General features: G+C 38.9%; 1 protein-coding gene across 8 annotated transcripts; it reads right to left on the reverse strand.

The window, feature by feature from the left end:
- Positions 1-26248: 26248 nt before the first annotated feature.
- LOC138620528 (protocadherin-9) lies at positions 26249-224299 on the reverse strand. Of its 8 annotated transcripts, none has more exons than XM_069697806.1 (6): positions 223553-224299; positions 219908-223054; positions 171427-171528; positions 85248-85323; positions 68473-68532; positions 26249-28378 (listed from the first exon to the last, which is right to left on the reverse strand). In XM_069697806.1, the coding sequence occupies exons 2-6, from the start codon at positions 222941-222943 to the stop codon at positions 28008-28010; spliced, it is 3645 nt and encodes a 1214-aa protein (XP_069553907.1). In that variant the 5' UTR covers positions 222944-223054; positions 223553-224299; the 3' UTR covers positions 26249-28007. The 8 variants fall into 8 exon arrangements, with proteins under 8 accessions (XP_069553907.1, XP_069553905.1, XP_069553909.1 ...); XM_069697804.1 differs by having other exon boundaries at positions 85248-85449; XM_069697810.1 differs by lacking the exon at positions 68473-68532 and adding an exon at positions 118649-118709 and having other exon boundaries at positions 28297-28378.
- Between the last annotated feature and the right edge of the window lie 64059 nt (positions 224300-288358).

Genomic DNA, 288358 nt, shown 5'->3' on the forward strand with positions numbered 1-288358 from the left:
CAGTGGTAGGCTCCACCTGGTGATACGCGAAAGCCTTACTGAAAATTCTCAGTCTTTGATGTTTGCATTGATGTTTGCAAGCAGAATAAGTGGAATTTAGAAATTGCTATGAGGTCCAGAAAAAGCTTTTTTATGAGCTGCCCTTTTCTGATTTAGAGTGATTTTTGTGAGTGCTCTGATTGAATAATAAATATATTTTTTGGTTTGGAAATGTTAGCCCTATGTTGTTGTTATTTAGCCTTCCTGAGTTAAACAAATTGTTGGTATCTGCAGTGGTAAGTGGTACATGGTAAATTTGGTTTGGAACATCGTTGTACAAGGTCTGAAACATTTGGGAACCTGTCTGGAAAGTGGAATACGGTTTCCCTTTTCATCAACCGCAACTTACAGTAATAACAATCTCAACCCACTTGTGCCTTTCTTTTTTCTTGTAAGGACTGTCTAATGATTAAAAGACTATTAGATAATTGTTACATAATAGAAAGGTTCTTTTATTCCACTAAAAGAACAGACTTTTTCAGGCAATACTTTGATTTTCTTTATATATATATATACATATATATATTTTGACTTTGAATATTTTGACTTTTAAGTAACTTGCAGACATTAAACAATACATTAGTCCAACACATAAGTGAAAGCCTTGTTCTCAGACAAAATCTAAGCTTCATATAGTTATGGTACTATAAGGAAATGCCTTCTCACATATTATAATGATTTTATTTCTTTAATGATGATAGCTATGAATACTGCATTCATAATGTTTTAACAGTGTGAACTGTTCTCTTGAATATGACATGGTTTCTGCATTTCCTTTCAATTTCTGCAATAGACAGACACGCAGACATGAGGGGACTATAAAAGAGAAAAAAAAATAGACAGTTGAAGGTTAACCTTGAATGGGGTACTAATGTGAGTTAACAACAAGGTAACGTGGGAACAAATTCATCCTTTTCATCAAAGGATATTCACAAACAGTGCTTAGATTGCTTCTCATTTGGAGTCTCATTTTCTCGGCTTCTTTGTCTTATTGTTCTATGAGTTGCACTTTCCAGCACTTGAAAATTGTCTGAGCACTCACATGCCCAGCAACAAATTGCTGAAATGGAGATCTTCTTCCTGTCAAAAGCAGTCTTTTACACCAAATCCTTTAGAATAAAATTAACATAATGGCCATGTTAGGAAAGGCGGCCAGAATCATGTCACAGTCACAAAATACCAGTGTTAACTGATTGGTTCTTAAAGGCCTCCGGATGTAGTTGTCTCAGCCTGAGATAAGTGGAGAGTTGCTGTACGCTGACTGACCTGGATGAGGCAGCTTTCAATACAGATATATCACTCTCGACACTGGCAGAATCACACAGTTGAGATATTACTAACTCTTAACCCCAAGCAAAGAAAACATGCAGGATCCAAGCTTATCATTTTCATTGTTGCTGGCCTTGTTAGATGAACCCAAGAGAGATGTCTAAAGTCACATAGTAAAACATAACTGAATACAAATGCAAACATTATCAAATTAGACTGCCATGCCAACCATTCTGTTTTTAACAACACAATATATTAATACCACATGAAGCTCCCAAAATATAGTCATTACCAAGTTAACCACTAATTTACAAATGTACCTGATCTAATTCACAAATGTTTAAGTTGTTAATGAGAAAATGCCAGAGATTTAGAGGAACAATACTGTTTGGACAGTCATCATTTCATATTGAAATATTAATATCTTTTGAAGCAGTCTTGTCAAGACCCATATTTAATCTAAAATTCTGTGATTAGAAGGTGCTACTGCTACTACAGTTTTACAGTTACAGTGTATTAATCAGTATTTTCATTTGGCTTAATTATTTTGAACCTCAGGCCAATTTTACCTGTTATTCACTCCACGCATTTTTAGATTTAATTTCTTGACTTATGACCAAGTCATCTTACAGTGTCAGCCTATTTTAATAGTTACTTCGTTTTAAATATGTTTTATCACTCTCTTGTGGTTTGCTGCGACACTCCTCCACCCAACACCAGTGTGCATGACTTCAATTGTCTCAGTATTTGGAAGTCAGTGTCGGTCTTGCAGTCCATTATCTTGCCTATATAAATTTCCCACCACCCCCAACTTATCTGCAAGTAATTTGTATTACAAATAAATTGCAAAAATATATCTCACCCCAGGAGGAAGCGGGGAATGATGATGATGATGAGCATTTAGGTATTTGAAAGAGAGGTTAGGATTGATGTGGGAGATACATTATTCAGTATAGATAATACAGTTGAGACATATTCAGGGATGCAAAACAATATCTGCCTCCTTTGTTTTTGACCAAGCAGACTGTCACCTAGAACTGAAGCTGTGGAAAGAAAGTGCACAATTCAACCAGTGGACCACCAGGCTGCTGTTATTTTGACCATAACACATGCAGACAGTGATGCCTGGAAGGGACTTGCAGACAGAGACAACAGTCAAAAGAAAACTGGAGAAAAAAAAGAAAGAAAAGAAGAAGATACGCCTGCCATCAGTTCGGCTTTTCTCATGTAACAACACGCATGGTTCCCAGATTGTGTTGTGCAGTAATCAAAATCTCCCTTTGATGTGGGGCAGGTGGAAGGTTTAGAGAGGGAGTGTGAAACAGACATGACAGCAACACCAAGAAGAGGACCAGAACAGTCCAATATTTTTTGGATCATACAAGTGAAAAAAAAAAAAAAAAAAGGTTGTTACTGTAAGGCCTACTCAACAAATGTAAGAATAGAAAAACATTTGATTTTCCTTGTCTCAACACTTCAAATCACTTAAAACATCCTCATATGAAGCAGAGGTTATGCATCTATACAAAAGATTGATATCAGATCATGTACAGTATAATCTGGAGCTAAGATGCATGTCCTTTTGAATGAGAAGGTTTTGCTGGTCATATTTATATAATTCATATATATCATTGGCATTGGTTTTTGGCAAAACATAATAACATATGTGGAGTCTCTGCTCAGTTTCAGTGAAATATTTCAGTGGTCACAGAAACGCATGCTGATCAGGTGACGCAACTTTGAATACTTTTTCACAAAAGTCATTGCTTTCCCCGGCTCCCTGTGAATCATTTGCAGCTTTCTGTTTATGCACAGCAGCAACCCTCTCTAAATTTTTTGATTGTACCTTCATAATAAAAAAAAAAAAAATCCTGAAGCTTCCTTACTTTTAGAACCTAAGACTTTTGCACAGGATTGTAGGTTTGTAAGTAAACGAGCGTTATGCACATATGTTTAAAAAAAATAAATCTCTCTGTCTTCATCAAAACATATCATTTTAAAAGTCAGAGACAGAAAAACGTTATGAATTGCTTTGTAACCGTTGCTTAAGCTTGGAAATTGATTTAATTTCAGCAGAAAGAGGAGGAATTGTAAAACTGGACGGCCACAGGCAGGAGGGACCCCCTGCGACGGTCAGTGGAGAATTCATTCCTAGTTTCTCTGGCTGAACGTGCTCCTCCGGCTGACCACATCACTTTGTAGAAGGTGTGACGCGTTGTCCACGGTGGAGAGTTTTGACAATATCCTCCTCACGGCGGCTGCATGCAGAATGTCCAGATCCACCCCAAGGACTCAGCTGAATGAGTTTGTTGAGTCTTCTGGTGTCGTCCACCCTCAGGCTTTCGCCCCAGCAGGCCGTGGTATAGAAAATGGCACAGACCAATACAGACTCATAAAACAGCCACTGAATGATGCCATACACATCGAAGGGCCGCAGTCGACTGTGGCCCTTCCTGTAGAGAACCGCAGTTCCCGGTCCAGTCTTGTTTGTTTATCCAAATAGATTCCCAGGTATTTTCAGTCCTTTGTTGCTATAGTCGCCATGCCGACGGGTTTCAGCGTGATCAACTAGGCCCTTCCGTAAACAAAGCAAGCGAGGAATTTCTGGGCAACGTTCGCAGAAGTCTCTAAACCTGAATGTCCAGAGACACAGCACAGATTAAAAAAAAAAAAAAAAAAAAAAAAATCACCAGCAATGGGACAAAAAAAAAAAAGTTGAAAAAAATGACAAAGAGGAGCAACTGTGCCAGGCTGCACAGTTTTTAATCCAAGGAATCACAGTGGTTGAAAACAAAAAAAACAACAAAGAGACTGATTCCAACTCCAGGCACAATAATTTATGGATGAGGCCGTGCTTCCACTTGAGTGTAACCTTTAGGATTTGGCCATCTTGAATCTGTAATTTGTCCCCTAACACTTCTGGCAAGGTTGCATCCATGTGGTCAGGTGTGCAGGGGCTTGACCGGTCGATGTTGAGCTTCCTTGCACACTAAGGAGTCTGGCACTCAGGTCAACGGTAATGGCCGCAGCCAGATGGTAGCTATCCACTGGGGACGGAGGACACAGACATGCTGGTCACAGTTTAAATTTGGAGGTTGCATATTCTAGCATTATTTAATGCTTGATTACATGCATCATTTATCACAATTATGTCTTGATAAAAGTTTGATGCAAAACACAGCAGAGGCATGCTGAATATTCAAACTTTGCCCTCTCCTGTCTAATCAACCCCAAAGCGAGGAGCGGGGGAGAGGAAGCAGGAAAACAGAGAGAGAAATTAAGAGCTGCAAAAAAGGTTTTGATAAAATGATAATATTTTGTTCTTCAAAGTAGAGCAAGATTAACTACAAACTCAAAATAAAAAATAAAAAAGTCAGGAGGTGGAGAGTACAAAGATTTAAAGAAAAACATCTCAATGAACCTCAGTGATGCTGAATCTTCCACAAATAGATGTTTGTTGTTTATTTTTTGTTGTTGTTGTAAGGTAATGGCACCACTCTGTTGCTAAACTAGGACAAAAGTGTTGTGCATGAAGAATACGCTACAACCAAATAATATTGTTTTATAGTGAAAATGATTTTTTTTTCTGCTTTGTACTTTTACCAGACAGTTTTGACGTGCAAAATTAGACTAGAGAGGGAGGAGAGAGATGACCTGCGACAAAGGTCTCCAGTTGCGCTCTCTAACTGGAAACATTAGCATTTGAATGGTATGCATTTGATGTGCTGTGCTCACCAGGAATCCCAGGAATAGGTCTCAGACAGACAGCGCTGCATTTGAATGATCTTGATATAAAAGTGACAACTTAGGAGAATTGATACATAAAAGGTTTCACATGAAGGTTCAGGTTTTCTCAGCCTTCTGTGTCTCATTTCAGCATGCGACACCATGTTTTTTTTTTGTTTTTTTTTCAAACACACCAGTCCGAGAGATCACTTTGTCTGCCCAGTGTACTGTACCGAGTGCACAATCAGCCAAGTGCTTTTCAGATTCGTCATGCCTGTTAAAGAGCAGGTACAAATTAGTTCCAGTATTATAAAAGCTGCTGGTCTGAAGAGAAAATGTATCTGTTATTTCTAGAGTCGCGAGTCTCGGTGATTGCAGACAAGCGGAAAGAAAGAAAGCCTCAGTGGTTTATTTAAAAAAAAAAAAAAAAAAAAAAAAAAGAAGAAATAAAGTTGAAGTGCCCAAAATAATGGGATAAAAATATTTGACCATTTAAAACATACAAAACTGAGGACATTTAAAACTCCAGGTACACTTGCTGTCTTCAAATGGAACTCTTGGTTACGACATGGGAAGCGGTGGGCCTGGTGTGCTCGGCATTCAGGTGGTCAGGTTGCGAGTTGTGCTGCTACACAACAGTAGCATGGATGTGTTTTGAGGCCACAGAGGTTAGAAATGTTGAAAGCCAAAAACACAGGTAATGTAATCTAGGAAATGCAAAAATATAATGGTAGAGGGAAAATATGAGGCCGTTGGGAACATCAACATTTTCCTCAGACCTTCTATTGAATTACGGAGATAAATTCTACACAACTACACTTACCATCCAATGAAAAAGGATTTTTCATGGCCTCTGCCATTTCTGAAAACATCAGCAAACACATCACAGCTCATAAATTCTGAGCTCTAATAAAGTTTGTGCTTTCATAGTGGTTTGTTCAAGGTCTGAGGTTGTGAATACTACGGCGGGAGGGGAGGGGGGGGGCATTCATATGGACTCCTCTTGTGAAGACGGTAAACACGACCTCATTTGAAGGTAGATGCGATATTGATCGTGTTCTGTCATTGAATCATTTACACCTGTGCATAAGTCTGTAAATGTCTTGGGATTTGAGTTAGTTGTATTAATGTCAAATACATTTGCTGCACTACTTGTTCAAGTATAAACATCTGCTGGGGTGCTTGCCTTCTCCAGCCAGACTGTCCTGCAGCAATTTCAGTGGTTTGCATTTGAATATGAGCACGGCACCTCATTTTTACCCTGACCAATTTTGTAACTCCTAAAATATATTTTATGTAACATGTCTGCACCTCTTTTACTTTTCATCGGCGGGGTCGCTTTGCATCCATCCAAACTGTGTGTCTGGTTACCCCCATGCATTAAGACTTACATTTTTATAACAATATTCAGCTTTCACTTTAATTTTTGAGTATGTTTTCAACTTCGGAATTAAAGGTGCCAAAAATGTTGGCACTGCCTGCATTTTAAGCTTTCCTTTGTAACGTATGATCAGCAAGCAGCGCCTGTCGTTGCCGGTTAAATTAGCTTAGCATTAGCCTAGAATGTTCATTTGTATGCAGATTCTAACGTAAACTGCATGAAACCTTCAGTTCAAGCTGCACAACACCTTTTCATGTACTGCAAGGTAAGTACGCTTGTGCATTTTTCAGAGTGAAACCTTTTTAATGACAGCAGTGGTTTAGCTACACCTTGACCCCCCCACCTCTTGGGGTAAACTGGGAACAATAAATCATCTGAAGAGGAGTACCCTTCCCTCAAGGTAAATGAAAATTATGATGATACCCACACTGAATATTTTCCTCTCTGCTTCTCTTCCAGTGGATAATGAAAGATAATAAACCTAGTAGATGTCAAACTTTAAGAATACCAGATTTGGCTTTGCCAGCACCAAGGGACTGATGTGTTTGAGGATGCATTCACATTTTTGATTGGATTATGTAAAATAAAAAATTGAATTCTAAATCCATTTGACTGAGACTCTGTGAAGGCTATCCAGGGACGGAGACATCATTATGAATATTAATTGTTAATAATTATCCTTCTCCTCGGGGTAACTCGTTTTTCAGGACAGTGGAAGTTGATTTAGAGAGAAAAAAAAAGAAGACAGATGGAGATGGAGAGACCGAGGGAGAGCAGAAAAAATAAGCGAGACGAGAGAAGTGCATCAGTATCTTTCCTGACACCCGCAGATTTTCTTTAACTTGTCATGAAAACTCTCTGTTGTATACATTGCTTAGTGACTTGAGGCATTAACAAGAAATCCAGATTAGCATCAGACCATCTGCTTTTGAATATTTGTATCCACTCAGAGGATTCTGTTTCATGCCAACACTGTAAAAAGAAGTGCCACATTTTGTAAGCACTGCTGTCTACATTGAAACTCTAAAGAGACTTCACTTTCTCACACTATTCAGTTCTGTTTTTGCAAGGTTCATTTTGATATTGGCCCTTCACGGTGTGACGCGATTGTCTTCATGTATAAACCTGTCTCATAGAAACGTATATACATAAATAGATTGTTCTCCCAGTTTAATTGGCAGGTGACATTTCTCCAGATGAATGCAGTGCATCATTTACAGTATGAACACGGTGGATCACGGCACCGACTGTGATTTGCCTGTAGAGTCCTCTCTGCTGGTAGGTTTACTTTGATAAGAAAAAAGATTGTAGTTTTGATAAAATATGAATGAACACGTTTTGTCCCAATTTAATTTGAACCGTGCCTAAATGTAACCATCAGTGCCGAGGAGTAACTAATCACATGCTATTAAATTACAGAATAAACGTGACCGTAATCAGTTACAGTTGCTGATAAAAAAATATGTTCATCAATTACAGTTACTTGATCTACAATTGTGATTTGTTTTGGTGGTTGAGCTTTAAGATCAAAACATTTGAATCTTAATTCAAGTTATATTGAAGTATATTTAATAGAAATTTTATAGAAATCAAGTGTCGACTACTGTTGTGAGATTTACATGTTTACACTCATTTTTTACGACCTTTCAGCTTTATCGCCCAGTTTAAAACACTTGTTCGAAAAGCAATTAAAAAGTAATTAAAATGTAATAAGCTACATTGTTTTGACGAAGTCATAAAATGTTTACATTACTTCCTACATTTTTAACAGGATAATTAGCAATATGTAATCTATTACATGTCAGAAGTAACCTTCCAAAAATTGACAACTGTAGAAAGGTGTAATAATGTTGTAGTCGGTACGAGTGGATATTGTACTGCAAGATCAAAAGACCAAAAATGTCATTCAGTATCTTACCTGATGCATTTAGTATAAACAAATTAGCGGCTTCTAATATGTGAATGAACAACATTTCCTCATTATGTTCATGGTAAACACGTTCTAGCTCGCATTCTTTTTCCTTCAAAACATATTTGAAGCTGCAAAGTGGTTGCATAGGAACGTCACTTTTAGGAGATCCAGTTGGAGAATGTGTACAGCTCGTTATAAGGATTCAGGCTTTGCACAATACGCTAAGTCCAAAAACTGGTAAACTAATTCATCTGCAGATCAGACCGGCACATCCAGGAACTTTGGCTCCAATTCCTCCGATTCTCCCCAGAAAGGGGCGTGGTGAGGAGAACCCGCCCTGGATGACAAAATGCAGGTCTGATGTATGGCCAGTTGTATAAATATCAACACCGCAGACCTCGCCCGTGAAATACCAAATAATAGTCTCATAATATTAATTTTGTCTTTCAATTCAGCATTTTTATGGATATGAAATTAAACAAAACAAAAGCTGTTACCATGCCAATGATGCACGCTCTGCATGAGTGGTTTGCTTTGGGTCCGTTTGAATTTCCATGCAGTCATCTTCAAGGTGACAGCCAGAAAACATCAACAATCAAGCTCATTTCCTGTTGAACATCACCGTAAAAAGCTCAATAATTCCAACCAGGCAATCCTAAGAAGATCACAGTCTTCTATAAGTCGAATGATTTCGCTTGACTGTTTCCAGGAAATTGTTCCCCGCATCATTTTCAATTCCCACTGTGCTGAGTAGATGAACATTATCAAGACATGGACTGGCAGGCATTTACTGTATCTCCGCTGAATAGCAGCTCCCAGAGATCTCGCTGTGGGCTTTAAAGCCAGCTCAATAAATGCATCTGAACGGCACTTCAGCCTCTCGGGTCAGTTTCAGATCATAACACTTTAGGATTACCTGAATCAGACAAAAAAATGTTGACCTTGCAATATTTTCCTCTTATATTTTATACAAATTGACCAGGGCACTTGACTGTATGTGTACTTAAATGCACCTCAGTGAAAAATCATACTGGAAGAAGTTGAAAGAAAAGTACAAACAAAGTTTAAATAATAAAAATCCCTACATAATCATAGATGCTTTAAAAAATTGGATAACAGAAAGACTTAAAGCAGTCTAATATATAAGCAAAGTACATAATAAACATGCAATATTTTAAATGTAATCAAATCAATCAAATAGTCCTACTTATATGAGAAGAAAATAAGAAATATGGAAATATAAATAACAAGGTGTCACTTTTAAAGGTCAGAAAATTAGGATGGATAAAACAACAAAAAGAACACAGCATGTCCACCTTGGAGTATTTTAACCTTAAGCAGTAGCTTAATTATTCATAAAAGCTTTATAATGGGGACACTTTTTTACACAGTGTCAGCCAGGAAACGCTAACCACATAATGTAAATGCCCTTTGCTTACCTTATATGTTGCCAAACAGCAAAACGTATTAGCTGTGGAACAGTGTGGCCGTCATGGTGTGTGGGCAAGGAAGAGGTCAGTTGGTCCACTGGGTATTTTACACTTTACCCCCTCCCACAATTTTCAATGGAAATGACCTACAGATACTCTAATGGTCAAATGCATGCAAGATAATGATTTCTCTGCAGCTTTACAAATTTGCTTGCTGCTAATAACAAAAGAAGAGACAACAGGAATTGATCTCACAAGTAAATGGTCAGAAAATGACAACCTTCAAACAAAAAAAGGAAAAAAAAAAAGGTGGAGATCGACACTATCAGGTTTTGGTCTCATCTGAGGCTCATGCAGACCGCAGCGTTTTGAAAATTTAGTTGGTTGACAAGCATGATGGCTTATTGTTTGATTGAATTTTCTGAAATATGTCTGTTCTACATAGTTGGTTTTTTTGGGGCATTTTAGTGCAACCAGTAAATGCAACCATGCATGCACTGCTGAGCAGGAATTATTCTGGAGCAGAGAAAGGTTGTAGGGTGCAGAAAGTGTTTGCTTTCTCTGCCAGTTTTTGTTGCACCTTGTGTAAAGTTGGTTTCTTTAAAACATGTAAGTAATGTTTCTCTAACCCTAACCAAGGAATTTTATTTGTCTGAATAAAGTAAACAATAAATTGTAAAACATATTATAGGGAATCCAAAAAATACTCATTGATCTTTTATTAAACATTTATACGGGATTAGAAGTCGCATGCTCTATCATGTCTCACATGAGGACTTCATTCTTTATTAAACAACAAATTGTGATTTAGAGAAAAGAGATTGTGGGTTCAAGGTTAAAAAAATATTTATGAAGACACGCGTGAAATAACAAGAAGTGCAGACTCTGAACCAACCGCTCGCAGGGAAAGGCAAGCCGACAATCCTCAGTGTGCACAGAGTAGTCCAAGTGTGAATTGGAACGACTGGAACATGCATATCCACATACAACCTGCCGGAAATGTGCCACTGGTAATTTCACCATATTCCCCACTGCCTTTTGACAGCCCTTTTTCAACACCTTCCAGGGACTCCCTCCAGAGCCAAGAGATTTCAGTCCCCACCACAGGGGATGGGATGCTTTCCCCAATAGCAAATTATTAGACCACAACCTCCATCATGGAGTGTGAAGTGGCTGAATGGAGGGGAAGTGACTATTTCTGATCAAAGAGGATCTCGCTGAGACCAGCTCTCGATGTTCCCTTGTTTGATTCCTTTTCTCTTTGAGTAATTTGTTTGTTTTTCTTTGTGTGTTTTTGAGAGCTGATTCTATGATATGGATGGATTCTGGTGTATGAATTATTCATATTATTATCAACTCACTAATTTTGTGATATCTCGAGCTTGTCTTTCACAGAAAATAGAGTTAAAATTTCGTTCTGCCCCCCAAAAGGTTTACCCAACAGCAAGATGAGCCTGGAGCAATTTATAGGTGAGGACAAATAGCGGCTTAAGTGCGGCATTCATTTAGGGAACTGTCCCCAGATATTAAGAATATTTAATTTGAATAAACCACATGCAAAGTATCATCTAGTTAGTGACTGTGGATTTCTCACAGCAACTTCAACCACAATTAGAATAAAGCTGCATCGCGATCCTCTGCATATGTCATGTATTTAATTGGCCGATTTTCTTCCACAAGGTCCCCAAACAAGAAAATAATGTGGAGAGATACAAACCATGAAGATTTCCTCCCACAACTAGTTTGTCATTTGACCATAAAACAACATTTTCAAGTCAGATTTTGAACTTCCATGAAGAGTTTTGTACTTCATTCTCTGAATCTATGTCAGATGAGTGGGGGCACACCAAAAAAAGCCCTTGAGAGAATTATAGACTACAATAATTAGACCATGTTTTATCATTTGGAGGATCTTCCACCACCCATGCATCTCACCTCCACAGCGTTTTAGCTCTGACCTTGGACTATAAACTGCCTGAATGAGAAAAACTTCCCCAGAAATTGGGTTTCAAATCAATACATTTAAACTTCTAACCTCTTTACCTAATTATTTCTTTTTTTTCCTTAAGTTTTTCTCCGTCTTCTTAAGCTGTGGCTCTTGGCTATTGGAGCACATCTGCACTACTCAATAGTTGTTTTCAGTGTTTTTAATTACGGATGGCATTGTTGCTTAAGTTAAGATCATATGAGTTCATATATCAGTTGTAGAAAAGCTGCTTATTTGTGCTGATTATGAACTCAGAGAAATTGGTTACATAAAATGCACAAGTTGACCAGAACGAAAATATGGTCAGTGTTGAACACTACACTTACTCTCAGAAGCTACTTAGGAAATGTTATCATATGTCATGTCACTGGAGCTCAAAATGTGTTTGAACATGTTCCTTTTGCCTAAAAGGAAAAATGTTGCATAGCCTATGTTGTATTGCTTTTAAACTGTCATTGCATGACATGTATATGGACTATTATTAATTTATTATAAACCATTTATTACTTTATTTATGCTACAAGTGACTAAATTGGTTGGATGGACAAAAAAAAAAAAGGAAACCAGCCACAAACAGCGCTCAACTTCACGAATCTCTTGCAATACATGCTGTGAATATTCTCGAGTTGTTTGATTCTGATGATGAAAGCTGTAGAAAGTACAGGATACACATTCCCACCTCCGGTTTCTCTGTGGTCACGTCACTTATCGCCATGACCCTTTACTCGGCCTATGCTGATGATTCCTCGCTCTCCGTTTACGTGTATCACCGTCACTAATCACTCGGCTCTGATCAACTGCCCTACTGAAGTAAACACATTATTTTGCTTCAAAACAGTGCCCTGACATTGAACCATGGCATCTGAATATTCCTTACCGAACGCTCTTATCCCTCACCTCCTACAACTTCATTTTGCTATCCCACAACCGCTATCTCGTTTGGACATCCTTTATATAGTCTTTTTTCACACACCCACACTTACTCACCCCTGGGACTATTTTCAGTTCATTTGGCCTCATTTACTTTCATGTGTTTCTTTTTGGCCTCTTTGGTTTCTTGCATTATGATGCTTTACTTTATCTGTTTTATTTATTCATTAATTTGTATGCTTTTGCCTGTTTTTTGTTTTGTATCTTAATCTTTTAATAGCTTGTAGCATGCTCAACGGGAAAATCTTGAGATGCACTCAACACAAACAAATTCCCATCCTCCTGAAAAATAGCAGTTGAAATCTTCAAACATATGCAAAACAGCAAACTTCAATCACTCAAGCATAGAGAAGCAGGAGTATGTGGAGTTTTGATTTAAAAAAAAGAAAAAAGAAAAAAAAAAGAATATATATATTTACTTTATTAGTTACATGGGCTGTTCATGACAATTACACAAAAATACAAATAAAACCTCTCTGAACACAGATATGAAGTATTGGAGGTAAAAGAACTAAGTGTTTATATGGTTTGAACTATTTATTTGCAGTAGAAACTGCACACACTCTGACAGACATGTTTTGGGGGGGGATCTTGGGGGTATAATCTTTAAATGATAATGGTGATTTTCATCATCGCCCACTTGTTCTTCCAATTCAAATAGGACACACCCCTGAATTAATATTTGAATTATTTGAAACCCTGATTAAGTCATCAAAGTAAGTTTAAACTGGCCATTTTATTTGAAATACCATGCACAAAGTCGTGTAGCTGATAAAAGCTTTCTGTCAAAACTCCACATACTCCTGCTCCTTTTTGTGTGAGTGCCTGAAGTTTTCTCTTTTCTACATATTTGAGCAATTAATACTTTGCTATTTGCAGCAATACAAATATCTCCATAGTTATCAAGGGGATTATTTCACTGCAGACACAATGCAACTCATCCAATCACTGATATATCTAAAAATTAACATCCCTGAAATGCATGCACAAACTGTGTTCTGATAGGGGATTACCCTTGGGTAGCGAGGCTAATAGGAGTGTCTGAACTCACTACTCCTTAACATTCTCAGGAGTAGTGTAAACTGCAACTTAAATAGGATTTTTAAAATGCTAATTGCGTGGATCTATCTATGAGCTGATATGTTTCTTAATGCTTTACAAGTGTAAATACCACCTCAGGCTAGACAGTTTGTGCATTTTTCACATTTATAAAAGGCTGAATTTAATTATTTAATTTTCAATGCTTCAAGTAGCCAATAATAAATCAATAGCATTTCCATGAATACTAATTGTGGTTGCAGGGATCGTTGGTGCAGCGGGTAGGTGGGAATTTGATCAGGTCTGCAAAACCAGCCAGCCGAGGTCTTTGCCTCTCCTGCCGTGCCCCACAGAGGCTGAGTGCTTCCCCTTTGAAGTTGATGTGCAAAATCAATTGAACACGTCTGGGAGTAAATGAACTTGTTTGGAGCTTAATTTCCAACAGCTGAAGCCTTCCTTCCAAGATATTTATGAGAACAGGTGGGCCATTCTCTTTTCTCCTTTTAGAAATATGTATTTCATGGCTGGGTCTTGGATGAATCCCTTCGGTCTCTGTAGAATCATACAATCCTAAACTAAACAGTCAAATACGTGTGTCTGTTTTCCTTTTCTTCAGGTCAGATATTCTGCTCTTTGACAAGGAATCAGACAATATAATCAAAGTAGAAAATATTCTAAGGAAAAGGTCAGCCTCTGCAGCTGCATAACAAGTCTTATTGCTGCTTCTTTAATCCTTTTAATTTTAATTTGTGCTTTAATTAAATATTCCACCTGCCCTGACCAATGACCGAATTTGACATTGCGTCTTTGTTTATTTTTATGTCTCTGTGCTGGTGATAGTCGAGCTAGAGGCTTCATATTTTTGCTTTATCTGTCCATCTTGAATGCAGTTTCTCAGGAATACCATGAAGGAATTCAAATTCAGCGCATGCATTCACTTGCACTCAAGGATGAACAAATTTGATATTGGTGGTCAAAGGTCAACGTGATCTCCAAAAACGGTGACAAAAAAAGGTGTGCAAAACACTTTTCTGGCCAATATTTAACACCATGAATCGTGAACAGAAGAGGAGATTATGACCATATTTGACATTTGGTCCGATACTGAATTGGTGACACTAATCATCAAACTATGATGATATTCTGTGCTGTCAAGTTGAAGATGTGTATGAAGCATCTACATTTTAGAATTTGTAGCTTCTTGCTGCAACAACCATATTTGAAGCATTGTTTACTGTCATGGCTACAACCTTTGTGTCAGTCAACGCTTTATTGGCCAAATTCTTTACTACACATGAGTCTGGACAGATATGGATGTTAAACTACATATCGACTGGTAGGTGGAGATATACAGCTGCAAGGTGGTAATTCTAGTTACCTATTCCATCATTCCATTTTTTTCCCCATCATTATTTTTGCTGCTATGAGTTATGAAATGTAGCATCCTACTTTGGACTTTTTAATTATTTAGAAAGGAAAGTACATGTCTCTCCATGCAAATTTGAAACTCCTTTGAATAGTCTTAGTTCTCAACAAGCCGTCATCTAGGCTCGTTATGTAATTTGTACTTGTTTTAGCCTTGCTGTGTTTTCTGATCAAAGCAAAATGTCTACTAGACTGCTGCCCTTTGGGCACTCAGTGAGTTCTGTTCTTTAACTTTAATGTTAAAATATGAAGTAACTACCCTTTTCACATTGTTTTAGATGCTAAGTGCAGTTTTCTCTGAACAAGAAAATGCACACGGGTTTAAAATACATGCAAAATAAATTAGAATCAGCAAGATGTTTGAAGTTTAAAATGTCGCCCCTTTTAAAACAAATAATTTTGATGATAATATTGCACCTTCCTTTGAATGTTTACATTTCTGTCATCGTTATTTCCAAAGCTCTTTCATCTTGTTTGCCTTTGTGCTTATGACTGTACTTTTAGATTTTTTTTCCCACATACCAAGAAGACACTTTATTTGGCCATAATTGCTCCAATGCCTCCTTCTGTAATATTAGACCATCTACATTTTTTTCTCACACAATCTCAAAAGAATTGATAATGGACTACTGTCCTGTTACCACAAAAAGAGGCAATGGAAACAGCAGCCTGAGAAAAGAGAAATAAAAAAAAAGTAACTTGATTAGGGGAAAAGGAATCAGTAAGACGGAAGAAAGTCTAAGCTCTTTAACTGCTGCTCCTTTGCATATAAATGAGAGATTAGGCAGAAACTATATCTTACTGCCTGTTAGAATACATATGCCTAATTACAATATATTCATAAAGTGAGAGTGTAATTTCCACAAAGGAGATTACAAACGAAGCACAAGGTCAGGAAAAGCCCTTTCTCTTCTGCGCATACCATTAGGATGATGATGCTGATGCTGCACAGAAAATGACTCATGCTGATTGGTTCTCCTCGGAGATTATGTTTTTTAAGACTAAGTAAAAAGATGGGATAAATGGAAGAAGAGTAAGTACTAATGAGTTATACGTTAATAATGTTAATGAAAACATGAAAGAAAAGACATAGTTCATTTGAACCTTTTAAACCCATTTCTGTTTGAGCTGCAACTGCTGGCTAACCTTGACTTCTCTGAATAATAATGTTCTGCTCAACGAAAATCAGCAGATACAGTACTCTGATTTCAACTCTCCCACTCCTTTGAGAAATATTCCTACCTTTAATTTTGAAAATTAATGTGAAAACTTTCTGTCATTTTAATTTACTTTTTTGTCATACTTTAAATTAAAATAGTTTTCATTTGGGAACTAAGAAACGAATGCAGGCAGTGGCAGCAGATGTTGAGATCCTGTCTCTGTGTTGTGCATTCTTCCATGGAAGGTCATGCACCTTATCAAAGTGCCTGCAAGTTCCACCTTCCCGCCCTGTGTGTACCAATGGTTGTATGTAGGAGATTTAAAACCTGAAGCACTGGCTTTAAAGTGCCGGTGGTGACCCACCTGTGAGTTTAGGGACACTTTCAATGGGTCATTTAACGGTCACCAATAATATCACTGTCAACTGTTGGCCATCTGTCTGTAAAATAGGTTCTCAATCGTTGTTTTCAAAGAAATATTTCTCTTAATTCTTGAAGCTCTCCTCATCCACAGTAAAACACATTAAAAAAAACATCAATGAAAGTTGCTTCACTGCAGCACCACAGTATAAGTACAGTTTTTAGGATGAATCTTACAGAAACACGGTGTTGAACCTTGTACAAATACTATTTTGATGGTAAAATTTGAATTTTGTACTTTTTAAAAATGTAGCCTTATTGTGGTCAGTGGGATGTAGTCTGTTTTTAATTCAACTGCTATTTGATATATTTAGCCATTATCTGTGTGCGACTACCAGTACATTTCTTTATATATATATATATATATATATATATATATATATATATATATTGTGTCGCGTGTGAGAGACGACAAGTGATAGATCGAGGTGTGTGCTACATGAGCCTTACACAACTGTTCTGGTTTAAGGTCTGAACATCCTTTAAAATGAAAAAAGTTTTCTAACTTTATGTAAAAGAAAAGCTTTTCCATCCAAAAAAAGAAAGACACATTTGATCATTAATTTAGCTTGTGGAGACATTCATGGATTTTCTTTACCACGCCTTTGAGTTGCATTTAGTTAAAAATAAGTGGAAAAAGAAAACGACTGTCGGGCAAGACTAGATTTGTGTTTTACGCCCCCACACACCCACACACGTGCACACACGCACACGCGCACGCACACACACACACACACACACACACACGTGCGCGCACACGTGCAGACAAAGCACACACAGTATCGACATCAGTGTAAAGACGTGCACACACAGACTGAACATTTTGCAGTAATCCCATAATTTAGTGCTGCGGCTTCCACCTGTATCGCATCTTAATTTATCAATCTTCTGCAAATCAAATGTCTGAGAGGAAGTCGCTGAAATTCCTTGTCCAGTTATTAGAAACTCAATGACTAAAAGCTCTTATTTCTGGTAATGCTCAACTGCGGTCTTTTCATTACAATTTTAATGGAAATCGCTTATCACAGCTCTGTCTTTCAGGTGTTCAAAAGACCTTACATTAAGTAAAATAATCCACAAAGCCAGCACAATTACAACTAATTCCATTTTAATTCAGCCAAAAGGTGATGTGACAGGGAGCATTTTGAATGTCGGTAGGTGGTAAAAATTTAAATTTTTGTTTCAATTATGGGGACTGTGTCTGTGTGGGGAAATCTTGATTGTAGCACCTTTTTTTTTAATATATATATATATAAAGGTCTGTACTGTTCATAATCAGAGTATTTAAATATCAATTACCTCTCAAATTCAGTAGTTCTGCTTCAGAAACTTGTATGTTGCTCTCTGTATGTGTCTAAAATATTATGGGACTGCTGTTATTATCATTTCAGGTTTAGCAACAAATTATTTTAGATGAGCAAACTTCCTTCATACCACAACAATTCATGCAAAATTATGCAACTTTTAATTTGACTCTCTTTACCCTTCATCATTGATCTTTCTTCTTACTTGGGTAATTTGTTTTTAAAGCTGTTTTGATTCCATTTTCATCACACTTTCGTGACCCTGTGACACATTGAAAAGAAATAATTTGGCAACATTATGTTAGCGCTGCACGACCAAAAATGAAATATAATGAAACAATAAACAAAACTGCGAAGAAGATGCCATTTCTATTGTTTTTAATATTATCTTAGTTCAGAATTTTATTTATTTGATTTTTGTGATCTTTTAAACATCTGGCTGGCGATATAAGATGAAAATAACCCTCATCAGCTAACTATTTTATTCTCAATAAATTGCAGTTTATTTTGCATTCACATGAGAATTAATCACTTATAAATGAATGAGTTTTTGGAGATAATTACAATATTTACAACGGTAAAAGATGTACCAAAAGAAAAGCTAACAAAGAGTGTAATTCTTATAATGCTTTGTATGCTTAGTTTGAACTTTGGTCAGCAGCCAGCTGTGTACTTTTTGCAAATGAATGCTTTGAGTCACAACTTTCCAGATGTGGCACACCTCAACAACACATGGGATTTAGATTAACATACAGTAAATACTGAAACATAGTCGTGGTATATAAACATATGCCCCCACATGCATGCACAAAGATTACATGTAATGTGCAGGGTATAAAGACAATTCTGTCTGTATACTTAATGGCTCATGTTTTTTGCCATACGCTCATGGGCCTGTTTGTCAGCTCTTATAATTTCGCTGCCAAGCTGTGATGCAGTTTGTCAGAACATTGTTTGTGTTGCACAGTAAAAGTTGACAGGCAGTTTTTGGGTGAGTTTGGCTGTCTGACGTCTTCTCAGGAAGTAAAGGTGTTGGCGTGCATGACCCTCTGATGATGATTTATTGAAAGATGAGGAGAAGTTCTCAGTGATGTGGAACCGCAACAACTTAAAGCTGGAGACGGAGTCCACAGCCTCTCCATTAATGTAGACTGGATAGTGGATAGTCTGCCTGCTTGCTCTAAAGTCCACAATGATTTCCTTTGTCTTTCTGGTGTTGAAGAGTTTGTTGTTCTGAACCTCCTCTCTGTATGCTGCCTCATTGCTGTTTGTGGTTCATTCCAATAACTATCGTACGGTTAACAATAGTATTTGAGTGGGTGGGATGTCGGTCATGTGAAGAGGGCCTATAGGAAAGGGCCAAGCACACATCCGTGCACCACTGCTAAAGGTAAAAGTAGGGGGAATTTGTGGATGGTTGATTAAGAAGTCTGTTATCCAGTTCAAAATATAGTTAGTCTGGGGAGTTTGTTAACCAGCAGGCTCTGGATAATGATGTTGAATGCCAAGCTACCTTTGACAAAGAGCATTCTGACATGTGTACTGACCTTCCAGGTGAGATAGAGTTGTATTGAGACTATTGCCGATGGTATGTTCAGTAGATCTGTTTGCTCTCCAGGCAAACTGATGCTGGTCAAATGGTGGTGGATTTGAGGCATGACGAGAGCACACACAGAGATAGGGAGAGCTTGAAAATGTCAGTAACACCCTCTGTTAGCCCTTGTATACCTCCAGGCCCTGCTGCTTCCTTTGTGTTGACTTTGCGGAGGGCCTGCCTTACTTCCTTTGTGTAGAGAAAGAGCATGTAGATCTCTCGATAGTGTGACACCAACTGGAGGTTCTTTGCTATTACTGTCAAAACGAGCAAAGAGGTTCTTGAGTTGCTCAGCCAGGTTGGCATCGTCTGTAACGGCTGTGTGTTGCATGCTGTTTTTCCTTTTTGCAGTCTGTAATTACCCGTATGACTGAGTCTGAGCTGTAGCAGAGGTTTTGTTCTAGTTGGATTTTGTGTTTGTTCTTTTGCAGCTCTAATGCCTCGCTTTAGGGTTCGTGCTAGCCATACTATAGGCCTTAGTGTCTCCAGATTGAAGAGCTCGCATCCTGAGTAGTTCTTCCATGTTTTTTTTTTGTTTGGAGTACACACAGACCTCCCTGTAAGAGAGTACTGGAGTACTGGAGTACTGGAGTATGCTCCAGTCCAGTGCTGCAGCTGAGAGATAACTTACTGAAGTCAGAGCCTGACTGACTTGCCACTTTTAGGTGTTTAAAAATAATTCCAAAAGAAATTACTATTCAGGCATCATTAAAAACATTTGAATTCTAATTTAGAATTATATCAGCAGCTTTATTCCTGTTGTAAAACTCTGATCAAACCAACAAGTAGTTATTCACTGCATCAAACTACAAAGAGCAAGTGTTAGGCAAGTGTTAGTCATTACAAGGTACCACAGAGAAGGCAATAGCAGGTGAGAAACAAACTGGTCGACAATCTATTCCAGCAAACTGTATTTAAAGACAGCTGGTGTTGACAAGAACTCTTTTCAGATTGCCGTGGTGGACATGTATGAGTCCTACGCCCAGCGCCTGGTTTTCTCCTTTCTTGTGTACAGATTTACTACAGACTGGAAAGGTTAATCAACAATCCCACTCTGCTCGCTCTCTTTCATCTCAGCTCACTGTTGAGAGCTCAGGCCTCATCTGGAGGGAATATTGGCAGAGTGTTTGTTCCTTGATTGGCTTTGCGGGAGCAATCCATACAGATGTGTCTGTTGTGCCCATGTGGATCAGATTTCTGGAAGGGCCGAGACAGACTGAAGCCATCAGATCTCTTCCTAAATGGCCTTTGGGTCCAGGGAAAGGCTATCCCACGAAGTAAAGCAGCCATTGATCCTCACTATGGCATTAACTCTTGATGAAACAGTCAAGGCTTTCTATCAACGGTTTCACGAGCGGGCCAGTTTTAATATTTCTCTTTCTGGAGATATGGCAGTGTAGTAATAATCTTAACGGCAATAGCCACTAGAAAGGAAAATAATAAATCACATACTGTAGTGATAGCTGTTGTCCAGACAATACATTATAATAGTAATGTATTAGTTGCATTTCTTTGCATTTGAACATTACGCACAATGTACATGACATATTATTTGATGATTGCCATTACATTTTTAATTTAAAATCTACCAATGACCATATAGGTCATAAGCACAATATGGAGAGTCTAACATAGTATACAGGATACAAAATGTACCATGAAACATGAATTAAAAACATAAAGTTATAATAGAACATGGCCAGCCAGAGTATTTACTGAAAAACAAGAAATATCCCCCCCCCCAAAAAAAAAAAATTATGTGTCAATAAGTTTATGAATTTTTCTGAAATGTACAGTTGGTAACACGGAACCAAAAGCATCGTCAGCCTTTAGTCTGGTCTGACCAAAGGAGGTTTTGATGCTCCTAACAGTATTTAATTGACACACTTATTCAGAAATACAGAATAATCGACATCATCACTGTTACATTTTGGACCCAGTTTAAATAACTTAAAGTCAATGAGAGATTTCACTGGTAGTCAGTGTAAAGAGGCCAATGTGACAGTGGAGACATGCGATATATTTGGTTCTGAGCAAAATTTTGGACAAACTGGAAATGAGCCATGAAAATTTGGCTGTCGCAAGTAAACAAAACATTGCAGCAGTCCAGGCGTGACGACGCAAGAGCAGGAATAATTTTGTCTGTGCCCTGAAATGATAGGGCAGGGTTCATTTAGCTTCTCGACTGTAAAAAAAAAAAAAAAAAAAGATGCCGAAGCCTTACCACCCATAAGTAAACTGATGATGTAATCACATATTTTTAAAAACAAAAATCTATTTCAGGTACATGTGCTGATGTCTGATGATGAGAAATAATTAATAAAAAAAACAATATTTCGTTAAAAAGTTTAAAACAAGGCTATATACATAACCACTTGCCCCACCTTAGTTTTGGGAGTCTGACATCGCTGAGGTAGCACAGGTCCCCATCTGTCCGTCAATTATACATTTAGAAGGTTATTAGTGTCATAGGATAGGTAAATATATCAGGTTCAATAGTGAAAGTACTTAATAATGAACTGAAAGTAAGGGGCATTGGTCCTGAGATAAATGTAATTCAAATGGAAAAAGGGCAAAGTAAAAATGGGAGGTCCAATTCTGCATGTCTCGCATCCACCTGGCTGGTTTTCTGCTTCCAGCCCTTCTCTCTCTCTCTCTCTTGGTCAGTCAGACCAAAATTACATTAAAGAACACACAACACGACATAATTAAAGCCTGCAAATGAACACACATTCCAGGAACGTATAAATTATGACAAGTGCAAAACAACGAAATAGGAATCCTATTCAGTTGGTCTCTGAATTATTTTTCTAATCATCATATCTCTGTGCACAAAATGCTTTGAAACAGTAAAGCGTTTTCAGAAAGCTTCGTTTTGACCATCAGTGCGTTCCAGCTCGGCCTCACAGAGCTGCTACTGGCCTTAGTATTCTTGCTTACGTTCTTTTCTGACACAAGCAGTGGGCGTCAAAGCTTTTTTCTTAAGAAGCCCTCAGTATTCAGCTTTGACCTCCAGTATTTCACCAGTGACCTCTGGGAAAGTAATAACTCAAATGATTCAGATTTGCTGTATAAGGTCAGAGTAAGAGGAGCTGGCCAAGGTACAATTTCTCCTGACAGACTCTTAATCTGTCATAGTTATTGCGGTGGCTATTGCATGACAGTTCATGTTCTCTCATCATCTTCTCCACTGACCTTCATGTTTCATTTGGTCAGCCACCTCTTTTTCTCTGTATATAAAATTAATATATTGGGCTGCTGTTTATTTAAATGATCGGTTAAGGTTCGAGTTTTGGACAAGATGCAGCGGCCTCAGCTTTTGGGAGGCAATCAGACATCTCTAAAGGTTGTGCTGTCAGGTCTTTACAAGAAAACATGCCCACATATAAAGAATATTACTCCAGCTTTCTTTTTTCCATTTATGAACTGCTCTCCACGCTACTGTACATTCGGCTCATGTTAAAGGCCACAGCAAACCATTTGTGTGCTTTTTTTGGACATTATGAAACAGCTAAAAATGCCAAGTTCCTTACAGATATCTGCATTTTACAGCCTTTATGTTTTCATGCCTCCGCATTGGCGATAGCCACAGCTGGAGGCGTTATGTTTGCAGGTTGTCCGTCCTTCGGCCCTGTTGTTGTGAACGCCGTATCTCGAGAACATTTTGAGGCAATTCCTTCAAACCTTGCACAAATGTTCACTCGCCATGAAACTCCAAAATTCATATAATAATTATGACACAATTTCACCCAAAACTATAAGCGCAGAAAAAAACTGAATCTGTGAGCAGCAGGTGGGGGGAGCCAGGTTAGTACTAAACATGGCTGTCTAAGACGCTACACGTAAAATGACGGTGTTATTAGTATCGGACAAATTTTGGGGTTTGGCTTGAAATTTAACCGACTTAAATAGTTAAAGCTGTTCTTTAACTTATATTTAGATTATATGCTGCACAATAAGCTGTGCTTAAGTCCCTTGAAATCATTGCGGGTGACTTCAAAACACCCTCCTAACTGAAGGTCATGCACAGTACAGTACCGGAGCGCAGACACCTACTGCGTGAGTGAAGTGGAGAACTATTTGGTCAAAGAAGACAGCTTGGGTTACACAGCTTCAGGGCTGCTCAACTCTTACCTTTATTTAACTGTGATCTTCAGAGAGTCTTGGTCCTTTTAAAGCTCCGCTGGAACCGGTTTTAGATCTTGGCCTCCCATTGAGTTCCTCTTCCAGTGAGCCAAATATGAATCTCTCCTGACTCAAAATGTTTAGGCACAGGGCCACAAGGTCTTCTCGACTGGTTGAGATCCAGACTGAATTTTCCCACATTCATTAGATTAATTGAAACTGAAGTGCTGGAGCAGACTACCACTAATTTGTGCTCTTATTATCTTCAAATGTGGCCTTCAAAATATGTAGATGGTGCTGTTTCTGTCTACCGTATCTTCTTTGGAGAGTTCTCTCCTTCGGTCTGATGTGCATGCCGTCTCTGTGAATGATTCCCCGCTGAACATTCACTCTGTTCCGTTTGTGCACAGGGGCCTCCCTGTCTGAAAAATATTCTCAAAGCCGTATGAAAAGCCAATGCGATTGGGAACCTTTTTTCTTGGTTGTGGCGTGACACTAATTTACTTCCCCTCACACTTCCAAGGCAATTAGCTTTGAAGCTTCTTGGAAACTATTCTTGCACAAGTCGATAGCGAGTACGGCAAGTAAGAATTTAAGCAGGTCCATTGGGCGACAGCTAATAAATATATCAAATGAGGTTACAGTGAGAAAGAGAAACCTAAAAGAATAAAGAAAATATAATTACTTCACCAGTTATACTGGGTGTCTGGCCCTTCATTATTGGCAAGCGGTAGCATGCAAATGTGTGCCTGATTGTCTCTGACTTGATGAGAACAACACTGCAGTGTTATCCAAACATTTGTGCAAAATGATGCAGATAACTTTGGAGAACTTTTCAGATAAAATCATGTGATGATATATTCACTTTGCTGTGGGAAGTGCACTTTGGTTCGTATAGGGATGGCCTCACCAGGCATTGAAGTACCAGAACAAATACAAAAACAGCCATAAATTAGAATTAAGATAGAGGTTTTGTGAACCTTATTTCTGAATTGACTTCCCAATATGACTGAAAGGATTTCTGAATGAACACATCAATCAGGATGTGGCAACATTTGATTTATGTGATTCCAGTTGGTTGTCGGTGGGTCACTATCAAACAATTTTCATCAAACCACCACCATGCAATTGTGGAGAAAACAGATTAACTGGGTGTTGAGGTGTCAGACTATAAATGACCCATACCTAAATTTGATTTCTCTTCATCTCATCAAAAAAAAAAAAAAATCATGATTCAAAAGTGTTTGAATTCTTCATTTACTGCTCACTATCAATTTTTTTGTGTGATTTTTTTTGTTGTTGTTGTTGATTTTATATACTTTATTAATCCCCGAGGGGAAATTTCTTCACTACAGCAGGGGGGGCTCTCAGGGGGGAGCTGCTGCAGCAGGCTGCCACTAGCGCGGCGCCAGGTAACCTGACCTGAGGTGCATGTTTTTGAATGATGGGAGGAAGCCGGAGAACCCGGAGAGAACCCACGCAAGCACAGGGAGAACATGCAAACTCCGCACAGAAAAAAATCCTGGAAACCTATTACGTAGGATGTAGTGAATAGGCTCATGATGAGTGATTTCAGGCACAGTTGGGGGCTTTAAGGAAGAGAAAGTAAGTCTGACTACCCTTTGTTCTTCTTATCTACAATGAGAGTTATTTTGAAATTCTTCCCGCTGGGTACCGCAGCCTCTCCTCAATCAATATACCTGCAGTGCCCCAACCAGAGGAGCTGCAGCTCACCTTCGAGGTCCTGATATCTGGGCTCCACACCTTCAGACAAACCTGTCTGTAATGTTTGTCACGGTAACTAAACTAGTTGTTAATTGAAGTTAACATCATGGGTTGACTGAACTTGTTTTTCCAAGTTCCCTTCAATTTGTTTGTTCACATTTTTTCCACTCATTAGACAACATAGAACTAATTCATCAAACTAAAGCTCAAACCCCGTACAATAACTTCTGAAAGAAAATTGACCTATAAATTGGGTTTTCTTTGGATTGTCCAACTCTCGTCATTTCCTTGGCCACGTCTCTGAAATTTTCCACCCTAAAACTGCCTCTCTCAGGATTTGTTACTGTAGTGGAGGGCTTATGTGCCACAGGGAACCTGAGAGTTATGTTTTTTTAGGGAGCGTTATGCTTTCCGTGAGGACACAAGATGCAAAACGGAGCAAAGGCCAGAGGAATTATTACCCAAAAGGACACACTCTCATAGAGCATGTTTTAACACTGTCTTTTTCGTTCACATATAATTGTCGTGTTTATTTCCAAGGTAAATTATGTTAATGCTATCAAATAATGGGAATGATCTGGCTGTTTTAGCAGAACGAAAATTACTGAGAACATTTAAAAAAAAACAACCTCAATTGTACCTCATGACTGAACTATTCTCCACATAAATTACTTCCTTAATTCATGATTTTCTACAAAATGATTTGCTCATGTGGACTTACATCTACACAAAACATACACAGATCTCCGGAGGCAATCCTCCTGTACAAAAATTAAGCATACACATAATTAAAACATTTATTGCAGTAGCTGTATACCTGTAGAGTAGTAACAAGGATTAACTGTTTCAGTATCTGTGTTGTCAAACACCCTCACAACTGACAAACAAACTGCGATAAGCAAATCACTCCATCCCACTTAACTTCTTTATATTGTGACATAAATATGAAAGTGCTTTCCAAACCAAATGTCTCCTTAATGCACAAATCAACTCTATTCCAACAAAAAGAAAATGACACAAAAATGATCAAGTTAATTTTAAAAGCTATATCGTTTAGCATGCTATTCCATTGTGTAATTTGCCTTCCATGCTGTGGAATAAAACAAACCTTTTCAGACAGTGGAATGACAGATGATCTTTCATGGGTGACCCATTGTCTGCACATGCCTTTGTGTTTTTCCTCAACATCAACGACTTGATTTTGTACTTTAACATCGGCGTGATCATGTCTTTAAATTTGGCAAACCTTCAATGCATAAGGCATTTAATTATCGGACAAGATATTCTTTGTAGCCAACATGTTTTCGTCATTTAAATAATTACAATTCAGTGTTTGAAGAAACATCATGAAGGCACAGTGATTAAAGTGTTGTCTTAACCTGTGTTTTCTTATGTATGGAAAATAATAGTCTGTGTGGAAACAATATATATAATATACATACTGTATATACATGTCAACAAATTGCAGGTACTACTGAGGGATTGCACTCAGTTAAATCACAATTTGAATAAAATCTTTACAGTAATAATAAGATCAACGTTAGATAAAACATTTAGCCATTTACAAATATATTGCTATTTAATTGTACTGAACACTTCCAAAATCAGTTTATAGAGGAGAGCTTTCAGAGCTTTTCATTTTTATAATGCACATATTGAGCACTGACATCCTTCATACAAAATGTTTTTTTTTAAATTTAAAAAAAAAAAGGTTTGCCTGTGGTTTTGCAGTACTTTGAGAAAAAATATTATGAAATATGGACAACACTGACTATAATATTGGATGGACATTTGCTTCAAAATCAACCGTAGGGTTTTCAAAGAATCAAGGTAAATGTTTGCTTGTTGTACATTATGCCATAATCTAGATCTTTGTCCAGTTGACATCCCAAATCCTGATGACAAGCCATTATGATGACAACAGCCAATAACTGTTCTATTTACTGTGGATATTACAGATACATGAAAGTGGTTAATAAGTCTTATTTACAAACACACAGACAATGACAGAATAAACAAGTGTCCACAAACAGTGTTATCAGAACAACACTTTCTGAAATGTAATTCCATTTTCTTTGATTGTGTCGATTAATATAGTCCTGAACAACTCAATAACAACCACACCACAAATATTTGTATATATTGGTCAGCCATGGTAGGTTTTTTTTTTCTTCTTTTTTTCTTGAAATTTGTTTTCATATTCTCCATTTTATGCATGTCCTTCCTCCACTTGTCCAGTTCACACATGAAGTGAACAGAAAATGTTACTGAACGTTGAAGGAATCCATCGAGAATCACCAAAAAATAAAACAAATTCCCCTACAGCCATAGTAAAGTTCAATTGTAGAGAACACAGCAAAAGCACTATTTTGTGGCCTACATTGTACATGTGGCGATCACACTGCAAAAGCATCAACTCAAGTGGGAAGAGATGAAACAAGAAAGAAAACAAGAAAACGGGAGAGGAGCTCAGGTGACACACTCCGCCTGTCCACTATGTCCAGATGTACGGACATGTCACAGTACAGAAGCAAAGTCCCTCTTATAGCTGCTGGTCCTTTGGGCTGTCTGGGCAAGAGGCTGGCTGGCAAGACTTCAGACTCACCAATGGAATATCAGCCATGCCACTGCTGTTGAAGTGTCCCTCTCCGCTCCCAAACTGCTTCCTGTCAACAAAGTGCTCTGACCGCCCGCTCTCGTTTTTCCAGGTTCTGGTCAGAGTATGTCCATTGAGGAGTTTGTCCTTGGGACCCCACTCCCTCTGAGACCCAAAGCTGGACACCGGTGACTTGGGCTGCTGGTATGTTCCCAACGTTGGGGGCATCCAACAGTTGTCTGAATGTCCCAGGACAAGGCACTCCTGTGTACACATCTCTGTAGCCTCCACTAGACCACGAGGTCCCAGTGGGCCATCTAAAAACAGAACGAGAAAAGAAAACAACATGTCAAAATATGTTGAGATCAACAGTAATACCTATTGTTACCTAATTGTTGCAGTCATTTAAAAAACAACAACCTCGTATTGAACTGAAACCCTCAGGTTGTTGTTGTAAAATCAACATGAATTTGTTCTTACAGACTGCCATACCACTGTCAATTACCCCCTTTGGTGGTACTTCCCTGCCAACCAGTCAAGTTACACTTTACAACCATGTCTGTGCAGACTCATAAAATTATACAGTATGTATTGAAGACTTTGAAGGAGTCCTTGTACTTCATATGTTTGGCCAATAAAGTCAATTCTGATTGAGCTGACAGCACAGAATATCTATACAATCACCACAGTTTCAAGGTGGACACCCAAGATTATTGTCACTAATTCATTATCCACCCAAATGTGAAATATGGTCACAGTCAACATTTATGGTGTTGAATAATAGCGTTGAATTATCATACACATGTTTTTTGAGGTCACTTTGGCTATACTTGAGCCCAAGTGAATGTTTATGCCAAATGTGATCACATCTCCCGTGAAGGCGTTCCTGAGATGCCCCGGTGATGGAAATAGGACGGAGGGACGAACATACTCCTACAATGATACAATCAAAACTCCGTCATTGCAGATATAGTATGAATTACTCAAATGGCATCCACCACTACATTCTGTACTTCAGACATCACTAGTTTCATTGCATTCTATTCTATTCTATTCTATTCTATTCTATTCTATTCTATTCTATTCTATTCTATTCTATTCTATTCTATTCTATTCTATGTTTTGGCACTCAATGCAAAGATCATAGTTTTTGCTTAGATGGTGAAAAACGTATGGTAGACTTGAAGCACAACACAGGATGTGTTATGCAACCAAAGCTTCAAACTTTCCCTAACTTTACTTAAAGTACCATGGCTGCTTAAAAGTAACCACATGGAGGATTCACTGTTCAAACCATTTGTCTGGTGTCAAAATAGTGGTCAGATTGGATGGTGTACGCCCACCATCCTTCAAAAGCTATTCTGTGGTACAAAAATATAGCACTGAATTGACTACAAAAATGTTACCAGTAAACATAGAAATGAATAATGTTTCTAGCAAAACTTTGAAAGGAAAAATTAGTAGACAATAAATGTAATTTCTTGGACACAACGATAAAATGAAAGTAGCTTCAGTCAATTTAAAACTAAGCTAACAACGCTGTTTCTAGGTTCAGGGACTTTTCATGCCCCTTCATCTACTTTATCTCAATCAAGAGCCAACCAAAAAATGTAAATCAACTTTTTGAAAAGGTAGCATCTGCTTCCCCGCGCTCACTATAGCTCTCTAGTACACATGAGGTCCAAGTTGTGAGAGTTTCAGAAACACTGCTGGAGACCAACTGGCAATGTGTCTGAAACATGAATGAGCTGAACATTTGGGAGTTGGAAGAATGGGGGCTATAGATCTTGAATAGGATGAGTGGGTAGGATTGCGTTCTCTTTGTGCACTGTTGAGTCCACAGATACATTTACACTGCCTAAAAATGTTCTTTAAATACACAATTCTCAAGTAAGAGATGGCACAACACTGTCGTGATCATGCCCAATATTCGTCCAGTAATTAAGCATCCCAATTCTTCTGTTCATACATTTAAATAAATGATCATTGTTTGACACACATTTTCTGCAAGTGGTTATTGTTAGAATGAAAACCGCGTTGATATCAATATGTTTTCAGACACTGTTTGCAAATCAATGTTTTTGACCAACCTAATATCAGTAGTGAAGCTGCTTCAGAACAAATGGGCCACGGTACAAGCTCATTATTTCCTCGGTTTAAATCATGCTACTGTCTTCAATAAAAAACGGTTCTACACTGGAAAGAAGCTGAACTCCCTTCACCAAAACCAAAAAGCGGAGTGTTCAATGTTGAAGGTCAATTTGCACCACCACAAATCATCCTTCCTCTCCAACTCACTGCTACCATCTGGATACTACTCTGATGAACATGCATCACCATTCAGACATTAAAACGTGTTTCAGGTGGTATTTATTTAAAGCTCATTTGATAGAAAAATATGCATAATGCATGAAATGTAATGTAATTCTAACATTTGAAGAATTTTTCTCCTTTGAGTCTGTTTTATTTTTAAGAAGTTCTGTTTGTGTTTGTATATCAAGCTTCAATAGGTAATGAATTCAGCTGTTTTTTTTTTTTGTCCCAAAGAGAAAATGATAACTATTTGTCCTAATTTGTTCCTTTGCTTCACAAGCAGCTAATTGGCTGGTGGGTAGGATCTGTAATATTTCAAAGGGTTTCTCTTTGACTGCTGCATGGACCTGTTTTTCTCCTCATTCATTTCGATTTGAGTCTTTTTTTTTTTACAAAAAGGTAACTTATTACAGGAACAGAAAGTGCTGGAGAAATCATCTGCTGGTTTAAATTCATTCTCTCTAATAAACTTAATACTGTAGTTAAGTTGCTACGTATTAAAGTGATTGTATTTGTAAGTAATTCTACAAATTTCAATTTGAAATGATATTCAAATGAAGACATCAACATTTTTTAGTATATAAGTATATTATTTACTGTAAAAGTTAATATTGGAAAACGCTGGAACTGTCGCAGTCAGACATTTTTATAGCATGTCTACGATCACTGAATTTGGGACCAATATGATAATTGAATACTTACAAAACTGCAAATGGTTTACTGCAATAATGCATTTGATTAGACTGCTGGTGAAGAATTAATTCAAAACCAAACTGATTTCAATGTGATTTTTGAAGTTTATGACCAGCATTCTTTTTTTTGTAACAAAGTTACAAAGTTTTGTAACAAAGTTTTGTTTGGTAAAGAAATGTAGTGATTTGTTGACTCTTTTGTAATACAAAACTATAAACCGTCTCAAAGTATTGAATTGAGTACAGTAAATGGATCTCTGATGATGACACAAACAATACAAGGCTTAAATTTTGGCAATTAATTACAGGTCTAATAGATTAAATTACATTATGTTGTACAATTGTTTCTTTCATTGTGGGCACCCCCCTCCATATACAACCTGGACAGCCTAAAATTAATGCAGTTTGATATGTATGACATTTTTAAGAAATTGTAGTCTACTACTTATGCAACACAACATAGCAATTCATATTTACATATTTAGATTGTTTCTTGGTGTCAACACTTGGATCATAAGCCTTTTTGCATTAGCAAAAATAAAACTGTCTTTAGGAGGAGGAAACAAACAATTATATTTTATTTTATATTATACATTTATACATGAACATGTTCTTGTACTCCACTAAGCTTTCCTGTCTGAAAACTGGGTTTTGGATTTGAAAGCACATTCTGATATATGATGTGAAATTCTGAAGAGGGAGTCAGTCACTCTTCTGCATGAATGTAGAGTCCATCACAATAACAGGCGCCCATAATTGGCATGTGAGGAGTCTAACCAAGACACATATTATCATAGTTGCATGAGGAACCACAGAGAGCGATAATACATAGTACCCGGGAGACGGCAAGATGAATTCCTCAAATGAGATTTTAGACGAGTGAGTAGATATCCGGGGAGCTGTTAACAGAGAGAGATGGTGGAAAGGAAAAGAACGACGCACATGTACTTTATACAGTGTAGAGCAGAACTAGTTACAGACCTGCCGTGACATTTTCATTTTTTATTTTTTTTATGTTAGACAAATTAGTATAATGAAGGCATGATAATAGTGTTGTCATTGAAGGCATTTCTTCCAGCTATTTAATCACAGGATGCTCGAAAATAATAATACAAAAATAATAAAAGAGCACAGATTTGTAAAACTGAGTAAACTATATAGCTGTGTAGCATTAGCAGTTTGTGTTTGGATTAGAGCAGAATTAGATGACTGTAATGTCTGTATTTCTTTTCCTTTTGTATACTAAATCAGAGCCAGTCATTAATCAAGGACACTTTGTGCTTTGCTATTCCCCTGGTGTAATAAACATGACCATTTGCATGTAGATTGGTACAATCAGTGGCCCCGGTGGGCAGTAGAGGATAATTTGAATCAGCCATTTTCCCTGCTAATCTCTGCATACCCGCTGTTTGAGAAAATGCAGCGACAAAACCTGATTGAAAGACCACTTGAGGTACAGAGCTGATAGGTTACAAAATCTATATGTACAGCACTGCTATAATATTGGCCAGTAATTCCCAAGCAGGGATAGCAAAAGAGCACAGGAGATTAAATTAGGGATCGTCATTTCAAGCAAACACACTATTCAATATAGCTGGGAACTACGCAACTCTTATTTGACTCGAGCCTACTACGTGAGTACTACGTGATCTTCCCCTTATGTTGTTGAGGGGCAGTTTGCAAACAGCTTTTAGGTGCATTACTGCTCTTTTGGTGGTACTGGGCACCAGTAGAAACAATAAATATATGACTGTTGGATTTTTTTTAAAAATTTTTTTATTTAATGAGTATGTAAAAATCATGATTCATCCCTAAATAAAATACAGTAAAAAGCTAAATACGAAAGCTAAATGATGGAAATGTCCACCCTACATCCTCCCAAGTGGTATTAGTGCAAATGTAAACTTGGCCAAACCTTGCAAACTATAGTTATGACATAAAATGTTTAAGAGATATTAAAAAAAAATGTAATACAAACATTTTTTTAAATTCAGGTCAGCATTTGTTTTCTTTAAAATTTTTCATAGCTGCACTGTTAACAATAAAACAACATATTTAAACTTGAGCACCTTCAGGATATTTGCTGTCCTTTAACAGCTGAGAGAGAGAGAGAGAAAAAAAAAAAAAGCAATTCTTTTGTTCCCTTCATAACAAAGTACCGTGGTACATCCTTCTCCCGAAGCCCAACTCCACGCTTAAAAATATCCGGCGTAATCAAAACTCAGACTCAGCAGACCAAAAATTTCAAACAAAACCAAAACACCACACATTACTTGATCTCTTTTTTTATTTTTTTTTTTTTATCTGGCTCCCTATAAAACACGCTGGAGAGATTCAGTTGGAGTCTTTTGTCTGAAGTGTGCAGAAATGTGTTAGTTCCTTTAATTGAAAGGACACTATAAGTGGAAGAATCTTCTCCGATTAGGCCTCATCCCTCTGGAACAGACTTTCTGACATTGTATCAGAATGAGTACAGATTTCTATTTTTATAGCACAGTTTACAATCTACCTAAACTCCTTATTAGCCATTGTGTTCTTTTCATTTACTTTTTTGCAGTTTGTCAATTGCTTAATCCTCTTGTGGATTGACCTGTTCTTGTCCGGTGTATTCATATCCATATCAATACACACAGATACATCCTTAATTTGATAGGTTTTTTCCCTCAGCATTGTTCTTCGTGCTCATCTTTCCTGTTAATATGACATTCCGATGAAATTGATAGACACTGACCACCACGACTAATTATAAACTACCTTCTTCTGATTATCTTGTGCCCAAGAATAAGCTTGTTTGCCTCGTTTCGTTTTGACTTCCCACGTCGTAATCAGAAGGCCATCTTCTGTCATGTATCACCATCGTCAATAGGCTGGTGATTAAGCTTATTGTCTTTGATGCTTAGTTTCATATATTGATTATACACTGTCATCATTCGCAGTTCTGTGCACGGTAGCAAAGCTCCACATGCAAAGAGCGTAATCAAGAATCTGTCTATGCTGAAACCCGTGCGATTTGGATGTCAAGTGGATGTCACTTGACATCCTCTGGGCTTTCTCCAGCCTATTCCCGCTGAAACCTTGAAGAGCTGTGGACAGATGATAAGCACCAACACACCATGACCCTACGACTGTAGATAAGAGCCCGTTGGGCGCGTACTCCATTGTGCTCTTGCTCCACAAACAAAACTTGTAAACCTGAAATACATCCCGTCTGGCCCAGTGAAATATAAATATACATTGTTTTGTGACTTGTGGAGTGATTTTAGGCCAAATACACCTGAAGTTGTGGCAGGCCAGTGGTTTTATTGTACTTCAGCCTTAAGATATTGTATATATCTGTGAACACAGTTTACTGACCTTTTTGGTTTGGTGGTTTTGCTTTGATTCATTACAACAGTATTCGACTTAACTTTATTATAACGGTACTTTATTGGATGGTATTATAGATTTCATTAATGTAACTACGTTGGCCTACAGCCTATACTGACCTAATAAGGGGCATTCCTAATGACAGATTTTTTTGTTGGCATGGCTTTAAGACGGAGCCAACAGGTTTATGTCAATGATGCCACAGAAATAAAACTCACAAACGACTGACTGACGTGATATGCATTGTTTTTGGAGGTATGACCCAAGATAAACTCTTCAAGACTAAATTTTTTTCCCATGTTTTAGTGTTAAAAAAAAAAAAAAAAAAAAGTGTAATAAATTGTAATACCTAATAGAAATACTAGTTAAAGTGGCAGTACTTAAAAATAGCAATCAAATTGTCAGCTGAGTATTGTGATAGTATCAAATCGGGAGATGAGCGTATTGTCCTTGCCATGTATACATACATAATGTTACTTATGTAAAATGACTTACTTTAACCCAAACCATGATTTTTCTCCCAACATCAGCCAATTAGTGTTGGTGCTTAAACCTAACCTTTGCAATCAGGTCGCATTGAAACCGATCTTTTCCTGAACACACCTCCATGGTTTTTGCTACCTGAATCTAAGGCACCTGGAGATGCTAGTGGGCTGTGACAAAACGGCAGTATTTGATGCCCTTGTGGAACCTTATTTTATTTATGTCTTCCTTCAATCATCATTAAGAATCAATATCTTCAGTGGAACAGCATCAGCATGCATATTTAGGTAATTACTGCAAAGGAACAGCTCTTCCTCATGGATAAAAAAAATAAAAATACAAAAATAATTACTTCTAAGAACATGTTCTACTACACTAAATGGCTTCCACATTATTTTGTGCTTCTTCGTCTGTGCATAGCTCGTTGCTAATGGTTACTATGTTGGCGAAGTCAACTTCCTCCCTGCACACACAAACACACACGCCACACACACACACACACACATACACACACACACACACACACACACACACACACACACACACACACACAAAAGCAAATAGCCAGTGGCTGGTGTTTGGTGCAGAGCCCCTGAGTGCTTTAAATAACATTGAGGCACAGGTGTTCAGGAATGCAAGGGATTCAGAACTGTGTCAGATGGTGCTGACTTTTGCTTACAGCACTGTGCAAATGTTCCAGATGTCCACAAAGACAGATACCTTAAAGACAAAGAAACCATTAGATTGCCTCCTGATGCGGTGTCATTAGGATGTGCTGGAGGCTAGTCTGTTTAATTCTGCAAGAAGCTGTGGAATATAAGTGAGCCACAAGGAATAGCTGTTTAACGATGGACACTTTGACCAAACAGCATTTACATGCTTCTGTTTCCGTCCTCCTACTCGGCATCAACAGATCACAGAGGTTACAGAGGAGGAGAGAATCATCCTCATTTTTGACAAGTGGTGGTTTGCAAGTATTGGGGAGTATTCTTGTTTTTGTCTTCAGGCTATTACTAATGAGATAACGTTTGGCTAATTAATTGGATGCACACTATCAGTGCTGATGTGCTAGTCTCACACCAACAGCATTCAGCCTTCAGAATGGCAAGGGGAAACGGGTGGAGAGGGAGTGAGAGTGATTGAGTGCGGGGGATTTAGTGTCCATAGGGCTTGTTTATTTATCCATGCTGTTAAGCATGCCCAGATGTTGTTATTTGGGGATGAATGAGGCTTTGTTTTGGTCCAGCGTGGAGGCGTACCGCTGTTTCCAGCTGCCGTTCAGAAACCCTCAAGATACGTCTGACTGTTTAATTCTGAATCCTTTAAATCTGCTGTAGGCTTTTTTTTTTGTGACCCGTTCATCCTCCACTACAAAAATACTATACAGAAATATTCTGTCAGTCCATCTCTGTATAGACCAAGGCATATAATGGTATACAGTCAAATAAACATAACCCGTATAAATATCTGCTGCATACTAAGAGCATATATATTGTAAATTGCTTGGGGAAATGTGTGAGTTGTATGGTGGTTGGTGTCCAACAAGGCATAGAATTACAGCTGCATACAGCTTTGCAGAACATTTGAAAACAGGCCCTGTGATTTACAGTAAAGGCTATCAGGGGTGGGATAGATATAATAGTGAGCAGAGCAGAACAGAGCAACACGCTGAATGCATTCTCCTGAGAATACCAGTCTGGTTGATGGATCCTTTCTAGTGCTCCCTTTGAGACCAGGCAGCAGCTTCTCATGAGAGGAGATGAAGGGCAGGAGCGAGTCAAAACAGAAAAAAAAAGAAGACAAAGCCTGAGAATGGAAGTGAAGGGTGGTCAGAGGGAAAGAAAAGAAGGAGCGGGGGAGATGGAAGGTAAGGAGACGGAAAGTGAAGGTGAGGAACAGTATGAAAACAAAAAAAAAACACAAAGCCTGTCAGAAATTGTCAGTAATTTACATAATTTTCATGATCACTGATACACATTATTGGCTTAGACCTCGCTTAAAACTATTCTCAGATCAATTTGTAATTCAAATATTCAACTAAAGATACTCTATTAAAAGTACAGTATGGTGTGAGGAAGAAAGTGTTTTATTATTGTTTGTGTGTTTCTTGGAAATGAAGCTCAAGAAATGTGATGAGCATTTTCAATCCTTTTCAATTATCAAACTGTTAAGTTTTTTTTTTATACACTGGGCAATTTGCATACTAGTTTTGTTTATTTTACTAATATTTGCCCTGTACTAATGTGTTGCAAGATTATCATCATTATCTGTGGTTTGAGAAGCATTCTAGTGCATTAATTGTAGCCTGTTGCTAAATAGACTAAAGCACTTTAAAACTGGAGGTGGTCTGACAGCTCGCACTACAAACTGACATTCACATTTCTTAGTCTTTCATCAAAACATATCAAATCATTCTTTCATTCCCATCTATTAAAGTCTAAAGTTTAATTTAAAGATTCAAATTTGTTGCCACTATGCCCCAGTGAAGATCAATTTTGATGAGTATTTTCACTTAAAAACATCCACTGCTTTTTCCCCAATGTTCTCTTCACTCAGTATTTCCCTCAAAACTTCACTGTACCACTCTAGGGGCAAACTACCCATCTACTATAAGTGGAATATTCTATCAAAGTTGTTGAATTTTAGCAAAGTAACATTAAAAATTAAGTTTTTTTTTTTTTTTTTTTTTTAAGGAGTCAATATATTACTTTCTAGCATAAAAAGCCAACTGGATATTTTCTCCATTTGGATCAGTGATTATCATTCAGTTTTGTTGGACTACGTCCATGAAAACAAGGCTGTTTCCTCCTCATAAAACCTCTTCATATTAGATAATACACCTGTGTAATGAATATGGAAAAGTTGCTATTAAATAGGGGCTTCAACAGTCCAACGTTAAAGGTGCATCACCTTTGCTGCGGTTCATGTCATTTCCCTCTTTCTGCCCCCACAGTTCCTGTCAGTATTTCTACTGTAAAAAAAAAAAAGAAAAAAAGATGCAAGTAAATATCATCTGGCCTTTTGTGCCTGGGATGTGCCGGGTTGTAAGAGTAAGAGCGCAGGAGCACTCCAAAAGACTCTGACCTTTCCTGCTCATCTACTGTACACCATAAATTTTAGGTGCAGTTCTGGGTCAAGCCACCTCCAGACGTTCTTTGGTGACTCCTGACTTTTCACACTGCAGCAGTGAGGAGTGGAGGAGAACACTGCACAATGTGTTGACAGTCGGACAAAGTAAAACTTTTACCTCACTGGTTGAAAGACAAAGGAACTTGTAGATCCAAAAGTACCGATAATGTTTTGCACTGTCATATTTCATATTTGCACAGACGTACCTACAATGATTTTTTTTTTTTAACAATATGTGTGTACATATTTTTCTACATAATACATTTGTTTACAAACGTTTGGACGAGAGAACTACTGATGTGACAACGACGCTAGTTTTGGTTGTTACAGTCATGACAATGGTGGCGTCGAACAGCTACTTTGCCGCGTCACGGGAAATGTGTGCCCCTCAAAATAAAAGCACAGCAGCAAAGGTTCTGTATCCTTCAAAATAAAAGTTTGACCTTTTTTCCCCCCTTAATATTTTTAGCGCACACATCCACAGCCGTGAGGCCAAGTCATGATGGCCTTACGACCCACTTTTGGATCACAACCCACTTGTTGAGAACCACTGTTCTAAATTGTTTTTCATTATGTAGTCTAGATCTGACATAGATGGAAAGATCTGAGAAGACATGAATAAAGTAAATACTAATATTCAAATTAAGTTCAAAAGGAGCACCAAAGAAACGCTAACAAAGGTTAATGAAATAGAGCATTGACACGCACTGACATTTTACAGTGCTTAAAGAAATGGTCCAGTGTTTTGATTTTGCTTCGGTGGGAGATTTTAGATGGCTGGAGAACATCGAAAAAATAAAGTAAATCAGACTTTACTAAGACCCATACTAATCTATCAATAATGTTGGAATCAAGCCCAATTCCAGTCCCAGGTATCGGCTCCTGGTGTGCTTCTAATAGATTAAAAAAATATATATTTTCCTGCAGAGAAACAAGCAACTTACACATAGTCAAGTAGGCACAGTGAAAATATGGCGAAGCCTCAGTTGTAGACGTGGCTGGATTTCCATATTAAGAACAAACTGTACTGTGCTGATAATGTGGAGGGATGGGGCAAAGGAGGGCAGATTAGACTGTTGTCATGGGGCTCTGGTCCTTTAGTGCACGCAACAGAGCACATATTCTATCAGTTAGGGGGAACTAGAACACTGTGCTTTCTGTTGGTGTGCACTGAGAAAAGGTGCAGAAAGTGGTGGAAAAAAAAATCACTGTCTGGCCTGGAGGCATCAGTAAAAAGGGGCGGTGAGGTCTAAACTAAATTCCATTGTGGAAAACACCTTCCACTCTATCTATGGTGAAATACAAAACAGCTTCGCTTTTTGCCTCTGAATCCACACATGTGCCTACAGCCATTAAACTGCACAATACTTTGTGACCAGGCAGCTCCGGTCGAAGCCAAATAGGGGGGGGAAGTGAGGCAGGATGTCTGAACTGCGCAGCAGAAACGAAACAAGCCACCATGGACTGCCGCTCGCTACATTTGTATGGAGCGCAATCCAAAGCATTTGTAGTCTTTCGCTGTGATGTTGTCTTCCGGACATGTCTCTGCGTATCCGTGTGGATTCCCTGCATGAGTTCACACGTACTCCAGCTTCTACTGTAGCTGCGTTACCTTGTGCTCATATGAATATTACAGTGGTACTGTGAACACAAAATAATGCACACGCTGCTAATTTTCTACAGATGGTAACGCCGTCCTGGAGGACATGTAAAGAAGACATGTAGGAATACAAATCACCAAGGCTTCTACCCAGTGCATTTCACATGGTGAATTGTTGTTTACAATACCAATAAAGAAGGCACAGGCGCAGCCTTCTCGGGACTTACTACACAACTAAACTTATTTATCTATCAAAATACAAACTTGTCTGTTTCAAATTTAGGCCTAAAAGTTGAAGTGAATTATTTTAGTGGACATGTCTGAAAGACTTTTGACAGCACCTGCCATCTCTAATAGCAGTCAGACATCTGACATTCTGACTCTGTTTGATAGTTATCTGTCCTGCCATCATCATGTTATCACCATCCATCCATCCATCCAGCCATCCATCCAGCCATCCATCCATCCATCCATCCAGCCAGCCAGCCAGCCAGCCAGCCAGCCAGCCAGCCAGGCCAGCCATCCACGCATATCCATTTAACCATCCAAACATGACACAGATGAGTCACTCAATGGTGCTGGCTACATAATAGGTCACTGTAGCCGAGATAACTATACTTTAATTTTTCAACAGTTGAACATTTCTCATCTCTATTACGTAAACAGTTAAATGAAGTCGGCAGTGTTACAGATTCTGTGTGTGAACGGGTGACTGCTTTTAGGCTTCAAAGTGAGAGTATAATATCCCTGAACCCTAAATCAGATATTCTTTCTTAATATTCCTTAAGATGGATCAATGGTGCAGTCAGTGATATATCTCATTATTTATTAAATCCAATGTCAACATAGTATCAAAGATGTAGTTCTGAAATTATTTGAATAAATAAATACAGATACTTTACCATTTTATTTTTTTTAGTATTTCACTTTTTTTAATTTTTTTTTAATTTTGTAAGTAAAGATGGCAAGACAGATTTCAAAACACATTTGTAGACGCTGTTTGACACAGCTCAGTGCAAGTGTTCCGTCCCCATGACAACAATAGCCATGTAAAAATGATTTCATGATTTTACCCTCTCCAATCTTCCATTACATTAGACTCAGCCACTGACCTTGTAATCTAATTTCTGATCCAGTCAGTGAGTATGCCTGCTCATCTTAACAGTGGATTGAATACATTTACGCATTTCTTACATTATTGTCACTGAAAGTAACAATGAGACAAATATGTAATGGAAAATTCAGTTTTCAATGATGCCCCTTATATATCAGTGAAATGTTGGACAAGTGAACATTTTAATCAGCAGCTGGCTCTTATTCGTCCTCGTGGGACGACACCTATCTACGACAAATTTGAACTGCCTGGCCAAAGTGCTGCCCTGACAGACGATGGCACTAATGTGACTGAAAATAAAACACCTTTCACAACAACGGTCTCCCAACAGTCTCTGTGCTGACCATTAAATATGACAAATAGATTTCAAATTTGACACAAGAACATAATCTTTTAATTAGTGTGAGAGCTTGCTGTGGTTATAATGACGTAAGTACTACAACAGATATAGATAATGATCACGATGACCTTAAAAAAAAACTGTAAAACTACATCATGACCACAATTCTCTTTTGCCAACATCGGCAAGGCAGCAGGGAATCCAGCCATCTAAATGAGACATAATAATGACTGCATCAATGTTGCTTAGGGGTTTAGTCCAATTCCTTCACAGTGTGCCATATTACACTGTGACTTCATGTTTTTATTTGTGATGTGGCTGTTTGCGGGATGTAGCAAGTATCGATTTTAATCTGGAAAGAATAAGACGATAAGAAATTGTCACTGGTTTTTGGCTATTAAAGTGCCATAATCAGTATATATTACATTTTATTACCTTAACCAGAGGAATTATTCAGCACTTGGTAACAATGCAGACTACCAGCCAGTTGTCATTTCCCAGGGCATCAAAATACAGACATTTTGTCAAAGCAGTTGTCAGAGAGATGGCACAGTGACTACCTGGGTCGAAAGAGGTGGTCATTTGATGGAGTAGAAAAAGTGACAAATTCCGCTTCTTGAGAACATGGAATTTCTTTTAAGTAATTCAAGTACAGTATGTTACTTACCTAATATATTGAATTGAAGTAATTTAAAATTGATATGTAAAATTCATTACACAAAATCTTCTTATTTTAACCATAATCATTATCTCTTCTTAAACCCAATCACATGGTTTTGTGCACAAACCTAAGGCACCTTGTGTGTGTCTGACACCAGTGGCCTGTGAGAAAAGGCATTATTTGACCACATGGGATGACAATAGATTGACACTAATGGTACTTATTGAATATAACCATCATCTTGAGTTTCATCTTGTATGAAAATATCCAAAGGAACATTTAGAATTTAAGATTAGTTTAGTTCCAAAGTTGGATTTTAAATTAACAGACATGAATTTGTGTACCACATCGTCTCATCATGTCAATGTTTGATAGACAATATTTAGTGTGATGGTATAACTGGATTACATGCCACATCTTAATTTAGCATGGTGATGACTGTACTAGATTAAAGGCATGCATTTGCATACAATTATTATAATACCATTTATGGAATCATTGTTGAATATAACCTATATATGGTCAAATCAATCAAAATGTATTTGTATAGCACATTTTAACACACAACAAAGGTTGCCCAAAGTGCTGCACATAGATAAGCAGTCATACATTCGAAAAGACTGGATTAAATTAAACTAGTCTTTATTTCAAAAGTACATTTGAAATAAATGTAATAGTATTTATAATTGCCTTTGACAAAAAATATTGATTTTGAATGTACTTGCTTGGGCTTTATTTTGTAGATTTTCCCAAATGTTCATATACTTTGTATTTATAAACTGTCTGTCCATCAGTGGTTGTCGAGGCAACTAAACCATTTGGTTAAGCAGTTTGTAAGGAGAGAAGTAACTACTACAAAAGAAAAGGTACTTTATACTGGTATTATACTGCACCGTACAAATACCACCACTGATTCTGAGTATAAATCTGAGTCTCCAATGTTACAGTATAACACTTTGTATGACCGTCCATCTCTACAGCCTTTTTAGTCTGGTGTATATGATCTCAATTCTTCTGTACAGACGCAAAATGTTGCCAGTAAAAATGGGACAAAAACAAATCGCTAAACTGCAATTGAGTTGCATGCAAACATAATCTGTAGAAGACTGCGTTGACCATTGTGGTTCGCCTCAATGTACGCTGTATAACACAAATTATTTCATTTTGTGGCCGCACACAAAATTTAAACAAGGATGGCCCTACTGCTCTCTCATACTATAAAAGGACAAACTGCAAATTTTGCAATATGCTGCAAAAATATTACTAACCTTAACAAGTTCTCCTTCATTTCATTTCTTTTACATTCAGAAATGGAATATATTTTAATAAACAAGCCTCCTTTAAAGCAATTAACCAGTGATGTTAACTATAAAACCTTTATAGTGCTGCAAAGGATTTACAGTGTAAATTTGTTGTATGGATCAGTTACTAATAAAATGGTTACTAGTTTTAGTCTTAAATAGGTACAGTGGGAGATAACTGGTAAATAAGGGAGTAACAATTCAGCAAAAAGGAGAAATACATTACACTCCATATCTTTTTTGGAAGTACCCGGTGCTTATGGAGAAGCCCGGTGCTACCAGTCCCAATTGAATGGCCATACATGGGTCAGGCTACACGCTTCATAGGGACTCGTATCCAGTCGTTGCATCCTACTGCATCCTGGATTTCGAAAATATTAGAACAACCGCTGCAACCACAATAAGGAAAGAAAAGTATTCTAAAATATTAATTTCAACTTCGTTACACTTAGCCACCCCCACCAGTCACTAATTGGACCGCCCTTCAAAGTGGTTGTGCAACCGCTAAAAGGGTTTCCAAACAATAATCACAGCAAAGAAAATCGAAGCTGTGAATAACAATCTGGTGGAGATGGAGTACAGTATTGGTAAAAAAAAACTTTGTTACTGATGATGTTCATCCTTTGAAATGAAATAGGAAAGGAGAAAAAGGAAAAATGGATCAGCTGACATTTGTAGAAAAGTATAAGCTTCTTCCTTAACTTCCTCCCCCCCCCACTTCTTCTAAACTTATCCTTTTTCCTAATCCTAAAGTGAAGTGGAAAACATATTAATAAATCCCTGAAGCATGCATGCAGCTCTGCTGATGACAGCACCTGTCAAATTTGATCACCCCACTTTTATACACACTGCATCAAACTTTGGTAATACGTTGAACTTCTATATGGACTTTACAGTAAACACTAAGAATAAGGTACATGGGCTATAATACATTGTGTGGATGTTGTACTCTTCAACTACAACCTAAGAACAACGTTGTCACTGCAATTTTTCAGTTTTATTTTCAGTGCTGCAATGTATATTTACCCAGTATTTATAAAACTTCTTACAGAATAATTTATTTCTGTCTTGTTCTAAAATGTTTTTATTCTCTTGTTCTGCCTAATCTTGTTTTGTTTTTCCCCCCGCTACATAGATTTAGATAACAGTCAGAACCAGTAATTACTTTATTGGTAGCTGATTAATTTGCTAAATTACAGTGTGAATTGCAAACTGTATCATAAGGTGTTAACCAGTTGTCACTAATAGTACAATATGTAATTAGTAGCTTATGTTAGAAATGTCCTGTATGACTTTGAGATGATTTTAATTGTAATGGGAATTACTCGTGTGTTTCTGGTGACATGGTTTCTTATAAAGTTAAAATATTTTCACAGCCTTCCTCCGGCATGTCAGCTCAACAAAGACTCTGAGCAGAGTCAGAACGAGCGTCATGGGTAAAAAGGCCGACTGTGGAAAGCAACATCAGTGTAAGAGATACGCTGCTGGGTCTTCATGAAATTATTGTGGAGTACTTTCTAGATATGTAGTAAAGCCCACACATGCAGTCATGAGCATAATGCATTATCATAAAGAGGAAGGGGACACAGCAGGTACTGTAACTGCTTACATGCAGAGCCACTGCAAAATGGTAATAAAATAAAAAAATAAAAAAATGAAAGAGTGAGAGAGGAAAAGGGCGAAAAAACTGTGGTTCTACACTGAAGTAGTGACAGAAAGACATGTAATTCTGAAAGTTGATCATTACCTTAAGCCTGAAGGAATTCGATAATAAAACAGAACCTTGTTAATCCCCCGAGAGCTCTGTAATTGCAATATTGAGGTACATCTCCTCTGCTAATAATTGTAATTTCAGACCACGCTCTGCCTACATATACATTTATTCATAATTACCTCAGGGAAAGGATAGTGCCATACTGTCTATTAAAAAGTGCGCTGAATTAAATGGATATAAGGTATGCTTGAAAAATGAAGGTGCCAGGAATCTATTGATTTAGTAAAAAAAAACAAAAAACTTCAGCTTGTAAAATAACAGAGGCGGAAATGTCTCTCTCTCTTTTTTTTTTCAAGGTCGTTGATAGAAGGTACGCATTATGCATTCCACACTTGATAATATTCTCTTTACATTTTGTTCAGTGTTATGTTCTGTCTCATTTGAATGGACCGTGAGCTACTCGTGTCATCGGCAATTTATTGGTTCTTGTTTTTGGTCTCTTGCAGCTAAACATAAGCTTTGTTGCACAGCGTCACTGTGTCACGTCGTTCACAACGACGTCTACCCGTTAAATAAGCAAACGTGTCAAAATTTACAAGTTGTTCAGGCATTAAATTGGCAGTGATAGGAAAGTTAGCACCTCCTCTAAAACTGAGAACCGTCTGCCTCGGCTGCAGTGGTGTAAAGGTGTTAACAGTAATTGGCAGTTATATATTTAAAGCCCCTCGATCGCATTCATTGATGACAGTGTGCTCAGTATAGTGGAGAATATTCACACCTCAGAAATATACTGAATGTACAAAGTTTGTTGGACAAATAACTCTTAAATTAATGCCGTGTTTTAATGCACAATCCATATATTTATTGTTTCAAAGTCTGAAAATCTTTGCCTAATGCTTCGATATGGTGGAAATAAAGATTTAATGAGGGACACCAGGAAGTGATAATGCCTTTCACAGATTCATCCCACCACTGAAAATGTGTTAGTTCCACATTCTACATTCAGTGCACGTATTGGCTTTGAAAAACAACCAGACAAAGCATGAACAAAAAGAAAAGAAAAACCTGTTAATGACAACATGGAATGTGAGTGATAGCCATATGCATGAATCTGCTTTGTGAGCTGGTGGGTGCACTGGGAGGAAGTGGAGGTCAGGGCCTGGCAGAGACCCCTGTTGGGTGCAGGTGGCGAATAACTTCTGTCAGCCAAGTAATTAAGTGTCCATCACATCTTTGCAGGAGGGCTGTGCAACCCAGAAGCCTCTTCCAATCTCCATCTGTGAGAGGGACTGGAGCTACAATATGGCCCCAAATATGATCAGTATACCAACACGCGAAAAAATGTGGTGGGAAATAATCAGTTTGAGAAATTATTTACACAGCTTTTGAAAAAAAAATAAAAAAAATTGTACGTACGAAGAAGACGGTGTTTTCTTGGATATCGTACACCTTAAAAAAACGCAAAACTTTTGACAAGACGGCATGATTGACACAGCTGTTTCACACAATGGAAATATTTGCACCGAGGTTTTAGCCTGAAATCAGTCTCCACTTCTGAACAGTTTGAAAATGTAACGTGTTGCTGTACTGATTTATTAAATATTGCACTCCAGCTTAAAAAATAACATGAATAACATTCATTTTTAATGTGTAAACAGGGAGACAAAAGACTGCATGAAATGGAATTTTTCTGAAGCTTGACGTAGTAGAGGATTCTCAGTGAGTAGAACAACCTTCCTATTTTCACTTTTTTGCACAGAGAAATGAATCAAAAGTAATCATTAACTGTGATAATCATAAACATGAATTTAATTGATATCGTGTCTGACCTTTGATGGGGTTCCTGAAGGCAAAATGTCAAAAGGAAAAGGAAAACATATTATACTATGTGAAGGTGGTTCATTACAATTCAAACAGTAGCCCACCAGCTTTTTAGCCCAAAGCAAGTGAAGGTGGCAAATTCTAATTCCTATTGCTTGAAAAGCAGATCTCATTTTGGGCTTTAAACCCCTTTTACCGTGATTGCTTTGCAAACGGTGACAAAACTCAAGTGACATCAAGCTGCAATGTAGTACATCATTTTTTTGACAGGGTGGATGTTTTTAAATGTGGTTCTGCTGCCGTGATGTCGGAACATGTGTGAAACTAATTTGTTGTTTTTGAAGATGGCAGCAATTAATCTCTCAAATGACCTGGCTAGATTAAATCAGAAGGAAGAGAGGACGCTAGGAAAATAAATGCCAGCATTAGGGAAGAAATTACAAGATGACCTTACCGAACAATGATTTATGGATTCCCTAGTCGAGCAATTACAGCAGGTGATACCTTTGAAATTTCAAACCATGGAAATTAAATTTGCTCCTTTGCAAACTGCGCGCTTGTCAAGGACATTTAAACTGTTACCTACATTGGGAGGCTCCTCTGCAGTCACACCCCTCTTCCACTCAAATTTCAGACCAACAGAGCATATGCATATACAGGAATGGACAAAATAATCAAAACATGAATATCAAATACTTAAAAAGCAAAAGATCCGAGAGATATATTTCAGCATCACTGGAAAATACGGAATGGTAAATTGCAATTGCGAGTGGTTTATACGCCAAGTTTCAAAACAGTATTTGGACAATTAAGAAATGCACAAGCACAAGCAAACTGGTAATATTTCCCCTGGTGGTCACCAGAATAAATAGATGTTGGGATAAAATGAAACCGTCCGGACAAAGTAAGAGATCAAATTAGACCTTCCCCTCACTGAACTGTTTCTCAGTAATTGTATACATCTTACACCACTTTATGCCTCTTTGTAGGCCAATGAGAGGCTTGTCATGAAATACTTTTACTATTTTAAGGCTCTTTCGTGGTAAAAAGCAGTGGAGCCGGTAACAGGACGTTTTTCTTTTTTGGTTGTGCTTTGACATTAAACTGTGCCAGAGTACGGCACTTTGAATATTAATTTTTAATTGAAAAAAAATGGACTATCATACTAAATGTGGAAATTTGAGCCCTTTTGAAAGTGTAAGCCTTTTATTAAATTCTATTGTTTCTGATATAAAAGGACTAATACAATAACAGCAGAATAGAGTGTCGTTGCACTCTCAGTGTACGCTCTATTTTCCATTTCACTTGTTTTGATAAAGAAGAAAGATCATAACAACCTTGCTATTTTGAAACCTGTTTTGGAGGAAACAAATCAATCAAGCTAATCTTAAGGATTATGTTCCCTCATTGGCTCTCTGAGGGAGTGTTGATAAGAGAATACTTTTATTACGCCGCCTTGTGCAAATGCTAAGCATCGAGGTGCTCGTAAATCCTTACATCTGCGCCTACCATCATGACTCTCCCCTGCCACTCCTGTTGTAATAGCTCTTTCCAGCATGCAACTGCAGAACATGAGGCGTGAGGATGAAAGAGTTGCACACCACTCAGGTGCATTTGGAGCACATGTCCCAGCCCCACCATATGCCACCAGAACATGAACATACAAGGCCGAATAATGATGTGGGGCAGTAACCTGGGATACATGGTGAACGTGTCACAGTAATTCTGTTTTATCTCACTTGTATATTAAGTTATATATTTGCGTAGCTGGACTTTTACCCTCTATTATCACATTTATTTGGTGGGGGAAAAAAGTTCAATTCTACAAAATTGCATTTTAGTTGAAGAAGCGCATTCAATTTAAGCTCAGTTCCTTAACAGACACAGGTATATGAAGCAGGTATCATGAAGGCAGCTGTTTTGCACCATCAGGTGAGTGATTATGACAAATGTGTTACCCTAAACAAATCCCACATCATCATTTCGGCTAACTTCTCTAACATTTAATACTTGATGGTGTGCTTTTGAAAATGAGGGAAGATTAGAGGGAAGTTGTGTTCACACTGGTGCCAGCTTCACTCGTATTGTTGACATTACTGCTCTTACACCATGTCAATTCCCATTGGTTCGGCAATATTATTCGAATCCCACTTCTTTGCTTAAACACATTGTCAGGATCGGTCATGATATTCAAATGTTTGAATAGTCATTCAAAATTGAAAAATCAAATAGTTTACCCGACTCTTGACTTATTTCCCTTGTTTTTTCTTACCTGGTACTAACGTTTTACTTCTACAGAAGGTGGCGGTAATGTACCTAAAAGCTGTTTGCCGACTGCCATTAAGCAACAAAAGACGGAGAAGAGCACGTTACTACCAGGCTCCGGTAAAACATGTGTAGCGCTGTGAGATTAAAGGCTACGGTCAAAACAGCAGAAATGTTCCAAAGATGACTGCAGCTGTCAAAAAGTTTGAAATAAAATAAACTAAAATGAAGTGCAATGCAAAGAGCTAGCATATTGTAAATCCACCACAGCTTTGAGAGCGATCTGATCAACAATCAATGGCTGTTAGACGTGCAGAACAAACAACAGCACTTATCTCAAAGATGACAGGTAAAGACATGCTTCTCAGCTCAGCTTTGTTAGAGGCGAGGGTTTTCGGAGTTTGGTGGCCTTGGTTTAGCCGGGTTAACTGCTAAGTGAGAGTCTTCGACTGATTGTTGACTAGTCCCCAGTGAATATCGATGATTTTGCTTGAAACGTCCATCTCCGGTTTTAAGGTGTAGCTTTTAGAAAACTCTTCCACAAAGACATGTCGGCAACACTGTTATTCTGGCAAAAGAAGCCATCAGCAATTGCTGTAGAAAAGAATAGTTCGTAAATTGTAAATGGTATTTTGTCAAAAGCCATTCCTGCGACTGTCCACTCAGTCATTGGACATTTGATGAGTAGCTTTGTCCGTCCGCCTCTTAATGTCAAAAAATCAGCAGGCACTCTGACTCTCTGATGGGGTCAAAGATCTCGGCCGCTGTGTGAGGGTGACCATGTTCGTCGAGGACACACTCCGTCTTCACACACAGACACACATTTCATGACACACAATTGAAACAGCAGGAGCCAGTGACTAACGCATTCAAAAATGAAATAAATGAAATGTACACAAGATAGTAATATTTAGCTAGCAGCCAGACATGTATTGTCACAGCTGCGAACGTCTGCAGTTGTTATTTTTTATCCTACATTTGAATCCTGTGACACATTAAATAATGCACATCTGAATTCCCTGACAAAGGAGTGGATATGAAAGGCAAGACATGTATGGGGCATGAGCAGAAATGGTGCCAGCGGCCTCATCATTTCATTTCCTTTAGCCCATCTATAAATGGCATGCATTTTAATCCTTTTAATTATGGATCCTCGCTACAATTACCTCAAATTAAATTACTTTGCAAACCTCAGAAGGATACATGGCTAACTGAGAAGAAGAGGATCATTCTGCCAAAGATTTAACCTCAGTTTCTCTGTGACACATTGAGCTATCACCCCCACCTCCTAAATCCAACTCCATATGGAACTGCAATATTGAGAATGCCTAAAAGCCCATACTGTACCCATTATAGAACCCAATCAGCCCTCAAACACTTCCAAATCCCCTCTTTCCCAGTCCTACTCTATTCATGAGGCTGTAGAGATTACAGAGAAGAACCCTGCCTGGCAGGCATGCCACACTTAAATAATCTCTGGGTGAAATCCCAATGTTAATGTGGGGTTTCTGGATCAGGGCACTGCAGTGCGACGCGGCGCTCTGTGGCACGCTGGTCGCAGATGATGGCATGCACCAGGAGGCAGAGGAGGCACCGAGGAGAGGTTTAGACAATTAGGATGAAAGGAAGGAGACGAAGATGAGTGATGAGAAGAGAGAGGGAGGGAAGTGGAGAATGGGAAGCGCGTACAGATACAGAAAGAGAATACAACAATGTGGCATGCAGCAATGGAGCACATGAAAAGAGGAGGCAGGGGAGACATAGAGGGAATAGAGAGGATGAGAGAGATACCACTGTGGAGGCGAGATAGTCCCCTGAGTGGGACACAAGAAGCTTGCCAAGGTCTAAATGACATTACTCTGCATGTTATATACTTCATGGCCTTGGGTGGGTGTCCCATGTGCCAAGAGATGCATAAAATGCCAACTGCTATTCTTACCCTTCTCTACAGCTGACCCATAAACACACTCATCTCACACTTGAAGTGTGGCATCAAACCAAGTATGCTCAACACAGAAAATGAATTAATTACTTGATGTTTCAATTGCAGCGCAATAATTGCTTTAGTCCACAGGATAACCAAGAAAGTGAGAAGATAACATGCCAGTGAAGACGACAGCATAATGACAGGATTAGTGTAGGTCTTAAAGACTTCATCTTTCACAGATACACATGGAGGGGTGTGTGTGTGTGTGGGGGGGGGGGACTGAAAGACAGGGAATCTCTCTGAAGGAATATTCTCCTTTAACAACAGCACACTGGCAAATAATTGTAGATGCAGGAGTGCTCTTTTTGCAAAATATCCGTGCATGGTCCTGAATCCCGCACATTAATATAATAATCAAAAGAACAGCCCACAAAAGCCCCTAAGCTCGCTCTGCCTCTACCAACGATTCTTCATTCTTGCTGGTAACCTTGTCATTACTTGACTTGGCCTTGATTCTTCCCTCTCTTGCCTCTCCAGTGGAATGAACTTCCCACTCAATTCAGGACAGCAGAGTTACTCATCAAGAGCAAAAAAAAAAAAACTTGTTCAAAAGATGCTTTAAACACATGCATATCCTCCTCCTCAACCTGCCTACAGGTGCTCTCAAAACCTCAAAGCCAAAAGGAGAAAAAAAAAGTCCTCATACGCGTTTCAGTGGCACATGAATATATCTATTCAAACTATTGTTGGGGCATTATAGCTCAGGCATATGCAGCTTGAAGTGTTTGTGATTCTGAAGCAAAAATTTGCTTCTGCCTCAAATATGAAGGAAGAAGACTACGTAAAGAAAAAAAAATATGATTAAAGATAAGTTGAAAAAAATATATTTTGCTTCAGCCAAATGGTTCACTAGCCAGTATTTATTCAGTTTTAAATGCTGTTGTGGATGACGGGTAGAATACAGAGGTAGAATAGTTTGAGTCAGGATGAACAGTATCAGGGGGCAGGATGTCCTGACCAGATGAAAGCAAAGTAATTAAGAGTAAATGGTATAACATCGGGTTGTGTTGAGGCCTTTGACACTTCTAATTGTATTTATTTAAAGACTTGACCCCTCTGTCCCAGTGAAAATTCATTAGAAGGTGAAGCAGCCTGAATATCCAACAATGAATGTCAAGACTTTGTAAAGAACACAAGGTTTCGTGTGGTTGCGAGAGGTGGAGGGGCTGGCGTGGACTCGTGTGTGTGTGTGTGTGTGTGTGTGTGTGTGTGTGTGTGTGTGTGTGTGTGTGTGTGTGTGTGTGTGTGTGTGTGTGTGTGTGTGTGTGTGTGTGTGTGTGTGTGTGTGTGTGTGTGTGTGTGTGTGTGTGTGTGTGTGTGTTGTGGGGTGAGGGGAATAATCTGTACCAGTTAATTAGCACACACAAGGGGCACATGGTGATAGCCCTGTCTAAATCCTCCCCTTCATCTCGTGCCACCACAACAAGAACTGCTAGATTAACCTGTGCCTGTCATCATCTCAGCCAATGGGGCCGTCAATACACAACATTGCAGGACAGACTCCACTGAGGCAGGAGAATACACATCTAAAGCAGGATTATTAGCCTCTAACAACAGCATGGAAGCGTGATATAGTTCTACTGTATATCCAATTCCTATGGCATTAGGAGATGACATGGACTTGACACACAACACTGGCTCCCTGAGACAAAAGCACGGAGCTTTGCTGCCTCACTAAATGAAAATACTTTTTTACCCGGGGGATGGGGGGCTGACTACAAACACAAAAAAGAAAAGAAAAGCAAAAATATAAAAAAAAAACCTCCTAAATTCATTGAAGAAAATGTTAAATAGGATGAAGAGCAGGCATCAGATCCAGCCTGTCTATGTAGATCATGTGAGGAGTTTAACAAGGACAGCACAATACCACAAGTTTTGCACAGCTTATTAAATTTCTTACTCCGATTCTTTTTCCCTTTTAACTTCAGATTATTATGACCCCAGAGCAAAGTCATCGTAGGTATAGTCCCTAGCTACATGACTCCTGAACTCACAGTAGATATTTGTCTTACTGGTTTACCAACATGCGGCTGGCTCTACTATTTTAAAAATACATTTTCACACAGTGATTTGACTAATTACCGTATTGGCCACACTTATTTTCCAATGCCTTTTAATCATTCAAATAAGCCACAGTCTTTTCCTTGAATTTCTTCAGAGAGCTCTTTGGCTGTAAAGAACACACAACTTATACTGTACGATGAATGCATGGGCTGAAATGAGTGCTGCCCCCCCCCCCCCCACACACACACACACTTCATCTTTGTTTTGTCTCTTCTGCTTTGACCCAAGGTTCTTTATGGTGCGCATCCAACCACTGCTCCCATTTCATACCTTTAATTTCAGGTCCAAGACATTGGACATGGTTTGTTGCCACCGTGCAATAACCTGCTTTAATATCTCCTCTGCTTTGTCATTCTCGAAATCATACCACTGTTGGGAAACAATGTAATTGTCTAAGGACACATACATTTTCAGGGATTAAACTGAGCGAGTGATTTATCACAGAAAGCAAAAGACCTTTACTACTTTTCTCCTATCTGAACAACAACCTTTATAGTACTACCTGTATCAGGTACTCAAGTTTAAGCCAAACCTTTGGTCCTTTTCTATAGGTTGAATATTTTGAGTTGATGAGGATAAATTAAGAGAGCTGAAGATTTAACCACGAACCAGAAGTGATTTGTGCTCAACTCTGTAATTGAACTACTATTTTCAAGAAGGTATTGTATCAAAATCTATTATACTCGCATTAGACTGGTGGTTTCATAACTATGGTACGTGTACCACCAATGGTGCGCTAGAGTCTTGCTGACTGGCTTAACAATTACACTTCAACGGACTCCAAAAATAAAACAGTCATGTTACTTCATTTTGTCACAAACAAGAGTGCATCAACCAACAGTGATGTCACCCAGTGGTTTGTGAACGGCCTTTAAAAGAAAGAAGCCTTTAGTTTGGATTTTGGCCGGCGCCATCTCCCTAGTTCAGATCGGTTTGGAGGCAGAATTGAACATATTTGGACGAGCTGGGGGGAGAGAGTGATGGATCTGACTTAATCTGATTGGACCCGACGTACTATGTCCCGCCCACTGATAACCGTACCATGACTGCACCACAGGCCTGTCAATCAAACAGACCCTACAAACCCCCAAAACATGACGTTTTGAGGCTTTTAAAAAAAAATTTTTTTATTAATGACGGGATTATTTTCAGATGGACGGCAAGAAACCCAATAAAAAGGAGTGACTTCAACTAGCCATTCCGAAATACATTTATTGATTTCATATTTCATGAGAGAAGTTAAATGGGAGTCAATTGAGCTAGAGACTCTTTGTAGCCAACCTAAAGCGACACTCAGTTGTATTACACCTTAAGGCACTTCAGCATCGGCCTCATTTTTTTAAGAACGTTAGCTTGACGCACTCGGTTTCGGACGCATTTGTTGATTTTAGGAAGTGGAATGAGTGGAATTTTAAAATGGTTACAAGGTCTAAAAAAACAGAGGCAGAGTGACAACATTGGATCTGAGAGGTCAGAAAAAAACATTCAACGCTGGAATAGAGATTAAGTCTATTGTTGAGCCACAGAGTGTCGCCACCTCTGGCAAGAGATGTAAATGTAATTTTCAATCTTTAGTTGTTAAATCAGGAATTTTTTTTTTATGATTTGAGAAGTGGTACTTATAAAATTTGGTTTGGTGCTCAGCGGTTGATGGTCTGAACAGTTTGGGAGCCTCTGTATCAGACAGAGGAATTTAAGTTTTATTTGTATAGTGCCAAATCACAACATCCTAATAAGGTCAAGGCCTTACAGTATTGTAGAGAAAAAAAAAAAAAAATTCCCACTTAAGCAAACAATGCACAGTTTAAAGAATAACCTTCAACTCTTACTGTCTTCAGCTGATGTTTAACTTTCCAGGACATGTTCAGACAATTTCCCTGGCTTCCATGACATGTCCAAACTCTGAGATTCCTGTAATTAACTTCTCCATAATTTTGGCAGCTTGAAAAGTTATCTTAATATGATAATTATCCTAAAACCTGCAATTAAATTGGGCCATCCTACCATATTAGCCCTGGGGGAGAAATTGTATGTTCGCTGTTTGTGGATTTCATTATAATGCAACTGCTCCACAATGCAGCAGATTTCAGCAGGGACACTTGTGGGATGAGAATTAACTTTTATCTACCTCTTTGGGCTGCAGCTGCCTCAAAGGAGTGTTCTTACATAATGTAATTTATGGTTCATTTTACTGTCTTTAATGCGCCAACGCCAGAGGTAACCACAGCTTGAGATTTGATATACATCATGTACTAAACGCGTGATCAAAAGTCACTTCCTTTCATGATATTCTGCACCCTCCCTTCTACCCCCTTTGCTCAAAGTACTGCTCTTTGAAAGCATACATCATCATGCTGAGAAACGACTCCACTTTTTTTTCACTAAAAGATAAAGACCATCTTATTACCTTCCCATTAAGAACATAACATTTTGTTAAATGGACTCCTATTTAAAACACTCCTTTCGAGCTCTGAGCCAGATTCAATGAATCTCAGCTGCAGTTTAATCAACTCTGGCTCTGCTGTTTCCACATAGCCTTTTCATGATTAAGAAGAATAGAAATTCATAGTATTTGATTATTCCGAGTCCTAATTCAAAAGAGAATAGCAGTCCCCACAGGGTAATCTTGCATATATCTACATCCACAGTATGAAATATCAATATAATTTCCATTCCAGGGCAAGTGGAAGTGACACAGGTATCAGATATAAAACAGCTCTCTCGTTGTCTCACCACCTTGAACTCTCAAACAGAAACACGCATTCAAACAATAGTAGCCAGGATGCAGAGAACCAATCACATGCATTAAGTAACACAGCACACTGAGTGATGTGGAAGGAATTCACTGCACGTACACACACACGCATAGGATACGGTGGCCTTTGAAGACCGTGAATAATTTACAAGCCACTGTAAGATGCTGCACATATTTGACACCATCTAGACCCCATTTGTGTAAACTAATAAACCGATTTGTGAATTTTGTATTTTATTTTCAGTACAAAAACATTGAATTCCTTGTGAACACGATGTGACCGGGGCCAAGTGGAAACGCTGATTCTAGAGGTTATTTGGAAATAAATGTCTGCCACGCTCAGCCTATCAGCGCTGATCATGAAGACTGTGAATAACAGAGCTTTTGTCAGAAAAGGTTGTGAATGCTGAAGACGTTTTGCAAATAGCAAAAGTGCTACCATACAAACAGCTGCATCAGCTGTTCTCTCCCAGACAGCTCTTGTACCCAAGGGAAAGGTCACAGTGGCCCATTTTTGTAAGAGCCTTAGCTCCAAGTGAGTCATATCAGGCCCCATCATAACTGATCATGTGAGACTCCGGGCACTAACTGACAGTTGTCAACATTAGTGAGTGCCTGTCATTTACTCAATTTCAAGCCTTGTCCTATGTCTCTCCTCTTAGCCTGGACCAACAAAATGTCTTAATGTGACAGCTTGGGCTGTAACACTCAAACGACTTCAATTACAACGCCATGATCTCAGTCCAGTAAAAGGAGCAGTCACATCAATGAATTAAAGGTAATAAAGGATACATCTTTAGTATTAATTCAATGTGTTTCTACCTTAAAATCCACCCCATTTAATTTAAAGCCTCACCCCTAAATTGATTTGCAGAGAAAATGTGAAGAGGACATACTTTGTGTTCCAATCATTCATCAAAACGCTTAGCTTTTTATTTGTTCACTTATTTTTTTAATGGAACGAATTTGTCGTGAAAAACAATTTTTTACGATACAATATGTTGGCTGCTTTGCACCGTGCTGTATTACTTCTTCCACTTTATAGTTTTGGTTGCTGTTGTTTTAAAGAGTACCAATCTTAAAGCAAACATCTGCCACATTTACGCATCAAGAGTTGGGATGCTATCCAAGGCACATATGGCCCCCCTGATAGGGTAGGTTTACTCTTTGTCTCCTCTGTAAACCCATCTGCTGCTGTTGTCATTACATCATGCCTTTCTGTACACTTAGACTTAATTTCCTCTCCAAGCAGCCATTTTGTTACAGCAAAGATTCAGTATTTTAAATTAGGAATGTCTTTTAGAATGAGCCGGGCAGTTACATTGAAAGTCACGGCGTAGAGGTATTAAAGACAGATGTTTAAGTTCCCGATTAACATGCATAATTAGAGCATACACACATGCACATGTAAATGAAACATCACTAATTCTGTGCATATAATGGTTCTTGGTGTGCTTAGATAATAAGGAGTATAATAAGGTCCGCATTTTACTAGATGAACATCAGATGCCAACACTGACTATTTTTTTGTAAACAAAGAAGTACATAGAGAATAGAGATATTCTTTTAAGGGCTTTTTATGCCAATTTACCAAACAATTTTTTAAGAGTCTAAATCTGACCCGAGTATAATTTCGCATTCATTGCACACATCATTCACTGCAGCAAATAATAGCAGGCATCAAACGGGATAGTGCTTCATGTGCTTCCATTCATTATACGATATTTGCATATTGCGTGACACTACATTACTTCCAAATTAGTTTCAAAATTAAAATATGCAAATTAGTAACCACACCATGTCTGACGCCATCGCAACCGGCAATGGTTATTAGTGCTTGAGACTCTCTCGGCTTTGTGGCTCCTGATGTGTCTCACTTTCATATTAGTGCTGCTTGTTGTAAAGTAAGCATTTACTTATAAAACTTCCTAAACGTGTAATTGATATAATGGTGTTATCTTAGCTCTGCGACTCATAATAGATCCGTGTGTTATAGAGCTGGTAACACAAAAGGGCATTACCATCATAAAAACCTTAAGTGGTGATTATTGCAATTAACGTTTTAATTGTCTCTTTTGGTTCATTTTCATCCTGCTGTTATTTTTTTTTTACAGATGAAAGGAGGTGATTCCAGCGGTTTATGCAAATTGATGATTGTGGTCAGCTCAAATAATCGCCATCAGGTAATTATGTAATGTTAGTGACTGGCTTTCTAATAATTCCATTCAAACCAACCAATCTGATACATGTCTGAAAAATGCATATAATTCTCCACATACACATCTTACATCATTAGGTCATATATACAGTATATTAGATTTCTTATACAATTCAACATGATCATATATATATATATTTATATATAAGAAATAATGATAATTGGACCAAAATGCTTTAAATCATTTAAAATATTTTGAAATATAAAAAGTTTTTTTTTTTTTTACTTTTTTAATGGAGAGTTGAGCCGTATCAGTGTGTATATACAGCAGCAACACTTGCTTCACAAAATGATAAAGTTCAAATGGAATTATGAACCAACAGCAGCACTTTAGAGACAAACTGACCATATTTTTATTTCTAGCTTTGCTCGTAGACATATCATTAACTCAAACTGCTGGATGCTGTGTGCTCTGCTGTTCACTCGCTTTCAGTCCTGTGCATTTTAAGAGGAGCTCCAGTGTTTTTAACTGAGCTCAATCGAAGATTTTTGACAGCTGTGGGACCCTGGAGCAAACAAAACAAAAAGCCTGGAAATGGATCAGAATTTATAGGGCCGATTCAGATCGTGAAAAAATAATCAGTTGCCAAATGCCAGTTGGAGAAAAATATCTCTTCTCAAATTGCTTGCACATCTGTAACACATTCATTTATTTGCAGTGGATGACCAAGCACAGTGAGAGAGAGAGAGCGATAAAAAAAGATGTCTACCAGTAGTATTTTATCTCAATCTTTATTTTGGTCTTGGCACTTTTGTTTTCGCTCCCATTTTTCACAAGTTGAAGTAAAACATCAAAAACTTATTTTGTGTGCGCCAAATGTTTATTCCCCAAAAATGTTGTTCACACAATTGTGTTAAAATCCCTCTTAATGAGCACTTCACCTTTGCTATGATAATCCAGCCAGCTGACAGGTGTGATACATCAAGATGCCGATTTAACAGGATGATTATCATGAGCATCATTATGGTCTTGTCATAATAAGACACCACTCTAAAATGTGCAGTTTTCTGCCACAAGCTTTGAGAAAGCCTGCGATTGGCATGCTGACTGCGGGAATGTCTGAGAGCTGCTTCCCTGGTGGTCAAACCAGATACTGAAGAAAAAAAAAAAAAAGAGTGCTCTCTAACACTGATTGGAACAAACTAGTGAACAACATTTATGGGAAAAAAAAATTCTTTGGCTTGCATTAAAAAAAAAGTCTTTGATATTTTATTTCAAACCATAAAAAAAGCGTGCGAAAAAAAAAAAAAGCATCGTGTTTATATTTTAGCTGAGTGTGCTTTGCCTGGTAATGCACCAAATGGACTCATTTTTGGGGGCTGTGTGACCGTACATTTGGTTAAGGCCAGCATTCTGCTTGGACTGTTTTCCCACTCATTAACATCCATTTCACATTTATTAAAAGTGGCAGACCGTGTGAGCACATTTGTCGAGTGACGATGACGATAATGACCAAGTTGGCCTTGACGCCCTGCGCCTGGTTTCAGTGAATCCTCACATTCTGTATTTTTTTCAATTTTGCTATTAATATTTGATTTTGAATGTGGTGCTGCATTAATTGTTGTTTAAACGCAGGCACTGTGAAGCCCTTTGAACTTGGCATGTTTGTGTAGCACTCAGCTGTGATTAAGGACTGTCTAAACAAGCCTGTTACTTAGTATGGGTGTGTGGCTGTATGCCAGACAGTGAGTGACAAAGGAAGTTCATCTCAGTAAACACTCTGTGTTTGGCTGTTGTTTGGTGGCTTTACTGTTGTATACTCATTCTGAATCCTGCATTTTGCTTTATTCGAGCTTTATTCAGGTTTTGACGTCAGAATTGTACGATGACTGACCCCGTGATTTAAACCCGCTCATAGCATTTAATGCTTTTTATTTGACCTGAAGACCTGCATCCACGGCAGCGGTAGACTGTCTTGCTAATGTCTACTTAAAGGTCACATCTACTTTTTCCCCTCTTCTTTCACTATCTCTCTCACCTTACATAGCTTGTTTGGAACCCAAAACTTAATTGGTGATAAATAACTATTTATAGCAAATATTAATGCAAATATAGTTCTGTTATTATTATCATGGTCTGGAGTAAAATGTTTTCATTTTACATTTCTCCTATTTTGTTTCTTTTTTTTTTTTGCTTCTCTGGTGGAGTAGAACTGGAATTCATTAGAAGAGGAAAGAGACCATTTTCATGTATTTGCTTCTGGTCACATAGATAATTGGAATTGAATCCAATTTCACTGAACTTCAACCTGCGAGATCTCGAGGCACCTCAATGTCCAGCTAATTGAAGAAAGGAAGACGACTGACTCCTCTTCCTTTAAGCTAATACTCATCTGATCACACCATTACACCAGCGACACTCACTTTTTCTTCCCTCTCTACCTTGGACTTGGTGATTATTTGGTTTGGTTATATAAGCTTCCTTTTCCGGCACCATTCAGCTGAGTCTTGTACATCATCCGAGACCATTGATATTGCACACACACACATCCCCATACGTTTATGCTTTGTTTAAGGTTTCTTTTGCACAATCTCGTCTTTTTATTGCTTCATGACTTGGGTTGTGTGTCCATGCGCAGTTGTTGGTATTGATACTCTTTAGATAGGGTGTAGTTTTAAATCATTTCCATTGCTACATATAAATGCAGCACTATTTTTCCTTCTCGCTTCATGCTAACTCGTATGAGTCAGTAAATTCTAAACACATTGCATATCCACTTATATTCTGGCAGACTCAGATCACCAAAACAATTCTTTAGAAATATACAGTGCAAATATGACAAGCATTGGACATAGCAACAAGATGTGGAGTCCTACAGCAGATGGTATGCCCTCCCCCCCTACACACACACACACACACGCACACACACACACACACACACACACACACACACACACACACACACACACACACACACACACACACACACACACACACACACACACACACACACACACACACACACACACACACACACACACACACACAATGCCCTGGTCTCAACATCACTGAGTCGGTCTGGAATTACATGAAGAGACAGAAGACACTGAGACAGCCAAATCTGCAGAAGAGCTGTGGCAAATTCTCCAAGATGCTTCGAACAATCTACCTGCCAAGAATGTTGACAATCTGTGCACAACTGTACCTGGAGGTGTTTTAAAAGCAAATCTGATCCTATCGTGTACGTTTTCATGAAGTTACTAGATTGATTTTAGTCAATTCCATCCTCACCTTACTTTTAGTGCCTAAAACTCTTGAACAGCACTGCAGGTTTTCTATTCTCTATTTAGCCAGTTTTCAAAACCTTATAGAGGAATAAGAACATATAACAGCTTAAACTATTCTGTTTGCTCAAAATGTTTCAATACACTCATTTTAATTCATGAATCAATACTGAATTAGAAAAAAAGGTTAAATGTGAGTGATGATTTTACTGCACGGCTTGATATAAGTCAAGAGGAATTCACTTGGGTGTCTTTTCTACTTATAGTAAAACACAGCTGCATATGATTTGGCAATTAACACAATAGACCAGGTCGTGCCCTTTGACTGGAGTTATCACCTCTGTGTAATCCTTTTTTACGCCTCAGTACAGTACACAGCAGAGACATCTGATCCACGCTATCGTGGAGACTACTTTTCAGTTGTGTGTGCATGTTTAAAACACAAATTCACACATTTGTCCCGAGGCGTGTCATGCAGGCTCTGGGGAATAAATACATTTTGATGTGTGATTTCTGGAAATCGTCTTATATCCAGGGTAAGTCTATAATAATCCGACATCTCGGGCAGGAAAGAGGGATTTTTACTAAAGGTTTGAAGGCGCATCGTATTAGGCAGATTGTTTTCATCTCATCAGGTGCATACATTTCACATACAGTATCTGTCATCACATTTGCTTCTATTTCTATCATCTTCAAAGCACTGCTCTACTGTTCTTTTCTTTTTTTAGTTTTCAATCAACATAATTATAAATGGAAACAAATGTCTGTAAGTGTTCATAAAGTAAAAACATGCATTGTATAAAAGGATGGACCTCAACAGCAGTAAGTGTAGTGTGTACAAAACCATAAAGTTTTTTTGGGGCACTGGCGTTGCGCTGTTGCTGTGAGGTGTGTACAACAGTTTTGTTATAGGTGATTAAAATATTTTCTTTATTTAGCATATACCCATTTACTGTTTATTCACTTCTGAGAAACCCGAAGCACGAGCCCCTCTTTCGTAAAACCATGGAATTTGCATTTCATCACTCTGAGCTTTGTGCCAGAGTGAGAACAAACACAGTGAAAACAAATATCATTATGCAGCTAAGCACACAGTCAGCGCAGTCACCATTGTGATCTCAAGTCAAGCTCCACGCCTGCTCAGTGTTATCCCTTTGCTGTTACTTCTCCTGACATACTTCGATTTTGAAAATCCATATACACAAGTGCTAACAAAAAAAACAAAAAAGCATCCGGCAAAAAAATCTGATATCCTGCTCATATTATATTATGAAAGAAGGGAGAAGACAATACACATACACAGCTAAACATGTAGCTATGGAAGAGTATATTTCTGGGTGATACAGCACTACATTTCAGCATGTGCAACATACCAACTGGCAACATTGTCATTTCGTTCTTGGATTTGTTCCCTCCCTCCCAGCAGGTTCACTGTCCCCAGACAATGAGCCTCAGCTAGGCTTCAGGGTCTACAGACTAGGGACAGCAGACAGACAGACAGGCCTTGTATTCAGGCAGACCCGATAGGCCTGGCAAGTGTGTCCTGTTTGGCATTTAAAACACCTCCGCTCACTCCTATGTCGTGGGAGAAGTGACGGACCTGACAGGCTCAGTCTCTCGGGAGCCACTGGGCCTCTTTCCAATCTCCCCGGGTCAGTGCGGGGGTGAGACGCCACTGAGGAGCTCCTGGCTAGAAACACTAATTATCATGGCTGCCTTGCATTTAGTAGTACTGTGTTGAGCACTAGGTAGCGTGCACCTCCTGGTCACGCTGTCAGATACCTCACAGGACTGACTCTAATTGTGGAGATTGTAAAGCTATGGGTGTTTAGGTTCGGGCTGCCAAAGGCATCTCTCTGCATCACTGATTTATGTAAATAAATGGGTAAACAAACAAGTGTTTAATGTCCCTCCCCCAATTTACTGCTGCTGTTGATATTGTTTGTATGTGGTGTCATTACTAGTCCTCTTTATAATTTGTGCGGAATCTTTTGATTGGTGAATCAGGGAGCGGTCGTGTCACAGATCGTGCGCATACTAACACAGCACCGCTGTGCTCTCACTAACACACACAGTAATGCCTCTGCCCAAACTCATGATAATTTAATAAATGCCTGAAGGCAGAGTTTGAGGCAGTGGACAAATATAAATATTAATTAACACACTAGGGACCCAAGTAATGTGTGAAAACTTCTCTGCCTATTGGCTGCTGCCATATTAAAGGAAACTCGGGTCAGATTTTTAATGTGGTTTAGAATATGCATTAGAACTTCAAACATTAACTTCTAAAGTTAACATCTTCTCACTGATATTGAGGGTTTAAGTTGGAAATGAATGGAAGTTTCTGTGTAGTGCAGAACCCCAAAAATCAGATGCTTCCCTCTGAGAAAACAATAGGATTTCTGACATAGCGCATACAGTACGACTCACTGGCACCTTCATCAAAGAGTACTCACCAGGTTAACTTCATTATATCTCAATAGTGTTCTTTGTAAAAGTCTCAAATTTCTGATTATAGCATCCGATCGGTGCAAACAGAATCACGCAGTCACTCGGAGGGCATCAATTGAAATGTTAAGGACATTATGTGAACTAATCCCAAGATCTGCCATTCTTTCCTCTGCCACACAGTTTCTTTTTATTAAAGACTGTCTACTGAAAGTGTTGCGAGACCGAGTATCAGTAATGAGCCTGTGGGGCTGATTCGAGGACCCCTGGTTCTCCATACTCCCACACTGTCTGACTTCATAGTACAACTGAGCGAGGGGCAAGTGGGCAGTGTGTGTGTGTGTGTACACGCTTGTGGTGGAAGAGGTGGGCTGACTCTTGACATCGGCCGTTTCCGTCTGGACACGACGGCGGCCTAAACTAGCCAACGAAACGACTGTCAGTTCCTCAGTGCTATCGCTCACTAAAAGTGTCAGATTTAGTATTAATACTGCGTGTTGCCGGGTATGTTATACAATATAAAAACACAGATCAGCACAGAGGAGCACAAACTGGGATTAACCTACACACAGTGGACACAGTTCAGTTGATATGACAGTATTACACACACTTTATGCAGCAGGAATATATTGTAAGCCCCCACTAAACTACTCACGGGGATCATGTTTCGATCCCATATTACTACATGATCTAGACTTGTCAGTGGAAACACTAAGAAGATACATTATAGGAATTTCTCCAGTGATTGAGCCAGCGTTGGACAGGTGTACTGGCATACATGCTCAGCTTAGCCTCTTCCATGTGAGAATTACAAAGTCAGACACACACATTAAGCTCTCTGATCTCTGGTAAGGAGAGGGCTGAAGTGCCAGGTAGAGGGAAGACAGATGGGTATGAGCTTTTCCTGCCAGCTTGCCGATATCGCTTCACTCTGTACCATCACAGCTTGGCACAGAGAGAGAGAGAGAGAGAGTAAGGTTCATGTTTTTTTAAGCAACATCTCATACAATGAAAGTTATGGCCACAGGTTGGCACAGAGCACTTGTGGTGTTAAATCGTCTGGTCAGCACCTCAACTCGAGCAAATCTACTGTGGTAGTGAGTGACTGCTGGGTCTTTGACGTGAAAATGTAATGCAGGAGGATACTGTTAAGGCAGGGAAGACTACAGCCGTGTTACAAGTAATGTGAAGGTCGTGGCTTTAAATATATATATACATAGATTGTAACTGATTTATAAACACGGCGCTACATTAAGTTTGGAACGTAATCTTTTGACTAATTAAATGTTAATTCACGTGAAAGAAAATAAAACGGCAGAAGGTGGAAGTTTACATACATGAGGTCATTAAACACAGATTAATAGGAAATTACAGCTTTGACCAGTCAGTTAGGACATTGACTTCATGCAGTTTTTTTTTTTTTTTTTTTTTCTAATTTACTGACAGATAATTTGACTTTTAATGCCCTATATTACAATGTCAGTGGGTCAGAAAATTTAGGCACAGGAAGTTGACTGGAAAATGTAGGAAATTATATATTTATTTAGATACTTTTGACGTCATGGGCTAAGAAAAAAAGGTACCAGAAGGTACCATGTTCACACATACGCAACTATAAACACCATGGCAGCACGCAGCTAAAACACCTCTCAGGAAGGTTCTGTCTCGTGGAGAAAAAAAAAGGTTTCTCCTACAGCAGCAGCAAAGGAACTCGCAGGAAACGGGTTCAAAGGTATCTACAGTGTATCCGCAGCGAAACAAGGCCCATGTCGGCACACTGTATGTCCATTACTGTTGCATTGCTTCTCCCTTGATAGCAATGTTTATCTTTTTTTATTTGTTTTTTTCTTACTGCTTTCTTTATTCAAGCTGATTCAGTGGGTATACACAGGAGGCTTCATTTACTTAGGGATGCTGTTGGAATCTGCTGTGGTTGCTGTTGTTGGATCGGAGATACCAATCAACACTCTTGAGTTTTTCCCATTCCACGTACAGCAAGAAATTATTTTAGATTAAAAATATACAATCGAGCAGTCCACATTTGTTGTGACTGAAGACATCGCAGACACAATCTGGCAACAAGTGCAACGACTAAAAAATAAAAACAAACCTCCCAGTTGACCAAACACACAGTATTCATTGTACAGCATTTTAAAAAGGCAACCAACACTCATTACTGTTTTTTAACATTTCCGAGTGAAAAGCTGACTTTTTTAAAGTAAAAAGTTTGAGTTCAGCCCCTCAAGGATTACCCTCTGTAAATCGTGGTGTAAACTCTATTAAACACTTTATCTGAGTAATACTGTCTACCATGCAAAATTGCAGCTTGTAATGGTGGATAGATTAAATGGAATCACTCTCACCTAGTGGCAAATTCCACACCAGTAAGCAACAAATGGCTTGCCGAGCTCTGGGTGACATTTCTGGGGATTAGCTCATGATGTTAGGGTTGAGGCAGGACCCAGTGGGAGGGACGGCAGCTCAGTATCATAACACCCTCCACTCCCTCTCTCACACACACACACACAGACACACACCTAAACTGTTTTTTATTTATTTATCTATTTATATAACACCCAGATATTTCTTGCAAAAGAATACTGAAAAACATCCCTGAAAAAAAATGAACACAAAGAAGAAAAGCACTGCACTAGAACATTTAATGGCATTTTTTTTTATGTAGATGTGTAAAAAGCAGGTTTTGAGAGAGCCATTACCCCGTGCACACGTCTATTGTACGGTGAACAGAATCCGGTGTACAGTCAGCTTGACTGTAAAGCCTCAGCCAGATGTAAAAAGGAACAGATGTGAATGTCAAATCGTTGCTTTTTCAGATAAGCAACCCAAAATGACTACGAAGGAATGTCTATGTGCTGACTTAATTTTTTAGTGAGTAACTTAGTGCCTCGAATGTGTCTCCAAATGAATGTGCCCGTACATCAGGACTTGTAAGGGCAATGACTGCATTTGTTTATTTAAGCTTTTTATTTGCATTTCTTCCTCCTTCAGTCAAGACGAGCCTCGCTCTTGATTGGAATCTAACTCGTCTTAGTTCTGATTTGGACCTTTTTTGCCTCGAGATAAACAGAAGTGAAAGAGAGGGAAAAAAAATACAACAATAATGCGAAGCCACAGCTGAGGTTGCAGTCTAAAATTGAGTGGAAAAAACAACGAGCCAACTTGCTTGTTGATGAAGATGTGGTCGGAGGGGTGATGCATGAAGAGCACTGAGCGGTTATATGAAGCAAACAGGAAGCGAGAGAGGATGCAGGGGAGGTAATGAAAGGAAGCAGTCGATGTGTGGTAGGAACAGGAATGAAAACCTATAGGAAGGATGTTATTGCTCATCTACCGAATGCTTCAGCTCGATGCGTAGGCGTGATGGCCATGGCATCAGCTGAGTCAGAATGCTGTCAATCAGCTGTCAGTCTGCTGGAACTGAGTGATGATGAATGACATTTGAATGTTCAGCTCAGGACCTAAAGTCTACACCTCTAATGTGTAAGAGCTCAATGTGTCTCTGTAATTAAAGGTTGTCATAATTGGATCTATGACAAGAAAACCTTGATGCTGACATTCATTTAGCTCTGTGACGTTTATAACCAAAGTGCAGTTGTCCCTAAGGAAGTTTGACCCCTGAGACTCTTTGCATTGTGTGTGTCCGCACCGGGGTTGTCGTGCTATTTGTTGAGGTATCGGAGCGCAGACATGTTTTTAACACGTGTAACTGCTGCTCCTACACTAGCAAGTCAATGAGGCATATTTCCATTGCATTAATCTACTACTGTCAACAGGAGATTTCTGCTGTTTATTCATCTAAAGTGTGATTATCCGATTTTAGTCACCACACGTTCCTGTATGTGTCACAAATCTAAGAAATGAGGGGTTTCTCTGTAATGAAATACTAGAGGCCTTGTCATTTGAAATAATACTGCAAGTGTTGAGTTTGTATCAATTCAAGAATACATTTTTGAATTGACACATCTTAAAAGTATTTATGACAAATTTGACAATTCTATATGTTTTTACTGTCTCTCTTGCGTGAAATACGCTTTAAAGATGATTGAATCTTCAAACAATTAAAACATGTCAATGAATTTCAACCGGACCAAGAAAACTGTGAACACTTTGCTCACCTGGAAAACAAAACTGTTGGCTCATCGTTCCGCTGTGGTCCTGCAGCACTACACCCGCCATCCATTTGCAAAAACACCATTTTGCAATCCTTCACTTGCGACACATTTAAAATGCTGCCTAAACATAAATAAAGCTACTTAAAATGTTCTTTCTAGGTTACACGAAAGGAAATCTCTGATATACTTGACTGCATTGTTCCTTCAAATATTAAAACTGTGTCAAAAATAATCCTTTTGTGCTTCTCACACAGTATACTCCTTTCCAATTAATTTTTTTATGCTCTGTCCCGCAGGCAACGACATTATTAGAAAATTCACTTCATAAAAAAATATTTTTAACAAATCATCAATAAAACACCAACATTGAGGTGCAGTGAAGCCAACCAACACTCATCTTAGAAAACCTTTGACCTAACTGCACGTTAAATTCACCACTCGACAAGCAATTAAATCAATAATCCACAACAGGCTATGATAAATTAAAATGATCAGACCTTCCCCTGCGCCACCAACAACCACCATCAAAGTGTCAGCCTGTGGGAAACTCTGTCCTTGTCTTTTCACTGCGCCGATGTCCTCGCAAAGAACCTCTTGAGTTTTTTTTCCACCTTTTCTCTTCTCAAACTTGCTTTATTTTGTCTCTGACCCTTTTCCCTTCTATCACTTGCAGGATCAGTATGCATTCTGCTCTCAGAGTGATTACTTCTCACCCTGTCAGCTCACCTTGACTTCACCTGTCATCCTTCCATCTATTTTCAATGTGATATTTTCTTTCTCACCTCTTATTAGTTGTGCCCATCTCAAGTCTCTGTTGAGTGCCTGTCTTTCTGTCTCCTTTTCTGTCACAGACACACACACAAACACACACAGATACACTGTGAAGGATAACACAACTTCATTACTTTAAGGTGAGAACTTTGATGCATTTCATGAATTTAAACCACATGTTTTTAAGCTGTTTGTGGCCTGCATTCTTTTCTGCAATAATCATTCAGTGTTTTTGCATTTAGTACCTACAGTATATGTTTACTTTCTGCTGAATTCAGATTTCTAACTTAAGCATGAGGCATTTACAGAAAATAAAATAAAAGATTCATGTAATTCTGTGCGTTTTCATCTTGTTGATAACGGCCACTGTTCCCATTCACCCTCTTCACACTGCGTAAGAACTATATTAAGCAACTAACTTCCTGTTTCACGTAAAAAGTGTTGAACTGGCTAATGATGGGGTGGCTGCCATTGAAAACTACCATACTCGAGGATGCAACAGGAAATCAGGTCACGGTTGAAATCATTTCTGTCAGACTTCTTCATTAAACAACACGAGTTTGTTTGGATGCACTTGTAAACAGATGCACCGGTTATTGTTTTGTTGTACTTCTGACAAAGCCGCTGCTTGGGGAGTGTGTACTGGCATGCTAAACTGTACTTAAGGTTACCGTGTGATCACGGGTTGACAAATAAACTGGGACTGAAATCTTACAGATTACAACTTTAATACAGAATCCGAACTGAAATGCAAGTAAATGTTACTTGATGCTTAAGCAAGGTTCCAACATCATTTTCTTGGTTTAATAAAATGGAACTTATTCAGGATAAGTTAGTTTAATTACTTTTGCAATTAACAACGGTTAACAGTAATTAACAGTTTAATGTATAATATCGCCTTTTTTTTTTTTTTTTTTAAGTTTGCAAACAGCAAAAATGGGGAGGCAGCACTAACCACTAAATAACAATAGCAAACATGTTGTCCTCTACAACTCGTAAAGTCCCTGTCAGCCTGTTGGTAACAAATATGTCACCTTCGGTTGACCCTTAATTGTTGGTCTGCCTTCAGCCATTCAGTGTCATTTTAAATACTTGCGTGCAGCAGTGAGATGCATCATTGTACCGAGCTGTCAAAGTCAGATCAACGCTCTGAGAAATTGTGCGTGACACATGGATGAGCATGTAACAGTTCAGTGCTTCTTCTGTGGTTCCTTGTGTTCGCAAGTCTTTTGTACTTAGTGTTGAACTCCACTGGCTCATCAGCAGGTATTTATTGTCTTTACTTACGTCACAGTGTTTTATGCATGAACACGTTTGCAGCAACCCGTTTTTAATTGACAGATATTTACTTATTCTAACAAACATTAAATACATAATGATGGTTCTTTATTGTTCCATTGTGTTCCTGATTTATATTTGATTAAAAAAAAACAAAAAATAGGGTTCAATATTTGTATCTATAGTTGTTGTCTACAGTATTAATAAGAAATCAGAAATCTGTTGTAATGTGGGGAAATGCTACATAAAATAGTCTGAAAAGAAGTCTGTGAAAAACTACGTGGGGAAATTAAAGAGTTCCATATAAAAACATCCACGTCAATACATCTACTATAGCACAGACGTGAGAATTGGAATATCCCAGTCTAGGCCAGTGCCAAAAGGTGGCAGTAATTAACCTAAAAACTCTTTGCCAACCTACATTAAGCAAAAACAAATAATAAGAGGAGGATCACTTTAATATCAGCCGCTGGCAAAAACGTGTACCGTGTTGCGTAACATGTAAAGACGACTACAGCTGTTAAAAAGTCCTGCGTGGGGGTCCTTCAATAAAAGAAACACCGAAAATGAGGTGCAGTGCAAACTCTACCAGATAAATCAAACATTTTCCAGAGGATCCATCAATCTACAATCGGTGGCTAGCTTTGGCACCAAACCACGCGAGTTTGATGTTCGACGTGCATAGCAAATATTGGTCCTCATCATGAAGATAACAGCTAAAAATATGCTTCATCAGCTTTGTCCAAGGTGGTGTCAATGAGCCTCTCTCTGTGCGTGTGTGTGCGTACGTACATGCATGCGACAGCGGAGGGCGTGGAGTGATGTAGTTTGAATCTTTTAGTGATAGTGGAATTGTTTCCAAAGAATATTTAATAGTATTTTTCTACATGTTGGCAATCAAATCTCAGTTTGATTCAGGTGTTAACATTGTAGTTGTATGTGCACCTGGGAAGCACTTATTTTTCATTTAACCGAGACCTTCCAAACAGCTGCCGGAGTTCTCGGTGTCAGACTCTGAATTCTAAATTGGAAAATTTCTGCAATTAACCAAGAGGCATCAGATTGGTTCCTGGTGGATTTTTCCACAAGCTAAATGCCATATGCTCCACTCAGAAATTCACTGTACACACACACACACACACACACACACACACACATGCACTGACACTCACATAAACACAGTCTCCCTTTACACCCGCGCATGCCTGCGCATCAAGATTCCATCCCAATATGAGATGATGTCTGAAAGGATTCATCACGGTGACAGCACCACTTCAACACATTTGTCAGAAGTCTCTTTCTTGGCGCTTGTTCCTCACTTCTCCTTGGTTTCCTCTGGTGTACTGCTCTGAGTCCCGCTCAAAGCACACAGCGGGGGATTAGTCTCTATCACAGCACTCACTACCCCCAGATCAGTTCACCGGGGTTAAGGTGCAGCTTTCTCTCAAGATACCGTTTTCTTTGTGAGAACTCTCACGGTGACATGTTAAAGGAGCCCAGTCAGAATGGAACTTTAATGCTGTGATAACCCATTTAAGTTGCTGTCGCAGTATAAATACTCCCTCTCTTGCACACTCTTTGTCTCTCTCTCTCTCTCTTTCTGTCTCCTTGACTGTCAGGGCCTGCAGGTTTATATTACGGCTCGACACGGCAATAGATAGCGACAATATTTGTCATTTTACAAAGCACTTGTGGGAGATGGAGTATTTAGAAGTAATCGCAAATAGCAGTGAGATGAGTAAGAAAAAGATGAAGTAGAATCAAATGAGCAGAATTAAAATGGGAAACAAGTTTTGTGCATTTTCAAAAAAAGGAATATATTTCAAATGTTGGGAGTCGAGGTTTGCTTAGTTTGGCATGTAGAGGAAACGGGGAGAGACAGCTGGCCTGGCTCAAAATACATTCACTGACACCGCTAAATCATATCATGTCTGTTACTCCATACCCAAACAGAACTATAAAACAACTTCTCTTGCTGCTTCTCATCGTGATAATGTATTTAGTGAATTGTGCATGAAGCTGAAATTATACATCAATATCTGAGTCCCTGTTGCCCACTTACCTGTGCTTGTCTGAATAGATCTTGGGAGTAAATGTGACAAAATGAGCCGTGAGGGTCCACAGGAGTGTCACAACTTTATGGCTCGAATTTCAAATTTCTTGGTAACTATGAGGTCAAATTCCACATATTTATTAAGTATTATCTTGCTTGCATATATATATATTTATATATATATATATATATATATATATTTATATATGTAATAAATATTTTGTATATTTGTAATATATTTATATATATATATATATTTATATATATATATATATATATATATATATATATATATATATATATATATGTATATATGTATATGTGTATAAAAAAATATAAAAGAAAAATGTAAATGGAAAAAAATATTTTCAACATTTTCATCAACACGTTTATCATACTTTTGGTGCACTTCCTGTGAGCTTGTCTTACCAATTATAATATATATAAAAGTCTGTTCACCATATCATAGCAGTATCATAGAAAATGTTATGTTCCCTAACTCAGAATAATTTTGCACACCTTAATTTGAAATTCTTTTTTATCACCCTTTGAATCTATCAGGAAAAATAATGAGAATACAACATAAAGAATAATTAACCAGTCTTCGAGCTTTTTTTTTACTCAGCCATATGGTAACCCAATAATCCTTTTTACTCAGGATTTACATATGCAAGCAAAATGTACAATCATATGATACATGCTGTGAGTCCTTAGATTAGAGATAAAGTTACCTCCATTTCACTCTATATGAAGAGATAATCTGAAGTCAATGAATCATAAAAAAAAACAAAAAAACTTAAAAGCTGTAATAGATCAAATTGATGATGACATGCCCTTTGCAGGTCTGCAAGCATTTTCCATGAGGACATTTGGACTGGTCAGATAGTTTGGGAATCTTAGGAATTGCTATAAATTTGTTCTTTATTTGGGATTCATTTTTTTATTTAGTGAGGTTTTGCTATGTATGATTACGTTTCCTCAAACACCCCACAAACGGCACGTTAGGTGAATTGCTTAAGATGATGTCCACTGCTGTGAGTGTTGCTACTTGTTGTATTTGCTATTATTATTTTTTAATGTCGGCCTGTGACAACACCGCTTCCTGCCTCTCCTCCAATGCATGCTGAGATAGATAAGCTCCAGCCCCCATGATCCATAATTGGAATCAGTGGGTACAGAGAGCCGATAAAGTGGATGTATTTTTTTTAAATTACCAACAATTATCTACTGCAAACACCTTAATTGTTAACAGGATGGTATAATTGTTGATTTTTGTAATAAAAAAAACTAAAATAACCTCTTCTGCCTCAGTTTTTGTGAGCATGCATGTTTTCAGGAACATCTTAGACCACAATCTTAGCCCAGACATGCCCTGAAAAGATTTGTTTCCAGGAGTAAATATAATAAGCAAAATGAAATACACTTAAGGGTAAGTACAGTATATACAACAATCAATATATTAATCTAATGCTAATAGAAAAATAAAAAAACAACAACAATGAGATTAATGTTATATTCCCTCAAAAAAATATCCTAGAGATTATCTGAGTAATCTAAGATTACATCCGGTACAACCAACAGATGGTTGACGGGGGGACTAAAAATCATTCTGTGATTCTAAAAATTTGCCTCAACAATATGTACAACTTTACAATTACTTAATGTTTTTGTATCTGTCTGGTGTCTCCACTGCACTCCACTCAGAAATGAATTCAATGAAGAACACTTTACAAGCAGGCATGTTGGCCTAGAACTGGGATAAGATTAAATGCATTTGATTGTCAAACATCTAATAGCACAAAGTGAGTGGAATATAGTTGTATGTTGCTGTAATTAGACACTTTATTTAGAGAACAAATAATTATCGTTCCCAGCAGTGTAATCCAACAGTCCTCAGAATGTTCTCCTCCCTATTGTGACTAATCATCAGCATAGAAGATGCTCTTCATCAGCCCACCCGTCTGCTCACCCTAGCTGTTGGCACCGACTGCCACGATAATGACTGAGGCTACTCTGAGACGATGTTTACTAGCTGACAGCAGCACCCTGCTCTCTCTGTATGCTCCAGCAAGCATTTCCATTTAGCTCACTTCTGAAGCTCCTGCCTAATTTCTCTTTGGAGACAGAAATCCTTTAAACCCCATTGTATCCTGGGGCAACATATTTACTGAGGGCTGGCTTTCCAATACCTGAGAGAGATTAACACTGCTCCCTGATTTATGAATCCATGCCACCCACCCACAGGCTTGGTCAGGAGCCCTAGCTGCTCTACCCTGCTACTTCCTCTTCACACAATAGGATTTAGGTATCAGAGGGAACACACAAACACACACTTTCTCACAAACAGCAGAACTGGGTTTAGGACGAGTTTAAACTGCGAATATGCACAGATCCTCCCTCTGAATTCCTCTAAAGAAAACAGAACACAGAATTGGCAGGAGTGAAACTGGCTGTCTAATGAAATGTTTTAGAAGTGTATCTAACTTAGAACTTAACTCTGAGATACCACCTGGACAGAATCAAACTGCACAGGTTTAAGAAACTCCATGCTGATTTTTCACTTTGATATACTCTTAAAGGATATTCAAACAGGTACTCTGGGACCGTTACTGCGGTATGGAGCTGGAGTTAAAAGATCTGTGGCAGCCATCTACTGTTTTGGCATCCCACCATCTCAACGGCATCGCTGTCTGTCTGTGACGGAGGTGGTCGGACGGCTGCCAGACTGAATGACAGCCTGGTATTTGTTTATCCTGGATAGTCAATTGCTGGGCATCTGTACTACAGAAACAACAAAGCTGCTGGCACAGAGTTCAGTGTTTCAGCAGACTTGCCTGTTATTCTTATTCAGTTGAGAGAGTGCTTTTAAAGTGTCCTAATTTCTGCAGTATAGCGTTCATGAAAGGCCTCGTGCCGTGTATTTATGCAGATAAGTCTGCAACAATGAAATCAGATGACTGTGGGGCTGGTAACATGTCTTATGGTTGCAATCAAAACACGTGTGAAAGCCTCAGAGTTGTTTAGAGCTGTTGTGTGTGGAGGGTTTCAGCGGTGGCACTCAGGATGTTTGTCTTCAATTTTTCTCGTGACCTTTAATGTATTTTATTACTTTCAATGTGTGACAGTGGATACAAATATTTTGTTTAGCACCCTTGTATTGTCTGAGAGTCTGAGAAGCACGTGAGATCTACGACGCTTAATTGACTGCCTGCCCCTAAACAGCTGCTGAACAATGGCATGTTGCTCTGGGTTTTTGTTCTTGTACTCTCCCATATTCTTCTCCTATTGTGTGCTATTAGTGTAACTCAAATAAGATATATTTTGACAGTGTGAGATACATACTGTCGCATTTGCAGTGTTTGCAATGGTAGTTACAGTGTCACCCACATTTAGATCCTACTGGATTATCAAAAATGTATTTCAAGAGTGTTAACTTGGGGCCAGAGTTGTTCATGTGCCTTTTTGTTCATCCTTGTCTGTCAAAACATTTTATACTATTATAAATATCCAATATATTATATATATATATATATATATATATATATATACTTATAATATCCAATTCAAACATGGATATATTCTGTACGGATTTCAGTGTGAGACTGCATACACTATTAAAGTTTTGATGTTTGATTACTCGCAGCAGTAAAGGGTGATGCAAAGTTCTAACTCCTGTCTGCATCTTACTGCGACCCAGTGGTGGATCGACATTTAAACCAACCCCTTGTTTGATCATATTGCTAGAAGATGAGTATTGTGCAACTCTAAAGGCTGCCGGCTGTTCCATTAAAGTTCTTTGCTATGCGCCTGCAGCTCTTGGAAAGCGCTGCCGTCCAGTTCTCATCTAACTGAAGTCAAAAGTGTCCTAAGTTACTGCCTACTTTCCAACAACTGATCATATACAGAGTTCGAAGCTTGTACCGAAATCCACATTTGAGCGATTGTTCCCAAGTGTACATATGCACAGCTCCACCATCCCACTCACCAGTCTGTGCTCTCTGTGCTTTACTCTCTTCTCAATGACAAAGTAATCATTCTTTTAAGGAGTAAAAACGGAAATGAATGCCAATTCTCGGTAGCTTAGAGAAAACCTACGCCCATTTTGCCATATGTTTTCACCAAACGTTGACAATGAACAGTAAACTGCTAAATACGTGAAAGCAAATCATTGTTCAAATGACAGACTTGAGTGAGGTATTTAGCTCTATTTTAACAGGAACATATTGAGCAGACAGTAGAGAGGTGGTGTGAAAAGTTCTTTGGTTATCTTTTATTCCCAGCATGAAAGCTTGAACACTGGATTCTGCTGAAATTCACATGATTTCAGGCTGACTGTCGTACAATTACCAACTTTTAACAGCCGCACATGACGCCTGCACAGGATGACTATTTGATGCAAAAAAAGTCTGGATTTTGGTGCAGTATCACTTCAAAGGTGCCCTGTGGGTCTTACAAATGAATCTACAGCACATCTGCGCATGTTACCGCCAGCTGTAGATCAGTGGAATAGTGTGAAATCATCGGCTGAAATTTGTACTGCGTCAAACGCACGGCCGTATGTGCGTCATGTCATGTGCGTACATACCAACACAGGGACTCGCGCTTAGAAACAACTGGTACAAGAATCTAAACTCAGAAATGGACTGTTTGGTTCTGTTTTCATCCCCGTGTGAAGTTAAAGATTAGGTCTGCAGTCTGAACTTGAACATATTTTAATTCCAGTCGCAACAAATTCAGAATGTGTTGACAGTGTATGCAACACGAAATGTTTTTATTTTTGTAAAATGTATCATTCGTCATCATTTCAAGACAAATTTGACACGAGTGTTAAAAAACAAGAAGTCCAACTCTGGACAGCTGTCTGTGCCCATCAGCATGTTCGCCTGTCGATGTGAGTGAGTGTCGCCTGCAGTGAGCCCACGTGTAGTTGTTACTTGTCAGATGCTCTGTAACATGTTGGCCAGGCCTTCTGACCTCAACTCCAGCTGGTTCAATGACACCTGCCTCCGCACCAGCCCTGCCATCATAGTCAGCCGTTGAGCAGGCTGCTAGCAGTGCTTACCAGTGCTCATTTTACATACTGTACCAATCTACACTGTTACCGAAAGGTGATGAGTTTGCAGGTATTTTTCCACTGCCAAGGACACAGTGGAGGCTTTCTCACCTTTTATATTCTATATCTACAATGTTGAAGTTGTAAAATGCTAAAGTTGTACACAGGCCTATGCAATTGTTGACTCATACAAACTGAACTAACACAACACTAATTGTGCCACTCAAATGGAGGGACCTGTAGTGAAGTAGTAGAATACGCAGTCGATAGTAAAGTATATCAGTTCTGGTTCTGTGTTGAGCAGTAATCCAACGTTTTCTATGACAACGAGCCTGGCGGCACAAAGGTAATCCAGTGAAGAAGCTGCCAATCTTCTCTGCCATGGAGAGACAATTGGGACGCCTGGGAAATATAGCACCAGAAATTTGGCACTAACAATTATAAAAACATGGCACTGCGAGCATTTTTCTTGTCTGAAGCATATTTTCACAATATTGTGATGGAATAAAAAAGACAGCTCGCTGATAAACCATGTTGACAAAGTGAAAATAAATTACCTAGTCCTGGTGGCCAGACATGTGTTGGTGATTAACACCAGTGTAATTCTGATATTTCACAGTATTTCCATATTTAATGAAATATTTGGTAGCCAACTGAGAGTCAGGTTTAGGGGTAATTTGTTTTTTTTGACATGAATACTTGGCAGAGTACGCGGCTTGAAAAGATGCTTTGATGTTTCAGACAAAGCACCGTAGAATGGAATGGAGCAGAAGACCTCAACAAGGGAGTTATCCATCATCTCCAGTCCATCAATGATTAATGGCTAAAGTGGTTCCATTTTCATGGTAGAGGACATAACAATCTTGCATTTGAGCATTTTGTCCCTCTCAACCGGGCCCCTTAAGAGCTACCCTCTCCCAGTCACATTGTGCTATTTCAACAAGCATCTTGTCCACTCGCCCCTGATAACCATGTTCCTCTTCCTCAGTTCCTGTCGGCTGCTGGTGTTCCAATGCACAAATGGTGCCACCAACTATTTGGCTTGAAGCATGTTCCTGTTAACATCACTCATCTTCAAAGAGCTCCGCATATACAGTCGAAGTAGTAACCAAAGCTCTATAACAAAAGAGCGGGTTTACATTTTTACGATATATTTTCCAATTTCCATCTCGTCTAGCAAAACAAAATGAGAGGTTAGAGGTGCAGTGTGTTAACTCCCCTCGCTCACCTTCAGTGCGATTAAATAATGAATGAGTTGGAAGGATCATTTGCCCCAGTAGGTAAAACACCTCGTGTTATTTCCTTGCTGTAATCCTAAGCATGTAACACATGGAATAATTGCTGATACTCATTTCTCAAGCTTCCTACACTTATTCTATATAGTTTGACCAAATCACATCATTAATCTAAAATCTTCTTTATTTTCCTTTAATGTTAATATTAGACTTTCATCTAATTACTTAATGTCTTTATGAACTGCTTAATACCATTGTCAGTGTTAATTTTCTAATTGTAATCTAAAGAAAGTTTAGACAAACCAGTGAAAAAAATGTAGGACACATATTCTGACATTTCCTAACTTTTGAAAATCAGTTCTGTATTGTTTAAAGAAGAGCGTTGTCCTCCCCCTCTCATTTATATCATCTCTGATGGTGATAATTGCTCATGAAATTCAACATTCACTGTTCAGATGCTGTGGCAGAGGCTGTGTTTGGAGTATATAACTGAATAAAAGGCTCTTCTTACAACTTACAAGCCAATTTAATTACAGGACATTAGTCAAATTCCCCAGTCCTCACAAAAGAGGATGCATATCAAACAATAGATATTAAATAATGTGTTATTTTTCAATGGACTAAAATTAATTGAAAACTTTAAGAAATGACCACACATCAATGGAAGTGAAGCTCTGAAGTTAAAAATGTTATATTGGTTTTTTAATTAGTATTAGTTTGTTGCAGAGCTCAGTGAAATTGCTGCCACCAACACTTTGTGTAAAAGATCTGATCAGAGACCAAGTTTTGATCTTTTGCTTTGCAGCAGAGTAAGAAATCCTTAATGTACAATGTCTAAGGTACACAGGCACATAATCACATACTTCATGTGTGCGACTGTCAAATGCACAGCCTGGAATTACTCTGGGTAACTGTGATTTACTTTAATTCTTTTGATCTAGTTTTCTGTCAATTTAAATGTGTTTTTGCTTGTTTTGTTGGCTTTAGTCTAACAACTATTCATTTACGCAAGGGTGCATCTGAGTGGAAACACAGGGATGAGATTTGACTCACTTAGAGATGTAAAAATGCACCTAAAACCTGCTGTTACAGGGGAATACTGAGAACTCAGCACTAGGTAAATGTTGCCCAATTGGCAGCACATAGTAATCTCATCACTTATTTTGTTGGCTCTCCTCACCATCTGGGATTATTCTGGGACAATTCAGAAATGATTTAGAGATTCTGTTGTTGTTTACAAGGCTAATTTATAATATTTCCTTTGGTTTCGATCCCATTTGACCTGCAGAACTCGTAGGTCATCCAACACTTGGTTGTTCGTAGTTCATATTTGAAGCTTAAGGGTTGGTGCTTGACAAAAAGAACAACCTTTCTCATTATATCAGGTCCCCACACTCCAACGACTCATTCAAATTTCATCTCTCAGTCAATTTGTGTTGGCCTTTGACTTTCCGTGTGTGTGTGTGTGTGCATTTGTGTGCGCAGGATTGTGCAAGTGAACTTTTTGTCTTACTGCTCTGCACTTCTCGCCTCCAATGTTTTTTTAAATTATTCATATAGCACTTTAGTCAATAAGGATTGTTTAAAATCTATCTCACCCTGCTTTCTACTCTGTTTATTCTGGGCACGCTCGTGTCATGTATTATTTCAGCTTCTTTGTAGTCTGGGGACTCTCATCCATGCACGTCCAATCTGGCAGACCTCAATAGCCCTGCAATCAGTTATATATATTTTTTTTACAGAAATGTAACTGATTGACAGAATTATGTTTCGTCCCAAATACATATCGTTTGGTGAATATGTGAAGTGGTCATTTATTTGTCAAATTATGAGTTGGCTGTGCAGAAACTGTGGAGAATGACTCCTCTCTATAATTGCAGAGGGACATGCAGTGGTCCTAGAATATATTCAGTGTGAGCCTATTACTTCCCCATTTACGGTTTATTTCATTTGTTTTTTTTATTAGTGTGACCTAATAAACACAGAAACTTCCATTTAGAGTCAATATTTTGTACACAGCTCGGCAGAAGCTGCAGTGAGAGTAAACTTTGATGAAACTAGAAGATTAGAGATGCTCCTGTGCTCTGTCACCCAAAAGCACCTGAAGGATAAATGGATCCTAAACCTATCTTACAAATCTCTATGTATTTTAACGTTCAGAAAGGCATTGCAATTAAAGGCAGCTCACCAGCTCACACAAAGGGTCTTAATGGAAGAGGCTCAACAACTGCAATGCAACAAATTGCACGTTAAGTCATTGCACTTTGCGGCACTGGGTGCGGAACGCCAGAGCACACTGGTATTTCCCCAGAGTGCCCTGAAGTAATTTCCTCAACTGCGACACATTGCTAACTTGGTGACTGTCCGTGCGGCACAGGGGAAGGAATGGCGCTGTTGAGGGTTTTGCCGATCCAGCGGTGCACTGCAGTCTTGGAGAAAAGAATCACTGCAGCCCATCACCCGCCTGATTAGAGTTTAGCGTACTTGTGTTGTATATATTACAAATGGTGAATATATGCCAACATAAACGTTACTTTCATTCTCCATTTTTCAGGTTGCTGACCTGATCACGCAGAAAGAGAAAAAAATTCTCAATGGCATTAATACCAGGCGGCCTGCATAGAGATTAATGAGTCACTCTCACCATCTTCATAATCCACAGGAATTAGGCGCCTATACTGATGGCCTTCTCTTTACTCTTTACAGCTGTCTAAAGGCAGCAGGCATCTGTTCCATTTTCACTTAAGAAATGCACTGGTTACAATTTATTTTTAATCGCCTGACTGTTGCAAATGAACTACAGAAACCTCTCTGCTTACGTGAAATTCAAACATGTCTTTACAATCAATTTCTCTCCTGTTTTCAGCGCAGTCTAACGCTGAACCGCAGCTAAATGGATCACGGTAGACATCACAAAGTTTCCTGTGAATCTCACTTCCTCCCACTAACATGAAATGCCAAAGACTGCAGGTTGTCACTGCTGACTGCTTTTTCATTATGTAATCATTGCTGATGATTTCATGAACACTAATTGTATCTACTGCATTATTTGTGTTATTTATGCTTCAAATTTGATGTTTATTTTTCTAAAATAACTCAAGGAGATTTATGGAGAAGTTAATATCGCAACTTGCTTTGATTCAATGGATCCTTCTCTTCAGATCGGTTGACAGAATTGCACGAGTACTTGCTTGCAAGTGCTGTTTTGAGAAATTGTGTAAAAATGTAACAGCTTTTGTAAAAAATGCTCTCAGAAAACACCTCTAACCCTGTAAAATCAATCATTGCTGGGAAACAGGACTCTGGAAGGTCTCTGGATTCTCAGAAGCCATATTTGCTCACATACTTGCTCATTTATTACTGTCAGGTTTCTGTCTCTCTTCACAAAAAAATATCATAATGTTGACTGAAACTACTGTGTCCCTGATTACCATCCATCTGTTATTGTTATTTCCTTCACACTCATGTATCACAGGTTCTTTTTATTTTTTATTTTCTTTTGTTTACAAACTTCTTTTTTTCATAGTGTCAAAGCTTTAGGGATACCTTGCAAGTTGCAAAGAAATATAAAACATTGCTTTATACTCTCATCCATGATAAGAAAAAAAAAAAAAAAAGACTTTAACAACTCCCACATTGTGAATGTTTCCTTAATTCAGATGAAAGCCACAACCTACGCACGAGTCACACCACTTTCCTGCATAATGTATAGTGTTCACTTTTGTTTTTTTGAACAAAAGGTGATTTGGTAAGTTTTATCCTGGATCATTTTATAATTTTAAAGTGACACATGCAGTCTCTGCTTTGAAAATCATAGAGGTGACCATCACAGAGTGAACGTTGTCATCTCTCAATTTACATGTCCAAACAATGCAGCTTTAGATATATTAGGGATTCCTGTGGAGAAGTTCCTAAATGCCGCCTGTGTAGGTATTATAACTGAAACATTAGCTGCTTTGTTCTTGCTACATACCGATCACTGTTATCTGATGTTAATCTGTCTCCCACTGCTGCTTGAAACCACATGAAAAAAATGAATAACCCAAAACTAAACATTTTTATCGAATCCTTCGCAAAAGTGAGGATTGCGAACTTGTAATAATTGATTAAATCATGTCATTTTGATTCTTTAAGGTCTTTTGAACAGTGTTCATATTTCCGACAAAAAAGACAAGAGCATTAGTATTGTCAAATCGTTACCAAAGCATCATGGGAAGACCACCTACTGTCAAGGTCCTTTTTTAAAATGTTACACTGAACAGGGTTATGTTCAATAGTGTTAGAAGCTACTTTACGCCTCAACTTCCAACATAAAAGTGTCAAATATCTTTCAGATACTATTTGCCTTTGTCAACAGATTGACTCATATCGTACAGTTAGTAGGAAAACAGTGTGGGGCTTTTTAAGTCTGACAGAGACTTACTCAAGACTAGTTAACCTCGGCCCACTGAGTTGACACATTTGAGAGCACCACAGCATGTAACACATCCCTCATAGACAGGACACAAAATCATTTTCCTGCCAAGCAGCAGGTCACTGATCAAAGACCACCGCTGTCACCGTTAATAGTTTGCTGACAGGCAAACAACATTAACAAAACGGAAAGCCATTGATTAAGGACAGACATGATGCCTTATGTTGGAAAACTACAGCCGGTTAACCAACCAGTCCCGTTGTATGCATGACGGCTCGTCTGAGTACAAAGTTGCTCCTCAGATTTACACTCAAGTTTAGCATTTTACAGTTTAAATAGTAGATTTTAGTATTTTTGTTATACATTTCATGCTGATTCAGCGCAAACCAAGTCTGTCTCTGGAGAAAGGGTGGGACAAGAATCTCAAATATTCACATACTCTTTAAAATATAAAACATCTATTTGTATATGCAGCAATCATTCTTCCTCAATGCCTCTCTTATTACAGACGCCTGTTTGTAATGCGTTACTCCCGTCAAATAATCGATTAATAATCGAATAGTTGCGAGGGGATTTTGAATAGTATTTTTTCTTGAAATGCACATACCTTCTCTTTACAACACATAAAGTGTAGCAGACCATCCAGAACATGTGTACGTCTCCTATTTCATTCATTCTTATCCAGGGTTAATCTGTTTACCTGGTCAGATGTCGCCTTGTTTTGTCAATAAGTAACAGAGCAGTTGTCTGACTTTGACTGAATCAACAGATACAAATTTGTATAACCTGAATTTATTGTGAATACTTTTTTTTTTGCTAGGATTATGTTTTACATCAACATATTAATATATTGTACATTCAAAATGATATGCAAAACATTCACTGGCATTTTTTTTTTTTCATTGGTTTTCTCTGCAATATCTGCTAATGGCAAAAAAAAAAAGCATTAGTTATGATTTTATAAGATTATGCAACAAAATTTTAACTGTTTTGTTTTTCTTTCCCACAAATTAAAACAGGTGGATGTTTTTCAAGCTGATATGAATCTCTTTTTAGATTTTTGTTTTCTATCAGGCATGATTTCTAAGTGAGAATGTGTATATTACTTATTCATAAATAAGGCTGTTGTTACACTTAAAATATGTACAAACGCACTTCTAACATTTACAAGTGTATGATTTTCTTTAATATTTGCAATCCAACAGCAAAGAGTGGGTCAAATTTTCTTTCCATATCAACGTGAGTAAATTGTAACAAACAACCCATGGGTGAAAGACATATTCTAAAAACACTTGGATTCGGCGCTCGAAAATACATAAGAAACAAGTACATGTTTTGCATGGGGAAAAAAAATCTTGGTTCGGGAACGATTACAGTGCGGTTAAATATTTAAGCTGTAGCTGACTCAAAGCATGGAATACACCTCGGTTCCCATTGTCAAAGACGAATGGGCCACCACACACTTTACTGGGATACAAGAATCTCAATCTACTTACTGCTTTAGATTAAAAAAAAAGGGGGGAACAAATCAAAACTGACTGACCAGAATCCACACAGCATTACATTTCCATTGGTAATATTCTTATTTTGTGTATGAAACATTTGCTGTTACATTATTAAATATATAGCTCATCTATCACAGTTGCGAGGTGAGATTAAAGATGCTTGTTGACTTCCTATGAATCTAATTGCAAATGAATCTTTCCAGAAAAAAAAATGCCAGCCAGTTATCTGCACTGCACGTGCACATGTTTAGACCATGTGCAGCTCGCACCAGAGTTGGGATTCGTGAAGACAGGGAGTCAGTAGGCCCACTCGGTACTCACCGAATACATCTGCCAACTGTGAGTACATCTGCTAAGTTTGAGCCTGTTGGAAATCATAAGCACACACAGTTTACTCACAGCACTTGCACTTATGGAGCTGGCTGCTCCACCCTCAGCAGGCAAGCTGGCATCGACCTTGGGGCGATGCGCTTGATCTTTGCGCACGCCTCACCTCTTAATGATAAAATGAGAAAACTGGGTCGGAGATGTACATTCCCACTAGAAATAGTGGGAAGTTAACATCTTCAGCTGAGCACCAAGACTTCCAACTGGGAAATCATCTCTAAATAAATCAAATGAGTTTCACAAATAGGTGAGGAGCCGTTGGGAGGCCCAGGTTTGCTCCTGGGAGGAATGAACAGGCCTGGATGATTAACTGAGAAATGAATGACCTGCTCGTGTATCCACTAGAAACCTACTTGAGCAATCAAATGACTCTAAATTAAATGATATTTGGTATGTTGAGCCCTTCATTTGAGACAAATGTTGTTTTTCATGACTGTTCTCTCTTTTCAAGAGGTTTTAGTCATCCCTTGAAGCACGATGTGAAACAATGTCTCCATTTTCTACAACATGTACTTAAAGACACAGAATGATTGATGAAACTGAAAAAAAATCCTACCACATTTGAATGAAAATACTTTTCCGATGCGCTCAATGTCAACCGAGTTGAATCAAAGTGAACATTTTGCAACGGTTAAAAAAAAAATAGAGCTTAAAGTCGCAGGTTGCACACGAAAGAAAGAAAGAAAGAAAGAAAGAAAGAAAGAAAGAAAGAAAGAAAGAAAGAAAGAAAGAAAGAAAGAAAGAAAGAAAGAAAGAAAGAAAGAAAGAAAGAAAGAAAGAAAGAAAGAAAGAAAGAGAAAGAAACCCAACGAATACCACCGTGTATTCAGAAGAGATGGTATGGGATGCATTGCAACTCACCAGAGTTGGGATCGGAGTTGCCGTCAGCTTCGGTCCTCTTGTCGGGGGAGGCCTGCTCGTAGAAGTCGTCCTGCGCCTGCACCAGAGGGAGAGGTTGTGTGAGGAGGGAGCCACTGCCTACAGGCTCGTGGTCCCCCAGACCGCTGTCACTGCAGCTCTCCTGAGAGCCATCCGGCAGGTGAAATGTGACGCGCCGCTGTGACTAGAACCAAGAGCACAAAACAGAGCCTCCGATGTTAGTGCTCTGCTCTGCCCCCTCAAAATTTAATCTTTTCACAGTATTATTTATTTCACACTGAGCCGAACAAGCTCATGCATGCCGCTTTGCACACACTGAGCACCGATGAGGACCGCAGTGTGGAATAATTTTGTCTGAATGATGTAAAATGTAATATACATCATCGTTGCCGACTGAGACTGATTGTTGAGTAAAAGGTCTATTTTGACTTGAGCCGAGATATTGATGGGAAAGGGAGTTCACACATTATAAATACAGTCACGTTTCACTGCACAATGACAACCAATAACGGCATGCAAATAAACGTCATGCACTGCAACGAAAATTCATCAAGGTGAAAAGTGTAAAATTTCTGACTCTTTCATTAATACATAGTGTAATTAATGCATGGCATAATTAACGAGGGCCATGAAACATCTTAATATTAGCGGCAGAGTATTATCACGTTTGTCAGGACTGCTGCAGGGATATTTACAGCCTGATTGTTTACTTTGTGTTGTCAATTTGTTTGCGTGTTGGCAAAGTCAAAGTTGCCTGCGGAGTTAGCAGAAGTCGCCCCCAGGGTGTCCTACCCCGCATATTCAGTAAGCTCACTAAGGAGGGGAATTTTGTCACGCACAAGTGTTCCTGGGACATGTGGTATAGCCCTTCTGTTAGAGATACGCCTCAAACCACACACAGACATACATATACAGACGGGCACACCACCCTTAAAGCCGTCCTGATTGAATTTCCAATTGTTAATTCCGAGTGTCTTTTCCCCTTGCTCTAATGACATTTTCCTCAGGCTTTTTCATAAGTCCAGACACAAGCCTCCAGCTAACCTTTCGTGAGCACAGAGAGGTCCCTGCCACATCCTTGGTGATGACAGACAGAGACGGGCTTTACAGTAATTATTGGCAAAAGCAAAGGTCACCAAATCTGCAGTCTAATGCAAATGACCTCATTATATATTTTAGAACTGTTCCAAAAGCATGCAACATTCAATTAAACAAAAAGGGAGAATAAAGAAAGAGGGGAAAAAAAAAAAAAGGAGGTGGTGAGGAAGGTAGAGGTGGGGGATGGGCAGGCAGACCAGGACACTGCAGCAACAAAATAATGGCTTTAGATTTAAATACATGGTGTTTAACTGTCAGGACGGACGGACGGACGGATGGATGGATGGCCCCTTTTAAAAAAAAAAAAAAAAAAAAAAGTCTTTCTTATGTTAAAACAAAAATACTGTTTAGTAGAAATCAAACAATGGAAATAAGATATATAGATAAATACCTATCTTATTGTACAGTCAAATAGAACAGCATTCCCCCGTACAGACCATTCATTGTAAAAGTAACATTTTTGCTGACGTTTTGTGGATTATTGGAAATAATACCATATCAACAACCTAACTGGCCTCCCCTTAACAGGGAGGATTCCCTGTTCCTTCCCATTACAAGGACGCCATCTGAACTGCGTTCCTTCTTCGGGAGACCAGATTGTTGTTATTTGTACGACCACCAGCGGTCGCTTTACTTAACGTAGCTGTGGGTGCACAAAAAGACATTCTCGGATAGAAAGACGGATAGACAGAAAATAGAAATATATATAGAGAGACATTACATTATTACATTTCATTTAGCTGACGCTTTTATCCAAAGCGACTTACAATAAGTGCATTTCAACCATGAGGGTACAAAACCCAGAACAACAGGAATCAAGAAAATACAATTTCTTCAAGAAAGCCAAACGACAAAGTGCTATCAGTAAGTGTCATTTTAAGTGCTACTAAAGTTCTACTGTTCAACGTAAAGTCTGAAGAGGTGTGTTTTTAGTTTGCGGCGGAAGATGTACAGAGTTTCCTGCTGTCCTGATGTCGGTGGGGAGCTCGTTCCACCATTTAGGAGCCAGGATGGCAAACGGTCGTGATTTTGTAGAGTGTTTAAGCTCAGTGAGGGAGCAACAAGCCGATTGGTAGAAGCAGAGCGGAGTGAACGGACAAGTACAGAATACGCATAGACAGATGTAGTTCAATATAGATAGGCAGCAATCAGGTTAAATGTCACTGTTGGCTATCATAAAGAGGCAGATGGTGATGCGTGACATTTTGAACGACATTGACATGAGAGGGGAAAACAGCGCTTTGTAAGGACGTTTCCTCCTTTGTGTGTTTGTGACAGCTAATAGGCTCATTAGATAATGCAGCACTATCAGTTTCCTATCAGGTGGGTTATGCTGCTGAACGTGTGTGCAGTTTAAAATGAACCCAGTGAATCAGAAGGGTGAGAGAAGCCTTAAAGATGACATGTTTACTGTATCTGCACCTAATTAATGGTGGCTGCATATGTTTTCCTTCCTGCTGATGCCAACGACATTGGCCTTAGGCAAGGTAGCCATCTATTTGTTGGCTGCCCTGAAAGTGTCAAGCTAGCAATACTGATCCTGAAAGCTTTTTTTTACCACCTTGTCAGAGTTAAGGAAACAACTGTGTATTTTACAGCAGAGAAAATGAAAGGAGTATTAAACCTGGAGAAATACATTTTAATTGTCATTAAAATATTCAGAAATGAATTAGGATACTCGTATTAATACACAGACTGGGTGAATACAAAAGAAAATGGATATATATAGTATCGCTGGAAATATTACTGCTGTTGCTTAAAGCCCAGGGAGGAGAACAGCATTCTTAATTCTCAATTAATCACAATATGTGACATGAAAAATGTGATATTACGAACTTGCCTCCTCCTATGTATGACAAGTGCAAGAAATAATTGAAGGAAGAGTTCTTTGTATATGTAATTTCCTTTGATTTTGACTTCTAACAGAGAAGAAAATAGCCTATTATTGATCGGGTTAATGGTTTCAGCGTGTGCTGTCAAACCCTGCCGGACTGGTGGGACCTTAAAAGGAAATCTTGCTCAGTGCCCTGAGAGATTTTATTCTCGGTTGTATTTGGACAAAGTGCAACATAAGAATATACAAGCCGAAATGATTAAATGCTGTTGAATCCTTAAGTTTGTCACGGCAGCCTGGGTAGTTCCAACACTTCACCATTTGGGAATGCACTACTTCACTGGCTGTAAAGGTCCAGTTTAAAATCAAATGCACTGCCTGTGTCTGTTTGTGTTTGTACATGTGTTTATTAGTGGATTTAAGCATGTTGGAAGATATTTGTGTTTCTCTGTTACTGACAGTCACTTGTAGGAATATTAGCATAAGACCGGCTTAAACTATCCCTGCTGCCAGTTTACAAGATATTATGGCTTATCACGCCTGCTAACCCTTATTATCCGCTTGTTTTTATAATTTGCCTGACCAAACACGCTCACTTTAACAAACACAAAGCAAATAGCAGCACTTTGCTCGCTGGAAGGTTTTAAATTCTCAGCAAGCCTGCAAATGATCATGAATAGAGTTTGCCCTTGGGTCTTCATAGAAAGTGCAATATTAAGCAAACTGAAAATAATATTTGACAGCGGAGAGTAAATGTCATGCAGCTTTATAGATGTTTCTTGAAAGTGTGAAAATGAATCTGAATACAATGTCGTCCGTAAATGGGTCAACGCTGGTGTGTGGGTACTAAAGTCATTATTAGCAGTAAGCAGTTATTGGAAAGGCGGATGGAGCAGGATCATGAAATAAATTCTACCTTTATTTGTTTAATTTATCAGTTTGTTTTTTTTTAATTTTAAGGACTAACAAATACAATCAAATGACTTTTGTTTTTAAAGACTTAGTGATTCAGATTGAATACAGAGGTTGTTTTTTTTAACCAAAGTCTGCAATCACATTTAATAATAATAAAACCAATTGGCAAAGAGTAGCTGATGGTATTGAAAGCCCCTGATATTACTTTGACCTGTGAAACGTATGTGGCCTTTGTGTTAAAAATCTATCAGAATCACAGCTGAGGCGACTGAAGCAAGACTGAATCCAACAACACAAAACGGATGCAACTTTGGTTTTACGAGACAGAAAACAAATAGGGATAGGGCTCACGAGTTGGAGCACGAGCTCTCGCTCGGCTTTGCCGTGTTTCTCCTCCTGAGTGGGACCATATGGAGCACAGTGTGCAAGTCGAAAACAACTTCTGTGTTGCACCGGGTTCCAAACTAACACAATATAGCCCTGCATTTCTATCCGGCACACATTTAATGAGAAGAAGCACACACAGAGAAGTAGTACAGAAACACACACACACAGATGCATGCACATACAAAATAATGCAACCTCCTCACCACCACAAATAATCTTATCTAACAGCAGTCTGACACCTGCGGTGAGAGAACACTTCCCACAAGTCCATTCTCACAATCAGACCACTGAGGGGAGATCAGTCAACCAGGAAAACTAAATTCACCAAAATATCTCTTCTTCTTCCTCTGTCTGCCCTGCTCCCTCAATCTGGCTCCTGCCTTAGAGACCAAAGGTGCTCTGCCATCTGCTGGTCACCTTAGAAAGTACATTTTTCATCAGATGGCCACAAACGTGTTTGTCTTCTGTGTTCCCCTGGTAGAGCTGATTGATTTTTTTCATTTCCCTGTCATCCCCTCTGTGTCGAACACCTCTGTACTGCTGTTTTGCTGACTTCAACACTTGTTGACACAACAAAATGACAAAGCTGTTTATTTGATATTACTAACCTTTAAATAGAATAATGCATGTCATTTTCTGACGTATTATTGTGTATTTCTTTTTTTTTTTTTTTTGGAAAAAACATTTGAGTATCACACTCTATTCCCCACAGTTTTCATCCACAACCCTGACAAGCTGTACCATTCCATAAAACATCAAATCAAGTGACACATTAGCAGCTGATAGACATCGCCTCCTGTCAACATAACATTCAGGTTTTCCTCTGGGCTCATCCATAAAATGCATCACAGTCCCAGTCAGGCAAGGCTCTATTTTGATGACATAAACACAGTCAAAAACAAGCTTTTCAAAATGCTTAAAAAAGATGAAAGACACAAAGATAAAAAGAGTTCCCAAGCATGTTTCTGTAAGTAACACTCAAATAAAAAGTGACAAATAAATCACAATCTCCCCCGTCTTTGATTCTGACGCTAATATTGACGTAGTCTGCTCCTGCTGCCTCTCCAGAGTCTAAGTATGCTGCCTTCTGCTTTTCATCATTAAATCATAGCGAGGCAGTTCTGAGAAACATCTGCATTCTGCCACATCCACAATGACGTCTGATCAGTCACTCCCCCACTCTTTGGTTCAGCACAAATACACACACACACACACACACACACACACACACACACACACACACACACACACACACACACACACACACACTTTACAAGGCCACTCTTCCAAGCTTGCAATTTGGGAAATGGGTCATATGTGACTTGGATTTATGTATCTTTGTGTTTGTCGTTGTGCTCTTGTGTGTGTGTGTGTGTGTGTGTGTGTTATGTCTAACTGCAGTGTGCTTGGTTTACAGAACACTGGCTGAGCATGTGATTATTAGCACAGTCCATCATTTTGACTCTTTCCGGGCTAAATGATCTTATGCAGATTTATGGATGCAGTATACAGATTGCATGTTTGTTTATTTATCCATTTTCTGTCTCACCGACATAAGAGACCGTTTTTTTTTTTTTCACGGAAAGAAAAAGACATAAATCCATGTGTAGTCACGCAGTTTGTTTGTCACCAGTCTCACACTCTCACCTGTCATCTTTCACAGATGACAGCAGCTGTGACAAGCTCCATCTTGCTGGTGCCCTCAAGTCCAATTTGTTTTCTTTTCATGTCTGCACCTCCCTAATAAACTACATCTCATCCCAGTTTCCGACATTAGCATGAACACCCCTCCCTTGTGTTATATACTTGTTAAAAAAAATCCTCATACCTTAGCCTGATTTCATGTTCACAGAGACATCACATTTAAAGTGATAAATTATAAATTATGTGACACAATAGAGTAGCAGTTTAAAATAATAACAATAAGATAATAAGACAGGAAACCTTTTTAAATGTGTTAATGAAACTGATAAACCCAAAAAATATCGTTCAAAGGTACCTGATACGTTAATTAAAATATCACATCTCAAAAACGGATTTTATCAAATCTTTTACGCTATTGATTGATATTTGTGACCACATGGTGGCAGCATAAAATTCTGTCATGCAACAACAATATAGTGTCACTGTTGTGAATTCTTCACTGACGGAGACAATAAAGTTAAGTTTGAAACTTTATTTTGACGTCACGAACTGTTTCCGCTTCCGGTTGTGCTAATCGTATCTGTTACGCAGGACCAGATCGAGTCACTGATGACAAACTCTTTCACCATCTTTCACCAAGTTACGATACTGTATTGCCAAACTTAATACAGTAAAGTGTGGATCAAACAGATGTCTGCGTGTTCTCTGACCGGAACCCCGTAGTGGTCAATTTAATCTTTCCACCAGTCTCCCAGGGGTCGAATCCCCAACAGTCACCTAGTAAACAACCGACGGAAATTTGGCTATCAAACACTCGTGACAAAGATATGTAATGGAGGCAGTTCAACGCTGAACTTTATTATCCAAAACGACATGATTGCATTGAAACAGTAATATTCACCGGCAATTTGATCACTATAATTACCTCTAAATAAAGACCCCAAAAACCCCAAACATATCAAATAATTTATAAATTACCCCCAATCATCTTTTTACTCCATTGTGATCTGTAAAAAAAACATTTTTATATCGGCACATAACGCATAGCATATACGCCAATACCAATACATCTGAAACATGGGCCGATATTAGCCAATAAAATCAGCCAACCAATAAATCACTCAGATTCTTATATGGCAGGTGACTCAGCTCAAAAATAAGAATTACTTCAGATTCATCTTTCTCACTACTTACTACCGAAGTCCAACCTTCACACTCCTCTGGGCTATGTTTGGTGTCCACCAACTCCTGACGGATATACTCGGCTTCATAGTCTCTAAATTCTCCGCAAGTCTCCGATGCTATCTATTTATTCGGTATTACACACGAGTAGCCTTCATCAGTGAATTTTTCCGTTGTTAATATAAAAATGTTGGTTAGTGCAGTCAGTCCAGGTTGATTTGTCAACATCTTTCGTTACTTCTGGTAAAAGGAAGTGCATTTTCATCAATGACACGCAAAAAGACCACTAGAGGGCGGCCAATCCCGTTGAATAGCTACGCTGTAAAATTTTGTAAAAAAAATAAAATAAAGAAGATCCAATACAAATTGAGAAACGCCTGTTTATATCACATTCAATCAAACTGCTGGCTCATATGACCCATCTTGTTATGTTAATGAAGAGTAGTAGAGGTGACGGTTGAAAAGATCACCCAGCGTGAACTCCTCATTAAAACCTTATGAGGTGTTATTGGCGGCTGAAAATCTATAAATATTTCAAATTTCATCTCAATTATAGAACAAAATCTTACAACATTGTTTACTAGGTGCGAGTCTGCTGAAATCCAAATGACTTTTGAAAGCTTATGAAGTGTTTCACGTTATACGATAGTGTAGCAGAGCCAAGTTCAAGCCACTCAGAATTGACCTTACAACAATAATATAAATTGGCTGAAACCAACCCCTTTGATTTTTACTCAATTTATTTCATTTCGCTACAACCAAAAATATAATAGATACTGCCACAAGGTTAATATACATTTTATATAATATTTTTGTTCTATCACAAACATCTTGAGTAAAACAATACATTTTCTACTTTATGGGGCACAAAGCTCAAGACACAAACCTTCAAGGATTATCTTGTCTTCAGAATAGTTCTGTAAGTATCTTAAGTTAGGCGTAAACTGCAGCTAACCGGCACCGAGGTGGTTGAGCTGACCAAGTCTGACACTACAAGCTGCCTACAGCTGAAAACATGAAATGAATACAATGCCTAAGCATGCGTGTCTAACGCTTACTTACAGTAGCTCCATCCAGCTAGCCTACAGATGGGTGAATCTTCCCAGCCTCCCTGTGGTCGGTTTGCTCTGCATCACTGATGGCATATGGACTTTTATATTTTACATTTTAGTGTACAAAAACAGAAGGAAAAAAAAAAAAAAAAAAAAAATCAGGAAGCTCCACAGTTTACTTGAACAGTCTCCTGCAAACGGGTGAAATTTCATCTATAATTAATGTTAGCTACCACCACCCGGGGCTAGAGAAGGACATCTTTGACTCATCTACTCTTTCTTCCCCTCCACCCTGCAGTGACCTCTTACCTCTCACACAGCTCTCTCTCTCTCTCTCTCTCTCTCTCTCTCTCTCTCTCTCTCTCTCTCTCTCTCTCTCTCTCTCTCTCTCGCTTTCCCTCTCCATTTCCAACTTTGGTGTGCCGTTAAATAGCCTGACTTGGCTGAGTGAGAGCTGCGAGACAGTTGTAGTTCAACCAGCTTCCCTACCGTGCCCTGAGCAGAGCTGAAGAAACCTGGGTAACTGCCACGGAGCATTAGCTACAACGTTAACCACAACTGACTCACTCATCGGTTCTACCCTCTGCCGACATCCACAGCCATAAAATGAGAGACACAGCAATTTTTCTCCATGTGTGTCTCCTGCATCAGGATGAAGGATTTGACACTCAGAGACAGTTAACTACAGAGCAGAGCAGGCTAGGCCCTGAGCACTGCATGGGGAAGCTTGATGTGTTTATGAGTTACAGTCCATGTGATCTTGCTGCACTCAGCTGTAGACAGTGTACACTGAAGTCGCTGTTCTGTGGCACCACCGAGGGTGCAAGCTTTTTATTTACTCGCAACAAATGCTTCGGAGACATACCTCTGTGTCACTGTCCTAATCAAATGAATTCGAAATAATAAAAGAGAACCAAAAATAAATAAAATACATTCGTGTTGCATTAAAAACGACAAATTTATTTATACGCTCGCAAAACCAAAGCACAGTCACAGTGTACTCTATGATTCATAATAACCTACAACCCTATTAGCTGTCATGAAATCCTATTTGCGATTTCATTACATCAAATAGGTACAGAGACACACATTTGTTTAGTTGGATCTCTGTTTATCCTGTGGAAATAATGGCTATTTACACAGCCATGATTATCCAGCTTTGAGAGATCAAATGTAAATCAATGCAGCAGAGAGTTGTACTGATCTAAATAATAATAATAAAAAATAAAAAATAAAAAATAAAAAAAATTGCCACACAAATATCGAAGAATTGCAAAATGTTTTTGTTAGTTTCCGGAACAGCACAAAAACAGATCTATTGAGATATGACTTTTCTTTATTTCTTTGTGTTCACCATGTTAAAGATAACAGCAGACAGATAACTCTCTATAACTACTGTAAAAAAGAGAAACCATTTCCACAGACACAATTTCACACGTCTCATCTATTTACTGGATATAATGTCCAAGCCAAGCAACACTGTGGATGTTAAGTGTAATTTTCTTCATGTTTGTTTTTCACCGCCCACTTTTCTTCATCTAAAATTGAGGGCTTGGAAGAAAAATGATCTGAAAAATTCAATTTCTATTCCCAATACTCCAAATAATTAGGAGCCACTTCAATACAAACACATGCATTCTTTGACTGATTGTACCCGAACCGCCACATCCATGTAGACACAAAGCAATGTAAGTTCATTTGCAGCTCTTTCGTAGCTGTACACTTAAGAAAATATTCCCTCCTTTTATATCCCATAACACTTTCTTTTCTCTTTGATACCCTCTGTTAACAATGCATTCTATTTATTTATCTGTTAATGGAAATCAGGTATTATGAGAGTGTTAATCTAATACATTTCAGCTGGAAATATGGTGTTAATTCGCACATTAAATTCACAAGCTTTTAAATGATCACAATCTCTCATTTAAGTGTTGAATCCAACTGACTGGAAAATTTGTGAAGTGCAATAAAGTGCTAAAACTTAATGACATGGACAACAACTGATTAGTCCGATACTGCAGCGTGATAGCGGCTGTTTCAAGAGAATTAAACAATAAACGGTAATCTCTCTCACTGCTCTAACCAGAGTTTTTAAGTTATGGTCTGAAATGGAAAGCCTTTGTTGAATATTACACAACACAAATAAAAGCTCTTACACTATATCTGAAACAGCAAGGGGAGAAGAATGCTTTGTAATCTGTGTCTTTGCTAAAACACTTGACAAGGCGACTTGTAACCGCTCACAGAAGCAGCAGATGTTCATGTCACTTTATAATGGGGAGGCCGTGATAACGGAAATGATGGCTGATGCTCAAGCACCATGGCAAGGTGTTGACAGTGCCACCAAATATCACTATCGACACCCTGCACTTGCAGCATGTGCCAGTCGTTATGGTGTTACATGGGCCGCCACATTAGACACACAGTACAGGGGGCCTTAGTATACCAAGGTGATAAAGGTTGACTGAATAGCCTACAATAATCTGACATAAGATATTATTGTATATTGCGCAAGGTTTTTGCGTGTTGCATGTAAAAGATGTTCTGCATTTTCAATAAACGTACACTTTTTTTATTCTGATTGAAGTTATTCTGATTCAAGATTTGAGGTCAACTGTTAGCATCGTATGTGATAATAAGCTCTATTGTGTACATGGTCCGTGTTATTCACACGAAACAGCTGTGTCACAAAAGTGATGAATACTTTACGTATTTCATCACCTCATTTATTTTTTTCTACCAAATTCTGACCGGCCCTACTCTGCCTCTGATTGGCTCGTACTTGTTGCCTTCATTGTTGGGTTGGTGAGTTCGCGATGGTAATCAGAGGAAGAGTAAGGGGCGGTTCGTCACAAAATGCGGTTGGGAAAAGAATTAAAGCTGAAGATAGATATCTATCATCTTTTCCCCGCAGCAGTTGCCATTATTGCGTTGCTCTTAATCAATGGACAGCTTCATAGCAGTGCAAGCTCGGCGTGCAATGATCAAAACTAAAACCAACCTAAACTCTGGTCCGGTTCAGCTTGTAACTGCCGTATTTTGGAAGAAGTGGTGGAGAAACATACGGTGCAGCCACTCGCATTTACGTCAAGACGAAGAGCATGCACAGGAAGAAAGAAATCGGTTTCATACTTTACATGGCATCCCGTTTTCTTTAATCGGTTGATGAAAACGTTTCAACTACCCCTCTGAAACTGATACGAATTTCAATCAGTTTGGACCTGTTAATTCTAAATGAAATGTTAATATGGAACATTTTTATTCAGTTTGGGGCTTTTATACCAATTTTATTCAGAATATCAGGCACCGTGTAAATGTGACTTTGAATGTCTTTAATGCATATTATAATATAAAGTCAATATACTGTTTGCTATGTAATCAGTAGGACTCTGGTCCTCCACAAACCATGACCGGTTTAAATGAAAACGAAGGTGGAAGAATGTATCATGAGAAATTAAATATTCAACATACAGCTGATTAGTTTAACATCCATGTCCACATTTACACAGTGTGTGGATTTTTGTGTGTACATGCATACGTGTAAAATGTATGCATTAAGATGTGTGTGCCTGCTTTAAACATATATTTATGGGAATTTGTGGGCAACTATGACAGGCTCTGGAGAGGATTTAAAACAGTTTGATACAGTACATGTCAAATATGTGAAGACTGTTCTGCAAAAGTAACTTAAGCTTGGGCATACTGCTGCACTTCAACCTCAGGATCATACCGAAATAATGAAGAGGTTAAATACCGTATGTACAATATGTAGATTGGACACCTTGTGTACTTGCATTTTTCCCATGCTTAATGTGTGTGATATATACATCCATAGCCTGTACTGTATGGCAGTACGACGAATGAAGGAGGCTTCATTTTTATCGTCATGGCTGCACAGCACCTTGGATTTGTAACACATCAGGTATACACACCTGCCAGGAAATTAGAAACAAACTTTTTCGGAGAGGACAGTCACAGTAAAGGAAATACAATTAAGGTTGGCCTTAATAATTAATTTTCTGGTCAATGATCTTCCCAAGCAATAATTCTGATGCAACTAATCATCTGGAAAATAAGAATCACCCGGACCTTTTTCCATTTGTTTTGTTACCAAGCAGACAGCAATTTCCCTCCAACCGTTCCTCGTGAAAGCGAGACGCCAGCATAATGCATAGTGGTGGATAGTGTTTCGCAGTGCATAATTTGTTTTTGTTTGGATGTGGTCGCCTGCCCGTTTGCATTTTGGGAGACTGTGACAGAAAAGGAACAGTTCTCTGTCTCTCTCCTCGCTGCATTTTCTTTTTTTCACTGATGGAAAACCACTCAGCAGAAAATGTAGACCAAAGAAGCATCATACACTTGTGTACGTTGTTGAAAAACTACCTTTTTTTTTTACCCATTGTGAGCATCCAGCAGGAGACTCGAGAAAAACAACATGAGAGATTTACAGAGTACAAAAAAATGTATATTAATCAGCCAGACAGCATATTTCCACTATGAGGGATCCATGTGTTACACTGTAGGTTTTGTAATGTACATGGCTGATGGCTCTTTTGTTATGCGTTCTATTGGTTTACAAATGTCCGAACTAATAAAGACCTTAATGCTGTTGTAATAATGTTTTATGGTTGTTGTAGTGTCATGAAGGAGTTGTTTTGCATTGGATGCAGCCTGTTAAATACTGGATACGTTGGCCTACCAGCAGGGTAACCGGGGTTACAAATACATTATGACTTGTTTCTTACGAACATAGATTCACTGCAATATACTGTCTGTTCTCCTCAGATCTGACTTCACCTCTTAGCCAAAAAAAAGCATGGCATCAAAACAGAAAGACAGAAAAAGAAAGTACCATGACAAGAACTGAAGATATCCACAGCAGGGTAGCAGTGTGTCTCTGACCACTTTGGAGTAAATCCAGTAAGAAACGTTGACATCCTGGTGTGAAGATACACTTTTTGCCTTTTTACAGCATACTTGGAAAAAAAACCATGATGCTCAGGCTGTATAGTACAATCCAGATTCTATCTTAGGGTCTGGATAAATGTAGTAGGGGGAGGACGTGGTAAAAAGTCATCGACAATACACAGTACTATCTTTTTTTTTTCATGGCTTATCCCATTAATGTAAAACTTTGCTATATCAAGGAGTTGGTTAAAATTGCAGCACAGAAGCTCAATTAAATTTCTACCGGTGATATTAAACAGCCGGTGGCATGGTCACACTCGTCATAACAATCATAGAACATCTGGTACCTTTTTCAGTAATCTCAAAATTGTCAATATTCAGCCACAACCAGCCTCCTCTCCAGTCTTAGAGTCCCTGCAGTTGAAATTAACTCTTTTCAATGTCAGATCGTTGGCCAGTAAATCTTTTCTGGTTAATGATCTCATAATTGATAGCTAAATTTGCACTGTATGTTCCTAGTTGAAACATGGCTGAACAACACTACTGGTGAAGCAACACTGATAGAGGCTTGTCCTCCTAACTATACATTATATCAGTCAGCTAGACAAAACCAGGGTTACACATGGATCATGTTTCAGTATGTGAATTACCTATCTCTGACCACCACTGTATATTTTATGATGTGATTGTAACCATGCCAAAGACTTACTGTAAAGGGAAATTCTACTTCAAAAGAGACTCCTTGATGAAAGGGCTGAAGCTAAATTCTCTGAGATGATGAGCAGTTGAGCCATACAATCACAAGTGCTCTTCAAATGACACGGTTGAGCACTTCAATAACACTCTGTCATCTGTTTTAAATACTTTTGCACCTTTAAAGGTCAGAAAGAAGTCGACTGGTCGAATCTCCCCGTGGTTCAACAATGACAGTGTGAAGGAGAACAAGAGAAGTTGTTGGGCAGCTGAAAGAAAGTGGTGGAAAACTGGACTCACAGTTCACTGTGATAGATACAAAGAAGCCATGACTTCCTATAACATAGCAACACGTCTGGCTAAATAATTACTTTTCTAAGATTATTACAGAGACTACTGTGAACTCAAGAATATCGTTCTCCACTATTGAGCAGCTACTCAACACTAAATTGATGCCCTCCACATCTCGACATCAAAATGTAAAGAACTGGCACTGTTCTTCAGAAACAAAGCCACTTCAATCAGAGCCAGTGTTTCTGCTGATGTAAACACAGACGAACCCAAAAAATATTGTAACACGGATGCAAACATGGACAAATTCACCTCCATCACATTAACTGAGCTTTGTAAGATTGTCACCAGGTGTAACTCCTCCACCTCCTGTATTGACCCGATACCAACAGTGTTTTTTTAAGCAGGTATTCAACAGCACATCCGTTCAAAGAGGCATTTTCCCAGATCCCTTTAAAACAGCTGTTGTAAGACCATTACTAAAGAAACCCAACCTCGATGTCAACGCATTGACCAGCTATAGGCCAAATATCCAACCTTCCATTTATTAGTAAGATACTTGAAAAAGATAGTTTCAGTGCAAATAAACTCCTTTCTTGAACAAAACAATGTCCTGGAGGATTTTTGTTCTCACTCTACATGCTGCCACTGGGGAACATCATTAGACAGCACAATGTTTGTTTTCATAGTTATGCAGATGATACACAACCGTACATCGCCTCTGAACCAAATGATAATGCAGCTATGCGCTCCAACACTGAATTTGTTTTTGCAATAAATAAATGGATGAGCGATAATTTCCTAAAAACGAGGATGAAACAGAAATCCTCCTCGTCGGCCCCAAAACAAAAAGAGAAATCGTAGAAAATGATCTGGGACAACTAACTCCGGGGGTACGATCAGAGGTAACAAGTCTGGGTGTAATCTTAGACTCAGCATTAATATTGCTTATTTTATATTTTAACTCTATTTTTTTTTTAAATTTATTTTTTTAATGCATTTTATCGGTTCTTATGCATTTTATCGATTCTCATGCATTTTATCTGCAGAGTCTGGAGGTGTGTAATACCTCCTATGTCCATAATGCATGTGCTTCAGGTTGAGTTTGTTTTACAGCTTCTATTTTTCTTACAACTGTCTTTAATGATGGATATATGTTAAAAACAATTATCTCATGGCCGCAATTCCAACTATGACCACTACGTTAAAATCACTGCACTCATCAGGGCTAATACATAGTCCAATATAAATCTTTCAAAAACTACGCTAGGCACCAGTGCCCTATCAGTTTTCTTGTTTTTGATGGTAACTGTAGGCCAGAAGAGACCAGATGCTGAAGTCATTTCCCACTTTGTCATGTCTAAAACTCCTTCAAACAGAGGTACATCCTTGCCAGTTACCTAACCTACTAAAAGATTCAGTTGAATTGCTGACAATTTTAAAACAACTACAGTGACACTCACATGGACCTTTTATTACTTCATCTTTGCCGCTGGACAGGGCCCTTGGTCTGAAATCACTGGCTTGACCAATATACTGAGTTGTTGTTTCCTCGCTTGGCAGTAGGCTTTAAATAGAGAACATTTTCCATGCTGCTAAGTTCTCCACTGAGCAATTGTAGAGCTTTCTTAAGATCTCCTGTAGAGAACCGCAGCCTCTGTTGTCAGTTCATTGAGTCTCCCCGCCTGATCTGGCCGAGCTGCACAGGAGGATCCCGTTCAATAATATGCCGTTCAGCGAGAGAATGTTGACTTCCTCTTATGTTCCAATAAAATAAGGTCAACTCTTACCACAAACCATCAACAAGAAAGTTTTAACTTCAGTGCCTCAACATTATAACCAAATATTTGCTAGCGTTACCTTACTTTTGCACGATATAGACCTTGATAACCCCTGTTGTGTGAAATGGATAAAATATTTGCTGCATTCTACCCGCATCAAGCTCACTTTGTACTTCCTTTCGTTCCATCTTTTCATTCTGTTTTGCTCTTTCGTCACCTTTTCTTTTTGTCCTACATGTTTTTGTGACCCACTCAGATGCAGCTTTTGTAGACTAAGTACTTCCACCGAGAGCCTGAGGCAGGATGCCCTGATTTCCCACAGCGGGAGAAAGGCTTGCCTGTGACGGCCATGCCTTTTATGCAGGTGCTGGGGTTGTGGAGGTAGATTTATGTACTTAAGAGTTGATTTCTCTTGCTACCATCCCCAATGACTCACTTCAGCCTTTTCTAGTATTTGTTTATCTTTAGCTTGAAGTCACCTTTGATTAAAATAATTAAACTACTCACATGCTCATTTGTCACGTGCTGTCAGCACAAGCAGAGACGTGTTTTCGTATAAATATTTAGGAAGGAGGCTTGTTTGATCATAGCATTGTACATGAAGTTGTATCTGATAGTTACATCGTACAGTGATGATGACAGAGGCCAGCAGGGACAAATGCAGGATTGCAGTAACAGGCAGTGTCAGTGAAGCTTCGTGAATGAGGACGACAGATCATCTGTGTGCAGCCCTGCTGCATTTCTGTAGTCATCAACAGCCTCCAAGCCATTTTTGCCCAGTGGTCAACATACCAGCTGGAGGGCAGTGGATATATTGTCCATCTCCCTGGGAGGTAATTATTTTTTTTGCTTCCGATTATATTAAAAATAATAATAATAATAATAATAATAATTTACATACACTTGTTATTTTTGCAAAGCCAAATTAATATTTTATTGTAGTTTCGATGTACAGACATCTTAGGTTTGAGAAGAATTCTAAATTACTGAACTTTAGCAGTAAGACTTTTAATCTTGTGCATGATTACTAAACATGGTAAAAAGGGAGGAAGTTGATTTTGGTTAGTGATAGGTCAGGATTTCCAAATAGTCATTAAATCATAGATCAGAGAGTTTATGCAACTATTGTTTTGTCTAAGAAACCCTTGTTTTTACCGGCGCCTGGCAGTATGCATCATTCATCATATGCATCAGTATACCACCACTGTCTGGTGGTAATGCAACTAAAAGCTCTTTGCAACCTGTAGTTACGCAAAAAAAGAAGCACATGTTACTACCAGGCTCCAGTAAAACATGTGGTGCTGTGAGATTAGATGCTACTGCACAAACAGCTGAAACATGCAGAGACAACGCCAGCTGTCAAAGAAATATATGTGGAACTCCTTAAAAAAAAAAAAACGCAAATGAGGTGCAGTGCAAATTTTAAAACTAACTTTTCTTAAGTTACACCACAACTATTCACAGTCATTTGAGAGCAAAGCACTGAGCAGACGGTCCATCCACAGATCAACAATCAGTGGCTCGCTTTGTCACCAGATGAAGGTTTGATGTTGGACGTGCAGCGCAAACAATGGCCCTCATCTCAAAGATGACAGCTAAAGACATGCTTCATCAGCTTTTGTCCAAGGGAACACGAATGAGTCTCTCATTTGTGTGTGTGTGTGTGTGTGTGTGTGTGTGTGTGTGTGTGTGTGTGTGTGTGTGTGTGTGTGTGTGTGTGTGTGTGTGTGTGTGTGTGTGTGTGGCAGCAGCGGGGATTGGGGAATGTGTAAATGTATATAAGGGTGTCTTTGAATAATGGTTCCCAGTGACTGTCAAATAGTAATGAAAGGTCCATCTTTAAAGGTAGTTTATACAGTAAAATAGTTTGTTAAGGTTTCTATTAAGAGGCAACAGGATGTTTGTATATTATTTCTTGGCAGGTCGTTCTGTTTAGACATGGTTGACAAGGGTCAAATTTAAGTATAAGCTGTTCAAAAACAATGCAAATTGGTATTGTTTCCAAACGGTGGACCTTCCCAGGGCCAAAATCTTAAAATAGCATGATTCCCCCCATTGCAGCAGAAACAGCTGACGGAGTCAATTTGTCCACCACAGTTTTTGGAAGGTGTAATGAAACTCAGTGCAGGAAAAAATGCACATCTGGGGAATGGCTGCTTCCAGCACTTAACCCACAGTTAAAATCATAAATCAGACTGCAAGCATAGCAGAAAAATATACAGTTTTTATTAGTGTGACATATTGACCAGATCTCCAATATCCATTCATTTTTCTGTATTACAAAGTAAAGGAACAAATTTAAATCCAGTCACTTAATGCCAAAATATTCCACAATCAGAGTAAGACAGATCCAGCGTTTCTGGTTACGGATGCAGGCCTGTCACGCACCCCCATGATATGAAGGTGGCATTTCTTTCCCTGTGATATTTTCAGTTTGGCACAAAGACATGTTTTCCAAGGCGAGGATATACACTCAAAATAATGTTTGCTGTTGAAGAACATCCCGGAGCAATAACTTATTACACATCTAGTAATAAAATCCCTAGAGAGAAAAAAAAACAAGGATGTCTGTGAGTTACATAAGCTGTAATACGAGCTCAGCTCTTTCTTTTTTTTTTTTTGTAAAGATGGGTACCTCCACTGCCTATCCATATAAAAGAAAACTAAATGGCATAGACTCACAACTACCGGTAAACACGTGTTTATAAATTTGCATGTGCTCACTTGGGACTCACTTACAAGCTGCCAAAAATGATTCCAACTGGGACACAGTACTGTCACATAAAAAGGCAATGTATATTGGTTTTTCCTCTCACCATCCCTTGTTACCAATTTATGACGGAACAGAAAGGAGTAGACAGACATTATTGGTGTGAGGAAAATGCTGATGACAGACAGGACCAAGAGGAAAAAAAAAAGCAGGAGGCAAGTCGCATTATTAGTTTAAAAGAGACAGCTGCAATATTTAAACAATCCTTCACGATAGCTGACTCAATGGCTCACTGGCAGCGTGTAAACAAACTTAATGTCTACAGCCTGTATCGCCATGAATCTCATAACCCATCTTGGCCCCGGAGCCTTTTCTGAGCCTCCTTCACAAGTCCACCGGCTTATCACATAAACGATTATTGACTGCTTTGCGAGTCATCAATACCATCAGTGCAGCTTTACATACAGTAAGCTTCGCAACTTCATCATAGTAAGCCAGCAGAGGCAGGAAGCTGAGAGGTTCTATCTACACTTGGTTATACAATTAGAATAAAAAGGGTCGGCAGTATGCAGAACTTTGCATTCCTTTAAATTGAATGGGGGCTATTCAGGGTTTCTGCAAGTGAGAATATGCTGCTGAAAGGCTTTAGATTTAACACATCAGGCATTCCTGGATGCATCTTGTTAAGACACTTTGAAGGTAAAGGAGAGGGCAGAGCATTCTCATATTAACTGTGAATTGTTTAAAAAAACAAAAAGCTCATGTAACATGACTGTGTGATGGTGCAATGTATTGGTATATAAAATGGTGCCTCAGGTCTTGCAGCTGAGCCAAAACAACTTAATGGATTAATTGGGAACCAACAGAGATAATTAGGCCTTTGGGGTTGTATGATTCCACCCCTCGTTGACTGTTGCCTCAGAACTGTGATGTAGTGCGTTCCTGCTGTGTAATCGAGATAATTAGCAAGAATGTTGTGTCACTGTCCAAAGATTAGCAAAAGGGAAAGGCCAAACAAGGCTCATTAAAATGTGGTTCCAACCTAGGGAGACTTGACAGGATTTATTCACTGACAGAGGTTGTGTCTTGTTTTCATTTTCCTTATTTGTGTCGGTAGAAAAGTGACAGATGTAAAAGATGAATTTTCTTTTTCTTTTTTCTTTTTTTTTATCGTATTCTCTTTATGAACAGACATAGCAATTAGAAGGAAAGTGGTCCAGTGTTTAGCTTGGCACCCACTAACCAGTGACCACACAAAGGCATGGTAATACATCAAAATCTTTAGCTCATATGGGGCTGATGCACACTGCTGTCATATATTTGTTTCCCCTGAGGAGAAATGACTATGGATAGCTTGCTGTTAGCTGAGACTAACTGAGCTTGGGCTTCAGTTGTTTACTGTGCTCCTATTATTGGATGCCAAGGTGTCCTTCTGTGAGGCTGACAGGCACTGAGTAGTAGGCCAAATTGATTGGTCTGCTCTTGCCCACCAAAAGGACCTGAACTCAATTTGCTTGTGATGGCTTCAATTTCCTGGCTGGACAAAATCCCCCCACTCGTCTCTCCCTTGCTCTCCCTCTCTCAGCATCCCTTCCTCGTTCAAGAGCTGTCATTTAATTTCATTACTCAACAGGGGAGGTTCATGCCCTGTCACAGTTTCTGTCTTTCGTCCCTCGTTCTATTCATGTGCACCGTACCAATAGGTACAGAAAAGAAAGGTTTGTTTTTAAGGCACTGGTTGTTTTCCTGGAATAGAATCATTTGTAGTTTTTGCCTGGCAACATCCAAACCAAGAACTGGCCTGCTATGTTTTCATTAAAAGAGGGTTGGAGGCTTGATTATTCTTCTGCCCCGTAGACGAGAGAAGCAAGAGAGTGCATTTTTAAAGATCCAATATGTTATGCTCTTCCGGTGTTTTATTTGCCGTCTTGATATCCATAAAAATATACAAGTATTTTTGTGGTTTTAAGAACCAAAAAAAGAAATCTCAATATGGATTTCCATTTCCTCTCTTGAGCCTCTCTATAGAGGTCTAGCAAGAACAGGCTGTTTTGTGTCTGTCTTTTAAAGGTACATTGATATCAATGACCCTCTCTTCCAGTTGGCTCAGTCTTTTCTGAGTGACCCACACCCAACCAAACCACCGGTTCACTTTGATCTTGTATTTTGCCTGCTCCCCACCGGATTTGCCGCTTTGTGTTTTCTTACACATAAAAGGCGCTGCAGGTGGACATACAGTATGACATGAATGTGAGTTTGTGACATCACATGTTAGAGAAGTCCAAACGTCTTGTTTACAGGCACAGTTGCGGAGTGTGCCGTTCTGCATTGTGTAGTGAACGTTTTAACTCTATCACAGTACTTTTACATCAACTAGATACACTTTATTAACACACGAAATGGACATCTGAATTTACACTATAAGGGACCTTTAAGCTGAAGCCCATACATACATGTTTCCCGGAGTGTGTAAATGTGTGTAAGGTGTAAATTAAGTGGGAGACTGTTGTGATCAGATAATTTACATATCGGATTTTGTGTCCTTATTCAAGCCACTATCCAGCTGGTAATTCAAGAGAAAGTCATCAAAGGTTGGACTAAATTAGGTCTTACTTTACAAAGCTTATTTTCTTCCAAAACATTTCTCTGGAGCAAAGACCCAATTTGCCTCTCCCAACATACTGTAGCAACATTTCGTAAACTAATTTGAGATGCACATAATGCCCACACGGTCAACGGCGGATTAGAAAGAAAACAGGATCTAACACTGGAGTCAAGCATAGAGGTCTTTGAAGTGATTACCTTCCATGTTTTGGCCTTGCTTTTGTTGCTTTAAGATAAACATGTGGAGCCACTCAGCATATGCCAGCTTGTGTCAAGATGAAAGATTTTACAAGCCATTATCAGAGACCTGCAGATTGTTCTGAGGGTATTAGCTGGCCTCAGAAATGTGCTACTACTGCAAAGATCTTGCTCTGATTTCAGACACTGTGGATGGGGGAGTGGGGGTCAGACTCTCAGCACTTTTAGATGATCTAGATGACTGGCAGGGGATCAAGGGCTGGCAAAATGTGAGGTCCTAGAGATAGCTAACCACATACTGTACAAAATAATGTGAACTAAATCCCCAAATCCTCATACGTTCACACACAAGCACACAGAATATTATATCAGGAATGAAAAAAAGCTGAGAGCAATGAGTGCAACATCCACCTACCCCAGCCTCTATAATTTTCTCGTGCTTTTACTCCTCTTTATCTCAGAGGATATGCTCTCTTCTGGGTGTATTTACCAGCAGTCTTACAAGCTTTTACCTCCAGGAAACAAGCGGCTGATCTGGCTCATGTTTTACAATGATTCATCTTGCTCAGCACCAACCATGAGGCATAAATGCGATACAACCAAATTAAGGCCGCTCAGCCAGACAAACAAGCTGGGGAATTTCAAACCTATGCCTTTTTTTGTTGTTGTTCATTTAGCTTTTGTCAGCCACTGCAATGTATTGCTATTAGAAGACTGATTTCTTTCAGATTTTTTTCATTTTTACCTGTTGTTTACCTTTTTTAATTTTTTTTTAAATTGATTTCACAAATAGTAAAACTAGGTATTACTGCACATACATACATGTACGGCTCACTCAGTCAGAGTTAAACCCAATGGTAGCTCTGAGTGTTTTTGTATTATCAAACCAAAATGACATTTTAGAATAACAGAAAATATCGAACGTACTTGAGGAACATCAATAAAAAGATTGCATCTTAAGGCATCTATACTTAATACTGAAATTTTTAACTGAGCACAGTGACTGATCAATTTATTGACCTCATATTGTATTCATGGGCAGTGTTACATCCTCCAAGCTGTTTGATCAGTTAAAGCAAAGATGACTTCTGTAGAGAGTGTGTTTAGTTAGCGCAGACATGCTATGCCTTGCCATCCCTGGAGGTGTCTGTTCTGGCTCTCTTCAAGTGAATAAAAAAAAAAAAACCAGAGGGCCAAAGCCAGAAGCTTATCCATTGTGTATAAGGAACAAAGGAGAAAGCACCCTGTGAGTGCAATAAAGGGGGGAAGCAGGCTGGACATGATGGTTCCACTTATAGCTCCGAGGCAATTTCACAGATACATACTAAGAAATTGCACTGAAACATTGAAAAGTCTCTTTTTCTTGTTCTTCTTCAGATCTATCTGTTCCACATGGTAAAATTTTCATTTTCATTATCTTATCGATCTTCAGCAGGGACAAAGATACTCTGAGATTGTACAGGGGATATGGGTAATTTCACTCTTAACTAATCATGTTTCATTCTTACCTTTTGTAAAAAAAACAATTTAGTAAATCTGTCCATTAAAGTCTGAATCTGATAACGCCACAGTTCAAGTAGATTACAAAAGGTGTTTAATAGAATAACATGTATTTATAGTAGCATGGACAAATCATAATTTGTTTCAATTCATGTGCTCTAATTTATGTTCTACCATATTTATCACAATACTCTCATAAAAAGGACATTTTCAGAAAAAATAAACGTGCAAGAGTTTAATTAAATGTAATTACAATGTCACTTTAGCAAGAAATGTATAAAAGTTTGCCATAAAGTATTTACTCATTCTTGGCTTTTTGCCATTAAATATGTTATGGAAGATATATAATTAAAATGGCAAGACTTTTGATTTCATGTCAGTTTGTATGACAAATAAACTACTAAACAATTACCAATTGACTAAAGTCAGCATGTGGTCATGACAAACAATACAATCTTTTTTTTATTTTTATTTGGCATATTTTTCACATTTGAGGGTTTCGCTAGCTGTATTGTCCTTGTTTATTTACAATATTACTGTGGTATATTACTTAAAATCCCCAATTGCAGTTAGATGACAGGAATTTATGTAACAATTCACCAAAGTGGAAAATGCGAGTATTAATAATGTTTCATACAATGACTAAAATGTCCTGAAATAAATATTCACGTGACCGTTTCTGACCAGCATCTAGACATATTATTAATTGTTTATTATAAGAAACATTCATGGCTGATAATCTGACAACGATTGGTCGATGTTTTTGGCAAAGTCGGTATTCAAACAGACACTGTGGAAACCAGGTACTTTGGCAGAAGTTCCAGGCAGAATAGGATAGTGTAAGGCTCAGCAGCAAGCCAGTTTCATGCTCCTGTCTTTATTTGAAGGGCACTGATGTGTTTAGTACTTCTCACCCTGAAAGGTTCAGTGATAGATAGAAATGACTGCAGTAAAGTGAAATACAAAGTAAGGCTGGTCAAGCTGAATGGTAGCAGAGGGGATGTAGTTCACTGAAGAAAGATGATCTGGCCTTGTGGAGCAATGAGCAAAAAGATTCAGCGTGTGCAGGTCAGAAAGTAAAAGGAAAGAGCCCTCCCAAAAGACTGGTTGCACCAACTGGTCGTCTCTCCATCTCTTTCTCTATCTCCAGTATAAACACTCACCGGCCACTCCATGAGGTATACCTGTGCGGCTGCTTGTTAAAGCGAATATCTAATCAGCCAATCACGTGGCAGAAATTCAGCGCAATTAGATTGGTCAGAAGGATCTGCTGAAGTTCAAACCAAGCATGAGAACAGGAAGAAAGGTGAAGCAGAAGCAGAAGATCACACGGGCGGACACTCCTGTCAAAAAAAAAAATCTCCTGTAGAAAAGGAAAGCATCGTATGGTCTGATGAGTCTCAATTTTAATGTATTAATAAACAATAATTAGGCAATTATTTGTATGACAACTTATCGTCCACAAAAATTGTACAATCGTGACAGCGCTACATCTAATGGCTACTTTGAACAGGATTACACGCCATGTCACAAAGCTCATATCATCTCAGACTGGTTTCTTAAATGTGACCATTAGTTCCCTGTACTCAAATGGCCTCCATAGTCACCAGACCTGAATCCACAAGGGCAACTTTGATTCACACAGTGAAGATGCTGCCCACAAATCTGCAGCACCTGTGTGATGCTATCATGTCACATGAATCCAAATCCCAGAAGAGTGTTTCCAGCACCTTGTGGAATCTATGCCATGGAGAATGTACCTAACAAAGAGGCCGGTGGCTGTATATATGTATACATATATATGCACTCTATATATATGCTGTGTAGTATTGATTTTCTGTCAGGGAGCTGTTGTGATGCAGCCAGTTAAATTGCATTCTAAAACAAGATAGATTGTACTGCGCACACAGCTGTGCCAAGCAGATAAATCAATTAAAGTGACCTGATCTGACAAGTAGCCTCGTCCTCAGACAGGCTTAATATGAGAACACACATCCACGGGACTTATGCCTATCTCTGTCTCACCATGGAACCTCTCTCTCCAGAAACTCTGATTAATGGACAGGATGACAATGGTTCAAGAGGACAAGGCAACCTTTAATTACAGAGGGGCAAATAGATGATAAAATCTTTTTGTTGTTAGGCAAATGAAGATTTTTAATCAGAATTGTCATCAAAAGGGTAGACGGGTTCCTCACCCGCAAGTCATTTTGATATGGTTGAATAACAAAATAACGAGAAATTATTCTATTGAAGATTTCCTTCCTATCAGAGTCTAAAATCCAATGACAGTTACAACCTATCTATTTCTATGCACCAGTCTTGAAGAAGCAAAACCTTCTTTTTTGCCAATTCGTTCCTCTTTTGTCAGCTGAGCATCATATTTTGGGCATGCAGTCATATGAGTGCTAAATATGGCAAAAACAACAACAACAACAACAACAACAACAACAACAACAGTGCAGTAACTGTGCCCAGTAGTGATTCTTTATGATCAGAGTAACAACTCATTTTCAACCAGCTCACCAGCTTCCTTTCCACATTCTGGTTTGTTAATGTGAAATGTTAGCTACATAGAGCATAGAAAAAGCCTGCTTTCTTTTGTAATATGATTGCATTCACAAAGAGGCAATCAACCTCATACAGTATGAAATAGGCCTCTTTCTTTTTTTGATGTATGTGGAAAAAAAAAAAGGCTCTGGCATTGTCAAAACAATGGAAGCAACGGAAAATATGACACCTCCACAATGAATATGTATGTGTCATTTTCCTTTTCACTGTTGTCAGTGTCTCTATCTGCATAATGTGTAAATGCCCCGAGGGTAAACACTGCCTCTGCTATTGCTATGTAATACAACATTTTTGAACAATAGCAGAGTCCAGACCTCCAAAACCTTTCAAATTTCCACTATTCAATAGACATCGAAGAGGAGATTCTTTCTTGTCGAGACAATATAAATATTAATGCCAAAAGTCCAAGTTTCAGGATAGACCCCCCCAACTAAACCTTCTTTAGGGCTGAGGACAAAGTCATTCCTCCGCAGTGTGGATTACAGCTCTGACGATCTTTTTATCCTCAACTCAACTGTGGCTTTCATCTTGGGGGTCAATTTCTAAGTATCAATCATCTCAGTGCTCCAGCCTCCAAAAAGTCTCGTTAATCATAAAATCTACTGCAAACACATCAAAGAGATTTGTAGAAAAGATATCTTCAAGACTCGGCTGTTTCAAACTTCATTACCACTGAAGATACAAATGGATTTACATTGCACCTTAACATGACAAGAGCACACTGGAAAGTTACCCAAGGTGATCGCAATTCAAAGCAAAAACCTATCGGGCCAATTAATGCACATCCGCAGAGGTCTTGGTCTTTAATCATCTCAAGTATACATTCTCTTTTATCAAAGCACAGAGGGAATACAATTGAGAGGCTCCTAAAATGCTATTTGTCTCAAGTACATCAAAACATGTTTTAGTTTTTAAGCATTTGTCTTGGGGAAATAATGTTGTACTTAATTCAAAACAGTATGACTGGACTGTGATCTTTCAAACATTAGTTTGATGGTTGGTTTCTAAATATTCAATGTCGTAATCGCTTTGAGAATAAAGCAAACAAAGACGCATATTCAAACACAGGAAAAGAAACGAGAAGAAAGGAAAGTAGTTACCGAGACGGAGAAAGGGATAGCGAGGAATGAGTGGGAAAAAAAGAGGGCATTCCATATGTCTTTGGAGAATATCTACTATAACAGCCCTATAAAGAGAAACATCCTTTGTTTTCCAAAGTGCTGACTGGTTTGCTATCATGATAACCCTTCACTACAGCTGTCAGCTGATGCAGTTCGGCATGCAGAGAGAAAGAGAGAGAGAGAGAGAGAGAGAGAGAGAGAGAGAGAGAGAGAGAGAAAGATGCATCACACTCACTCTATCAGTCTATCAATATCTCCCTGTCTCTGTCTCTTTCTATCTCTGTCTCCTTCAATGCAGTTCACTTTGATTCTGCTTCTCTGGCACAACAAGGAAATAATCTATTGTACACTGTAAGGAACATACAAAGGATCCAGACAAATAGTGGAACAAGACGTTCATGAATGATGGATGCTAAATAAATAATTAAACATATTCTGTCAATGTCAATGATAGTATGAGAATACATTGTGGCATATAAATCAATTTGGTATATTCAATAAAATTCCAGTCAGTGTAGAACTGCAGAGGGCAATGGGAGGGATGGGTAGCGAACTGTTTTTATACCACCGAGGATCAGGACACGGCTTGTCATTCAGTACCACGTTTCAATATCAAGGCTCCATCGACTCTCATACATTTTCATTTGAAACCTTTTGCTACAAGAGGAAATCTCCTCAGCGTCAGTGAGCCGCAACCTTTACCATACGTAGATTCTACTTAGCGCTTCGCCTATGTTGGGGAAAAAAAAACCCAGCTCGATTTCAACTTGGGTAAATCTCACATTAGCTCGTCTTAATTCACTTTCTTCAAACAGATCTTTGGCCGCATACCCGCCTGAGTTTGCGCCTTAGGAACCAGAGGCTGCTCTGAGCACAGCTGGCTGGCTAGCATCTACCGATAGCACGTGAGGCGTTTAGGGAACGTCGATAAATTGTACTGTCTAAAGATAGCAGGCATGTGAGACTTTTAAGGGACATCTGTTAATTGTAGCAATTGAAAACAACCTGGGTCACTCTCCCCCAACTAAAGATGTAAAAATTTACAATATTGGTATTGAAAAAAAAGTATCACTCAGGAACAAGTATCAAAGTTAAAGTACCAGTACCCATATTGAACATTTTTAAACGCTACCCATCACTTGCTGCAACACTTTCAGCCTTCGTAACACTCCGGCTTGTTAGCCATAATGACACGTGGGCACACACCCCTGACTGAAGTAACTTTTTACAATAAACCAAGAGGTAAGTGTGTCTTTTTGTGTCTCGTTAGTGGCGAAAGGAGTCAAATGTATTTCTTAGTCAGAAATGTCCTTCTGTGATCTCACCTGACAGGTCCATTTCTCTTTGTCTCTCCCTCTCTATCTACCTCTCTCGCTCACTCTCTCAACAAGCCTCGTGGCCTTTTATAACAAATTAGCGTCCTTGTTAGCAGTGTTAGATGTGAACCTGACAGGTTCTGTTCATTCAGAGGACTGAAGAGGAGAGAATTTTTTTTTTTTTTTTTTTTTTTTTTTTTATGGCCGAGCTTCACTGGGCTGCCATATGGTAAAGGTGCTGCACCCACGATTATTGTCTCAAAACTCTTCATACAATCTGACATTCAGGCCTGTCTCCTACAAAATATGTGGTCTGTGTTAGCAAATACAGCTCGTTTGGGAGGAAATGTAATTGCTGCCTGGGTGATGTTCACTGGTAACCTTTATTTAGCAATTTCGGCAGAGTGAAACCATCCGTATACGGCACAGAGGTCATAATCGGCAGGTCAGTGTAGAATGAGCAGGGACGATAAGCACAAGACTTGAGCATGGGGACTTTAGCATACCCAAATATTGATTCGGTTTACGTGACTTAAAGCAGCTACAACAGGTAATTTTATACAACGGTGTATCAAATGACAATGTGAATAAAATGAGGCAAGGTGAAAGGGCTCACATGGACTTTACTGTAGTAAATAGAATTTAATTTACTTGGAGTAATGCACATATGGAAAATGGTCTTCTAAATAACCTCAGCTTTACTTGGTAGTTTGGATTTCTGGCCCACAACTTCACTTTCAGGAACTCTCACAGCTTTGATTTTGGCCACAGCAGCTAAAGGACTAGATATTAACCCAAAGGAGATGGTAGAGACCAAAAACAGGGTGGACTCAAAACTAATGATAAAGTTGTTTTCTGGTTTTCAGACTTTAAACTCAGAGGGTGAGAATATGTTTTGTGGTTAAAACACAGTTTTGGCAAAGTGGCAGAAAAACCGTTTGTTGTAAATTTAAATTATGGATCAAGGTCAGTTAAAAGTTGCAATTTCAGGAAAATGTGGGAAATGTAAACACATCTGGTTTCAGAAGACTTTCCCCGTTTTAACCTTTTTTTCAACCGGTGATTACAATTGCAAATTAAATTCAATGACAGCGAACGTTTTGCAGATACATTAAGTTAGAAAGTGAAAAGTTTGCACATATGTTCAATTTAAACAACTCAACATTGTGCCGCTTCAAATACAGTACAATGTGGTTGGCAAAATATTTCCTGCAAATGTAGTTGCAAATGCAAATGACTTGGTACCTTTGTTTCTCTTCTCCCATCCTTGGTTAAAACTGGAGGTACATGGACAAACAATAAATATTGTCCTTTAAGTTGAAATGTCCCAAGCTAATAAGGAATGGAACTGTGGCTGAGATACACAATATTTAAAGCAAAGTTGATCGTGACATCGCTATCCACAAGCAAATTTGCTGTTATAGAAAACACCCTCTCAGACTTCTTAGTATTCTCCACAAGCGGAGGAATCATACAAGCTTTGATGTTTACCGAGAGGATTCCTCTCAGGCCTTGTAATTCTGTTGTTAATTCCATTTTCAGCATGTCGGCTTTTTTTTTTTAAAATACTGTGTGTGAAAATATTCTTGCGAAACTGACAGTTTTCCTTCTTTTTATAGTTGCTCCATTTTCTTTTTGACCAACAGCCAAACTCTCAATATCAACAGAGAATAAATGTTATGTTCACCACTTGGAAATTCACAAACCCATTTTACTACATCAGAGTTCAATGAGAATGTAAAATAAATAACACTGTTGACTTATACTGGCCTCTTATGTTAAAAAAAACCCCAAAAAACAATATGTATAGCTATTACAATGTTTGGCTCGGGAGCTCTGAATGTGTCGCTCCTCTGAAAACTATTAAAGCAATTTTACAGGATTTATTTGAAACGAACGTGTCACCTCTCAGAAAAGAATTGATCTGTTTGTTAGGGAAAGCTTTGTATGGAAACAGACGACCATTACGACCACAACGAGTGACACAACAAAAACATTTCCATTCATCTCTGGGAGGTATGATGGGGTAAACACTCTCAATGACACTCGCACACCGAGCATTTAGCTCGCTCTTAACCCCAGACACATCTCAAGAGGTTTCACCCCTCGCTCTCTCTCCCTCTCGCTCGCTCCCAACAGCTGTAAAACATCGGTTTTAGGTCGTGTTACTACCTTTGCTCTGACCTCCAAGGTATCCCAGCAACCTTTAGGGAGATATATCTCTTGTGTTTCTGGCTCCATCTTCATCTGTCTGTCTCCTGATCTGTCTCTGCTCTCGCTTTCTCTCCCCGTCACACATACACAACCACACACAAACTCTCAAGCACTTACCCTCATGATCCTGTAATGCGAGTCTAGCACTTGTACTCCAATTATTCTCCTGTACTTGTTCTTGAAAGGGTTCTTGCTTCTCTCTTAGCTAAAGAATGTCATGCCCCCTGTGATTTCTACCGGACCCTCAGAGCCCTTCCAGTGTTCATGTCTTCAAGCGCATCCATTTTCAAATGCAAATTTCAAAGCTATTTGACCTGAAATTGATTCAACACGCAGAGTTTAGGCTGGAGTAGACGTTCCAGTCCTAATCAGGTACACAGTCACTATTCAATACTGATGCACCAATTAGAGAGCCAAACAGTACTATTAGATTCAGTGTTTTGTCTCTCTCTGAGGTACAATCCATAATTCACACTCTTTTTGTATTTATAATTGTTTTAATACAGTCTTGTGTTTATCAAAAATATTAATTAAACATATGACATATTAAAAGTGAGGCAACAATTAAGGGAGAAAATATTTGATAAATGAGTGAAACTGAGTTGAGAGGTTTTTTTCCGCCACAGTCTTTCAGCTTTTCATCTGTCCCACTCTCTACCTACACTAAAAACAAACATCACACACACACACACACGCACACGCACACGCACGCACACGCACACACACACACACAGAGCAATGATCTGTCAGTGGTGTTAGTGGTCAGCCTCCGCATGTTCTCACTGTAGTTTTTTTTTTTTTTTTTTTCCAGGATGAATGACACTTTTATGCCATTCGTAATAAGCAGATTTTCTCTGACCTAAAATAAGAGATAATCCTCATATGAGGTCAGTGAAGAGCATATATTTCTTAGACTATAGTCTATGTAGCTATATTGTCGGACTAAAGGCCATTTGTGTTGATGTTAGCAGCATTAGCACTGCAGCTGTTTTGTTATGTAAGTCCTTTCAGAAAGCTTGCAGAAAAGTGCCGCGTTCTGATATCATGAATAAACTAAAGCTTTCATCTGCGTGCTGCCGAATGTTAGGCAGCCAGCGAGAACTGAGGGCATCGCTACTAAGTTACACGAGTGTAGAGATATCTGGGCAGAGATAATCTGCCCCATCTCCCCCCCTGCACATTTGAGGAATAATCTCCATTTTACATGGTAAAGTGTCATCAAGAGCTTAAAAACCAGTGCTGTAATGGTGGAGATGGGCAATGGCATCAAGGCAGCACAGGATGACAAGCCGCATCCAGTATGAGCTCTCAGGGCTGTGCAGCATTAATGGCATCTATGCAGCCACGGGGTGGCCATATGCTTGGACATTTGGTGAAGATACGTGCATGAACACACACTTTGTACCAGCGACTGTCAGCAGCCAAGTGACACAAGGTTCAGCTTTGACGTGTCTCCCTTTCCTCCGTCTGTCGGTCAGCTCGGCTCGACTCCCAACGTAATCCACGAAGCCAGAAAGATGGGCTGCTGCTTGAAATGTTGTTGATGCAACTCGACCTTTTATAGACAAAGTTTTTTCAAATACTTTTTTTTTTTTTACTTTAACATTTATATCAAACCCACTAAACCATATGTAAACAATAAGTGCAATAAGTGCAGTGAAGTCGGGTACTCAATGCCCAACCATCTCCTGCAGTCCCTTCTGTCTGCCTCCCTTCATCTATTTGTCTCTCTGTCTTCTCTTTGACTCGTGCCCTCTAAAAAGCGGTGGTCAGCATTAGTGGCCTGACCTCCATTGTTCTGCAGAAGCAAGAAGATCCAGAGGATGTAAAAAGGAAATCTGCCCGGATATGAGAAGAGACGTGGGCTTTTCACTGGTCACTTAAAGAATAATCTGGTTACCCGCTGGAGACAGCATACTGCACCACTAGAGAGAACGGACTGGAAGAGATATAGCCACTAAAGTCAAATTCAAAGAGCTATTACAACATCTGCCAGTGATGACTGATAAGATTTCTCAATTTGCTGGACTGACAGAGACGAAGAAAAATTAAATATCCGGGAGATTTCAGTTAGTTTCTTTTTTGTCTAGACAAAAAGGTCATATACTTTGACTTGTGTTTTAACTTATATTTTAACATTTTATTTTTTAAAGACACAAACCCTCAATTATCATATTCAGATAAAAATGTTGTCTTTTGAAAGATAGGATGGGTCTGGGATGAAAACAGAACGCTGCTGTTTGTAGTGAATCACAACTGTTCGCTGTTTTTCCCTTCGTGTTAATTTATGTTTGTATTTTTAGTTTGATAAAGAATTATGAGAAAGAAACAGAGAGAGAGAATTAGAGTAGGAAAGACAAACAGACAGAGAGATCAAAATTGAACACTGGGCATAATTTCCATGTCCTCTTTATTCTCCAGGGGGGGAACACAGTCACCGCACTCAGCACACTCCAACCCCCCATTTCCTCAGATGCACTGCTTGGGTTTTAAAGACACAATACAAAGACACCCTACCTGCTTGCCAGCACCACAAGGGGGAAACATTGTCCATCAACTCTACTCACTCTACAGAAGCCTTTCTTTTCCCCTAATTCCCCCCTCACACCCCTCCCCTTGTAATTTGTGTGATTGTATGTTTGTCTTTCAACCCGCTCCCCATATCTCTCTCTCTCTCTCTCTCAGTAACATGATCAATATGTTCCATTCCTGTCCATCTAAAACTTAAAACTCACTTACATCAAAGAACAGCATCCATCATACATCTCAAGGTCACGGATGGACCGAGGATGAAAGGTCGAGATAAATGTGTGCATGCTTTCCTGTAAGTGTGTGTGTGGAGAGAGAAAGAGAGCGAGAGAGAGAGAGAAAAAGAGAGAGACGGGGGGGGGGGCCGAGGAAAAATGTGTGTTAGAGAGAGACGGACACAGATACAGCGACAGAGACAAAGGCGGAGACAGTGGCAGGGGGCGACTAATGGAGGAGTTGTACAGAGCTCAGCACCACCCTAAGAGCCTCTGTAAGCCAGACTGAGTCGTGGTCTGAAATTAGCTGATTTTTCACTGCGAGTGCTGCACATTATCTGGGAGGGGAATGGGGAGAGGAGTAGAGCGGAGGAGCGCGGCGAGGGGAGGTGGGGGTCGGCGTTTAACTTAACAAGATTAATATGTTTGCCTCATCTCTCTGGGTTTTATTTCCTTCTCCTTGCAGGGCCCTTGTCAAATCTCTTTGGACAGGCTCTCACACATGACGCTGGAAGGAGACCTGAAGGACACTCTGCAGAGTGTCAAGAAAAAGGAAGAGGCTCCATTTTGTGACTTTGTGATTAACAGTGGGTGTAAACGCACGTCAAAGCTTGACAGACCTTTTCTGCTTGATTTCCATTGACTTTCTGCGCTTGTCGCCCACCTTAGGAACCAACGTCTCTGAAACATAAATTAACCTTTTATGTAAAATGGACAGTCAGCTCTCATATCCCATGCATTTTCAGGCATCAGTTGGACACCGCTGTGTTTGTGTGTGTGTGTGTGTGTGTGTGTGGGTGGGTTGGGGGGGGGGGGGAGTTGTATCTGTGGGTGCCCGCACAGATGTTTGGTGGTTTGCCAGATTAGTGGGCCATAATGAAATCAAATCTCAGGCCCAAAAGAAAAAATTAAACGTGCTCATTTAGAGCGTATATCCATAATGATTATGTTAAGAATAACCGTGTATGCAGACAGAGTATTTCTCTGAGGAGATTAAAGAATAGGTATGATGAGATTAAGGAGAGGGATGAAGCGATTAAGACTGACTACTTTAAAATGATTATGAAAGGCTTAGAAGGGTAGGTCGCACAAGGCATATTAGAGAGACACAGAGAGAGGCAGGACACAGAGCAATCTGGAGTTTTTGATCCATGGAAACAACAAAGAGGAGCTCGCTGTGCCTGTTACAGTCTTATGTGAATGGTGTTTTTAACAGTGCTGCTTGATATTACTGGGGAGAAAGGAAGGACTGAGGAGGGAAAACAAAAAGAATAAAAACAAGGCATATGCACTCCCACATGACCTAGGAGAAACAATGACAATCAAATGGCCTGCAGCAGACTCTCCCTTCCCTCTCTCTCTCTCTCCCTCTCTCCTTCTCTCTCCTTCTCTGTGTACTTTGATGTACAAAATAGCCCCAATCCATAAACAGCACCATTACTTTCACTGCCTACCTACAATGCTCCCTCTCTCTTTCTTCTCTTTCTTTTCCCATCATCCCTTCCCCTTTCTCTCTCTCTCTCTCTCTCTCTCTCTCTCTCTCTCTCTCTCTCTCTCTCTCTCTCTCTCTCTCTCTCTCTCTTGCTCGCTCTCTCTCTTACACTAGCACACACACACACACACACACACACACACACACTTTACATTCCCTCCAAAGCTACTTTCAAGGTATATTTTGCCAGAGGCTTCTTTTTTTTTCCTGGTCATGGGTTTTATGGAAGGGAGTATAAAATTGTGGGCCGTCTGTAGTATCGACGCTCGCAATCAGATACTACAGGTTGAAAAATTACGTATGACTGACAGGGACATATAGCAATTTTTCACACCTTTTCCATTGTATCAGCCTACCTCTCTTTATTGTTCTATCATTCTGTCAAACCTTTCACACCTCGGTAGAAAGAAGCAGAGATATGAAAACCGAACCAAACTGTGATGGCTGAAAAATGATACATTTGCTCTAACAGATCTTTCTGTGGATGAAATTGGTTAACCATCGGGAGAATGTTCATGTTGCTGACCTTATTCTATGTATTATGACTTTTGTTTCCTGTCACTTCGCTCTGTTAATGAATGGGTAGTTGACCTTGGCGGCAGCGATAACTAATGAGCTATATTTATGTTCAGTACAGAAAATAGTTTTGTTGAGGATGGATAGAAATGTGTCTGGCCATTCAATGCTAGATTCCTCTGAACAGTCATAAGTGTTTTTTTCTGACAAAAGCATATCTTGTTACCTAGACTTTACTTTAACGACCACTGTTAAGCGTTTACAAGTTGTATATGAACATTTAAGGGCGCTGTACCTCCCACCTTGTTGGTCAGGACCTTTGAACCTTTCAGTTTGGTCTGAATCAAAAGGTGCCTCAAACCACGGTCCAGACCTAAAGGATGAAAGTTTGATTGCAATGTGATAAAGAGTTTTAGAGATGGTTCGGAGTTTTGGACAGATAACAGGAAGTTAAAGCAGCCATGAAACAATAGAAAAAGAAAAAAACACCGGAAGAGAAGTAAAAATGAGCCCATGAGAAGAGGAGACAAAGTATTTGTTTGTAATTTGAACGATAAAATGAACTAAAGCTTTCACTTACTTTCTGACGAAATGAATCAACAAATAAATATTTTTTTTAATTTTTTTCTTCAAACGCTAGAGGCCACCAGTCGAACTGACAACATGCTGACGTCAGACACACGGCTGTCAATGTTGAGTAGCCCACGTAGGTGTTTCAGGAAAAGTTTTTTACTGCACTAACAAATGTGCACAGTCAAACCACAACTATTTTAATAAAATGTATACAGTGTAACAAAAAATAGGAACCTCTGTTGGAAACGCTGTTTTAACAGATTGGTTTAACAAGAAGGTTCCCTAAGTAATAGTGACGTCTCTGCATTCACGAAATTTGGCACGTGCATCAATTAAACACTCTGTAATTCACGTGTGAATGCTGGATAACAGCCAGAGGGTTTCATGGTCAGGAGGAAACAGGAGATGGTGGCAGCTTTACTTGCATTGGTTGTGCACAAGCAGTCAAAGACATATACCACTTCAACAAAACAGTTAAATTGAAAAATGAAAATCATAAAAATGCCTGGCAAATTAACTCATTTCGAAAGAGCCCCTCTAAACAAGCTGAGATACAGTAAATCAGGACAGGAAATTCTTAATCTTAAAGTCTCTATCCCACATATTAGGCAAACAAAACACAGAGTCCAAATCAAATTCAACCTTGATAGGCAGACACTACACTACATGTACAAACACACATCACATAGTCGAGAGATGCTTTCAGAATGTGTTTCTTTCTACTACCTTTCTTGTAGAAATCTTCCTTAAAAAAAAAACAGCCATTGTCGCATTAAATGGACATGAAATGACAAATTCAAGTCACACCTTTTTGAGCATCTGGGCAATTGAGGTAACTTAAAGTCAATTCCCTAAGCAAAAGATATCAGGTAACATATGCATTTAGTGGGGCGGGGGCTATCTTTTATTAGCACTGGTTATTTATTAGATTCCATCATTTGGTCAAAATGTATCAATCTAGTGGAGTCGTAACAAACAAATAAAACAGAGCAGAGAAATCTCAGCATTTCTAGTTTCAGTGTGACCAAGGGTTCACTTTAGTATTGGAAGTGCACATCTATTATTATAGCCATTGTAAATACAATATGTATTTCCTCCTTGAAAATGGTAGGTGGATCCAATCATCCTTAGTGCATTTAGAAGACAGCATGCCCTGTTGTCCATATGTCCTATTTACAGTCTCCATTATACTTTTCTCATACATACAGAGTGGATAACCCACAGTATATGTCCTGAGCACTAACAATGTCCACATGCTCACGGTGAATCGTCAGCATATTGTACAAGTTCAGTCCTTTTATAATACTGAAGGCAACAGCAAATAACAGTCATCGGTGAAATCTAAAAATAAGTAATAACCATGAGCAGATTGAAAGAACTGAAACACCTTCTGCAAACGAAAACCGAGCACACTAAAATCAGAAGGAAAGAGTCACCTGTAGGTTTCATTTAGCTGAATGGCCTTCATGTCACATATCTAAGGACATTGGTGCTGGCTTGGCAAAACGATATGGATGAGTAATGGGATGCCGCCCACATCCGGACACTCTGGGAAGGTGAGGGGCTGCTGCCAAGCCCCAGTCCCTGTTGACCTCTCCTTCTTGTGCACTCAGCAAATTTGCCAATGACACCCCATGGGCCACTCTCGCCGGCAGTGACATATGTCTGCCATTTTTGTTCTTTTGTAACTCCGTTACGTGACCGCATGCCAGTAATATGACACTAAAGTGCACAAAACAACCACCGCGAATGTGCACATTTTCAATAGTTTGCCAATCATTCACCTACACCGATGAATAGAGCTAACAAAACCTGAGAACCAAGCGTGTCACGTCTCAGTGCCCACATGCCAACTTATGTTCCTTGGCTTTTTTCTCTCCTTTTTCCTCTTTTGATGAGCAGTATTTGGATCTCACTTGGGGCAGGCACACACAAAAAGGGCCTCCGAGTACACTGCTGATTCAAGGTTTTAGCCGAGCAAATCTTAGACAGGGAACTGAGAGCAAAGAGCTGGCCATTTTGCAGTTTGCTCTCATCTGCCAATTTCTTCCTGGGGCTTTCAGAGTCAATCAAAGAGCTACCAGAATGCTCACACCAGTCTTTTAATTATTCATGGTAATTCTATGCCACTACACACTCTCTCTGCAGCCCCTGTCGCCTCCCCCAAGCGAGGTGTGCTCTGATGTGTTTATGTGTACTGAATATATAAAGAAAAGAAAAAAAAATCTTCCATCCATTACAAAACAGACTCTTTGCTTTGCCCTGTGCTTCGCTGGCAGCTTTTTCAGGGTCGTCTGGCTTCCACTTCTGTGGGAAGCTGAGCTGATAAATGCTGGGTCCCAAGAAACCCAATTTTTTTTTTTGTTGCCCTTTTAATCTTTTCACTGGACATGTTGCACACATGCATCCAGATTTTTCAAGCCTGAACATTTGCAAAATTATGAATTTCTTTTTCAAATATCTAGCCTTCCATTACAATCTCATACATCTTCCAGGGCAAGTAGCCTGACCTCTGGATACCATCTGTGTTTATTGTGCCTCTTCAAATGGCTCCAATTCCTGATAATAGTCCTGCCTGGAAGGCTGGTGTAAAAAGCCTGTCTGTCATCACGTCTGCAAGGGGATTGGAATTTTTCTTTGATAAACGCTAACCTAGCAGAAATTGCATTCATTTGCTTCTATGAGCTAATTAGCTAGAGAGGGGGCAACTCTGCTATTCCCGGCTGTCCATCAACCTGACAACCAACCACTGACATCACAAGGTAGATGTCAAGTTCAGCCTTTTGTGTCTCAGACAAGCCTATTACCAGGAAGTGTGAGCAGAAGGTTTTAAGCGAGTCGAAGGCAGCAGCTTGATGTTATCAAAATCTCTTTGTGGAGGAAAAGAAGCTAAATTATAGTAAAAAAAAAAAAAAAAAATCATTCACATAACAAGTATAATGACAATCAAAGAAAGAAGGGAAATGGGGGGGGAATTTGTACACCAGTCAAGGGAAATAAGATGCTGACTGCAAGCTAGCAGCTTAAGTGCACCATACAGTATAAGGTATGCTCTTGATGTCCCTTCACAACTTTCATTTCGGGAGTCTCAAAGAAGGTGCTGCTGCTTTTTGGGGCCTTTGAGGGAAAGGTGATCTCTCCAGTGCAGAGAAGCTGTTATATTGTGTTGCTCGGCAGTTGGAGAAAAATGGCACACCTCCTCTTTCTGACTTGTCTTCACAAGCCTTGTCAAGCTAAAGAAGAAAAGAAAAAAAAGGGGGGGGGAATGTTTCATGTCTCCTGTCTTTTCCTGCCACAAGCAAAAAGGAGGGCAAAAGGAAGGCAGGATAGACACAGTGACATACCAAGGGAGGATGTGGCTGGGATGAAAGCATATCATTTTGTAAGGGCTGATCATACAACTGGCCCCCCCTTTTTGTCCCCCTTTTTTAAAACAGACTTTGTCAGAATTTGAAGGATATATCGTTTCTGTTTTGCCGTACCTCTCGAAACAGCAAGTGGACTTTGAAATGGGGTGTTTACAAGCCAGTCGGATGTGTCCTTTTGATATAGGTGACAGGAAGTGGAAGACTGAAAGGTCCAAAATCAGCTCCAGTCGACAGTATTTATCATTATTTGAACTCAAATAAGAATCACTAAATGATACTTTCAGAAGTTCAGGCCACTCATCTTGATTGAATGATATATTGATAAATTGATGCTTATTTTTTTTATACAGTAAATCTGCTATATTTTTTGATTTGTGAGACATGGACAGATAACAGAATTTGGAAGGGGACACATTTGCCCTCACAGTTCTCGTTCACTGCAGCACCCTCCCTGTCTTCAGAGCACGGCAACAGATGCTCTTTTAAACTCACTATCTGCAACGGCACACATGTGAACAGTTTGTACCTCTTTGCTTTGGCCTCGTCTTTCTGAAATAATTCCATGTTCTAATGCTTCTATTTTTGTCACCTCAAACACAAAATGCTCAAATAATGCAGCTCCCAACTGGTACGTCAACAGAAACTTTGAAAAAGGGTTTCAAAACAAAACTGTGTTTTGAAAAGGTTTGCAATTAAGGGTCTGTTCTTTAAAGCTAGACACCGCAGGGATTTATTTATTTTTGTTCATTTCTAGTCCTGAAACTCATGTGGAAGTGTGAAAAAGAAGAGACAAACAATTTAGTCTATATAGCATTTCTATGTAGAATAATGTTTAAATAATTAAAAAAAAAAACTTCACATAAGTAGTTACAAATCTATCACACAGATACATATTTTGTGGGGATAAAACCACTTTATTGAACCAATATGGCAATTCCCCACCCATTTAACCTCTCTTACTGATCCAGACAGTACACATTGTATCGTGGAATACCAAAAGTAAAATAAGCAATAATCATAAAACCCTTAATCTGCCCTAGTCAAAACATGAATGCATGTTTGTAAACATCCCATTTGCTAAGTAATCCTGGTCGGCCTACAGGGAAGGAATTCCAATTTGAAGTCCTCTAAATAATGACGGAAGACACACTTGGCCTCAGGCATAATGTTTATCACTGGCAACATCAAGAGACCCGCATCCCATAATACCACTCTGCATTCGCAGCATGTTTCCTCCATCCCCACTGTGGTGGTGATAAATGGCTAACACTGGAGCAGTGCTCACCTCTGAGAACCTTGGCCTTACCCTTGTGAGTGTCCTGTAAAGCATTCTGTCTGATTACGAGCAGCAGCGCCGGTTCACACGGGTGCCACGAAGCGCACAGAAGACGAGCACATTCAGTTTTTTAACACAGCTGTGAATTGTGTCAAATGATTTAATTCATTCATTTCTGTCACAGGTGATTTGGCAGCGCAAAAAAAAAAACGTGAATTTTATGTGGAGATTATGCAAATGATATTCTCTGTGTGTGCACAAGGCGTAGTTTGGGGTGGGGTTTTACTGCACAGGCTTCCAGGAGGGAAAAAAAAAAAAAAAAAAAGGAAAAGAAGGGGGACAAAAGCCATCGGGCGAGCAAGTGCGAATGGTGGGAAGATGGTGAGCATGACCAGAGCTTCGTGGTTGAGTCTGCAGGAGGAGATCAATGATGCATGACACAACGTAGAAAGCATGTAACTGCATTTCAGGGACTAGCTGGTCAGCCAAGATCATCACTCTTCCAATTCAAGTTTCTCCTGTCTGTCTCGCCTTCTGTCCCTCTCACACTTTCTGTCTTCATCATTTCCTCCCTCCCTACGTCTTCTTGTTTGAGTGGTTGATTGCCACGAAGACACAAGTTACTGCTCTTCCTAAAATATGCCCTAAGCCAAACCCAACGGTCATGCGCACATGCTGTATTAACTTTCAAAATGCTTTAACATAGGGCATGATGCTGACAAATTCTTCTACTGAAGTGCCAGTTCCGAAAATGCTCAATTTGTCTTGCATTTAGAGAGAGCTGCGTAGGCGGAGAAGAGAATAAACACTGAGAAGCATCAAGTAATTCCTGAATGGGTATTTTATATTGAAAATAACAACAAAGTGTGTCTGGTGTGTTTGGGGGTCATACTGAGCCTTCAGAGGATAACAACAGAGGGAGAACAGGCAGCGAGGGAAATAAAGTGAATTCTGTGATGTCTGTAGGATCCCTGATTTCCGCTCTCAGTGAAAAAAAAAACTATCGCTGCGCTGCCAAGTATTGGCTTCAAAATTTTGACTCACTGTGATGTAGCTGTCATCCTTTCAAAGGAAGTGGATAGCAAGGGGGAATGGGTGCATGTACCATGTCTTTCACCGAGCTTTTCTGAAAGTCCAGAGGAAGATGCAGGACTTCTATTTCAATCTGCATGGAAAGAATGCTGAGCTGGGTGTTAATTCAACATGTCATTTCAAGGGCTTTTTCCTTCAGAGTGGTTTGACTGTCAGGAGTAGATATTCAGTCACAGAAAGTACCTCAGAAGGAGACAAAATAAATACAGTCACAATGTAGAGAAATAGTGGCACGCGTTAAGATATGAAAACGTGGTGTTACGGCAGTCAGAGACCAAAACAAATCTGATTTTGTTGCTGCTGGCCTGTTTGATTGGCTTGAACTTCGGCGACAGTTTTGACTCCCAACAGTCATCTTAAGTACGATGAGAGGTCAGTCAAGAAACGGTAGTAGTGTTCTGGTCAAAGTCAGACGTGTACGCTATTTTCAATTTCCAGTCAGTTCGTACGCTTTATGCTCCGTTCCCTCCAGCAAATCGCTAATAGTAATTTGATCTGACTGAGTAAAGTGCTCCGACTATCTGAAGACCTCTTGTGAGCACGAAGAAGGTGGAATGGGAACAGATGTTGGTATGTGTTATTTAAAAAGAGAGTGTTCTTCCACAACGACAAAACAATCCCTTTGAAAATTGCCGTATGTAAGAACAGTATGTAGGAAATTATACGCTTACTGCAATTTTTAACCAAAGCGTCATTTTGGGACATTTCAACTGCATCCATCACAAACCCATCGGAGTCTTCAGGAATCCAGAACGAGCAGCAATTGCACCCTCAGTAACTAAGCGTGTGCTGACAACCTGTCCGCCTGAAAGGCTTTTTATTGCCACAGTTTGCCTCCGGGCAGAACATCACCCATATTCAGCGCACTCTGCACGGGCTGAGGGTAAGGTACTTCCGGGCCTCTAGACTTCTACATTATCTATTTAGTATTGAAAACACACATCGCGGAGAAAAGACACTATAAAGACGTACAATGCTTCCCAAAGCTCTAGTCGCTCCACTTTGACTGTCTGTGTTGAACATAGAGTACCTGTGCTTTTGGCAAATAAATATCAGTGCTTCGCTCTGATACGTTTTTATTGCCATCCGGGAGGAGTAAAAATATGAATTGACCAGGAGAGCTTTTAGTCATTGTTGTGAGTTTTTACAGAATCTGCTTTTATAAAACACCAGCTGTAATTTCTTTTTCGCTCCGTTCATCTTTCTTCTTAGCTTTATTCACTAACTGGGAAGGCTCCTTTTGGAATGTATTGTAGTAAATTCCTTCAAATTGAAGAACTCCTTGGAGTACATGTTTTCCATTGCCTATTATTAATCTTAGTAAATTAGAAAATAGAGCAATGAACCATTTTAATGACTTTGAATCCAGGTTTTCTTTGTGTCTGACATGATTGGAGCCGCAGCCCACTTCCCATCATTTACAGGGACTCTGAGGGTTTAACGCTCATGAAGATGTGTCGTTAGCCGCCGTTAAACACTGACAGTGCACTTCATTTTTATAGAGCTTGTTTGTTGTAAAATCACATCAAAATGTTTACATCATACATTTGTTTTCTTAATTTTCATCCCAGCAATGCAATCTTAATTTTGTTTTCTCTCTCTCTCTCTTGTTCTGCCACATCCAGCCTCAGACATATTTGTGCAAACTTGTTTTGATTGTTTCCATTTGCATATAGGCAAACACAAAATGTCAATGTTGGTCATCTTAGATTGCAAAAATGTCTGGCAGCTACCTCCTTTTAAAAGGCTTAGCAATGTGATTTACACAAACAAAAGACAGAGAGAAAATGATCGAACTCGCTGCATTCTACCTCCTTCCATCTCCCAGCGCTAATGTGTGTCTCGGGCGTAAAATGCAATAACAGATTTAAAACTCAGACATCGTAAAAGGTACAGCAGAAGGTTATGTAGAAGCCAGTACAATTGAATGTACTTATTTTAATACACACAAAGCCTTCTCATATTAAATATACTTACAGGGCCATCCTGAAAACTTGATTTGTGAAAATCAATAGGATGTTTTTAAATGTACTCTGATCACGCACACCTTCTCCGCTACCTCCCGTTCTTTCTTGTCTGTCTCTCCAATCCAATATGCTGTCTCTATAGTCTCATCTGTATCTACACATCAGGAGTAGTATATGACTGAAAGCCTTTGAACTGCTCTCCATAGAACAGCATTTTTCCCTCCATTCCTTTCTCGAGTCCTCGCTTATTTATTTCTTTATTTCTCCGGCAGTGAGCGGGATTAGTCAGCAGCGGCAGCCCCACTATCAGCACGAGATGTGCTCTTCCATCCTGCTGCTTTGCTCTGATAAAGGAACTGCTCGACGAGTGACTCAGGTGCACAGAGAGCCTTGTAGAAAACAACATTTCTCTCACTGAAGCACAGTCCTGCATGTCAATGACTGCCAATAAGCGTCTCACTCATGCTACCTCTAACATACTGCCTACCTGGCACATGTGAAGATAGAGAAAACTTTCTCGTGCAAACGTGCGTAAACTTTTCCACAGCAGAAGGTTACAAAAAAGGATTTCAACAAATTGAAAGCTCAGTCTGTCTCTTATTAGCTTTTTGTTGTGCAAAAGTTCCTAAATTACACATCTACATGTCTTTATGCGCAAATCAAGTTAGTAAACAGAACACGTTTCAGACTGCTTTTGTCCAGATTTGCTGTGTTGAGCACATAATTAAATACTGAACAGGACTGTAATTTCTATTAAGTTATACAATCCCTAGAGTCCAGTAACTACTTATTTCTGATGTGAAATTGTGCATTTAAAACGGCAACAAGTTTGTAAATACAGAAGTAGACCAACTTTGGCTTTACAGTGCACTTGTGTGCTTCCTAAACATCACTTACTGCCCTTTTCTGACTTCTAAAAGCGGCTTCCATCCACTTCAGCAATTCTGAAGAAGGCTGGCGCTTTGCCGGCTTTATTGCTGTGTGTTACAGTATGTAGTCACACAAACACCGGCGTTTCAACTGACTGAATACAAGGTGACAGAGCAGACTGCTGACCTGAATTTGCCTCTGATGAATACATATTGTGATGTGGAAAAAATAACCCCACTTCTTGCACAAGTTCATATCAATACCTGTGTATGATTGCAGTTTCCCAGTCTGCTTCTCTGAAAGCATTTGTCTTCTTCCTGGCCAGTCATCTTTGTGACAGGGAAATGAAAATGTTACAAGTCACAGATGTTTCAAATTTTAATTGTATCCATACTTTCCCCGTAGATTTAGATGCCGTACCTTCGATGGAAGTAATGTGTCTGAGGCCCCTCTTGAAGATAAAACCTCACTAAGCAGCGCAGAAATGATAATTGACACATTTCATAGGAATGTAAGCATAACAAGAAAAGACTGTGCTACCTGGCAGCTCTGCACAGTTCACTGATACTTGCAACATACGTTATTATTTGATCCTGTCATTAAAGGATGTGCCTCGGTCCAAAGCAGTAACTACTCTGACTTTAGACAGGCAAGTTCAGTCAGCAGAACTGTACGTGTATGCTGAGAAGCTGGGCCAAATGGTGCAGAAATAATATGTGTAAAGTACCCTTACTTTAAGGGAGGCAGAATTCCCCCTGTTAGTGTCTTACTGAGTCTAATTTCTGATAAGTTCAGGCTCTGGCTACACAGTCCTGGGCCTCTGAAGTGCTCTGAATTACAAATGAGTCAAAAGGACTTTTACAGTGATCTCCCCTGACTTCTGAAGGGGTGAGAACATTAACTTACAAGAACAGCAAAAAAAAAAAAAAAAAACCTGATGAAGGCATCTTTAACAGAAAATAGGTGAAGAATGCAGCATGTTTTGATTTGATGCATCTTCCTTATACTTTCCCTTCCACAGGGCTTTTTGTTCTGTGCCTGTTTAAATCTGTACAAGATGCAGCCAGGAAGCCCCCTCCTGTATCCATCCTCCCTCCCCCCCGACTCTGTCCTTCCTTCTGTCTCTCTCTGTTTCTCTCAAACTCCAGAAAAGTGGTGGCAAAGCAAAAACGCACTCGCATATACTGTAAGTACACAAAAGACTCCTCGTGCCCTGAGAGGCACAAAGCCACACGGACGAGACGGGCTTGTCCACAGGCACACATGCACCGAGATCTAATTTCTGTGCGACAGTTTCGCCTTACGTTATCAGTAGCTTAAATAGTTTTGAGCATTTATTTGATCATCAGAACTAAAAATACCACAAGTTGCCCACGCACCACGTCAACTTCTTCAGCTGAATAAAAGCTTTTAAAGAAACTGTCAACATTTCATGCGAAGCCTGAATGTGTCTCTTAGTCAGTAGTGCCCGAAAATGTCACATGCCGTATGTCTGAGGTGAATCATTTTTAAATAATGAAAGAAAGGAAAAGGGGGAAGAGATGTCCAACTGAGAGGATTCAAAACTAAACATGTGAAATGAGGAAAATATGAAATGACACAGGGATTGTAAACAGTCCATCTGTGTTTTCCCCAAGGAGGCCTGCCATAGTGTACTTTGAAAGGCACTTAAAGAGGAAGTAAGGCAATTCAATATCAATCTCAGAGCATTATAATGGTGCTGCAGCTTTGCTGATTTTGCCCTGAAAAAATGATAAAAGAGAGACTACATGCATTAGAGTTGAATGTGAGAAAAGGACTAATGGATTATTGATACATTCAGAATCCTTCCTGTGATTTTTTTTTTTTTTTTGTTCATAAAAGGAACAAAGGTGAAACATTTTTAATGATATAACTCATACAGTACAGCCAAGTTTGAGAAAGGATTTCCTTATGCTATTTTATTAATGCAGTTTATTACAATATAAAGTTATAGATTCATATAATTTTGTCTGCCATTCAGCTTGAACTGACATTCAAATCGTAGCAAAATACACTACTAACTTTGCCATTACTTGAAACTATAAACCATAGCTATTATCTGTGCAGTTCATTTAAAACATTTCAAATTGTATTTCATAATCCCTTTATCATTTGACATTTCAACGTGGACTCGACCCGTGATTTAATATTAATCATAAACAATTACCTGGTTGGAATCCTCACACTGGATCTGACATGAGTGAAGCCAAATCTCTGTGTCTGCAGTCCCTTTGGTCTCGTCCTGTCTTTAGTTGTATTTCCATCCACATTGATCAACATGCTGTTCGCCATTTTTAGATGCTAATTTTGTGTCAGTAACATGGCCAGGATTCTGTAATTGGATGGCACCACGGAATTTTAGGGTGGACAGTTAGGCCACAGGCCAATAATAAACATGTGTGATTAATATTTTTTTTTTTATCACAATGCAACCCGTACTGCTTGGTATAAGAGGGAGAATATTTCTCTTTGTCTCGTGCCAGCCATAAGTTGTAGATTACATTCATGCCTAAGGCAATCGGTTGAAGTGAAAACAGTTTTTCGCATTATTACTAGTAAATTTCGATTGTCTCTAATGATTAGAAATATCCTATTTCTAAAAGCTGAAAGGGTCAGCCACCCTCTATGTGAGGGATTTGTGATAAATATACATAATAAAATGCTTTCGTATAAATGCTTCTACAGAATAATGACTGATGATCTAAACTGCTGAAAAGACCAATTAGTCTTTCTGCAGTCTAACTGTTCTTGATGTGTGAAGGTTCATGCACCACCAGGTCACTGTGCTTGGTAATCCTCCAAGTGTGATCCAACTATTAAACCTCAGATAAACATTGTTAGTTTAGTTAAACACATTTCAATAATTTACCTGTCACTGGTGGGTGTGGGGGAGTTAATATATATGAAGTGGAGCTAAGTTGGAATTCAAAATGAATAAATTGAATTTAGTCTGACATTGACACTTCAACTGCACATTTATTTATTTCATTGATCATCACAGAGTCCAATTCTTTTGACATTTTTTGTTGTTGTTTTATCTGAAAGAGTAGTAATAAATATAATACTGTGTGCATCAGTTATGCGTTTTCGAACACTGAATACAAACTGGCTATAAAATATTATCAAAGGAACTTTTGTGACAAAAAGTGAAATCCGACTTGATTCCCAAAAAAGAGAAAGAAGTGCCAAAGCTAAAAACGGCCTGCTGTGAAATGTCACATTTCAAACTATGAGTGACTCTGATGTGGTGACGTTTCATCCTATCAAATTCATTTACTGTGTCAATAGAATGGAAAATGCTTCAACACTTGATGTACAACATTGTGCCTGGATGTGACAAGGAATCCGCAGCAGGGGGTATATCAGAGAGGGAACCAATCATTACTTATCGAGAGACACTCAAAGTAATTAATGACTTGCACAAACTGTTGCAAGTGGAAAACATTAATGAATAATTTTCGATACATAATCAAGTAATTAGGAAATGAACTCAAGAGTAAATCCAGGAACCATGATAATGAATACTGGTGATTATCAATTTGAAGCCATCTCCATTATGGCCTCAAGGGACCTGTGCTAGTTTTAGAGGGGGAGAAATGGGGGAGGAAGGATTTCTGTTCTGACACCACGACAATGTGCCAGTGCCACTCAAAGATCCAGAGTGACACACAGCTGTGAAGGGATTGAATTTCTTCAGTATTCCACCGCTTTCTAAAGCACTGTCAGGTCTGCTCCAGTTCAGTCCGTTCTATCAAGTGGAATCATCTTTATGTCTACTAATCTGCAGCCTTGTATGCCAGACTTTCTCTGTTTCTAATGACAAACATGCTGAAAACTGTGCTAATTATTTATACCGGGTCCTCATTCTGTCAGCAATTCAAGGAGAGTTTCAAGTGTCTCATGAAAATGTCTGATTTTTATGACATGCCAGGAATGGGTTGGTCCTGGCTTGCCGAAACCACCAATTTATTTCCCTGAATAGCCTCTTTTCTTGTTTGTTAGTGACTTAATAGATCCTTTCTGACTTCAAAGGCGGTCTATATCATTACTGCATTTGTGACTTTTTGCTTTAAACGGGAGCCATAATTCAAATGAGTGCTTCATCTTCAATGAGGCACATTCTGGACTCAAGTCTCAAACTTAATCTTCATTTTTTTTTTTAAACAACAGTCAGGAGAAAGCCTGAGAGTAAAAGCTTCTGTCCTATGACTCAGAGAGCTTCCACACCTACCTTGTTTGGTCAGGACACTCTGACTTGTTACTTTGGTCTGAACCAGTAAAATCAGGTGTAAAAGGTGCCTCGGACCGCGGGACAGACCAAAGCACTACAATTCGGTCTAACCATAAGAGGTGGTTTCGCTCCCGATCAAACCTAACTGACTCAGTTCGCTCACCGTGTAAAAACACTTTTTGAATGTGTCAGATTTTCAGACCAATTACAGCAAGTTGAGGCAGGCTATCGGCACCCATTCACCAATAGTGGAAGAAAGTGAACCTGAAGCGAAGTAAAAATGAGCTGTGGTAGCACCGGACCAAGTATTCAATTTTAATTTGGTCCATGTGGGAAATAAAACATCAACTTTAAAAACATGTATAAAAATGATGAAACTTTAGAATTATTTTCTGAGAGGAGAGTAATTGCAGGTAGTAATGCCATAATCATAATAATAATAATAATAATAATAATAATAATATTGTGGTAATTAAATTAAATTATTTTTTCCCACACAAATAGAAAACACTGCCAGCCGAATTGACATTACCCCGACGTCTACAAACCAGTAAATGTATCATATAGGGAGACGCAACCCACCTCGGTGATGATGATAGGACATTGGTTTGTCATGTTAGCATTTTTAGGATGCTCGCAAAATTTAAATGTGAAAACAAAATGAGCAGAATCAAATGTATACAATATAACAAAACATGTACCTTGGTTTGGGCTTTCCTACGAACTTTCAGCTGTACAAACCTTAGAAAATAATTATTGTTATTTCTATTATTATAGTCGAAGGAAAAGGTACGAATGGCTTCTAAAGCATGCAGCACAAGAGCGGTCTCTATCTTTAGTTCCCTCCAGATGGAGTCAATGTAAATCTTATATACCTCAGCATATTAATTCAAGTTTAATCTTATGGTAAATCCTAGAGTTTCATTTAAAAAAAATATGGACTGTATACAGTGCATCCGGAAGGTATTCGCAGCGCTTCACTTTTTAGACATTTTGTTATGTTACAGCCTTATTCCAAAATTGATTAAATTCATTTTTTTCCTCAAAATTCTACACGCAATATCCCATAGTGACAAAGTGAAAATAGTTTGTTTCAAATTTTTGCAAATCTATTACAAATAAAGAATGAAAATATAACACGTACATAAGTATTCACAGCCTTTGCTCAATACTTTGTTGAAGCACCTTTGGCAGCAATTACAGCCACAAGTCTTTTTGAGTATGATGCTATAAGCTTGGCACCTATTCTTGGGCAGTTTCTCCCATTCTTCTTTGCAGGACCTCTCAAGCTCCATCAGGTTGGATGGGGAGCGTCGGTGCACAGCCATTTTCAGATCTCTCCAGAGATGTTCAATCGGGTTCAAGTCTGGGCTCTAGCTGGGCTACTCAAGGACATTCACAGAGTTGTCCTGAAGCCATTCCTTTGTTATCTTGGCTGTGTGCTTCGGGTCGTTGTCCTGTTGGAAGATGAACCTTTGCCCCAGTCTGAGGTCCAGAGCGCTCTGGAGAAGGTTTTCATCAAGGATGTCTTTGTACATTGCTGCATTCATCTTTCCCTCGATCCTGACTAGTCTCCCAGTTCCTGCCGCTGAAAAACATCCCCACAGCATGATGCTGCCACCACCATGCTTCACTGTAGGGATGGTATTGGCCAGGTGATGAGCGGTGCCTGGTTTCCTCCAGACATTACGCTTGGCATTTAGGCCAAAGAGTTCAATCTTTGTCTCATCAGACCAGAGAATTTAGTTTCTCATGGTCTGACAGTCCTTCAGGTGCCTTTTGGTAAACTCCAGGTGGGCTGTCATGTGCCTTTTACTGAGGAGTGGCTTCCGTCTGGCCACTCTACCATACAGGCCTGCTTGGTGGAGTGCTGCAGAGATGGTTGTCCTTCTGGAAGGTTCTCCTCTCTTCACAGAGCAACGTTGGAGCTCTGTCAGAGTGACCATCGGGTTCTTGGCCACCTCCCTGACTAAGGCCCTTCTCCCCCGGTCGCTCAGTTTGGCCCGGCGGCCGACTCTAGGAAGAGTCCTGGTGGTTCCAAACTTCTTTCATTTACAGATGATGGAGGCCACTGTGCTCATTGGGACCTTCAATGCTGCAGACATTTTTCTGTACCCTTCCCCAGATCTGTGACTCGATACAATCCTGTCTCGGAGGTCTACAGACAATTCCTTGGACTTCATGGTTTGGTTTGTGCTCTGACATGTCAGCTGTGGGACCTTATATATACACAGGTGTGTGCCTTTCCAAATCATGTCCAATCAACTGAATTTACCAGGTGGACTCCAATCAAGTTGTAGAAACATCTCAAGGATGATTAGTGGAAACAGGACGCACCTGAGCTCAATTTTGAGTGTCATGGCAAAGGCTGTGAATACTTATGTACATGTAATGTTTTCGTTTTTTTTATTTTAAATAGATTTGCAAAAATTTCAAAAAAATTGATTTCACATTGTCATTATGGGGTATTGTGTGTAGAATTTTGAGGGGGAAATGAATTTAATCCATTTTGGAATAAGGCTGTAATATAACAAAATGTGGAAAAAGTGAAGCGCTGTGAATACTTTCCGGATGCACTGTACGTCAGGGTCTGCACCGGTACACCTGTCAATCAAAATCAAGAAGAACATTTTTAATTTTCATAATGAAATCTGGTGTTAACATCCTGTTTTTTTCTTTAATTATCATCTAATCAGAAATCCGAAGACACTCTTGTGATTTGTCTCTGTAATAGTCATAGGAGTCATTTTCAAAACGCAGTAACAAATGACCCATTTTTTCTGCTTAGGTATGAGGACTTGTTGGATAAACGGTACCTTGAGGCAAAGTAATTATTTATTTAGAGCTATTAACAAAGGGTGATAAGTGGTGGAATAAAAATAGACACAAGGAGCTTTGGCCTCCAGATAGGTCACATAATTTAACAGATAAACAAACTGTGTAAACAAACTCCCTTGTGTAAAAGTTGTTTCAGTGACCTTAAAACCATTGACTCAGACACCTTATGTGAGGCTCTTATTAGACAGGTGACTTTAGGATCAGTGATTTGTAATAGTAAGAGCAATAAACCCTTCCTGAAGATAATCCAGAAAAAAAATGACCCCCGATTGGCCGTGCTCATCAAAGTGTTTCCAGCATGTTGTTCAAAGCACTCATCTCAAACCCACAGGGGGGAAATGAAGCGAGTCTTACGCTGAGCTGAGTGGGACTACCCACGGTGAAATGTGTTACGGAGCCTGTTCTGCTCTGAGAGAGAGTGACACAAGTAATTATTGCTCCTGTTGGTCTTTCTCATATTGTTACTCTGGCATACTAACACCTTTGAGAATTACCAAAAGTGTTGGTGGATTGAAAACAGAGACGGTAACAACGTTAACATGCTCTAAATGTACACGCTCTGGCCTTAGTTCAGGAACAGGGACTGAACAAAGAGATGGAAAAGACTGCTCTGCTCTTTGTCTTTTGTCTGTTGTGAAATAAAATGACATGCGTAGGTTGATATAGAATATACTGAAGTAAGAATCTTACATTGATTGTAGTACATTTCAGTTTGCAACTTGTGCTTGCTTTGGTTCTCTGTGACTTTACTGCTCTCACTACTCAACTTCATGATCACAAATCATAATTATTTCTGTCAATAATCATTGAGCTGACCTCAGAGTGATTGAACTTGTTTATATATCGATGCCCATAATGATGTTTGTGCCATCATACATCCGGCCATGTATATCTCAGAATCAATTCCCTCATTTCATTGTTTTTGTTTTCCTCTGTTTTACATCTCCATAGATTTTCTATTTAATTTGGGTCAGCATTGTGAAGGGAAACAGGGTATTGATTTCTGTCTAAGGGGGCTTACGGGAACCACGTTAAGCTTGTCTTCTTGAGACTTTGCAGCAGGTTGTCACAAGACAGAGACTATACCTTTAAATCTCAGCACAAACCTGATGCCAAAGCAGGCTAAACTCAAAATCACCTGATGCCTCCCACCACAGCTCAGGTGGGCAGTCACGTACGCACTTTGAGAGAGAGAGAGAGAGAGAAAGGATGGCAAAGGAAAATATCTCATTGTTAAGCAAAAACTATGACATTCAGGTCTGACTGAGCATGGAAGCCGTAGGAGGATCTTGTCGAGTAAATGCTGGGATGCAGCATCCTAGACACACACAGGTCAGGATGCTGACAAGCTGAAGTTGTTTGTTGATTCAAAAGTGGTGATAATTGTCCACTGCCGCACATCTTGAAAATGGCCTCTGGGGTCAGCCTCGCTCTTCAAATTCCTAACTCAGGAATACATATTCACTTAGACAAGAGAATAACAAGTGGGACAGAACATAAGTGGAAGCCAAATTTATGAGAAAGCTGAGAACTTTAACATATTATGCAAAACAGTTAAACTTTTAACAAGTGCTTCAAGTGGAGATGCAAAATAGTGTTATAGTGGTCAGTGACTAGAGGCAAGCGGAGTTACCTCAGGTTGTTGTTTGGAAACAGCAAACCACACAATGATGCAAACACATATTCATATACGCCGTACCACATCTACTCGTAATGCAATTGACTTGACTATATCTTGCTGTTCAGTGACGACCGATATAATCCTTTGGCGTGTCCTAAACATAGTTTGAACAACTAACAAGGGTTGTTGTCCACGTTAGACTCAGAACTTAAAGGTCCCATACTTCACAACTTGCCGGGGTTTTAATTGTAATCTTAAAATCCATAATAAGTTATTTTTGTAGGTTAAGTACCAGAAAACATTTTCGTATAATTTGACATTTCATCTCTTGAGCTTTTTCCTAGAGCTCAACAAAGAACAGTCTGTTTAGTCTGTGCGTCTTTAAGGCACATTGATGCCAATGACCCTATTTTCTGATTGGATGACTTTTTTTCTAAGGCCAAACACAGGTTCTGTCTGGTTTTGTAGCTTGCTAGCTCCACACAGGAATGACCGCTCTGTGTTTTCTACCACATTAGAGGTTGGACAGTGGGCCCTTCGGGCGGACATACGACCTAAGTGTGAGTTTGTGACATCATAAATTTAAAATAACCCAAACAGCACAGTTCATGAATACGGGCTCTTTGCATTTCTTCATGGACTTGGTGGAGTGTTTTGACACTTTCACACATTTTGTGTTTCATACGTACGATACACCTAGTTCTGCTTTATAATCAGAAAATAAATGGAAATCTGAATTTATATGATAGGAGACTTTTAATGCTTGCCCACACTGTGCAGTCAGTGCAGATGATACAAATTAAGGGTTGGGATTGATTCAAAAAAACAGGTAATTGTCATACAAATATTTTCATGATAGAAATGATTGTCAGTATGACCGAACTACTCATGGGCCACGTGAACTTTATTTTAACATTATTAGTCACTAGAGTCCAATTTTTTTTAATCTATTTGAAAGGTGATACAGTGGTGCTTTCATTATTTGTACTTACCTTAAAATAAGTGAAAGCGTCTGTTTTAGATGTTATAGCAAAAGCAAACTGTTCCATACTGCACCTGTAATCAGTTTAATGTTTGCCGAGCCAGAACGTAAGTATGCAGTTAGAGTAATTCCAGATGCACATCAACGTGGTGGAAATTGCTAGTATTAGTACTGAATTGCAAAACAGACCAACAGAAACAGCACATGGGAAATGGCAGATCAAAATATTACCATAAGAGGTTTGCTGGTGTTAGAAAAACACCACAAACATATTTGATGGTACTCTTGGCGGGCTGCTTGGGTCAACGAGCCCTGCATGGCAGAAAAGGATTGAAAGAGGCACAAGTTTCTGAAAGAAAGGCAGTCGGGGCTATAGGTCATTCAAATGGTTGAAGGGAAGATAAAAATGAAAGCAAACTGTGAAACAAGCGAGCACTCAGAGCTATGATGTCTAATCTGGGAGCTGTGCAGAAACAGCAGAACAATACTGGGAAATCTCTTTGAGAATGGAGGACTTTTCTTTTTTTTAGTTGCTATAAGTGACCGAGGGATAATTGAAATTGGGCGCTGCCTGGGTGATCCTGGTTCCATTCCCACTGACGAAACCGCTTCCATCCAAACACACACGCACCAACACCCACACATTACATACATACAAAAATCAGATCCACAGGGATAACAGAAAAGCACAGACAGGCTCTATCAAAATAATGCCTGCAGGGTCTCTGTTTTCCTGTTTTTTTTGGTCCACTTCTGACTCACATACACCATCTCTATATATCACTGTTTCTGTACAAGCTAATATAATAGCTGTATTATTTATTTCAGCATAATCAATACAGCATGGCATCCTCTGTGGACATATTTTTCTTCTGAAAGAGTGACTGCCAGGATTTATTTTTCTGACGATTCTGTGAAGCAAATATTCCTCTGTCCAGTGATCAACACTACTGACACATCACTCTGTGAGCTCGGCGATCTAAAATGGTTTATTGGTGTACACCCAAAGAATTACAGCCCAGAATTAAAGTAACGACAGTACCTGCCCTAAAAAATTAAATAAAAGCACTAAGTGTCACTGTGGCTCTTATTGACCCAGTATTTCACTTCGGTAACATCCTTTATTTGTGTTTTTTTCCCCCGACAAACAATGTTCTCCTTTTTGTTTGTCATTTTCTGTCATATTTTTGCCTTATTTGAAGAATAATTTACTACACATAGGAAAAAATAATCTTCATAACCCTCAAGGTTTCAGAGTCAGGGCCCTTTGTCATTCTTGGAGACTGATATTGTGCTACATGCCCATTGACATGTGCCATTAATTTTTCAAGCAAGGTCAAACTCTGTCTCTGATGTTTGCACATGTCCTAGATCAGCAACAGCTTTGATACAAATAGCAGAGCTTTACAAGCCATCTGTGCAAGGGCGGTTCTCCTTTTAAACTAGGTCCGTGTCATTTTATTCTTTGTGCCCTGATCACCTTCTGCAATCATTTGTCATCCAGCTGTTTTTAACTTCCTGCCTTCCGTTGGTCTTTATATACTGCTCGCTGCTTGTGTGTCTTACCCAACACTTTATGCTATTGATCCGTGCTGTGGCACCCTTCTCTGAGAGTCAGCGCTGAACACGGGATCGTCAGCCTCTCAGGTTTCTCTCTTGTGTTTACAAACACACCGCTTCTATTGGAAACACACACACACACACACACACACACACACACACACACACACACACACACACACACACACACACACACACACACACACACACACACACACACACACACACACATGTCCATCCCGGCTCTGTCCTGCAAGCGGTTTAACTTTTATTGGCTTCTTTGCCTTTTCTACTCTGGGGGGAACAAGGTCAAGCCTCATCAAATTGAACCCCAACACCAGCCTCGGATTAAAGGTCACAACTTCAGCCTTCACCTCTCCCTTGACCTCTGATATTACCATGTCATAATACATCAGGATTAATGCCTTGCCTTACCTCTGGACTTTCTTATCTTATACCACACAAGTACCTTTTTTCATTTATAGAATCCCCATTCCCTGTTCTACTCTTTACTGTGTCCTGTATTCCTCGAATCAACCCCACGCTTGGCGGGCAGCTCAATCTCAATATCATGTTATCGGACTCAAGGGCCAAGGATATAAATACCACGCACCATAACTCTATCCTGTTCAATAACCATTATATGCTCTACTTTATACATTAGAAGCACCTGATGGGGCAGTAAATTCACAGCTGCAGCTCGACCATCTCGGAGTGCATTCAGAGGAAGAAAAAAAATGGATGCTGAAGCCAAGGAAAGGGTAAAATGAAAAGTGGAAATTGAGAAAAAAAAAAAAAAATGGGGAATCAAATGGGAAAACAATGCAAAAAGAGGAAAGGTTTGCAGAGGAAAGCACAAGACGCAGAAGGTGAGCTTGTGATCAGTGAATGCACACAAGGAGGGAAACAGAGTCAAGAATGAAGGAAAAATGGAGACCGCAAGAACGAACAGATTTTATTGGCTCGTCTTTCTCATTGTTACAATTATCTATTGTATTTCTGTAATAAGCTTTGTGTGTCCACTGAATCATGCATTCCATTTCCTAAAGCCATTCTTAGTGCTGCCTAACCCTCCAGTATGACATCTTTCTGCTCACACAAAAGGTTCATGTTTGTCATGCCGAGACTATTTCAACACCTTGCATGCACCAAGCATCTGTTCACTTTCCCGGGACAGCAATCAATAGAAACATACTTCCATCCAAGTCTACAGATAAAGTAAAGCCCACACTGAACAGAGCATGGAAATGGCAATAAATGTTCATCCTCAAAACTCCAAACACATTGCATACAAGTACACACACACACACACACACACACACACACACACACACACACACACACACACACACACACACACACACACACACACACACACACACACACACACACACACACACCATTGTTTACCACATAAGCATGACTGGATGCAGCATAGAGTTCACACTTCAGTGCACTTTTTCATTTGGAAAGCTGGGGTGGTTACCCACAGAGCGAGAGCTGATTAAGAAAACAGTCCCATTTAATTCCTTTCTCCTCAACGGCCAGCAAGAGAAATGTAATTAAAGCCACTAAATCTCCCATGGGCCCTGCTACCTGCTACACGACCAACATGACACGTCGTGTAATTTGCCCGACCTACAAAGGCGACGGCAATTTCTTCTTTTTTTTTTTTTTGCTATGGTTGCAGGGTGAGTGCAGGTCTTTGAAAGAGACAGCCAGCCAGAGAGAGAGAGAGAGAGAGAAGGTAGGGTGAGGACCTGTGGTAGCTAACCTCTGTTGGAGGGCCAAGGACACTGGACAGCCTTCACATGAATAGAGGCATATTGAAAATAATACAGCCACAAATACTCACACACACAGGACATACTGCACTGCCAAGCCTACTAGCTTCATTTGATCAATACATTTGTAAACCAAAGCCACAATTTGAATGGCACTAGTGTCATATGAAATCCAAACAAGCATATCAATAATAATTTTAAGGGAAAAAGAAAAAAACTATTTCACAGAAGGCTCAGCACCAGTTTATTTATTATCCCTTTCATTCAAACAATGACAACTGTAAAGGAGCTGTAAATGGCCATCTTTTTGTGACAGTAAACAGAGTTTACGATGTGTCCGATGACTTCTTTCTTTATAATTAGATTGGTAGAGCACTGTTTAGGACATCGTGTGTCAGCATTTTCTCACCTACCCATTTGTGCGTCTCAAAGGGCATATTAATTGTCTTATCGACTTTGCGGCGACTGTGTGAGGGTGTGTGTGTGTCTGTCATTCCCAGCCGCTTACTGTACCAATTACACTCTTACAATTACAATTGGAAGACATATAATGCAGGTCAGAAATACCGAGATAAATCCAATTCTCCCCGCACTGATAACTTTCTGAGCCAACACAGCAAGTAGTGTGTATGTATCTTTTTATTTAATTCTGACAAACAGGTGGAGGTCGTGATAGTGTGTTGCATGAAATAGTGAATGCACAAAGACAATCATTTGCCTCAAACACTGATGTACTGCTTTCATGACCCGTGCCACGAAAGCAATCAGCTCTGAAATATCTATGTTTTAACCATGAACGCTATCTCCCCCTGATTTAACCAAGTGGTTTCCTCAGCAGCCTAACATCAACCACACTTTAGTTGCAATGCAGGGTTGTTCGAGAAAATCCCACCTATTCCATCAACATTAAGTCTCTCCCAAAACAGCTAATGTTTCCTGGTTTGAAAATAATTCACGGGAGAACTTTAACTTGAACTGATAATCATCAGACACGAAGGTGCAGTGTTACTAAGCTGGAAATACTCTGCATTTACTCAAATTACCCCAGACTCTTTAAATGAAAAGAATATAACATTAAAAACGATTAATTACTTACCTATTTGCAGCAACTAAGTTGTTTTGTCTGTGATTTTGTTTCCTTTTTTTTTTTCAATTGTTAATGAATGATGTGAGGATCTCAATAATTAATCTCCTTCAGGCATATAAACATTTAAATGCTTTTAATGGTGATGTTGTTTTACTGAGCTGCACAACAGGAGGCATCATGTAATATGCAAAAACTAAATAAAGGAAAAAAAGCCATCTAGAATAAAACCTCTATTAATGCCACAAGGATGTCAACCAAAACCAGCAGATACTCTCTGGCAGCTGGTAACATGAACACTTGCCAAAAGCCCAATTTCTTCTTCAAAGTTTTGTCACAGTGTGTCTTAGAGGTAGCTGCTGTGCTCCATGGGAGTCTATATTCTCGGAAAACAAGACAAGCGACATACTTACTAACAAGCCAAGAAGACACACTTTATTTCTTTAAGGAACAACCCATGTTTTCTTCATAAATATGAAATGAACAAGACCTCACTGAACTCTCATGCAGTTTAAACCCACAGTGCATTTCTGTGGGATACCAGCTAAATTTTGCCGGGCCAAGACATTTCACACTATGAAGCTCAGAAAATAAAACCACGGAAGAGACTTCTCTGCTTTCAATATGGTGCTTTTTATTTATGGAAATAAAACGCACCAAACACATGTACATTTTGTCTAGAACTATAGAACTAAACCTATGCTGTGTCTCAGTTTGTCTACTTCTGTTAGTACACTTACTTGTGTAGTGCTTGAATTTAGACAGGGTGGTGTTGTCTCAAATCACACACGGTTGTTGCGCACTTACCGGTAATGACCTTAACATTTGAACGCATCGCCTGCCAACATATCTGCCAGCTTTGTTTAAATATTTCACCAAGAAATAAACATGTTTTTGTGCATCCTCTTTCATTCTATCCAACAACAGTACAGCTGTATTTTGTAAAAAAATAAACACTTTCATGTGGACTTGTAGAACTTGTATTTGTATGGTATGGTTTTGCACAAAAGCTGCAGCTTCGTTGGCTGCAGGAGTTTGGACGTACTTTGGTGGTCCGTCCCTTCACGCTCCTTAGACATGATAGCGACCGTTGAGGATGAAAAGTGCCCAGTGTTCTTCACTTAATTTGTGGATCCTTATGAGTAGCTACTCCATCCAGGTACTCATGTTTATATACTTGACAGTGTGAACATACTTATGCACTCAAAATAGCAAGAGTAAGTGTGCGATTTGAGACAGCCCTCGCATATGGCTGGCACTTGTATGACATGGTAGCGCTTTTAATTTGAAACAAGAGCTTTTAATTTGAAATTGATACTGGAAAATGCTGCATTCAGCCGACCAATGGGTAAACTCTATAGCTCAGTCAGTCATTCAGCGACAGCTATTCATGTTTATAGGGCTTGAACTGCGGTTGCGGTCCAGCCAAAATATAATTTGGCTGTTTTGTGATTTGTTTACTTTAGCTCCCGTGAAACTCAGCTGTGGTGACGCAAACCGCAACCTTCTCCCCGTGACTTACAATTATCGTATTTGGTGATAACATAGGGTATGAAGTAATCTACTTAGCACTATCACATAACAAAACAGTTACAAAGACAATGCCTTTGTGCTCCCTCAGCCATTTAGAGAAACAGCAGTACACCGGCCTGCTATGTGACAATCTCCTACTGCACAGCGGCAAATTTGTGAAGGCAGCATGAAATATCTGTGGCAAGCGCTGCTTTGTTTGCTGGTTTCATTAATTCTTCAGGAGGGTATATCTCAAAAGTGCCAACAAATACAGTGGAGAAACATGTGCTCTGGCACCAATCCATGCTTCTAATTGGGAACCTTGGGCTTCAGGAGTGCAGGATGCACCTTCCCTCTGAAAGTCTCCTCCATTATTCATAGAAATGTAAGAATTATAGAACAAAAACGAGCAGCCCTTCTGACTAAGCTGGTAGAAAAGGATGAGGGCTGCACATAGATAAAATGCTTAATAATCTATTTTACTTCTATAGCATAAAGTTAAAATTTTAATAACTCCACCTGCATACCTTTTCTCAAATAATTAAGAAACAAAAAACAGCATTGCTTTGTCATCCCCAGATTTTCAGTGTTTAAAAGCTGTGGGAAGAGGAAATATATTTATATCTGAGACCCAATCACGTATAGACATCACCAAGTAAGAGTGACCAGTACTGGATCTCTGGTTACAAACGGAGTTCATATTTGATTATATGTTGAATGAGGCCTTTACTGAACTGTAAATGTGTTTTATCATCAATAAGAAGTTGAACATGTGTTCACTTTGAACAAACAATATGCCAATATTTTTAATTAAAACCTCGGACTACCAATAACCAAGTCCTCTAAAACTGAAACAGAAGTCCAACACGTCTGATTTTGGTCTTATGAAGTGACATATGCCCCTCTCTCAAAAAATACAAAGACTACCTCTCATATGTGGATGACAAGCTTTTAGACTCACACAAAGAAACACTTTCATCAGTTATATACCCACCCATGTGTCATTTACTTAAGAAAGGCCATTAATGGAACTTCAACACAGTTAAAAGCTCACTGTGATACCATTGAAAGTGGCCACATGCTTGGCTTCTCCCACTCACAGCTATTTTTGTGGTTGACCCGCAGATCAGCACCCACTGAAAAGACACCGATTTTCTATAAATGTTGCAGAAAAACACACAAACCGCTAGGTTAAGCTTTTATTGCCACAAGCAGTGTTGTGCCTGTTGATACTGTTGAGAAAAAAAATAGACCTTTACCATAACTGAACATCACACTGACTGGCAAGATCACATGAAACCACAAATATGGGAAGGGGATGTCTACAGTGTTCAAACAACAATATACTGTATTCCATTACCTTCCAAGTAGCTGGGGCCTCCTCTTGATCTAAAAGCTTCTTTTAAATCCACACACATGGCAAAATACAAACTCTGAAACCCTTAATGTCTCCCGACCTCCTCGAGCAGAACAAGGGCAATTCTAAGTGACTTTTATCCCAACATACCTGCTCCTCTCCTGTGAGAATGTTGAGAAACACAAAAATCTGAGAGTACTTTATTGCATTTGATCCTCCATTCATCTCTCATGTGGTAGTCCTAACCAGCTCCCAGAGGTAGAAATGAGTCAAGAAGAAAATAAAAAGCTGTGACCATCTTTCAATAGTTATTAGAGATACAGCCATCAATGTGAATGAGTTAAGCAGACAGCACAAGGCAGAAAGAATAAGAGAGGGGAACAAAGGACGGAGCTCGAAGGAAGTGGAGGTTTGGGATACAAAGGAAACATAAGACAGAGGAAGAAAATATACAGAGTATAAAAATGGGCTGAACTATGAATGGGATACAGACAGAAAGAAGGAAGAGTGTTGTAAGACTTAGTATGTACTAGAGTTTGGATTGTAATGTTCAGGTGTGTCGATGGAAATGGATTGTTGGATTAGATTATTTGGAATGATGTACATTTTAGCATCTGAGAAGTATAGCAATTCATTAAGTTTTCATTAATCATTGCTCTATAGGGGTATGGTATTAGCAGACTGTGATTATTTTTGGCCGACAGGGACCTGAAAAGGAAATATCTGCACCGGCACAAAATGAACATGTCTGCCAATATGACAGGCCGATAAAACGAGGCTTTGGTTATGCCCAAATGCTCAACGTTGTCACATTTTTTGCGCTAAACGTGATGTCGAAGTTTCCCTTTGTTCCCCAGTGAATGTGTACATTTTAAAACACGTAGAATTTTATTTTAGGTTTACATCTGCCAGGGGGCCATCATAGTGGGAATAGGCATATCAGATATGTTAATTCCACTGCAACAGAGACTTGATATTCTCTGCGATTCGGTTGAAAAAAATATGCGCACATATCGGTATTGGCGACCGGTCAAAACAGCTGGAAGATATCAGAAAAAAAAAAAAAAACAATCCATATTGTGCATCCCTTAAGCATATAAATGCAAACTACTGTTTTTTGTTGTTAGTATTATTAGTGGTTGCCATACAGTCTTATTTCACAAGAAGGAGGGTAAACACAAATATTGTGCATTGTTTTCATAGAGGATATAGTCAAACTCGATTTGTGGTATATAGTAAACAAAACCACACCTCTCAGAAATGAACCTCCTTATTATGAACTAAATCTTACACTGTGTCCACAGCAGCAGCAGCTTAACTTTCAGCACAATCTACAGATCCATCACTGACAATCAGTGAAAACACCTGTGTGAGATGTTACAACAGCACAACACTTACAAAAGCAAAATACCTTTTAACAGAGCATAATGATCAGAATAATACGGTAAAAAAAACAAATTGAGGATCGCATCCCTCGTCTAGCTCTCCCAGAGACATCATTATCAAATTAGTTACCATGGCATTCTTCCATGACAGAAACATGATCATAACAACAAACTGGTGCATGCAGGAAACAGTGCCCAAGGAAACAGGGCTTTAGGAACACAATCACTTTCATGACGTGAATCACAAATTAAAAGGTATCTGAACACATTTTACACTATACTTAACGAACCTGATTCTTGGAAATATGACTGTCTTACCCATGAAATGTTTCACAACCTTATCAACATATAGGGTTGTTGTCAGTTATTATTTATAGAGTCATCCTATCAATATATTATAATTTTTTGCTAATGTAATTAAGGCACCATATAAAAGAACACATTTTGGATTAGAAGAACAATATGATGTCATAGTTGTGAAAAGAAACGCTTTAGATATGGACATAAACATGCATATACATGGAGACCTTGTTTTTACTATCATTTGCTAAATCGATGGTTTCAGCTAAATTTCAGAGATAAGGGGACAACAACAATTTAGCTTGAGGCTTGAAACCTAAACAAACAAACCAACTCTAAATGCTGTTTGTACATAGTGCATGCATGCAAAATGTCCCTATGTGTTTTATGCTGCTTATGAGCTGGTGGTGAGGTGTGCAACGGAATCTGTTTGTTATAGCAGCTTATCTGACCATTGGTTGAGATGTTTGAATAGTTGATTGCTTGTGAACCAGTGACCATCTCATTTGAAAAGTAGTTTGGCACAAACTGTTTCGTTGGTGCACTTTCATTGCTATTTCTGTTTACCCTCTTTGGAATTGTAGAGGAGGCATATTGACCTCTCTGCATTTAAAGAATGCTTTTTGGCCAAAATGCCACAACACTACATGGTTTATTGCTTCTTCTCTAATGCAGATATTTTTGCGTCAAGCCATAATACTCACCTTTTTAGTTTGTCTAGTAATTTGCAAGTCACCTACTCTACAATGATAGAGAATAGTTTGAGGTAGTTATGAGTAGTCCCTGCACAAATGCCTTCTACTGATAATACCAGGCTATATTTCTTTTATATCTCAGAAGGTAAAAAAAAAAAAAAATGCAAGAAAGAGCACAGTTAAAATTAATAGTAAGAACAATGTGCGAGAGGAAAAACTTCAAAGCTTTAAAGGTATAATTATTTAGTAATAACTGAAGACAAAGACCAACCGATTGATTTCCTGTCCACATGACACATAGAGTGATTTATATTATTTTTTTCTTTCTTTTATTTATCCATTAGTGACAGCAAAAAAGGCATTTGTGTTTAAGCTTCACAAATTGATTTCTTACCCCCTGGGTGGTATGTAATGAGACTTACTAAGCATGAAAGAAAAGCAATCTTTCAGCACTTAAAAAAGTTACATGAGGTAAGTATTCCAATTTGTTTTTCTTTTTTACTTTCTTGCCCAATACCTGAATCAACTTTCCTCAAGGTTCAAAAGATGAATGAGTCAATATGAATTTGGATGGTTTCGATTTTAGCATTTCACTGAAATCAACGCCTCGTTGACAGAATTATTCTGCAAAAGACTTCTGCAATAAATTAAAAAAAAAAAAAGGAAGGCTGGTCTCAAGAATGTCATTGAGACCCTTTTTAGCCCTGGAACTTGTATAACATGATAAAACAGTATATTTTGTGTTGGTACACTAGGCTAAATCAATCAATCAATCAAAATGTATTTGTATAGCACATTTTAAAACACAACAAAGGTTTCCCAAAGTGCTGCACATAGACAAACAGTCGTACATTCAAAAAGACTGGATTTATACAAATAAGTAACATTAAAATCAAGACAAACTAACACAAATCACACAAAAGTGCCAAGTTAAGATCAAAGCGGAATGGCCAGTGAAAATAAATAGTTTTTTAAACAGCTTTTAAACATTGGTAAGGCGGATGACAACCTAATATGAAGGGGAAGGTTGTTCCAGAGTTTAGGGTCAGCAACAGAAAACGCGCGGTAGGCCCGGGTCGTCATTTTTGTTCTAGGAACAACTAAAAACTGTTGGTCGAGAGACCTGAGTGAGCGAGGTGGGGTATCGGGCTGCAGCAAGTCGGACAGATAGGCAGGGGCGGATCTATTTAGACACTTAAAAACAAACATAAAAACTTTAAAATCAATTCTGTACTGGACTGGTGGCCAATGCATGGATTTTAAGATCGGTGAAATGTGCTCACGCCTGCGTGTACCAGTTAAAATTGTCGCTGCAGAGTTCTGCACCAACTGAAGGCGTGATAAAATATTTTTGTTCAGAAAAAAGTACTGACTTCGCTCTTTACATTATGTGATTGCTCCATTTTTTTGTCTTCCGAATACCAACAATTTAGTGGTTTCAGACAAGCAAGTTACAGCTACTTTACTTTTACCAGCTGGAGTAGATGAATGTAAGTAGTAAAGAAACCCCATTTGGTCACCATAATTTAAAGTGAGACAACTACGGTTAATGAACATCCTGATTCTGACTGCATACAATATTCTGTGTTATTGTTTCCGAAGGTTGAAAAAGTGGGAGGCCAGAGGCTCATCAGTGGGAGAAAAAAAATTATAACCTTAATACCTTTAGCCTGATCTTTGGAGTAGCAAGAACCTTGCCTGAGGGCCTGAAGCCATAGACCAAGTCACTGGGGGGCTAAAAAGTCAGTAATTTGTTTTAGCCTAAGGCAAAACCCAACCATATTTTAGAGGTGATCGATGAAATCTTTTGTAAGACAATCAGATGACAATATTTTTTTCCTCTGGATGTTGAGGTTTTAGCATTTGAACAGTGATTAAACACTTAACTTGTAGGTAAAGTGATGCTACAAGTAGGATGAATGATCATCAGGCTTCCATTGTGAATAACCAGTTTAATCAATTATATGTTCCTTAACCTCAATACACATGCTGCCACCAAACTACTCCCAAACTGAAGTGTATCCTTGTGCTTATACTGGTAAAATAAGCAATGCACTATAGGCGCATCCTTTAAAACTGCGCTATTTGAAAATGTTTATATTAATGATTAATCAAATTAATGTCAAAGAGTATAATGTCAAAAGAGGCTGGCTGAATTGACAATTCTTGCAATTCCCCTCAGCTCCATAAAACATTTTGTATCTTTGAACTAAAAGTTTGGGTTTTTCGACAAACTAACTAAACTTTACTAACTTGCTCTTTTTTTTACCATTTCAGCCATTGTAACAACAATATTCACGTCACTGTTAACATATTTTTATGAAAACTGTGTGAGGTATGTGTGCATGAAGATAGAGAGATGAGGCACACACGACCCACTCTGCTTTTTTGTCTTTTTTTGTTTTTTCTGTTGGACAATCACAAGCTGTCACATTTACTTGATGTAAAATTAGAGAGAACACATTGTGTTATTTTAAAGCAGGAAGCCATTTGTGTTCAGTCTGTATGTTTAATCCAAACTGTTGCCCTATTTAACTGAAATAACTGAAACACTGACAATTATTAGTGCCTACAGTCCCACAGGCACAATCACATTTATCTCTTAACTACACATATACCCCTGTTACAATATGCCTAAATGAATAAAATATAGCCAAAGCCCTCTTTAAATGAGACAAATGTTGGAATCTTAATTGCTGTAAAAAGGCATTACAGTATGAGGTTGCAGACAGTGGTACAACTTGTCTGAACTGAATGAGAGTTATGCAGTTTGCGTGCTTAAACATCTTATTAACAAATCTCTGAAGTATTTTGGTTTAATTGGTAGATAGGTATCATCATTGCAGATTATTTTGTTTGGTTAATTATACATATGTTCTGTAAAGCCTACCGTAACGTGCCCCAGTATATATAATTGATAATTGAGTTTAAGGTGACATTTCCACCTTTATGAAAAAGGTGAGGGTGTGAAATGTACATCTGATGTTATTCACTCCGCTTTTTACACGCTTTATTATAGCCTTATAGTTTTACACTTCATTAACCACCACAAAAGAAACCTTTGTGAGCGTAAGAAAAGAAAAAAACCTGAAAGGCAAAATCAATTTCAGCAAGGTATGATGTAACCACAGTGCAAACAATAATTTATAATTTTCCATTTTTTTATTATGATTTTATTCAATGACAAGTTTGGTTGGCCTCAAAAAAATTTGTCAATGACATCAGTAAAAACTAATTCTCAATTACCGTTCAATTAAAAACACTTTGGTCAGTAAACTTAAAAGTTATTGAATCATCTTGGTTGTAGCTAAGTCCTAACTGCCGTGGGACGCATACTTTAAACATCCAGGTATCTTATAATACAGAATATACGACTTACTTTTCAAATTAAAATTTGACACAGTGTGCTTGTAGAACACAATGGATTTCCAAGGATTAAAAAAATTTTTTCGTGACCTTGTGCAAAAAAACAAAAACTTTCAGCACTAGTATTTCACTAAAACAGCATTAGATTATGGAAAGGTCTGGAACATTATTTCAAATTTGCTGAGCCAGAACTTTTTTTCTATCCTTTCCTACCCTATTAATCATCTCACAACCGCTCAGATTTATCTTCTGACCTTCTGATGGGGCCTGATCCAGATGTTAGGAACCACTAGATTTACAGTATATTAATTAAGAAGATAGATTAGTTTGACACTGGGCAGCTACAACAATAAATTGATGCTTATGCTTTGATGCATCAGTATTAATGTAAATGATTTGGAAAAATCCCTCACAGGAGCCAATTCTTTGCAGCAAAATTACATTTACTTTTAGTACTAAAGGAATTTCCGTTGCTAATACTTCTGTCCTTGAATTGGATTTTAAATGCAGACGTTTTACTTGTACCGGGATATTTTTACAGCGTCGTGTTTTTACGTTTAACTCAGAGTTCTTCTTCTACCACTTGTGACTGCAAAATGCGCTACACTCAAAGTTCCTGCTGAAAGCTCAGTCTTCATCAGATAAAACATCTTTAGACTTCTCTGGACTTGGACATTGACAAAGAAAATTAACACAAATAAGATTTTTCTACCAAGATGTAATGACAGTTGTTTAATTGTTTCATTGATCGACAGAAAATGTATCACCAAATATCTTGAGCGTACATTTTTTTTAATGAAAAAATATAAAACTCTGATTCTAGGTTGAATTAAATATTTTTGAAATGAATTGAATTGAATATTTGTTTGGTTCCTTTAGTCCTCAATGATAGTTAACTGAAAATCTTACAGTGTAGCCTTTGGTTCGGGGCAAAACAAGACATTTCAGGCTGCACTTTAGACTGCTAAGCGATTATGAAAGTAAATAATCAACGATTTGATCATGAAAATCATGGTTATTTGATTTATATTGATATTCAATGTACCATCAGAAAAATCTGCAAACCCATAATGATCACTTCCCTCAACATGGCCTGAAGGATTCCTTCTGTCTGCCCAGAGAAGATAGATTGTGTATATTTTTTGAGAGAGCCTATTGTGCACTTGTCAGGATTGGTTGATTAAACTCACGTAAACTAAACAAGATGCAGAATGGTGTGAGTTGATTAACCTCACATTCATCATGTTCAGTCAATAACTTTGTTATCGACACCCTACCCCTCCTCCTTCCTGCCACAAAGTGTGACATCGCTGTGCTATATAAAGTTAGCTGCCAAGCAGAGGCGTGCAGTCTATTCAACCAGTCTCCACCACTTTGGAGCCCTCAGCATCTCTCACAGTGGGTTACATTTAAAGAGTATTGAGCTCTTTATGCAATGAGCCAGATATATATTGATTGTTTTTTTTTTCTATTCAGTCTTCCCTTCCTTTGCAAATTCCAAACATCATGAGCAATGCCACACCAATGTGCATAGAAGAGTTTTACAGTGTGCTCTGCTGCAGTGAGAAAACTTACTTAATTAAAATTTACACAAAATAAAAATACATTCGACTCTGAATACTTTCCAAGCAAGTCTTCTAATTGATGTTGAGTTATATTCATCGTTGTCATCATTTAATAGCACGTGCCCTTGAACTCATTCATTCCTGTGTATTTGTAGCTATTATGTTAAACTTGAATATAGGTAAGCAAATCTTTTGGTTCAAATAATCAATAGGCCATTACACAACCATCCATAACACTTTGACAAAATTCTCTATCGCTGTTAATCTTTTTACAGTTCATTAACTTCATACAATATAACCACTCTATCAACTGGAGTTATTTTTGTCTTTGAATATGCTTACCATTTTGTGTGGCCTCAAAAGGTTGAGCGGTATTAGCTCAATTCAGCTCAGTATTCTGTTTAATAGCAACTGTTCTTTTTATTTGAGCACATTAAGATACGCATTCAACATCAAGGACTTGTGCTTTGATTGTGTTTACAGTGGCTACATTAAATGATAATTTTGCCACTGTATGATTTAAAAACATATTTTTTTCTGAAATTACATTAACCCTGCAAGGTTTGCATCATCCTGTTTTTGAAAATTAATTCATTTAATGTTGTAATTTAATTTACATATATATAATTATTTTTTATGTTTATTGCACCCTCATCCTCTTCCCCACCACACACACATAGACACAGGTTATTGATAAATCCTTTAATCTAGTACCAGACAGTATAGAGCCTTATACATGCAAATATAGTAAAAGTAAATTTGACCACAACACTATACCAAATAATGAGGAAGAAGCGCAGATACCTTGTCCTCAAACCAGGACCACTTCTACACAAAGCTCAATGAAGCTTTTCAACATTTACGAAACACAAACTCACACCCAGCGTTTTTTTATGAGTTAAAGCGTGAGAGAAGGATGGTGCTAATGGTACATGAAAAGGCACATTTTAATGGATTTACTACACTACTTATCGGTTTATTTTTTATAACAGGCATGGTCTCTTGAGCCTTTCAGACTTGTCTCTTGGGTCTCTATACTGAAGCGTCATTATAATGGTGGTAAATCTGTGAAAGATGTGTGAATGGATGTGCTGTAATAGTCTATTGTCACAGTCCAGCTCTGAGGTCTTTTGATGTCTCACCCCTCCACCCACCAGAGGTCCTCAGTCCTTCAGTCTGCACCCAATCACCTGTCTGCCACACCCGCATCACCTCCTCCCATTTCCACACTCAGGTGCCCTGGTTGGATTCGTGTTCACCCCTTCCACTCCCTGCCAGACTGTTTAGTGCACTTCCCCGGCTCTCAAGCCCGGGTTTTTCCTTGCTAGTTTTCCTGACGACTTGTTAACCAACGGCCTTGCCTGTTAGGTACTTTCTTTGGCATTTTGGCATTTGTTGTTAAAACCCCTTAAAACTGTTTCTGTCTCCCTGTTTTTTCTGCACTTGGGTCCCCCTTACTAATTTCCCGACACCAATGTACATGCAGTTATGAAGGATCTGTACAACAGTTCAAATAATATATTACCAATGACTATGTAAATTGAGCCAATTTTAAAAATGCAGTAGAATTATACAGTCACTTAGCGGCCACTTAGCAGATACTGCCTGGGTTGTCAAATGGCTTGCCTCCTGTAATGTAAGAAGCCTCATGAGCACAAAAGTAGCTTTCTTTGCTTTGCTTTTCTTTTCTCTTTTTTTCCATGGTATAGAGTGTTTTCAAGGATGGACTATGTCTATAAAGCCGGATTGATGTCATTAGAATTGGCATCTTGAGAATACATTTGTTGCAATCTCCATTCAGCATACTAGATTTGAACTAATCAACAGGGGAACATGTCACTAGAGTTGTACAGCTCAACCACAGCCTGGATGAAAGAACCCGCTCCATTGCACATTTTACAACCTGTGACAGTTGAGGGAAAACTGTATCGCCACGAAATTGCACCTATAAATATGAGTTCAAGGACGTTTGTTCAGCCACTGAACATTGTAATGCAGAAACTTTAAGGGGACTCATACAGTCCTCAGATGGTTCACCTCCTTTCATTTGAGTTACGAGTGGCAACTAAAGTATTTCATTCAATTCTTCTCTCATAGTGATTATCGCCGCATCGTATTGGGTTTTTGGCTCTTTGGTTGCCAGGAGTGGACGATAAAATGAAATGGCATTGTAATTGCATTTCAGTGTTTTGAATAACATTGACTGGACAATCTTTACAAGATTTTGAAGTTACATTGGTTTTACTAAATCCACTTAAACCGGATTAAAGTTGAATTGCTGTCTTTAAAACCTAAACCCATCAATTCATCAAGCATATGCCCAATTTCCTGTACTACATTTATGTATTTGTTTTCTACAGCTGGCATTTTGCACTAAAATAATGAGAAGGCACCATAGGTTCAATGCTGTTGCATTCAAAAAGACAGTTTGGAAATATCTAAATATAACAAATCAAACCAGTTTCATTATTTTGAATCCATCAAAAGCAAAGCTATGAATTACTGCCAGAGAAAAGGATTTCAAGTCCTAATAGCTGCCATATCTAAGATCAAAACACTTATTTTAGTGAACTTTTCAGAGTTGAGTGGTGCCGAGCAGCGGCAGGTGTCAAAATTATACTGCAGAGAACCTTAATCAAAGGTAAAAAGCATGGGTTGTGTCTTGGAGTCTACAGAACGGTAACAGAATCACATCTATCAGTCATCAGCAACACACTCAAACCTACAGACGTCTGCTAAGATGCAAAGACACAGACACACCTGCACACAAACACTATGTACACACACACACATACAGACACACGCACGCACACACACACACACACACACACACACACACACACACACACACACACACACACACACACACACACACACACACACACACACACACACACACACACACACACATTTTCACACAGTATAATTTCACTCTGGTCATTATGAAGTAGCATTCTTCGCTTTTTTTAACTCAACAGAAATTGAAGGACTTCAAGAAGTAAATTCTGACTATTTTTTACTGTTTGAGAAATCAACAGCTCTACTTGAGGTGTAAATTTTGCACACAATAAGACAATAAAAAAGAGAAATCTCATTCTATCTAGACAGTTATTGCACAACTTTGTTGTTTATTTTAAAGTTGAAAAGGAGACATGCAGACATTGGGGAGAATTGAAAAACGTTTCTCACTTCCGGGTCTAATATCTTGCTTTTTCGTAGCTTTATAATTGTCATTTAAACATCATCCACATTAAATGTGAGTCCTATCCTATCCCCTAATGTTGATATTAGCGCTTACAAGAGTTGCTTAAGGTCTAGTGAATGTTGTATGTGTAGTTTTTGACCATTTAGGGATTTTTCATACTGCAAATTCAATCCTCGTGGTAATTACACTTTCAGATACAACCTCAGGAGTTATGGCCACACCAAAAAGTCTAAACGTTTGTGAGTACCATGAACAGTTTCTGAGTTTCTGGAAGGGTTGCAATAGTGAAAAGGGCCATTAAAGAACTTGTGGGAAAGTTAAGTTTTTGTGTAAAACATTGGCCTAGTGTTAGCTGTTGGATCAGTGCTCCATTAATTTTGTTTGCCCCGAGTATCATTGCTATCTGCCAGCATGTGTTAGCATCCAACTATTATTGTATTTGCTCTGCCTTGCAAGCAGCATTCCTACATCTTGCAGTTCCATGTGTGTGTTTAGATTAAGCAGATAATCTAATCACAATACAATCAGCAAGGATTTATCTGTTTTGACTGCTCAAGGTTAGGACTGCCATAGTAAGACTATTCAAGGGTGGTAAGAGGAAAATTACATCTTAAAAGTTCAACCTCCTCCCCGGAGAATGGTACTTGAACCAAACACACTCAAAGAGATTACTTCAAAGACAGTATTCCTTTAGGAAAAAACAGCATTAACATATTGGAAACAATAACCCCCCCCCCCTCTCCTCCTCCTCCTCCTACACCCCCATCCCCACCCCCCAAACCCCCAACACAACACACACACACACACACACACACACACACACACACACACACACACACACACACACACACACACACACACACACACACACACACACACACACACACACACACACACACTATTTGAGTCAACGAAAACAATGTGCAACCCTACAAAGAATCCATTGTCATGGAAATTATTCAGGGTAATTAAGGTGTTGCTGGTATAGCATAGAAAATATATCTCCCCTCAAGCATGGGGGCTACTGTTCACACAGGCTGTCAATAAATTTGATCCATTATGTGTTTTTCTTCTTGAATTGGGCGAGTGACTACTTAAAAAAAAAAAAAAAAAAAAAAAATTCCCCTTGGGAATTAATGAAGTAACTACCTAACCTAACCTAATCTACTTCTTCACATTGCAATTTAAAAAAAAAAGTTGATGAAACTTTCATATTGCAGTGGCTTCTCTTTATCATAGCCCTGATGGCATGGCTTAGAGGACGGTTTCAAAACAAAACATTTTATTTGTTCTTAAAATAGGTCATTGAAGCTGAAAGGGTGTCTATATTATATTCAAGGATTACCAAGTAAAGGGTATTTACTAAATTTCAATAGTAAACTGGGTCATGACAACATACACCGGGATTAGGAAACTCCATATGAAATACAAATGATTATGTCATGAGATTTTCATTTCTACTGAAATAATCATCTTTACTGTAAGGTATTAATGCTTCCAATTTACTGAACAATCCTCCGCCCAAAAAAAGAAAATAATTGAAGTAGAAGACCATTGTTTTGGTGTACAGGCTCTGGAGGCTGTAACATAACAATCTACATTTCTCAGCGCTGCAGGCATCCTTGTTATCACGTGACCAGAAATCGTTGGTTTATTTGTGTAAAAGATTGTCAATATTATAAACATGAGTTTTGTGAGGATTCACTCATGAGTACAGTAGCCACAGTGCAGGGTTTTTTTTTTTTTTTACTCCCCAGCAACACTTGTCATTTAATTCAATTCAAATGAGCCATCTGGCAAGTTTTCACTCATTATCTAAATATCATTGTTTTAGTGGACGAGGACATAAATACATTAATGATATTGTGAACGCTAACTCTTTCCACCCACACAAGCACATAGCCTGAAGGACAAAAAATGGGCATGAATCAAAATCCCTGATGTATAATCCTTCAAATAGAAAATCCACTTCAAAGTCGTATTTCATCCATCCAAGACTCACATGCTCATGTCTGCACCACTACAGTCAGGCCCCTCAGGTACTAGTTTTAGGGTCAATGTGCTGATAAAACCAGCTAATGATGCCTTCAAAGACCACTAGGTCTATAGAGGCTGACCACAGGAGATTCAACTTTTTTTATTTCAATATTTATAAATATATATGAGAGCATTTATTTATTAATTTAACCCCCCACACCTTAGCTTACTTCTTTAGCCTTTTCATTTAAAATTCATCACTGTTCAAATTGTGAGTTAATTTTGTTTGGCAGATCTTAGGAGACTGTGATCAAACAAGGATTACTGACAGTTGTGAGCATGTTTGTTTATGTGAATACGAGTATTGATGCGAACTTGTAGATGGTAAAGAACTCTAAGTGAATAGATGTGATTAGGCATTGAAATGGCATTCTGTACAAAACAAAACAACAATCATGATTTAAAAAAACATCCATGAATATATTTGCTCTGTATAGCCTCAAATACCATTATAATCACTGATCAAAATCACCTCTACTGTTTGACTCCATTTGTTAGAATTTGCCTACATGGTGTATGATATAAATCCTGAGTTACAAACTTTCGGTAATGTAAGTCAAGTAAATCCCGACAGGTTCTATCAATGCGAACAATAATCTGGGGACACATTTGGGAATCTAAAGTTATAAACTAAATTTGAAAATTTGCATTGATTTTTTTTTTTTTTTAAATTTTATACACTTTATTAATCCCCGAGGGGAAATTTCTTTGACAGAATAGAAAGGTCATTTGTTATTTTTTTGTCTTGACATATATATTTGTGATCTATAAATGTCCTCAGTCATGAATTGGCAACTTTGCGTGATTTGAAAAACAATATGAATGAATCAATGCCAAATGAGGTCTGTGGCTTTGTGGTCCACATTAAACACGCATCTGATGTGTGTTTGATGAGTTTTTCATGCATTTTATTTTTTCTATATATTCTAAGCATTTTGAAGCTGAAGATTTGTCCCCATCTTTGTTGAGTAAAGTTACCATGGTAACGGATACCATTCTTGTCTGTTGCAAAGTCAGTTGCAAAGGCAGTGTTTACTTGTTTCCAAACACGCTGACTCTCTCCTCAGTATTCCAGTTAGCATTATCGAACTCTGGCCATTGAACAGATCTGCTCTCTCTTTCATGTCTGCTCACTTAACATTCCCACACATACTGTACCCATTCTCTCCACCGCTCAGCAGACTTTAATTCAGGAACTCACTAATAAGGACTTCCCGTAAAGTAGGTGATTCAACGGATGCGTTCAGTTTGTTCAACGAGTCTCTGCACTAAAACAACAATTTGTTAATTTCTTATCCATCCTTTCAGTTATTATTCCACATTATCATATAGTGTGACAAAAAAATAAATGGGTAGTGTGTTGTCATCAGCTTCAGTAGTATACTGTAGCTCGCAAAAAACTTTAGAACATTTCTTCTGGTAAGTTCACACAGAGAAAAAAACGGGTTTGCATTCAATTAAAAAAACAAAAAAATCCTACCAGATTCAGTTTATTGTAAATACTCAGCTTTATCAAAGACATAAGTGTTAGTATATTTAGCAGTCCTTTCACAGACTGATGAACGCACCCATAACAAATGCATTTTTTTTTTTTGTCTGAAGGTGCAGGCCAGCTACCTTAAAGACAGATTTAGTTTTTTATTTTTATTTTTTATTCTAGAGTTACTCTAATGTCTAATGTTACATTTTTAGAGTGAATGCTATATCTTTAGGCTCATAATACCCATAGCTTCTTCCTTTTTCTTAAAAGCACAAGAGCAACTCTGTGGTTAACTCATTATGAACCATCATTTCTGCAGTCCGCTATTCAAATGAATGAAATATGTACTCATCAAATTTGTGCACATATGTAGGCGTCTATTCCATTCTAAATGTGCTGCCTAATAGCTGATAGCTAAACTACACATGTGAAATGTTAAGGCTTATTATTTCACTCTTATTTCACTCATATTGTGCCATTCGCTGGTTTTTGAAAAAAAAATGGTGTCCTTGTTTTCAGCTAAACCCAGATGATGAACATTATTTTAGGGAACAAGTGAGCTGTGCTGATGCTATGCCAACAGAAATGACAGACAATGTTTGAAAATTGATTAAAAAAAATATGAAAGTTAAAAAATGCCAGAAATCATTTGACTAAAACTACTCCACAAGGATAAAACATTAAAACCAGGTGCCAGAATAAACAATATTCACCAAACGCAGTTATTTGAAGGCTGACTATGTGTTTCTCCGAATCAATTCACAGCAAAAAATAAATAAAATGTTGTTTGGTTGTCAGTGTTATGTCATGTTAGGTTTGAGTGAGCAACTCAAACACAGAGGAAGAACAAGAATCACTGCGGCAGTGAGGAAGGGATGTTCCTCCATGTCTGTTATTTCATACTTGATACCTGTTTATGCTTACTCTGATTGTTTTTGATGATGATTTCCCATGATAAATTGCATGCACGGTCTTTCCCAAGGTGCACAGCATGTGGCTGTTGAAGAGTGACAGGGAGTTTAAAGCTGCTAATGTGCCTGACAATGGAAAATCATTTGAGGGGATGACTGGCCCCTGAAAAGAGGTAACACGGCTGGAAGAGATTAACTGATCACAGCCAGAGAAAACATTTAAGATATTGAAGAGTTTGTCTTTATTAATACACAGTATGTTTGCGTTACTGTGTCTCTTTCTACCTAGCTAACTGTCCGTCTGTTCATTGGTCTGTCTATCTATCTAAATATCTGTTGATCAATCTATCCATCTAATCCATTTATTTATTAATATATTAATCTCGTTTGCGTTGTACCTTACTGGAAATTGAATGAAATTTCAAAAGCCAGATAGCTCAGCAGCATAATTGAATGTAGAGGAAATAAAAAAAATTAAACAAGAAAATAACTGAAGAAAGAGCCACCAGGGTACTGGACACATTGATTGCTAAGTGCTCTCTTGAAACTGCAGTTCACAAATATCACAGCATGGACAATTACAGCAACTTAGCACTGAAAAGCTATTAATTACTGTGAACTAGAGATGAAATGATCTGAACCATTCAGTTCAGATCAGTTTTAGCCCAGATAATGTCCCCATCAAGTAGCATGGATGTCCATATTAATAAAGTCTTCTGTTACAGTGGTAAATTAAAGTGTACAAAACTGCTGCTTCTGAAAACTGCACCACCTGCATTTGTTTAACAGCAGCTGCATTTAACAGTGAAATGTTTTCTCAGTGAAGGGCCACTTTGACTTTCACCATTACAATTACTTTACTTCATGAGGCTAGTATAGCAAGGTACAAGCACTAATGGATGATAACTCATGCATGGACAAACTACATTTTATCATATTTGAGACCAATAGTTAAAGCCTCACATTAGCTTACACATCTTAATCAGAGCCACATAGAGAAGTGAACTGATTTTATATTGAGGAAGAAAGAGCTCCAGTACAGGATTGATCAGGGGAGAAAAAGTAGCATCCCCACTGTAAACAGCCTAAATTACACCATGCACCTTCATGAAATTCCTTGTAGCTCAGTTATTACAATACGCCACATAGGCCTTTTATATATTTATATTCACAGTAAACAAATTCAGTGCTCTTTGTAACATGTTTGTTTTTCATGCTGTACTTCTCTTCTGGGCATTTTGTTGTCACAACAAACTGATGTCCTCTCTCCAGTTAGATAGTTAAAAAAAAACAATGAGTAAAGGTGGAAAATGAGGTTGAACACACATATTTCCCACGAGAGTACCCTCCGATTCTCCATTTCTTGTTTCCACAGGTCCAATTAACAGCTTTGGTACCAATTAGTAAAATCAAGCCTTCCCTGACAGAAAACCCAAGGGGTTATGTGTGTCAAGAACCAGCGCCTGAGCAGAAAAAAAAGTTTGCAAAGTAAGAGTAGATCTCAGTCAGGAATAACTGGGGCAGTGAGGTTAAATGTCTTTGTTCTATGTGTTTTTATTCCCTTTTGTTGTTATTTCACGCATCCCGTTAAAACTAGTGGCAAAACTGAATAGTTTCCAGGGACATTTTAAGTTGTTTTTTTTCTTGACATTTTGACACCAGTACTGCCGTGCACAAACATGGTTTAAAAATCTTCTCTTTCTTATAAAAAGAGGGGGGGGAAACTCTATATTGTAGCACTTTTCCTCTATTGTGCTTTGTCTTCCACACTCTCTCCCAGATTCATCTCCTCTTAAGCATCCTCTTAGGATAATGAGGTGTATTGCTGTAGATATGGCAGGAGTATCAATCTGAACAGCACAGACAACTTACAGGCCTCGCCCGAAGCCAACAGGTTTATTAGCATGCCAGGGATAACAAATGACTTAACATGCTTCCCTCTTTAATAACCTTGTACACCTACAAGACAACAATAACAGAGATGCCACACTGAGTGCTCCTTAATTCAATTAAAGAAGCATGGCCGATGAGCGTGCTGTGTAAAAAGAAGACCTTGAGGCACTGATAAACTTAACAGCTCTACATTTCCATGAGAGATCCCAGGTCGACATACAATGTGAATCTTGCACTATAAAGGTGAGGCTGAGTAAGAACCAGTGAAGTCTTATTTCAGGAATAATAATGTATTTGTACATTTTGGTCATAATTGTCTGTGTGTCAAATGTGTGGCCATAAGCCTTCAGTGGCCAGTTCCTTTCTCTCCAGGGTACTTAGCTGAATGCCTAGTTTCTACAAAGGTTGTTATAATCATCCAGACCTCTGGGTTCGGCATGTTTCATTACTGTAAATTGGGTACATACTTTGATACAAAAACCGTATTGTATTTGTAAGCCATTGTTTTGAATATTATGTTCTTGGGTCAAATATTTTAAAGCATAATTCCATAAATGTCCTCGGAAATGTTAGTTGAAACTGTGTAGGTTATCAGAGCATGATTCGGCCACGTGTGAGCCATTTCTATTCATAAGCGGACCAAGCAATGTGAAGAATGTATAGAAATGCAAACTGGTTTTATGAGCAGAGTGCGGAAGTAGTGCTTGGACTATGAAATATTTCTTGTGTCACAATAAGATGTTTTGTCTCATCACTTACTCCCTAAATATAGTAAAAACGGTCATGCTACTTTGCGCCTGAATGTAAAGGCAAAGTGTTTAAATAGTCCACCAATGCTGCTGTTTTCCAAGTGAGGGCAGTCTTTTCTTCACAAAGAAAGAGCAGGTATGGTTAATGAATGAATGGATGTTAGCTACTTAGTCTGACTCACTGGATGTAGGACGTTGGTGGAAACCTGTCATAGGCCGACTTTTTCAGCCGACATTCTCCTTTTCTGCCGTCTGTGTGTTAGGGCTTTCAAAATCCTCGTTGTAACTGGAAACAGCAACTTCTGATCACGATGAAAATGGCAAGTCCAGACCAAGATTCAGATCATGCAATAAGGCAGGTCCGCTTGATACCTTTCAGAGTTTTGTGGAGTTTTAGACAATTCAGTGCCAGGGCGAGTAAATCTACAAAAACAAGTTCTTGTCGACACTAATTTGCACGGGCATCGTTGCGCCGCCTGAGATAAATGTGATTAGTTTAAAGTAATACAAACTAGTCAGAGCATTTTTCTCGCCCTATACCAGCATGGGTGCAGCCAGACCTTTCTCCAGTGCTTACTCAGCATGGCGGAGATAGGCCTGGCTGTGCGAGACTACAAAGCCATATGGCTTATGCTGCACAAGTTGTTTAGTAAAATGTAATGGTTTAGTTTCAGCAGCTTTTTTGTTCATGCGTCCACTGTGTTTACTGACCAGATTGTGTAAAATCTGCAATAAGGATCTGTCTAAACATTGTATTTATATATGAGGAAACAATGTAGCCTCATTGTTATCTCTTAATATGTCTATTTTTTTTCATATGCGTGGTGGCCAGGTTTTGCAAGAATATGCATGATGTGCATTAAATTTGGTCATCTGCCTAATGAGGGCCTGTGTGGATGTCCACATGTAGTCCGATTGTAGCAGATTGGCAACACCTCCAGTGCCACGTGCGCATGTGCCCGAAAAGTAAACTAGACATTTGTATATGGATGAACTGTATTCTGCATCCTTGAGCTTATTCTTGTTAAGTGCTTGCACAGACTGTTCTTTGACTTTTTTACTTTTATAGTAAAAAAAGAATACAACAAACCAATGAGCGAGAAGGCGATTACAATTGTTCTATTCTATTCTGCATGAACTACTGACACTTGCCAGTTGCAAACAGGCTACATATTCCTAAATGCATTGGTAAAGATACACAGAAGGCTCAACATGTCTGGGACTGTTGTGAGGTAAAGGTCACAGATAATTAGGACGCTAATTAATATGTGACCCTGCTGTCTGGCTGAGTGGCCATCTACCGTGTTATTAAAGCTCCATGTTAATAATTTTGATGTTCACAAACTGTTCGCTCTTTCCACTCTCTCTCTGTCGTACACATGTACGACAGGCAGGGCTTATGGAGTTATACAATTGCCATTCACAGCAATGGATGTTTTCTATACGTTTCCCCATATAGAGAGCAAACAAAGCCATTATGGCATTTCTGGATCTTCCACATAATATGCACTTCAGTGTCCATCTCACGCTGTCCCTGCTATATTCAGAGAATACATCATGGACCTGGCTCTCTCTCTAATGTTCCTCCTTGTCAGAGACAAAGGGGTTTTGAGACTGGAGGATTTGGCAGGCTCTACCACTTGCAGGCAATATTTCAACCCATCCATCTAGCTCGGATAATAGAGTGCCCTTGCTTTTCAACGCCTAGAGGAGTGACCAGTTATCACAAGCCACCAGCTCCGTTGTTAATAAAACAGGGGAGGGAGGATCAGGTTGAGGAAGAGGATAAAAAAGAAAGAAGGATGCAGGGAAGGGTAAAGCAGAAATGGGTGCATTTCATTTTGACTGACGCCTTGCAAAGGTGAAGTTGATCGTGAACAGCAGTCAGTTACCAAGCTGGCAGGAGTTCTCTTTTAACATCTTAGCTTTGCTTTCTGTGAAGATAAATTTATCCCCATCATATCTCTCTTCAGACCGTGGAAAGGGGTGGAGAAGTGAGGAGAGGGGAGATGAGAAGAATTGGAGTGGAGAGGTGGGGCAGGCAGTGTTAGGCTGATCTAGCTAATGGCCAAACTGACCTTCACAGAAAGTCAAATGGGAAGAAGAGTAAGTAGTGTGTCATACAAAGCCACTGCAGTTTAATCAAGGCTGTTTCCATTATGCCTGACTTCACCACTGCCTTATGATTTTAGGCAAGTAGTTAAAATTGCATTGATTGCTCAGTATGTGTTGGACGACTGGATACATACATCTGATATAAAAAGCAGCATAGACATAAGGGGAAGGACAAGAGAACAAACAATAAAAAGGAAAGTGTGTGGTGTTTATGTCTGATTTGTACTGCTGGAGAAGAACAAAAAAAAAATAACATTCTGCCTACTTTTGAAACAGCTTGTATTATTCAGTAATTGCTGAATGTAAACAAATTAAGCTTCCCCAAGGAAAAACTTCTTTCATTTATTTTAGCTAGCTCGTGCCTAACCATAACATGATATTACTACAGTGTTTCTCATCGTAAATAGAGCATCAAGTAGCAGGAAGGCTGACAAAAGAATAATAATGTATAGAGGCAATATAATTTGGAATTTTTAGAATAGAGCAGGGCTGGATTCATATAAACTAAAAATGGCCCCATGCCTTTCTTCCTCTATCTAGTTTTTATCACATCTTTCCACTCTGCAGTCCATGAAACATTTCTCTGCTGTACCTGATTGAGACATAGTCTCAGGCAAATGCTCACAATGACAACTGCACCTCTCTTAGGATCACTGTAGACTCTCACCCTAAAGTTGTCCTGTCAACAGAGCCTGTAAAACATGCAGCACTTTCCAAATCTGAGTGGGAAAGCTTTGTTGTGGAAAATAACATTTTTGTACAAAGGCTGCAGTGGTCTAGAATGGACATTTCCTTTGACTTGATTCACAGAAGGCTATTCGCAATGTTAACAGAGGCTTGTTGCGTACTTAGCACTATTAGTGTAGAAAATCTGAAAATCCCACAGTGAAATACAGAAAGAGCAGATAATAATTTAGTTTCTTACATTTCTTTCAGTCATTTTGTTTTAGAGCATCAAAATTGTATTGATTAGTTCAAAAAATATTACCTCTGAAAAGAAAGTATAACGAAATTGATAAAGGTACATATCAAAAGCCAAAATATATTGAAAAGTATTATACAAGTCAAACAAAGCTCTGTGACAAATCCAGGCACCCCATTGGGCAATCAGCATTAGGATGCATCATACATTTGGTGCCAGACAAAAATAGAGGAGTGATGTAGCACATATGGCATTTTAATGTGAAACTTTGGCCTTAAGACTAGAAAACTGTTTCATAACAAACTGACACCATCATACTTGGTGACTGATATCACACAGTTTGAATGCCTAAGTCAAGCCAACACATTTACAGTTCTTTCTCAAGCAAAACATAGTTTTGTCAAAAATAGGACATCAGTGAAAAAGGATATTTAACAATCTGAAAATTGACTGTGGACAAAGATTACAAAGAGTTGTAGCTCACTCACTGCTGTGTATGTTATCAATTGTATCTTAGGAGCCCAGTGTGGTATTAATGTTGCATTGTTGTCTATTGTGCTCCAAAGCCCCTCAAGTGTCCGCTCTCATCTCATCTCATCTCATCTCATACCCAAATATGATTTCACTCTTGATCGCGGTCTCTTTCAAATGTCTCAATATTGTCAGCATTAATAGTAGAAAGTGTCTGTAGCATTTTTACTAATGTGATTTTCCAGCTTGGTCAATAAGCACATTTTAGAGAGTAATAAATTGACCCTATGTGTAAAGCTTGTAAATGTATAAGACACTGGCTCATTTTCAGCCTCCATAGTGACACCTATTAGGATTGTTTTTGACAACATGCCTAACATCACCTTGGTACAGAGGAGGCTCGCAGAACTGCAGTGTTGTATGAATACTGGAGGTCACGGAGGATGTAGAAGCACATACACACAGTGTTTTATCTCCTACAGAGTGTCAATAAACTCAGCATATTTTAATCAGTGTATGGTGAGAGTGTACTTCACTTTACTTTTTACCTGAAACACTTTCTGAGCAAAGAAACTATCTAATTCTCAATTCAAATTGCCATTAAATGATCTAAGTTCATTAAACATGCAAGCGGAATAACACACATCTCAGAAAGTTGTCCAACTGCATCTTCTCTCCTGTGTTTGCTCAGATGTTACTCCTGCCTCTCTATACTCTATATTATTGTTTTGGATCAGATGATTTTCCAAACTCACACATCTTTTTTGCTGTCCTAAACTCTAACTGTTAACCTTAGTTTCCAGTAACAACGTGCTGTGGAGCTAAAATTGAGCAAACCCTTGATGCACTTGTGCTTCATGAAACATCAGTCACAGTTTTAGATTTTGAACATAAACAAAACGAGCTAATGCTAAATCAATATATTTATTGTAATGTCATCTTATTTGATCCTGTGAATTAAAACAAAATTGGATGCTATTCATCACATTTAACTTTATCCTTGTGGGCATACATGCCAATTGTTTTAGAGTCCCACCACACCGATATTTGAACTCCAGTGTTGCAGACATTGGTAATAGATACACATAGCTGTTAATATATTGATCCTTATGAGTCCAGGGCCCACAGATTGAAGAACTCCCAATAAATCAATGGGTCATATGCAGTCAGCGAGGTGACTTTTCCTGTTTCTTATTGTATTTATTCTGCCGCAGTAATAACTACTCTGGAGGATACAATTTGTTGTGTGTTGTGACTAGTTTCCATGATAAATGCAAGCCTCTGTTCCTGTTCGCATTATTTTGCAACGCGATTAAACCGTTAATGAGTAAAGGTGTCTGTGTGGCCAAAGAACTCGCCCACCGTAGGAGGGGGAAATAATTTCAGCCAGCTGTGCCTTTTCACATTAGCTCTTGCCACTCTCCCAACTCCTCCCTCCTCATGGAACAACTCCCTGATGCACTCCGAATGACAGAAGAAAGGAAATTATCGAACACCAATACAATAAAGCTGTCTGGTAACTTAATATGGCTGCTGAATAGGGGCACCGTGGCCATCTTGCTGTGAGGCGATAATGAGAGTCATCATTCCCTCTTGGGCTGGAAGAAAGGGGCCTCCTCAGTGGTGATGCTGTGTGAGTGCTCATGCGTTTGTGCGTGTGTGTGTGTGTGTGTGTGTGTGTGTGTGTGTGTGTGTGTGTGTGTGTGTGTGTGTGTGTGTGTGTGTGTGTGTGTGTGTGTGTGTGTGTGTGTGTGTGCGTGTGCATGTGTGTGCATGTGTGTGTTAGTCTTTGAGCCTCTTTAGTCCAGTGAGGGACAATAAGCAAACAGCACAGTGCTTTAACAAAGCCAGAGAGATCTCCTACTGAATACAGCTTGGGAGAGATCTGCGAGAAATTCTGTTCATTAAATCTGGCTAAAGTCCAAATATTGACTTTCTAAGCTTTAGGGAGACACAAAACATAGATTGTCCCATATATCATATTATAGGTTCCTTAACCATTTATATGTTTGGGGAATATGTCTCAGGTTAACAAAAGGAAGCTGTTTTTCAGTGAAGATAAAAGTAACATTTGGTAATTGAACTCGACATGATTTCTGATCTAATACGTTGCAACAAAACATTTGTACAAATGACAAAGCGCTGTGTTACCAACGGACTGGTACTCATGAGAATCATTTATCAAACTTTAAACAAAGGGCTCTTTTTTGTTTATTTACCTCACCGGTAGGCTTTCCATTTAATAATAATCATACAAATTCTAGAAAACTGTCTACAAGCAGGTTCGTGGACAATAAAGGAGATCTTCAGGGACGCCATCAGAGAGATTTACATGCTGAATTACTGTATCTGTAATTTTTTAAGAAGATTTCTGGTATAGTGCGTAGGGCATCAATTTTTCAAAACTACAGTGCAGTGAATGATTCTTTAGTGTTTTCTTTTACTTGCAGGCCTATGTACAATAAGTTTAACTTAGTTAAACATTGCCTGAGGAACATATGTGTGAATGTGTGGAGGGGCAGGAGCAGATGGCAGGCAGAAGTCAAAAGGTATGTTGCGCTCGCAGCTATGGATGCAGTAAACAAAGGATGAAGTGGCAAACGGGGCAGGCAACTCATTTCAAAGAAAGCTGCTCACTCATTAGCATATATATGCAGAAAGAAGTTTGTAGCACAAAGGAGTCTTACTCTCACTCTGCATCAACTGTCCACACAAGAATGACACCAAAACAACTCTTAGTGACTTTTACAATTAATTGAGAGCTGAAGTGTAAAGGACCTGTTGGACCTGTTGGCGGTGCTGGCTGTAGTAGCTACAGTAAAATCAGTGCACAACACAGCATTGTACCTGAGGAATTGATCCCCGCCCAAGGGAGTTTTAGTAAGAGGGACTGAACTGTGTTTCTACCTGTGCTGCTGATCGTGGACCCAAAGGTGCACAACAGCAATGAATATTTAATGCAGGGAAAACGGAGTACAACTACTGTAAACATGACTAATAAATATATATGAAATCAAAAAGTGTTTTCTCTCCTTTGGTATATGGAAATATATAAAGTTCACAATGTGCTCACGACATGTGAGACAATGTAAAATGCACCAATCAATACTTTGAATGGCAACTGTTACCGTTTCTTTCTTTCAGGGACAATACCAATATTGATTATTTGTAATGAACAAATCAAGCAGTCTGTCTGATGTTAAAATCTTTTCTCACGTAAGTAATATTTGAACACATCTGATGAGGCAGAATTGTCATTTGTCCAAATGAATTGAATTTAGATATTCCTTAATTCACCATGGGTTCAAAAGGGAATTCTTTTAATTACTAAAAGAAACTTTGAGTTAAGTTTTCTCATGCAACATTCCTTGCATACATCACAAATCTCATAATGTATTGATAGATATAGGTACAGATATAGATGGACAGATACAAGATACAGTACAAAGAGCAGCTTCTCCAGAAGAATCTCCAACTACCACTGTGTATTAAACAGTGATGAGTAAGGCATTTACACACAGCAATTTTTTCCTGCATCATGAAAGGGCAAAAATAAATAAACTCGGCACTGCGGTATGTGATGGGAGGCAAAATATGGTTTGAGTCCAAGTTTATAAACCCCCACCCGCCCCATGTTGATATACTGTAGTTGATAACAGAGAGTAAGTAAAACTGACATCATTAAGATTCACCAGTGTGCAAGCAAAGCAACACAAGCAACTCTCCCCCAACTCCCAGATGACTATCAAGCACTGTGTTTTCCAAGCATGGAGGTAATGAGACAAATACTTATTTCTCAAGTAAAAATGGCATGAATATTAGCATCGCATTAGGCCCTGAATTTAATGATTTTGTAAGTACAATATGTCACTGTTACTCAGAGGCAAAACATATGTAAACACTGTATAAAGAAGAAGGAGAAAATATGAAGAAAGCGCAGTCTATTTCATTGCAGTGTCTCACACAGAAGCATGCCTGAGCGAGGATGGAGGTGGAAATGAGGAAACGATGCGGTATTAAACAAATCACAACTGAGCTTAAACATGGCACTGCGTGAAATGCTGAAGTAAAAATGGTGCACAAAATATTTAGTTTATCAAGTGTAACGACTTGTATGTACAGTGATGGTTTAGTTAGAAAATGGGACCATCGGTACTCACTAAAGGGGTGCAAGGGGTCCAATATTCAGGGTTCAGCTCGACTCGCGGACGGAGGTCCAGATATTCAGGGTTCAGTTCAGTTCGGGCACGAGTTAATGTTCCCTTAATTGAAGATGGAAAAAACAGTCTGTTAGACTTGCTTGTTTAACTTTGTTTCGGTTGTCATTTTAAACATAGTTAGGGATGAAGACTTCACAGTTGGAGGAGCACATACTAATCATTTCATAATCTATACTGGCTTTACTTAACTAAGATATACACTTCCCAAAAAACATTTTGACTATATATTTTGGAGTAATTTAAAAATTCATTTTCAACAGGAGTTTCTATAAAATGAAGAGCAAATGAGGTTAGAATCCAGTTTTCCATTCCTGAGGCCTTCTGCCCTAAATGACAGGCCAGTGGAATGGACTGAATCTGCTCGGCCCCATGAGGTCTATGATGTATACTGTAATTATCTGCTGATTCTCAAAATGGGTGTGTGTAATGAGGCTATGCTGCATGAAGCCCCAGGCATAAATCACTGTCTTTAACTGACTTCCAGATGACCAACAACACAGAGCAGGAGCAGAGAGAAAGGAGGAAATGGGCTATCTGGGCAGCGGTGCTATATAGCATCCAACTTGGACTTCTTATCAGCAAAGGCTATATTGTTTGCCAAACCTGTTTACTTAGGACAGTTTTCTGCCTCCTAAAAATAGTCAGCTCACTTGCATTTATTCTCCGTTATTTATCTGTTTATAGGTTGTCTACCAGTGTATCAACTGCTCATGGCTTTATTTAGCTATGCAACACAGGTGGAGACTTTTATTAAAGCTATGTTAGGCTCAATTATGTTGAGCTTGTTGTTGAATGGCAACATGCCAGTCAGCCTGTCAGCCTGTCTGCTGTCATTGGTAAAAAACTGCCTCAGTGGTGTGACTCACACACGCAATCATAAACAAGTAAACAGCCACCACCCGCCACCACAGCAACACACAAACGCACACATTTTGAGTATGAACCTCAACTTTTTCTATGGCATACGGTTATTTATAGGAGTTTAATGGACCATATACAGAATTTGAGCGGGTGTTAAACATACACAGTTCAACCACGTGCAACATTATCATCTCATGAGAGTTAATATAACACATAATGAGGCTAACATTTTCATCCTTGGTTGGAACATTGTTATCAGCATACATCGATGAGAAGTTGAAATGTTAAGGGGGCTCAAATATCACTGTGCATGTGCTGCTGACATTATTTCTGATTACCACTACATATTTAACAAAAAAAAAAAAAATGTAAATATATATAAAAAGAGATTTTTGTATGCAGTTATAAGTGGGAAATACAAACAAACAAGCTGCAATTAATTTTGCTGACCCTCATACATAAACATAGCAAACACAAAATCTTGAAAATAAATTCCCCAGAGAAACAATGAATTCAAGATTTAGTGCAGTCAGTGGACAACTGGAAACAAACAGTACCCGTGACTGAAGATACATCTTAATCAAACATGGAGCTTTTCCTCTTTATTATTACCCTTCTTTCTGACTTCAGCCTCCCACAATTGACTTTTTTTTTTTTTTAAGTTTACCTAGTTGTTAGCTAGTTGCTAACGTACATTTTTTTTTTTTTTGCTCATGTGATGTTCACAAATGTTTTGGAGCCGTGTCAGCTTAGTTAAAGTAAAACTAAGTTAATACTATCCGAGCTAACACTAGCATTAGTCATCCCGATGTAGTTAATGCAATGTTCTATTTTTAGCTCACATTTTAAAACTGCAATTTGTTCTACCATAGAAATATGAACCATTCAGTTTTAACTGCAATGATACTTAATGGCTGGCATTAAATATAAATTGGCTCACCAAGATCCCTGAGCAGAAGGTTTCAGTGAGCACTGCTGGCGCTGCCATGAGGCATCTGTTCTGTGTGTGGTGGAGAGACTAGGTTTGTGCTTTCAATGGTTAGAAAATGTCCATTTACGTCTCCTTCAGTTATGAGGTGGGCCGTTGCCATTCAAATCAGCAGCCAAGGACCTACGACATAGTTTTAAGGGGCATGTCTGTCACCGACTGTCACTGTCACCGCTTAAGTGACTGAGTGTCTGTGTCATAAAGTTACACCATCAGTTGGGAGAATGAATGCTGCCTGACGGACTGATGAAGTCACCGATGGTTGTCAAAATGCCGAGACTTCCTGTATCCATTTCACATTAAAAGCCCCTCAGCGTTTCACGGTCCAGCAATATATTCGATTTTGAGTTAGTCTTGTTGAACAGTTGGTCTACAACTGCACATAACCTCATGCCATTTTATTACTGCGGTCTGTGTGATGGCCAATGCTGCTCTATACAATAGTTGTTTTTACAATGACAAGCATAGTGAAATCAACCATCTAGTCCCAAAATGTGCAAACATTTTTTTTCAAGATTCTTCACAAATGTCCTTCCCCAGTTCTTCTTATTACTCCGTTTATGAGAGAAATGGGTAAAAATGGGTCGAGCAATACTCAGAACCTCTATCTCATTACATATCGTTTTAATATATTCCACATGTCTGTCACTCTAATTAATGTCAGTCCTTCTCCATAAACCGCCCGGAATGTGAGATTATTTATTGGTACCAAGTCATTTATCACCACCGCGATAAGTGACACAGAGGGGAAGTGAGAGTTGGTAACATTGCAATTGATCATTTTTCACTCAGAGTGATTGTGGTAAATCCTTGGTTGCAGTGTGATACTGTCAACGCTGACAACAAAAATAAGGTGCATGAATAAAGCTGGTTATTGAGATTGATTGAGTACCTGCAGAGATATCAGGTTTCAATAAACTTTCCATTACCTGAAATGGAACAATGGAGGGTTTTAGATCGAGATGTTGCAGCAAAGGATAAACAGATAATTAAAGTTATGGTGGCTCAAAGAACTCAGGTGCCTACTTTTGCACTGATATTTTATTCTTTATCTAACTCTCTGAACGCCACATTTTGATGGTGCACAACCATCTTCATTTACCTGAAATTAACATTCAAATTAATTCAATTAATTTGGACTTCCTAATTTGTACACTCTAGTCAATGAATCCATAGAAATAGATAAAGCATAGTGTTTTGACCAAGATAAACTGGTAAATGACAAATAGCGGTGTTGGTGTTCTTTTGCAGTAAAATTAATTTGGTTTCCAATTTATTGAATGAGGTTTGCATGACTGACAGAAAGTCGAAGATCGAATGTACTCAGGCAATTTACAGTGTTAATGAAAAGCAAAATTAAACCAGCAACGCATCATAGTACCATTGCAGCAGTCTGTGGTAACTTATTTTTGGTAATTTTGTGACTAGAATCATGTTGTACAACCATGTTTTAGTGGAATAGGGTCTAAAGAATACTTTTTCAGTGGATGTGGGTGCGTCTGGTGTTCAACAAGACCAGTTAAAAACTCCTCCCAAGTAGAGCTGATCTCCTTGTGTGGGAGGTGCAGCTATAATCACAAGTGAATATGACACCTCATATTCCTGTGGGAGGATATACACCAGCCCATTTGCCTACTGTGTTGTTCAGGTCCCAGAGTAACCATTGCGCAATTCAGCAATAAGTTTAATGACAGATTAGAAAAAGAGACACTCTTGACCTGTGGCAGTAGAGTAGAGGCACCTTTCAACTATCGCTACCATCTTTGAAGGTTATTCACCCCACATACACATTTAGACATGCCATTTTGAATGAAAATGCTGTGTTACCTGTCCATCTTGACTGGTTGAACGATACCCACAAAAGGAAAAACTTTTTCTTTTTTTTTTGGATACGATCTAATCTATCTAACAAGTATGGGTTTGATTGGCTGAGAAAACCTTCACACCTAAATTTCTATACCTTCTTAGCCCTCGCAGGATCAGTAGCCATTTGGAGCCTATCCCAGAGTGTTGCACACATCAGCAGACAACATTTTTCATATCTAAGGGCAATTTAGTGTTTGCAATTTACCTAAACTGCAAGTCATTGAGCAGTGGGAGGAAAGTGGAGCACATGGAATGCACATGATTTCAAACCTGGAACATTTAAAGTGACAGAACAACTGAGTCACCATCCTTACATCACCTTCAAAATTCTAAAGGTTTATATCAAGTCACCAAAATATAAATTTGGCACAAGTCAGGAAACAGTGGAATTTACTATGTCATAAAAATAAAAACCACAGAGTCCAAAAGCTGTTTTCCACCAATGAATATTTAAAAAAAATTGTTAGCTTTGAACTCTAGCACTTGGCAACCTGTTAGCTTGGGAAGGACATGCTTACCGAGATCTCGCTCTTGTTCTTTTGTAGGTTAACTGTACTTATTGCTTTGGAAACAAGCATCTTCAAAATGAAAATGCATGTAAACTTTAGGTTCATCTTGAGTTAAATACTTCCTGTGCTTTCTGGAACAGCTAAAAAAACAAGAAGAGCATGATGATCTGATGGGCCTCCTTGGGCCATGAATATAATATATAGGTAAACCTGAGGAAAATGAACTTTAATGACCAACATGTAAAGGTAAGAATAATAACATATTGCTGAAAGTCTCCATGGAACTCTGTTGAACTTTTCTCTTGACTGTGGGATGAGAAGATGAGTTTCAGTAGGGGGATAAAACACACTTTAATTAGCTTTACCATTAGTCTAGCCCTGCCAAGCCTTCCCAGTCACAGCAGACCTTTAATTCTCTTTAATTACCTTAGAGATACCACTGTATGCACTCTTCCTTGACATCACAAGACAACATTCATTTCTCAACAAGTATGTGCGTCTGCGTGCGTGTGTGTGTGTGTGTGTGTGTGTGTGTGTGTGTGTGTGTGTGTGTGTGTGTGTGTGTGTGTGTGTGTGTGTGTGTGTGTGTGTGTGTGTGTGTGTGTGTGTGTGTGTGTGTGTGTGTGTGTGTGTGTGTGTGCGTGCGCATGTGTGTACTGGGGAGAAAATAACATGATGTTTATCTTGTGACTAGTGGCGAGACTCATGAGGAAAAGAAACAGTTTTTTACATACAGTATTACAGTTAGTGGATGACTTACTCAAGCAGTTTTCCAATCATTATTCATTTACTTAGCCATTTGCTTGTTTTTTTATTAACTAATCACATCAATACATCAACACCATGAATATTGTACATAGATAAATGGGAAGATTTTAAATATAAATGTGCTTCTTGAGATGGATTGGGGGACGAGTGCAAAACTGAGAGAGTAAACTGTAGATTGGTCTCAACGCAAAATATACAACCATGAGCTCAGTCCACCTACAGTAGTTTTAACGTTAACACTTACAGTACAGTAAAAATCAATCACAGCATCATCTGACTTGTCTCTGGGAATTGCTCACTATCGGTTAATATATTACAGCCATAATCACCCTGCGCTGGCATGGCCGTCTCCTTCTTAGCAGCCTGCTGACTTACAGTCGGAGCTCTGGTAATTCAAATGAGCCCATCAAGTGGCCTTATGTGGGGAATTTCCCTCTGGACATCAGACGGGGATCAGCTGAGCCGTGTGGTCTCTTATTCCACATTTCAATCCCTCCTTCATATAAAATAATTCGATTTAGCTCAAGTTATTTTCGTTGTTTGTTTGTTTTTTAATATTTGTGGCTCTCTTTTGCCTGAACAATAAAATTATATATATATATATATTAAACAACCAGGGTGGGGGTAGAAGAGGCAAAGTGTGCACTGCAAAAGTAAAATGGACTGGATGGAAGGAAATTTCTGATGATTAGAAAATGAGAACGCACAAGAGGGTGCTACTAACTTACTTATATTAAGCTGTTGAGATGGCTAGGCGAGAAAATCTGTGATTATTATTCTTTGATTTGCAAAGCTATGCTGTGATTGGCCCTTGCTTTGGTGGCGGCATTAAACTTTATGTTTATGGGTCCTCGTGTTAAGCCCATTTCCACGCTTCCCATTCCACACACTAAGTATTGACATTCCATTTAAGGCGACAGTAGTGAGGAGGGTGTTTTATGACAGAAATGTAATGGAAATGCATGCGGCGAGTGTTGCAGCAAAAAATATCACTCAATTACAAGGACATCTTTGCATAGTTGCAGATTAAAGAAGATACGTATGATGCACCTCTACTCTGTTCAGAAAGAACAAATGGAAAGGAATTAATATCATCCCTCTGCTGCAATAAAACATATACGAAGAGAATATTCTCTAATGAAAAGCCTACTGTGTGTGTGTGTGTGTGTGTGTGTGTGTGTGTGTGTGTGTGTGTGTGTGTGTGTGTGTGTGTGTGTGTGTGTGTGTGTGTGTGTGTGTGTGTGTGTGTGTCTGCCAAAAATTAAGATTATCTTTGATATGATTAATTACATGAGTTTAAAAGTGTCAGTGCTTTATGTAAATTAACACAGACACAATATCTAAAGTGTGTTCAAAGGGGAGAGAAAAATAGATGTAATTCTGTGGATTGTTAACATGGCTATTCAATGAAGGTGCTTTGTGAGCAAATGGGAAACAAATTAGGTTAAAGTCTTGTGACAAGATAAATAAAACCTTGATCAATCACGTGGTTGAAAAAGACATCCATCCGGCCCTCAATGGGAGCCGTCTGGCTGTTACGGTTTAATTCTTGAGCCACAGTGAAGCATTGATTCTCCCTGGCACCCCTGTCCTTGTCGTTACAGTCAATGCTGAGGCCAGCCCAAACCATCCTCAACAACCGCTAATAGCTTCAAGGAATGCAGCTGGACTGGTGGCAGAATCCTAATAAGCAGATTTTATGAATTTGGAATGCATTAACACAACAATTGTGTGCCATTACTGCACAGTGGAAATTGCCTCTGTTCTAAGATGCTGAAGTGAGATTGAGGTGATAGGGAGGTCAGGTTTTCTGATGAAAAAGGTTGCAATTGTAATAATTGTAACCTGACTGAACAAACATTTCAACCGTTTAAAAAGTCTCTTTACCTATTTAACTACGCTAATATGTAACATTCAGGTTTGGTGCATTTTTCTTTTTTCTTTTCTCCTCAGCCCTTCATCTATTTTCTAAGAGCACCTTTCATCTCTCAAGTGTAGGACTTCATCTCACTGGGAGTCTGTCTCGGGTTCTGGCCACAGAATAACGTTATCCACGGAGCTCTCCCGAAGGATCTGAAGAAAGTTGTTGCAGCACAGCACATTTCTCTCACATCAGATGGGTTTCTAGTGGTCACTCTGTTGTGTCCTTTTCTGACCTTCATTTTCTTTGCAGGCAGTAGTTTTTGGCTCACTTCTCTGGAGAGAACAGTGTCTCGTAGTTTAAACTGTTCATAGCTACAGATGTTCCCTCTTCACTCCTTTGAATTAGCTTTTTAACTCGTGATGAGACACAAAATCCACCACACCTTTAGACTGAAAGTCATTTTTAGAACCAGATTTTAACAGCCGTGGAAAACATACATTTCTAATTAGCTTGTAGATTGTGTGCAAAAGAATACACTTGAAATAAAGGCCGGGCTCTCGTATCTAACATGTTGACAGAAAACTTTGTGTATTATCACCCAGCATGAGCCTAATTGATAGGAGTGCTGGGCTGAAATTTCAAAATAAAGGGCTGATTTACACATTATTGTCAATAAGATTCCTCTTGGGTTGCGTGGATCAGACTTGTTATTTTCAATCAAAAGCATGTTTATGTTGTCAAAACCAGACCTTATGTGTGATTGAAAATGTAATCGTTAGTGTTTAACATAAACAAAAGTGGAAGACATAGGTGATCTTGTTGAATCCACAGATGGATTAATAGAAACATAACCTACTGTTTCATTGTCAGTGCAGCAAAAGACGGTTGTTTTATACAGCTCGGCAGCCATTCTTACACAACACAGACATTTTCTATCTGTATCCTGTACGTCTATATCCATCTGCCTCTGTCTTTGTTTCTCCATCTCGTCAAAAGTTCTTTGTTCAATTTGAAACCGCTGCTCTGCTTCAAAAGAGCTCAGTGGTATTGAAGGAGCGGTTGCAGTAAAAGTGCTGCATTTAAGTCAACTGAGCATTCCCCCCTGAGGCCGAGCAATGTTTTCACCCATATAAGTCCAATATACCCACGTTCCGACCCCTTTAAATCCATCTCTGGACAATGACGGGTAGAATAGTTGTACGAATTTAAAGTGGCCTAAATCCACTGTATCCCATTTATGTGTATCGGTCCCAAAGAAAAGCTGTATCCTGCCATACAGTATGAGCTGTATGGAGTGAGAGGCATTATTGTCTAACCTCCGTGCACTCAGTGCATTATACTTCCTCACTGATGGGGATTCTTGCATTCTTGAAAAATACACACTTACAAGACTGAATCCTGCGCAGCATTCAAGTAAGACACAGTGTACATATAAGCTGAATGGAAACTTCCCTTTTTCTGTGCCAACACTTGGTCATTTATAGAAACACTTGCCAGAGTGCAGGGCTCCAAGGATGGTATTGTCAGTTGAAAGTTAGAAGGAGCAGCACTACCGCCATGAGCACATACAGTTTTTTTAAACCATTAGCATCACTGACATGATTGAACATAAAGATCTCCATGCTTAATTGCATGCAACGTGTCTTGATTATATGGTACCTACACTATTTATAACTTCCTTAAAAAAAAGTGGCAGAAGTATGCGCATTCGCTATATGCTGCTAATCATAAATACACAGACTTCCACTATTCTTGCACTACGAATACAAATCAGAGTGCTTTACAAGTGATTAGCAAATCCACGAGAGGGTAATTGCCATTTGCTAGAACATTGGAGCGTGAGTAAAATCCCAGAAACAGCACCAGGTGAATGTAAATAAAATGAATAGAAAATTAAAGACAATAACAGTTTTAAAAAGGAAAGGACTAAAAAATAAAAAAATATATATATTTTTTTTTAGATTAAATAACTGAGTAATGCAGCATTAATAGACAAGTATGTAGTTAAAAAAAAACAGTTACAATAACCAAAGAAAAAAAGACATTAAGCCAGACTGCACAGATAGGTTTTAATCTATGCTTGAAAATATCAATCTTTTCAGTTTCTGTCAAATCCTCTGAAAGACTGCAACTTGGAGGTTAATGGCTGAAAGCAGCATCATCAAAGGTTCCCGGTGTGCTTTTTGGAACAACTAAAAGAGAATAACGAGAGGATCCAAGGGCTCCTCATGGTTCATAAATTAAAAGCATTTATCATCGATAGTCTGGTGCAAGACACAGCCATGTAGTGCCTTATAAAATATTAAAATAATTTTAAAGTCAAAGAGAAAGCCAACCGCTATAAAGACTTTAGTGTATTGTGTACTCTCCTTCTGGTCTTAGTCAGCACGTGTGCAGCAGGATTCTGGATTAATTAAAACTGATTTATTGTATTCCTCAGTAGACCAGAAAGGAGAGTATTACAACAATCTAGCCTGCTGGTTCTAAAAGCCTGCATTAGTCTCTGTGTGGTGCTCAGCGGGACAAACGGCCTCACTTTGGAATGTTTTTTCCAAAAAAGCAGATTTTGTGACACCTGACACATGAAATTTAAATCAGAAACAAAGATCACTCCAAGATCTCTTGCTTCCTGGCTTCAGGGTGAGTCCCAGTATGTTCAGTTTGGAGGCCAGTATCTCTCTCTGAGCCTTTGAACAAATGATCGCTTTTATCTTGGTTGAACTGTAGAAAAAAAAAAAAAAAAAAAAGGGCATTTCTATCTAAAATGCAGGTAAAATGTGAGCCAGTGAGCATCTGCGGCCAGCTGTGCCAACATTTGTCCCTCTGACATACTATATTGTGTGTAGTAATAAATATATTCATGGTTCCATATGTCCTTTACAGTCCGCTAGCCTTAATAAATAGAATTATCCATTTTTACTGACCTCATTGCAACAGTTTGTGCTGTAAAAATGGTTGATACGTCAACACTTTTTACAGCTTGAAGGTAAAATCTCTTCGGGTGGAGGCCCAGTAATTGTATTGTTCCTTTTAAATGTGTTTACATATTTGAAAAGAAAAATGAAATCTCTGAGTCACGTGTACTCCCATTTGACTTTCACCAAAAATGTGTCACTCCAGTTGAAGCCTATCTCAAAAATACTTGAATTGAATCCTGAAATTGTAATAACATCGCTGTTGAATTTGCCATTGGAAGCAATTGTTTTTGTCTGTGGTTTCTCTTATCAGACACTAGTAGTCACAGCTGGGTGGCAAATGTAAGATGGATACCCACCTCGCTCAGACATACGCCTAACCATCAGACACTGATAGTCAATTAAAATTTCATCAGTTGGTTTGGATTTGTGTCTGTCAGCACGCTGAATGCTGTTTGAGAATGTTTATGTTGATGTGAGAGAGCATTACAGCTGACAGGGTGAGAAAACACCCTTATTAGTCAGCACTTTTTTGACAATTGTAGGACTTGTACTGCATGTCGGGAAGTCGAGACACAAGCCTTCCTTTATTTGTGCTGCTGAATTAAAGACCAGAATTGCCCTGAAGTCATGATGCTCACATGTTCGGTAGTTTCCCGGGCTCAATATAGGACAGTGATGGGATCATTAGTGTTGGACCTTTTACTATAAAGGGTTCTTCAGCACTTATGAAGGAGCGTGCATGAGTTCAAATGGATGCACCAATCAAAGTTGATTTTTTTTTTTTGGTTCCCTTATTTGTTTATCTATTTTGGAGCATAATACTTTTATGTGTCAATAAAATTAATGTTTTATTACACCATTCAAGCTGAAATTGTTATGCGTGTAAAATTAAGAGGCTGTAACTTTTTATTTTAGCTCATATTGATCACAGCAAGCAGTGACAATGTAAGTCTGAAAATGCTTCCCTTTATGTTTAATGTCCATCACCTGTTTTTTTGTCGTGAAGATGTCAAAATCCATTTCAGTCAGTTTAGCAATTATTGCAAAAGTGTTTTCTATGCAATTTTTTTTTTCCTTCTTTCAGGTGAAATTATATCTGTAAGGAAAATTGTATTTAATGTCTTGAAATGAAACGCAGTCCAACATGAAGAAAAATGTTTTCTTTACGCTGGTCCCCATTCAGACTGAAAACGTACTCTGCATCTAAAGTTCTCAAAGCTCTTTACAGCTTTGGTGAATTTTGTTAAATTATAGCTTTATCTGTGTAGTTCTTCCAAACATATGTTCAACATTTTGCAGTGCACTCTGTCACCCCATTGATCAACTCATTACTTTTCATATAGCATGCAAATTCAGAGAATGCCTTGAGAAATTTTAGCAAATGCAATCTAGGGTGGAAACATTCGTGTCATTTTGGTCTTGCATGTGGCAATAATTGTTTTAGTTTGACATCAAGCTAAAATTAGAGGAAGAAGCTTTTCCAAGCTTCAGTTTTGAATCACAGACTGAACAGATTTAAGTCACTCTCAAATATGCCTGTCACAATTATTACATAATTGTCTGATCATGATTATTTGATTATTTGAACTGACTGAAATCATTTTGCATAATTGTTAGTAACACATGTCATATTTCCCCCGTATGAAAGGCACTCTTTAATGATGTCATTTCGTTGCGTCCCCTTCTTCTATTATGATTTAATAACACAGGAGTGGAGAATTAGCACCAAAATAGTGCATTGTTTATTTTGAGTATTGGTACCTGTCATTATCAGTAATTTTAGTCATATGCTTTGTGTATTTAGATTGTTATGAATGTCATATCTGTTTGCAAAGTCTAAAATTCATAATTAAGTAATTTTTATCTAAATGCACCAATGTTCAAGGCCAATAAATGGCTCTCATTCTTCTTCATAAGTTGTGTATATACAGTATATTGAACTATGATTAGGGGTAATAGTTGCAAAAAAGTGATAGAAAAAAGACAATTGAATCGTTAATTGCATTTAATTAATGAATGAATTAACAATTAGTCGTCACAATGAACTTTCTGCTCTGTTTTGGATGCAGAAACAAAGTCAATACCTAGAAAACATTCTTAAAGGTTGAGATGGACTCAATGCTAGCTGTTGTGCATTCAAATGAGACACTAAGCGGTTCATTATCCTTGCTGATGTAACTGTCTCTCTAAAGACTGCGCCTGTATCTGAACATAAGGTATAATAGTTGTGGGAAACCATTTGAGAGGAAAAGCTTTCCTTCTCTTTCACTGCATCTCAATCTCATCTCTGCATCTGGTGGGGAAATATCTCGCACATAATACTCATTAGTCGACAATACTTATTAGTTGTGTGAGGTGGTTTTGGTCAGATAAGTTTGTGTATGTGCTAAATGTAAAGTGGAGATGTAAATCTATTCAAGCATGTTCAACACAAGGGTCCTTTTTAGTGTTAAAATTGCATTTGTTCATGTTAACTTAAAATACATGGTTATGTTTTTCTTTAATATGATATTAGTGTTATTCCAGGTGCACAATCCTATTGCGCTAACAGCCCCGTGTTATGTTGTTGCAGTATGTCCCCACTATTTTGATGCAGAATGCAGTACAGTAGCATTTTAAGTATGCAGAATATGGTGAAACTGACATATAATGCACAGTCATTTTCTAACCTTTGAAGCTCCTTTAAGATATTGTAGGTTGAGATTAAATGCTTGTTATTTTTATATATTAGGGATAAGTATCTTGTTAACCACCCTCCAAGGTCTGAATGTCAAAAATACCTAATTTACTATAATTAAAACACTTTCTTGTATCAAAGGAGCATCTGCCAGCTTCATCTGTGGGTTGCAGTGAACCTGCTCCTCATGAATATGTAAATCGACAGTGAACCTGAAAGAATCAACCTGAAGCTGCAGGCCAAAACCAGGCAGTGATAAATCACAAAGCGATAAGAAATAATATTAGAGCGGATGTAAATGAGTCAACAGTAGGGCCACATAAGGTAATCCACAATTAATAACACAAAGACATCTGATATTATCTGCTCTGGTCAATCCCTAATGTCAGGGAATTAGATGAAGTCAAGTGTGTCAGCAAAGCTAATGGTCCAGATAGATTATCTCCAGGCTGATGAAGCCCGCAGATGAGCTAAAGTCAGCCGACTCAATGGTTCCTGTCAGTGTCACTGTGTTTCACAGCGAGTGTAAACCAGCTGGATATTGAGGATCTCTGCTCGCACGGAGAGAAATGGAAGAGACAGAAAAAAATGTGTAGGTCAGCAGCGGCGCAGATTGAGAACAAGATTGTCACTGATAGGACAAGGGGAAAGAGAGGCAAATTCCAACCATGTGGTAAAAATGGTACTTTAGAAACAGACTTTGTGTTACGATTTTCTTTATGTATCACTAATTTTCGACTACAGTCCAGATGTGCACAGCAACGTTTGAAAGCATGGTCTCCTCTCAACGCCGCATGCTGAACACCCAGAATTGCTGGTGAGGGGAAATACAGCTGGATGTTTAACAGAGGCTCACTTGATATTGCACTATTGATTCGACTTCACACTACAGACAAATTTTGTATGCCCTAAAGGTAACAAGAGAAAATAAAAGTGAAAGAAATCGCAGATCCAAGTTTTTGAAGCCTATGGGAAGAAATTAAGTTCAGGCTGTTAGATGGAATGTTGGATGTGATTTTGCCATCAACCTTTAACTTGTTTGACCATCTGTTATTACAATAAATTCTAAAAGCTGCAGGTCAAATGCTTCTCCCTCTGTTCTGTGCCATAAAGCAGTTTTCTTTGTGAGATCCGGCATATTATCCATGAAATCCATGCCTGGAGCACAAGGAAGTGAAATGCAGCGTAGAAAGCTGGAGAGGCTGCCAACCTTCTAGTTGTACTACAATCTAATTTATTTTTAAGTTCTACATCAGTAATGTGAATTTGTACATGTTATACCTTTGACCAATGAAATGTGATCATTTTACATAATAGTATCGAGGAAAATAATAGACAAAATTCAGAGAGGATGTGTACGTTTATAAAACTGCATAATCCGGAAGAATACCAAAGCAGGCCTGAACTTGAAATGACATCACAGCAGCTGAACCCAATTCCAGTAAAGGAAATGGAAATGCACTCGAAAAATATGGTTTATACTCACTGTTAGTCAAAGTGGTGCCTTTGATTTGTTTTAATTCTGAATGGTGCACTTGTGTCTGCTACCTTATCTTGCTCTGAACCAGTTAACAAAATGTCTGATTATAAATTAATTGGCTCTTAAAATGTTAAAAACCCACTGTGAGAGCAATTTTAGTGGGAAAAAAAAAAATCAAGCTTGTTTCTTGTGTGCTTGTTGTTACTGGGCACAAAGAGAATACAAGGCCCTACAGTGAATTCACTGGGGCTGGCTAACTCATGGCATGTCTGGCCGTTTGCCAAAATGCCAAAAGGACATTAAGCCTTTCAGCATTACACCCTCACCTTCATTAAACCTTCACCTTCATTACACCTTCATTATGTTGTGAGACAGATTTGTACAAGAATCGGTGCAGTCTGTGCAAAACAGGCTGAGATATTCTGACTTTTAGTCCCTACTATAAATACAGCTCCAAAAATACCCACTACTATATTTCCTATAGTGTAAGTGGACATTTTCATAAACACCCACACCTCCCAATTTGCACATCAAAATTACCCTGGTAACATCAGTTTGACATGATGTGGGTTATTTTCTCCTGCTTCATAAAACATTCCTCAAGAGCCACAGAGAACATAGAAGTGGACATTAGTACTCCTCAGGACGACAAAAATGATCTTTTGTAAAATTGGAGGAGTCCCCCTTTAATTTCCCGACTTAAGGGACAGCATGACGCCTCCTTGACTTATTAGATTGGTTCCTCCTTAAGACCTGAAACCTCCAACAGTCGGATCACACGTGGAAATCAGACCTAGTCAGGGTGTTGGCTCCCTACTTTCCTTGCTGGTTGAATCGGCCCAAAGGCCTCTGATGGTCTTTTGCCTGTCTTGTCATACACAAGAATCAAACACGGCAAATGGAAAGCATTTACCATGGGGATATTACTTTAGCAACAATACAAACAGAAACCACTTGTGGCCTGAAATTGCATTGAAAATTTTGAGATAACTTGTCAGGTGTGATTACTGTTTGTATCACAACTCTATCCTTCAGAGCTGCTGTTTAGAAACCTCTCCACCTCTCTGTGAACTTTGTGTTTACATTTCCTTTAAAAATGGAACCTTTTATGCTGTTGAAAACTTGATTTCTTATACTTTCCTTTTACATTTTTTTTTTTTTTTTTTTTTTATCAGGAAAGCATTGGAACGATTTCTAAGGCAGCGTCACAGAGTCGTCCGTCAGCCTACTTCTTATGTTGCATGTGCACACGCTCACACACATACTTCCATACCCTATGATAATGTGTAAATGCGCTGCCGTGATCACCGTCTCCCTCTTCAGAAATGCTTAATGCCTAAATCTCTTTCTAACTGGCAGGGAATCACATAATTGGCTGTGGTCCATTTGCTCACCCGTGTGTGTGTCCTCTCACTAACAGCAGATTTTAATGAATCAGTTTTACAGTGATTAGAGCTCCTGGCTATGTGCAGGTCAGCGAGGTAGGGAACGACTCTGACCACTGAGAAACGGCCGAGCTTGGATGTCGGTAGTCTGCGTGGTCTGAGCGTGGTGTGATGGGCTTTATCAAAACGCTGCAGTTCTCTTTCTCTCTTGATAACGCTTTGTCTGCTGTGTCACCGAAACTCACTATCTCTTTCTATGAATGTACGCTCCTATCTTTCTCCGTGTATTGTCTCTCTCTCTTACTCTCTCTCTCTCACACACACTCACACACTCTCTGTCTCTTTCCTCCTTCCTCTCTCTCCGCAGCATATCTCTATTTCCTCTTTCCCATAATGCTGTTAGTCTCTGCACACAGTATCCATGGTACCCAAAACCTCTCTCTCGAGGGGGAAGAGACCAAAGTCTATTAATCGACCCATATATGTTTACTTTTAACCATTTGTGATTGTACACCAGCAACAGCTTTTGCAAATTCAATAGCTGTAGCTAATTATTCTGTAATCAGTTTCCTTTAATCATTCACATTGTGTCCATATTATAGTTTATGCTATCCATCCCCTCAGGAAACCAAGTCTACAGTACAACGGCTGGAACCTAGCCTCTGAGAGGTAACAACCACTGCTGGGTGATGGCTAATGCGTCACCAACTGTGCGCCGCTTGTCATTTTTCCTGGGAATGTCGCCACAGACCCCTAGTTACTTGACTTTGTAATACTGCACATCATAGACAGTATGTGAAGATGCATGACATAAAAGCTCCTCAAAAGTAAAAGATGGGACATGGGCCAAACTAAAGAGTCAAAGTTCACCTCAAATACACTTTCAAAACACCTGGTGTCAGTCATATGAAGTACTTCTTACACTCCCAAACTCACATCGTTGTTTGTTCAAGTGTTAATTCGTTATTTGATGCTATAAATTGGTGGAGTGATGCCGTGATTGACAGCTGCTCTCAGTGAAGCAATTGCGGAGGCATGTATGTATAGGTGGGATCTTGATCCTGCAATTCAACCCCCCGATCACTACCGCGCAAACTCTTGTTTCAAATGACACCACTAGCACAAAAAGGTAGCTCACAAATATTTTGGCTCCACTTTTGTACAGTTAGAGAAATTGAAGACAGGTCGTCCACCTTTATACTGCCTGTGCTGCAAACGCATGACCCAGTTCAGGATAAAGCAGGTATAGACAATGGCTGGATGGATCTATTAAAGAATGGATGTTTATAGTCAAAATACATGAACATTTTATAAAATGTGATACATTAAATATTTAACTACAAACAATATGTAAAGTAGCTACAGTTTTCTATCAATTTTTGCTTTTGTGCTTACACACAAATACATCTGTAATGATCATCCAATAGTAAAAATGGTATTGGCTGTCGCCTTTTAGTGCTTATGAGTATTTTTGATACTTTAAATACATTTTGCTGATAATACTTATACATTTCTACATAAGTAAGATTTTGAAAGCAGGACTTTTATTTAGCAGTGTAGTAAAAATACAAGTAAAAAAAAAAATCTGAATTATTCACCTGTGACTCTTCAAAGCAGCAATGGTGGTACTTGCCGATTTTTGTTGATATTAGTTATCAAATTTAAAATGTGGAAATGAGCTAAATTAGGCTACTACTTACAAATCAGCAAGAGATAACCCTCCAAGGTTTTCTTTTCATTTCAGTTATATCCAAAATTTAGTAAAAAAAACAAAAAAAAAACACCAGTAAATCCCACCACATTCAATATACATTTTTGAAAATGTGCTTTGTTTTGGCTGTTGATTCATTATTCTTTGCCCAATACTCACTTTTGATCTTTGGGAACACTCAACAGGAAACAGTTGAAATGCTAAAAAAAAAAACACAAATCGGCACCCATACAAATACCTTCTCTGGCATCTGCTGGTTGATAAGCACGACTCATAGCCTGAAGCTCAGCCTGTGCAGTGATACAACGCATGGCTCACAGCGGTGCACTGCAGAGCCAACTCCACTGATTTACCATGTCAACTTCTCTAATTCACCATGTTCTCCATGTTGGCCAGACAATCCATGTAGACAGCCTCAAAGCAACCGCACTGACAGGAAAGGCAACGGCAGTTGGGGGTCTGCCCAGTGCGTCTCTGGCTATGACACACCTGTCAATCAAATGGAAATGCCACAATATGCAAGCCAGAGAGCTGTTGTGCTGGCGCTCCTGCCAAGAGGAGCCGCGGATATAATTTCTTTGTCAGCATTGCAACCTACATCCCAAATTACTGATACTACCAGTTTGTACTTTCTACTGTTGTCAGATATTTTGTTATAATTATTCACTGAAATGAATTTAAACAGGCCAGCCATAAAATTTTCCAGGTTAGAATAATCTCCATGGACTACACCCCATTTTAATGTGGTTGGTTTTTTTTTAATCAAATTTACTCGTGTGCATGGGGCTATAGTAGATAAACGTCAGAATGAATATTAAAGGTAGTCGATTTCTGACAAAGGATTTGTATGTATGGTCAACAATAGGTTTGTGTAAAAATGTAATGTCACTAGTTGTTCTGCATCCTATTTACTGTAGTATAACACATGCCTGTAAAAGTCCAGCTCCTATACACACTCAGGCATGCATAGGATTGTTTCTGCATGTACTATAATCTCATTTATTTCTTTATTTGTTTTGGACACTAATGTGACGCCTTCTTTCAAAATTAGTCTAGCAGAAGCTCAGAAGTGCCTCAAGTGGAGGTTAATAAGCCAACTGTCTCACCTTTTTCCTCTTACAAATGTATTATTTTCTTTTCTATCTGCTTTTGAACTCTTTACTTTAATGAAACCACTGCTCATTTGATCTACAGTATATTTGCAATCATGTAGATAAAATGTATAAATGGGCAATGGACTTCAATTTATGTGCTCCATTGTTCAAAAATAATCTTCTTAACATTGGGCAAAAATCAATTTACCTTCTTTGTAGAAAAATCAAAGGATTGAAACCCTCTTGGACATGAATGATAACATCTCTTTAAGATGTAAAAGATTATTTTAATTTGCCCGGGTAAGCTGGGTTTTTTTTTATTTCATATGGTGCTATGTACAGGTACTCGTACCATAAAGTCAGACTCTTCTAAAGGCATTTGATGGCATATATAATGCAAAGTACTCCTCCACATGTCGGTTTGCATACAAATGTGTATAAAAATACCCTCAATATCACATTGGAGTAAAGAATAGAAATGAAACAACATGTCAAAATAGTCAGTAATCGTTTGTTTGCATTTCAATCCTATTCCTATAGGTTATATTTTACCTGATGAGGCCCCTAATTAAAAATGCATTCTGCCCTACTCTGTGTGCTATAGTCTCAAAAATCACAAATTTCCAATATTCACGTTTTGAAGTAACATTCCCGACTTCAGACGATGACAGCGACGAGCACCAGCTTCTGTGTTATATTGCCAATTCTGTAAAACTGTCAAGCTATCAACTGCTATTTTTTTCCTGGTTTTAGAGCATGTAGTAATGAGATGGAAACCTCATCATGTCCTTAAATTAGATCAGTGGTTGTCTTCATCCTACAGTCAACTTTGTTTTTTTTGAACTGTCAAAAACGCATGCAAATGATGCAGAAAAGACAAACAGGAGAAGTGCATATACAAACAGAAAGCTTGTAAAATTGTGTGTTTAATCTCCGTGGAGCGGCCATGGTATATGCTATATTATACTGGATCCATTCACGCATGCATTTCTTATGAATTGTTGTTGAATGTAACACTATGGACATCATAAGTCAATAGAAATCCACTCTCTCAAATACCACATATCCAACTGGTTTTATATCCAACTATATTTGTTCTGTATTGACAATATTTGTTATTTACTGCACCTTGTATGTGCTTTACGTTGGTCAGCCATACATGTAGGAACAGTTGACACTGTGACAGGGTCATTGGAGATAGGAATAACGGCGCACATAGTTAAGCTTAGTTATTGCAGTATTTATAATTTATTATGTATTCTAAGAATTGTTTCTGCTTCTTTTGCAAACAAAACCAGTCAAACATATCTGTATGCATGCTTATATTTTGTATTTGCTACTCCTTGCTGTTCAAGGATAAAATTATTTTTCAAATATACTGACTTCTTGAGAGATTAGCTCGTTGGTCAACGTTCCGTTACGTGATGACAAAACAGAAATGATCCATGCGTCGCGGGCAGATTGTTTGCTCCAGTGCTCCTGCTTGCACTCAGCCGGCTCTAGCATTGACTGACTGTGAGGCTGACAGAGGTGCTGAATGGACTATGACTATTTACACCTACTATAAAAGTGTAATGTGCATCTGGAAACGCTATGCGGACAATGAACCAACTGATTGTGTCCTTGCATTTACATGTAGTACTTGATGTCTGCATCTGTCAGCTTAGTAATTGGACCCGTTTTTTTTTTTTTTTTATGAGCACTTTGCAAACTAAGGACGGTGCAGGAGAGTGTGAAATGCTGCCAGGTCTGTGCATTGTCTCACACCGTACGCGAGCAGGTGTGGAGTCACGACGGTTGTGGATGCGGCAGAGCCAAGACTTAGTTTTGTTTTTGCAGCAGGAATCGTCCTCTGAGACTCTTCAGTGAGAGACGTGGTGAGAAGCCATGGTAATAATGTTGCTGTCCTGTCAGTGGATACTTTCTCACGAATGCAAACACACGGTGCAGATTGCATTTCCACTTGGCTGACTCCCTGGCTGAGATCTAATAATAATTTGAGCCAAACCACCTACGGAGGTCCCGGGCCCTCATGTGGGTCTCTAATGGAGGAAGCAACCACGGCACACTGTTTAGTATCGTGGGAGTTTGCTAATTTGATTATTAATATGCATACTTTGTTTAGTTTGTTGCTTATTTAAAATTGCTAATTTAAACCCTGATACCTGATACCACTGAAGATTTTCTTTTGTTCAAACAAAACTCAAACCTAAAGACATGCCTCTGTCAGTGTTATGACCATTTCTAAATTGTTTGGGTCAGCTGGTCACCATCCATCAACCACGAAGCAGATCTTATTTCAAGAAGACGCTATGAGAACTGCTGTATTTCCGAGTACTTCATCTTCTTCTCCCACAATGCACTGTAAGTGGAGCTAGTGAGTGGCTCATATCGATCTCAAAGGTTGACAGTTTACCGAAATAAAAGCTGCTTCTTAAATCATAGCAATGGGCAGTTTCCCAGCCGGACTCTCAGGCTCTCTAAGAAGGCATTAACTGTTAAGACTTGCTTTGGAGTAGACGTTTAACATATATATTGGGTGCATATATGTATTATATGTTACTTTTTTTTTTTTTTTTTTAATTTTTTTAAAGGAAATGAATTGTACTTCATGTTTTAAGTTTATTACAAAATTATTCAAAAAGGACTAATCAGCATCCGACAGTCTGACGTTATGCATCCTATTTTTGACACGTCCTACAGTGCCTGTCAGAATGAGGGTTTGACATTAAAACCACCGACATTAAAGATAATTCAAGAGCTCTACTCTGACAGTGTGCATGAAAATAACCACTATGACAGTTTAGCAGGAAAAGGTCAGGATAGAAATGGCTGTTCACTCATTATGAAGCCCTTGGAGCAACTTTTTACCGTCACTTGGAAATAAGTGTCAAGGTAGTTACTGCCGTGGACTGTTACTTTTGCCTGTCATGGGAGTGTACTTCCCTCAACTGCTTTCATGCACGGTGGTAAATAATAAATCAGTTACTTTAATTAAATACTAATAATATATATGTTCATCTTCTAAATTTATACAGTAGAGTGCAAATGTTTTATTCACTTCTCTAAATTCCTGTTTTCCGTACAATACCATGAGCCCGGCGTTTGTCTGGTCCCGGACTCATTCTGCAGCATGACAACGACCCCAAACATACAGCCAGAGTTATAGAACTAGTGACAAGCAGAACAAGGAGTCCTGCGACAGATGTCGTGCCCCCCCCGAAGAGTCCCGTTCTCCACATTATGAAGTCAATCTGAGATTACATGAAGAGACAGAAGCAACTGAGAAAGGTTTTCTTGGAATGCTCAGAACAGCCAACCTGCTAAGTTACTTGAAAAGCAGTGTTTTAAAGACACATGGTGGTCACAGAAAATACAAAACTGATTTAGGTTGTTTCTGTTTTCCTGTTTAATGGCACTATTTTCTGAAAGCACCTTCATTTTACATTTAGCACCTTGAAACTTTGCACAGTACCATATATAATACACTGGTATACATTTGCAAAATAAGTTCTGGGGTCTGCTTGGACTTTAGAACAATATGTCTGTTGCATGATTGCTCCCTTAGATTGGATCACATCGAAAAGTTATATGGAGTCCAGAAGCATGTACAACTTTGTCTTTTAATTGTGTTAGCTGACTTTGTATTTATCCAAAAAAAAAAAATGTGCCCTGAACTTTAGGAACGCAATTATACACTAGTTGCAAAAATATTTTTTTTTAAATGATACCAAAAAAGAAAGTAATTAGACTTAATTGTGTAAAGATTGTCAGTCATCCAGGTCTTGTAGTTTTTCCAGGGGAAATCAAGGCAGCAGGATTTAGTGTAGACCCCAGTTGAAACCTAAAAATATAACTTTTTTTGAACTATATTCTACCATTTAGGATTTGTAAAATGATGAATTCCCCAAAAACAAATTATAAAGTAGAAAAAGTGAATGTAATCTTTTTCCATTTGTACAGAACAACAAACTAAGCTGTGACTTGCTGCTCTGTTGAACCATCTTCTACTCGATCCAAATACAAATGCAGACACATTTAAAGCATTTAAGTTCTGAACTTAAAGATGTAAAGATGCCAAGGCAATATCTTGAAGCTCAGCTAAAAATCTGTAGCATCTGTTGTATCTCAAGCCCAGATAACTGATTTTTTTTTTCTTTTTTTTTTTTTTTCTTTATTTTGTCACTGCTGCTTCTCCCCACCTCTCTTTTTTCCCCTGTGCACACACTCAATCCTCCATGTTGACTGGCCAAGATAAGACATCAGCTGCGAGTCATCAGGCACAAAAAGGGCCTACGGCACGCAGCTTTGCCTCGTCTTGACTCGCCTCACAGCGAGGGACAAATCTCTCCGTCCCCGCAGCAATCGATGACACCCTGGTCACCTCTTGTCCCAGCTCCCCTGCCTTCTCATAGATCTCTTCCACTGACGTGTGTTCCCTTTTGTATGTGCGTTCCCACTCGTGACTCACTCGTGTCTGTACTTGGCCGTGCACGTACCCAGACCAAATGAATTAACAAAAGTGCAAACATGCAGTCACGCAGACGAACACACACTCAAACACACATACCAAAGAAAGTCAATTAAATGTTTGCTTGGGAATCTAATAAATTTCAAAGCCTCCTGGGTTTTCTTGTTTACATTAGTGATGTTCATATCAGCTGAACATTTCCACAGAGATGCTTTGGCGAGACTTTCATGCCGTTGAGAAATACAGAAAACTATAATTGGCAGTAATTACATTTTTGAACATTTTAAGTGACAAAAAAGAACTTAAAAGAGAAAATGGATGAAATGCAATGAATTGTTAGCATTATTTATTGGCCTAAGAATTACAAACATTTAAAGGAATACTTTGAGATTTTAGGAAATACACTTAATTTAGCTAAGGTTAGATGGCAAAATTGATAGCCTCATGTCTGGAGGGTTAATTAGAATTTAACACCCAGAGAAATGAGGGAAATTGTAGCCTGATTCTGTTGAAAGATTTGAAGATTATCCCTGTGCTAGCTCGTCTTTACCCTAATAATTAACATGTTATATCTAATTTGCTTATTCCACCCTAAAACTGAAGTGTACAGATGACAGTTTGAGGTTCTATGGCTGGTTATGTGTTGGACTGTTTCAAAGTTGCAGGCACAGATACTTCTGGATGTTGGTGATAGCTTTGTGTTTACGATAGTCACATCAGGGTGCCACCTATCTTTTCATCAAACTCTCAGCAAGAAAGAGACAGAAACATCAATATATTCCCCAAACTGTTGAATTTTTTCCTTGATGAAAAAGGAAAACCAAACAGAACTTCAAACACAAGCTGCCATTTAAAGCGAACTATCTGCACTTTGAATGTCAAATTCATTTGCTTTATTTGCTCTATTTTTTTATTTTTTTTTGCACTCAACGATGATCCAATTATCCCTAGCAGTAGATTAAAAGAAGAATATTTTGAAATGTATGTTTTAATTATGCTTTTTCTTTTTTAATTTCCACCCGGGTGAGATCATCCTCCTTAAAATCACAGCAGACGGGCTCGCTTGTAAAAATCACAACAACTGGCTACCTTAATATGCTGCTAATAAAATGTGTGTGATGAGTAGCAGGAAAGGTTGCTTTGAAAAGTACAAGCTCGGAGGATGAGCGGCTGTGTGAATAATAGGGCTTTTCAAACTCTTACAATGCACCAGAAGGATCACAGGCCCTCTGAGCTAAAAATAAGAGCCATGGTGGTAATGAAATTAAAAAGGACTGTACCCTCTGATGAGAACCAAACAGACTGTTACAAATAGCAATTTCAAACTACCCACGTAAGAGACCCCTTCAGTTCAAGTGGCATGTGGGATAGGTATCAGAGTGCTCGCTTGTGCATGTTTGTCTTTGTCACCTAGAAGTTCCACTTTTGTACTACTTGCAGGTGTTTTGAGAGCAGAGTTTGGATCCAGAGTCCAGCGTGTTGCTAGATTTAGTAATCAAAGGCACTTTGGTGAAGTTTTATTATGTCACAATGACTCCACCTACTCATCGATTCAGTTCAGTGTAGTGAGTCAAAGCGAAGGCCACTGGCCATCGCATGTCAGTGTCAGTGTTTCGGCCGTTCACATCCAGATTCCAGTGTGTATCTCTGTTTCTGGCAACACTGTTATGGGAAGATTGTGGTTTTGGGTTTCTATTGTCTTGTGTTTCAAATCACTGTTGGATTTTAAATATTTAATAATATTTTAAAGACCGTATCTAAGTGCACTGAGCGTCAAATGTCGCCGTTAGAATGGTTTATGATTGTTGCAGCAAGCAGATACTGTGGGAACAAATTCTGTAAAAGCAATATGTTGTTTGTGAACATTTTCCTGATGCACTCTGTATAAACATTTTGCAACTTGGGAGATACATTTATTTTTATCACTGTGTTGCTAAATGTTGTTGTGTTGTCAGCATATCACCTTAATGAGAGATAAAGAGCTGAAAGGGACAACCTTTGAACAACCTTAAATGATAGCAGATGTAAGCCTCTGTAATAAATAACAGTACATTTTGTAATTTTGTTTGCTTAAATGTCAAATAAAAGGAAAATATAGAAATGCTCTACATCCTGAAATGCACAGGATTAGTGTTTACTGCATGATTGTTTTTACCTGAGCCAGCATTAAGAATATAACGACCAAAAAAACCCTTCAATTTCATGCCAAGCTCCAGTAAATGCCTCATCATTTAAGAATGTCCTAGATGTTCGCTTTGCTCCCATGAATCTGTTTTTCACACTGCGAGTACATTTTACTGTGTCACTCTGTTGTTTGTGAGGCTTAGTTACACTTGTAAGTTTTGGGTTTCAGCACTGTAAACACATGTATTGACTTACACATAACCGACAGCGTACGGTGAATTCAAGCGGAGTCGCTCAGAACTTTGCTTTAGGAAAAATAATAACGAAAAGAAATTGGAATTGGATTCGATTCAAAACTGGTTTTACATTCCTAACCCTCCTCTGACTACACCGGCGCTGTGGAGCAAACAGGCTGCACATACACAAAACTGAGCGAGCGTGAGCCTGTGACAGGGTGCAAGCAGATCAGTCTGATCCAACAGCGGTGGCTCGTGGACAGGATGTGAGTGAATGTTCTAGCTTGAATAAAGGAGAATAACAAATTCATAATGTCAGCCTGACTGTCAGTGCTGCGATTGGACTAATACTCTGTGGTTTTCCAAAGCAGCCTCTGTCTGTGCACATCGGCTGCAGCACGTCAAACCTGATCAGAAATACCACACTATACAGCACAGCTCAGCACAATACAGCACCACAGACAAACAACAAAGATCAAGAGCCACACTATCGCAGTATGACACTCCTAAAGAGTGTCGAAAACACCCATTTTCTCCCCTTCTCAACCACACACGCACACACACACACACACACACACACACACACACACAGTCACATCCAACTCACGCATGAACAGATGCACACTCATAAACACCCACTTGCATGCATACGTACACATGTATGGATGTATTCAGGTCTTGTTATAATCACATGCTCTAAGGATCTAACTTGCAGATGAACAAAGTCTTTGTATTTCTTCCATCAACTCAAAGTGAGGGTGTCACTCGTGTTTCTGAGGGTGCTCAAGAATAAACAATGCTGCCTGCGACACAATAAGAGGGTGCTCCCTGTTGTTAACATTGCTGCACACACCTGCTCTCGTTTGGAACTGGGAAGTCAGATCATTTCCTTTGTTTTTTATCATTTAATAGCACAATTGTGTGCCACAGTGCACAGCCCCCCAGAGCCGAGGTAATGGTGGGGAGATGCCACCCTCTTTCCAAAGCAAGCCATGTTTACTCTTATGCAGAACGACAAGCACATGCAGGGAAACTGACAATGTGCAAGTGTAAATTAGGTCCCCAGTCTGCTCTGCATTAATTATGAATTAAGTCAAATTGCAGTGGGATTTTCTGAAGTCAATTCATTTGGACTGACTGTAATGTGAATATATTCCGAGCAAACAAGCCGTATGTTTGAAAGGGCTTAATAAGAAGAGCTCAGGTGGAGCAGCGTTTCTGCTGCCGCTGGTCCAAAACACCAAAACAAGGTGAACAATATTTTCAAGAAAAGTGTAAAAAAGTGCTCAATGTGTTTCTGTTTCACTGCAGTTTGGACAGTAGAATTGTGATTGATGGAAATAATGGAATAATATGAGGGTATTTTTTTTTATCATTGATATTCTATTTCATGCCCTATTTATCTGCTTGTTTATGTGGTAATGACGATAATGAACTGCGTGCACAGGGCCCTTGCCAATTTGGACGTAGCATATGCCTGACTGTGTAGAGCAGAAAAAAAGTGAACCAAAGGGACTCATTTTATTGTAAACAGTAAAGGCATCCTTGCATTTTCTCCGCCTGAGCTGCTGTCTTGACCATGCCCCTGACCAAACCAAAGGATGCTCTCAGGATTTGTGTAACAGAGAAAGAGGAATCCTAATTGCAACTATCTGTCAACAATTGTATAATAAGCAAACTTTGGCCTGCACTCAATGTGCCTGCAGTAAAAGGTACATGGCAAAACAAGCTACTGTACAGAATAAGTGCAGGTTATTTACAGACACAGAAATAGCACGCAGAGAAGCACAGCAACTGTAAACCTGCACAGACAACCCAAGTACAGGGCTGTTTTGGCAGCACTCATGAAGTGTATGGTTTCTATTTTTGCGGCAGTGGAAAGACAAGTGAAAGCTGAATTAAGTTGCTATTGTACATATCGGTGTGTTCCTGACCCTGAAATGGATAGTGTTTGACTGTGCGGTATTTTGGCTCCCCAGTGCAGGGTGATGGTATTTTGATGAAAAGTGTCTCTTTGAAATGTTTGGTTGCACTTTCCCACCTCTACAAATATATATAAACCACTGCCAGTCATGTAAATGGATGAGGACACATGTATTTATCACCACACCTCTGCGACTTCTGCCGCACGACCCCTCAATGCTGTGTACGCTGTGCTAAAATACTCGCCGACCTTGTGCAGAATACTTTGCACTCGTCTTTGTAACGGCACCATCAATACGCACAATACGCTCAGTGTTAAACTCGCTGAGATGCAAGGTGCATGCACACATAGTATATGAAGTGTCTAATAGAATTAGCTTGTGTGTTTATTTAATGTCATGGTAAAATATATTGGTTTTTTTGTTACCATTTTTTTTTTTTTTTCAATTGTTGCTCCTTCCAAACTGCGACTCAAGACTCATTTTGATCAAAAGCTCCTGCATATTTTGCTGAAGTATTTTACTAAAATTACAAACCAAAAATGAAGAGTGCAGTGCCTGTGTGCATCGGTTTTCAAACACCGTCAAACATTTCTTAAAATGATCACTGCTCCTTCACTTGTGAATTCCCTGTGTTCATAGACATTTACTAGAATGTTTTTGTTTCTGCTTTCCTGGAACATTTGGATATTTTCCCCACACTACTAATGCAAAAAATACTACTGGGTCAACCTAGTTTATCATGTGAGCTCCTTTTTTTAAAAAAAAGTAAAATTTTACAATAAAATCTTGGGAAACAACTTCATAATGCACTCTAGTTACAAAAATGACTATAAATCACTGCAGGTGTCAGAAACAGCAGTGCGGGTCCATATGCAGGAAATAATGCAGGTGCTGGTGTTTTGACTGAAAATGTGTAGTAAATAAGTGAAATTCCAGCACTCATTAACCTTTGTACAGGAATAGCAACAAAACAAAAAAAACAAGCAGAGGACAAAAGAAGTCTATAAGCATGTAATAGCTGAAATGGTATGTTTTACTGAATTTACCAAAATATACCAACAAGATGAATGTTTTGTAGACGGTCTTGTACAAAGTATGTAATATTTGCTCTTAGCAAGACCAAACTAAACTGCCAGAACTTTTGAAAGGAGGTGTGTGACTCTTTGCGTGCATGATAAAGGAACAGATCGTGCCGCAAGTCAGTCTGAAAATGTTAATCCCCGTGGCCAACGAGTGACACTCAGTCATGAGCAGGCCCATAAATGTTTTGACAACGTGTCAAAATATTTACATTCTAAAATCATAGATTATTGCTTTTAGGTATTATTTTGCAGGGGCTTATTTTGTCAGATTTGCATAGCATTATTTTAAAGGATTCTAACACTCTGATTATGAAAATAATTAAACACTCAGTACTGAGCAATAGTCTGTTCTTAAGTGGGATTTTTGGACAGAAAACTATTGTTTGTGTTCAGACAATAATTAGTCACAGTAATTAAGAGTGAGTGTGGCTGGATGAATATCATGAGTATATTTTGCCCCTGTACATAAAAAAAAAAAACATATATTATGTATATGCTGTATTTCTACGACTGGCCAAGGATATATGTACATTGAAGGGAACACAGTCACATGGGTACATTCTTCAGCGCTGAACATTTCAGAGCCTGACAATGACCTAAGGAGATGAAAACAGTCTCCCCCCTCACAGAGAATGGGCCAATTATCATGACAACAGATGTGTAGGACTGTCCAGTGAAGAAGAGGCTAGGGCACTATTGAGAGAGAGAGGGGCTAATTTTCACTCAGTGGGGTTATAATGAGCCTTTCATCCTCTTATCCTGCCCGGTTACCATGAGAAACCATAACAGCGCTGATATGAGCAGTGACGCACAGCAGAACAACTGCAGCTTTTATATTAAGGTCAGAGTAAATACGTAGAATTCAAAGATCCAGATATTGTACTGGTTGTTCACCAGAAAGGTACGTCTCATCTTCACGTGGAAATCAGCTGTTTTTTTTAATGAAAAAGCAGATTCATATCTGCAAATGAGTCATCTTGCACAAAGACTATATACTTTAGTATATGTATATATACATGTATATACATGTGTATATATATATATATGTTTTCTTTAATTCAGCTCAATGCTGTGCAGATTCCTTTCAAAGGAGAAATCTATTTGTAAAGTAATATCTGTAAAGTTAGTTCTTCTGTGATATACTGAACATTAACCTTATATTTGTTCAGTGCTATTTTCTTATGTATTTCATTGGACTTTTTATAATACTGAAACAATAAAGGCTCACACATATTACCAGCATAAAAACCGTGCAGTAAGCCTGTAAAAATACATTTACATTGCAGGGCTAATTGGAATCAGTATTGTGTTGATAAGAAGGAGCAGATTATAAAGTGTGGCTGCGTGTGCTTAGTTGTACAATAAAGAGGCTTCCTACTGGGTCACATGCAATCAAAACAGCAGATATACATCTTTTCTTTAATCGGTGTAGAGGTATAGGTAAGGGCTACCCCACTAAATCTTCCCACGAAGCAAGAGTACAGGTTATCAGTGCAGAATTAAATACTTTTATAAAGGCATTCTCCTTCTGAGGCGAAGGAATGAAAGCAATTGTGTAATTGTGAGAGCTCTTGGAAGGCTTTATTGTTCCAGTTTTAATCGTTTGTGCGGTCTTACACCTCAAGGAGCTGTGAAAGCCTTGAGCTTGTAAAGAAGTCCATGCTGCGTTACCGATAAAGGAGCGAATCACCAAGGCGATGCACATAATACAAAAGATAGCACGAAATACACTCGGTGACACGTGGACATGAAGTAGCTCAGTTGAGATGGCCTGAATGCGAGGAGGTTAGCCAAACAAACAGATTGCACATGAATGACAATGAGGCAGAAAATTGGTGAGAGCGGCAACAGACATCAGCAGAAGACTGAGAAGCAATATTGCATGAGGGCTTTAAAATATGCAGGTAGGTTGTGAAGTAGCTTCTAAGCGCACAGGCTGTTGCTGCTGCCACCCTGCAAGCACACCCACATATTCTTCATGCTCTCTCTCTCCGTCTTTGCCCCTTGCACTCATTCACTTATAAAACCGCAGAAATAAAGAGAGAGGATGGACAGAGTGACAGAGTGAGCATTAGAGGTTAACGGATGAATTTCCAGGCATCTTTTGCCTCCGACTCTGACCATCTGCCTCTCTGGCAATAGCCTTTCTCTCCTGAGGTTAAACTCTAAATTGGCAGTCGGCTAAGCAGCCACTTAGAGAGGAAGGTTCAGGTGGGTAAAATCAAATAGTTATATACTGTGTTATACACTTTGGGTAAGTGCATATTCAAAACAAGGGAAGACAATGTGGAATAGCGCTCAATTGGACCGCAGAGATGTTGCCTTCCAACAAACAGGGATGGAGAAAAGGGTGAGGTGAAAGGAAATTGACAGGCAGATGGTGAATGATGAAAATTGAGAAATAAATTAGAGAACAAAATGAGAAATGCATTGGAAGGAATGAAATGCAGGCGTGAAAGGCAGGAGATTGAGGAACACAGATGGAAAATGGACTGAGTGGAGCAGTGGGGAAGAAATGGAGGAGAAGATACAGGAATGAAAATTAGAAAGCAAGAAATAGGGAAGTGAAGGGAGGGACAGAATACAAGGTCAGGAGGAAAAGTCTGAAATCAAATAATGGTCAATGGCTTACTCTTGTTTTATCGTAGTGGGAAAAAAAGACATATGTAAAGAAAAGCCTGTCTCTGAAGTAGCCTGTGGTCTTGTCCCCGCACTCAAGCTGAGACAGAAAATGAATACTGACAGAGAGAGAGGAGCAAGAGAATAAAGAAAAAAACACAAAAACAAATGTCAGGCTAGTATTAAGTCACAATCTTAAGCTGACCCTCTGATCTCACACCACACAGACAGCCACTCTCCAGAAACCAAATAACGAGGATAGGAGGTCCACAATAGGACCTCTTATCCGAGTTAATTAGATTTCTCTGTGCTGATTTTTCTTATGCTGAACAGCGAGGTAACACTAAGAAACGATGACACTTCTAGGGTGGCGTTTAGTTTCATTAGTTTCAATGTGTAGCAAACAACAGGCAGATTTACAGCTGGACTGCCACCCAAGGATTGGGCTCCGGTCCCACGGTCTCATCGTTACCCCACATTCAGCCTGGCATCCCAAAATGCCACCCTCTCATTTTCTCTCTCTCTCTCTCTCTGTCTCACTGGCACAAACACATGCACACAAAAGATTCAGCATTATGGGGAATCTTGTATTTGTCGCAGAAATCCAGCATTATTAACAAAACCACAAAAGAATCCAATCCTTAGTGTCAATAGTTAAAAATATCCTTTTGAAATGTATGCTATTGACTGAAAACTGATTGATTTAATGCAACATGAAGCCCGTGTAGTTTTTCTGTGTCGAGGTGGGAGTGCATATTTGCATGTGTGCGTGTGCTCGTTGGCCTGGCAGCCGCTCCTCAGAAAGTGGGACTGAGAGCCTGTTACAGCAGTCCCAGTGTGTGGCCTCCCTTGGCACACAAACACAAATTAGCTGAGGGACGACTGCTGTGGCAGAAAGCTTCTCTGCAGACAAAACCTCTTAATATTCCTTCCAAGTCCATTAAGGCCTCAAGAGATTGGCTGGGATTGATTGTTTGTACTTGATATTACCAGGGGCTTCAAGGCCAGATCCTCGTCGAAAATTAGAGATGGCATTTGGTAAAGCCTAAGGAATTGAAAAACTAAATACAAACCTGTGCGTTGTTATCAGCTCCACAACGAGGAATGATGGAGGAAGCCTTCATCTAATTAGCAAATCACTGTTGCCATTTCTTTTTAGCTTCAGGGCTCATTGACAATTGGACTGTTTTTCCAAGTCAGTAACTTTCAATTTTTTTTTTATATGTCACTACGTTTTCTGGCAAGATAGAGTTTCAGCAGTCAATTATTCAATTAAGGCAGTGACCTCTCCACACCCCCTCCACACACACACATCGCACACAGAGGAGAAGAAAGGATTCGTTCTTGTGAGGCCCCGATGCAGACACCCAGGTGCAGAATAGAGAGCTCTGACATCAAATCATGCTTTATATTTTTCCTTCAAAAGCACCAAAATCTAAAAGATCCAAATATGAATTCATAATCAAACAAAACGCTTCAATACTAAGAGGATAATATGGATCAAATCAAAGCTGTTTTAATCACTTTATTCAAGAAATAACTCCAAAAGGATTCTAAATATATAATGCAAAGGAACTTGAAGAACTAAAGAAGCCCTTCGTGATGATCCGTAACGGACTGCCTGCACTTCCATTAAATTGGATGACAATTGGCTGATCATTGAAGTCTTCATTTTTCAAGGTAAAAAATAGTTATTTTACAAATACGACTAAGAATCTAAAGCAATGCTATTAGCTGTGTGAAGCTGTCCAGAGGCAGACTTCATATAACATGCTGTACTCACAATGACAGTGCGTATGTGCTGATGTTTCAACAAGTCCTCCAATATATACGACCATTTGGTCATTTTTTTCTGACCATCAACTACGACCCACTGGAAGGTTTCCTAAATTAGCGCCCCTGGTTGAATTTAGGCACAAAAACCTGGATTAGGGTTCGGGAAAGATAATGGTTTAGCTTAAAATGCTGACTTTCACAGTGTTGTGCATTAAAGTTACAACTTCCCAAAAGTTACGCAACCTTAATCATCATGCGAGCATTAGCATTGATTTGAATAGCCGTCCCGTCTTGTGGTTAGAATCAGGGAGCAAACAGCTGAACCCAAATCTGCCATTTCATGGAATCATCCACCCAAACCTTTACACCAAAAACTTGCATGATATAAACGACATCTGAACTGTGTCACTTTTCCGGGACAGATTGTTGTTAGTAACTCAACCACTTGATGTCGTAATTGGCTGCTTGCACAACAGATGTATGCGGTCGTTTAGAAGTTAAGAAGCCACAACCTTTACCCTGTGAACTGTCATTGTTTAATGTATTAGTATATTAACATTTGGTATTTGGCATAAAACCCAAAGTACAGCTGACGCTGATGGCAGTTTTAAATAAATGTATTGGACAAATTATAATTTTGACCTGATGATGGTGCTTGTTGAAACATAAGGGGATATTGAAAGTGACCATAATTGATCCTGGGGGGAAGGTGAATGTCTGCAATAAATTTCATGGAAATACATTTCAAAGCTGTTGCAACATTTTACTACAAACAATGAATGTCATCTTGGTGGTGATGCTAGCAGAGAAGGGCAACACAGATATATGTACCAATACCTGATAGTGCATCTCCTGTTTATAGAAACCTATGGAGGTAATCATTTGAATTCATCCTCTAGATTATGTACTAAATTTATTAGCTACTATCCAATAGTTGTTGAGATATTTAACTAAAAGCATAAAAATGTGAAAAAGCTGATGGAAGTGGAAAAATCAAGGGATAATCAAACTCAACAGGATTCATCCTCTGAAGAGCTTCGCTGTATAACATGTCATAGAACATTGTCTAATAGACCAATCTGGGCCACAGTGGTGGACTGACCAATATCGCCATTATGCGAGCGTGGATTAAAAGTATATGTCAACTTTAATATTCAGTGCTGCCATATCCTATTTCACGCATGAAAAGCAACTTCTTTTTTTTACGTGACATGTCCATGTGCCTGCATCATGTGATTCGATCACATATGATAATAGGACATGGCCGAGTAATGGCTGTAAAATACATTAATTGTGTGTGTGTGTGTGTGTGTGTGTGTGTGTGTGTGTGTGTGTGTGTGTGTGTGTGTGCGTGCGTGCGCGCGTGCGTGTGTGTGTGTGTGTGTGCGTGTGTGTGTGTGCAGTCATGCAAAAAACGGCAAGTGACAAACTGACCCTCGGTTGCATTTGACAACTCATTTTTTCTTCCACTGAAAGAAGAAAACACTTTTGCCAGTATGGTGGGTTCATTTCCGGTACAGTTCCCTTTTGTTTCAAAGACAGATGTTTGTGTCTCTGTCTTGATGATGCAGCAGGGCAGATGAGTACAATACTAGAAAGATCATTTTAATTTGTGAAAAGTAAAGTTGATTTAATTGTAAAACCGTGGACAAGTGATTTGGCTTGTATTAAGAAAATAAAACTTTAGGACTCAATATACTGGAGAAATACTGCACATCGGAGTGTTGTTCAAACAACGTATATCCAGCATCATGGCAGCATGTGATTTACATGCCACATAACCATTACTAATCAATATTGTCCTTTGCCCATAAGACAGACATGGGTAAACACTCGATCAAAGCACATGCTCCTCTAAGATATTAATCAGTCCAATCTGCCCAGTGCTTTGCATTAAATCCCTTCTGTCCTGCTCTGGTTATGAATATCATCCCGCAGGCTGTGCTATTAATAAGTGGACACACACACACACACACACACACACACACACACACACACACACACACACACACACACACACACACACACACACACACACACACACACACACACACACACACACACACACACACACACACACACACACACACACACACACAAACACACATACTCACTGTGAAGATATGGACCAGAACAAGGCAGCCACTGATCTCTACGGGTGAACTGCTTAGAGCAGCGTTGAATAAGTGTTGAGGGAATCGAGTCCAATCATCACCACAACACAACACACACACACACACACATTCACACACTCAAACACACACATGTGCGCCATTCATGCGGGATTCCATGTGATGTAGAGCCTGGGGCAATCACAGTCCAGAGTCTGCGGTGATAAAGGAACCTCATTGTTCCCCAGACAGAGGCTGGGCTGGTTTCTGGGACACTGAAGCACCCTGCCGAGCATGTAGCGGGGTCACATGTCACATGACAGACGGAGCCGAAGCTTTTTAAAGATTAGAGGGGAAAGGGGAAACAGGGGCGAACGAGGGGATATGGTGTTGCAGCCAGTCGAGTCAGAGTCGCTCACTGTACTGCTGCACACACACACACTGGATAGTCTTAATTCTTATTTCAAATTTTCATGGATAAATAAATGACAAATATTTATTGTACGACAGTCTTAACGAATCCTATCACAAAGTCCCCTCCAACAATGGAGAAACTAACGAAATGTAATTCTTTGTTCCATTTTAGTTTCCTGCAACGATCCTGAGTGAGAAACAAACTCTGTCGGCAGGCAAATCTGCAGAGTGAATAAAGTTTCTCTTCTTTTCTATCTGATCTTGCATTGGAGCCTTCTTCTATATGTTACAGTAAAAGTTGCAGCCCTCAAAAGAGCATCCTATTTTTTTCCATTGGCAAATGTTCCCCTCCATTCTCTGGTACTGGAACTCTGCCTTCTGAATGTCACAGCTGAAAGCAGCCATAAGGCTCATACATTAAAAAAAAAAAAGTTTCTTGGAAAAGCAGTTGTGGCAGGAAATAGAAAATAAATCTGGGTGCATATATCCATTATCAGGGCACGTTATCGTCAGAGGGGAGTCTGCGGAGAGAGAGGAAACCAGGCTGGCTCTCTATGTGCGCCGTAAGATAGGGGAAACCAATTTTCACCTCCTCCCTCCACGTTCCCAACATACTACTTGATTCAGCCCTCGCTAAGTCTGCACAGCCTGGTCTGAATCATTTTATCTAAATAAGCTACCCAAATGTTTTACACCTCTGCATATTACTGAGTGGCGATAAGGTGCTGGTTCACCATTCTGCGCAAAGCATCTCTTCTTTTCCTTTTTTTTTTTTGGCCCTAACAAAGATGACTGTAAGCCGCTGTGCATGCGAAGGCTGCAGAAAGATAGAAATGTGCAAAAATAAGGCGGCGAGAGTGTTTTAAAATCCTGCCATTCCTTATGCCCTCGACGATAAAACAACAGACAAGCCATATTTTATGTTTGTGTTAAATATTCCCATGCGCGGCACCTCTATGACAGCTTATTCTCAGGCAGATTTATCACAGCCCTTATCTGCTCAACTCAACAGACAAAGGCAAGGCGCACGGCTTACGCTGCGGCGTGCTGATGCCTGGGGCGCAAGACAAAGCCTACAATCAATACAAATCTACAGTCTATACATTGAACAAGAGTGGGTTGACACACATCCTTCCAGCAGCCATACATCACAACTTCTTATCTAATTAGCTCCCTGAAGAGCATTACACGTCGGCCAATTCACTCATTGTACTCTCTGCCGGAAAAAAAAGAATATGCGGTCCACACTACGTGTTGTTGCTCTTTGTTGTTGTGATGAAGGGAATCTATTAATGATTCAGTACAGATTTAAGGAAATATATAATTAGACTTAACACCAATTAATCAATGTGCTTCATCCAATTCACCATGGGAAATAATTCATACTTAATTCTATGATCTGCTACAGTTCAATCACACGATCAAACCTCTTCCAATGCTCATACCGAGGCAGCTAAAGCTCTCATCAGGGACAAAGAGATACCTGCTGCAGTTACTTTGTTAAGGGTTTTCCCAACAGCTCCTGCACAGAACTGGTTATATTTTGATGTTTAAGAACAAATCTGGAAAGTGCCACCGGGTCACAAACCTTAATTTCCCTCTTGAGAATCTATTTTCGGAAGCAAGCTGTACACGCTCATAATGACGACAAAACAGCTGTATGTTGCGATGTCCCTTTTATTTCCATGTTGTTCATTACGACGCACTTAAATGGAAATCCCCATCAAAATCAAAATCCCCATAAAATCATACTTGCGCATTCATTCTTAGTTTTAATGTGCTTCCTGTAAGAGTCCATGTGGAATCAACTTCCAAGTCCTGAGAGGGCCGTATATAAATATCATATTTATCTGCTTAAAGCGTTCAGAGGAGGCAGCTAAATTCCATGTCCTTGGTCAAAACATCATAGAGACCAGAAGCATGAAGGTCAAAATATCTCTTTCTCTTGGTATGAATCTTCTAAGTTTTAAATCCAGGGTACAAATACCCTCTTCTGTGTCTACAGCTGCACGTGGACGTTTCCCTGCAACAGCAGTCAAACAACAGTGTGAGCAACCCAACTGGAACACAAGGGATTAAGTGCCACCCTAAAGGACCCCTCAGTGGTGGTTTCTCTGCCTCAGTCCAATTTATCCTGCCTGTCCAAGAATTGACCCGGCAACTATGCGGTCCAAAGTTCACTTCTATAACCCTTAGGCCACACTCTTTCTTTCCTTTTTGTGTAAACAGTTGTGTGCTTTATACTGTATGTCTTTGTTCACAAAGGGGAAATAAAAAAGAGTATAACATTTGCCTCTGGCTCCTAGTGGTGTGACCACTGCACCTTCTTTCAATAAATATCCTACACATACATTAAAGTGGATGGGCTTTCTCCTCCCTGTAACATCACTGCATCACTCACTGCTATCCTGGAGGATTCTGGGCTGTTAAGGGTGAAAATGAAAATAGTTTTTCTCTTTTTGTCTGGAGTCAAATACATTTGGGGATTCAATCTCAGAAATGCGCTCACCTTTCTTCATTTATCCCCAAAAGGGAAAATATGAGCGACTAGATACTGGTTAAGGAAAGATTACCGTAGGGGGAGGATGTCAGTGGGTCTAGACCACACTGTTCCTGGAGGGAAATATGACAGCATGTGCATCAGCAGCAGAAAGAAATATATAGAAATACAAGACTCAACTTCTTTGGCCTTCTTCAAGTGTCTGACTGATGCTGATTTTAATTCAGTGCAGTGGTGTGAGGCAGATGACTAATTTAGAGAAGCTCCCTGCCAGCGCACCCTGTTCAAAAAGCATCTGTCACTTCATGAGAAGATGTGTAGCCTATACAAGCGTATTCAGTAAAGTCAATATGTTTGCTAAAGCCTTAAATCAGCTATTCAACCGTCTTTAACATAAATACCACGCTTGACATATTAGAGACTCTTTATCTCCTCTTGTTCTCGTTATTCATTTATCTCTGAATTGTTCAATGCACCTCGTGTGGTTTCAAAGTTATCAAATCACTGCTCTGTTTTCAGATTTTTGAAGCAAACCCTTTGAAGCTTTTTAAGGATTTGTCTTTTATTCTTACTAACTTATATTTGTATTATTTTTTCTGTCTCTTAGTGCAACAGTCTGTTCTGACACAGTCATACATAGTGTGAGTTCCATATTTGACAAAACCTACATCTAAACCAAATATTTATGAATTTCCCTCTGCAGTACATGCTTCTATCATACAAAGTATTGTTTTTAACGTAGTCTAAGAGCATTGACATTTCAATAACAACATTTTAAGAGCATAAGTGCTGATTATAATTCTGCTGTCAATCTTGACTTGAACTATCCCTGCTGACTTTGAGTGATGCTAAAGTGAAGGGAAACCTCTGAGACTTTTTTATGTTTTTTTTTTTTTAACATTAAACATCTCTTCAATGTCTCAGCACAGTTCAATATTATTTATAAATGTGTGCAGTCACAGACTTTATTCTAGTGTGAATACATAGCTTCATAATATTCCCCAAATTGTACAATAAACTCTCAAAGGAACAGCAGTGTGGAATGTACTTAAGTACGTTCACTCAATAGTGATCGAATATCATTAAAAAAAAAAAACACTTGAAGGGGACATTGTTTCTGCATAATGAATACTACTACTCATGTAAACCTTGATCAAATTTCAGTCTGAATGCAGAAGTTGCACTTGTAATGTAGTCATTTTACCTTATTTCTACTTTTACATGTAAGGATCCGAATATACTTCTTCCACCACTGCATGTGAGTCATACGTTTGGCCACCTACAGCCCATCAAACAGTCACCTCCACTGGCTTACATACAAATGCATAGTGGCTGTGCATAATGAAACAAGTGCTGCTTTGAGGATGTTGCTGGTGGAGGACCAAAAACCGAATTAGTGTGGTTTCCATCCAAACAAGGTTAAAAAGGCCCGTGACATCATCTCTGTGTGGATAATTGTTCGAGTGGATGTTATGCTCTGTCATGTGCACTCAGTTTCATGATGACAAAGTTGTATAACAGAACAATGTGAACACGTTGTTATAAATCTGCTGCAAAGGACTGTGGATGTCTATTGCGGAGGATACACAGGCTTTCTGTGAGACAGAATTTAATGCATGTGGCTACTGGAGTGCTTCAGTTTCAATCTTCTGTGAGACGGGACTTTTGTCTTGTGTGCAGTCTGTTAATTGCTTCCTCATTGGCAAAACGTACATGTTACATCTCGCTACAGGCATATTAATTGAGGAAATGCTTTGTAGAGAAAAAGGACTGACTATTCACATTCTTTCACTAACCAGACTGCATATAGAGGTCACATCTGAGACCATCTCTGACGTTGCCTGCCTGCAAATATAGTCAAAGAAAAATGGTAAACCTGCCTCACTAAATTCAGTGATGGCGTCGCATTTTTAAAGATCCGTGTAATCTGCACTCTTGTCATCACGCAGTGATTCTGCTAAATGTGAAAATGTGGAAACACTGACAGCATATTTTGATGAAATGTTCAGAGATGCATTGCCTGACAAGAATTGCTTTACACTCCTGCTTTTTTTTTTTTTTTTTTTTTTTTTTTTTTTAAGGAAAGGACATGCAATATGATTATACTTAAGGTCATAAGTCAGGTTTCAAATTCCAGTCAGTAAGTGCACACAGCTTTTTGAAAGTGACCGTATAGATGAGGTCAAACTTTAAAGCCTATATTTATTTATTTTTTCTTTTTCTTTTTTTTTCCTCAAATGCAGCCTAAGCTCTGCTGCTGGCTTTCAAACGAAGTGGACAGATTAAGCTGAGTTAGGCCTACTTTCCATAGATGTGTTGGCGTGGCACTTTGAAATCCACACCCCCCTCCCCTTCCTTCCCCACCACCTTTCTTTCTGCAAAAAACGGTAGAGGTGACACATTCATACTTCTTAAACTGGAAGGTAGCGAGATTAAAGAAGGCAAGCGTCCGTACAAAAAGTCAACTGTTGCTAAAAGAAAAAGAAAGAAAAAGAACAGTGTTACTGTTCCTCAGTATTTCATACCCACAGTGTACAATACATGTTGAGTGTATTACTGTTTGTTATGATGGTGCTGGTGGCAATGATGATGAAGATGAAGATGGTGTGGGTTAGGGAAATTGCATTTTCCATCTTTATTTTTGTTATTACTGTCAACTCAAGGTTGATCCTCAAATTTTAAGAGGCAGATTTTTGCCGTTCTTTTAGTGCAACCATGATGTAAACACTGCAACTGCTTCTACTGGCCGGAATTAAATCTTAATTCAGTCAAGTATGCAAGAGTGAAAACACAACAAAATACGTGGTACTTTAGGACTCCTTTTTAAGAATAAAATAACTTTTCAGTTCACCCGTCATACTAAGACTCAAACTCATTAAAGACTTTGATTTCTTTGAAGACATGTACGATTATCCACATTTTGGTCACAGCCATGTCAGATGAGTATGAATAAATACTTTGTATTTTAGAAGTAGGTCTGAACTGCTGTTGAAGGATTTCGGGAGTAATTGCAAAAACACTCACAGTAATGATTCCTCTGGTCCATAGTGGCTGTGAAGAGGTCACTCCTCAGCACAACTCCAATGTATGAGATGGGCGGGAGGGGCACTTAAAAGACTGCAACTTTGCAGGACACTCACATGGACTGAGGCGGCTGAGGTGTCATAGCTTTAAAAGGAAATTTTGCTTCAAACCAAAAGATAGGGATCTCATCTCCCATGTCTTATTCTTGAAAAAAAGGATCTCTTCGTGACCAGAGTGGGCAGGAGGAAACATCACAGCAAGACTTAACAAAGTCTGAACCTGCCTTTTGATGCGAGGCTAACAAGTACTGTGTATAAACCCCTCAGCATCAGATGTTTGACAACAGCTGCTAACTTGATCCCATTGACATTCATGTATTTAGGTCAGTTAGGCTAAGCTCAACATTCAGTGTGTCATCAAACTGCACGCAGGACATCAAGACGTGTTCTTATGTGACTCTTCAGGAGAGGAAAATGGGATAATTCACTCTCACCAGACTCGCTCTATAAATGAACTGTGAATTCAAATTTCTCTGTAAGTGAATTATTCGCTCGGCTGTATGTCGGTGACTTTGTGTGCCTCTTTTTAAAATAACAGATCAGTCAAAGCAGAAAATCTGTTTGCTTCTTAAAATACTCAGCTTGGCAATACAATCAGCTGAAGCACTTGTTTACGGGCAAATGCTGATTAGATCGGGTGCACACATGGTAGCTCGACTGAAACATATCCCAGTTTATACATAATGTCTCATCACAACATCACAAAAGGAGAACAAACGGACGAATTCAAAACAAGAAAGAAATCATCTCTTTGAAACATTTATTATGAAATTATAAAGGTAGAATAGCACTGTTCAAATAAAGCTTTTGTAAACAGAATAAGGGTTGCAGTGTACTGGAGAACCGGAAGAGTTTATTTCAGATGTAATTAATGTATACCCAGCAATGGAAATAAAAAAAAGAAAGAGCAGGGCAAATAAATAATACAAAAGAAAATATAACAAGTCCATTATTGTTTAACACAGCACATTTGGCAAGATTACCAGGAGTTCAATTTACATGAAACATCTCATATATACAAGAAAGATTTACATCGATGAGGGTTACAGAGTCTTTGTGAGCTATGGGGCCCAGTGGCAGAGCAGTCAATGGCAGTCACATTTCAAGTCAAGTGAGGCTCTTTGCTTGAGGGGGCTTTTGGCTGGCAGTGCCATTATCACAACTATTAGTGTAGACACTGGCACACGCTAGTGACAGAGCAGCGGCCTGTGTGTTACTTGACACAACAACCCAATGACAGGGACACGTCTCCCTGTGGGTTTGTCATGTCAGGATGTACAAGCGCTGCTTTTTGCCCATCTTTTACCCACACGCCCTTTTTTTTTTTTTTTTTTTTTTTTTTTTTCCTCTCCAATGATAAACGCAGAGAGGACAATAACGGGAGGAAAGTTGGGCAACGTGCTGGACACAAAGCACCCTCATCTGTCACAAATGATCAGAACACAAAGGTGAACACACCCTTGGTGATTTAACATTACATGTAACGGCACTGACCCCCATAAAACATGGGTGAGAGGTTAGGGCTGGAGACGGGGGGAGAGGAGGGGAAGGAGGGGGTTAGGAGTGGGTGGAGGGGCCAAAGTGAGGGGTGGAAAAAGGAGAGATGGGTTGTTGGGGTGTGGGGGGAGGGAGGGGCATTCAAACAATGAAGTAGCATCATAACTTCATCTTTTTATAGATCTTTTTTTTTTTTTTTTTTTTTTTGTAGACAAGCAAGAAGTCAAGAAACATTTTCTTCCACCCTCTACTCCGATAAAATCTGAGAGAATTCAGATGAGGTGTTGATACCTTAAGTGCTTTAAGCTGCAGTTTGTCTTTTTTTCATAATGCGCTGTTTGAAAAAATATGAAGCTAGTATGTCAACTTGATTGATTGCCGCAGAAAAATGGGAAATGCATTTTGTGGATTAGCGAAAACATGGAGATGAATTAAGTAATGACACTCCCACAAAAGCCGCAATGACTTTTGTGCGTTAATTTCCCAAAGCAAATGCCCTGAGGATTGATCATCAATCAATTTGCTTTTGAAATCTGCAGAAATGGAAGATTATTTCTGAGATGAATGGGTTGCCAGCCAAAAGTGATGGACAAACAACAACAAACCAGAAAGGAAAAAAAAAAAACATAAATCACATACAGTATGCACATACACATAAGACCTTTTGGTATGAGACAAGATGTGTCATTATCACAACTGTTTCACAGAACAAAACAGCGTAATGAGCAACGGTTTCTGAAACTTTATGTTCATGTCATGAACATAACATGTCATGGACATGAACATAAATAAAAAATGAATTAAATGTGTCCACAATAATACAATACAAACAATAATAATACAAATAATTAAATATAATTCCTGGTAATTTGCCATCATTTGTGTTTTGGCAGCCCTGCCCCTTGCAGTTACAAACAACAAAGACAAAAAAGAAAGACCAAAAAAAAGGCTATAAATAAATAAATATATCAATATATTAAAAATCTGTAGCACTTCATTTTTCTCAACAGGGGAAAATAAAAACATATAAATGAACTCCACAGTTCAGCCAGTGTACCACCAGGGAGCTTTGATTTATTTTGTTGTTTTGTGCAGACAAAACTGGATCCCCCTTGGGGCAATAATCTACTCTGATAGTACTCACACCCACTACCTTCATATAGCCTGCAATCCATTTCATTTCCTTTTACCCACCTAGACATGGAGGACATGACAAGTTTTTTTAAAGAAACACAATGTTCTCTGCGGTAAAGAGCCTTGCAAATCCTCCACTGATGACTTAAAGCTTTGATGGAAACTTCACTCGCAGACTTACTGGCTTACGATCTCCGGGTAGCTACCTTTGTTTTGATGATCTGCTACATTTGACTCAGTTGGAGAATGCAGTATATAGTCAGGTTTGATGTTAGCAACAGACCCAACAGTACGTAACACAGAGTTTGCTCACAGGTTTGGATAGTTGATGCCTTTATAGTGATTTAACAAGCCTAACTACGTATTCGTACCCACAATACAAATTCAAGATTTTACACGTCGGTGTCCTTATTTTGAAGAAAATTTGAAAGCCACGGGAACATCATCAGCCAAAAGTATCAAGGACATTTTGAGTATAAGAGATCACAAACGCAGTATCCTGATTAAGTGACAGGATAGCTGCGGAGAAGGATGTATGATCACAGTTGACAACAATCACTGGCCTCTCTCCATCTTCCTCTTTCATACCGCCAAACTCTGTGTCAGCACAAGATATCGCAACAGACTTTTCCCCTCAGGTGCAACATTGTCATAGTTCATTAATCTTCTCAAACTTCGCCTGCTGCCATCAGCCCCCGTACATACTACTAATCCCCTTATTAATGTGGCAAATGAACCTGCACAAGAAGGACGACTCCCCCAAGGCTCCGTAATTACAATGGTCTGTACAAACTCCTGTTTGCATAGAATGTCCATTCATTAAATGTACTGACAAGACAACTCCTGGAATAGTCTACGAAGGATTCTCGTCTTTTTTTTTTTTCTTTTCTTTTTTTTGTTTTGTTTTGTTCCTCGCCGGTCTTTCTCACATCCTGCACTTTAAACTGAATACTCCATCTCCTGTAATATTTAATAGCCTGCTCATTGTTAGTGTCTGATATGGTAACATAAGTCTATTTTTTTACCGTGGCAGTCACAACAAGAAGGAAAACGATACAATGAGTCACATCTGGGCAGAAAAACGGGCAAAATTTGAAACCCCAAAATCTCCACAATTATTTCGATGAAGTCGACCCATATGAATACGTTCTTTATGTACTGAAACGATGGTGCAACTGCAGTAAAGGGAGCTGCTACACGTCCCCACAGCTAAGGCATGATTTGTGGTGTAGAAGAGCAGTGTGAGATAAGTTAATTGTATGTACACACTTCCTTTCACTGGTTGCATTCTTTCTGCCGTGCAAGAGATAAAAAGAAAAGTAATCACCAACAGCAATTAAGACTTGTTACACGTGCGGTGGTCAGGGGACGTGGTTGCACAACTGAAAACACCACGCGGGGTCCATAATTGTGCATCCTAATATCTACTGTAATGTATATTTTCACAACAAAGCGAGGCGAAAGAGGACACATCGAATACGAATGTACAGTATATATGCTTGTTAACTCAAGAGACGATTAGCAGCCTTATTTTCACATTCACCAAGAAATGTGTTTAAGGTTAATGGTGAAGAGTGAGGACTTAAAAATATGGATTGTATTGTCTGGGCAACTGCTTTCAAACCGCGCACCCCTCAGTGAAACCATGTTAACTTGATCATAACCGGAGCCCTGGGATATGCTGTACAGTACGTAGTTAATACGTAGCCACTGGGTTCGTGCTGTGTTAGTGAACCACATTCATGTCGAAGACGACTGACAGGAGGAGAGTAACACGGGTGGTGATGATTATACTTGGGTTTCTTAGACGCTTGTTTTGCCTTGTGAAACTAGGACAGTGTTTTCATGCTTTTTTTTCCTCAGTGTTGTTTACACTAATGTAGGTCCCTAGAGGGGGGGGAAAAAAAATCAGTGAGCGGGGGAACAAAAAAAAAAGAAAAAAAGAAAGGCAAGGACGGCTCCTATTGCTACCAGCAAAGTTTGGGGTCCCTATGAAGCTGACTCCACGAGGCAATTGTCTGTGATGACACTGTTGTCTGTTATTTCTATATGTTCCATATGCTCAGAGAAGACGACGCCACTGAAATGTTCCTGCTTTGCTCCATGTACTGTACTTTTCTCCCTGCCAGCGTCTTTATCAATTTCCTTTCCGTTTCCTTATTCATTGATTGGGGCTGATGTTGCATAGAAGTGACTCTTGAGAACTGGCCCAAAATGGCTTTTCAATTCTTGGAGAGAAGGTCAATTTAAAAAGCTATTCCCCTCAGCTTTTCGTGTCTCCTCCTCTTCAACATCTTCTTTCACTTAATTGCTTATTTGGTGCCAACTTCAGGCAGCAGTGGGTGATTGGTGTTGGTTTGTTCCTCGTAAAGCAGCAAATTTCATCATTCTATCATAAACCTTTGCAATGTTTTACTGTATATAGTACAACAACTCAGCATCCAACTGGCTGCAATTTAAAACCAGCACATTAAATCATATTTTACAACTTTAAAACTAACTGGTAATAACATTAAATGATATTGACTCTTTTTTTTTTTTTTTTTTTTTTTTAATCTTCTATGTATGTATAAGAAATCTTTTAATAATGTCATTCTTATCTTTTTCCGAAGCGCTTCTACTCCGCAGGGAATATGATATGATAATCCAATGATATTACCTTTTGGATATACTGTCTATCTAAAGAGTCACTCAAAGGTAATTGGTATTTTTTTGTTTTTTTTAGCTTTTGCTTCTTTTTTTTTTTTAAATTACAGCAAATGTTTTTTATTCAGGCAGAAATCCAAAAGGAATGAAACACGCTTGATGGTCATTTGCTTGTCAATGCTCATGAAATGGAGATGACATGCACATGTCAATACAAATGGCTGCATTGTGCAAAACAATCAAAATATGGACGGAACAATGGCATTGATAGCATAGCCTGCTTTACCCAGTAAGACGCATCAGTGCAGTCAGTGCAGTCTAATCATTTTACCGCGATCAATAAGTGCCATTTAACCTCCAATCTGAGCTGGAATCTGTCTGTGGAGTAATTATGACTGAGAAGCAACCAGATACTGTTTGCCTTTAGAGGCTTCACTTGTTCCAATAATAAATTAATGCTCATGAGAAAATGTATTTGTGCATATTTATTTGAGTAGATATTGCTAATGAAAGGACATCTTATTTCTTATACTTTTTATTACAGTAATAGGTTTTATTTAGCTCTAAATAATATTGTTTTGCCATTAAATGAAAAAAATAATAACTGGATTATGATTTTTTTTTTTTTTAATTCTAAGACACGATTATAAGATGTTATTATAAGACATGTTTCATGTTCCAGCCCTAAAGATATGTGTTAATATCATGTGGTTAGATTGGCACTTCATTGAACTGCTTTAAGTCGTGAATAGAAAGTCAAATTAGACTGAGGCACGAATTGAGATCAGTTTCAACCCTCATTTTCTGTAAGGACTACATGTTTGCTGTACAGAAGTACATAGAAAAATATAAATCAAACTGTACAGAACGTTTCGGAGGACCGCGAGCGATAAAAAGTGTCTGTATCAGTGCATTATTTATATTATCGGTGGCACCATATAGAACACACTCCTTTGAATCATCTGTCAGAATTATTGATTCCAGTAAATCACGTGTGGAATTGTGGGATGACTGAGCAAATCAATGGAGTTGTGCTTACAGTATAGTGTCATATCTCATGTGTCCCCCTCTAGGGTTGAATAGCACCCCCCCCACCACCACCCCTATCCCACCCGCCACCACCATCACCCATTTCATCGCCTCGTCTCGCCTCGCCTCTATCTCTCTCTCTCTCTCTCTGTCTCTCTCTCTCACACACATCACCAACCACACACACACACACACACACACACACACACACACACACACACACACACACACACACACACACACACACACACACACCAACGGCGCCTGGCAAATGACGGCACACTGAATGCCTCTTTTGACTGCTACCTCTCACACAGAAACACATTAAATGCAACCCCAGATGCAGTGACCCGGAGGTATGCATCGACAGGAGTCACACAGTGTCACCCCTGTAATCCCACTCTCTCTTCCGGATAGATCTTATCACTCACATCTCTAACTGCCATTATCAATCTTCCCCGCGCAGCCTCTGCATCATTAGGCGAGAGTATTTCACTAAGAACACTAACATAGGTTTCTCTCCTTTCTTCTCCTCCCTTGCATTTATAAGTCCACTGCAGGTTGGCGTAGTGCCAGGCTGTGCCATGCAGCGCAACACTGCCACCTAAAGGTTCAGTACCACCACCCGTCAAGCCTGACCCACTGACAAGAGTGTCTCTGCCTGCCTTCCTCCCTCTGCACTCTTCCCTCTTTTCTGCTGCTCCCTGTATTTGTCCACGTGTGTTGCATTAGATTAGAACTGTGTGTTGTGTAGTGGTGCTTTATTAGCAGAAAAATTAATAAGGCTTTGATAAAAAGCAGCATGGATTACGTTGAAATTTGAGGCTCATTATTGGCTAATCCTTTTTGAATTGGATGTGTATCAAGTTCCAGACAAGCTTCACTCAGTTCGCTAGTGTGCTTTGAGGGGAGGCATTTAATTCAAGCTTAGATGATGTGGCAAAGCCTACAGTGACATTCACAATACCAGCACAGCAGACTAATTATTGACTGTTGCTATTGCTGCAGGTGTTGAAAAGGTTACAAAATCTTTTGTGATATTACAATACACACCAAAACAAAGAAACAAACAAAAATAAAACATGAACACACTCAAGAGTTTTATGAGGAGAGAGGTGAGAAGTCAACTATTTTTGGGGGGGATTTTTTTTTTTGGGGGGGGGGGGAAGAATGTGTGCAGCATTTCTCTATGATGACAATAGTAATCTGAGTAGATAGGCAAGAAAAAAATGTTTCTTTCACAAAGAACATTGAGTCACAATTAATGTTATGTTGGTACATTTTACCAGTGATCTAACCTGGGTGCTGAAGAGACAAAATAAGGCAAGGCAGTCACTCACCCACTTGCATTTTGTTAAATATGAATTAAATATATACTAATGACAAAACATCAGTCTATAATTATTACCCCCAAATTATGCACGTGATTGTTGAGTCCATAATCAACTCCATTAATTAGCTATTGTTCAAGTTACTTTTTTCATGTTTAAAGTTGAGAAACAGGGGAGCTTGCTCAAGCAGTAAGTCTCCTGTTCTCTTTCCTGTTGCTTCACAGTACCTTAGAGCGAGTCCCTAATCTAGACTGGCACTTTAGCACTGTGGAACAGGGCAGTTATAGGCAGTACTTATAGACCAGTAAAAGTGCTCTTTTACCTGCTGTCTGGTGTGCATGGGCCCCTTCGTCTTGAACCCTCCTTGGGAGCTGCACTCTGAGGCACTGAAGTGGTCGGAGCTCGTGGAGGATCTCTTGGAAAGGGTGTCACAGCCCCCAACAAATGTGTTATCCAATGGGAGCTCCTGAATCACGTGATGCTTCTTCACCGAAACCGGCGTGTCGGCCTTGAGGTGGAAGGCCGACTGAGGCGAGGCGGACTTGTAGTGCCGGGCCAGGTCTGGGCTGCTGGGCTTGAAGGTCGTGGTAGGCGTGGCATTCCAATCAAAGCGTCCAATCCCTTGCTCCTCCAGCTCGGTGGGCAGACTGATGGTTCCGTTGATTGGCTCGTGGGCTGGGTCGTCAGGTTTGTTCCCCTCGATGGTGACAAAGTTGAGCAAGGAGCTTTTGGGGGATTTCCTTTTCTTGCGTTTCTTCTTCTTGTTCTGCTTGTTTTCTGTGTTGGGCGACATCCACTCGGCCCCCTGTTTTTTCCTCTGTGCGGCTTTGAACCTGGAAGCATGGCGGCAGCGCAGCAGCACAGTGACAAAGATGACAATAATCACCACTAAGGCGCCGGTAACGAAGGCTATCATTATAGTTAAATAGTCACCGCTTTGATAAGTTTCACTGCTTTCACCAATGTTGCGGTCAATCGGGGTCTCCATGGTGCGTCGGATGAGATCATAGATGAGTGTTGAGTTGCCCACAGTGTCATTGACGTATAGAAACACCAGCACCAGAGTATGGAGAGATTTGGGATATCCCAGGTCACTGATATTGACCACTAATCGGTGTAAGCCTATGTCAGTCACTGCTGGTTTTTCCTCCAGAGTAATATTCCCAGTGACGGGGTCGATTCTGAACAGACCCTTGTTGTTCCCGCTCACAATCGTGTATTTGAGTTCTGCATTCATCCCTGTATCACCGTCTACAGCAAACACCTCCGCCACCACAGATCCCGGGATAGAGGAGAGGGGGACGAGCTTGAAAGATGTGTTGGAGGGGGGGTAGATGACGATGGGGGTGTTGTCGTTCACATCAATGACATTGATGGTCACCTTGGCGGCTGAGGAACAGGGAGGCCTGCCACTGTCCACAGCCCTAACGTCAAAAGTGTAGGAGCTCTGTTGCTCCCTGTCAAATGACACGTTGGATTTGATCACCCCAGAGTAAGGATCTAGTATAAAGTTCTCATTGTCATTCAGGATAGAAAGAGAGACAGCAGCATTTTCTCCAGCATCTGAATCTGTCACTGTTATCACTCCCACAGTGCTGTATTTCGGAAGATTCTCCGACACAAAGAACTGAAAGTGGTTATGCGTGAACTTGGGATTGTTATCATTTTCATCCAGCACAGTTACAATAACAGCTGCTTGCGTCTGCAGAGGCGGGGTCCCGTTATCTCGTGCCGTTACAGTGAAGAGGAACCTGTCCTGATCCTCCCGGTCAAAAACCCTGGACGCAGTCAGGACCCCTGTTTTGCGGTCGAGATCGAAAAACGATGCGTTTGGTCCCAGCTGATAGACTATCTCTGCGTTTTTCCCGCTGTCCTCATCTGTGGCAGTCAGAGTAGTGAGGAACAGGTCGCGTTTGTTGTTTTCCATAACGGCCAGCTCGATAACTGGCTGAGTAAAAATAGGCGGGTTGTCATTCTCGTCCTCCAGCCTCACTCTCACCAAGGCGGTCTGATTCAAGCTCGGCTTTCCAGAGTCAGACGCTACAATTTTAAAGTTGTATTCCTTCGTCCCCTCGTAGTCGAGCAGTGCAGATGTCTCTAATAGATACTGGTTGTCGTACACTGCTTTGAGATGGAAGGGCACATCCTTCTCTATGAAACAAATGACCTTGCCGTTGATGTCAGTGTCTTTGTCTGACACTGTGATGAGAGCTATCTTGGTATTGATGGGATCCTTCTCCGAGAGGAAAACAGTGCCATTAATGGGACTGATTATGTATCTCAGGTCTATATTCGGTGGATTGTCATTAACATCTGTCACATTTATGGTAACTGTAGCTCTGGCTGGACTTGAGCTGCCATCACTAGCTAAAACAGAGAGCTTGTGAATAGCAGTCTCTTCTCTGTCCAGAGGCCTCTGCACTGTAATTAGGCCAGATGTTGTATTTAATGCAAACAGTCTTTTTGTAGCAGGAGGCACCTGAGTCCCAAATACATAATGTATCTCTGCATTTGCCCCAATGTCTGCATCTGTGGCCTGAAGCTGCACGACAGACGTGCCAATAGGGGAGTTCTCTGGTATGTGCACCTCTATCTGGCTCTCTTTAAACACTGGTTTGTTGTCATTCACATCCGTTACAGTAACTTGGAGAATGGCAGTGCTGGATTTCTGCGGACTGCCACCATCCTCCACTTTAATCTTCATCACATATGTATCCTTCTGCTCTCTGTCCAGATTCTGCTGCACAATGAGCTGAGGCCACTTCTCCCCCTCGGGCGTTTCTACTATGTCTAAGCCGAAGGCACTTTGCCCGTTGATCAGCTCGTATTTGTGGACGCTGTTTGGGCCGGTGTCCGGGTCAGTGGCAGAAGGAATGGCAAAGCGGCTGTTAATGAGCGTGTTCTCCGGGATGGAGATGTTGATCACAGGGGACGGGAACATGGGGGCGTTATCATTTGTGTCTTTGACAATTATTTTGATCTTAATCAGCCTGAAATAATCATTAGGTAGGATGACCACTTCAATTTCAAAGGAGCACTCGCTGTCCTCAAACGAGGGGCCAGGGCACAACTTCTCCCTGTCGATTCGGTTTGATGTTGTGAAGATCTCCCCGGTGCTGCTCAGAACGCGAACCAGTGGGTTATCTCCCGCTTTGGAGACGAGCCGATACACAAGATTAGCACTTGCTCCAGTGGCAGCATTTGTATGGGAAATGTTTAGGTCCTTTGGTATGTTTCCAATGAGGACATTTTCTTGCAACTCCTCTCTGATGGGGTAAATCAGCTCTTGGGCTATTGAAGGGTCTAGCCATATGCAGGCGAGTAGGGTGCCCAACAGGTAATAGTCTTTTAGATCCATGACAGTCTTAATGCGTTTCCAGCCGTCACAACTCAAAGGTTTCTTTCTATGCAGCGTTGCCACAGGCAGTGACTCCTTGCATGTGATGGCAGGAATCTTCCACGAACAAACCTATGAATATATGACAGAGTTTCCCTTCAGTGAACTAACTTCTCAATGCACAGTAATTAGATTTAATTAACAAGCAACCCAACCCTCCCTCCTCACAGTCAGCTGTTTAGTCTAAGTTTTTCTGACATGATTTACTGTTGTATCTACAAATAGGCATTAATCATGGCATTCAAACATTTTTTTTTTTTTTTTTTTTAAATCAACAAATACACTGCAGCAACCATTTAGGCAGCTATTCATGTCTGTTTCTCCCTCTCTAAATCCCCCACATGTTATGGTCACTAAGAATTTCCAGCGCCTCAAAGCCCCATGGCCACAAAACTTCACAACACATTACACAGTCTTATTAATTTTACACTTAAATTGCCAAAATTAAAGAGCTTAAGCTGTGTGTGGGCTCCTAAACGAATGAATGCGCATGAATGAAGCCTACAAAGTAAGCTCAGTCAGATTTGGAATTCTTAGTGGGCAACTGAGACCTATTCTTATCTTACATACCCAAATCCGTTGCAGCGCAGGGGGAGAAAAACTGGAGTGTGTCAGCTCAGTCTTCTCATCCAGTGTGCTACCGTGTGCGAGTTTATTCAGGAAAAGATATCCTTCTCTGTCCAGGAGAGAGAGAGAAAAAAATAATCGCCCCGCAGGAGTAGTCAGACTCTGAAAGAGGTTTTGGGTAAAAGCAGCTGGTCGCACAAACTGGGGAGAATTAGAGGCTGCATATGTCGCAGTTCCTTTTCCCCCGTTTAACTTCAGGAACGGACGGGATCTAATTGTGCGACCTGCGGTGATTGCAGTAATCAGCGTCGCTCTCCAGCAGACACAGGAAGGTGGTCAGTGGTTTGTGGTGTCTTCCATTAGAGCAGGTCCTACAATCAATGCTCATCTCCCGCACACGTCCCGAGAAAACCGGCGGGTTTTTTTTTTTTTCTCCTCTCTCCGCCGGCTACCTGTGAAGGTGAAGGCGCCGACGAGGTGAACGCAGGAGGAGACACTCGTGTCCTGTCATGTTTCAAGTTCACGAAGCTCCATCAATAATCAGACACAAGGTTAAAAAAAAAAAAAAAAAAAAAAAAAAAAAGATCATGAAGACATTAATGGAAAAAACAAGTGTGAAATCTCAGAGTCAATCCCACTTGGAAACGCCAACCTGAACATAAAGGCTGTTCAGTGTGCCACCGATGCGCAGCGTGGATGTGCCGTTTATCCTTGCACTCTCACTCCCAGAGCAGAATATCTTGCACTAACTCTGTGTAAACCCACAGGAGGGGTGGTGAAGTACACCACACCGACGCCCCCCACCCCGCCGACCCTCGTCATTGGACACCGCCCCTCTCTTTCCGTGGCGTCGGCAACCCGAGCGGCAACAGGATTGGCCCGGAGTCACGTCACTTAGCAAACCGGAGGGTTGTCCGTGGTGAGATGCTCCGTGAAGATGCTGCAGGCTGCAGAGAGACGCTTAACCAAAACCCCGAGGCTGGAGGGGGATGATGATGATGATGATGATGATGACGATGATGAAGCTGGCATTGCTGCTGATGATAGCGTAGAAAAAAAGAGTGGATGTCCCCTAGTTTTTACTCTGTGCTTTATTATATAAAAGCAGATAACACTCATTGGCTCTAAAGGGACGCATCTAACACATAAGCCAACCTGTTCGGCTGTTGTCAGGTAGGCTGCAATAATTGGGGTGGACATAAAAAGCGACAAGACGGCAGCACATTAAAAAAAAAAAAAAAAGATGCGCTGTGACGGATATTGACTCGCCAAATATAAACACAGGGATATACAACACAAGCCTTGTGTGAGAGTCACTTATAATTGCACTCTAAACAGAGAATCTGTTGTCTGAGCATGTTTGCACCGGGTGCATATTCTCGCTCTGTCCACCACACTTTGCACCCTGCAGCCAGGCGTCAGCAGTTGTCCGTAAGAAATAACCTTGACAGTTATCCTAGTCATCAAAGCCGCACAGCGGCATGTGCGTAATGGGTGAATTGCACTTCTTTTCTTTCTTTTTTTTAAGTTTACTGCCTCGTGCTCGAGCTGTGATGCTCAGAGGAGGCTGTGATGTGACTTGAGAAGAACCGCAGATGATCTTACTTGACAAGTTTCAGAGCAACAAGAGCAGGCTGAACGGCGCCGAGGAGCCCCAAATGATGTCAGAAGTGACACAAAGGTGACTAGAAAATAACAGATTTAATAGCATGGAAATCAGAGTCAGCTTTACAGATCCAGCCGTCATTTTATTACCTACTGCTATCCAATCATTACTTAATTTCAATGCAGTAGATAACCCTCAATTTGAGCCACGCTCTCTCTCTCTCTCTCTCTCTCTCTCTCTCTCTCTCTCTCTCTCTGCCTGTGCTGCTGCTGAGAAAGGCAAGCTGTTGAGCTCGTGCGCTGAGCAGCCTGTCATGGTGAACACTGCCATCTTGAGGTGGGCCTTCACAAATGCCTTAACCTTCATTTGAGCGTCACATCTTCACAAAACCTTAACCAACCACACATTTCTGAAAGCAAGATTCAGGGTCAGGCTCTCTGAGGGGAGACCACAATGAGGACGACACGATGAGTGAGTCAGTAACAAGCAAATGTAAAAGTGCCAAAAAGCGAGAATGTGCCCCAGTGTCGGGAAGTGATGCGAGGGACACGGGGACCCACACTGTTGAGGTGGGAACTCGACTGCAAATGTCTCCAGAGAGGCTGGCTTATTGCCTGGTCAGCAGTCCATTAGCACAACCAACCTGGTGGCCTGACCTTTCTGCCTGTGGATCCAGCCATCAATGTCCTCAGCTGGGAGAGAGCAGCTAAAGGAGCGATCTGTCACATCAGTTTAAAGTCTGACACCCTGATGTAGAGGAAAAAGTGACAATATAACTGTCTGCGGTGGCGAAACACTTTCTTGCTCTACTGGCCAGCCGGAGTCATTAAGAACCCATCACCTGCTTTCACTTGCTGACTAGGAGAGTGAGTGTCTCGTTTTTTTTTGTTTTTTTTTCTGCAAAACAAGAAATATGCTTAGATTTAGTAGAAATTTCCAACATTGTTGGGTCTCTGAGGTGTGTAATGTATGTGTGAGTAATGTGTGTGTGTGTGTGTGTGTGTGTGTGTGTGTGTGTGTGTGTGTGTGTGTGTGTGTGTGTGTGTGTGTGTGTGTGTGTGTGTGTGTGTGTGTGTGTGTGTGTGCATAAGGATGATTGCACAGTAATTGGTAGTACTGGACAGAAATTATCACATCTGGTGGAGTAATTGTTAAGACAGCGGTATTGATCAGCAACTCTTATCAGAACTCCACACAAGTTTCGTGGACATTTTGTGTCATGGGTCAGTGAAATCGTATTTATTTCGCCTTACAGATGAATTGAGTGTCACATGACCTTGAGTCAGACACCAGAAAGGGCTAAAAATCAGCAACTGCACTGTTCCTCTTTCCAGATTTATCCGCTCTCCCGTTTTTTTTTTTAATCTTATTTAGTCCATTTTGAACTGGCTGCAGCTCATGTGTCTGCCAGTCAGGTTTCTGACAAGTGATGAATAAAGTAGTATGCTAATATATGCTCGAGGTCTTACAATGTACCTCCTATAAACTCACATCGAGGAAAGAGCCTAAGGGAAGTGTCCAAACCTGAGGCCTTATGAGTCCCTGTGTACCAGGTGCAGTCAATCACACGATTCACCTTGGTTTGATTCTCACGCTGACTTATTGACTTGTTCATGCTGTTGAATTTGTCTCATGAATAATACAAGCTACAAATTTGTTTATCTTTCATCTCTATTAAAGTACAAGGTCAAACAGGTAATTTATGTATTTTCTAACTTAAACACAATCTAAGGAGCTGGAGCTGGAAAATGTAAACAGTTGGTGTCACAACTAGTGTGTTGATAGAAAGACATAAGAATCAGGAACCATGACTGAAGGCTGCGTGTGTGTGTGTGTGTGTGTGTGGAAAGTTAAGATGTGTTTATTAATGTAGGACCTTTAATTAATCCAAAAGTTTTATTTTATGTAAACAAATGATTTGCTCTTGCAAACACTAGATGCCTGATGTTTCTATAACAACATTCCTCGTAAGAAAAGTATTTTAACCCTTGTGTTGTCCTTGGGTCAAAATGACCCGCAGCTGTGTTCAACCAAGTTCTATGTTATTTTCACATTTTTGGGGGGATCATTGGTGACAAGGAGGCTGTGAGGGTTTCTTTATAAAATGATGACCAATGATCCCAAGAAATATAAAAATATAGAAATAAAATAGAACTTGGTTGAACACAGCTGCAGGTAATTTTGATCCGAGGACAACAGGAGGGTTAACTATGAGGATAGTCTGAGTGAAAATATTGTTTATAGAGTTTTTGCAAATACATTTTGGTCAGGAGAAGAAGGTATTCCAGAAATTCTATTTGAAATAGTTTTTGTCTCACGATCCATTAGTTAGCCTTTAACATACGTAGGGTCATTTTCTATTACGTACCTCACTAGTGCAAGTGAGAAAAACTGGGCATGGTGAGAAACATGAATCATTTTTAGAGTGTGAGAGCTGTTTGACTTGGAATGCAGCCTTCTTTTTTTTTTTCTGCGTTGTCTGCCTGGTCAGAATAATGCAAAGTAATTTAGCCAAAAGAAGTGTAATTATCCAAGCCAATTTCAATGTCTGAAAGAATTGAACAACATACTGTACAACCTCTGAAAAGAAAACAACTGTCGTGAACACTTATATTTTACTCATTACTTTCCGTCTCAGTTCCTGTAATCAGCTGACTCAGAGAAAAACATCAGAGCAGCTATTATCACATGAGCTGGATCCTGCTGCTTGTGATACCGCACCACCTGCCAGCTAAACAAATGTGCACGTAAAATTGGACTCGTGTAATAATCAAATCCTTTGAGTTGTTTCACTCATGGGCAAAACTCTCCTTCTGTTGTGTTACTTCACATTTTAAAGCTGGATGTATAAAAAGCTTCCTTTCATCACCACTTATAATGATTTGGCAGTGTCTAAATAGAACGTAACCATTTAGTATTTCTATAGCTTAGCTCACTGTTTTTTTTCTGAAGCCCACCGAGGACATCGGTTTAATTTGTTCCTTGTCAATACCACCAAATAGCCCCTGCAAGTGCTGATGAAAATTTAGGCCTTTTCCCTTAAAAACCCTTTTGCCAGTGTAACTTCTCTCAAGAGTGGTAATGACCCAGTGGATAATTGGCATCACACATGCTGCGGACCCTGAATACCTAATTGGAGCCTCTAATTAGGCATCCTCAAGTTAAAAGTTTGGATACTTTCGAGTGAAAATTTGGATATGAAATGTTTATCAGTTTCTTTGAAAGGGATTTCAGTGGAATCAAACCTTTGAATTCCCCCGAGCAACTTGTGCTATATTGCTTAACAAGGTAGTAACAAGGTACTTTGATATGTGCAGGGACAGAGCGTTACAGCTGTGGGCTTGTGAGCTAAAATGTAAACGCTTGCTCAAGGTAATTTTTTTGATTAACCATATGGTAACCCCAAAGACATCCCATGCTTGCTGCTGAGCTTTCCTAATTATTGCAAAATCATTTTAAAGACATTTTCTTCATGCACCCAGCACATCCTTTACCACCTGACAGTTGGCATTTAAGAGGGATAATGCCACTCATGATAATCCTTTGAACATTGATTGACACATTGTTTGATTAAAAAAAGATATGCTGGGTAGCGTTTCGAGATGCCAAAAGTGCAAGATATCCCTTATAAGAAATGCCTCTTCTGTCTACTCTCCGACTGTAATGTGCTCTCTCTCCCTTTGCTTTCTGGCTCTCCTCATTTTTTTCCCCTCTCCCTGCCACATTTGAATCACATATCACTTTCCAGACTCTGCACCGAAAAAGGTCAAACATTCCCTCCCATTCTCTGTTTTTTTACTGATGTGAAAGCCAGAAGCCTGCCTGTAGTGGCTGAAATGGATCCTGGTCAAAGACTGCGGCAGACCGGGGAAAGAAAGTCGAGCAAGTTCCTCTCTGCTCAGTGCGCAGGCTGATTTGACCTTGTGCAGTATGAATGAAGCAGCACCAGGTTAGCAGATACTTGACATGCACTCTAACACCAGTACTTTTTCAGATACAGTCAAGCTGAGTTGCGTATTTTTGACAGGGACATCACATACGCAAAGTTCATCTTTATAACACTTTAGATGGACCTTGAAAATGTACAGTACATCTCAGGTGATTCTGAGGTCTCACATCATTTTGTCAGTTGAATAACAAATACAAGAATCTAAAAGTCAGCTTTGAAGTGTCGGTTTATTTCTGTCCATTAGCTTATTATTTTTAATAACTCACATGCAATTAGATAACTGAAGAGGTTTGCTATCACACATCTTTTCTAGTAACAGGCTCCATCCAAGTGTGAGATATGAAATAGAGCTGGATGTGCAGCTGCAGACTTAGAGCAACCATTAAAAAGGTCTGGATCAACCTCTGAATGTGAGATACTGTGCATTGAACTAATTCATTTATAGTTGTAATTATGACCCTGGCAGTGAAGACATCTCGTGAAGAGGAGAGGAGGTGGAAAGAAAATGCCTGCATACACACTGCGAGTCTAATGTCTCATTCGAAAGGCAGTTTTTGTCATGCATTAGCCAAGCAGCTTCACATTTACTAGTTAAGACGATGCGGCTATTTGGTCACAGAGCTTTCTTTATTGGTTTTGCTCTGCATAAAAATGTAATATAGATTATGGTCTTCCACAATTTTGTGATCATATACCTTCTTTTTTTTTCTTTTTTTTTTTTTACAAAAAGTTGAAGAATGCTTTACAAGATTTTTTTCAATTATGTTATCTCTTTAGATTATTGTGCTACCACCAATCTCTGAGACACCAAATTAAAATTAGAAAAGGCAATGGTTTACTCTTCAATGCTTGGTTTTTCTCTTTATACTGTAAGCTGCTCATGAGAAGTGTTCCTGTTTGGGGGTACATTAGCGCATGTACACAGTACTTCATAGAGGCCTAGTATTACTATGGAATAATGCACATAGATAGATGCATGTAGAACATTTTCATTATTATCCTGGACATCCTGCATCTCAATTGAGGCTTTGTTGTCATCCTAATATTATAGTTTTAAAGCATATGTACCGTAACAATGTGCAAATGCAGGCAACATATAACATACTGTATTTGTCTGTAGGATACCTGTAGAGAACCTTGGTGAATAATACCATTATGTGTAAAAATACTCAGACCACAGGCAAGAAAAAAAACTACAGCCTCTTGAGCAAAATCCCAAGATCACCCTGTAAGTGTGCAGTCATTGTTGTAGCTACACTTTTATGAAAAATACTCCCACTTATCAGTTTTAATCATTGGTCTACAACAGAGGATGACTCATTCCCTCACAATGAGGTGCCATAGATTTGTCCTGTAATTACAAAAAAATGAGCTCTGGTGTTGAGTATGGAAATGGGTGAGAAAACAGAGGAGAAGCAAATGAGAATGAAAAAGTGTCTCTTAAACTTGTCGTGAGCTGCGACCCCGAACTTGAGTTTCCTCATTCTTCTAATACGACGTTCACATGATGGGGAGGTTATTTACAAGCTTTGGTCAAGATCTTTTTAGTGGTAATTAAAAGAGGACATTTTGTGGTTTGTGATAGCTCTGATATATCTGATCGGATGATAAATATGTGTCCGAAAAGATGTCAGACACATTAACCTCATGTCAACTATCAAGGCAATTTAATTAAAAGCTACTTTGTTCAACCCGCTGTGTGGAACTTTTATCTCCCCCTTCTGCCAGTGAGAGTAATTACAAACACACTGTCGACACGTGCTTATGTTACAACCCCTGCGAAATGACTCGTTTTAACGTCAGAATTTTATCCAGCAGTCCAATAACACGTAGAAAGTCTAGAAAAGACGCATTTTATTCCCTATTTAGGTTAGTTGAGGGCTAAACTTGAGTCTAAAGTCAAAGTCTCAGGTGTGCATGCTCTGCTCATAGCTTGCCAAGTATCCAGCTAACTTTTTTTTTTTTTTATGTTTTGTTCTAAAAAGTTCTGAGACCATTGTAGTTCATTTTTAAGAAAAGTTTTTAGCAAGATGTTTTTGTTTTGTTTTGTTCCCAGAAGGTTCCTCTTGAAGGAAGAATAGTTTTCTGAATGTTGCTTTGAGAATGTTCTTCCTTTGTTATCATGCAGCATTGTTTTTATAAAAGAGCATTTTATGATGTGTTACTACCTCAACAACATCCCCAAATCATCTTCTGAATGTTTTTAAACCAAATGTTAGAAACTATATTTGAACTTGTAAAATCCTTACAATGTTTTTTTGAACATAAGAGGAAAATATTTTCTTTAAAACATTTTTAGAACTTGTAGTTTATTTCATGGGAACGTTCCCTGTAAGCTGGATATGCATTAGTTTATTTAAAATCCTGCAGTCCACATATAAATGCATACTTTTCTATCCTATACGACCAACTCCTTCATTTGTACAACCATATTGGAACTGTTTCCATTATGCCAACATGGTAGAACTTCTTATTCTATTCTAGTGTGTTCTATTCTATTCATTTACGTTTGAGGTACTTGAACTTTATATACCCTGGAGTTAGACAAAATATTAGATGTTATCGTCATATTGTATTGTGGTAAAAATCTACATGAGCCGAAATTAAATCATCTTGTTGGATAATTTTATCTAAATTGCAGAAAACTCTGTGCATGCACTAACACATAATTTACTTTTGTTGAAGAAATGAAAGGGTGGCTCTCCAAATAATTTTTTTGCAGGCAACACAAGCTTTTAGCATTCAAATCACTGCCCAAAGAGATAAGGTATTATCAGATGACAACATACAATTTCTGTTTAGCAAATGACACACAGAATAGAAAATGTCCCTCTCCACTATGGCCACATCTCCAGAAGCACAGATTCAGCTGAGAAAATAGTGTCATGTGTTGTTGTCATGCGTTGTGTATGGTGTGATGTCTCTGGTGCAGGGACGGCCAATAATCATGTTTGCATGATGAATACGGCAAACAACACCACATGACCACATGAAAACACCATATGACATCTTCAAGGGCACACCCAGGCTAACTGAAGCCTTCTCATATGTTCATCTATCCACTGTTGGCTCTTTGCCTTCCGATTTGTTGTAGGAAAAAAAGAACGCTTCTCATCTCTATGGTCTCATTCAGCCATGTGGACTGTGTTGACAGGTCATCATTGTAAATGAGAATTGGTTCTCAATTGATTTTACCTGGTTAAATAAAGGTCATATATATGAATAGTAGCCAAATGTAAGAACCCACGGCTGGTGTCAAACACATAGAGTCTACATAAACAGTGTTTGACATCTCTTGCAAAAGCTTGGGAGACAGTTATAGTTTTGCGAGCAACTCTATCATTATGTTGTTTGATTTCTTTTCCTTGAACCTTAGCGTCCAGTCTTTGATGTCTGTTTTCACTTCATCATTTTATCTCATAATTCAGCTCTTTGATGTACTATACATTATACTCATCCATCAACATCAACAACAGGTGAGATGGAAAACCATATGCTTGAGGGCTGGAGGCAAAACTGTTTTCAGTATTCGTGACCCTCTAAGGTCCCTCCCTAACTCTTCAGTGTTTATAAAAGAGAGCACTTAAATATCACAACCACCTATCCATATATTAATTTTCCACCTATATCCACGTCCAAGTCATGGTATCAACAAGCTAAACAAGGAACCTTTCACTGAAAATAATGTTCTATTTTATCCATTAAAGACACCTAAATTCAACCTTTACCTTCAGCCTTTAAGGAGCTGCAGCTGTTGGAGGCCGTCTGGAGGAAGAATCACAGGTGCAGAGTGATGCATTTCACTTTCCTCCTTCACAGATTTTTACTCAACAACCTCGAACAGCCAGACGGCTCAAGACAACAAGACTGCTCTATGGGGAATCACAGGAATGTGTGACTGCAATCGTTTCCTAATGAGTTTCCTCTCCCCCACTAATTGAGGATCGCATTCTCTTACGTCTGTTACAATCTACGGCTTCCACACACCGACATCAGCAAAATCTAACCGCAACTGTTGACTAATGAATTGTGTTCTTCCCATAAAACACTTATAATAAACTCATAAGCAGTGAATTACGCAACCCCTTCTTTCAGTCAGTGTTTTGGTTCTCTGCCAGCCTGCAGTCAGCCAGCAGTGTTTCTCCAACCTACATTTCTTTATGAGGTATGTCTATTTCCAGGCGTGCAATGGTAAACAACCAGAGTAAAAATAAAACAATTGTTCTGATTCAAATTACAACAAAAAAACCGAATATGTCTGGCGTTCCAGTAGCTTTTTAAATCCCATCGCTAACTCTGTGACATCTCTGTAGAATTCGGAATGATTCATTTCTTTCTTGATTACTCTCTTATTGGGGCTCTTGCACAGCAGGAGGAATCAAGACACGTGTTGAGGAGGACAACTTGAAAAAGAAGAGCACCTTCAAATACGAAAAAAAAAATCTCAAATCAACTTCAGTTATCAGGAAAAAATGAGGTTGGAATTTTTCTCTCTGCGCCTTGGACTTTGTACGTTTTATGAACTTGAAGGGTTATAGCTTTTTGATGTCACCTGTGTTTGAAAGATCTTCAAAACTCTTTCATCTGCAGATTTATGAACTTCACATGAAATCTCTATTAGAACAGGGTCCAAGCAGCATCTTGTGGGAATTGAATCTTAGTTTCCATCAGCCAGAGGGTAGGCTGCTGCATTGAAACTGAAAAGTTTTGTTTTGTTTGTTTTGTTTGATGCCAAAGTTTCTTTTTACATTATGTTTTTTTTTTTTTTTTGGTCAGATGATCAGAGCTAGAAAGAGTCCAGCTAGTGCTACACAGCATGTTTACTGCATGCTTTGCAACCTCCTCTCAACACTACTCCTCGAATGCCTCTTCACAAGTGGCTCACCCTCTGGTCTTTGAAACATTTTAGACACATACCATACACTTATTGAGCACTTTGTTAGAAACACCTAAACAGTCTAATAAATGGAATACAACAGTTCTGCCATCACATCCATCATTACAAAGTGCACAATGTTCAGTTTTTGGTCATTCTGTCAGAAAGGTGTAATCTTTTTCTGGACTCTCTCACATTGAGAGGTGTTTTGGTTGTTTTTGGTCCTTTCAATACATATATGACGAGGCAACATCAACAACACCTCTCTCCTTCATAACATAACATAACTTGAAACCTCTGTAATGGTGTCAACAAAAGTTGAACATTGTGAGCACAATAAAACCAGAAAAGGTATTTTTCTCTTCTCTTTTACTTTGAAATAAAATGCACATGTGATATTTCCATGTAATTGTGCTCAAGGGAATCAATATGTTCCATTTCAGTTGTCCCACAAAGATAAAGGGGAGTGTTTTCAAGCTGAGTATAGATGAGTGTTGCATTTTGTATAATAATGCTACTCTAACATTGTAACGAAATCTTGCTCCAGAAAAATGTTCACTGTCAATTAGAAGTGATGAAGTGAAGCGGAGGTGTAGGAAAGAGTCGGTGGGTGTGCCCTTTTTTTTCCCCTGCAGTTGTTGCACTCAGACTGAATAAATGTGTCTCAGAGGATGTTTGTTTCCTTCCCACTCCTTTAAAGATGCTTTACATAATTGTATTGTTAATTACTGTGTTCTGTAAGTTTAAACAGTATGGAGTCCCAGTTTGATAGAGTTGTGGGAACACGCTAAGTTAGGATTTGTGGTGAATTCTGACAAGTTTTGCACTGTTGAACAAGACTTAGACCGTATAGTCACGCTAGCAGCTCTGTGCGGCCTGTTCTTAGGTAAAGCGGTGCTTCGGGCTAAATCGTTAGCGTGCTAAAATGGTCAAAGGAGTCGTGTCAACATGGGGATATGTAGCACGCATAAAGCCGACCATGTTCACCAGTTTAGCATGTAAGCTTGCCATCCTTTGCACTATAAATGAAGCTAACGTGGATGTGAATGTCATTGCTGGTGCTGTAGAAACGGGGAACCATGAATGGCGATAAATAAGTACGAATTTTCACCTGCTGATGGTGTTAGATGAAAAGTAAAGGAATTACCAAAGTCATACCCTGGAGACCATGAACGCATCCAATAGTTGTCAAAATATCCATCAAGCAGCGGACCAACATACCCACTGACTGATTGACTACTAATGGCTACTGCCTGGCGTACCCAGACCAAAATTCCCTGCGGGAATATAAGGGTCTGGGTACACTACGTAGGGAATCATTTGCGGTCATTCCGTCCTACTGGGCGTAGACCTCGGGTTCATTTTAACCAATCAGCATTTGAAACTGGCCGATAATTGGCCACTGCTGCAACTACCTAGGGCCCGTGTCCACCGTAGCGTTTTTTTCCTGAGCACACCGTGTTGTTCTTATTTTTTTTTAATGAACACAAGCAGGTTAGGTTAGGTTAGGTTAGGTATTCACCACAATTAACAATTAACAGCATAATGAAGAGCGCTTCATTATGCTGTTAATTCGACTGTTTATTCTGCGCTGAACGTTTGGCTTTTTTTTTCAGGTCACCAAGAGTTGAAAAATGTTCAACTTTGGTTAAAGCACTGCGCTTGTCATTGTCATTTTTAATCCAGCCTTCCAATTACAGTGAAGGATGGATGGGACAAACGCGCTTAATCCAACACTGGACATTTCATTGGTCCGGCCTTCAGAGTAGCTGAGCTAACGCTAATATGAGCAGCGTATCCAGACTATAACCATAGTGGTAAACTGAAGCTGTGAGCATAAGTCTGGTTACATTGACAGCGCCATCCCAAGTTAAAAACATGACCTGTATAAATAATGACATTATATTAGGCAAGTAATCGTCATCTAAGTGATCTGGAACACAAGTGACAGCAGTTCTGTAACAAACAACAGTTACTTTATAGTATTCCACCGCTTGACTTTACTCGCCTCAGCACAACTGCACAGACATTGCTGTGGAACACTGGTTCAACATTAGCTGCTTCAATTGACCTGTTTATCTCCAATCTGGTGGATTCATTAAACAGGAGATACTGATGCAAGCAGCAATCGCAGGGGCCATGAAGAAGCCCATCAAGCAGAGTGCACTGCAAACAGGTGCAATGAAGACCTGTCTACCTGTCTATCTGATCATGATTGGAGCCATGCAGCACTGATACCGTTCACTTCCTGTTTGTGTCTTTGCTGCCAGCTATGTCACAGCTAAATGATTCACAGTAAATGACAAGAGTAATTCTGACAGAGCTGCTGAAACTATTCACTTACCTCGATAAGGAAATGGTTACTGTGGCCTTTTCAGCTGTCTTGTGTTGTGCCTCTGATAGTCTATTATTTTAAATAATGCATGCATTATCCATTCAGATAGCCTTCTAGTAAAAGTTCCTGATCCTTATCTATGAGTTTATGACTCTGACAATGTGATTGTACTCCCTAAGCCCTGTGCTCCATATATCACACCTCAAGCTCCAATATATGTGGGAACGGAATGCTGTGATGTGCCTGGTAAGAAATAGTGGATAATTGGTGGATATAATTTACATTTTTGTCAGTCCCATTTACCCGAATCATATCCAGTCATATCCTACTTAAGATTTGAAGGCAGATATAATGACGGAAGACATTCCCAAGGAGCGCCTCATGAAATACGTTGTTCCAGATACGCTTTATTTTCAGGGCAGTAGTTTTGAAACCGATACAACTGTGCAACAGTGGAAAGAGAGTATAGGCCACCCTCCAGTGGAGAATGCAGAATAAGAGTTCAATAGATGTGCTTTAATTGTGGTGACATGTTGGTGCTCAGCCAGAGGTAGGAAGTACATAAGTTAGTGTGAACCTGACACACAGCAGTGCCCTCTACCACTGCCATCAGCTCATACCTTATTTGTAGCTTACTAAGAGTTCCTCCTCAATACTTCTGTACAAATGGAATGAAAGCACCAAATGTGGAATTTAAAGTGCATTTGATGTCCTTAATATACTCCAGATGTGGACTACAGGCAGGAGAAGTAACCAAATTGCAGTAGCTAAAACTTAACAATTTGATAGGGGTGCAAGTAACAATTATTTAATTATCGATTTTCTAAATTGTTTATAAAATAGAAGCGAATAGTAAAACACTCCCATAATGACATCCCAAAGCCCAATGTGGTTTCCTCGAATCCCTTTTTTTTTTCCATTCCAAAACCCCAAAAGACATTTTAAGCTCTATCTGACACCCGGCGCAAAGCAGCAGCAACACAATACAAGTTTCTTTCCTTCTGTCAGGATGACGCAGTTGTCATTTTCCCGGCCAGTGCCCATGGTCTTTGAATAGCAAATGTACCTACGTCCATCTGAGCGTCCATGGGTGTGTTGGTCTTCAAATGAGGCGGGGTCAGGTGCTTTGTTAGGGCACTGTTACCTTAAGGCAGCAGAAACCGACTTTGCTACTAACCAACAAAAAGAACAGATCCATGAAAACATTTTCTTTCCTTAGCTGCTATTTTGTAAATCCACCATTATAAGAACAGAACCGAAAGAGCTTTTTAGATGAGGCGAAACGTCATCAAGAAACCAGAAGAAGTCCGGTTGCCTTTGGATAAACTTAGATTATAAGAGCTATCCTCCAAGGTTAAAGGAAATGGGAGATGATTCAATGAAAATCAGCAAAACTTCACATCTGAGAAGTTGAAACCAGAACATGTTTGGCATTTTTCACAATTATCAATTGCGTATTAAAAATATTCAGATCAGTGTTATAGTCATTTACTAATTAATTAATGGGATAATCATTTCACATCAAGAGAATGTAAGAAAATCATGTCTAGGCATGCATCACATAGTGTTCCCCAAGTGTTTGTTGCCTTTAACACAATCCCTGATCAAAGTCCTGCGATAAATAATATGTTTGTGAGACTGATGATGTTCATTTTTGTGTGCATGAGTTAAGTGTTGCTTCAACTCTGGTCATTTCTTAGATTGTTTCTTGTATTAGACTGTATTGTAATGAACTTCCAGAGGATGCGTAGGTAATCAGGTTTTTAATGCCTTCTGGAATCATTTCCATCTGGACTTTATGTGTTTTTGCTCTATCCAATTATAACGTAATCACCAAGGACATGTTAATGACAGTTGCTATACAACATAAAGAGGTCAGAGAAATAACCCTGATTGCCAACAATATTGAGGAGCCAAACATCCCTCTGATTCCTCCTCTCATGTCCCTGCACATCAGGTTTAAGGTGCAGAGATAAAGAAATCAGCCCTGTTAGATTTGGGTTTATTTGTACAAATAGTTTATTTTATTTCATTGGTTTTAAAATATACAGGAAAAACAGTTTCTCACCACTGTAACTCAGCATGATCGACCATATCCAGTAGCCCAAGAGTCATGGCACTTTTTGTGGGTTCATAATAATTGTCAAATTTTATATTTAGGACATCACTCATCCTATTTATAAAACCTATGAAAACACCAGACAGTGCCTTCCACCACTGGGTTTGAATTGTTTGTATTGTTCATTTAAATTGTTACTTTACATTAGTGTTAAGGGACCAATTTGTCAATTTTCAACCATATCTGTCTTTTTACCTTAAGGATATAGTGGGACAAACAATTGGTTGTTGTTAATCAATTCCTCCAGATTTTTTGTGATTATTGCAATCAAAAAATGCAACATTGCAAATTCATTTCCAGAGTTTATAGTGATCATTTTGCGGTATGTGGAAATAGGACACAAATTGCAAGTCGAGGAAAAATATGTAATCACTTTTTATCATAATAAGAATGCTGTACATCACAGAAATATTTGAGTTGCAATTTTTTTTAACCAAGAGAGCCATGGGCTCAATGTTACAAAAGATTCATAAAAAGCAATGTAGCTTTACAAAACACACAGTCTGTGAAAGGCTGAGATTGCCTAAATGTGTGTTTCAGCAGGCCTGCGAAGGCAGACGGCCACTGAGGGAAAAAAAACATTTCACCATGACCTATGCTTTGCTGAGAAAAGTATTTGCTCGGCTTCTTGATACATGGCAACGTTGTATAAGCAACGTCACAGTATATGATCAGTATTAGTAGCTTTCTGATAAATAACCACCTTATATCTTTTCACTCACTGCAAACATTGTCTGGCGGCTTCTCGTGTTTTGTTGAGTCGGTGCAACAAGGTGAGACACTTGGCAAAGGTAACTGAAGGATTTAAGTGTTGGGCATCAGAAGCTTGCATACCATGCATCTGGGTATATGTAGGCCCTGCCGGCACGGCCCCGAGAGCTGGAAAACTCCATTGTCTTGGTCAAAATAACCCACACTGAGGAATTTATAGCTTTAATTCACTACATAGCATCATTACATCTACACAAGTAAAGAGTGGCAAAATTCCCCTTTAATGCCTCTTTCTGGATTGAACAAAATTGGAAAATTAGGTGATCAACTACATCACATGTTGGTTATTGTGAAGCCCTGTTGCTCTGTTGAATTTCCATTCGATAGTGTATACAACCAGGGGGACCAAATACTGTAATTAAAAAAATAGTATTGTACTAAGGTTTGTGATAGGATAATAGCCTCTCCATTGCTTTGTGTTTATGTGCAGATCAGCACAAATCCCCTTATAAATAAACTGCTTTTCCAACCAGACAGACCCCTGTGCCCCCACAGTGATTTTCCATGTATAGGAGGCTTAACTGTGAGACTGTGTCTGTTGTGCTCTGGATCTTGCAGCCTCAAATTAAATTTGAATTGTTCCATAAAGGGTCAAACATCTTGAGAGAATAAACACGACACACCATGAAATTAGACTGTTGTTGGGAAAGGCAGAGGTATACTTAGATACAAATTTCTTATTACTGAAGTGTTTGCGCACAGATTCGTGTTTTGGATGACTGGTCTTGTTGCAATATTGAGCAAACATCCCCTCTTTCATCTCCCTGGTACACACCAGGTTTAAGGCAGCAGAAATATCCAGCGTTACAGGGATAGATTTGGGTTTATTTAAGGTTACCGGCTGAGGAAGGGAATTCTAAGTATTCATATTTGTTTTTACACTTAGTTGCAGTAAATGATCATCATTCTCTAAGAATGATCATTGTGTTGATTTGAATTAAATTATGATGGCACTTGAACTAACATTCTGCTACTTTGCAGTTATGTTCATTAAAACATGTATGCATTATATTGATCATACTTTATAAACATATATTTTGGGAGACATGATTAATTATATTTAGTACAGTATTATTGGAAATTTAAATGTTGCTTTACATTTTTTGCTTTTTTACATTTTATATAAGTAGGGAAAGAGTAATGCAACAATAAAACTGGGATAACACTTCCCCTCTTTGGGACAATTGTTGTGGAACCGCCATGATTAGTAGTCCTACATACCCAAAATTACTGCCACAACTCTGTGTGGTTGGTTTTTGGCATACACTTTCGATGTGGCTTTCACAGCACCAGAGCGAAGGTGTGAAGAGCGAGTTTGTGTGAGTCGAGGTGCCTTGGAAACTGACCAAACAGCTTGTTTGTGCCAGATCAGTGTTTCCAATGCATAGGCCTTATGTGGGCAACCTGCCCAGGCAAACTTGTTCCCACCCAGGAAAATAGAAATTTACATCACAAAATACCAACTGGGCTATAAACCTCTTGTGTAACACAAGTGTAATGCAAAGAGTGCATATTGTCCCTGTTCACCACCAGACTTCGATCACTTAGCTGAGGGCAGGCTATTACTTCATAATTCATGAGAGGCCGTGATATATTAAAAGTATCATCCATTAAATCATTACAACACATTTGAGGACTATATCCATATATCGGGGTCATTTAATTCTAGAGCTCCTTTTATGTTGTAACTGGGAAACATGCCATTATTACCTAAATATTGTAGCAGCAGTGAAAGGCCAGTTAAAACATCTGCTGTGCAGACAAGTGGCAGGCATTGCTCTTTTTCTAAGGTCTTGATGATACTATGTTAAGTGCTCTGAAATGACTTATGTTGTTATTTGCTGCTATACAGATAGAATTGAATTGAACTGAATAAAAACAATCGTCAATTCTAGACGCAATGAGATTTGTTAAACATTAAGATAGGACTCAAATGTGCAGCTGCATAAACAAACAGCATTACGCACTGAGGCTGATGCTGAGCTCTCATGTGATAGCACATGGGCTGTGCAATGCACTTCACTTCGGGGTATGATAGCAAGTTTCCCGGTCAACTGAAGGTCATAGAGATGCCTATAGTTTGTACACTGTGGCTCACTGTCTTGACTCCGATTTTGTGATTTTGTTTGTTCGTGTAAAGCTGTAAAATCAACACAAGTCAAATGTGTCTGGTTCAGCTGATTTTTGTTCAGCCCAAATCATCAGGCAGGGACTTGCTGTTATACAATTAATGATTCACAACCCTAACCCCGTATGTTGTTATAGGTCTACTGATGGCCCTCATAAAAAGTCTAATGTGCAGGTTTGCAGTGATTGACAATCATCTTTGTGTCTACTGTCACTGTCTGCAGTTAGTCACAGCTGCAGAGTTAGAGCAAGGACAATCAAGACTGTCGCATCACACGATTTCCTTTGAAAAAAAAGTAATCAACTATGAAAATAAAGTTGAAGTTTAATTATTGGCTGAGGAACATGAGCAAAAGAACAGTCTGCAGCTGATGTGTAGTTAGCTCTGTGAAGAGTTGTTAAGCCCAGTTTCAGTGGATCTCCAGTCATCACGCAGACAGAAAGCCCTTTGTACCTCAAAACACACATTTTAGTGTTTATTTCTAATCTTATTCTGTGTGAGGGGGCTGCCAGAACGACAGCAAGTGTTTTCAGTAAGGTACTAAAATGCTTAACACCTGTTTGTCTTTCCTTTTAAAGCATTTTGTTCACAAACATTTTCACAAGTACAAAAAAGGGGTTTCACACATGTTAAAAAAAAAAAAAAAACGTCTTCTCAAAACAGAGCACAACTTAAAGTTTGCTGATTGTCACAGTTTCTTTGTTCTCTGCTCAGTTTTCAGTCCCTTTGTGTCCAGCTCAGTGTGTGATTCATGGTCTGTTAACAAGCTCCTCCCCAACAGCTGCAGCCCCGCCCATCTCTGATCATCACTCAGCCTCAATGAGGCAGCAGCTGCGAGGCACATGTGTTGCAACACTGAACTGGAAAAAGTAAATATAATGATAGTCTCTGCATTAATAATTGACTATTCTCATAAGACAGTTGTGTGTGTGGGGGGGGGGGAAGGGGAGGGAGTGGAGGAGGTGGGGGCTGGGGGTTGGGGGGGTAATCACTTTATTAACTTCTGTTGTTATGCGTTCACTGCAGCTCATCTATTATCTTTGTTGCGCTTCAGTAAATCCAACAGGGACTGTGAGGAGTCTTTGTTACTGCTTGTATTAAATACTTTGAAAGATAAACCTTTAATGTCTCTTGAATATCAAGGTAAAGCTCAGCCACTCTAACCATGACCCCATTGTACAGCTATTTACTCGTTGACTTGAAAGAAACAGAGCTACATAAATGGTACATAAATCTTGGTGTCTTTGTATTTCCAGTGTTTAGTCACTTCCTGCCAAACAGTCCACACTAATTGAGACCACTGGTGGGTTTACAGTCAACTATCGTGGGAGAATACACGTGAATGCCTGTCGAGCAAAAGCTATCCTACTAGGAACGTGGGAGGTTAGCACGTTTGACCTCACTTGACATGGCAGGGCTCATGGTCAGAGGAGGAAATGTACTTCTGTAAAAAGGTGAAATAGCCAGACTTGGTCAGCCTAGCCTACTTACCTCCTGGCCTCCACTTCGCCCCTGTGTTGGTTTATATGGGTGATGACGAGGTTGTTTTCTGTATTTTGACCAAGCAGCAACCGACATTACGTCACCCATTGGGACATTTTGACTGTTGCCTTTATTCGTTTTTTGGAGACAGAAATAACCCTATTTGTAAAAACTATTAATAAAAACAGACACACCCTCAAAGATACCGCTCTTTCAAACCTCATATCTAATTAATTATGGAATTGTTTTCAGACAGACCACCATAGCACTGATCAGAAGGAGTGAATTTAGCTCACTATTTTGGACTTGTAGAAAAATCTATTGATGTATTTGTTTGTTGTCCTCATGAACGCTCTCAACTGGGAAGTAGGAACTTTCCAGTTGCCTGAAGGCACCGCAAGTTAAAATTGGATTGTAATTATTGTAATTATAATTGACTTAGTTCCTAACATTAGAACCTTCCTATTGCAGGTCATATCAACTGTGAGTATTCACTTTGCAAACTCAGACAAGGTGACACAATTCTGTGGCCTGACCACTTACAAAGGGATTTACTGCTATTTGATGCAGATGACTTTAGACCGTTATTAATTGCAAATGAGGAGCAAAAACATAAACAACAATAGGCCAATTCCACAGCAGACATCTTAACTTCTACCAGTAAAGAGTGGCTGTGTTCTGTTCAGGTGTCCCAGTAAGTCATGAGTGTGACAGCGAGCCAGCACGCTCAGTAGGATCCAGAGTCTGAGGCAGCTAAAGAGAATTCAGCCATCAATAATTATATCATTTAAACCTGAGAAAACGTTTTCCGTGAAAGAGATCGAAAGCACCACCGTGCCACTGAAGACACTTACTCTGTTAACCTACAATTTAAACGTGAATTCATTTAAATATGAACAAAAAAATAAAACAATGGATTTGCCTCTCACAAAATCACCGGGATGTTTGTGATTCCGCTTTCTTGCATTTTCTATGTTTACTTGTGGGTTCCCAGTTTGCAGTGCTTAAGTCTCTTCACTGTACAGACAGAACAGCAATGGTTTTGACACCACAAGTGATAAGTGTGTTTTTCTCTGCAGAATATGAAAAAAATCTTTAGCTTTCGAGAGCAAGTAAATAATCACTGCATTCACATTGTAAATGTTTATGGTGAGATGATAATGGGAGCCATACAGTAGGATGAAAGTAATCTATGATCTAATAATAGCATAATACACGTGGGAAAATGTAATGCTTTAATATATTGGAATCTCTTTGTTCTTGGTTATGATTGGATAAGTGTGGCTTTATACAAAATATAAAGTCATTTACATTTATTTAAAAAGATTTCCAGGGACATAATTTGCATGTGTTTCTTCCTTGTTTTTATTGTAGCATTTTGTAATTTAAAAAAACCTCTGCTGGCTTTGAAAGAACAATATTATTTTTTTTATTAGAGGTCTTGTCTTTTTTTTTCTTGCTGACTGTGATCAGCTTGTGTTCACAATTCAGCCCCCCATTGTGAATCCAGTGAAAGGAAGAGTGAGTAAATGCTGTAATAATGACAAAAAGGACGGGTTGGAAATGAAAATCGTGGCTGTTTTATCGCTCCTGTGTGTTTGTGAAACTAAGACATGACCTCTACATCTGCAGGCCTGTTAAGCTCTTAAAGCTGATATCACCTGTCGTGCTGCTGTTTACCTAAGCGCTGAGTACATAAACACACCTGGTGCAAGATCCCACTGAATTCTGATTATAGCCCTCTTTCATTTCCCTGGGACTTATTTACCACATCTCCTGACATTGTGTTAACAGGCCGTAGAAAAATAAAACCCTCTTCCTCCTTTTACTTCTTAATAGCCCACAATCTCCCCTTGTCTCTGTGCTGCAGTCACTTTTGTGTTGACCAATTTAGATAGCCTTCTTTTCTTTTTGATTTCTCGCTCTCATTCTCTTTTGTCTCTCTCAAAGCTGGCAGAAGGATGCCATCGATCTTCATGAGGTTTTGATACACATCGTTTCACCTCCTGCAGTACCTGCTTTATCAGGAGATTGGAGGAGGACGGATGACTGATCAGACTGATATAGCTTCTCTCGCATTTCAGTGACAACCCCCCCTTTCCTTCTCCATTCTCATTCCGCTTCATCCTTCTTTCCTCTCCTCACCTCCTACAGCGTAATTGAAATTTGAACAGCTTTAGCTCTGTGTTGGACTCATTTTTGACACCATTGCCTTCATTTTTTTTGGTGTATTTCTACTTAGCTTGGTAAAGCCACTACAGCAGCATGTAACTTGAAATCAATTTCACAAAGTTGTGGTCTTACCTTTCTGAGGTTCACACACACCCATCGAAGTGCATGTTTAAGCTGAAAACTCAAAAAATCATCTGCAGTGAAATTAAATTCAGCTCATCATGTAAATGCTGAATAAACTAACCAACCAAATAAGCGAATATGTTAAAACCTTAAAAAAGGAAATAGCTGAGCCTTTGGGCAGTGACTCAAAGGTCCCTTCACTCCCTGCTATATTTATTCTGGAAGCAGGTCAAGTTGATGAAGGAATTTATAGGAGGATGATTGATTTTCCTGAAAGGACTAATTTCCTTTTGCAGATGGTATCAGAGAGTTGATATTACATACACACTTCAAGAGAATAAGATGCAGGGAAAGGTCATAAGGCAGGTTTTCTTGTCATGAATCCCAAGCACGGGGTAACCTTGGATGATCATAAGAAATAAGGATACATGTTGACAAACAGGCAGCACCAACAAAGAGACAATTGAGGCTGTGCACGTGACTGATCCGATCAACATTCTGTGGCTGAATAACACCGCTGATAGCACAAAGATGAAATTATTCATTTCTATCACTGATAAACCTTCACAAAGGCCAGGCAATAAGAGCGTAAACTATCTATATCTACAGAATACATCTTTATATTGTCCCTTGGACAAGTCTCCTTCTGTCCTTCAGAGAAAAGCAGTTTCGCGTCAGACTCCACATATTATTTGCATCAATGCAAATTGCTCCCACATTGCATGGTAAAGGGCTGTAATAGGTTTTCAGGTCATTTAAAAATAGCACAGTCCCAGCAAAACTATACTAAAGACAGCAAGAGGGAGCTTGATACAAACAGAAATCAGAAACACTGACAGTAAATATTTCCAAGTATGATGAAGTCATGATCTGGTTTTGTGCAAATTTACCAAATAATATTTTACATGTTAATTAGAGAGTTTGAGAGGTGCTGGCCAGCGGATTTCTTACTTGTGGACAACCAGGCGAGCTGCTGCTGTAGCCACATAATTATTAAATGTGAGAGTGGTATCCTTTGTTCCCTCAAATTCTCAGCGGGAAAGCAAAGACATTTTTAGACAAGTATTTGTTTTTATTGTTTGTAGGTGTAGAATGAAACTTATTCAACTTTTAAAGTTTCCCAATGTGACAAAAAGTAACTCTGAGACAACTTCAGATAAGCCTTGAAAACCTTTATTAATTTGGCCTTACAGATCTGTGAGGCTATTGTAGCAAGGTGTTGAAGCCTGGCAGCCTTCATCAAGATGTACTGCACCACATATTCTACTTTTTAGACAAAGCCGCATTCATTTTATTCACTGCTTTACTTTTTTCTTTGTGGCTGTTGTTGTTGTCTTGTTTTTCTGGCATCTGTTGCCATATTTTGCAGCACAGTTGCTCAGTATTTTCCACCTCCAGCTCACAGTTACTTCACACCTTGGGTTCAAATTTCAGCCCGTGCTCTTTGCATGTGGCATTTGCATCTTCTACCCGCGCGCGGTTCCTCCAAGTGCTTTGCTTTTCACACTGCACAAACATGCAGCGCAGGTTAAAGGACAAAAATGCCCCAGGTGCAACTTGCGGTGTGAATGTGAACATCTGTGTTCACTTACACAAAGGTTTTTGGGTAATGAGGTGCTCAAAGTGAGTTTAAAATTCATTATGAAATAATAAAATCAATAAATCACAAAAACTGCCATTTTGACACTGACCTTAAAAGTGCTCTATGGCTCTAAACCTATCCAATCTTCCTCCTGATAGGAAATGAAAATATCGCCTTATCTCAGAAATAGATTCACTCCCCTATCACCACCACCATCCTCCTCCCACCCCACAACTGTGGAATGCCTGAAGATGTTTTAATATTACATGCCATCCTTTTGATTTTAATAATTAAAGCCTGAACCATTGATGTTGATTAGAAGCTTTCAGCTGGTTTATAAGAAAAAAACAGCTGCATGTAAAAAGAAACATTTTTTTATTTCTTTGAATGTGATTTCATCCAAGACACATTCTTGATGCACTTCAACACTGAGCATATTTTTTGAGTTGCACTGAAGCAGCCGATTCATGTACATTTTCAAAGAAGGTGAAAATAACTTGCTTGTCTCAGGGTTGCAGACCAACAGCTGAAAACCTCCTGCTTTGCATTAATGCTTCTCGTGGTAGCCGTGGTAACTCTGTAAAGCCTGTGTTTTTATCCAATCGAAGTTAATATTACAGCTGCTCTATTATATACATTCCAGAGCTGAAATTACAGTTCATGGTAATTTTACTGTCTCTTGGTTTCCTGCAGCGGTAAAGTCGAGCAGCTGGACTGAGTTTAAAAGTAACCCATCTAAAATTGTAACAATTGCGAAAATTGGGACACTTAAGTGCTCAACTGTGAGACAGATGTCTTGATCAGGAACAGTGACTTCGCAGGTGGACATTTTCCCAGTTTGAATGGGATAAAGGATGTGAAAAGGTGACAATAATTGCCAGCAAAAATATTAGGGGAAAGGGATTTCTTGGGGTAAATTACTTGACATTAATTTTAGGCAGTTACTAGGCAGGGTCTAGTAAAATGTGTGCACACAATGGGAGAGGCTGTGTTAAATTAGGAGGATGCTAAATGAAGGATAAGGTCAGAAACGGGAAATCAAAGTGTTGGGAACAGATAAAGGGCTTGGGGAGGAAAGAGAGGTGGGGAAGCCAAGCCTTTACAGGTGGCCCCATCACCACCCAAACGTGCCGGTAATAGCTGCCATTCATTATCGAATGTGCGACTGCCTGGTGCAGGACCAAGTACCCCATCCATCCCTGTCAGCCAGTGCCATGTCAATGACAAAACCTTAATTACACCATTAATTAATAGAACGATTTTTTTCCAGCATGTGCTCAGTGCCTGATGTTCGCTAAGCCTCCTCGTGAGCGACTGCTCATGCCACAATACCATTTAGCTGACAGAAGTACACACAGAGAAAACAAGTCACTGAAATGGCATCATGAGGAAGGAAAGCTCAACAAAGCACCGCAGAGTTTTATTGATTGACAAGATAAGAAGATAAATTGGTTGATCTTGTTAGAGACATTATCGGTTGAGGAAATTCACTTCCTCTCAAAACCCTCCATTGTTTATTTGACTTGCAATCAGAATGTCAAACAGTGCTTGAGGACAAAGTGATTCTGAACGAGGTAAGGTTGCCTCCAAAACAACAGACATCACAGAAGAAAACCATAAGATAAAAAAACTAATGTGAAGCCAACTTAGAAAAAGATGAACAACAGGCCAAAAGATAACAAAAGGTTAGGATATATGTGAAGGATAAAATCAAAAGGCACTGCAGCAACCTTTCAGGCTCTTCACCAGGTCCTGCTGAGACATTAACCAGGTTGAAAATCCTCCCTTGTAAGAACTGCAAAGTGTTCAGCCTCTGCCTTCAACATATACTCCTCTTACACCAGTGTCCATCTACAATCTATATATTCATGACCACTGAAGGCTATTCACTTCAGGAATACCTGCAGTTGGAACAAGAAGTGGATGGTTGTGAGTAATACAAAACATCCATGAAATACGATTTGGACTGATCTTTCCTTTCAAATTAATTTCTAACTTTAGAGTTTTCTCTGTTAATCTTGAATAGATCATGTTTAAATATCTAGATTGAGTCACATTTCACACAACCACTATCTCAGCAGATCTTTTCAGTGCTGTGATGAAAACTGACTGAACGGATAATCACATGCTATTAATCACTACACACATTACACACCACACCATCAAAGAGATATTATTAAGGTCACAATAACAATGATGATAAATGTGAGGCAACCCAGTGTGACTGCACGGCACTTAGTCTGTCTCACACAATCACTGCAAAAACAATGAAGAACATTGTTAATGCTTAATCCCTTTAAAATGCTCATGAAGACGTCTCACCATTAGTAAAATTACAGAAAAGAAAGAATCTCTGTCAAATTAGCTCTGCCACAACAGCAGAGAGAAGAAGGCAAACAAAAAATGAAAAGGTCGAAATGCTTGAAATTGACAGTGGAGCGCAGAGAGGCTGGGTACAGAGCTGTGACCGGTGTCAAGGCCTCATCAGTCGCAAAGGAATGGCAAGCCAAAAAGCTGAATAAAGCATCAAACCACCTGACTGTGGCAGAGAGAAGCAGACAACGGACATGACTGTGGAGGAAGCTCAAGTGTGCCTTGAACAGTAAAACAAAGACCAGTTTTGTAAAGTCTGGTTCAATGCTGGGTTAAGAGGCAATTTATAAGGAAATTCTGCAACAACATAAAAAAGATCAGCAAGCACTTTTAATACTAAAGCTGTTCAATGTTCAAGACCAGAATAATCCCCAGTTGTTGTTTATATATCACCACTATAATTCAATGGTTATGAATACTACTTTCATACACAAAGCAAACAAATTATGCAAAATATGTATTCACGTGTAGCCAACTAAATCTACAAGGCAGTAGGTAGGAAATAGAGCCTGACTGATACTGGAGTTTTGGGGTCGATACCAACATTATGGTGTAAAATAATTCTGATATCAATATATCAGCCAATATTCTTTAAATGTATATAGAGTTACAGAATATTCGGATGTAAAGGATCGTGGGTTGGTTGACAAAAAGTACTTGATTAATGGATCTTTCTGGTTTATTTACTCTCCACCTCTGTTATAGAGATTCTTCAACCCAAGTAGATGCACAAAACAGCATCTATAGAGACAACTAGGGCAAGATCCATTCCACTTTCCAAAACATGTCATTTTTACATAAATCATTTCAAATGTTTATTTTCAGTCCGACTAAAAGACAACATAGAAATTAGCCACCTTGAAGAGCTATTTTGCTAACTGCATTAGGGGTGTTCATCATGGGGACCTAATCACCCCCACGTAATTATCCATGCATGGAAAAGTTCATGGGAAATACGGAAGGTTGACTTAAACCAGAATTATCCTTTAATGATAGGGAGAGCATGTGCTTCAGAGGAAGCACTATTGACTGTTGGAAGAAGATGGGATTTAAGTCTTTGGTCTCCGATTGTAATGTTCGACACTTTGTACATCTGCAATCCATCTTGACTTTTTGCCTCAGAGGCATTGTGGTATATTGTGGTACAATAATGTGTACATCTGCCTTTGTGCAACAACTTATGCAAAACGTAAGCATGTGTTGTTTTAAATAGAGGAACCAGTCATGTGTTCCTCTATTTAAAACAACATTAATCATTAATCATGCTTTTGATAGGAACAGTCTTTGAAAAACACGAGTACACACTGTTTTTGAACATATCTTCCAGGCTGCTTGTTAAAGACACATAAAAAAAACTTTTTTTTATTATTTTTTGTCCATCCCTGCTGAAAGATTGAATAAGACCACACATTAATGTGGTCTGAATTCAAATTCCAGACTTCTTAAACATTAACACAACAACTCATGTCCTTCACTCTTGCTCAACTTTCTGTCTGTGTGAGTCTGAATTTTTGTAGCAGAGGGCAATGGATCACCTGCAAAAATATCTAGCATTAAGGAATATAACCATTGTTGGAAAATAACTGTAGTCAACACAAATGCTGTTTTTAAGTACGACTCAGTATTTCAATCTTTTGAACACATTATGTTGAAAACTCCAGCTAACCTCAATAGTTTCTGGTCACATTTTTACCTTTAAAAAAAACATGCAAGTCTATGAAATACAATACACTGTTACATTATCAAACCACTAGTTCCCAGCCTTGTTGCCTTTCACTTTTTACAAAAAACAAACAATCTCTGCCCTTTTGGGCACTCCTATCTTATCATGTTTCGGAGTTGTTAACATTTCCATCGAAGAGTGATTTTCTCTCATCTCAACATGGCTTCATTTACATAACTGTTGGAGACTAAGAGAGTTGGAAATATCCAATATTTCCCCCAAAAATCAGAGATTAAAGAAAAAAATCATACATATATGGGTCAGGGTTTTTTTTTTCAGGTCTAATATTTATCTCATGTCCCCTCAGATTTGACTTTGGAGGGGGCCCAACAATTAAGATGGAAACGACTGGGCTTAATGACTCAACTACCTTTACACAAAGTGGTTAAAAGTAACTAAACCTCAACCAGCTCAAACACTAAAATACTGTTATATCACAAACAGTGCATTGGGATCTTAATGTTTTATACAGTATAATGCTATGTCAGCCAAAAGGGGAATTTTATTTCCTCAAATGAGTAGTTTACTTTTATACTACAATTTCCTTTTATGTAAGGCAAGGCAAGTTTATTTGTATAACAGTTTTACTCATAGGGTAAGAAATAGCACTATATAAAATATAAAAGGCTTCAACAGAAAATGTAAAAGCAACATATGACAAAAAAACATTTAGATAGAAGTTAAAATAGAGTTAAAGAAAAATATAAGAAATAAAAGGAAAAGAGTTACCGTGCAGTGTAAGAAATGGGTAATCATTTGATTTAATAAAAGGCAGTGTCAAACAGAAAAGCCTTCAGCCTTGAGTACAGGAGAAGTTTACATGCAGAAATGTTACCTGTAATAATGTAATTCTATATTGATGTATTGGTACAGTCACTTATATAAAGGATCTCAGTACTTTTTCTATCTTTACTTGTAATAATCCTGCAGTACTTACCCCATAATTATCACAGAAATCCATGTTTTCTTTGTCTCATCAAAGCTGAGCAGAATTAGAGGCTAAAACCAGAACAGAGTGGTAAAGCCAGGTCAGATAACATGGCGGTCCAGTCCCAATCCACGTGGGCCCTGAAGAGGAGAATTTTAATCTGCCCACAAATAGTGTATATTGTGACGCAAGCAGATATGATATACATAAAAGGGGGAAGGGAACATACAATTGTGTTGTGTGCTTGCATGTGAAGAGGTGTCGCCTAAATGATCAACCATTAATTACACTCAGCACATGCATGTAATTGTGCTGTATGATCCTCATGGCTGATAATGGAGTACTGTGTCATGTTTAGGTTATGTGGATAGATAAGGTCCATTATTATTATTCAGCACTGCAAAGTCTGTGTTGGACTTGCTCCCGGTGGGAGCTGTTTTGTTGTTGGATTTTCCACCGTGCTACAGTTGATTTACTGCTTTATGGAGGTAACAAATGCTCACAGGTATTGAATAGACTCGAGCTAAGAATGACACTGTAGCTGAAAAGCAAGCCAAGCCTTCCTCGCTCGGAGAGCTGGCTCTTCATTACTGTGTGATGCGCATCATTATTACAATAAGCACACAGGATAATCACACCTCATTAGTTATGTTTGATATTAATGGGGGCAATATAAATAAATTCCCCCTGTGTTTCAAATGGCTAAGCAAGAAAACACATCGGCTCTTATCTCACTGCTAATGCGATCTGGGTAAATGATGGGGCTTTGTGCTGCCAGAGCCTGGGAGAGTGAATATGCAAACATTCCTTATTGATCCTCTGAAGAATTCTAAGCCGAGCATCTGCATATATGACTGCGTCATGACAGACACCATCCAAATCCAACCCTGACAGACCAGATGTATAGGCATGCCTCCTCAGCTGTTTCTCAAATACGACATAAATGTTTTATTGATCAAAACAACTTGTGGTGTGTATGTGTCTGTCTGTGTCTGTGCACATGTGGAATGTGGGTAAGGAGACCAGGAGAGCATAACTGAGGAAAAGAAGGTCATGGTATTACATATCCATTTTCAGTAATAGAATATGGCAGACTGTGTGTGATGCTGAAATCTCTCAGATCTCCCTGCCCGGCCTCACTCTCTGTGTGTCCTGCTTGAATTTTCTGTTTGATTCTTCGCTGGGGAGAAGAGGCAGTCATTAATACACCGCAATATCTTCCATGTCCTTTGGTGCTGAGGGAATCCTTTACCGCATCCCTCCTCCGAAGTTATGTAAATCAAAATGTGCATCAAAAGCCATTTGCCACGTTAAGCACAGCCTGCAAATATATGTGTACATGCAAGCAACCTTGACAAGCCTAAGACTCCCTGTTGTATTTCAAATTCCCTCACCTCATTTAAAAATCAACCATGCTTAAAAAATGAAGACATAATCAAGCAGCTTGCTTTGAAAATCAATGAAATCGACTTGTTTACTTATGAATAAGAGAAATGTGCTATTTGCGTCCATCAGAAATTCTCTGTTTGATATTTTTTATGTGGAATATACAGGAAAAAAATAATCATAAATGATTTAATGTACAGCACTTTAAACCGTGTCGCTTTACTGGATATTCTCAATTCTAATCCTCTGATTGTGTCAGACAAGTACTTAAAGAAGAGGATGCTCTTTAATCCTATCCTTTCCAAGTCAGCTTTTGGAGAAATCTGTCTCTAAAAAAAAAAAAAAAACATGACATTGACCCTCTGCGAAGTCAGATTCTTACCTGTGCGTGAGTTGCTTTGGCTCCAGCTGACGTGAACCTCCTCAAAAATGAAGCCACACATTGGGGTCCCGAGCCCCAATGTGTGGCTTCATTTTTTGAGGAGGTTCACGATCGATAGACACCAAACGGACTGTGATTAGTTAACTTGGTCTGGTTATGTTTCCCAAATGTGTGCGATGAAAACAACTTGGAGAAATTCCAAAAAAGAGTTCATATTTTTCTTTCCAGTAATGGTAGATATGTAGATGTTTTATGATATAACACAGCCAACCTTTTTCTGTGATCGCAAATAAGGATGTGACAAAGTATTAGTTTTGTTAGTCACGAGTCGGTCTGATGTTTTGATTATGAAATACAAGTTAAGTCGTAAGTGTGGCCCTAAACTTTGTTTTGGAGTCCTAAACAAGTGATTACAGTACACTTGCTTTTTCCAAATTTGATGCCACTTGACCATAGACTGTACATAAACTGTTTTCACCCTCGAGGTCTGAATAGTGAAGCCAATGCGAAAGTGCCTTAAAGTGCAATACCACTGCATGCCACTAGGGGCTGTCAAAAAAACAAACCCAAAAAACCCCTCTTCTTTTCCAATACACCCTCATTTAAAATGCATAAACTTCTCTTGTGAAACACAAAGTTAATTAATTTATTCCACAAGTCATTATAGTGTCACGAGCTAAATGTAATCGCTCTGATCAGTGTTCTGGTAGCCCTTAAGAAAATAATTTCACAATTGATTATATATTAGGCCTTAAAGAGAGATACTGTATGTTAAGGGATGCGCCTAATTTGATTAAGAGGGTGCAGTTAGGTCGCCAGTACAAGTGGGTGGAAATAGTGTCCAAGAGTTGTCAGTCAGATTTATGAATCAGATCCACTCCTCACTCCTCAGCTCATCCAAATGTGGTCACTTCTGTCTCCAAAAAAAAAACAATAAGTTGACAGCCAGAATGACAAACTGAAGGCTTCAAAACGGCATAAAACCAATGGGCGAAGTCATGCTGGTTTGGCCCTTACACTTGACATGTTCAAAACAGAATAAAAGTTACAATAGTTAATTTACAGAAATAAGGATATTTTTTTTAAATGTTGTCTAGGACTTTTAAAATAAACTTAAACTACTGTTAATACCCTCTAGCCCAACTCAAAAAAGTATTGTCTGATCTGTCACCCAAATCAGAAGGATGCAATCATTTCAAACTGTTAGAAATAACGCATATGTTTTACTGTATAATCCCTACGCACACGTGGGTTGTTTTGAAGGGTGAAGACAATCGATCGACTTTTGATATTTGTTTGGATGGCCGGACTGGACAATGTATATTGTGATACTGAAAAGCATTCAGTGATGCTGGCCTGTCAGTCTGTTCTATGTAAAGTTAAGATACAAACAGAGGGTATTCAAAAGACATTTCACTGAAAGGATATCTGCCAGAAGCCATTTTGATGCACAAATGGATTCCTGTGGTGGAGCAGATTGAAATGGAGGTGGTTTGACCGCAAGAATTAATACATACAAAGGGGCTAAACTGGAAACTAGATTGCTGTCACAGTTGGTAATTTCACAGCTTGATTGATTGCTGGCATATTGTATTGCTCATACTGAGGTGATTAATCCGTCTTTGCATAGTTCAAAACCTCTGTGTCTCTGACTTGTTAGCCTTGCCAGCATATGTTCAGTATAAATGTGTGTCACTTTTCTTTTGATTCCATTTTTCCTATAATTCCTCTGTAAATACCCTCGTCCTTACTAATGTCTGTGAATGTCTGGACTCACATCTGCGAGTGAGCAGCGGCATGTCTGACTGAGTGTTATTAACCTAGCATTGTTTACTCAGCCTTACATGTATGCATGAGTTGGCAGTCCATAATTCCACACTGATAAAAACCATTTAAAATTTCAGACAGAAAATGAAACCTGTCAAAAACATACACAAATGAAATTTGTTAAATTAATGAGATGAAAAGAATATGAAAGGGCAGCAGCAGGTAGACCAGATGACGGGGTCAATGGGAGACACTATAAAACTGATCATGATTGATGATGACAGATCGGAACATTTGTGCAGGCAGGGGAGAATTAATTGGAAAATTAGTAACCATGGTTAAACAATTTCTAGCCAACACACCAAATGCATATACTGTGTCTATTTCAGAAGAACTTCAACATTTAAAGTGGAAAAAAACTGTCGGAGTTCATAAACAGCAGACCTTTTGTTTGAATATTTCATGCAGATGTGTTGTTTTCACACATTTTTCATAAACATGATAATAGTATCATATATAAATAGAATAGCAGACGAGTCAAACGGAAAAGCGTTCACTGTAGACTCTGTAATTACATCCACTTATATCCTGGGAGACCTGTTTCAAGATGCAGATTGAGTGTTCAACAGATGATTTCCATGGTTGTCGATTTTATTTTTTCCAAAAAAGCCATGCAATAATCTGCAGGTCAGAGCACATTTTAATAAATAACCCAGTTCAAGATATTGTAACAGCTACGCGTGATATTGCAAATTCCTCCCTAAGATTGTGGAGTTCAAAAAATAATTGGACATCCAGGCAGTCATTTAGCTTAATCGGTTTCCCATGTAAATTCTAACATGCTGCATCTAGCTGTTCCTCTACTGGGAACAGGAGAATCACACGTTGACCACACTCCTAAAATGATGGTTCTCCATACAGCGGCAATAATAATACAAAAACCACTTCAACGAATAATATTGATAATAATTCATAGTTAACAGATTGTAAATTCTTCAAAGTAATAACAAAAGATGAACAAGATGAACAAAAGATGAACAAAATATATTTGATTTATTTTCAATATAGATTTCCAATCATTTAATCAATATTATGTTCCTGTAACAGTGATCAAACTCTTATAATGTCCTATAGACAAAGGACCTGCAGACAGGAGTTTAAAAATAGACGTGAGTGAATTAATTTCTCTCTTCAGCCATGCAGCCACACGGTCATTAACATGGATTTGGCTTCATTTCTAGATAATCTGTTATTCCCAAATTGCAACACATGGTTAAGAGTCTTGGTGGGACTTTGTTGCCCAGAGCATGCCCCCGCTGCCCACCCCCGTGTCTGACAGAATATTATAATCAGAGCCGTGGACAGCAACAGGAGGCAGGATGCAAATATTACTTCAAAATTGCTTTAAAACTCATAAAAGAGGAGGACATCCTGAAATGAGCAAAGAAATTAGCCACTTATCAAATCGATCACAGACACCCTAGATATGAACATATGAATAAAAGCTATAGGTCCAATTTAACTACAGCATATGTATTATATATTATGTAGATTATATTTATTTCAAATACACTTGTGGTTTGCACATTATGCAGAACAAAAACTAGAACAGGTCTGAAAGGTTTTATGTAGTTTGAAGACATACTGTACATTGTTTATACGAAATGATCTCTTTGCTGTGCTTCAAAAGAAAACAATCTGGAGGGAAGTAGGCAAGAGGGTGCCGGATTTGTCCCAGTCCAACAGTTTCTGAGTAACTGATAAGCTCTGCCAACTCGCAGCCCCCCAAAGGAGGGGAATTGCTAATATGAACCTAATAATATGAGCATACTACTAAACATAACAAGGGCCCAAACAGATTATATCATGTTTGACACAAATCAGATAGGTGCATGCAAGCATGTCAAGATTAAATTATTACAGGCCCCCTGTGCCATAAACAATTAAGAAAGCTTATGTTGTCTGGGAATGTCCCTCTGAGTGTCCAACTCAGCGACACATCTCTCCTAGTGAGTGGTCAGCTTAAGCAACTGGAGCATTAGCAGGTATTTGCTGCAGAATTAATCAAAGCTGTCCCAGCTGACTTTAAAAATAGCTTTCAACAAATATACAAGCACATACAGAGAAGAACTAAAATGCCAATAATAACTTGGCCGGTTGTTTCCCAACCCTGGGTTACATACTTTCTTAAGAAACTAATTTGCATTGGATGATTTGGAGGAAATATAATGCTGCCTGGATTAGGTTTATTTCTCAAAATAACCACAAAGCATTTACATTGGAAAAAGCATGACTTAGAGTCCTACATTATGGTGATTAATAGTACTTAGTTAATGTTAGAACAGGATAATAGGTATAAAAAACCCTCAGGTGAAAATCCAGTTTTTAACCTTGGTAACATGTCCATCCATATGATGTTTTTTTTAAGACATATCATGAGTGAAATGAGCAGTCAACGTTATGGCTGAGCAATTCTTTAAAGGAACTGCAGTGACAGCCTGACAGTCCAAAAACATGGATTCAGATAGCCACGGTTTCATAAGTCACAAATAGACTGTATAAAAAATGGACATAGCCTCCATGATGTCACCTCCAGGTTTCTTGAAGAGCAGTTTTGACGCTCACTGTAGGTGGCTCCGATCGTCACTATCTTGGCATCGCCTAACTCCTAGCTAATCCAAAAATTGCCAATGATGTGGTGCATAGGTGGAGCCGAAGCGAGCCGGGTGAAGCCTGATTGCTGAAAGCAGTACTGTGAGTCTCTGTAGCATAACTGTGATGGTACCTAACTGCTTATATAAGCTTTAATACGATTTAATTGTGTGAGGTATACAATTGTACAATTGTCATGAAAGGGGAAATTAGCAGTAACGATCAAAACTATTTTTTGTACCAGGCTGTAAACATGTTTATTTCTGGTGTGGACTTGTGTATTTTAACATGAAGGTCTATGGTGATTAACTCGTTTTTGGAGCCAGTCTCAAGTGGCCATTCAAAGAACTGCAATTCTTGGCTCTTCTCATTGGCTTCAAATGTCAACCCTGAAGCTTGCTTCCCATTTAGGAAACCAATCCCGTCACCTTATGGATGTATATCATTGAGCTGGAGGCAGAAGAGTGGGTGGAGATAGAGGTGGGGACTATCTGCATTTTTATAGATCTACCCCTTCTAATTGTAGGCAAAAATGAAGAGTCACATCAGGCATGTTTTTCTTTGGGAACTTCTAAATATGTAATTCTGATGAACAGAGATAAATTTTTAGCAAACAGTATTAAGAGATGGACTTAGTTAACAGAGATGAGAAACAAACGCTGGTCTCAAGTGTCATTACCTTGTGACTGAATTAAAACAAAATGATATTTCATATTTCACCTCAGACCTTTGTATTTATCTCCTTCAGTTGTTGGGCCTTGCAAATGGCACTGTTGTCTGCCGTATGAAAATCAACTATTTGGGGCTGAAGCTGGATAGTGACTCCACATACAAGAGGAGGACATTACATTGTAATGTAAACTTACTATTATACATTTCCTGAATAAATGTTTTGATTAAAAATTACCTGAATAAATAAGTGTTTCACAAACATCACACCATACTGCATCCACGTTTAATGTTATCCAGCAGATCTTAGTTACTCTGATGTTTTTGAAAACATTCTCCCCTCTTAAAAGATGATACTGCTTTGAAGGCATTTTTTTGTGCAAAAAAATGCAGCAGTGTCAAAGTCGGCATGATGTGATGCTGCAAGACCTGACCACATGCATAGGAAAAAAAAATCTGCCAATCCTGCACTTTTCTCCTCCTTGTTACTTACCCCTGACCTGCTCTTAAAAAATAAAGTCAGCAGCATTGCACCACTTCTAATGATGTGTAATCACATTGGTTTAGTGCACAATGCCTTCAGTGTTGGGAGAGACCATCAAGAACCACTGATATCCAGGGACATTTTAGGCAGATGGTGATACTCTACTTCACTTAACAGAAAAAGCAAGAGAAGACATATTTTCACGCCTCAATAAATACACCACTGAGCACATTCATAGTTGGAATAGAAGGTCATGAATTTGTCTAATTTCATGACGATTTTATGCTATACTGGATGTTGAAAATCATGAATGGCTTTGATCGATGTTTCTCCTTATGTGCTGTACAGTATGTATTCCATCATCTCCCTAAGAGTGGGGAGAGAAAACCATCAAAGTAATTCATGTCAATCTTTAAGCTCTTTTTAAAGAAGTAGGGAGCAAGGCTGTTTGCAAACTCATATCCATGTTTGCTTATGCTCATTTCGTTCCTGCTTGTGCTCCATTCTGTTTCAAGGCAACTGAAATCAAAGCAGAGCCACAGTTGAATTCAAATGGAGATGCAATTAAATACAAAAAGACTGAGAATGTTTATGCATTACAGGCTTCCCTATGTGCAAGACTTTTGACTACACTCTAGAAGTGGCAGTTACATTAAATGTGATATGGGAACTTGCTAAATACATACAGCAGCACCACTGAAAAAAAGGAATAAAATGGCCAATTAAAAAGCTCCTAATCTGATATGATCTTATTTTGCTTTCCAAGTAATGTCATTTCTGCATCCAAAATTAACCAACCACGAGCAAAGGATTTTTACTATTAGCCACACTAGCATCATGACTCAAGGAGCGGTAATTTTGGTCTGTCAGTCAGACAATCAACCACTGTAATTCAAAGTTAAATATCAGTAATTGTTGAACGGATTGCTATCAAATTTGGTAGAAAAATGTTTGATGCCCAAGTCAGAAATCCTAAAGATTTTGATGATGCTCTGACTTTTTGTCTTGTGTTGCCATCAGGTCAAAAGTTTTGTTTGTCCAATGTAATATAAGCTGCTGCTGCAGCTATGCTAATGTGCTGCTCACCTTACACCTCTAATGTTAGTCTTGTTAGGAACAGTAAATACAAAAGCTTCGCCTACAAGCTGACTATTATGTGATATATTTGGTGAGAGCTCCAAAATATATGTAGATTAAAATACGTGGATTATTATTTAAAGAAGTCCTTTATGGATTTGTTCGTTCACCATGTCGACAAACTAAGTAAATTCCAACCTAAAATAATTCCAATTATGTGGCTGGGTGCAGGGGTTGAGCATTGTAAAGTCTGGATGTTGTTTCAAGTTAGCGCTGCATTAATATGAATTGAGCAGTCAGTGTGTGTTGGCGAGCAGCTGTTTGAGGCCCCAAGTGCAATCCCATGAAGCACCTTGGTCCCCAACAAGTGCTAGCTGCAATGAGGTGCATCATAGTGACTTTTAATTTCCCTCTTCACCACATCATATTTGCAGCAGGCCAGGGCGGGGAGGAGAGGAAATAGATCCCTAGATTATTTCCATCTATAATTTCTTATCTGGTGGCATACGCTCCTTCTGCCTGTCCTCTATTGCCCCCCTGCAGGCACCGCCTTTTACTCCCTGGGTGTGCCACCAATCTAGAAATTGAATTTGAGGGGAGGAAATTAGAAATGAGGGCATTTTCATTTCAATTTAGCTTTCCAATGAGACAATTTTTATGTAGGGCCTTATAATGTGTAACCCCCACACACTTGATACCTTTCACCTTACGACCTTGTTACCTTTACCCCATCGCCACCCTTTAAACCCCTACCAGCATCTCCCTGTCTGCTCTCCCACCCCTTTAAAGAGCTCTACATCTTAAAAACAGTCAATTTCCAAGCCAAAGTGTGCCACCTGCTTTTGGCAGCTGGAACCCCTGGAAAATGTAGATAAATGAACAGAGCCACCTGAGGGATTTTATGAATCTGCTGCTGCTTGGCAGATTTATTTGCTCCCCGCCACAGAGAGCTGCACTGGTAAGCACAGATTACAGTGTAGAGCACAATTGCCCCTGCCCATTCTCCTGTCCTAGCCTCCATGTGTCCACCTGTACAAGCAGTGAGAGGTTGTTGACCTGTAATTCATCCGTATTTTAAATCGTAAACCGCAGCCTTGTGTTTTTCCGTCTTCCCCCACCTCATCATTACGGCTCTGGAAGAGATCGCGCGGTGCCCTTGGGAAGCTATGAATATGTTTGTTTAGTGCCTGATCTAATCTTACATCATTATGCGGAAGGGTATTTGAGTAAATTCTATATAACGGTAATTAGATTTCTATCAAATGCACTGCTGCTCTGTACTATACAGTGTGTAAACATGTATAGCTGTACAGTATATTGTCTCAGAAAAATCATGTTGGCAGCTTCAGTCTGTATTTGATTTACTCTAATTTTAACATGCAAACAAAGCATTTTGCTTTCTGTTTTTAATAACTAACTATTTAAAATAATAACAGTATATTTTACAACAAAACTATGGGGTAAAGCACATGTTTTGGTTTAAAGACAACCTCCCGAACCAAAACACAGGGTTCACTGGAGGTTATACTACTAAAGAGGACAGTTTGTCATGTTACTGTACCATCACTTCCATAATTTCTTTTTGAGATTATATGTTTATACAATGTTAATGTGTTTTCCGGTTACATTTATGAGGAAAGATTTACTAAAATAAATATTACAAAGAAACAGAAAACACCAAAAGCCTCAAAGTCCAATTGACAAACCAAAACATGGCCTCAAGATCATTGGCACATACATTTGTGTGCTGGTTTGGTTACCTAAAACTAGCAACAATGTTATCTGTTCTCCATGAAATGAACCATCCCAACCTTAATATCTAGTTAAACATTTTTCTAAAAGGTGTTATGGTCCAGACAATTTCCACAAAAAATATCCTGAGAGCTGTACTGATACCTGATAATATTAAGCTGAATAAAGCACCCTGCTTTTCATGTAAATTTAGAACCCTTTTTGCTCAAGAGCTAATATCACATTTCAAATTTATTAGTATGGGTAAATGATTTACTGTCTATATAAATATCACCCAATAACAATGATTATATCTACTAATGACATGGATTGGGTTATTTAATGTGAATCTCTCAGTGACTGTAATTTATTTTGCACCTGAACGCACTTCAAGTGCTGCAAGATTGGAGTTGAGCCTCCTCCTTTTTACAGACCATTTTTGAAATTATGTCAAATTTCAGACATAATACACAGCAGTTAGTGAGCCACTAGCAAAAGGAGTTCAATCACTGATGGACACCTGATAGCTTTCATGTCTGCAGGTGGTGAGTCGCCTTTCTGGCTCAATTATTAAAACCATTAAATTTAACTCTGTAAAAAGGCTGTAGAAAGTCTAAAGTAAGGTTGTTTAAGCCATTTGATGAATAAGTGTTGCTATGAACACTTTTTTTTATCATTATGTACTGTGTGATCATTTGTCCTGATGGCTGTCATTTCACTTTAAAGAAGGAAGCATAAAATGAAAAAAAATTATATGGTACTTATTTGAGAAAAACATGGAGCCATTTGCACTTAAATATAGTTTGTTTTTCTGTTGATTCAGTATTGTTTTTCTGTTGATTCAGTATGGGAACTGAATAGTCTCTTAATGTTGTGTGTGCTAAAAAAGTTAATCAGGTCATTTTAGGTTTTGTAATGACTGACATGTTCATATTAATGATGCCAATCATAACTGTAACTGATGTTGTGGAAGCAAACAAGAAGTGTTTTGAAGATAGGCTTAGAGAGTTAACCTAAACAGCCCTGAAAAGATTCATAGTTTTCCATTGAGCCTTCAAGTACCTGTAATTTCCTACTTTGATTAGACTTCATTCATTGCCATCAAGTCAAATTTGCTTTTTAACAAAAAGGCTCAAATTTGTTTCCGGAGACCAAAACCTGAATACAAATAAAAGCAAGATAGGCACAAGCATGTCACTAATTAATTTAAAAGTGTGTGTGTGTGTGTGTGTGTGTGTGTGTGTGTGTGTGTGTGTGTGTGTGTGTGTGTGTGTGTGTGTGTGTGTGTGTGTGTGTGTGTGTGTGTGTGTGTGTGTGTGTGTGTGTGTGTGTGTGTGTGTGTGTGTGACAGCAGCTATAAAATGCAAATGTGTGCAAGTGGATATGAGAGTGCCAGGCAAAACCAGGGATGATGAGACTGCTGTGACAGACTGAGGAGAAAAGACAAAATGCAAGAAAAAACTAAATTGCTCCTGGACTGAAGGCATGTTTTCTTAAAAAATATATATAATTTCAGTAATGTCAGAATATTTGTGCTACAAAGATAAAAAAAAAAATAGAACACACTTGATAATGTATCATAAAGATATACACATGCATACACGAAGCAGTTTGCCAACATTTTTGTTCAAAATAACATCAAGATAATGTAGTTTATAGTTTTCCGTATGACATGCAAGTTTCTCTTGCAAATAGTCCTTTTTTCCGGCAATAACTCAAGTCTCTGCTTGACTTTTTGAATACATATTTTTTAACATATTAATTCTGTCCTGTGTTATATTTACATCTTTACAATTGAAAAAAAAAAAAAAGACATTACATCTCAAGGTAGTTCCAGTATTACCACAAATCCTGATGGGTTTTAAACTATAGGCACTAATATTGTGAAGACTATGTTTCCATGTATATAGGATTATGTGACAACCCTTCCGCACAAATACATAAGCCATAAATACATAATCTAACATAATGTTATGTTTTGGTTTCTTTAAACAACTTTTATTACAGTTTCAGTTGGTCATAATCAAAATGGTCATAGTTCCTCCTTTAGTAAAAACATTTTTTTGCATCGCTCTCTCCGGTCACGTTACTTTCACCCACCAGATGTCCTCAAACTTTTCTCCAAGCTCAAGTCACCTTACCTTCAAACCCACCTCACCTGTTTTCCATTCCACAATCAGCCCTCAGAGTATATCTACCTGACATCTTGCCTTTGGTGTCACTTTTGTGTCTCGTACTTCCAAGTTAGGTTCTTCAGAAACAAAGCAAGACTCATTCCAAACATTCAGAAAACACATAATGAAGCAGTCTTGCGAGTATGCTGGAGTGCTTCATTCTTCTTCGTCTTTTTTTTTTCATCACAAATCACAACCACTCGGAGCGTTATCTGCTGTGTTGTAGAGTCCTAATGTTTGAGGTGTGAGTCACTGAAAAAGATTTGCTCTTGTACGTGCACATAGGATTATGGGTGCTCCAAGGATACGGAGGATACACTTAATGCATCTTTCAAAATCCTTTGAACGGACTGTGTCCTTGTGAGAATTTCTAAGAATCCATAGACATTGGAACAGTCCTTTGCAGGATTTGATGAGTTCGCATCCTCAACATGCAGCCTACCAAGGGCAAATCCTTGAGATTGAGAAACAGCAATTCTATTAATTTGGTTCCTTATGTTGTTTAGCTCTTGCCATCCAATACCTGTTTGTTTGTCTTCTCTGACTGCCTGCTTACCTGTAAGTCAGTAATTGCTGTTAAATAAAGCACAGTTTGCAAGGCTTCTATGAACAATTTGGACTTGAATCATCACAGGCATATTACTAACTTAGGTTATGTTCAATGTCTTTTCCTCCCTATTTGACTGACAGACGAGATGTTTTAGTCATGTTAATTTGGTATCCTTATGAGAGAAAAATACCTTGCATATTTTTTCATCCTGATTTCTCCTAAAAAAATTCTACTTAATTCCCACATTTGTGTTAAATGTAGCATTGCTTTAAAATGAAAACCCATTAACTGACTTAGCAGTTTTGAAATGAATGCAAACAATATCAAAAGGACAGTCTACAGTTCCCTCCTTCCTATCTGTTGTAATTTAGGAGCTTGTATGATTTTTTTTTTTCCCCATTTATTATTTGTGTTATTTAGGCCCAATAACTTGTATATTCTAAATGTCACACCAAAGCCACATTCTGTACAAATGTACCAATGTAACAACATATTGCTATGATAAATTCCACTGAAGTTAACAGACTTTAACTTTAGGGGTGTGTGTGAAGTTTTAGGTAGGCTAGAGGTAAATTGACATCCTTTCTCCTCTTAGTCTCAATCTATACAAAGAAAAGCAAGTTGAGTCCATTCCCATATTGGCTTGTGTTCCTGTGGGATAGCATTTAATGCCCTCATTAATTAATTGTACGTTTGAAGCAGTTAAACTAATACTGAACCAGACACTGGCTAAAGGCATGGCAGACACACTGTCTGCAGTAAACTTCCTATTTTACATGTATCCACTGCTGTTGTTTCTAAGTTCATACAGCGAGTGGAGAGGCATTATGTTGGAGGATATAATTGTGTCTGTGTACCTGCTGCATTAACATTTTAGTGGTGATTGACTTTCCATATTCCATTTAGCAAACGAGTGAAACTGAAAGCCAGTCTAATCCGTGCTATGAATGAATGCAATTATGGCATCGCATCTTAGTCATTAGTAATTTACATCCAATTCTTTATTCTTTAATTCACAACATGTTTCACTGCAAAAACATTTCAATGTGTTGATTCAGAAAGGATTGACCGAGACCTTCTCAGTCTATTCTTTAAAATCAAAAAGAAGTTTGAATTCTTCTGCTTTTTTTCTTTTTGTTGCGACACTTTGACAATTACATTAATGGAGCATCAATGAGGGATATTTATCAAGTCTTGTGGAAACAGGAGAAAACTACAAGCTGCATAGACAACAGAATCAGTGGTTGTGAAAAATATGCACAGTTCCCTTGACAATGTTCACATAAAGAATATGTTAGCTCTGTCTGAAAAGGTATTTTCTGATGTGAAAATCCTGCTGGCCATGGAACACCACGACCTTCAGTGTGCAGACAGAGAGGTGCAGAGAGGGTGCCAAGTTTGAGCCTGAGTCTGTAATTTTCTCTGAGTTTATTGTATTTTCATTGGTGATGGCAATTACTAGTTAATCAGCATGAATTTAGAGAATAGCACACTAATATTCATTAAAAAAAAGTATGACCTCATATGCTGAGTAGGTGGCTTGTCCGTGTTGCTCTCTGCATTAAGTTGTTTTGTTTTGAAGTTTCCTCCCACTCATAAATGTGTTTTGTTCGTTGTTGTGTCAGTTGGCTGTTTGATCTTCACTCTGCAGAATGAATCAGAGTTTGATTATAAATGGATGTTTTGAAATTCATAAAGGGGACATATTTCTCCATGGTCAGGTTAAAGGATAAATTCAAAATTTTTCAATTCTAAATGTTTGCCTTTTAACTGCAGTCAGGTGCCCAGATGAACATTGAAACAGGTTTGGCCTGCTTTAATAATTCCCTCCTGTTCATACAGACCAAGATAGCTTTCTAATTTGCTTTCAGGGTACGTGATATAGGAATAAATGCAGTCATCATTCTGTGTTTAAAAGTTTTCAAAGGTTTTTCTGAAGCTAATATGTATGAAGGTACTTTTGTGTATTTTTTTTTATGCAAGCATAAATGACGGTTTTAAGGGCAAATTTCTAACCCTGCGATTAAAAATCTAATTTGCAAGTAAAAAATATATGAACTGAGGATGAAAGTATTTGAATTGCAAACAAATTCTCGATTGCTTTAATGTTGGGTTTGGTCACAGACATGAGAATGTTGCTTATGAAACGAGCCCTTTCTATTGTGTCACAAAAAGTTTTGATTGTGAATTAGACCTCTTTGGTTGCGAGTCAATAACTTGTGGGTGTTAAACTAGAGAAAGTGGATTTGGACATGACCTAAACGCACTTGTGCCATGAACTTTAGACTGAGCACTTCAATCGTTAAAATAGAGCCCCAAGAGTTTACTTGTCAGTGAAATAGGATACATATTTTTTTATGTGGGTAGTAAGCTTTTAAATTCTTTTATTTATTTATTTATTTATTTTTTAACAATATTGGTAAAATATTTTCCAGGTAGAGAAAAATATTTATTTTTTTCTCCAGGATTTTATTGTACTTTAGGATAAAATCACATCAGACACATATTGTTTTGTCAAGCTGAGTATTATTATATGTCATGAAACTTGTATGGAGGGGGATCCCTGAAGTGACTGTGCACCTTGCTATTACTGAGATGATAACAGAAACGCTGCAGGTGAACATAATTTGATGAACTCACTCAGGAAAGACTGTCACCTGTGTAACTTCTAGTTTCAACATGTTAACTTGCCCAGCAGCTAATACACTATTCTACTGCAGTGAGTTCAGAAACAGAAATTTCCAAAACATCTTTGGTGCTCTACACTAGCTGCACCATCACCATGGCAATGTGTATACAAATATAGTATTCCTGGCTATTTATCAAACACAATGACATAATGGAACCACTTCTTGTTCCATCATCAAAGTTAAGTTTGTACAGACTCAGAAATGGTACCATAGAAAACATCAGGCTGGGTCCATTGACATAGAAGGCAGACTATCAGTCAAGCAATATGATCACAGCCTGATCTAAATTCTAGTGGTAAACACTGCATGTAATGTTCATATGTGTGCAGGTCTTTGAGGTTGTCATGTCCTCTGTCACAGAAAATGTAGAGATTTAACAGCAACTCCATCAAAAAGCTCAAGAGGACATTCCCCCAGAGAAAAGTGTTCACCATGCTGAGAGAGCATGTAGTGTAAAGACAGGATCACGCTGAGGACTGTATCAGGGAGGCTGGTCAGCATGGAGGGACTGAGGAAGTGAGAAAAATTAAGAGAGGTTGTTGAAGAAAAGAAAGGACTTACAAAACCTCAGATTTGAAAAATGTTATGTTGTATTTGAGATGGTTTATTTTGTCTAAATATTGTGTGCAGATGGAGATTCATTGCCAAAAACCATGAGAAATAAGGTGTATAATACAATACAAAGTGGCAATGACTGGAGACATACTGAATACTTGTAGCAACAGCAGCTAGTCTGCACTGCTATCTTTAAAGAGTGCACCTATAATTCAAAGCTGACTTTGGACACTCACAGATAAAACTGTGCAGCATACACCTTTGCTTTTTGCCTCTGCTCTGCAGTTCACTGAATTTACACATCTTTTCAAATGTCTCCTCTCATGGGGCGTCCTGTAGAAGTGAGCTCAATACAATGCAAAGTCAAAAGCCAAAGTGTTAAATATTTCTTATACCATCAACTACATCTTTCCATTAACGATTATTTTGCTTGTGATACAAACAAAAGTCTAAATTGTGAAGTGAAAATACACTTCAAATGTGCTGTATGAGTGTGTTTTGTTTAATGTACCTATTTTTAATTGCCAAAACAGACACAGTCTGGCGCTGCATGAAAACAATTGACTTCTATTCAGCAGCAAAACATGACCACAAGTAATGAGGACAAAAAGTATATTGCTCTTCTTGATGTAGCTGTAGTGATATATACTCCAGCTTCAGGCCATGTCAACACTACGCCACTGTCTGTTCATACACATAACCCTTCTGAAAAATGCTCTCCAGAGTGGACAAATCAGAAAATGTTGTTCTTTTGCTTGTTTTAGACACAAATATCCACTACATATCCACTGCTACCCACACTTCCATTTCCCTTGCGCTCTTAATCTTTTCGCCCTCTCAGACCAATCAACTATTAAGATAATTGTGAAGTAACTATGGTGTTGAAAATATTAAAACCCACAATAAATATAAGCCTTTTCAGCTTTGACTATATAAGGATATGGCCATTACTAAAAGTGCAAAAATAAAAGTTCAGAATTTCTGCAAATGTTAATTCCAAAATAGCACAATTATGATCTGTAGCATAACTATAATGAGACCATAGTGAGAGATTACATTCACCCTATGGTAGCCAGAGATAGTTTGATGAACTACAGGTTTTCGGACCATACCAACATTACATTTTCATTCTCCACGTCTCCCATTTGTTCTTATTAATTTGACAATTTTTCTTCTGATTTTGTACTGACCCACTCAGGATTTTTTGTGTCTTTCTGTACTGGTCCAAACTAGCCCTTAGTTTTTGCCTCTGGTGTATAGTGCTGCCTTTACATTCAAGTGTCAGAACAAAACATCTGATCATTCAAAAAATAAATCATCCAGAAGTTTGTTAAACAGGACTTACAGTTGTTCTGCAGATATTTTCAGAATTCGTAGTTGCGACTTTCAGCTCAACAAACAAAAAAATGTGTATAACCAATTTCCCAAGTTTGGCCCTTTCTCCTTTAGACAGTGTCTTCTGTTGATTTTGGTCCTTAATAGACTACTTAGAAAATCCTGGGAGATAAAATAAACCTGGCTCTTGTGTGTTGCATACTTCTAATTTGTGTGATACAAATGCATATTGTCATTCATTAGGACCACTGAAACAATGTAATACCCTCGTGTTGACGGGGAAAATAAATAATCACTGGCACAAATAAGCTCTCATTCCTTTCGTCTTCCACACAATATACTCGTCTTTATCCTCTGCTATCACCCACCATAAATGTTAGAGCAGCAACACCTCAATATATTTTGAGGCACAGGCAGGATTTAAATCTAAATCTGGTATGTGCTCCGATTTTTCACACATCACAATACACCTATCTTTAAAACAATAAACTGGAAAGTCCCCCACCAAATTACAGTACAAGGTGTTGTAATTAAAAGTTGCATGTTAATAGATTTTTTTTTAACAAGGTCATAACCCCATAATTAACAAAGTTGATTAAAACAAGTGTTTTAAAAATATCCTCAATGAAAAGTGTTTACAAAAAGAAAATGTTTTAATTTTATATGCTGACATGTACAGTCTAATTAAAAGGTCTATTTGCAAAAAAATATTAGAAAAAAAAAAGTTAATATGACTTCAGAGGGCTGGGAATGTCTAAAACTGTTGCGTGACACAATTGTGATTGGTCCCGGTGCAAATAATTCCCGAATGGCCAAACACAAGCAAACGCTCATTTGCGCACACACAACCACCCCCTACACCTGCAGTGCAGACGACTAGTATGTCACCATGTAGGTGTTCACCATGTAACTCCCAACCTGAAATCCAGCCTTTGATCAGCACCATGGACAGCGGCGGGTGTTGTTGATGGTGATCAAAGGCTGGCCAAATGTATCAATGCTAATCTAAAAGCCTGTCCCGGGTCGCACGTCACTGGCTAATTCCTCCAGTCATCAAACATCCAAAATAGTTTTAGCCACACTATGATAACTGCTAACCTCTTTTGTTGAAGAGCTTCTTGCTAAAAAAGGATGAACCGAATAAAGCAGCCAAATTAAATAGGAGTTAGTGATGGGTAGAAATATGGTTTAATTTTAACGAGGCTTGCAGGAATGAAACATCTTAATAAAGACAAAATAAGATACATGAAATAGGCGATGACTCAAAAACCCTAAGAGTTGTACACAAGGGGGAAAGGCAGTATAAATAGCTATCACAATCAGAGAAGGTTGCTTTGAAGAGGTATAGTACAGTACGGTACAGTATGTGCCCCAGAGGGCCCAGAAATCTTTGCATGGGCCCTTGACAGCTTTTTGGCCCGAGGGTGCTGCAGCATTGATATTTATGTCATTGGTCTATGAAACAAAGGCTCACAACTACAAAAAAAATGCATTTCCAATAATGGAAGAAATGAACAGTTAAGAAATTAAAATGTAGCACATTTTGTTAGTTAAAAGATGTTAACATCTTAATGGATAAATATGAAATTCAGATCTGAATGGTATGTTAGTATTCTGTGAAACAGTGGTTCTATAGATTACTCTAATTTTCACTGCACTTCAAAGCCTAGTATTGTAATCACATTGATCTGAAATGAAAGCAAGATTTGTACGATTTCAAGCTACTTAATAACAGAAATATTTCGAAGTAATGTTACTACAAGCTTTGAGTCTTGATAAAAAAAAAATTTAGCAACATGTGATCTGCAAAACAAATCCCCAAAAAACATTGTGCCGCTTTGAACCATTTGCCATTTCCTAATCAACAATCAAACAACAAGCGAGATGTGATACGATCAAACCTAGGGTTGGTTTAAGCTTCAGCCAATGCTTTTTAGGTCTTTGACAAGGCCTTGTTGTTTTGTTTTCATTCAAAATCTATTTTAATTTCACTTTAGCTTGCATTATAACATTGCTTTATATTATCTAATAAGGCAAACATATCTAAAGTAAGCTCTGAACCACTGAAATTGTCAGTGGACATGTGCTCACATTAGCAGCCACAACTATACAGTAAGACCATCTATTACTTTGACATGTTCACAGGTGTTTTTAGATGTATTTTTTTTTTTTAATGCCCCAGTTCTCCTGTAACCCCCATGTTGCTGCGTATGGGTGTATTCAGGTCTCACTTCCAAGTCCTAGCTGTTATTGCATTTTCAGTTTTATTTAATCCTATTACAATAGACAATTATTCATATGGTTCAGTGATATGTGAGCAACTACATAGCCTTGAGAGGGAGGAAAGTTATCTAAAGGCAAAACACGACCCTGAAAATTCAGAAGCATGAAAAGTAGCTTGGTAATTAGATGCTAAATTAGTCCACGTGGACCAATTAGGCAAGACAAGACATGGGGGCTCTGTAATGCTTTGTCAACAGAAATGAAACCAGTACAAGGAGACAGACGGGTTGAGGAGGAACAAGTCTGAATGAGAGACAGAAAAGGGAGGGGGGCATGAGAGCATGTACCCTGATTAAAGGGGAGAGGAGGATCAAAGAGATTTTATTTGGCATGTGTGTGAAGATTAAACAAACCTTTAGAAGAAAAAAGGGTCCCATCATTTCCTGTATTAAGTTAGTATTAAATTTTAATGCAGAAACATTGCTTGATCTCTTTTACAAATGATGATGCTTTGATTTGGATGCTTTAAATGTAAGTGGAGTCCCATCGTCCAATGCTGGCTAGAACCTCCTTACATTCCTTTTTACTCTGTTCTCAAAACATGCCTGTCCGTTATTCCTATTTAATTAGACTGATATTTGGAAATAAAAAAAATAAAATAAAGGTCAAGTGTGAGATCATCCAAATTACACAAAAACCGACATAGACATGTATTCCAACGTACCTCTGTCCATTCAAGTAGTTTAAGTTTAGTTTTCCAAGTTTGAGACATTAATCTCTGAAATAAAGGTGAATGTAATTTGGTTTGTGGTGCTCACAGCAATGAAAGATTAAAACCATAACTCAATAACAGCAATATGTCTCTACAGAAGTCATAATTTTACGGTAAATTGTTTTTACGGTCAACCAATCCATCGTTCACCAGTCTTTAGCTTGGTGAAAAGTCTTCCAAAATGGATTGTCATAAAATGTGTTTTGGCATAATGGAGGTGAACTTTTCTTCAAGCGCTGTTATGAGTTCAAATGTTGATTTTGTGCAATGCTTGTGGTCTATTGTCAAATGTAATGCAATGTCATGGCATTGCAACCAGGCTCAGCTTTAAGTGTTAGTGTGCTTAACTAAAATGGTGAAGATAACAAACATCCGCTTGCTGACATTAGCCTTTTACTCAAAACACCACAATGCCTACATGAAGCATCGAGTGACGTTTGACTTTATATTGTTAAAAGATTTGGATGTCCAATGCTGATAGCATCACAAAGACATTTTATTTGCCTCAATTACATTGGGGAAACCTATGAAAACCTGTTAAAATTCAACCAACTATTGATTGATTTAATAGTAAATGTTTTCTTTTAAGTCCAGTGTTCTGAAGTTTAATCCTAAACAATGAAAAACACATCTCTGCCCTATATTTACACTCCAGTATAACATGGTGATAAAAGAAAATAATATACCAGATTCACTAAAGTCTCAGTGTACCATGCTATACCATTTTACGCTAAATCCTTACCACCCGATTGTTTATTAATCATGCAGCTGTTTCATTGTTTTTAATTTACTTTGGTAATATGCTAAATGTCGGTCTTTCATCTGTCTTGAGCTGATTACCTGATTACAGTTACAAGGCTGCTGCAGGAGGCCATAAAACCTTGTCTGTTGGGATGTGCAGGCTGTTTTCGTTGTGTTGGTGCACCTGCAAGGAGAAGATAAGAGCATTGATGATAACAACCTGTCGGCATTCTGACATTTCTCTGGACATTCAGCAATGAGCTGCTGGCCACAGCCCTGCGGAAAGGAAAGGAAACCACAATTTGAGAGGGTAAAACAGGGCTTTGTCAACTACATCTTTACAAAATGGAAATCTGCGCACACTAAATTCTAATGCCTAGTTTTTTGGAGGGCTTTTGGAAGCCATATCATGAATTTCCCCAACAAAACAATAATACACAACAACAAAATGCTTCTGTTTAACCATCGCCACTAGAAAGGAGAAACACTGAATGATATTTTGTATGCACAGCAGAAAATAATTACATTAAAGTTGATTAGGAAAATATTATTCGATGGCACATTCACTCACCTCATTTGAATTTGCATGTTAAACAAGAATCCATGATTAATTCAATTGCTCAATTAAATGTAAATGTCAATTTAAAAGATGTTGCTTTTACATTTTCATTCATAAAAAGTTGTCATTCACTTCTTTAGATGCATGATACAATTCTACAAAGCCTGTTTGATGTTAAATGAGGGTAGGAATAAAAAAAATGCTTTTTTTAAAAAGCCAACATTTACGTAAGTAACAAGTGAGGAAGTGATGAAGTACTGTACGTGAAAATTTCTCAATTTTTTTCTTGACGTGGTCAAGAAAATAAAAATGATGCTTTAAGATAGATGCATGTATGTGAGTTGTAACATACTGTTGCCTTAATCCAACATGTATATAAAATATGATGAATGAGGCTTTCTGGGTAGATTAGCAGATTTCATTCTGTCAGCTTGTCGGTAAAATATAAAAACAGTCATTCAGTGTTTATCACAGTTGAAATGAAATACACGGCATACAACTATAGCTGATCTCGTGCTACATGTTCTCAAAGGTGCAGGAGTGCAGCTCAAACCACACAAGATAAATACAGTCAATGCTTTTCATTTCTACATTCGATTTTTTTGGTGCAGTTTTGTTACATTAATCCCGCCCCGTGACATCAGCCTGCAGTGCGTCAGCCGTCTGTGAATAATGTGAGTTGGATGTGTTTACATTAATTTCAGGTTCATAGGTCCTAACATTTACAAGGTGAAAATTGCTCAGAAGTATTTTTAGTGGAATTGTGCAGTATTAGCGATGTTCCATGATCTCACATTTCAGATTCATTATTGCCTGTTTGAAATGTCGCCTTAGATTGTTGAGGAAGCTGATAAATGATTTGAGTTATCGACCTCATCTATGCGACAACCATTAAACTTGATATATATTTTGAAAATAACAGGAAATGAAAAAAATAAAAGTAAAGAAGAAAGTGAAACACTTTTTTATAAAGTGAGCTCATTAAGCTTTATAAAATACGTTGTTAAAACTTTGAGAATGCTACAGTTCTTTAAATGTTAACAACAGTGTCTCTTTGCTTGAAAAATAAGCTACGCAAATGTTGAATAAGTCAGTATTTGCCGATTCTAAATATTATTAATTATTTGAAAGAAAGACAGACAGAAAACACAGGTGAAATTAAAGATGGCTCAGTTCCATTCAGAACCTCAATAAGTTGTGACATTAAACCAGCATGCACACAATAGGATTTCTTCCTCTAAGTGCAATGCAGCTATTGTCAGTCAAGTACACCTGTGTTCTTCCCGGGCCACTGGAATAAGTCAAAATGTCTGCCATGAAAAAAGTCAAAAAATGACGAGTGAAAGTAGACAAGCAAAGAACTGAACGAGAGAGCCAAAACGAGTTTAAATATTTATCAGTGTTGCTTCCTAGCCAAGGGAAGGGAGCCTTCCCCTGATATTCAGCTTCATTTGAGTAATTTTTTTAAACATTATGATAAGAAATAACATTTCTTTGGTCATACACTATATAATAAATGTACTCATCTGCACTGTGATGTTTGCTTACCATCTCCCTTGAAATTGGTGGAGGCTCCCTGGTGGGCTGCTACATCTGCGAAATAAGAGCCTTCGAGGAAAAAGTTTTGAAGTCAAAAAAAGGGCAGGTGAAGTTTCTGTCTCTTGATTTGTAACTTCAAAATGGTTAAAAAAAAAAAAATGTTTTATGGTTGTTTAGGGGAAGAAGAAGAAGAAGAAAAAAAAAAAGGAACCCTTTTTTCAACTTCGTTTGGTAACAACCGGAAGAGTTGTCTGGTTTCCGGTGCAGGTGAGGATTGTAGCGTTTGTTTGTTTCCAGCTCGCTAAAAGTTGTGAACGAAAAATGTTTGTTGACAATTTAATGAAAGGCTGCTATCCGGATTTTCGACCGCTGCCCGGTTTAAAAATATAAATAAATAAACAGCCTAGACAGTAAAGTGACCTAAATTCTGGTGGGAAAGTTCAGCGTCGTGGTTCAAGTCCTTTTCAAACACCGGTAAGTGAAGCAAACACACCTCTTCTCCTCTCCGTCTGCTGCTCGCGGCTCTCCTGCTGGTTTCATGTTACAGCTGTGACTCTGGAGCAAAAATAATAAAACCTTCTTTTCCTCAGTAGGGGAAGAAGTTCAAATACAGCAAGAGTTAAAAAAAAAAAAATACTTTATTATAAATCCTGCCTGGCATATCCTACTAGAGGTTTTTAGCAGTTTGTGTTGTAGTTTGTGTAATTGGTCGATTTGATCCCGCTGGCAGATTTATTATGATATGTGACATCAGTAGATTATTATTCCTGAAGCATCAGTGTGTATGCAGCATGTTAGTGTTGGAGCTGCTGTAAGGTGGCGCTTGCTTGAACTACTTTAGGTACAGTTTTATAAACAGGTACATCCATTAAATCTGAGGGTCCATGAGATGATTATCATGAGCACAAGAACACAAAGTAGTCAGTTTTAATAACTGGATAGGCATTAAGACATGCAGTGGATTTGTTTACATTAGATAGGAGGAGTGTGTAAGTCGCAAAACGGATGCACTGTGAACCTAAACTTTTAGATGTAGTTTCTGTCACATTAGAGTTGTTTAATATGCTGCTGTTGATCTGTACATGGCACTCTGCTCAGTTACAAACACATTAACTAGTCCACCTTAGTGCTTGGTTTTAGATTTGAGCTGTCTAATAATTCGTCATATCCTGGAAGAGTGTTCAGGCTCTGGCCCGGCCGTGTTTGCACAGGCTGGCATTTGGCATAGTGAGAGGGACTGTCGCAATACTTCATTTTGATTGATCAGCATATAGAGCGAGCAGCTGTCCTTTTGTGTTTCTGCAGCTACCTTGGGGGTTGTAGGCAGGTATAAGAAATAAAAGACGTTTATTGCATCATCTCAAAGCATCATTTCGCAGGGGCATACCTAGTCAAACTACAAAACCGTGTAATTATTACAAGCTTTTGAACTTTGTAGACTTTGGAGGGATGTGCGTTTCACTGTTGTGAGATAGAACTGGCAAGCAATTATTTGTCCACATGAATTTCTTTAGTTTTTATTTGTAAATACCTAAGTCGGTTCCTTCCTGTCTGTCTGTCTGTCTGTCTTAAGGTCCATCAGTCTCTCTTTCTTTCTTGATTACAAAGAAATGTACGACAGCCAACACTCTTTTCTGTGTAGCTGACAGCTGGAGGCATGAAGAGTGGCGTGGATAAATTTGCATTCCACACCGAATGTATAAAATGAAAGGCAAAATGTAATATTCATGTGCCATGATTTTAGACTGAATGACAGAACAGAGTAGCATGCTGTTCCATAGCATTGGATTTTTTTTAAGGATGAAATTATCCCAGTAGCAGTCCATTATCTTACTCAGCATGGAGTTCATATTTGTATTTATTTTTTTATTTTTTTTTGTTCCAACATCAGTCAAGGTGACCTTCCCATCTCACTGGTGTGGCCTCCAGCCTACATAATATCAGTGTAGCAATCTAACAGAGGTGGGGTGTCGGGAACAAAAATGAGCTTTGGGGATTGTAATCGGGTGTTTAATGCCATGTAGTGTGACATGATGAAAGACCGTTGACAGGGAGTCTGGGAACCCACTGTCTGTGTGATGGTGGTGGACCCATGATACCGGCCAATCAGAGGACGGTGCATTTTACGAAAATGATTACTTGGGGTGTTTTTTGTTTTCACTTTTCTTACGTTTGGTTTTTGTGTTATATAAGGCTGTATAGGAAAGTAGTGGGATTACATCTGCACACTGGCAGAAACTGATAATGATCGATTTGCTCCATTAAAAAGTAGCAGAAAACAATGATGAAGGTCACGGTGCTTCCTGATTGGGGATAAATCCCCTGCCTGTTGGATTATCAGACGAGGAGGATAATAATAAATAATGTAATAAATACCTTGCCGGTGTGGGCAGTGACCACCAGATCTTAAGTTAAAGAGCCACACACTGCCCTGACTGACTACTTAAGTTCTTCTGTAGGCATGCTGCTGTATCAGACAAGGATGAGTCGTGAGTTTTAAAATTTTGGAGTAGTCATTAAAAGATTTAAAAACAAAAAATGTAATGTTTCATGCGACTATTGTTGTTTCCCCCTTTTTCAACTGCCGCCTGGAAGTGATGTGTTAACACTGCCACAGGGTGGGAGTAATACACATAAAAGCTCTTTTCTAACTGCCGCTAAGCAACAAAAGAAGAAGCACATGTTACTACCAGGCTCCAGTAAAACATGTGCGCTGCTGAGAGATTAGATGATACGGTACAAACAACAAATACAACTACAGCTGTCAAAACGTTTTTTTGTGGAGCGCCCTCAAAAAATAAATGAAACTGAGGTGCAGCGCAAACTATAGATGGCAGATTATAAGTCTGCCACAAATATTCTCAATCATTTGAGAGCAACACAACAAGCAGGTAGATCACCCACACATCAACAATCAATATCGAGCTTTGTCCCTAGATTAAGTAAGTTTGATGTTGGACATGCAGAGCAAAAAACGTCCGTCGTCTCAAAGATTAAGCTAAAGACATGCTTCATTTGTCAAAGGGGGTTTTCAAAGGTTGATGGCATTTGTTAAATTGTTCTCCTGCTCTCTTTCTGTGTATCTACGTGTTTTGAATGATAGTCAGATAGTTTCCAGCAAATATGGAATAGTATTTTTGGAACGGCCGTCTCCAGTAGCAGAACAACAACATAATAACGTGCTCCCAGTGAACTGTATAAACCTACAATAGTGCTTAGTCAGGAGACGGAAAATGATGTGTCAATAATTGTATTTAATCAGTTCATGTCATTTTTTAAGGAAAACAAAATCAAGCCTTTTCAAACCAGAATCTTTTTCTGCCTCCTGTAGTCTTTGCTGATATTTTGGAGTGTTCTTCAGAGAAAACATGACATTTGAACACATGTTGTTTGCTTATTTTTACTTATTTAATTCGCCTTTATTGTCCTTTTTTTTTTTAATACTGAAGGCAGGTAATTGCAAGTGCAAAGATAGTTGGAAGAACTGCGTGAAAGAAAAAATACACTGCATCATTTTTTTATTTTTTTATTTCTGCTCATATATTTCTAACTATAAAAAGGAACGAGTGGATGTTAATGAGCTCTTTTTTAGGAGTGTTTTACTGAGTGTAAGAGAAAGACAGTAAGGCAGGAAGAACAAGAAAAATCTGGGAAATTGATGTCGCACAAATTGTGGATGCTAAAGTACAGTTGTACAGGCTGCTGGAAGACTCACTGTTTTTGAAAAAGTGGATGGTGTAATAGTGGTGATGTGATGATGCTACATCACGGCAACGCCTTGTTTAGTGAACATATCCTGGCTGAGTGACGAATAATTATCAGTATTTTGTTTATTTGTCTGTTTATAGAGAACAGCAAGCACACCAATCAAGCCTTCATTCTTTAACAGGACTCAGTTAGAATATAAGTACACAGCCCATATACTGACAGCATGCTTTTAATCCAACTTATTCAGAGGCAGAAAATGTCACCGTGCGTAAGCCTCTAGAATATCTCAGTAAGATAAATACTTTAAAAAAAATTAAAATTAAAAATTAAAAAAAATTGTTGCAGAGTTGCCAGTAGTGAATGACTGTTCTCCAAATGGAAAAAAAAAGTTCAGTTCTGGCCAAAGGGTGCACTTTACTCTGAAGGGTGCACTTCAGTCTGAGTGCATCCCCTACTGTGTGTACAATGTATTTCATTAAGAGATAGAAATCCATGCAGGTCAGGGGTTCTATTAATGCCTCCACTTCCCCGAAGACTAACAACCACATACGGCTTGCTAGGAAAATGCAGTTAAGTGCCCACCCACGCTGAAAGAAAGAGGAATTAGGGACCTATTAATGCAATGCACAACAGCACTACATGCTATAACTTTGCTTCCCCTCACTCCTGCCCTTTCCTTTCTCTCTGTCTTCATGTGCAGCCATCACCGGGGATAACTTGATGTCATGCACGTTGTGTGTACATAAGGCTCGTTACCACCCGCGTACGGGCTCCTACATTAAATATACAGAGGAAATGCGTTAATTGCGCTATTTCATATGCCTTCTTCGTGGCAACAGTTTTATCCCTTGACAGATCTGTACACTAAGAGTGGAGGGCAGAGCCGGCACCAGACCTGAGCAGTAAGCAGCTGATTACCAAGTTTTGGGTTGTTTCATTTAATCCATAGTTTTGCTATTTCTTTGTCAACCCAAACTCAACCTTCGTATTCCAAATAATTTACCAAGCTCTCCGCTTTATTCTCCTTTCTAAAATATTTGTATTGCTGAAAACAAACCAATATTTATAAGCAAAATCATTATCATTCTGGTGAAAATTACAGCACCAACTATCGACAACCTTCTCCTCTCCATGCAACATGTGATAGTATTTAGGATTATTTTCCTATTTTCTAGCCTTAGACGATGTTGATACAAGTTGGTTAGAAGTTTTTGGATTATTAGGTGTTATTTCTTTTGAAATTATGATAAAATACTCCACGATTTTTCGGTAATGGCAAAGAATTGATTAATCTATTCATAAAGAACCAGACGGGTAAGATTATGCATGAGATAAAAATGAAATTGTATCTGCAGTTCACATCCATTCCATCCATATAATCCTCATTTTACTAATATTTTGTCATTGTTTTTTTATGTTACACATTTTTTTTTAAATACTTTTTTGTGATAGTCACAAATAATGTGAAAATGCTTAGATTTTAGTCAAATAACTGCCCACACTGCTACCACAGCACCTAAGCTCTCCAGAAACCAGGGGAAAGCCTTTTATAAGCAGCCTGTTTACATGTTCATCAGAGTTTGAGCATTTTAAGCGTTCATTTGGAGTCATGTTATTGCTACTTGTCACGTTTTGGCCTGGTAGCGCCCCCAAACCAATGCAATAAGTTTGACATGTGACAACAATGGTTATAAATGTCAGTACAGTGTTGACACTTCCACCTGCTTTCCATAAATGGTCAAAATCTTTTGAATTATTATTATTTATTTTTTTGTTTTTGATACCCCCTCCACAGAACCTGGATCGTCTTCCTTCAGATCCAATGAAGCCGCTGTGTGTAATAACAGCTATTGCTCTCAGCTCATACAGAAAGATTAATCCAGCTGTTACATGTTATTTTTTTCAGTGCAGAATTCCAGCTGACATCAGAATCGTTCTACCTCCATCTGACTATTGTATCACATTACATTTTTAAATTTGACAGAGATATATTTCCTGTTTCTAATTTATGTTGAATGCTGCTGGTAGATTATTGTCCAGTCATAAAAGTAAAACAGAACACAATACCCTGATCCTTGCTTCCTTGCACTGGCTCGCTTTTTTTTAGATATTGAATTCAATTCAAAGTTTTACTGCTTGTTTTTAAGGCCCTCTTGCATCTACTTACACCCTGTAGTACCATTAAACCCCTTAGATCCCCCAGCCAAGATCTGTTAACTTTACCGCTGTGATCTAAAATTGGCTGATAATACAACAAAACATCATACTGGCTTAATATGTTGAGGTCATTATTATTTTGCATATTTAGCAATATTTCTAATGTACTTTTTTAATTGGACTCCATAACAATTATTTTGTACCAAACAGATTTAAAGACATTTGTTGGTGTATTTTATGTTCAGAGTCAACAGTAAAGTGAAAAGGAAATAATTGGAGGCAAAGAAATGAAGTAATCAAATTTGGGAGGACCTTGTGCCTTTGAGTCACACAAATTCTGATTGGGTTTATTTTAATTAGAAGTTATTTATGATTATTACATTTCCAGTGAAGTTCACCGTTTCAGTGCACTGATGTCATTTCGCACAATAAAGTGTATCGTCAAACTGCAAAATCCTGCCTCCGTTACATATTTTTGTCACAAGTGTTTGATGACCACATTTCAGTCAATTTTTAGAGATCGGAATTTTTACATTTGGTAATGTTGGTATCAGCCCTAATAATCCAGTGTTTTTCACGCTCTTGTTATCATGCCATCTCCCCATTGTATTCTGGGGCAGTCAACAAATCCCTGAACCTTAAGGTCAAGTTCTCTGTGGTTTCATTGTGCAAGTGTGCACAGAATGGCATAGTTATCATTTCAGTGTTACTGAAATTCGGGATTTGGGTTTCGAATTATTTGACTTTTTTCAGCGTATGTCTTTTTTTTACTGTACAAAGCCAGCATATTTTTTTTATTTCAACTCTAATTGTTTAACTGCAGTGTTTGAGGTATTTACTGTATTGGCTGATTCACAGTTTTCCATTATTGTTGTGAACTGCAGAGCGAGTTCTTCAAGTGGGTCTATATCAAGGTTCATGGCACTGCTTAATAGAGCTTTGCATTTAATAGACTTCCGGGCTGCTTGGTTGAGATGTTGCCAGTGCTGTATAGATTTTATTTATTTCTGTACACAAGGAAGGACCGTTACAATTCAGCTTGTTGGACATAAACACACTAAGCATCATTTTTTTTTTTTCCTAGATGAGACCGATTCAGACCTGTTTACTCAGAATATAAACTACACTTACTCGTGGCCTTCTAGAGATGTGGATTAGATCACATTTACATTTGGACTGACTAAAATGTGGTCCTGACATCATAGAAACGAATGTGTTGTTGAAAATTAAGTTAAATTGGAGACACAGATACAATAACACTATTTCAGCCTCTCAATTACGTGGCATGCAGCTCCGGACTTCATCACTAGGACCTGAAATGCTGCCCCTAATGTATCTATAAAGCAATTACAGTGTGCTCCGAGGACTAATGAATATAACTTGCTGTTTTGGTTCTGTTTTTTTTTTTTTTTTTTTTTTTTTCGTCCTCATTAGATCAAACTAGCTATTAGTCATAATGCTCCAGAATTTGATAAAACTGATTTTATAGCATGACATGACCAGCGTACTAGATGGTTTTCAAAGGCTGAAAATAACAGTAACAAGCACCCAAGGTCATAGAGACTTTGTAAAGTCCAAGCCTTTTAAAGTGTTTTTCACTGGCGCCGTGGTTACTACATCAAACAGATTTACAATATGAAAAAGACTGACGCTGATAGCTGACAATCACACGTTTACGCCAACAGAATCCAAAATAATAGCTGGCTGTGCTTTTCATGATTTCGCAGTGGCGCAAATCCGCAGAAATTTCACTTCGCTTGATGTCTCTCCCGGCCACAAACACACAAAGATTCAGCAGCACCTTTTTCGCAGCCAGAATGCCCCAAGTGTGCTCTAAATGCTCACAGGGTGACGCTGTGAATAAAAAAAAAAAAAATATGGAAGTTGGTCTCCATGAGTGTATCACTTGATGCCAGAATTGATTTTCTCAGTTTTTCACTTTTCACACGCATCTTATTATTGTTTATGGTACTTGAAATTGGAACATTTGCTCTATTTCAAGCATGCCACAATGCTTGTGCTACATTTGATTACTCACAAGTTTTAGTTTCTCTGCATGGAGGGGAGTTAATATATCTCACGCCATCGGAGTTGATAACAGAGCCGACTCCGCGACTCCAGTGTTTGAAACTTACATAAATTGTCCTCTGTTTAAAGCGGCAGCAGCCTCAGCTACTGATGTGTGAATAGAGGACTTACACTTCTCATAAGCTTTGCTTCTGTGATATCTGGGATCCAGAATCAATCATTTTTTTCCTACATTATGTACATCATTACTTGACTCCAAAGCTTCGTTCAGCTGCATTTCAACTAGTCCAGTAACGAGGAAGCAGACTCTCAGTAGTGAGGCCAACTTTTTTGGGTGGACTGCTTTTTCAAATTATACAGTGGCTTGATTGAATAATTACTCTGGGCGATGTGATTTTCAGTGTAAACAAATGGGCTGAAGTTGCACAGTCCAGCTTGGCATGCTTGAGTGCTCTTAGTGCCAGATTTTGAATATGCCCTCAGTCACAAATGATAATTACAAACTTTCCTACAAGTTATATAAGTTCCTATATCTGTCTTTAGTGTTTTATATATCATTGACTGTATTTGAACACATCTTCACTTTAAAGACTGCATTGTCTCAGCCAAAATAGAAACAGACAGGAATCGAGGCATCGATGGTTTGTAATCCCCAGGTATTTAGGATCAAATGCTTTTGACAACACACTGTTGGCTAATGCGTTTTCTACATGCAAAGTAATAGTATAATCTGCACTGCAGTCTGGTAGCCCCTTGTTAATGGCCAAGATATGTAATTATTCCTCGATATTGTCTTCATGAAGACAGATGCATCACGACTGCAGATTTTTGATCTCCTTCTGGCGTTGCTTCAGCAGAGAGTCAAGCTGAGATTTAGGAGGAAAAAGACGACAAGAGGGAGGCAGCGAATAGTCAGAGAAACTTTAGAGGCAGAGAGAGAGAGAGAGAGAGAGAGACTCCGACAGAGACTGATGGGAGAGACACAAATTTACGATAAGTGCTTCTCTGAACTGAGAATGTAAATTGTGATCTGCCGTGATCTTCCCTTGGCGTCCCTTTTTATTTTTTTAAACCACAGGGTCAAAAAATCAAAGTCAAAGGAATGAATACCACTGAAAGGCAGATGAGGCCAGTTTCAAAAAGATATTAAAACAAAACTTGCAAATGCTTGTCTTGTCTTATATACAGGGAGTGGTACTTTTTAATAGTCCCTCAGACAAACAAATAGCCCTCAACTGTTATAATGTCAACCATCAACTGAATAACAATGGAGCAATTTGTATTTTTAAGAGGAATCAAATCGTGAATGTTATAACACGTATTTCATGGCAACAATTTCTATCCAGCTTTGTGTCCAGGAGTTTTCCTTCTTGTTTTTTTTAGGCATATGCACACAAGTCACTTTTACTTCTTCAACTTGAATACTGAACTCATTGTAAAGATGTTTCAGTATCATAACAATTTCAACAAAGCATTGTTTCTTTCGTACAGAATTTGTATGCATGCTGCTTCCCGAGGCAGCATTAATCAAAAATAATTAGACTTTATCTTCTCTAGACAGGGCTGCTCTCTCGGAGAGATCCTTGACCTTCACAAAACAGTATATGATATAGTGAACATACTGTGTGACTCATTAATTTGCTAGTTTAACACATATAAACAAGATTTTCCCCTCACACATTTGGTTTGAGTTCTTCAGTTTGTAATACTAAATCACTATATATTAATTATATCAATATTAATGTTGTCCAAAGTCTGATCCAGTTTGGTTCTTTATTTTCAGGATTATAAAAGTACAGATTTAAATGGCTTCAACAAAAGAAATAAGCATGGTGTCTGAAACAAAGCCTACATTTTGTAAATGCAAATTGTGGAATAATTTCCTTCAGAGATGCACTGAGTTGATCCTAAAGATCAATATTGGAGCTGATCAATTTGTAACAGCTGAAACAAAGCCTACCAATGTCTGATCCTTTCTTAAATATATTTTGCTGTGTGTGGTCAGCCACCTCAGCCAGATATTATTTGTTGCACCGCTCTCTTAAATGACAGCCAGGTAATACACTCCAAGTTTTTTCACGACATACAAGAGTGAAAATGTCTGTGATTAGGAAACATTATTTGGTCACGCTGGTGATTGACTCTGAGACACCTGGATTTTCAAAATTCGATAAGCTTCGATGGTAACAAATCCATAGACTGTCCTCTCTCTTTTCTCATTAGAAAAGATCAGTGTTCTAAACATTCATGAAGCAGCTTCTCATTTTCGTGCTGATCGTTATTTTCACTGTTTAAAATGACAGTCACTGCCGGTGGCAGGTCATATCAGCTAATTAATGGTAACTAGATAACATGGCAGAATAAAACTTGGCCATTGATGGTTGCAGTGTGCTCTCTGTAGTCTGTATTCTGCTAATGATTGTTTATGAGGTGAAGAAGCCTCCCACAATTGCAAATTAATCTCCAACAACAGGGACGTCTGCTCTGTATCTGACTGTGTCTGTTTCAGGAGTCACATTCTTTTAGTTCAACTTTTATTAACAATAATTTAAGATCATAAACGTAGCAGTGCTGAACCATAAATTGTGATATTTTGGGCAAATAGCTAATGAAAAATATGGTTTGACAAATTTAGAAGTCGACAGCTGTCATCTCAGAGCGTCAGATACATACTGGATTGGACTCACTGTTTGGAGGCCAAAACAAACTTAATCGGGATTTCCCCAATTTCCTTCCTTCTGAACTGGATAATGACAAAACTGAATAAAATAGGCACAGCATTTTTACCTTGTTTTATAGTTAAAGGTTATTATTGAAGTTTCTGTTTGTAAATCTACTTGTTATGGTGTATTACTGCACAAAAATATATTTGATTTATTTGATTTTTTTTTTTGTGTTAATGGCAGAGAAAAGAAGGCTAGACAGTAAAGTGCTATGGATATGAAGCAACAGCCAGAAACCTGTTAGCTGAGCATCTAAAAACAAGAAGAAAGCATTATATCTCCATTGGGAATGAAGTGATGTGTGCAAATGACAATTCACTGTTTTACACAGGGTTATTTTATAGAATATTTCTTTGCCAGAAACTGTAACTTTCCAAAGTGTCTGCTGATCGTTTGTGGAACCTGCCAAGAAATATTCCAACATCTATAGAACAGCAAACTCTTATGTTTACGCTTTCGTTTCTGTAAAAAATTACCACTGAGAGCTGAGGTAGCTGTTACCTCCATTAAAGTCTTTATCCTAAGCTAATCAATGTTGAAGAGTTAAAAAAAAAAAAGGATGTCAAAGCTGAATGCAGATGCACACATCCTACGGCCCCCTCACTCTCTACAGGAGACCTGTTCTTAGCCGTGACCTGTCTAATTCTGTCGAGGGGGGCACATCCCTTCTCTCATGTTTTTCTTTTACGTAAACTATTTGTTTTCTTTGTACGCGGCTGCTACCATTAGAAAACATCTGTTTCCATGGTGTCCATTGTAGTTTGCTGTGGTTTACTGTGTATCTTCACGCTAAGCGAGGGTGAAAGATTTGTTAACTGGCATTGCTGTCTCAGGGTCCATCTTTTTAAACTGGAACTGAAGTACATCCGCGGTCCTAATTGTTTTTGCGGTGGCACGTTGTCATTATATTGAAACATGTGGCAGCTTAACGTTTTCAAAATCTGATATGAACCCCGTCTTACTAAATCCGTTTAGTTGTCGAGAGTAGAGCGGAGATTTTCCACGAATGCTTCATTTTATCTTTCACTGAAAGGGTAGATCTCTGGTGTTTTTTGTTTTCTTTCATAGATTAGAGTAACATCGATCATTTTTGGCTCAACAACAAGCTGTTTGCTTTAATAGTTCGGTCATGGCGTGTGTACTGCTGTGTCCACCCTTACACCTATACGAGTAATGGTCAGTGATCAGGCCTGAGAGCAGAATAAAGTGCGGGGAAGGTGGACATGTGATATTGCTCGCTGAACACTCAAATGGATGGTTGTTGTGTTCGTTGTTTTTTTTTCAATCCGGTGTCATCCAGCTTGCAAGCTTGATAGAAAAAAACTGTGTTTAATGAGGGGGATGTTTTCAGGGAAATTACTGCTAACCAACCATGTAAGGCATAACGAATGAAGCACGTGCACAAAATGTCTTGCAAACCTTTTTAATTTTTCGTCCGTTTATGGTTGTGTATCTATTAATTAATTCTCTACCCACATCCTGTTTATTTATTTTTTTTAAATCGTTTAGTCAATGAAACTTGTCAGAAACACCAGAAATAATTCACTGAATGAGCGCAATGTGATTTTTTTTTTTTTCAAATGTCTTGTTTGACTAGAAGCTCCCCACCACCACCCGCCCCCAAAGAATATCATAATGTATAAAGAAATAAACACAAAAAATATAAATGCTGCACTTTTGTTTTCGCTCAAATTTTTCATAAATGTAAAAAAAGATCTAAGACGTATTTAATGCACAAGCAAGGTTTATTTTTCTTTAAATTCTGTTAAAATCTGTGTTAGTGAGCACATTTACCAAGATGATCCATCCACCTGACAGGTGTGGCACATTAAGATGCAGATTAAAAAGTATGATTTGTGCCACTCTAAATTGTGCAGTTTTACCTTGAAAATTTTTTTTCGGTGTGAGGCACAATTTCACATATGGCTACAGATGCGCATTTTTATTCTCGGAGGAGAAGGGGTCAGAAAACCAGTCGGTCTATCTGTTGTAGCAGTTCGCCTCATGAAGTGCAACAATCAAAAAATTTCCCCTCGGGGTTTTATAAATTAACTACCTAACCTAACCTAACCTAACCTAACACATCTCCTTCAGGTAGAGTTGATTGCGGCCTGTGGAATTCTGGTCCAGTCCTCTTTAATGGCCCTGCCAAGTTGCAGGATATTATCAGGAAATGAAACGTGCCATCGTATACGACGATCCGGAGCATCCCGTAGATGCTCAATGGGGCGACATGTCTGGTGAGCATGCAGGCCTTGCATGAACTGGGATGTTTTTAGCTTTCAGGAATTCTGTACAGGTCCTTGGAAAATGTAGCAGCGCACTATTATTATGCAACATGAGACGATGCGGCGGATGGATCTCATCACGATGTCTGCGTGCATCCAAATTGCCATCAATAAAATGCACGTGTCCGTTGTCTGCAGTTTAAACCTGCCCATATCACACCTCCACTGCCACCACAGGTCACTCTGTCCCCGGTGTGCACATCAGCAAACCTCTCGCCTACACGACGCCATACACACCGTCATCTTCCCTGTACGGTGCCAGATGCTATCAAAGGAGAGCATTTTCCCACTCCCAGCAGTTATAGCCACGAGCTGCAGTTAGTTCAAGACCTCTGTGAGGTGAATGAGCCCTCAGATAACTTTCCCTGAGACGGTTTGTGACAGTTTGTGCAGAAATCCTTCGGTTGTGCAATCCTACTGTTGCATCAGCTGTCCGGGTGGCGGGTCTCCGA

Source organism: Brachyistius frenatus, unplaced genomic scaffold, assembly GCF_029030835.1.
Source record: "Brachyistius frenatus isolate BFR_SWC_R1_liver_20210118 unplaced genomic scaffold, ASM2903083v1 Contig_24, whole genome shotgun sequence".
Taxonomy (NCBI): domain Eukaryota; kingdom Metazoa; phylum Chordata; class Actinopteri; family Embiotocidae; genus Brachyistius; species Brachyistius frenatus.

Bases quoted from the DNA above. Each gene is read 5' to 3' on its own strand.
- LOC138620528 (XM_069697804.1), bottom strand. From the start codon at position 222,943: ATGGATCTAAAAGACTATTACCTGTTGGGCACCCTACTCGCCTGCATA. The intron at 171,529-219,907 runs GTAAAAGAGCAC...TCTTCAATTAAG, and splicing joins CCATGCACACCAGACAGCAG to GGAACATTAACTCGTGCCCG. The intron at 28,379-68,472 runs GTGAGAAAGAAA...TTCTGTTTTTAG, and splicing joins ATGGGCACAACTAATAAGAG to ATGGCCCACTGGGACCTCGT.